This window comes from Amphiprion ocellaris, chromosome 6 (assembly GCF_022539595.1).
Source record: "Amphiprion ocellaris isolate individual 3 ecotype Okinawa chromosome 6, ASM2253959v1, whole genome shotgun sequence".
NCBI classification, from domain to species: Eukaryota; Metazoa; Chordata; class Actinopteri; family Pomacentridae; genus Amphiprion; species Amphiprion ocellaris.
The window spans coordinates 24,979,378-25,265,728 of NC_072771.1; the positions used below are offsets into that span (position 1 = coordinate 24,979,378).

The following is a 286,351-nucleotide window of genomic DNA, read 5'->3' on the forward strand; positions in this document are numbered from 1 at the left end:
CTTAGTAAGGATCCTTCAGACATCATGCACATATATTTGAATTAGTACGTTCAAACAATATGCAAAACTTTTGAGATTCTGTCGTTTCACTTTGAAGATGATTGACTTTACAGCTGAAAGGCTCCTGCTGAAATCCCTCGTCTCTTCTTTCTTCTCTGTTCATCTGCTTTGTTCTATTTATCTCTGACCGCAAGCATTTTTGCTTTCTTAGATGTTCTGTGTGCTGTGATCACCTGACTAACTGGTACTATGAGAATGATGGAAAGCTGTACTGTCGCAAACACTACTGGGAGAAGTTTGGAGAGCTTTGTCACGGCTGCTCTCTGCTCATGACTGGACCTGCAATGGTAAGTCTGCTGGACTGCACTCATTGTTTTACACCTGTACCCTTTTTCAAAGGACTTTCAAACAATGTCAGTCTGTTAATGTAAATAAAGAAAAAGGGCCAATTTCCATCTGACTCAAAATCCGATCAGCTTCATTTCTACTGATTTTACATATCAAAGGACAGATTAACCTGTGAAAATATTAGTATAATAATTTCAGTGACTTTTGGCTGAGAGATGAATTACAAACTGGGCAAATGGTGTGTGAAAGAGGCAGCAAAACTGTTGGAAAAGTACTATTAAGTTGCATTAAGGAAAGTTTAAGAACCAGATTTCTTTTAATGATTAAATATCGTGCTACCCTGGCTTGGCATGCCACTTGCTTTGGCACAATTTTCTCTTTAAACTTAGTGTTATGAGGTGTTTTTTTTCCCCCTGAGTTGTGTTAAAGATCTAAAAATACCAAATGTGTCCATGCAAGTTCCTTCTGTTTGAGTCTTTTCTGTTGTAGAATGAGCACAACAACTTCCCAGACTGTTTTCGTATTCTTTTAGACTTTTTCTCTGTTTGCCGCGTTGAGATTTCATTAGGCTTCAGTCTAATAAATCTCATCACAGGGATAAAGCTGTTTGACCGCTGTTGTTACATGTGATTTCCAGGCTTTCCATGCCTGTCTTTCCACGATCATGTATCAACAATTGCCAACACTTTCCCCCTCTATTTAAATAATACCAGAGTGCCCACAGAGCGTATCAGTGCTCTCTGTGTTCCCGTCTCTCCCCACCGCTGCAGATTAACAGTAACATGCATTAAGAGGCAGGGGGCTGTTTTTGTGGCAGTTATTACGTTTACAGATGAGTGATACTTTACATGGGCCGCTGCTGAGCTGAGCAGAATGAGCTCTTGACTCCACTTGTGAATTAGATTCCCCCCTCGAGGCCCCGCTCTGTTCCCTACACAAGTACATAAGTTCTCCACAGTTCACTTCCCAGAGTACACAGCGAATCTGGTGGGAAGATGCTGGAACATGATGAGGTTTTGGAGCCCATCATGTTGAGCCCTCTGTGGTGACTCTGTTAATATTACCCACAGTCCACAACTTATAGTATGATCCATCGGCTATAGTATGACGGCTTTTCAGAGATCAAATATCTGTTATTAAAGTCATACTTGAAAGGAGAAAAAAATATTCTTTCCTCTAGAAATGAAAAGTTAAAATGTTAAGCAGTAAAAAAAAAAAAAAAAATCAACCTTGCTCTAATTAGAGAAACTGACGTGTGTTATGTTAAATCCAAACGTCAGCCAGGTTTGAGTCAGTATCTACAGGTTGAAACATGAAATTCAGGTGGCAGCAGCTCTTACTGGTCACGAAGAGGGTCACTTGTCTAACATGGAGCCAGACTGAAGTTTTTCCTTTTGCCACCAAGCAACACACATAATGGACTCTTCTATGTGGTACTGGCATCCTGCTTCATCAGCCAGCGGAGCCAAGTGTTTTTGGCAGGGCTGAACTGGCACTGTGGCCTCTCAGCCAGAAAGAAAATCATTGTGGTCCATCAGCGGAGGAGGGTCACGCAGAGCTGCTGCTGCTTGTTAGGCATTCGGGTCCAGAACACTATTGTTTTTGTCCTGGTTTAATTATTTGTTTGTTTATGGGATCATTGCAGATGCTTTTTTTGTATTTTATGATCAGGTTATGTAATTTAACTGCTTTTGTTTTCGCTGTCATGCTTTTTTGTCCAAAATAAGTAATTGTCCTTCACTTTGATCTTGTTTTTCCTCAAGTCTTTAATGCTCTGTCTTGCTGTTTAAGCATGAACCAGGTTGTGGCTGCAGCAGGTGGTTGTGGTTCTGTCCTTGGCTTGAAGGCAGGGAGTTGCAGACAGACTTCCGAGATGTCACAATGATTTGGCTGACATCACTTTAATCTTGCTGTAGAAGCAGGGAATCCTTTTCCCAGCACTGACTCAGAGCTGAGCGCAAGTGTTGGATAAAGGACTGCACTAATTTCAATCCGCTTAAGTTGCAGATAACTAAAGTGTGACTCCGTGGCTGTGTCAAAAATCATACTAGACTCTTAAGTCCAAGCTGGATGTTGCATATTACAATCAGAAATGCAGCTAAACTGAACATGCTGAAAAAGGTCCATGTGAAGACAAAAACAAAAGCCTTTTTCACAATGCAGCAAACACTGAATACAAAAGAGCTGCTTTCAGCTAGAACAAAATGCAACTTGTGAATTGTGGTGAAATGGCATCAGGAACGACATAGAAAACAAAAATAACATTGTGTTTCCTCTGTAGGAAGTTTTTTTCAAAAGATGTTATGTATTGTTTGTATATGCACCACAAAAAGCTGTAACTCAATACCGGAGTTACATAAATATACCGGTAGGTGAAATCTGCATTTGTAGTGTTCAGGCAGTTGCACAGTTAAATTACCTGCTTGCTGAGGGGCACATACATTATCTCATATTGCATGCGAGTGAGAGGGAATGGGAGTGTGGCAATAATTGCAGAAAGGGAATTTGGTCAGTGATGTGTAAGCAGTGTCACCGTGGGAGAAAGCGCATGACAGACAGTTTCAACGGGCTGAAAGCGAGAACGGCAGCGAGACGAGTGGCTCAGACACCTCGCGAGGTGACATCATCGCAGATTCCAGACAGACTGAGAGTGAAGCAGGTGTTACGACTGTGTCAGAAAGGGAGGAGCTCAGGAAGCACGCAGCAAAACACACTCATCTCTGATCAGCGAAGCACAGAAGAAAAGAGCAGCAGCCTCGGAGTCATCATCTTACATCTTTCTGCTCTGTGCTGGATGGAAAATTAGCTGGTTTTGTTTTTGGTTCCAGGTGGCTGGAGAACACAAGTACCACCCTGAGTGTTTTGTTTGCCTCAGCTGCAAGGTGGTGATTGAGGACAGGGATACCTACGCTTTAGTGGAAAGGTCCAAACTCTACTGGTAAGTCACCTGCATGGATCTTTAAAGTTGTTTGGAGGAGCCAAATATGCAGTTGGCAGTTTTTGAGGCATTTTAAAAATGTGAGTTTTAATTTTAAATATGTTATAGTGTTTAAGTAAAGGTTGTAAACTCAGCAGTGAAATGAAGGATGCATATGAACACAGCATCTTCTTTTAGTTAAGTTCCTGCTGCTCCCTTCTTCACAGTTCCTTATATTTAACTGTGAGTGAAATGTGTATTTCCACTTAACATGAGCTTATTTTGGATTTAATAAATAGCAGGCAAGAATGCTTTCAAGTTAATGCCATACGGTTGGTTACTCATTATTAGTTAGTCATTATTCCATGACTCCTTTATGTTTTGTGTTCTTGGAACAGTAATTTAACAGAAAGCACATGTGCGTACATGTAATAAACTTTTCCTCTCCTGTTGTGTGCAGTGGAAAGTGCTACAAGCAGGTGGTCCTTACACCCATGTTGGAAAAACGCTCACACGACTCGGTTTTGGACTCGCTGCCCCACACGGTGACCCTCATCTCGATGCCCTCTGCAGCCAACGGCAAGAGAGGCCTCTCAGTGTCGGTGCTGAGGGACGTCAACGGCTCAGCGAGTGTTCAGGTCAAAGAGTAAGTGGTACTCGTTGCTGTCTGATTCCTGCCTCGCTGTTGTGTGGGAGCAGCATGAGTAATGCTTTACGTAAGACTGATTATAGGTTTGCTAAATAGCAGGTGTGTCTGTAAGTGTGCCACGGCAAGAAAACCTAGTTACTGGTAGTTTAAAGTGATGTAGCAGTTTCTCATGGTTCTTTCTCAGCCCTGGTTAACTGACTGACTAGCATACAGGTCTTATTGATCTACTGTCGTGAAATTATTCTCTTCATAGTGTCAGTATTTACATATTCATGTTGCTGCTGTGTTGTTCCAGGGTCAGAGGGATGCTTATTAGTCCGGAGGTGCGAAATGCCATCCATGTTGGCGACAGAATCCTGGAGATCAATGGCCTTCCTGTCGGGACATTGATGGAGGAGGAGGTGAGCTTACACCTCACACATTATCTGTCTTACTCAAACGTGATTTGAAATTATTCAAGTGAAGCTAACTAATTGTTCATTAACTCCATTCCTTGAGTACATTTTGCATAGCTGTGTTCTCTTAATACAAAAGCTGCACATGTACATTTTGGCATTCCTCACATACCTCCAGCATTGATACATACTTGTGTTGGGAGAGAAAAGTATGTGGAATGACTTAAAGCACTTGCAGGCTCATTCCCACAATCTCACACCGCTACATGCATTCCAGAGCAGCCATCATTCACTGCTTTGATTTTACTTTTGTTTTTGATTGACTGTTCCTGTCTACCCTGTGCTTGGTTTACCACGTTTCAGTATTACACCTTGTTTCAAAGGTGATGTCTAATTGCATTGCATTTCCTGCACAGTAAATCAAGTGAAGCTACATTTTATTTTCAGCAAAGGATCACAGGATTAGCGGTGTTTTTTGTACATCAAAGATGGTGTACTTTTAAAAGAAATTCTTGCTCCACTGCCACATATGAACAAATAGTTATTAGAATTAAACAATTTTCATAATTTACTAACCACAGCTGTTTAGTGTGGCAAATTCTGGGAAGAGTGTGATGCATTCCTGGGAAGAAATCATTTTAAAATCATGGAGAATCCTTTAACTCAAGATGTCTTTGTTTATTCAGGTGGACGATCTTATTCACCGTACCAGTCACACGCTGCAGCTGCTTATAGAGTACGACCCGGTGAGGCAGCGTTTAGACCGGCTCAGACTGGGATCACCCAGGAACCGGCTTGGAGTCCCAGCCACCTCCCGCATGCGTCTGTCCTCACCTTCTGATGCGGTGCTGGAGAGAACAGATGTGGTTGATGACGGCACATTGAAAAGGAGGTCTTTGAGGTACATTAGAGCAGCTCAAAAGCATGCAGCTTTACATATTATGAGTCTGTAATGGATTTTTAATCAGCCATATTCTGCCTATTTCAGGCGCAGTAACAGCATATGTAAGTCACCGGGACCAAACTCTCCTAAAGATCAGACTTTCATTTCACGAGACATCGGTCGCTCTGAATCCCTGAGATCCTCCAGCAGCTGCTCTCATCGCATTTTCCGACCATGTGACCTCATACACGGAGAAATCTTAGGAAAAGGCTTTTTTGGACAAGCCATCAAGGTCAGTGTTCCATCAGCTCCCATCAGTGTTTCACCATGTATTTAATCCTGTCATTCAGAGCTTTAGTTAATACATATGTTGCTTTTGTTGCACTAACAGGTGACTCATAAAGCCACAGGAGAGGTGATGGTGATGAAGGAGCTGATCCGATGCGATGAGGAGACTCAGAAAACTTTCCTAAAGGAGGTTGGTAATCCGCAGCAGGAGGCCTGCGCTTTCTCACATATGAAACAGAGTCCTTTGCCTCCGCATGAAGCTGTTTTATAATACAACTAAAAGGGCACCACTTGTCCCAACAGTTCCTTCTTTGTACATTGTTATTTTAAGGTTGTCGCCTCAGTCTTGTGGGAACACATTAGTCTGACTTTTATGAGATTTAAGGCTTTATCTCGTGGATTAAGTTTGACCTCAGTGGAAACTGATTAGATTATCATAATCAAGAGCTTCTTCCTTTCTTTCACTTGTCTAATCTTCAGGTCAAAGTAATGCGAAGCCTCGATCATCCCCACGTTCTGAAGTTTATCGGTGTGCTGTACAAAGACAAGAGGCTTAATTTGATAACGGAATTTATTGAGGGAGGCACCCTGAAGGATTTCATCAGAGACATGGTGAGTTAAACATGTTATTCTTCCTCTTCTCTTCCACAGCTGAGCACAAAAAACCTTCAGAGGCCACAGAAAGAGCTGCTTGCTGCTCAGAGTTGTGTAGGAGGGGGTGACCTGAAGTAAACTCTGCACTGATACAGGGCTCTTTGCTCTATAATAGGCTGGCTGACATGTCAGCTGGCCAAGATGTGGAATGAGAAAAGTTGTAGAAAATGTTTTTAAGTGATAGAGAGTTGGGCTCCCCTTCGTTGTCGCTGAGTGTTTTTGGAGAGCTTTAAAGCTCCACACGAGGCCCAGTGAGGAGACAGAGTGTCTAGTATTATTTAAAATATGTTGGGGAGAATTTATTTCATAAGGTTTGATTTTGTTTACTATAAATGTCTCCACGTTGGTGCAAATCTTTTTTTTATATTTACCTCTTTTGTGGCCTCTGAGAGTGCTTCTCTTCATTTCTTGTTCTTTGTCTCCCTTTACTTGGAATTAACAGGACCCGTTTCCATGGGAGCAAAGAGTAAGCTTTGCAAAGAGCATCGCTTCTGGCATGGTGAGTTGGCCTCTTGCAAAGACACTACTCTTGGTAAAATGCTTGGCTGCTGTTTTCTGCTGACTGAATGTGTTTAAATGTGCACATTTTAAGAGCACTGACACAGCATGTCCTGAGATGACTCTAATAAATGCCACGATTGCTGACGATAAAAGACCGATAAAAGATAAAATTAGCATAACTCTTATTCATAATTAAATGCATCACTCCTTTATTGAGCCTTTCGCCACTCATAGGTCCGCAGCCTGTTGTAGATGTCCATAACATGACGGCTTTGTAATAAAGAATCAAGCAAGGTTGTAAACCACTGCCGTAGAGCACCAGCATACATTTAAAGGCACAACGCAATACTTTTCATGTCTTGATGGGATCTGAATGTCAAAGATTTGTTGATAGTGGTGAAAGGTTTTACTATGTAAAAACAAATTTACTTCAGTGTATGACTTACCAAGCCTGACTTTTCTCTTTTTTTTAAGGCCTACCTTCACTCAATGAGCATCATTCACAGAGACCTCAATTCCCACAACTGCCTGGTTAAACTGGTAGGTGACATAACATCTTTCCAGCTATTACACATCATAAAAGTGAACAATGAGAGTAAGAGGTGGCAACGATTTGTCACCAAGTGAGTAAAAGCAGTTCAGGTCAGTTGTGTCTAAATAAACAAGACTTGTAAAGATTTGTATAAACTCAAGACAATATTAAGCTATATTAGCAGATCCCAATAAAACCTCCAAGAACACTTAAATATTTATGATTCCTCGAAGTTATACAGCGTTTGTTCCGTTTTATCATTCTGTCTTATGAAGTAAAACAATTTCTCATCTTTCAACAGGACAACACTGTAGTCGTTGCTGACTTTGGACTCTCCCGACTCGTAGTAGAGGAGAAAGTTAAACCTACACCTGAAAAACCTTCCGCTAAGAAGAGGGTGTTCAGACGTATTGACCGAAAGAAGCGGTACACTGTTGTGGGAAACCCTTACTGGATGGCTCCAGAGATGCTAAACGGTGAGCCGCTGACCAAAAGAGTTCTCACACTGACGTGCAGAGGATGATTCACTCTGTGGGTCAGTGAGTGCACTTACTTATCATTTACTTTGTGTTATTTTTTCAGGTAAACGCTACGATGAGAAGGTGGACATCTTCTCCTTTGGAATTGTACTTTGTGAGGTAAGAAGCTGATATTTCTCAGAAAATGGCAGTTAATAGTTTTCAATGGGGTCAGATCATAAACACACAAACCTAGCAAAGTATTTGTCAAGTTTTAGACCAGATTAGAGATCTACAATTCAATTCTGTGCCTTGTGTAATCCTGATGTTATACAAGTAAACACCGTTGAAGTTAATGAGCTCAAACATGTCTGTGCTTGATCTGTTTGCCTGAATTTGTCTTTGTTTATTAATGGTGTTTCCTCTTTCTTATGATTCAGATCATTGGAAAAGTCTATGCGGACCCTGAGTGCCTCCCTAGGACTCTGGACTTCGGCCTAAATGTTGGCAAGTTTGTGGAGAAGTTCCTCCCAGAAGACTGTCCACCAGCTTTCTTTCCCCTGGCTGTGGCCTGCTGCGACCTCATACCAGACAACCGGTGAGCCCCCAGACATATATTACGCACTAAAATGGCCAAAATAAGAAATGTGTATGTTTCACCTCGAGAGGCAGCATCCAGCCAGTTAATTGAAACCTAGTCTGTTGAACCAATGAGGAAAAAAACAAAGCAGCTTCTTTCAGATGCCATCTTGACCCGCCTGCACAGGAACACGCCTCAGCTGCCAGATTGCTTCCTCATGTTTTCTCTCAAGCTTGTCGGTCTGGTTTTAACGTCGAACCATTTTGTGTGCCCTCACTAATCTTTCCTCCTCCTTCTCCTCTTTCCTCAGTCCACCTTTCCAGAAGTTGGAGGACTGGTTTGGAGCTCTTTCCCTCAACCAGGAGCTGGGAATCCCTCTGCCAGCCGAACTGGATGAGCTGCACCAGAGTCTGAGTCGACTCCACTGGCCTAAAGACAGCTCTCCATCGCAGGGCAGCACTGATCAGTCATTCACCCCAACGGCAGCCTCCCCAGACTGCTCCAGCATGACAGACAATGGCACCTAGGGCTGAGTCTTTCTGGATCTGTAATTTACTCTGTGACGCCTCTGAACTGCTGCACTAATACTGTGGATGAGAAAAAGAGGAAAATCGTATTGAACCCGAGCCATATTAGAACTGGATAACCTGAGGTAGCTGGACCAGCCTCGCTGTGTGAGACCTTTAACTCTGTGAGCGCCAGTGAACTGCAACAAGAGTGGAACATTTCAAAACTACAAGTGTTAGTTACTAATTTTTCTTACTCTATTAAGCCCCGTGCTCACCACACTTAATGTTTACTGTGTATAAAGACACAAACCCAACTTTCTGTGACAGAGGAGGAGTATGTTTATAAGGTGGAAGACTTTGCGTCCTCATGTGACTACAGTTTTGTTTTTCTGGCTGTGAAGCTGTTGTTTGCTGTGTGTGGAATGCACAGATGAGTCCTTGCCCAAAACAGGAGCCACTTGACATCAGCAGCAAAGAAAACAAATATCCTTGGCAGTGTGGCTGATTGACATGACTAAGTAAACAAGAAGGCAGGGCGTGAAGAAAACAGGTGTGACTTAAGGCAGCAGTGGAAGCAGAAAAACACTCTGACCCCGAATAGTTTCATCACATTGAGATTAGGCACGAGATGGTGAAGGAGCTTTGTTTCTCTCATGCTCTACTGATCTCATTCTTGATGAGTATAGTTCTGTACTTTGTAGTTGAAAGATTTTAATAAATAAACTCCATTTAGTTATTTTTTCTTTTAGACACAAAAGCAGGACAAAAGCTCTTTAGAAATGTCTGACCTTTATTAATAATCGTCAGACACACGAGCTGATCGTTAAAACTTACTTTGTACAGGACTGGACTTTTTTTTCTTCAGCAATGTATATAAATATGTACATATTATACTTCTAATTGGATTTTGTTTTCTAATGGGAACTCTAGATTTGTAGACATTCTTGAACAATGGACGTTTTTGCCGTTTTACTCTCATCATGCAAGGTACTGACGACCAGTTGTAACCACTATTATTTATATCACTGTAGTGTTTCATAAATAAACCATTTGAAAGTTACTTTATTTTGTCATTTTTTCATTACAGACGGCAGTAGGACTGTTGCTAGGAACTAACTCTTCTTGTACAATTCAGGATCAAAGTTGAATATTGTGTTTGCCTCGTGTTTCCTACAAGTAATCATTTCCAAGTAAAAAAAAAAAAAAAAAAAAAGCACACACAATAAAATGGCCATAATTTACATGTGAAAAACTAACTGCTCCAATTAGTAGGTGCATAAAATGGAAAATTCTATAAATATTCCTTTTGTCGCTTCACAACTAAAGAATTTGAGCTTTTGTCTGTGACATAATGTGAAAACTTTATAGTTTTATTATGATTATTTGTCAGACTGAAGCAGATTTAAGAGTTCACTTTTTGAACCTGACATTTTGTAGATATATACACTACTGCTCAGAAGTTTGAGGTCACCCAGGCAATTTCATGTTTTCCATGAAAACTCACACTTTTATTCATGGACTAACATAATTGCACAAGGGTTTTCTAATCATCAGTTAGCCTTTCAACACCATCAGCTAACACAATGTAGCATTAGAACCAATGTTCCCTGTAATTTTTCCTGAGTGTGAGCAAACACACAAACTCCCTGAGCGTCCCTTGGACCACTGTGAGCAACATCAGACGTGTGCACTGTGGTCACACCAGCATCACATCCATTCAAGTTACATGGTTCATTAAAAGAATCAAATTACAGCATTTACATTTCTGTTAAAACACTTTGTCAACAGGAGCCAGTTGAAGGCTGCAGTGATTTTAGTGACACTACAATGTATAAGAGTGAAGTTATTGAATATTTGTCTCTCTTTACTGTTGCAGCGGTTTTGCAAATTGCAGACGGACCCTGTTCACTCCATAGACACCAATGTTATTCCTGTAGCTTGAAAGACAGCTACTTTTGATAAAACTGGGCTTGTAGCACATTGTCTGCCTTGCAACAATGGGAAAGAGGCACCGTTTATGTTTTGACAACCTATATCTAATGAGTTATTGATGCTGGAAGTCCGAATCTGTGAATATCTTTCCAACTTTACTGAACTTGGGGCCACTACCACCTAAGGAGTGATATATTTAATTTTGAAAAAAGCATTTAGCCATACTTAAAGCTTTAAGTGCTTTATTAACACGGAACTAAAAATTTTGTATTGTTTTATTATCACAGGTTCTGTCTGAAAAGAGGTGGCATCATTTTAAACAGTGAAATCAAACTAACAAAATGTAATGACCAACAAGTGAACAATACTGGATTCTGCAAAAACATAAACAACTTTTTTAAAAATCTAAATCTTAACACAGTTAATGTATTAACTTATTTTTGTGTGTATGCATGTATTTATTGATTTATTTAGTACTGTTAACATATCAGAGTTCAGAGTGAATTTTTCTTAAGATAGGCAAAGGCCACTTATTGATAACATATAGGCTCTTAAATGTTTATTAAAAACTAAAAAGCATTAAAAAAATATTTCAATTCAATTCAATTCAATTCAATTCAATTCAATTCAATTCAATTTTATTTATATAGCGCCAATTACAGTCAAATTGTCTCGAGACGCTTTACAGAACCCATATGCCTGACCCCCAGAGGAAGCCAAAAGGCGACAGTGGCAAGGAAAACACCCTTTTAACAGGGAAAAAAACCTCGAGCAGAACCCGGCTCTAATGTAGGGGGAACCATCTTCCTGCTGGCCGGGCGGGTTGACTTAGGCATTTATTGAGTCACTAAAATACTGTAGAGTACAGACCACATCAGCATGATTATAAGCATCCTCTGGTAAATGAACAACCAGATACTGATGTCTCTCACCATATGGACTTCAGGAGATGTCTGGGGGATGATAAACTGTGACCTACTGGTTGGATTCTCTCTGTTCTCATGTTTCTTACATGTTTGTCCCCTGACAGCCAGGTCGTAATGTTTTTTGAGCAACACACCATACTATGACGTTTTTACACTGACGGTTCTACTATGGAACCAGTTTGACATGTTCAGGTGTTCTTTGTGTGAAAACTCAGAGATTTCAGGTATCAGAAGGTGGTTTTCAACCTTCTTTGTTAATTTTCTGCTTCAACTTTAAATTAAATTTCCTTCACTAAGCCAGCCCTCTGGACTTCCAGTAAGCTGTGTTCCTATTGGCTGTCCAGGTGGCTGCTTGGTGTTATCAGGAACACCTGAGCAGCTCAGTGTCTTCCTGCTTTATTTAGCTGCAGACAAACATTTCCTCTGTTTCTCTTCACCACTGAACCGGGTTTGGCTCTGTTGCTTCAGTTTGTTCTTTAGGCGTTGGCTTGCAGCTTCCAGCAGTAAAATCGTCTTTAATGTGTTTCTTGGTGTGTTTTAGGGCTTTGTACTGGATAGTTGTCTTGGTAAATGTGGTTCTTTAGCCACAGTTAGCACATGGTGCTAATGTGTGCAGTGATTAGTTGATTTGGTGCAGCTGAGTTGTGTCTTTATCTTGGCTGTAGTGAGTCTTTAGAGGTTGTTGGTCAGACACATTCTGTATTCTTGTTTGTGAAGCAACGTTGGTTGTCCAGAAGGTAAGAGTTCCTGTCCTGATTCTCTGTTCTCAGAGGTTCTCTGGTAGGCTGCAGGAAACTTTAGAGCTTGGGTTGTGCTAGTTTGGTTTTTGTACAGTTTCATTCGGACGACTATCTTGAGGCCCCTCCATGTGGTTTAGTGAGGTTTTCTGCAGCGGTTCTACAAAGCAACCTGCAGCAGAAGAGACTTTGAGAGTTTTTAGGAAGTTCTGGAGAGCAGACTTTAGAGCAGCAGAAACATTTGTCAGCAGTTTGAGCAGGAGAAGGTGAGCTTCAGAGTAGAAATGAGGAGAAGGAAACCTTCTTGACCCGTGTGGTGAGGTCCTGTACCAAGAGTTTGAACAGGTTGTGAAGAATCTGTAGTTCTTTGGTCTGAAAGCACAAGAAGAGTCGACTCATTAAAGGAGAAAACAGGAGATATTGTTGGTTCTTCTGTCGCTCTGCAGTTTCCTTAGACTGAATATCAAGTTTATATTTTAAATGATTTCCCATGTGAGCCCAAGAAGACTTTAATAAACTCCCTCCATCCCCTGGACACAACATATTTTATTACCATGTTAAATTTTTTATTATTATTATTTTTTTTATGTTTTTGAGTTTTAATCATAGTTTTAGCATAGTTTTTTCTCTTTGCTTGTTTAGTTTTGTCATCTGTGTAAAAGGTGCTAAACAAATAAAGTTGAATTGATAAACTGAATAATTGACTAACTCATGATTGTGACAACAGAAGTATTTTCGTTGTGATTTAAGGGTTTATTTCATTTTTAAGGTTGGGGTTAAAATCTTGACAGAAAAAGACGATTAAAGAAATAAACTACATAACAAAAAGCAATTAAATCAAAGGAAAAAAAATTATACAATAAAACCTTTAAAAAGTTTTATTAAAAAGATTTAAGAAATTTAAGATGTAATTTTCTAATTAAACATTTAATTTTTTAATTAAATGTTTTGTCTTTTTAAAGGTTTAATAATCTAATTAATTCTTGTTTAATTGTATTTTTTGAATGTGTAATTATCTAAAATATTTTATCTGTAATTTTTAATATTTGTATTTGAAAAATTCTGTTTAATTTCATAGTTACATGTATTGTATCTTGTTTAATTATCTAATTCAATATTTTGTTTGTTTGAGTTAAACATTAAATACAATTAAATTATATATACATATACCACCTTTTAATGTTTAATTTTCTTTTTAAATGCTTCATTGTATTTTCTGTTTAATTTCTATTTGAAGTTTAATTGTCTTTAAGATGTAATTTTCTAATTAAACATTACATTTTTTCATGAAATGTTTTGTCTTTTTAAAGGTGTAATAATCCAATTAAATGTTTTGCGTTTTTTAAAACGTTTGACATTCTTCTTGTTGAATTGTATTCTTTAAGTGTTTAATTCTGGGAAATATTTTATCTGTACTTTTGAATATTTGTATTTTTAAAATTTTGTTTAATTTCATAACGACGTGTATTGTATCTTGTCGAATGATCTCATTCAATATTTTGTCTGTTTAATATAATTTAATGTAATTTAATGTTTAACTCTATTAAACAGACAAAAATATTGAATGAGATCATTCGACAAGATACAATACACGTCGTTATGAAATTAAACAAAATTTTAAAAATACAAATATTCAAAAGTACAGATAAAATATTTCCCAGAATTAAACACTTAAAGAATACAATTCAACAAGAAGAATGTCAAACGTTTTAAAAAACGCAAAACATTTAATTGGATTATTACACCTTTAAAAAGACAAAACATAGGTGCCCGTATAGCTCAACGGGTTAAGCGGGTGACCCATGTACAGAGGCTGGTCACTGACGCAGCGGTCTGGGTTAGATTCCAGCTCTCGGCCGTTTACTGCATGTCTTCCCCCTGACTCTTTTGCCCTGTTTCCTGTCTGTCTCTCACTACGCCTATCCAATAAAAAGACAAAAAAACTTAATTAAAAAATTAAATGTTTAATTAGAAAATTACATCTTTAAGGCAATAAAACTTCAAATAGGAATTACACAGAAAATACAATGAAGCATTTAAAAAGAAAATTAAACATTAAAAGGTGGTAAAACATTTAAAAAGAAAAACCTTAAAGATTTAATCGAAACATTAAATATTGGGAAAGAAAAAGAAACTCAAACAAGCCAATAAAACATTGGAAAAAACAATTAAACATTAAAAAGACAAAACATTTGGAAATCAAATCAGACATTAGAAAAGAATAAAAGGTGAGAAAAGAGCAAAACTAAACATTTAAGAAGAATCAAACTAAAGACGAAACATTTCAAAAATCACCAGTTAGACTTTAGAAGATCAAATTAAACAGAAGAGACAACAAAACAATCAAAAACAGCAAAAACAGATAAAGGTCTTAGGGCGTTTTCTAGTCTGAAATGAAAACATCAAGTTGTTTCTTCAAACATTTCATCTTTCTATGTTCTTGGTTTGATTGTGGATAGATTTCCTAAGAACTCATTTCAGAAAACTGCTTTCCAGATAAAGTCTTCTAGTCGTTGAAGGAATTTATCAAACTAATGTTACCTTCTGATCTCCACAAACTTTACTGTTCAGCGAAGAGAATCAAAGTTTGTTGAGTATTTCTAAAAAACCCACAGGTGAAGGTCTGAGAAGAACTCAGATGGATGGTCTAAATGTGAAATCAAGACTCATGGTCACAAGTTTTAAGGCTTCTGTTAACCACAAAGTTCAAACTAACAGAGAAGTACTGAGAAACTTTTAAGATTTCAGTCCTCAGACTGTCTGAAGGTTCAAACTAACAGAGAAGTACTCAAGAACTTTTAAGATTTCAGTCCTCAAACTGTCTGAAGGTTCAAACTAACAGAGAACTACTCAGGAACTTAGAAGATATCAGTCCTTGGACTGTGTGAAAGTTCAATCTAACAGAGAACTACTGTGGGACTTAGAAAATTTCAGCCCTCAGACTGTGTGAAAGCTCAGGTCCTGAGGACTCGGGAGGTGTGGAGGCTTGGAAAGTCTGGGAACTGAGGGTTCCACCCTCCAGCACAAAGGCTGAAGTCCAGCCTCCTGAGAAAAACGGTCGAGATGAGACTCGAGTAAAAAAAAAATTCGACAATGACAAAAAATAGATGATAAATGCGCAAAAAAAAGAAGAATTAGTATCTGAGCGAGTAGCTCAGGGGGATAAGAAGAGGACTACCAAGTGGAAGGTCGCAGGTTCAAGACCCGCCACTGGCCCTTTTCTTTGTTCTTCTTTGCCAGGATTTTGAGAAAAATTTAAGAAGGGTCGGGTCTTGAACCAGCGACCTGCAGCTCCACAGGTAAATCCTTAACTCACTGAGCTACAGATCAGATAAAAAGAAATAATTTCGTCGTCCCTTTGGCATCGTAGTTCCTCAAGTGACCACATGGGCAGAGCTGAGGCGGAGTCTGGGTGGGGTCAGGGCGGAGAGTGGGCAGGGAGTTGGGTGGCGGCCTCCCCCCTCTACTGCCCCACCTCCCTCCACCACCCACCACACCTTCCCCTGCCTCACGAGTTCTTCGAGTCGCCACGAGTTCTTCGAGTCTCTGCGGGTTTTCCCCAGTTTCTGGAGTTTCCACCAGGTCCGAGGCAGAACAACTTGTCATGAAGAGGTGTTGAAGTCAGCCAGGATGGACTGACTTTTTACAGCCACTGGAAGGAAGACCACTAGAAGAGCAGGTCTTTAACCACCATCCAGAAAATCCATGGAGTTGGTCAACTTTTATCAACCTCCATCCACATGTTCAACTTGATTTCTTTGAGATTTTTAGCACCACAAACCTTTAGTATCACACTTTATTATCAATTATTAGGACTTTAATGGAATCCATCAGCAGATTTACTTTTTGTTGACAAACTTTATTCTTGTCGTCGTGGGACTGCAGTATTTAAAACTCTTCCTTCTATTTGACCTCGTGTTTATTAGTTTTAGTGGATAAAGTTACTTTAGTTGTCCATTAGTCTCTTAAAAACCAAATAATAAATTGGATTAGTCAAGATGTTTACATTTCTTACTTTGTCATATTTTAAATATGACAAAAAAATATAATAATGAAGCATCTTGAGACAATTTGACCTGTATCTGGCGTTATATGAATAAAATTGAATTTTAAACTGTATGTATCTTGTAATGGAGTAATTCAGCCATATATGTTGGAAAACACATTTTCTTTGTCCATTAATCTGTTGTTTTCTCCACTAATTCATTTCTTGTTTTGGTTTATAAAATGTCAAACCCAAATATATTCAGTTTACTGTAATAAAAACCCAACAGATTTACATTCATGATGCAGGAATCAGGCAGTTTTTCATTTTTTGTCTTAGTTTAGTCAGAAAGACAGTTGATAATGTGTGAATTGTTGCAGCTTGTGAGCCGTAAAAGGTTTTAGTCTTTGGGGCCGAGTGTCAGAAAACATTTAGAAACCAACATCAACAAAACACTCAAAGATTTGAACATCATTAAATGGAAATCCAACTTTTGCATGACAATGTCTAATTAAAGGACATTTATTTCCAACATAAATGTGTGATATTCATCCTCTGGAGCTTTCTCTTCACATCGTCTTCCACCTGGACTGGTTTGGTCGGGAGCATGTGCAACAAATATTTGAAGAACTGCACTTTAACATCAATGAATGACACTGAAGTTTAATCTCTACATAAATGAGACTGAGTCTGGATGTGCTGCTCTGTCATTAACTCCTAAGTTTAGGGAAAGTTCAAACAAAAGAGGACAGTTCAGATCAGACTTGAGAATGAGCTGATTTTGAACAAACATCTCAGACTTTCTGAGCTTCAGCACCTCTAGCAAGATATTTTAACAACAAGCAACTCAAGAGATCCAGAAGTTGGAGAGTTAGCTTTAGCTGAGCCAAAGAACATGTGGGATGCTAACCTAGCAAACATTTCAGACTTTTCTCTGTCAATTCTGAGAAATAATTTCCTGTTTAATGACAGAGCTACACATCTTAACTCAGTCTCATTAAAACAGACTCTAATTCAGTGTCATCCATCCATATTAAAGTGCACTTACCCAAAATGTTTGTTGCATGAGCTCCAACAAAACCTGTCCAGGTAGAAGGCCACTTTGACAAACAGGAAGTGGAAGATTCCAAGCAGATTTATAGAAGGGGGAACCGGACTGTACTAAGTGTGGTGGAGTATAGAGGGGTGTTTTGTGGGTTTTTAAGGCTGATAATCATTATTAGGGACACATTTGGAGTAGACATTCATTTGCAGTAACTGAAAGTATTTAAAATCTTGGAGTTAAACTTAGACGAACACAAACTAACAGAAAACTTTGTTGATACATTATTGTTTTGTTTACAGATGTTACGTTAAAGGAGTTTTATTCGTGACGTATAGCCAATCAAATCACTCCAGAAGACAGAGCGACCACAGGTAGATAAAGGTTCAGAGCCAAAGTAGTACCATTTTGAATTGTATTTATTACAGTAAATCAGTAAAAAATAAAATACTGATAATCAGTAAATCAGTCAGCCCACAATTACTACAATTCTACAATGTATGTCTCTTTCCTTTGACTTGTTATTTGTACAATATACGATGGATATGATGGTGTTTTTTCATAGCAAAGACTATACTATGATGTTTTCTAACAGACATACGATGCTACTCTGTTTGTTCTGGCCCTGGGTCGCTGCACTCCTCCTCTGTTGTTTTCTGGATTGTACTCAGTTGCATGCCTTCATCCACCTGGCCTCCGTTGACTCGTCCCGCCTGCCGTCTCTGGAACTGAAGCTGGATTGGAACAGACCAAAGTACAGTCCAATCATGATGCCAGCCGCCTCTCAAAAGGCTCCTTCATCTGGCAGGTGGCAGCACTTCTTCTGAGGGGAAGCTGAGCTGGCCCGGCAGAACTTTGGAGATGTGTTCCAGTGGTTGGTGGATGTGTGGGGAGATAGAGAGGAACCTTTGAATTGTTCAGAAAGGAAAACAGGGAACCCATTGGTAGTTTAAGTTTAGGGTGCTACTGCGGTGTGTTTTTGGGTTTTAAGAGGTGAACAGGAAGAGTTTTTTTTCGTACTGATTATCTTTTACTTTGTTTCTGGTTGGAATGCCCATCAATGTCAACATGAAGTTCACTTTTAGTTCTGTTGATTTATTTTATTTTACTAACACCCATTTGTTTTTAACCCCCTCACATGTTGTGTTATTGTAAACTTACTCTTTCAAATAAATTCTCGTCTAACCCTCTGGAAACCAGCGTTTGGACTGTTTTTGTGTTGCTCCTCACCTACTGACAGCTGTAGACTAAAGGCTATACTGTGACGTTTCTAGAGCGACATGCTATACTATGATGTTTGTTGGGCAACACGCTATACTATAGGCTTTTTTAATTGACATATTACTGTGACTTTTTTTTTTTAGGTTTTTTTTGTTTTTTTAGCAACATATAAGAATTCGAACAGTTTTAAAAGTTACTATACTTTTACTTGTGCAATGAAATTATTATTCTATGGCATTTTTTAGACGACATATTATACTCTGATGTTTTCTTGAATTACATACTATTTTCACAATATACTGCACTATGACATTTTTTGAACCACATATCATACATGACAATTTTAGGCAACATCCTATCATTTTGCGCTTTTTGAACCACATAATAATCGATGTTTTGTTTTTTTTTTCTTGCCAACATGCTGTACTATGAACTACAGGCCATACTATGTTATTCTTGAGTAAAGCATACTATACTTTGACATTTTCTGAACTACATCCTATACTATGGCTTTATACACAGAGTGCTTTGGTTACATGTTGATTTATAATCTAGATTTTTTTCTGTTTTGTTTTTTGACGGGATTACCACAGACCTGACTGTGAACACCGTCGACACCCACCTCAGGGAGACGCTGCCTAAGCTCTCAAGGCTGCTTGGTCGTGGTCTTTCTGGCACGTACTCTTCCAAGATGAGCCGGGAAGTTTAACACTGATGGAATGACACCAGGTCTAAGCCGACAAACTTCCAATTTCTCCTCAACCCATAGTCTCTGGGAAACCTACATGGAGTAAGAAAAGTAGACAGAGAAGTAATTAAGTCTGTACACAACATATTAAAAAGAAAAATCATGCTAATAAATTAAGTACAAAGAACCGAATTCGCCAATATACTGGAGACCAGAGCTATTTAATCTGATAAGTATAACCTTGTTTAGTAACATTTCAATTATTTGAGAGCAGTCCTAAAGAATTGCCTGTAATCCCAATCATAAAATGGGTTTGGAGGAAGAACATAGATGGTAATCTGGATATACATGAGTTAGGCTTTATAACTACTATTGGTAGTATTGGTGGTAGTAATAGCAATGTGACTACTACTAGTAGTAGTAGTAGTAGTAGTTGTACACCCACTACTGCTGCTGATACTGGCACTGCTACTACAAATTGTAATACTATTACAAATGCTGATACTACTTCTACGACTCTAACAGCTGTTTATACTACTACTGCTGCTTGTACTTTTAGTATTACTACTACTGCTTGTACAACTATACTACAGCTACTATTAATCGTCTGGTATTTGGTTGTCAAGCTGCTAGCTCGCCTTAGTGTTTTGCTAGTGGCTAACTAGTTAGCTCTCATAGACTGGAAGCTCTCAACAAGATTTCATAATGAAAAAAGAGCCAAAAACTATTCTTACCTATGAAAAGTCATTCCAGGTTTCCTTGTCTCAATCGTACGACGCAGTGTGTAATTGTATGCAGCACAGTGAGCCGGCATACTTCTTGTTTCCGTTTTCACGCCGTCTACACCAACGGAATGCACTGAAACTTTGCCCCCACTAGCTTAGCCTCGCTGTAGCACGCAGCTCAAAGGGGCGTGTCCTATCTACTCATTCATATCTATGAGAACAACGATGGCTGCACATAAGGACGCCTGACGTTGATTAGCTGCGTAAATACCATTATATACATCCATCCGTCCATTATCTATACACCGCTTAATCCTCACTAGGGTTGTGGGGGGGGCTGGAGCCTATCCCAGCTGACTCGGGCGAAGGCAGGGGACACCCTAGACAGGTCGCCAGTCTGTCGCAGGGCTACATATATAGACAAACAAGCACTCACACATTCACACCTACGGGCAATTTAGAGTAATCAATTAACCTCAGCATATTTTTGGACTGTGGGAGGAAGCCGGAGTACCCGGAGAAAACCCACGCATGCACAGGGAGAACATGCAAACTCCATGCAGAAAGATCCCGGGAAAGCCGTGACGCGAACCAGGGACCTTCTCAAAGTGCTAACCACTACGCCACTGTGCAGCCCCTATTATATACAGTCTATGGTAAATACGTATGTGAATCGCATCATTGGCTGCAGCAGCCAGTCACCGGTCACTCACTGACTCACATTGAAAAATAGCACAGAATGAATTGTTACGTGTTTATTTTATTTACAATTTAGGTTGGATTTTTTTTGTTTGTGCGCAGCGCAGATTTTCTGTTCGCGGAGACCGTGTCAGCAGTGCGCAATTGCGCACGCGCGCGGCTTAGAGGGAACAGTGATTAGAACACAGGAGTGATGGTTGCTGGAAATGTTCCTCTGTACCTCTATGTAGATATTCCATTAAAAATCAGCCGTTTCCAAGTAGAATAGTCATTTACCACATTAACAATGTCTAGACTGTATTTCTGATTATTTTAATGTTATCTTCTGTGAAAAAAAGTGTTTTTCTTTCAAAAATAAGGACATTTCTAAGTGATCCCAAACTGTTGAATGGTAGTGTATTTTGTCATTTAACCTATTGAAGTGCAATTTACCATCTTAAAAAAACCACTAGTTTTTAATAGCTTGGCATAAAGGCTCAGTTTATTAAGTAACAGTGATTATTGTCAACTGAAGCCTATAGTTTCAACATTTCTGTCTCATATTCAGTTCAAAACTACCAAACCAAGCAGGGTACCTCCGTTTTAAATCCTGGCTATGGACTACTTACTGAGTGTAATTCCCCTTTTGTTAATCTATATATAAAAAAGAATGAAGACATTTGTGTATAACAAACTATCAAAAAGAAACATTGAGAAACCTAACTTGCTGAATTTCTTTTTAGCTTTCAGAAGTTTATATGTTTACAAGTCTAGTCTAGTATTATTCTAACCTGCTCTCTCAGGTGACTCCAGTAAATAAAATAATGTATTTAAAAACTGCCAATAGAGGGAGCTGCTACAGAACAGTCCTGCAGTGAGCAAGCCTTCAACAAGGCATTTCTAGCAGTCCAAGCTTTCATGCTGATTTATGTTCTAGTGAGAAAAACTCCTTTTCTCTCCATAATTATAAATATACAAACCACACCACATTTTGGTGTTTGATGTTTTATTTCAGTCTCCGCAATGAAAATCTGCATCCATACAAATACAAGTACTAAATTCAAATGCTGAACAGTAGTATTTCAACACATTGCTATAATGAAGAAAATAATTACATCCAGCACACAGACACTTCAAACAATGGAGCAGCAGTAACCAAAGATTACCAGTGAAATGGATCCAGCAGTAATCACAAAACAAGACTGTCTGGAGTGGTCGAATGCTAACAAACAAACTGCTAATACAGTGACAAGTAATGGTGCATCAAGTGCAACTAAAGTCTTGTGTGTACAATGGTTTCTATCGTCAGGCAGGTATTCATCTAAATGTCTTTTTCAATGAACAGTTCTACTTTTTAGGATGCAAAAAAGGGGCCCCTGAACGGCAAACATACAGCAGGTAACCATATTATACATGCATTCATGTTTTTTTTAGAATATTTTAGGTGAACAACAGCAAACTTTGGACTGTTTCTATTGTGCTCCATTCACATCTCTATTCTGAAGCATCAAATGCATCTCAAATGTCTGAATCTAAGGCTTCTTCAGCACTTCAACACACTGTCCTGCACTGCAAAGACAGACCTTTTTCTTTCTTATTCTGATCCCATCTGTTCTGTGTTGTGGCAGTGCTGTTTTGTCCTGAGGACTAACTACTGTCTCCCATGCGTCCTGAGAGCGCTCTGTTTTAGTTCCTGTCACTCCTTAACCTGTGGAAGAAAAGGGCACGTCTTCTTTCAGGTCTGCCAATGACCACTGTCGATGCTTTTAAACTGCATTGGCCCGTCACTTGAGGAAAAAGACAAAAAATCCACAAGAAAATACGCAAATACATTCAGAAGTATCATGCTAAGGCAGTTTTTCTGAGTTGGAGGCCTTCCCTTGTCTTTAGCGGGCCTGTTTTTACCTCATGCTCCCTCATCCTGTCTTCTCAGAGCAGGACGACTATTTTTGGACACACATCTGTGCCACCAGTAACTCTGAGACAAAGCAGTCTTTGTACAAACACGTGTCTCCTCCGTGTCTCCGTCGGCACAGCCAGTGGGTCAATACAAATGAAAACCCATCACCCAGTCATATCATATAACCGCACCTCGTGTGAAAAACAAACATTTCCCGATTCCAAACACTATCTCTTGATAAAGAATTGGCTTCATCACGAAGTTTTATAAACACTGACTATCCTTGACTTGATGTTTTAAAGAGGACAGCCAGTGACCTTATTTTCTTGGCTTTCAGATATGAATTTTAAAGACCTCGTAACATAGCTTAATTGACAACAATTTCACCTTGATGGCTTTTTAGTTGTTCAGACTGTGTCCATTGTGTGTCAGCTTATCTTGTTTGTGCCTCACTCATGTAAAAAATAAAAAAATTAAGGAAAAAGGGACACAAAGGACACTGCACTCAGTTCAAGTCTTTGGAGCCAACACTGCTCCCCTACTGCCTCAGAAACAGGTTATTCTGGGAGGTGGAAAAGGAGAAACAGGGAGATGGGAGAGGTTTTTTTTTTTTGGTCCACAAAAAAAATGCATCACAGTCCTGAGTCAGGATGACATGCTAACTCATGCTCCGGGGGTGCCGGCCTGCTGGCCCATCAGAGGGTCTCCGCCCTCCACGCCCTCCTGGACAGGGGTGGTCTCGTGCTCCGCTGTGATTACGATAGTGTTTTCATCTACCAACTCACAGGTGGGGTTGGAGAAAGCTGACAGGGGCAGCGTGATCCTCTGCATCTCACGCTCGTAGACCCGCTGCTCATGCTGCTTCTTCAAGTCCCGACCCCTGAGGATGAAACATTCACCTAGAGTCAGACCTCAAAAGTTCAGTCTGCAATAACAGTTTCTTTTATTCCTACTTGGAACAACTGCTGACCTATAATTACCTTTTAAAGGTGAGCAAACAAACAGTTGTCAAACAACAGTAGCTATCATTTGGACTTTTTCCACTTGTAATAAAATAATATTGATTATGCCTTTTTAAATGATCCCTCAGCTAAAGATCAAAGTTGTCATGTGAAAATCCAATCAGCGTCATCTAATTTTGCTATTATCATAAGCAAAATATCTACTGTTGTGATGCCTTGCAGCTGAAGCTATTTGCAGTCAAATGTTTGGGTGCCACCCAAGTTAAATATTCATGATAAGGGGCTTCAGATAACATACTGTATGGAGATAACGCTGCCTGTTAGAACAAGTGCCTAGCTCGCAGCAATGACAAGAGACAGATGGCGAATGGAGTGCACAACTGACAAGCTGGCGAGGAGTTTATCTACTCAGTGACGGGAAGCAGCATGAGACGGCCTTCTACTGATCCGGAGCCAAAACAGGCAAAAATACTCCCGATTGAAAACACCTCCGACCTGCCTGAGTCAGGGATGCCTATGGTGCAACTCTGCTCTGCCTCAAAAACACTGTAAATCAGCAGAGTCTTCACAGTGGGGTGTGGACGAATTCAGTTTCAGTATTATCTGGGATTTTTCACATCCTTTTGCTCTGTGCCAGATTGTTTCTTTCCCAGGAACAGAAACTTCCTGGAAGGGGTTGCCTGGCAAAGCTAACGGGTTTCTCTGTGTTTCCTGTGGTGTTGCAGAGAAAAAAAATTAACTGTCTGATGGCTCCAGCTACACTTCAACACAGAGATATGAGAGCGGCATTGATCTTCTAATGTAACTGACAAGAAAGAGAACAAGAAAGCTTCCCACTGCAACTAAAGGTTGCTCACAAAGAGATGGAAAAAGCCTAATTGCACTGAAAGAACAAAGCAGCGCATTCTAGAGGGGGATATCTAAATGGAGTCCAAACACTTGTACAACGATGCAGGGCCTCGGGGCTTTTCAGGGTGCAGGGGATCAGTGTCCTCGTCATTAAAATACCTTCTCCTACTGGCAGATTGAGAGCCTGTTCTCAAAGGGGGTATAAACTGAACCTCTGCATTGCACCCCTGTTGGCCTGGAGAGCACATGTGGTCACTGATGACCACTACTGAGGCTGATGTCACTGCACACTGAGGGCAAGTATAAACCCTCTGACATAACGTGCTTCTCCTCCTTATTAATAATCACCTCCTAATAATAGAAAACAAAGACAGGCTTCCCACTGATCACATATGAGAGCCTATCACAGACCTGGCAGGGTATTTTGTGTTGTGCCAAAGGGAATCAGAGTCCCCTCTTTCACAGCATTGCCGTCATCATTTTACATGTTACATAACTGTAGTGAATGGCCAGACTCCTCCATCCAGCCCACCCTCCACACTCCCTTTGCTTTTGAGAAGATAAAATAAGAGAGCTCAAAATAGACTGCAGGCGTTTCATTCTCTGCCATGCTCTGTTGTGGTTGTTGTGATACCGCTGTTGAAATGGCTGCGTTAGGTACAAACGGAACAACACAGAATATGAATGGGGAGCAGCTGGTGGTCTGAGCTTAGGAGACCTTAGATGTGTTATCATGTGAGTTAGTCATATCTGAAGTATCACTTGTTTGTCTTTGTGTCACGGTTAAAGTACACAACATATGAATGTCATTCATGAAACAGACTAAACACCTCTTTGAAGACAGAATACAAGAAATTTCATACCTCTTTCTTGCAATTCTTTTGATACTGAACCTAAACACTGATGATCTTGCTGTGATTTAGATACTGACCTCTTATAGAAGTAGCCCAAAGTGATGCCAACTCCCAGGACGATGATAATCGCCATCATGAGGATGCCGAGGACGTAGCCTGAAAACCAAAAGGAAAGCATAAAGGTTAATTGTAGGTTTGCGTTTAGCACCATCATTAGTATGTTTTCAGAGAAACACCCGGTACAACGTACCCAGAGTGCCGAGGTCCTTCTTCTTTTTAGGTGCCGTGCGAACTCGCTGGCTGATTCCCATCACCGGCTGCACAGCTGCAACTTCTCCCTGAGAAGCTCGTGACCTGGCCGACTGGAAGATCTCTGTGGAGGGAGTGGTTCCTGCTGGGTTGAAGGATTTGGCTTCCGCTGGCACCGCCGAGGTCTCCTCTAAAGACACAAAGAAACGAACAAGGGAAAAAATAAAACAACAATTTTAGCAGGGATTTTCCTTGTTGTGCCACTGCCAGTGTGAGCCATATCAGATCAAAATAAAATATGCAGGTAAGACAGAGGTAACAGTCATGTTTGCAGTGTACATTGTTGATTTGATTACAAACTGTCATTTTATTTTGCCTAGTCCACCTCATTCTCACAAACCTTTACCCTGTGGAAAACAGTCATTCCTCAACTTTCACCACCACTTCAAAGTTTTACCATACAGATTGGTCTTCTACAGATTGAGATCTCTCCCTTTGTTATCTCTGGTTGTACAGGACCTTTCTGGGTTTTGCTGCTGCATGATCTCTGACCTCTATTTGCTGACTAACCCAGAAAAGTTGGTTATGTCAGCTATACTTTTCCATAAACATCTGATCTATTGATTATCACATCAAAGAGTGTATTGATATCAGATTACATTCAGTGCACAATGACAGCATTTCACACAGTACTGGCTCTTTTTTTTAATCCCATTATTACATCCATGCTCATTAACACACACTAAAAATAAGAGGCTCTACAAAGCATCCCAACAAACAGTCCCCTCATTTGTTACTACATCATATTACACTACACTTTGAGTTCACTATGGAGCATCATCTGGAGCGTGTGGTTTCCTATTACTGCTGGTCCAATGACATTACCACTGATGCAGAACCCTCCCAGACAGCAAGACCGAAGCTCTGCCACTGAACTCATGAAACTATTGGAATGTAAATCATTTAGAAGATTAGCAAGCGTGTGCGTTTTTTTTTTTTTTTTATAAACACCAGATATAAACACACTCCTCCTGCTCAACTCCTTTTCAAGAGACAGAAAGGTTCGGCTGCAGATGAAAACATCTGCTCTTTAAGTTTTTTTCCATTTCCTCAAGTTGTTTATGAACTCTGCCCGAGTTAAAGGGCATGAAGTCATAAAGTGAAACAGCCAATTAGCTGCTGTCTCCAAGGAGAGCCTGTTTCTGTGTGCCAATGAGCTTGGTTTTTGGGCGTGGTCATCGCCTTTCCTCAGGCTGAACTTTCCAACATGTGTGTGCAGGGCTTTGTTATTGTGTCACTTTGTTGGCTCTGGAGATAAGAGGGAAACAAAGGATAAAGTACACAAGACTTCTGCCAGTAGCTTAACACTGACCAAATGACCTACAACAGATTAAAACTCTTACCTGGGAAAAGTCTATAGCCAGTATTCCATCTCCAACAATGACGTACACATGCTTTATTTGTGGTATTTGTACCACAAGGAAACTTTTTAAAGTTTTTTTTTTTATTGACCCATATAAGTTTACAACTTGGCTGCATCTTTTTTGTGTCAACTAATTAGAAAATTTGCATAGCTACAAAAAAAGAACCTCATTATTTTTCTCGAGCAGAGTCCACTTGTTTAAAATAATAGGAGTTTTACAAGCGGTAATTGGCAGCAGAATGAAGAGAACAAATCCCACGGAGCATTCACAGAGTTATTTCAGTTTTGTATTGCTATTCATCTGGAAAAAGCCTATTAAATATTGCCAGACCAGACATTTGCAGCTGCGTTCTGGCAGTTTTTTTGACAAATGCCCTATACATACTCAACAAATGTTAATAATTAATGCTTTGTACAACATTTACTGACCTTTGCATGGCTCAATTGTGCAGAATTGTCTCTGGATTGTTCCATCTGGGCCAGCAATGTAGCACCAAGGCCTGTCGGAGGAGTCTGGGTTTCGGCAGTAATTGTGATCTCCAACACCTAGAGAAGGAACGATGAAAACAGCACATGTCTCTTACTGATGCCTTGTGGAAATACAGGCATGTCTCTCTCTCTGTGTGTGTGTGTGTGTGTGTGTGTGTGTGTGTGTGTGTGTGTGTGTGTGTGTGTGTCCCAGTGTGGGCAAACCGCTGGATTCATTAATCATTAACATGACTTCATCACACTACAATGAACAGGCTGCCATGAGAACACACAAAAGAAAGTGCAGTTTCTGTAGAAAAGAAGCCACTTAAGGAGACAAATCAGATAAATTCCTCAGTTTGTTGCTCTACATGTTTGTAAAATTACTTACAATCCTTAATCTAATTACACTGTTTCGTCTCAATAAAGCTTGTCATCGTGTTGTGTTCATCAACATGTGTGATATTTTAAATTTCATTTTTGAGACTCCAAAGGGACATTCACTGATCCTTGCATTAAAAAAACTATTGGTTTACCTGTCTGTGAATCAGGATGGATGTTAACATCATAGTCTCTGGTTGTGTTGGTCCAGTTCAGGCAGGTCAGACCTGTGGAGGAGCTCTGTTCTTCTGCTCTGTAATCCACACCTCTGGATGTCATGCAGTCTGAGGAAAACAACAAAAACAACATGAGTCCTGCACATAAACAGATGGTAAACACACTAAACATCACCCCTTCGCGTGTAAACAGCGGCAAGCTCACAATTCTTTGCTTGTTTATTTTTCACAGCAAAAGAGGAATTGAATGAAAAAATGCACATATAATCCACAATCCATGTTTTTTGTTTGTTTGTTTGTTTGTTTTACCTCTTTGATCTCCATTTGATGCACTGCTCTCCACGATGGCCACGCTCAGGAAAACAACGTGCAGAGAGAAAAACATCCTGCAGAGCTGACGGGCTGAATTCACAGACAACATGATGCGCCTCGTTTCTCTCTAAAGCACAGAAACACAAATATATACAAAACGTGTATAATGGAGCAAGAGCCTGTGCTGAATGTGCATCAGACACACTGCTCCTCTCGCAGCAGTCCCAGCCCTTGTTTTTGTCAGAGGAGCTCAGCCTTCTTCGTAAACAGCCTTCAGTGGAGGTGGAGGTGGAGGAGGAGGAGGAAGAGGAGGAGGAGCTGAGCTTTGCAGTACGAGCTTCAAGGTCCTAAAGCCTCACTAGCTTCTCTCTCTCTCTCACACACACACACACATACACGCACACACACACACACACATACAGACACACACACACACAGGATATCAGCTGCAAAACAGTCCGGCAGCTTATCCTGGCATGTAGCCTTGAGAGAAGCATCACATCATCAACACCATCATGAAAAAGTCAAGGATGTTCATTCACATTTCTGTTTATGCTGATTTGATAAAAGGATGTTTATGCTTGCTTCTGTAAGCCATCCCAAAGTTTTCCCCTTTTCCACTCCAAGGCCAATTTCCATGCTTATTACATGTTCTGTGGTCGTCTATAAATAGCTGGTCTGCTTTCCATTTTCATTTAAAAACACACTGAGTCATTACTTTCCATTTATAATCCCCGTCCGACTGTGGAGTCTTATCTGGCTCTAAGTGCTTGGTACATCTGACCAATCCCAACCTTCCCGTTTCCCAGGCTTCCTCTGCTCCCCATGAGGCCTGTTTATCGCTGCCTGTGGTCAGGAGTTAGAGGACAGCTGCCAGCAGTGTTTGCTTCCGTCAGCCTGAGCACCAACACAGAGGGGCCCTGGACATTGTTGGTAATGAGGGCAGCCAACGCGTGACACAGTCAGTGTGCACTAAGCCACTTTTCAAATAAATGCTTACTCAGTTTTCAGGCAATCACTAGAGCAAACCCGCAACATCTGTGTGGTACACTCCATCACTCCCTGCTCATTTCATCTCATTCATACAGTCCCAGTATTTTTGGCCACAGGCAGAAAACAGACAAGTACTTTTAGCCAACTGATGTACTTTAGTATTTCCATGTCATGCTATTTTACTCTTTTTCTCCACTGTATTTTGGTGGCAAATATTTTATTTTGTACTCCACTTTAATTACGAGGTATTTTGCCCCTTAATTGCGAATGTAAAATATAAATTGAATAATAATGTATCAAGCAGTATATAAAGTAATTGAAATCAGCTCAAGCTGCAACATTAAAATAATGTATACACTAATATACCAATAATTATATTTCAATAGTATTATCAAAATCATTCAGGCCATTCTGCAAAACAAATACTTTAACTCTTTGCAATTTGTGTATTTTGATGCTAATATTTTTGTATTTTCACTTCAGTAGGATTCGGAATGCAGGATTTCTACTAAAGTATATGTACACAATATTATTAATATTATTAAGTATTTGTACATTTACTGAGAAAATAATCAAAATACTTCTTATACTGCGTTAAATATTTCAACTATCTCAAAATTTTCGCATACAAAATTATAAAAATGGCTCCAAAATGTATTTTGTATTTATTTTTTAGTAACACGCTTCCATAACGGATAATTTAAGTCAAGTTTTGAGAGTATTTGTCAAGAGTAGGAGAAACGGCTGCTGGATGATTGTCATACTAATAAATTCAAAATACTTAAATTCTTATTAGCTTACCAAAATACGCTGATACACCAAAAGCCAAAACCTGCATTTTTGTGTTATAAGAGACTCCACATTGTAAAGGGCTGCTCATCCATACAGTCCATTTCTTTAAGTATTTGATGCTTGCAGAAAAAGTGCTGCAGTAGTCTTTGTTTCCAATATGCTTTACTGCATATATCAAGCTCTGGAAAATAAGACTAAGTAGCACTGATCATATGAAAAACAGACATATTGGTAAAACAAGCTCATTCCAGATGTTTATTATATTCAGGACAAACCGATAATCTTAAAAATCAAAGTGCACAGTTACACTGACAAAACCCATACATCAAGAAGGTTGTTAAGATTGATACTGTTACTCCATTTGTAGAATGAAAAACACTTGAGCCTTGCCATTTTTTTTAACCTTAAAAGCAAGGATCCTCTGGCTACTTGTAACACAACAGTGGAAAAACACTCATAGTCCAAGTGGCGCACAAATGTCTGTATTTATGTACACACATACACCCACCCATCAAAGTGGCTGTACCTACTTGGCCTTGTTCCCTGTTGCCATAGTTAATCATTTAATTAGCAGGACGCAGGCTTACTGAGAGCCCAGAGACTCGCAGTAACGATCGGCCAGCTTTTATTAAGCCAGATGGTCATTCTCCATTATACACACTCTGCCTTCAGGAGGTTTACAACCCTGCTCAACTTAAAACTCACTTCTTAAGCTTTGTCTTCAAGGTTGAGGCAGAAGCCCTAATACTGCATGCTGTTCAAGCAAGAACAGAAACCAAAATGAGTACATCTTTCCATTAAATTTCAACCTTTATTTTCAAGCATGCCGACAGGCTCAAGCAACATGTGTTTCTTACCATTGTTTTGAAGTAAAGTTTATATGATTGCCTGCTATGCAGCTTTGGCTTGAAACACTTACAAATGTAAGAAGCTGAATCATATGATCATTTGGTGAGCAGCAGAAAGTTTTGATCAAAAGAAAGCACATGGTAGGTGTTAAGTGTGGCGCAATTCAATTTTTTAAAGAATTGATTGAATGATTCAAAGTTTGTCCAACTTTTTCATTTTGACTGATCATTTCTTTTTTTCTGAATCCTCTTCTCAAACAGAATCACTGACAGTTTCCTATGAGGCACATGTTAATCTCAGAACTCCACGCAGCAGGTGTGGATCTGGGTGTGCATCATAGGAAACACATTACATAAGGTTTAAGTATGAATCATTAATACAAGCTTATTGTCATTGTTGTTGCCTAATTTAGATGTTCTTCATGCATACACAATGAAAGTGCGGATAGGGCTACATTGTCGTCGCACGCTGATTAACTGACTGGTTAGACTCTTACACAGGTAAGCATCCGTATACATTTAATTAATACCTTAACATGGCCAGTCATAGCATGTATAAACACTTTCATGTCAGTGTTTGTCTGATACTGAGAGCCACCCATCTCAAACAAAAGCAGTGGGCTATCTGATGATGTAAGACTGCTCCAGTGTGTGGTCGGTTGCGGGGCAACCGCCAACTCTCTATCGCATCCAGTCAATCATTGTCTGCCCTCATGTGGTTGGAAAATGGACACTTATCCGAGCAGAAGGCCTCTAATGGAACAATAAACCACACACTGTATTCCCCAGCTGGGTGCCAAGCAGGCAATTTCTCCAGATGCTGTAGCATTACATCAATGCATCGGTCTGAGGTTTACTGATGAAGTATACAGCTTAGAACAGCACAAGACAAAAGCATTAAGCTCAGGGTGAATGTGATTAGAAAGACAGACCTTACTGCAGCTCTGCGTAAAAACAGCTTTAAATTCTAAAAACAAGTAAAGCTTCACTTAAAAAATATGACCTTTTTTAAGTCTTATTTGAAGCATTTTTGTAGAAACAAGCCTTGAAAGCTCATGAGGAGCAGGTCTTAATTTTGGTTACTTTTCTGTATGTGCACACAGCACCCACTGCAATTTCTTTTTTGTTTTTTTTTTAAATGGGTTTCCATAACTGTGAAATATTTCAATTAAAATTTTAAACTGAAACTTTCTGTCAAGAGTACGGGTGACTGCTATTGGGTTACTGCTATACATTTAAAATCAGATGCCAAAGCCTGCATTTTGCCTGCTTGTCATTAGAGGCTACACACTGTATAGGGCTGATCATGTTCTCTAAATGCTGTAGCATTACATCAGTGCACCAGTCTGAGTCTTGCTGCTGTTCCTGCTGAGACATGGCAAGTATATAGCTCTGAACAACAAGGGACAAAAGCACAGTGTTTGAGGTGAAAGTGAGACAGACCTCTTACTGTAGCTCTATTTGAAAAGCCTTATTCTAAAAATGAATAAAGTTTCAGAAAATGTCATGTTATAAACCCTATTTAAAAGCTTTCTTGCAAAAACAGGCCTCGAGAGCCTATGAAGAGCAGCTGTTTCAGTGCACCGTTTTGTGTATTTGCACACAGCACCCACTGCCCAGAGGGTCTCTTATTCATCACAGTAAATGTGATGATGGACACAAGTGACTGCAGCAACTGAGCTCTTACGTAACTCAGTCAGCCTCCCAACTGCTGATGCACTGCAGCATCAGCACTTCTGATATTCATTCAAGAATAAGGCTGCACATGTGTCTGTCATCAGCAGCCTTAAAATATCCACAGGTCATTTCATCCCGGGACACGCCGTCCAACAGGCTTTGCCCACTGAGCGTATAAAAAAGCGTCTGTGTTACATCACAGCAGCAGCTCTCCAGCCACAGCAGCTGTTACCGCCGAGGGAAAGTGGACACCGTTCTGAGCGAGCAGACTGCAAACCTCCTGTAAACTCGTGTGCACGGATGAAGGATCGCAGAGGTGCTGTATGCTATCAGATGTTTTCAGCAGCTGGAGGAGGAAGGCAGCTCTAGTGAACAGGCCACACAGGCTGCTGTGGAAACGGGGGTCCATGAGGAGAGCCAGCCAACTGGGCGTCAATGTCTCAGCTACAGAAAGAATAAAGACACAGATAATTTGCAATAAATCATCATATACAAATGAATTTAACAACCACATTCTTCTATCCAGGGCAAAATGCTAAGCTGGTACCTGGCAGGAGCTTCTTGCAGACAGTAAGATTGTCTAGCACCTGTGTAGCACTCTCTTCTGCCCATGAATTCAGGCTCGATGCCAGAGCAGAGGATTGAGAGTATTTTTCAGCCATCTGCAGCAGGTACTGCAGCACATGTGCAGACATCACAGAGGGCTCTGCAAACACATTGGCCTCGTCCTGCTCATACAGAGTGGAACACCTGAATGAAAGAGAAACACTGACAGTTAAGCAATGCTCATTTAACGTTTTTCCAAGTATATTGATCCAGTGAGGTAACATACCCTCCCACTGACGCCTCTCTCAGCACAGATCTGAGGTCACACTGAGGCAGGTGACACAGCAGCACCTCTAGGGTACCAGGAGTGTCCCAGCAGTCCTCCAGCAGCAGGTCCAGGAGGAGCAGCAGAGCCTGGTTGACCTGCATGAGGTAGATGCTCTTCTTCCTTTCTCCTCTTCTTGCATGGTGGAGCACTGAGGTAAAGCAGGCTGCTTTCATCCTCACCTGCTGGCTTTGGTCCTGCAGCAAGTAAAGGCCTGTGTTGATGAGCCTAAACCAGAGATATTCATATTTTTAACTTTATCACAGTGTATCTTTAGACTGAAAAACTGATTTGACTTCCATCATACCTGATCACAAAGGCAGGCTGAGTGCTGTTGTTCATTAGTGGAGCTCCAGCTACACACAGAGCTTCAGCACACGCCATCCTGAGCGCTTCAGGGGCGTCTGGGGCCCGCTGGTACTCCAAGATGTTACACCAGCGCTCCAACGCAGATATCTTTAGACTGATTGGCATAAGAGGAGAAGAAAGTCAGAGCTGCAGGGAGAAGTGCTCCAAAATGAGACTGTATAATGAAGTTAAAAAAGACAATCAAGCGTGTAAAAACCTGGAGTCTGTCCATTGGGAAAGCAGCAGACTAGCAGCATACAGGGCCTGGGATAGAAACTCTGGGCCGCCTCTCTGGGCCTCCAGGTCCCTTAGCAACAAATCCAGACACTCAGGCAGAACTGGCTCCTCCAGTGGGGCCGAGTGCAGCAGATGTTGGGGTAAAACAGAATCACCGTGGGCTGTCACTGCTATCAGGGCTGCGAGGTAGGTCCTGCGGTACTCCACACTGTCACTCAACAAGGCCTCCCTCAAGTTTGACTGGAGACAGAGAGAGTATTAGCTCAGTCCTTTGATTTACCTGTCAAACGATCAGCGCTTCTAGTAATTAAAAAGAGTCGTTCAAGTCCTTTTCTTCTATTTTAAATGATCCAGTTACCAATCTACAGTGTGCAGTGTCAATGTATTGTTACTAAAACTTTCTATTATCATTTACCTCACTTTGCATTACAAATATTATAGTAAAACTGAATCTGATGCATGCAAAAGGGTCATTTACTACAAGTAAGTTAAACTATAATAAGTGTGTGAACAAACTCTGCTAAATAAACACATAAACAGTAGTCTTTATAGAGCCACTGTCTGTAGATAAGTACTATCGCATCTGGAGATAATGGAACATGCTGCCAAAAAGAGTTTATTTAAATGACCTGCAAGACCTTTAACACAGAAAGTAATGAAAAGTACAGATATACTCAGCATGACTGTGCTTCAGACTCTTTGGTTACAGAATATAACAATTCATAGACACACCCTTTCACCCGCTGGAGGGGAATTAAGATCTCCAGACAGATTTCAGCCTCATGGGCTTTATATTTAGGCCTCTCCTTTCCTTCAAGATTTCCTCACATTATGCTGTAAGGAGGTCATTACAAATGAAGCTGCCAGACCGGTTTTTGTACAGGTTGTTTTGTTTATGCTGAAGTCTAGAGATCACCTGCAACACCCTCTGGATTACTTCTTTCAAGCCCGTCTGCTGCGATCCCCGTCCATCCAGCACCCACGTGACCAATGAGAGCCTCAGGTCGGGACTTGCTGCAGAGAAGCTGTCCCAGATTTTACAGGCACACTTTAGATCTGCACACAGGAAGTGGATTGCTTGTTGATGGAAGGATGACAGCCCAACCTGTGGAGATGACACAGATACAGCATTAGGGAAAAAAACACCTGGTAGCTGTTTAAAAGCCCCTAAAAACTTGAGCCACCTTTTCACTTTGGTACAAAAGCACTATTTTTACAGCAAATGTTCAACAGCTCTGTACAGAACTAGTGGTGCAATCCCTTGTGTTTTGCACTACACAACAACACATTTTGCATTCCTCTCATCTACAGAGAAAGGCTGAGCTGTATTATGTTACAGTAACATACATTATGTATTAGACCCACACTGATTGTGACTGCAGCGGTGAGTCAGAGCTTCCTCAGTGCATGTCTGTATCATTGCAGTCAGATAGATAACTAGTGGAGCTGGTTCATGAAGTGATTTTATCCAGCTACATACGCTGCGTGATCATGACCAGCTGCTTCTATTGCTGACTATGATAAACCGAGCTGGGATTAAGGCTATACAGTGAAAATCAACGTTTAACACTTTAACATGCCCATATGGTGTTTGTTTTTAATACTAGAAGACATCTCATGAGTAAAAAAAGCAGTCAACACCACAGCTGAGCATTTCTGTCTTGAACCTGCAGTGTTCTGATGACAATCTCAAGAACACAGTTTCAGGCTTCTAGGGGATTTCTTATGTATTAAACCAGTTCTGTCAACTTGCAGGGTGTTACCTTCTGTATCGTTATTCTTCTCCAGATTCAGTTTCTGGTTCTGACATGCATTGCTGAGTTACTCCAATAATAAAATCGAATGCAGAGTGGTTTTAAAATGTTTAACAAGAGTCATAGGTGAGCTAGTGTGCTCGAGCTGCAACCAGCATGTAGGGGTGAGTAAAGAGTGAGGTAGGGACGTCATAGATTCATGCATTCTTGGGGAAACAATAATGTAGAGTTACATCTAAGCCATTTTCAGGCAAGAAGGGACGCTTTCCATATGGTTTTTAGAGGTTGACTGAATGACCAGAGAGGGACTTTAAGACTGTGGCACACATGAACTGTTATGATTGTGTTATCTAAGTTTTGTATTGAAACTACTGCAGTCCTGAACTCCTGTGGCGTGCTGCTAAAACAATTGTTATATTTAAAGCCATACGGAGCCGAAATGAAACAATACAGTGACGGAAGCTAACCACATGCACCACTGATTCAACCACAAATGCAATAATAGTCGCATGCAGTTGTGCAGAGTGCAGAAGCAACGTTGTGTTTGTTTAAGAACCCATTATTCACATTAAAAATTGAGAAATTAGATTTTCAAGGCCCTAGCATTGCATGTTACTGGAATATCACTGGATTGATTCAAGACTGGAGACATTATTTACCTGTCAACACTTTCCCAGTGTTTCCTCTCTATACAATCAATAAAAGGCTAAAATATCCCACTAGAAAACCTAAATGTTTACGTCAGCAAGTCACACACCTGAAGACCCTGCTGAGGAGTTTGGAGGCTGTGCATGAGTGTATGACTGAGCTTTGACAGGAAGGTCTCACAGCACAGGCTTCTCAGAGAGTCTGCCACTCCGAGGTACACTGCTCTCACTAGGGGGCAGCGTTGAGCTTCAGTCACCAGCCACAGCGAGGCTTGCACCCCGATCAGCACCTCACTCAGGTCATCTGAAGGGGCCCTGCGAATAAAAGCCCAGCAGGATTTCAAAGCCCGACAGTATCTGAGAATGAATGAAGCAGCGGGTTTAAAAGCCTCGATGTGACATGAATGAATAAGCAGCTCTTTTAAGTCTCACCTGCCTGCACTGAGAGCTCTTTCCAGAATAGCTTTGATCTGCAGCAGCTGGCCATGGAGCTGGTTGTGACAGCAGCGCTCCTGTGCACTGGGCAGTTGAGCTGTGAGTTTGATGAGGATGTTCATGTAGTCTGAGGGGGGAGCCATGGCAACCAGAGCCTTGGAGGCCATCACTCTCACACTGTAAACAGGACTGGCAGACAGCTGGAGTAACGGAGGCAGGAAGTCTGACAAAGTTCTGGCAGAGGAAAAACCAGAGGACATTCATCTGGTCAAATAAAATTCACAACAGATATATATATTTGTACTAAATTTTGTCCTTTCCAACAATTTTGTATAGATACAGCATAAATGCTGAGCAATTAAAGGAACAGTCCAACATTTTGGTAAAGATGCTTATTTGCATTCTTGCAAAGAAACAGCATCATGAAGCTTCATAACTTAGCTCTAAATAAAGATGGGAAACAGAGGTGCACAGCAAAAACGGTCTTGAAATCCCTCAGCCAGCACCCATAAAACTCACTCTTTACCATATTCTAGATTGTTTAAACTGCACAAAGTAGAGTAAAAACGATTTTCTGGAAGCTATGCTGCAGACCACCTGTTGGTCAGGAGCAACTGCAAAGTGTCACATGACAATATAACATGAGAGATGACGTTACTTTCAGTCAGAGCTGGCTGACCGTTTCCTCCTGCTTATTGCATTTCACCAAACAAACTGGCAGCTGACTCCAGATGCACATTTACTGCAGAGGGGTGAGAGTGGTATTGATCTTCCTGTCTTACTTTTAGCAAGAAATCAAATGCACACAACTCCCAAAATGTCAAACTATTCCCTAAACCAGTTGTCTTCAGTCAGTCACACCAATAAGATCACAGAATCAGTTTGTTGTAATTCTAAAGTGAAAAGTACTCTGTTGAATCTTGGACACCAGGCTGGAGCTGAGACAGCAGAGTGAGGATGGGATAGAGTGAGGGCTGGAGGTGTAGCTTGGCCTCATTAGGTGGACCCTGGAGGACTTGTGCTGCCCCTCTCAGCTCATCCAGGAGGAAGGGCTGGAGCCCAGGGTAGTGGAAAAAGAAGGCAGGAGGGGACATGCCATGCTGGGTAGGACCAGCCTCCTCACTGCTGGACCTCTGGCCGAGCATTCGCGAGCATAAAGAACCTGGAAACAGATTTTGAATACTGTAGTAACTGAGATATTAAATAGTTTCAATTGGGTTTTAAGCAAAAACATTTTAAAAAGCCAGAAATTCACAGTTTCCAACTTCAAAAATACTAGTGAGTATTTACCATATTGGTTTGACTTCTATAAAAAAATAAACCGATGAACTACAATTGGCTTCTTTGGTGCATTTAGGAACCTTTTCTACTTTCTGGCATCGTATAGACCAAACAACTACACAAAAAACAAAGAGAAAACAATGGGCACATTAATGGACAGGGCCTAGCCTTAATGCAGTCCTTCATATTACAGACAAAAAGCAAAGCTATAAAAGTGCCTTTGTCTTACTGTAAAGTTGCAGAGCAGCATTCCTCATGGCCCAGCAGGGAGAACTGAGCAGAGTGAGAGACAAAATAGCTACAGCAGGCGCAAACTGAAGAACAGCTCCTCCTAAACCTGCACCACGAACCAGAGCCTGCAGAGTGTGAACCGCACACACCTGTAAAGGAAAAGACACCCATGTGGTCACATCTGTCTTTGTAGTTGCAATAACCAACATCCTCACTCTTGTTGTTACGTCTACATACCTGTGGCAGGTCCAGTGTTTGGTCCCAGTGCTCACTGAGGGGGGTTTTAGCTGTTTCCAGTAAGGTTTGCATACTGTGGGCTAACAGTGGTCTTGATTTACTGGCCTCCTCTGCTGACACAACACAGAGGATCAACATCGGCAACCCTGCAGCCCGCCGGGTCACAGATGTGGAACGAAGGCTCTGAACAACCTGCAATCCCTGTAAAAAGATAGTGGAGAACAATCTAATAGCAAACAGTCCAGAGTCTCCTTTTATCAGTAAAAAAATACATATCAGCATGCACCATTACTCACTTGTTTCAGCATTTGAGCTGGAATATCCTGAAGCTCTGGATCAGTGCTGCTCAACAGAGAGGCACAGAACTTTGTGAAGCCGATACAGCATCCTTCTACTGCCCCCTGGTGAGGAAAAGCATGCTTTTCAGAAAGAAACATAGGACTCCAGGAGATTCAGATTTCAAGCTAACCGATTTATAAAACGTACCCAGTGACGACATTTGAGAAGAATATTCTTGAATACTTTTGATGCTCTCATTAGATCCTGTTTCGATAGAAGACACTTGCTGGGTTCTTTGGTTTCTGCGAGAATTTTCTCCACCAGTGAACCTAAAAGAATGCCTATCTCCTGATAGGAAAATACAGCAAGCACACACAACTAATAAAAAATTAGGCTTTAGCTAATGCTGAGACATCAAGTCATGCATCTTAATGGTGCATCTTGTTCTACTGTACCTTTAGGGAGACCCAGCAGCAGGTGAGAACAAGGCTGTGCTCCTCAGACAGCAGGACACACTCGTCTCCATCTGCTTGACCACCTGAAGACGCCTGGGCTATCAGAGAGTTGATGGCATTTCCCATATCACAGAAAGATGGCGGGGCATCTAAGAAAGAAGAGAGCAATTTGCTGTGTGGTGTCAAAAATAGAATCTAAAATGAACTAGTATCCTGTCTACAGACTGCTCCATTACCCTTTTCGGTAGCACAAACGTCCTGGTCTCCGTAGAGAACACCGAGCAGCAGCAGAGAGATGCTCTCCAGCAGAATCAGAACCTCAGTGTTCAGACTGTGGTCAAGTAACTCATAGATGCTGTGGGGTGCCTCGAGCAAACATCTCTGAAGGGCACTTAGAACTCCTGCAGCATAATTCATGACAGGATTTACAGAACTGCAATGGCCTTGTAGGGTCAACATCATTTATGATAAATAAACCTCAAGTCTCACCATGTATCGGTTTGGTTCTGGCAGCGAGCATCGTGTCTGCCTTGGCTGTCAGATAGTGCTCCTGTAGCTCCTTCACCAGAACTCTGACCACACAGGAGGCCACTGGGTCACTTCCACTGCTGACAGCAATGTTACTGCTCAGCCTGGAGCCTCCAGAGTCTTGCCATCTACAGAAACAATAACTTTATGTCTTTCTCATCTGAAGCACGCGTGAACTGAGGTATGCAGGAAGCAGATCTTACTTCTGCAGGAGGAGTTTCATCATCAGCGCTCCCATCTGAGCCTCCTGCACCCGCGGACTGCACAGAAGCTGTTTGGTTCTTGTGTGCAGCACTCCTGCAATATCATCTGGAAAACTGGATGGGAAAAATCTCAGCAATAATCCAGCTGACAGCTCCCGAATCTGAAGAAGAAAAAACAAGTCCTTTAGCTTCAATTTCAATCAATTCGAATTATATCAAAGAAATGTGAGAAAGCTCTACCTCGTTTGTAGAATCTTCTAAGCAGCTGATAAGAACCAGTTGTTTGGTCCTACAGAAGAAATCCCACTGTCCTCTTTGTCTGGCACAGTTAATAAGAGACCCCATATTTGCTGCAAAAATATTTCATGAGCCGGATTAAAAGCCAAAGTAATCATGAAAATATAAGAGAAATGTTAACATTAGGCAGGAATTGCATATATGCATAGAATCAAATAGTCTCAACACATTGTGTCAACTTGTCTTGTTTGTTTTGAGTTTTTTTCCACACATTTTCCAATCTCTGGTTTTCCAAACTGACCGGGAGGTTGTCCTTTCTTCTTGTCAGGGTTCCAGGTGTCTGTGCAGGTCTCCAGCACTGCAGACAGCAGCAGCAACGCCGTCTTCTTCCTCTGGTAACTGTGTCCTGGTGCCAGATAACTGTAGGGAAGCTGGCTCAACCATTCCACAAACTCTATATGACAAACAAAAAGGTCGTTGAAAAGGGAAAAGGAATGTTTACAAAAAAAAAAGACATAGTTTTAAACTATAAATAATGCTATAAAGGCAGATAATAATAGACTGGATACCAAGAGAGCTTATCTGTTAATTGTGTTCTGATTCTTGAGACTGTTTCTCATTTATCAAATAATTTAATAATAATTCATAATTTCAGTTTGGGATTGCTGGTCGCATTGTTCTAGGAGTGTATGTTGCTGTAATGCTGAGAACTCTATATGGGTATCTATTTTTTATCTAATTATTGGTCATTTTGTATCTACAAATTTAAAACTTTCAACATTCTGCTATAACAGACACCAAAAGCCTTGTATTCATTAGGAATATAGAAATGTATATCTCCAAGTTAAACACTGGATATTGTTTCTAAACTTTAAGAGAAACCGCAAAATACAATATGACAAATGTTAGCTGTGACAATAAACCAGCAGCCATCAGTTTTCTCACCTATTCCCTGCTCCAACAGCTCGTTGTCCCTCTCTGATTCGCTGGCACCTCCTTTCTTTTTGCTCTTTTGTCCTTTGACATGTGCCAAGCAGCCATCTCTGATACGAACCATAAATCTCTTCATTCCAGCCTGAAAATGCTGACGAAAAGGGGAGGACTCACAGTTCAGGTTCTGAGGAATAAACGTCCTCATTATCGTCATCTCCTCTGATGTTGGAGTGTCTTTGGTCTTTGGACAGTAGCAAAGCAGATTGAGAGCAGCAAGACGGACTTTGTCGTCAGCAGAGCCCAGAGCTAACTGGAGGGTTTCAAAGGTGGAACTACCTTGCAGAGTCCAGGGAGAACCACCGGTCACGGCTCGATAAGAGCTCAGGATGCAGGCCCAGGCGTAGAGGTGTCCAGGGGCATATGGATCCAGAGAGGCCAGCAGATGGTCTACAGCAGAGGGGAAAACCTGAAAGGTGCAGGGAAGTAACTGTGTGGAGCTGTTGTTCTGTAGAAGAGTCATGTCAGACGTCAGAGCCTCGTGGAGAACGGGTTGCCAACGCCTCGCCCAGTGACCGGCCAGATCCAGCTCAGTGTGAGACTTCTGTGAGCCATCGCAGAGCTCTCGTCTCTGCTGCTGGATCAGACATCTGTAAAGCTCTGACCCACACGGTGACAGGTGATTGGTTGACAAGCACTTGAGGAGATGATTGGGCATTTCCACATATTGATCCAGAATCTAAGTGAAAGACACATGCATCAAGATCATCATGACCAATAATTATTATGTTACAGCATTACTAACATTGTAACAGTCATTAAATCCTCACCATGTCAGTACCCAGATATGGCAGCAGGGCACAAAGACGGTGATATTTGGCTTTGGCTTCCCAGGGTAGTTTCATGATTCGCTGAAGCAGGGTAAAATAAAAAGTCGTCTTGGTATCACAAAACTGCTCACAGTCCTTCTCATAGAGGTCCAGCAGCAGAACGAAGGCACTGCGTGCAAATTCTGACACTCCTTCCACCTGTCAATGTATGGTAAGACAGATGAGACACTCTGGCAGCACTGTGTAGTACATAAAGTTAACATGAGGTCCGTTATTGTATGTGACACTATTGGATGTAAAGATGCCTCAATTTTTGGATGAGGCTTTAGAGAATGACTGTAACTGGGGATGTTCTGAATTTACAGCCCAGTTAATAATATTTGGGACAGTTACAAATTTGTTGCTTCAGCACAATCAATTTAAAATAAAATAAGCAATAAAGCAAAACTAAGAAGTGTAAAGTTGTATTGGTTTACAAACAACTGTCTAGAAGATATAGTCCTTTTAATAGATGTTGCCCGGCATTTATGGGTTCAAAAATAATTGGCCAGATACATCAGAAGTCAAACAAAAACGCTGTATTTCATACTTTGAGTAACTTTCTTAGAAGTAGCCATTGACTGTCTGCAGTTTTCAACACAAACATCAGCAGATGCTTTATATCTCCCCCGGTGATGCTCTTCCAGCCATTTTCATCTCTTGCTGAAACATTTACTCCATCCTCCAATCCTTTTAGTAATAAACAAGATTTGGTCTCACCAGTCTACTATTAATTTGCCATTTTCTAGTTTTCATTAGTTTATTTGCTTTTTTAGAATAAACCAAAGTGATCATTTAGGCAAAACTATTTACATTTGATACCTCTGATAAATCTTTGCTGCTTTTTTGCCTCACTTCTTCACTTGTGCAATCACCTCTGACTGACTCAGTCTAAATGGGTGCTCTCAACTCCCAATCTGCAACCACTTTTGTGCAGGAACTGAAATGATACACAGGTGCCCAAGAAACATTTAGTAGCTCAGTGTCTGGGTACTTAGGAAACAAAGCAGTTGGGCACTGTGTGTCCAACAAGCTGTACCTCTCACACACAATGCTTTTAAATAAGATAGAAACTTTGTTAAAATCAAGCTGAGCACTGGCATTTTAATATGATGTCTACTATTGTAATTTAAGTTAAATGTGTCAAAAAACGTGAACGTAAAGGTAAAAAAATGTGCGCTTATCAAAACCCTTACGGTTGGGACTTTATTTCTTAATGACAGAAGGCAATTTGGTTAAAAATAAAAATGTATACAACTCATGAACACTTCCTTTGAGTGTAAATTTGGGAAGTTTCAACTTATTTTTACTCTTTTCCTCAAACAAAACTGCATTGTAATGACTTACTAATGGTAATGTTGTCAGATTCTGATCATGTCAACACAAAGATCCTTACATACCATTTATTATCATCCTGCATGATTTGGCTGCCAAAGTCAAAAAATGTCCTTTCACTTAAACATTTTAAAATATTTTGAAGTGTAGTAATAAAGTTATATTATAGTGACTCACTGGGCTTTCAGCATTGGTCCAGATGATGTGAATGAGCTGCTGCTGCAAGCTGCTGTTGTCAGGCAGAAGCTGAACACCGGTTATCTTCCAGAGATCAACCAAACATTCTTTCACTTTCTTCAGCCATAGTGTCAACGCTGCAACAACGTGGCATATTTCAACAGGTGATTTTGCAGTTTAAACACATGAACAAACAACTTGGATGACGCTCACCTTCGAAGGCAAAATAGTGACAATCCAGCTTCTCCTCACACAAAGAAGAGACCAGGGGAAACAAACCTCTCAACAGTAAACACTTTGGAAAAGAATGAAATGAATTTAGCACTAAAGCAAACACACCAAAAGTAGAACGTGTTTTTGACATGAACTTCAGCGGGATTTACTTCTGTGGCATCCTCATGTGAACTCAGCAGGATGTGAGTTCGACAGCAGGTCAGGAGGCCTCTGCTCACAGCCAGTCTGTCCACTGCGTCCCTCCCTGTAGGTTTACACTTCACCTGGAGAGCACCGACAATCAGCAGCCAGGGCTCTGGGACATAACAGGAAAAAAACGCTCTTCAGTAAAGAATCCACAGGCGTTCACACTCTGATGTAGAATTTGTAGGATATACAGAATATTCACGCTCTTTTGGAAACGGTGCCGGAAAGATTAAGTCTATTTACACGTTGCTCTCATGGGCAAATTCCAGCCTCATAGAGCAGTTTCTGCTTGACAATGTCTCATTAACCTGAACATTTATAGACCAAAATATGGATCTTTATGAAGACATTTGTGAAATTTTAGACTGACATATCAGGTACTTTTTGAGACCATTTATTTTTTTTAATTTGCTTGTTGACCCACTTTTGTTCATACATTGAAATTTGACACTATGTTTGAACAACAAGATCTCAGGAGCTTATAAAAGTTATTTCTCATCATATTACTGATTCAGAATAAATGTAATATTGAAGACGTAGATCAAATAGTCTCTAAATAAGGGTGAGTCAAAAGATGAAAAAAAAAACAAAGCAGTTATGGAAAAATCCCATCTTTGCGCTCACATTAACAATTTTTTTTTAAGTCAGCCAGTGATGTTTTCTGAACCACATACAGTTTCATGTCACAATGATACAAAACAAACCATATAAAATATTTTTAATATGAAATACTTTATTTTTGTTGAACTTTCAGAACTGATTGAACAGCTATCGCAAGTTGCATCACAAAAACAAAAATATTGCTGGATAGTCAGTCAGATGTCAAAATATACGCAATGAGAAAAAACTGAAAATTTTAGACTATTATTTTTAATAGTGTTGAGATGAGCAGTTTTAAAGAAAATGAACATAAGTACTTGATGTGTCAATCAAAAAATTTCACAGGTATCATGGATTTTAATTATCCACAGCTTATGACAAAGAACTTTCAAACAAATCAGAGAAGATCTGAGCTATAGCAACCCTCATGTAACTTCTGCCGTCATGTTGATGGTTACGTACCGGAGTGAGAGACCTGCAGCAGACTCCAGCCAGCAGCTCCTCCAGCTCTGCTCTCTGATGCTGTGTTGATCAGCATGGACACAGCGGTTCCTGCCAGGAGACGAGTGTCCCTGTTGCAGCACTGCAAGACAGCACACACCAGCTCATTAGATGAAACATACAACAACAGATATCTATCTTTTCATTGAATGACTGAACCAGTGAAATATGAAACCTGTCCAAGGATAATATCCATAAGAGCCTGCAGGATCTTCTGCACCGTGGGGCCCCTGTGGTCCTTTTCCCACACCAGAGGAGCCACTTCACTGGACAACAGCTGAAATATTTGTAAACACACCTGCAGAGATTCCACTTCAGGTCAGTAACAAAGACCGCACAATAAGTTAATGATGATAGCGATGGATGCACAGATTGATGAAGCACACAACTCTTTGTGTACCTTCACAATGACGTAACACATCGGTCCGTCTCTCAGGGATTCTTGCTGCAACACTACAGGGAATAACTCAGACACTTTATTCAGCATGGACATGTACGACTCTCGCCACACTTCCCGACCCATAGTGCTGTCCTCCAGGAACATGCAGGCTGGAAATGGTAAAAGAAAGAAGACACAAGTTGGTAAATACTTTCAAATTAAATTAGCGATCCATTAACATAGCTCATCCCCAGTTTGTCAGCACCAACCTCTCTGCAAGTCCTCAAAAGACAAAATCTGAAAAGTAGACAAAGCCAGGTCAGCTGCAATTAAATATAGTGAACAAAAATATAAACACAGTATCAATCTATCCATTATCTATATGCCGCTTAATTCTTATTAGGGTCATGGGGTTGGTGGAGTCTATCCCAACTTGACCTAGGGTGACAGTGCTATCACCGAGCCATTGTGCAGCCCTAAACACAGCATGTAATATTTTATTTAATTCTATTTATTCTTTGTAACATAGGGGAAGCAGTATCTGCTGTTCCAAAATGCAGCAACTCTGTAACAGAATAAACATCATGACACAATCAAATACACAGTTTTGGAAATGATAACAGGCAGATAGAGAGTAAAACCACAAGTCACACGTCTGCGACATACAGGATTAATAAGACTGTTGATGCTGCTTGGAGAACGTTGTTCCACTGTTCTTGATGGGCTTGGGTGAAATCGACAGACATTTTGATGATAGGATCAAGTCCAACAGATCCATCCAGAGCTGTCCGGAACAGTTTCTTAAATGAAAAATGGTGGAGTTGTGGACATTCAAGCGCTTGACTACAACTCTATCTGACAGGCAGCATCCAGCATCCAAACAGCTAATCGTCGTCTTTATCATTTGAATAAAGCTGCATGGACTTTTACAGTAACTGGTCAAAAGAGTGTGTGCCTGATCATTGTACTTTAAAGCCAAACCTGACTAATGTGTGAATAAAATCTACGCAATGAATTTGTCACCACTTGAGCAGCTCAAAACTTTTGGGAACAATTTACTAAATTAAGCCTCTTTCTAACCATAAAAACAGAAATTAGGTTTTAAAGCTTTTCCCTAAGTCAGTTTCTCTAAGGCTATTTTCATGCCGCATTTACATTTTCATGTTGTGTATATGACAAAAACAGGTGGAGTGACAGCTCTGTACCTGCTCACTGTGGACTATGGAGTGCAAACACTGAAGGGTTTCTCGAAACACCAGTTGATGGTCCACCTTTGCCACATGTTGCAACATCTGTAAGGCAAATGTGAAGTTGCAATGTGATTCCACTTCGTGTTAAGTACTGCACAGTGAACATACACACTGTGGAGGCCTGACCTGGTCCACTTTACGGCAGGCTGTGGAGATGCTGACCATCTGCAGCTGCAGGGATATGAGGAGCCTGACCAGAAGCAGCAGGTTGTTGTCTTCTAATGCACGAAGCTGATCCTCTGAGATCCGCCTCAGCAGCTGGACAGCCTCCTCCAAACAGCGCTCCTTGCTCCTCTTCACACTGCTCCTGCTCAGGATCATTCATCACAGATTACACATGCGACTGGCAGGGAGAGTTACACTGACTTCATGATGAGTTCAGCACCAACCTGGAGGCTTCAGACAGTTTATCAAAGAACAGCCTTAGAGTTTTGTTGACATTTTCAGCCGCTCGTTCCTCGGAGATCACAAACTCCTGCAGACTCGTCATCAGGGTTTCAAACGAGAACATTATTTCAGTATTTTCACAGCTCAGGTGCTTCTTGTTGTCAGACACATCAGCAGCACGCTGCCTCCCTGGTGGTCACGTGATGTAGTTCCTATTCTTCTTCTTCTCTCCTCAGATGAGCAGTGATCGTAGACGGACAGCGACATCTAGAGGCTGAAGGCTGCAGGTGGTGCTCAATTTTATTGGCGAATGACACCATAAAGACTTTATGTGCAATATTTTATCATCAAGTGTAGCATTTCACTATCATGTGAAATCTTTAATTATTATGTGAAATTTTTTTATCATATGTACTATTTTTGTTGCCATGTCCAATATCTCATTAACATGTGCAATATCTAATTGTCATCATATTTCATTATCATGTGCAATGTTTTATTATCATGTCTATGTCTGGGCTCCCTCCTCTGTCCCAGCTTCAGCCCCCACCTGACCTCCCTCCTATTCCTCTCTCCACCTTCCTGCTGCAGCTCAGCAGAGCTGCTCTGTCCAGCTGCTGTTCATCACCAATCACTCATTAACGGAACTCCGGGCAGCTGCGGTGCAGCACACCTGTTGATCATCTTCACTCCCTCGTCGTGGAGGGTCTCTACCTGCCGTGCGCCCCCCTCGGCTCTGGAAAACACCCCGCCTGTCGCCCCCCTGGAACGAGGCTCTCCTGCCCGCTCTCCGCCGCCTACCTACCCCCACCACGGAGGACGCCAACCGGGCCCCCGGTTCCTGCTACAGTCACCCCCCACCCTCCCCGTTTAGTTCAGTTACTCCAGACATCAGTTTTCCACCCCGTCCAGCACTCCCTTAACCTCTGTTTAAATAATAAAATCCACCTTTGTTCTTGCCTCAGTCCCTGGTCTGTGTGCTCGGGTTCACCCCACGCCGTGACAGTCTAGTATTTCAGTTTCATGTGCAACATTTTAATTCCATGTGCAATATGTCTTTATAATGTGTAATATTTCATCATCATGTGCAATATTCCACATTTAATTATGTACAGTATTTTCAATTTAATGCACAATGCTTTATTTTCACATGCAACATATCTCATGCATATCTCATTGTCATGTGCAATTTTTTTTATTGTCTGTAGTTTTTTAACTTCATGTGCAATATTTCATGTCAATATTCAACATTTTAATTTCACATTGCGATATTACTTTACTATTTTTTGTATCATTGCTAGTATTGCTTCTACCTTTACTATTCTATTCTTATTAAGTTGCTTATTTTTAACTTTTAGTAACACTTAAACATATGTATATATTTTTCTGTTATACATTCTCTGTCATGTTATTTCTTCTGTGCAATATCTGGCACAAGAATGTCCTTCAAGAGTAGTAAAGCAAAGTTTTATGTTATCTTTTAAAAAAAATGGCCTATAGCCGCCTACATTACATCTCAGAGTTAATCATAAGATTTCTTTCTCTTTATTACACCATCAGGATCTCTAAATAACAATATGTTTTTTTGTAGGTGTGTGAGACAGTGTAGTTTGTCATTGAAAATAAAATTTGGTTTCAAGAAAAGACTGAAGTGTAAACTAAGTTACAAGTCAAGGTCAGAGTTTATGACTTGACCATGTTCAGATCTTCAAAAAATCACCAAGAGAAGTCAGTCTTCAGAGGGCAGCAGGATTTATTTGTCAACAAAAAATCCAGGAGTAATTCTTAGCAGCGGTAACACCCCAAGAAGAACAAAAGAAACTGAGCTGTGCACCATCTTTTATGCTGTGAGCGCTGGTCATTTTTCCACTCCTGTACGGTGTATGATAGGAGTGACGGTTTGACAGCATAATACTTTTCTCAATCTATTGGTCAGATCATGATGTCAGGTTATCATATTTCACCTTAAATCTCACTTTACAGAAGACATGTGCATTAAGTTATCATTACGTCATCTTTTACAGAGAACATTTCTAGACATGTTCAGAGTTTTAAATCCACCTCTTACCCGTATTGTTTTGTGATAGATTTCATGCATGTTTTTCCAATATATGTCAAAAGTTAGAATACCTTAATTTCACACCATTATGTTTTGAGTACATATGTTTTACTTCTGGCCTTCAGTCTAATAGCATTTGCCATAATTATGTCATCTCTTATTTTCAGCACATCGTACCCAAAAAATAGTACACTACAAGACAACAGTGGAATATAAATATTTGTAACCAAGCATTGAAAAAAAACAGATCTGAAAAAAGCGTCACTGAAAAATCAAACATAGATGCTCAAAATTGTATCTTTTTCTTTTGATCTTTTAATTATTTTGATGAGATTTTTAAAAACAAATGCCTGATTTTTTTCTCTTCATGTCTGTGTTCTTACAGTCATTCTTCAACCACTCAATTCTTATTAATTTAGTTAGTTAGCCAGTGTGCTAATAAAAACAGATAATGAAAACAGTAAGCAGTGTAAGGTCTGGCCTCGCTAGATGTAAATACCACTCCTGTCCAGCTGGGGTCGCTGTTGTTCGTTTCTTTATGGCTGTTTGTCCAGAAGAAGACTCCTGTGGTTGTGATTCGTTTCGACCTTCGTTGCTAAGAAATCAGCAACAGTTTACAAATATGTCCACTTGATAATCTGAGCTGAACCCAATGGCGGAGATTGATAATTTATTGTCTGTTACTGTCCGGCTCGCATACGTTTTGCTCTTCATCTCCGTTGTTCACACGGAAAATACTGTCGGTAAGACCTTTTATTACACGAGTTTTACGTTGAAACAGTTAAATGTTCAAACCTAGCTAAGAAGCTCGCAGCTACAACACAACTGACTGCTAAAAAGGTTCTTCATTTTTAGCTAGTTTTGTGTTGCTAAGGTGAGATGCAGCAACCACACATGTTTGTTGTTGGTACAGTTTTCCAGCCGTCTTTTCTCACTACAACCGGACCAGCGGTCAGTGTATTTCTGTTGGGAAACAGCTCGGACATCTCTCTGAATGTGAGGACAGTGTCTCCATCCAGCATTACAGGTAAAAGGCAAACAGAGCTCCCAGTGCTATACAGAGGCTTTACTATCTACCAGAACATGACCTGGTGCTGACTCTTTTTGTGATTTTTATTGAAGTGGATGAGATTACCAGAGTTTTACCCTTCCTCCACTTTAGAGTCACACAAAAAAAGTGAGATATGACTATGGGATTGTGCAGTTTTTTTGTAAGAAGAAAGAAAGAGCTACGTACCTCCGTCTCAAAAACAATGAATTAATAAAATCTTTAAAAATCTTTAAAGAAAAAAATGCATTTCAAAATATATTGGAAATCATTTGATAATGAGGTGAAAACTTCCTAAATGTCTTTTTAAATATCCATATTTTATGCTTTAAAAAGAAGCAGCTGAGCAGAAATTGCACAAAAAATGTGATCATTTGAGAATGAATGACTCATAATTGACTTAGAGGTTTATCAAATTTGTTGCTTCCATTACTGTGTGAAACAAAAACCAAGGCCTGCCCTTTCCAAAAGGATTCACTTTGTGTGGATAAAAATATTTCAACTGAAAATGCAATGATATTAACCAATCTAATATTATTTCAGCCTGGAGAATGCATTTCAATAATATAAGAAGAATGTAGCACTGCAGATTTGGTGGTTGTTGATGGTTTCCCTTCTTTTACAGGCAGCGCTGGTTCTCCATCATGTGTCGCTGAGGCAACACAGTGGCTGCTCACAAGGGAGCTGCTGGGAAAGGTAAGAGGCCAGTCTTACAGGAAACAATGATTTCATCATATATGCAGATAATGTAAAAATAATACTAGTGTAAGATGTACATTTTTTTAAGGTAAGACATACCTCCCACATTTAATTAACTAGAGCTGATACTGTTGTGTAAAGATTTGTTTTCTTTGTGCCCCAGACTGCAGTTCGAGTTCAGCTGAGACTGAATCACAGTTTGCGTTTGTGTGGTGAGAACGATACAAACACTGACTGCTGTCCAAAGCCACTGTGTGTCCTGGAAACCCTTCAGGTGTCTGCTTGTAAGGACGGTACACCTCAGGCCTCACTGCTGATCCAAGCCAGGATACATGCCCTGTTGTCTCCAACTAACAGTGGATCTGGTAAGTGAATCATAATTCACCTACATGCTCAGAATGTAAGCACTTAGAGAGTGCCACATGTCTAATATATATGAGTCCCTTTTCCATTTCAGACAATAAAACAGTCATTCCAAACCAAGTGTACCAACCATTGGGCTCCTGTCCCTGTGATCTAACATTCAGAGCGTGTGATGTACGCTGCTGCTGTGACAAGGTTTTTATATGTCATGTTACTGAATTATTGTTAGAGCAAGAGAAGAGTGTATTTTACAAAATTGTGTTTCCTTCTGTATTAGTCAGCACTGACTTATTTCTTTGTCACTCATAACAGGACTGTTCCAGTGAAGATCTGAAGCTGTTTTTGGCTGATTGTCTGCCGGGGCCCTTTGGTGGATATGTTTCACCTGCTCCAGATTATCAGTGTTCTGTGCAGGCCTCTGAAAACTCCCCAGATTGGTTTCCATTTTTATGTGTCCACTCTCCTCCTGAAAACAACCCTTACCTTGGTCTCTTTTACCAAGGGCACACAATGTGAGAAAAGATTTAATATATTTTGAACATGTGATTTATTTTGTCGTTTTTGTGTCATGTTTTCATTGTGTCTTTTGGCCTTTAACCTCTCTAGTGCATCAAATCCTGGGCCGTCCTTCCAAAGACCTGTTTTGTCAGCTCCGGTGCCAGTTAATGGCTATATTCAAGGGAGTCCAATTTTAACACTAAGTGAAGAGTACTTTACTATCCCCCAGGTTAGTTGAGTCTGTTTTGTTAAATTTATTTAGTAGATTACGTTTTGCATTGTGTGAAGTGAGAAATCTGTGAAATCTAATTCCTAATGTACATTTTTGTTCCACAGAAAGTCCTCGGCCGGTGTGCAAACACTGCTCCTGTAGCTTTTTTGAAAAATTTCAAGGTTGAGTGTGTGTCCCTGCTACGCTCCTGTCCAACCGAATCTCCCTTACTGACACTACCGACAGATTTGAGCATTAAAGTGAAGAATGGACAAGGGGGTAGGCTTTACCTTCTAAACATATGTAAGCAATTTTTTATTATGTGCTTTTTGAAATCTGGCATCTTTTATTTTTTTTTGTCTTTGTGTATTTCAGGTGATGTCGTGGTGGATGTTGTCGATGAAGTGGCTACTGACTTGAGTCCATTTATTTCCAAAGAAGACACAGCTGCCTCTTCAGGTAAGGAGATTATAACATATCATTACTGAAAATACTTTAACTGACAAATAACTGTAACGCTGATATGTGTTGTTACTTATCTAAAGATGAGAGGCTGGTATGTGAAAATGTGAGCTTAGTCCTGGATTACAAATTCTACTGGGAAGGAAATGGCATCTCAGGGGTCACACTGACACGCACTGTTGGAACAATCGCCTTTAATGGAAGTGGTAAGTACCTAAAATGCTTATCTCAAGTCAAATTTAGTAGAACTGTTTATGTAGTTTTGTCTCATTTTTGCATTTCTGTCCTTTTAACAGTGGCACTAACTACAAGGTATTCTGCCGTGTTCCTAAATGGAGAATTCATGGGGGAACCCAACTCAGGGAACCCAGGTGAGAGCAGCACAAAATACTTTGCCCAGGGAAAAGATGTGGAAATGAACTGTGTTGTAGAAAATACTTTATTTACAAAACCTGTTACAGGAAATAACACACACACATACATTTTAAATGACAGGTTATCAGGTGGGAAGGCCTGTTATTGCTGGAATTGAGGACACTTCAGACAATAATACAGGCTTAATTCAGAGGACATCAATCAATCTTTGGAAACCAGGTAAAACCTATTAAATCATGTTGTTGACAACTGGCTTTCTACATGTAGCTTAACAGTGATATTAACGGTTCAATCCACATAAGCTGACTAAAAGACACCCTCCCTTTACTGTTATTTGATCTGGCAACCAGTGAGCGATGGACTCTGTTCCACTGCTGAGAAGAAACCAGTTCTATTGGGGGAGAATTCAACATCAGGATGTTTGCTGCCTGTCAGCCGCCAGAATCTGACTGAATGTAATCTCCTCAGGTCAGTGGCTTAGCTTATGTTTGATCTACTGAAGCGAGTACATCTCTGTGCATTATCATTTAAATGGAAAATGATTCTAAATTGTGTCTTCTTTTAGTAATTGCATTACTTCTAATATGAACAGTAGGATATTTGCTCATATGTGAAAATAAAAAACATTTTTAGATTGACTGTTTTAAACATATAGGCCTCAAAATAGGAAAACCACGCAACAAAATCCAGTACATCTTTCATTACAAAGATTTAAATCTTTCATTTTCTTTAGTACTCTGGATGTCATTCTGTTTTGATGACAGACTATATCTTCCTCAGCATGGAGGATACCAGTGCTGCACAAATTTCTGCAAAATGTTCTGCTGGTCTTTTCAGCTACTCTTTGCTGCCTTTCTCTTTAAAATACCCCAGAGGTCTTCTGGATTCAAGACATGTGACATACTTGGCTGGGTCATACTTTTAAGCCTTTTTTGCTTTAGAAGCACTCGGGTGATTTTGGAAAGTATGCCTCCTGATTATTACTGTAGCTGTTTGGATGGATTTTTTTGTTGGTCACAGATCTTCCTGGAGTCTTTTCCACCTCTGTAACTTCTAACAATCATATTTTTCAGCTCTCCTGGAAGTTTGTTTTCCATGTGGAGTCATGATGCAGATATGCAGAGAGACACAACCTATGCCTATGTTCATACAGTTAGGCTAATTGGAAATCTCATGTGTACCGAGTTATGTTTCAGTAATTTTTCAATGTGGTTTCCATGGTTTCCTGGAGTATTTGTTTTTGATTGTTTGAAAGAGGAAATACTCTACTTGTCAAGTCAGAAATAATGCAGTTATTTAGAGGTGACTGAATCTGAAATCATTTTTTTATGCTTTAAATGTGTGTATTTATGTTAAATATATTTTTGCCCTTTAGAGAGACAGTTACTGCTCTGCAGGATGCTCTGACTGCAGCCACATTTGTGGCAAGGATTGGGAACCCAGACCTTTCCGCTCTGACAGACTGGGTGAACATAAGCTGTAAGAAGATGGTGCAAAGACACAATTTTCTCTTTGTATAAAGCATGCTTTTGTTAACAATTTGAACTTCATTTTCATCGTACTTTTATTTCAACTTGAGAGGAAAATTTTAGTGTTTCGCCAAAAATATTTGCAGTTCTAACTAAGCAATATATACATCATATAAATTCCAGTTGTGAGACTGAACTCAAGCACAACTACAGAAGACAGTGGGAGTGCATGCTCTGGAATTCCATCTTATCAGCATATCCATGTTTGGAGCCTTGTCACCAGCATGGTAGACGGCATACCTCAAAGAGAAATCCGTGCTTTGGAAGTCCGGTGTGTATTAGATGTGTATTGCAATGCAGTGTGCACATTTATTCTCAGTTCATGAGGATCTGTCAATAATTGTCTATACACTTAACGTCCTATTTCTCTTTTGGTTATTTTTAGCTATGGTCTGACTACCTGGGCACTGGAATGTGGAGGAGGTGCTGTGTCTTCATGTGTGGACCCAGAGGAGACTCAGTTGTTCCCCATCACCTCCTCTGTCACCTTTACTAACATTCCAATCAACACAGGACCACCAAAAACCAGGTACTTTATCAGACGGTGACACTCCTCTTATAAGGAGAGTTGATAAGTCAGATGAATTATTACATGTTTGAGTTGCCTGAGTGATTCCAACATAGAGTGTGAAGTTTTGACTTCTTTCTTGCAGGTTTCAGATCAACTTTACAGAATATGACTGTAGCAGGAATGATGTGTGTTGGCCCGAGCTCGCATTTCCTGTCACCAAGTATTACACAGGTGGGAATTAATCTGGTCCTTGGAATGTTTTCTAGTTTTTGATTGTAAATGATTGGCATTCTCCATGACATAATGCACCATACAAAATTCACTCCCATACTCTTCAGCTGTGACACCGATTAAGTATGACAACAGATACTGCCAGTGCCTTTAATTACTTATTTTGCATTTACCCCTCACAGGTGAGCCATACTCTCAGTCATTGGCTAAGGGCATCATTTTGGTTTTCTTCTTTGTTACTGCCTCAATTCTTGGAACTCCATGGAGACAAATCAGACAAGTGTGGAACAGTGCTGTGCTTTAACACTTTGAAAACTGAGAAAATATTCTGAAAAACATAGAGGAAGATGCACACAGAGAATGGAAGAGTGAAATGATGATGTATTTAAATGTCACTGAAGTGTAATTGCACCTTTTTCCACCAGACGTAGTATGTAATAATACAGTTTTTACATGTGTATAATTTGATTGTGGGGATGTAAATGCTTGTTTTTGAGCACCATTTTTGCAATAAAAATATTTTTGATATTACTTTCACTGAATGTACATTTTTCCCCATGAATTTACTTTTTCTGTCCCATCTGTGAGCTTATTACTTTGTTTCTTATGGAATTGTTTCTGGGTCATAATTTCTTCAAGTTGTAGATGCTTCTACAAAGAGTCATCATTCAGTAGAACAATATTGTTTCGGTGCCATTCAGCAACAATAAATTATGACAATGAATATAGACCCTTCTGTGTTCAACCTGCAAAGGTGGAAATAATGAAGTACATAGACAAAGTACTATATGTCAGTATAATTGTTTCTCAAGGATTTTCATGTTTGGCTAGGGGAAATTTTCTCTCACTCACTCACTCACTCACTCACTCACTCACTCACTCGCTCTTCATCTTACAACTCCTCAAATTTATCCTGTTGACAGAAGGGCAATGACCCCTTGGCTGAGAGCCACTCGATTAAACTAATTTAAAGTAGTTGCAACTAACTCCGCCTCAGGCTGCTACACACATTTATTGTGCAAGACATAGAAATGTATAGAATTTACTTGAAATGGAGTGTCTTTACATTGTTTTTTCACCACTGCTGACTGTGGATGACAAAATATAATACAGAATACAGCAGGAATGAATATGCCTGTGCAATATTGCTTAAATGTCAGTTGATTCCAGATTGTATCACAATTTAATAACTGTATTCATCTGGAATGCTTTGATTAGAATGTGGGCTGTACAGTAGCTCGGTAGTTAGCACTGTTGCGTCGCACCTAGAGGATCCCTGGTTCATGTCCCGGCCTGGGCCTGGGATCTTTCTGCATGGAGTCTGCCTCAATGAGCAACGAAACATCGGTGGTGGACGGCTCCTCTCCCTGCGCTGCAGGACAGAAAGATTCAGAAAATCAATCTTACCATCAGCAATTAGACTATTTAATTCTAAAGTAAACAGATGACCCCAGACAATTGAATTTCCCTTCAGGGATTAATAAAGTTTTTGTATTGTATTGTAAATTGTCCATAGGTGTGAATGTGAGTGTGCTTGTTTGTCTCTTTGTGTAGTCCTGTGACAGACTGGTGGCCTGTCCAGGATGTCACCTGCCTTCACCTTAAATCAGCTGGGATAGACTCCAGCCCGCCACGACCCTAAAGAGGGTTAAGCGGTGTATAGATAATGGATGGATGGTATGACTGATTTGGATTTGAATGTGTAGAATGTATTGCTTTTAATGTTTAGAATGGTATGTTGTGAATGTCACGTTTTTTATTGTTTTCAATGTTTGCAAATCATTTTATTTAGATTTAGGATGTTATGGGTGTCAAGAAAGTATGATTTTGAAATTTTTTTAAATAAACAAATGTTTACGATATTGTGATTAAAAGTTTTTTAAATCTTGAGAATGTGGTGTTTCCAATTTTATTTTATCATTTTAGATATAAAAGGCATCCAGACATCATGTTAATTACAGTCTAAAAATGACATTAGACGCCATAGCCTAAATATAGGTAAAACGACTATAGGATTGCCTGCAATACATCTTAAATGTGAGGCCTGATTACACTATAAACTGTGAAATAAAATTATGCATATTTCAACATTATAACTGTTTGATTCTGATAAAAGCAGCTGTCTGCTCACATAAAACTGCACAAAACAGCTTAAACATGAAACAATCACTTTTTGGCAGATGATCACTTTTTGTCCCAACACCGGAAACGAGTACGCGTACAGGTGCACTTTTGCCTTCAGACAGCGTTGAGGGCTTTAAGCCACCATGTTTTCGAGGGAATGCGTAGTGCGCAGACTCCAGCAGACGGCGCCGATTGGTCAGGGGCAGATTCGCTGCTGTGGAAGTTGATCGTATTCAACAGTGTGAAGTGAAGTGACGTGGAGTGTTACGGACACGGCGGCTAAAAACTTCATGAACTATGAGAAGAGTTGCCACCACATCCTGAGATAAGTCACGTCTAGCGGTCGTAGCACCGATTGCTTCACTCTTTCACATTCAGCCTCGATGGAACAAGTTTTTCAACCACGAATCAACAACACGGCGCTTACCCGGCTAGCCAATTAGCTCGCTAACAGGAACAGCCGCTGCCGTGACGGTAGCTATGTAAAGTCAGCGTTGTGCAAGTCAGATATTGTTTTATCACTTGAGCCGAATCATGAGAAGGACTAAGGAGGACTCGAGGTCCCGTCGTTGACGTCTAATTTGCAGAAACTGCAGCGGTTAGCTTGCTAATGTTAGCCCGTCCGCGAAGCAGGGGAGTATCAGAGGCAACTGTCAAGATGTGCCCTCTGCTGCGGGGTGAGGAGATGTGTCTGGCCCAGCTGTTCCTGCAGTCCGGATCAGCCTACGACTGCATCAGTGAACTTGGAGAGCTGGGGCTTGTGGAGTTCAGAGACGTAAGTCCCAAGATCTCCCGAAACACAGATACGTCTCACTTTGAAAGTTAATGCTGAGTTTGCCAACCTCGAAAGTGCTGAACAAAGTGCAGGAATTCAGCTCCACCGGTTTGTTCAGAGTCCGTACCGTGAGAAGTTATGTAACAATGATTAATGATTTTATATCAAAGCAGACGTTTTTCTTTACACTAGCAGAGGGTAGTCATCCTACAGATGTAGAATACAGCTGTAAAGTGGCCCGTACGTGTACTCATTGGAGGGTTTATGATCCATGAACATAAATATGAGCCCAGCATGCAAATAGTCTGCTTATCTCACTTAGAAAAAAGTTCTAAATCACATTTTTTTTGCTAGTTGTGCACAAAAAGTTTTGAGCAGTTTAACTGGTGACAACTTCTCAGCCACTGAGTTGATCCACACTGTAGTCAGGTGTGGCTTTAAAGGACAATGGTCAGATAGTGTAGCTGGTACAGACACTCCTTTGTGTAGTGATGACAAAATGCAACCTTATTCAAATGACAAAATGCCGCAGATAATAAAGATGAAAACAGGCTGCTGGCATGCCAGTTCGGGCTGCAGCCAGTCACTTAACTATCCACATCTCCACTAATTATAGTTTAAGGAATTATTTCAGTCAGCTCTTGATGGATGCATCTGAATGTGATACTATCCACCAAAATGTCTGCCAACTTGGCCTTTCAGGAAAACATTTCAGAAGCAACATCGATAAACTCCTTAACCAGGCAGATGTGTGGCACTGATGAAAATGATGGACACACTCGTTATTACATTGTGCTATTTTCTGCTCTATGACTCCACTCTCTATGGGTCCCTTATCATTTCTAATATAGTGCATACTTGCTTGGTTCATGATGTCTATTCTGTTGTACAGATACTATGTTTTCATACACCAAATACTTAGTCCCCTCTGTTATAAAGAGTAGATAAAGTTTAATAAGATATTACATGCTGTGGTCATATCTTAGTTTTTTTTAAAGTTAAGATATTGGGGTTTTTCAAACTGTCTCCATGGTGAGTGAGTATGAGGATTGTTAATCATGAATTGCTGGGCTGAATATGTCTCTTGCTCCTGTTTCAGCTCAATCCCAACGTTAACGCATTCCAGCGGAAACACGTCAATGAGATTAAAAAATGTGAAGAGATGGAGAGGATCCTGGGTAAGCATGTATTGGTCTTTGTAATATACTTTACCTGTAAGGCTCCCTATATCTTTATTAATTCAATTCATAGTCAAGCTTTGGACAGGGAAAATTTTCTTTTCATCTCACAAGATCAATGCAAAGGTACTGGAATGTAGAAGAAAAGCAGGGACCACTTAACAGCAGATCTCCTCACTGAGCTGAATTGAGAGCCAATGACCCTGCAGTCATGAGAAATGTCAGCTGGTTGTAGATTTGACTAAATGAACTGTGGCTCTCGGTTAACTAAACCTTGTATTATTAGATTAAGACAGGAGCGGCAAGATTTGGCTTCAATTGCTGTGCTGTTCAAAGGCTGGACTTGGTATTTGGAAACTTTAATACATTTAAAAACTGTTTTTGTGTCTTTGAAAAGATTGTTCTTTGTTTTTAACAGGATACCTTCTGAGGGAGATCAAGAAAGCAGATATTTCACTGCCAGATAGAGATGTGAACCCGGTGGCTCCTTTACCCAAGCATGTCATTACAATCATGGTTAGTTACTCACTTATTATTATTCATTATTGTTACTATTGCTGTTGTATATTACTTAGATGCAAACAGGTGACAAATTAATGGAAACAGCCAAACTTTTCACTCCTACATTGACGGGACTGTGTGAATCTGTTATGCTGTGGTGGACGGTCTGCTGCATGGTTTGGTCCACTTTTCACTGCAAATCGATGCAAAGTAGTGGTCTCTTCCAGGATGACAGTGTCTCCACCCACTAGAGGTCACTTAATGGTGTGATAAAAATGATGTAAATCTTAAGCTATGGTCTTTGCAGTGACCAGATCTTAACCCACTTAAACAACTATAAGAGTATTTGTCCCAACTTGTTAGACAACGATTTCCACCACCTCAATCAGAACGCAAGAAGAGGGAATATCTTTAGGAAGAAATGTGTTCAAACCCTCCAGTAGCAGTCCAGAGACGTAGAGAATCAATATCAAGGCACAGGAAAGCTGTTTTTGCAGCACTCTTTATGTTGGTTTATAATGTTTACTATGTGGGTTGCTTCACAGGAGCAGCTACAGAGACTGGAGGTGGAGTTGGGTGAAGTCACCAGGAATAAAGAGAAGCTGCAGAAGAATCTGCTGGAGCTCACAGAGTACACACACATGCTGCGCATCACTCGCAGCTTTGTACAGAGAAGTGCTGAGGTTAGTGTGTAATGTAGCTGAACTCTCTACAGTCACATTTTTGTCTTGTTTGTACAGCAACCTTTCTCACGATGTGGCTGTTAGTCTGCTGTTGGTTTGATTTTGATTCTCCGCCTTTACCCTCCTGCATCTTGTGTTTACTTTTAGCGAGAGCACCTCGAAGCACAGTATGAGGAGTTTCCGTTCTTAGAAAAAGACACAATGATGGACTACAGCAGCATGCAGAGGCTGGGAGCCAAACTGGGGTGAGGGATTGAATTCTGTTAGCCGTAGCAGCATTATATTTAAGTTTGATTTAGTTTAGTAGGCACCAGGTCTCAATAATAAACTGGTTTTGCACAGTTGCTGCTACACATGTGAAGGGACTTGGAAATGGGGCAAGTTGCCCATTTATTTTCCTCAGAATTAGTTTTTTGTGTCCTTTCTTTATTCTATTACTCTTCTCACTTGCAGACACAAATATTCACTTACTCAGTCAAACAGGCAAGATATTCACAAGTTCCCAGAACTGAAATGCAGCTGTGGCTCTTTGCCATCAACTTGTTGCTGAAAGAGAACTTAGGCAGATTTTATACTTCTTAGAGACAATAAGATGCTAAGATTTGAGCATTCCTAGGAGCACAGTGGCCTCATTTTATTATGTGACTTTAAAAAACTCTTTCATTCCCACTGCCATATCAGTTTCAAATAAGGCCAAATAGACTGCCACTAATTGTTCACATATGCTTTTATTTATTTCTGGATTATTTGTGTTTTAATGTAATTTTTATGTGAATCATTTATGGATATAAGTTGTTTGTGAGACGTAATGTAAGACAGTCTTCAGTCATAATGTGATAGTTAAATTTTTTGAATCTTACATCTAAAACAGAAAAGATTTCTAACCATTATCACAGTTTCTAGCATTTGCACAATAGTTAGCACAATGTGGTATCAATAATAAAAGATTGTTTAGGCAATAGAAAAGCTACGGTTACTGTGATGTGAACCTGATTGCACACTGTTCATTAAAAACATTCACACATCCCTTCATGCTGTGAGTTTTAAGGAGTATTAAGATGTTAGTGTAAGAAAGAATTCATAGTTAAAATGGATTGGTGGAACATCTTTTTGAATTTAGAAATGGAATTATGAAAGCAACATAAACAATGCCGAAAATGATTTTGAATGACTTTTTTGAAGGCTATTTATGATTTTTCTATGATATCATTTTTGCAATATGAAAGATCTCTGGGCTGATTTGCTGTTTCTGAATCCTCTCATTGTTCTCTTGCAGTTTCATTTCTGGCCTCATTCAGAGGGTGAAGATCGAGGCCTTTGAGCGGATGCTTTGGAGAGTATGTAAAGGTTACACCATCCTCAGCTATGCTGAGGTCGAAGAGTATCTAGAAGATCCTGACACAGTAGGTTCCTTAAAGCTAACTTAGCCCATGATTTGCCTTTGAGTTTTATTACTCTGCCAAGGAACGTGGCAGAGTTATGTGGCCATCGGCGTACATGAATCTGTCTGTCTGTGTGCAACATTACTCAAAAATGGAATAACAGATTTGGATGAAATTTTCAGTGAAGGCCCGAAATGACACAAGGACCACCTCATTAGATTTTGGCAGTAATGCAGCTTATAGTCTGGATCCATGGATTTCTTAATGATTTCCCATTGCAAGATAGCGGCACGGCGTCTGTGTAACTATGACAACAAGTGAATGCTACCTCAGCTGCCTGCTGATGATCACATGATTGCGATCCTACTACAAATCCACCGCTGTGGACTTATTTGGACTTGTCTGTCAGAAGTGATACAAGAAACAGTTGATTACATTTTGGGGGTGTTTCCAAGTCCCATCAGTTCCCACTGCCCGCTACAAATTTAGGTCACGTGGTTCAGTATTTGTACATAATGCATAAATGCATAACATGCCTGTGCTCAGCGCATGGTCATTTTTTATTAAAGATTTCATCCGTTGGAGATGACACAAAGACTGAGCAGCCTTGGTGTAGTACTGCGCTCTCTGAGTGCTTTTCTTGTTACTCGTGTTATGTTTTGTTGCAATTCCTCTATCAATATTGTCAAGCAAGGCAAAGAAAACATTTGTATTAACTACATTTTTGAACTGTATCGTACTTCGTAGCTTCTATAGATGGAAGGTACTTAATTTTGTACAAGATAACAATCTTAATTTATTGAAAGACCCATTCCAATAAAAAAAAAAATGTTTTTTTACCTCATTGTCACCATGGTGTGGAGGACACACCACAAGGGAAATAAGCAGTTGACATCATGGCTGAGCATTTTATCCTTGAAACTGCAGTGTACCAATGACTGTCTCAAAACATGGAATCACACAACCAGGGTTTCATGTGTAGCAAACCTTAATATCGGCTCAAAATTAGGTTCCAGTTTGAACATGTGTAGTAATATTACAACTTGTCATTGTGCCACGTAGACTAGTTTTGCAGTGAGCATCAAAGACAAAATTTCATAGATCTGCACATTTAAACACAAAAAAAATGTTGTGGAGTTACATCATAGCCCTTTTATGGTATAAAGGATTATTTTCATGGAAAAACACTTCTGTATGAGATACACGGGTGAGTCTGAGGGGAAATGTTGGAGATTCGCTGTAAACCATCTCTAGTAACACACTTTGAACCTCTTCCAGGAAATGCTTGAAAAGACAGATTGGATCTTGACTTAAGTGATAAGGACTTTGTTGAGACTAATCTAGAAAGAATTTCCTGTTTGTTGAAAGTTGATGTTTGGCAATGAAAACCATTTTGAAGTGCCTATACAAAACATCTTACCATGTCTGTGCCATTTTCAAGGCCATTATGATCTTGCAGTGAACCAAAACTTACTTCTGGAAAAACTACCAAGTATATTTGTAAAATCAAAATTGTTCCAAGACAGTTTGTATTTTCATTTAAACATTTTAACCTTTTGCTTCTCAAATTTGCTTGTTTATTATAGGGTTCTCGAACTTAGATATTATTGAAAAAATGTGTTTGTGTGGTGTTAAGAAACAAAAAGAAAGAGTGGTGCAAGTGACATTCAGGAAAGTAAATTCCGGAAACTAACTAAAGGTGTATTTGTTAAATAACAGAACTAAAACGGAACTGGCACCTGTGAAACTAAAGTGTTTCGTTCCTGGATGTTCTTGTAAACAATGAGCACCGTGATCTTGTCTATTCTTGCTGAGTGACAGAACTAATCCGCTTATCCATTTCCTCTGCTTGACCAGAAGGCAGGTATGTGGAGCTGCGACGGATCACGAATGGAATGTCAGACACACTCTCACTGACTGAAAAGCAGGAAAATCAGTGTTCACATCTATTGCTGAATGCCACGAAAAGGGGATGGAGAAAACGCAGCTTTTTAGCTGCTGTTTATGACATTAAAGGAGTTTCAGACTTATTTATTTTGGCAATAATCAGCTTCGTCTTACAAACAGATGTATAAATCCGCGTTTTCAATTCATTTTTGTGAGCTATACAGGTTTTCAATAGAGAACTTCCCTTATTGTTGATGCCGTATCACTGATAGACAACACTTCTCCTTATTTTCTATCTGCAGGGTGAGCCTACGCAAAGTGTGGTGTTCCTGATCTCATACTGGGGAGACCAAATCGGCCAGAAAGTGAAGAAGATTTGTGACTGGTAAATATTACACACAGTACACATCTGTTTGTTTGTTTTTTTTCTTGCCCTGGCAATAGTGAGTTGTGAATAACACTCGTTTTCCCTCCACAGCTACCACTGTCACCTGTATCCGTATCCCAGTAGCAATGAGGAGAGGAATGACGTTGTGGAAGGACTAAGAACTCGCATCCAGGACCTGCACACAGTATGTGTTACGTTTTTCACCGTATCTGATTATGCGAGTGTTTAATTAGTGACAGGAAACCAGTTATACTGTGTGTCAGTTGTTCAAGTTTTACTCTTAAATGTGTTTTCTGTCATCACCCTGTTTAAAATACAAGCTAGGCCATTTAAAATTCGAGTTCTCCAGGTTTTTTTTTTTTTTTTTTTTAATAAAGACAAAGAAATACAACATTTTCAACGAGAAAGCTTGTAGAAATTGTGTTAAATGGAGCACATTACATTATATTGCATGAAATAGATTGAGGATTTCTGCTTTGGACTGGTCTTTTATGGTCAGCAAAAAGAAATAGCTGATTAATTTCTTAAAAGATTAACCTGGTTGTTTTTCTTGTGAACTTTTCAGTTGAGTTTCAGTCTGAGGCTCTGCACTGTGAATCATTTGGTAGCTTTAACCTGCTGTGACTGAGACAATTAAATTGCACACACCCCCGTAGCACATGATCAACATGAGGCCTCAGCTAAGCATACTTGAACAGTTTTTTTCTGGCCTCTTTTGTCTCCTGTCTGCATTTTGTCTGTCATATCAGCCCAGGCAAACACTCACAAAAGCCTCTTGTTTCAGTTGTAAATGTTTTTCCTTCTTGTAATGTTCCAAACATAATGAAAGATTTTTTTTTTTTAAATGTCAGGTTTTGGAAACTTGACTCTTTTTTTTTTTTTTTTTTTTTTTTAAAGTCTTGATTATTTCTAATGTGATGTGTCTCACTAAGAGTCCTGTTTATCTGTCCCTTTGACCAGGTGCTGCATCGGACAGAAGATTATCTGAAACAGGTTCTGATTAAAGCTTCAGAATCAGTCTACACCTGGGTCATCCAGGTCAAGAAAATGAAGGCCATCTACTATATCCTGAACCAATGCAGTTTTGATGTGACTAATAAGTGTCTAATCGCTGAGGTGTGGTGTCCCGTCAATGACATTCCCACACTGCGGAGGGCCCTCGAAGAAGGATCGGTGAGAGAACTGTTAACAGAGCTGCTCCGTTTGGCCTCACTGCTGATTTTTTGATTTGTTTAACCAGAGGAGTTGTTTCATGAACTGCGGTATTGTTACAATGAAAGCAAGTAATGTTAGGGGCCTTTCTTTTTATTATGCTTCCCTTTTGTCTCAGAAAAATGCATTTTGCATGGCTTTGGTACTGAAAGGCCACTGTTCATTCAGTCTGCAGGCCGAGGAGGACAGAGTGTGTATTTGAGATAAAGAAATGCAAACATCCACCTTTGGCAGTAATTGTATATAAATAGTATGTGACCAGTATAGTGACCAAACCACAAAAGTACATACCATCCAGTCTTTGTCATTTAAGTTATTTTGATTTTGCATGTGCTTCCTACATTTTTCTGTTATCAAATGTTTTAAGACGATGAAATGAGCTTATTGTAACATCTCACTCGGATATTTTAGAGAAAAAGTGGAGCAACGGTTCCTTCCTTTGTCAATCGGATCCCCACCACCGACACGCCCCCGACCCTGATCAGAACCAACAAATTTACCTCTGGCTTCCAGAACATCGTGGATGCTTATGGAGTGGGAACTTACAGAGAGGTGAACCCTGGTGAGTGGGATTCTTTGTCTTAAAGTGATTTTTATTTTTTGTAATGATGCATATAGACATCACTAGATGAAGTCCAACTGTAAATGTGCATGGACCACATTTAAATCAGAGCCAGTGTTTTATTTATCAATGCACAGATTGCAAAAGGTTTCAAATTCTTGTATCAGAAATCAAAGAGGTGACTGCAATGTGGGCATTAAAAATATCACAAAACACAGAAAAAGTAAGATCTTTTTAAACATCTGCACAATGGAATCATTATAGCATTCAAGACATGGCTTTTAGTCCGTGTGAAGGTAAAGCTAAATTACCTTTTCTGGTCTTTCTGTCATTGTATATATGATTTAACCTTTTTGGATTTGCTTATATTATTGCTAAATGTTAATATTTTGTTGTCTTTATAATTTAAATATGGCAGTACAATATATTTTTGGCAATGACTATTGTTTTTGTTCCATTTTTAGCTCCGTTCACAATCATAACTTTCCCGTTCTTGTTCGCTGTGATGTTTGGGGATCTGGGTCATGGAGCTATCATGGCTCTCTCAGCTGCCTGGATGGTTTTGTATGAAAACAACCGTAAACTTAAGAACACCAGGAATGAGGTGAGTGAAAACTCCTAAGCAAGTAATACCTCCTTGAAATCTTAGCTTTTACATAGCAAAAGTGCAGCCAAGTAATTGAGTGTGTACTTGCAGATCTGGAACACATTCTTTGAGGGACGGTACATCATTCTGATGATGGGCCTCTTCTCCATCTATACTGGCTTAATATACAATGATTGTTTCTCAAAATCCCTTAATATCTTTGGCTCTGGGTGGAGTGTGAAGGCCATGTTTGACGAGAAGGTGTGGGAGTGAGTATCCAATGACAAGAACGTCTTCACTGGAGGAGTAGAAACTACTAAGCTGTAATGAACAAACTGTTGTGTGTTTTAGAATATAAAAACAAGATGGGGTCTCTTGAATTTATTCTATAATCACGTACATTTAGCACAAACACTTACAGTTTTATCTGTGCTTAACAGCAACAGTGTCATCAGTGGAAATGGTGTTCTCACGCTTGATCCGAACATTACAGGAGTTTTCAAAGGACCATACCCTCTGGGAATTGATCCAGTAAGTGGAGCTTTCAAATGGTTAGTCATCATATTTGACATACTGTCGCCTATAATACCCCACAGAGGTAGGTTTTGTCCTTGTATCTCATCATTGTAGTGGTTTTACAGAGCCGTTGTCATACTCAAAATTGCACATACATACAGAAACTAACATATTATCCATACATATCAGTCCAAAAACAATACAACAAAATGCTAATAAGCCTTTTAGTTACCACAAGAGTTATCACATGTCACCGCTTTGACTGAACCACTCAGTAAGTTGCTTCCACACAGTAAATGTGCAAGTGCATTTTTTATACATACATATAAATAATTTACGATATATGAAGAAGCTATAGGTGGCTGTGATTTTAGATTTGTAGCTAAGATTTGACACTTTAATAGAGTAATGCACTCTATAGCCTGGGAAATTTTCCATCCCTTTGTTCAAAAAGGTTAAAAAAAAATCCATTTGTATAAAGTTACTGTGTTAGCATTAGTAAACATGAAACAGCCTCTAATGTGGAGCAGCCAGATCTGATGTAAACACAGCAAATTCAATCAGTGCATCACCATTAACATTAAAAACTGTGGGTTATTTGCTTTATTGCTTGTGATGCTACTCATACAAGGACACACTTTTGACACACAACACGAGTATTGTCCAATTCCAGGAGTTGAAGTTATTGAATCAGTTGTGTAAAAATAACATGAGCATTAAGCAATAAAGAAGACAAAGCTTGCTGTTCTTTGTGGAATTTAAGTAACAATGTTGGAGTTTACCAACCACAGCTAATAATATGTCGTCTTTGTGTTGTAAAGATTTGGAACTTGGCATCCAACCGCCTTACATTTCTGAACTCCTATAAGATGAAAATGTCCGTGATACTGGGTATCATACACATGAGCTTCGGGGTCGTCCTCAGCACTTTCAATCACCTGTAAGTACTAGTTTGTTGCTGGTTTTTTTTAAACCTCAAAATCTCTTAATTTTATATGTTACTGAATTTAGTTGTCTGCCTTCTTTTTGTCAACAAAAACAGGCACTTTAGGAAGGAGTACAACCTGTACTTGGTGTTTCTGCCCGAACTCCTGTTCCTGCTGTGTTTGTTTGGATACCTGGTGTTCATGATATTGTACAAGTGGCTGTTCTTCACCGTTAAGGACTCCAGACATGCACCGAGCATTCTCATCCACTTCATAAACATGTTCCTCATGCAGAGTGATGCAGTGCAGCCCCTCTACCCAGGACAGGTGAAAATCTAACCCAAAGCTCTGTTCCTAAAGCTGTTTACTTTTGTTTTGCTGAACAGATTCAATCTCATGTTTAAAATACACTACAGAAGTCAATGAGAGAGATCATAACAATCTAATGAAATTGTTTGGCTTCTTTCAGACTGGCCTGCAGGCATTTCTTTTGGTCATTGCTGTTCTGTCGGTGCCTGTTTTACTCCTGGGGAAACCTGTCTACCTTTACTGGCTTCAAAATGGAAGTCATCGCCTTGGAATGTACAGGGTGAGGCTCTGAGGCGCATTTCTGCCTGTAAACCTGGCCATAAATGTGGAGAAACATCTCTGAACATTTCTTCCAAGTGTATATGTTCAAATAGACCTAGCTTCTCTGTGTGTTGCCAGGGATATGAGCGTGTGCGACGAAACAGTGAAGAGGAGCTCTACCTGATGAGGGCTCATGACATGGAAGAGGGCAGCAGTCACAGTGATTTTTCCACTAGTGGAGAGCACAACACAGAAGAGGTCAGAGCAGCAAGCAATTGGATACTCACCCATTAATCTTAAACTTCTTTGCAAGAAACAGTTGTTATTTTTTACCATTTTTTTTTAACCTATGATGTTGATTTTTTTGTTTTTGTTGTTGTAAATAGTTTAACTTGGCAGATGAGTTCCTTCATCAAGCCATTCATACTATTGAATATTGCCTGGGTTGCATCTCCAACACTGCCTCCTACCTAAGGCTCTGGGCTCTGAGCCTGGCACATGCCCGTGAGTATGACATTTCTGATATAAGACATAGGCAGATGATCCTGTTGTGGCAAAATTCTTTATCAGTTGTTCAGGTTGAAGAAATAAGTCTATTGAGAATCACAAGTTGCCTTTGTGTTTTGTTTGAAGCTTCAAAGGTACAAAATCACACAGTGCAGCGCAGTCTATGGGAGAATATGAAGAGACTGAGACAGGCAGCTAATTATATACTCATTTTTCAGCAGGTCTTCCTGGTGTGCATCCATGCAGCCGCACATGAGGGAAAAACCCAACAGTTAAAGCAAAGGCTTCTTCGAAATGCTGATATGTATTGTTTCTTAGAAATGCTACATCTCGGTTTAACACCTTCAGACAGCAGTCAGTTTGAGACATATGGTTGAGACAGGTTCAATCAAAGGTAACATGTCTATCTTGCACAAACGGTACTTTCCTTTCGTGCTTTCTCTACCTTATGGGGTGTCTCGAGAGGTCATCAGACACAGACAGCTTAACAAGGTTATCAAACGCTACAAGTATCAAAGGTTATAAGTATCAAAAGGTTATGATCGCGTCTACCAAGTAGCACATATTGTAATGTTGCACATAATCTGTAATGCTGTCAGATAATTAGTAAGCATTAATGCTTGTAGATAATAAATTTTCCATTACAGTCCCTCCTCTAAGCCTGCAAAAGCACACACTTAATGCAAAGTGAGGTCATACAGTTCAAGTCAAAGCGCCACTTCACATTTTATTCCCTTTTTTACAATATAGCAATGTGCTTTTCCTCTTGTGTGTACCAGATGTTAAGTATTATTATAATGACCACGTGTGGCTGCTTTGTTTGTTGTTTGTTCAGTCATTAATATTCAGTGTGTAAGGTGTTGTGTAATGCACAGTGGTAAGGGCTTCATGGCACTTCAGCTCAAATGCAAGCTTGACTAATAGTGGTACGCTTAGTTTCCCAGCAGCAGATTACATATTGTTAGAATATATACAAATATTAATATGCAGCCTGCTTCTTTGTGAATGTGTAGTTCTTAACACTGTAGTTTTTTAATACATTTTGCATATATTTTATTGTTGGCCAGACTTTACTTGACACCTCCTGCAGGTTTTATACAGTTGTATTCAAAATTGTAATTAAATTATTTCATTTAGTTGTGGCTGCCCTATCAATTCCTGCTTTTATTCACGTTATTTGTAGAAAGCAGTTCTCTAGATCAAATTTAACCCTAAAACCTATGTGGAATCATTGAAACAGAAAGCTTAAGCTTGATTATGACAGGATACAACCAATAAAAACCCCCCTATTCCTCAAGGATTAGTCCAAAGCCACTCCTTCAAACAAGTAATGATAATAATAACAATAACTTTATTTATATCGAACCTTTGGAAAATAAAGTTAAGAACTGTTTTACAATTAGAAAAGGCCACATTAGCCAAATAATGAAAACAAATTCAAACAAATAAATAGATAATAATTGCCGTTACAAAGTAACCTCGGAAGTGTAAATATTGGGGTAAAGACCGTATAGTGATATTTATGGTGGGATTTTATCCAAGTAATTTACACATTAGTGATTAATAAGCTACAAAAAATAAATCAAATACTACTTTACCTGAGTATAATGCATATTAAGATGTATCCCTCTACAGCATAATTCATTATGGAGATTATCCTGACTAACTCAAGTTTTGACCCTTCAGAAATATACATGAAAACCCAACATATCCAAGGATTTTCTGGATCCCTTATGAGGACGTTTTGTTTGACATGAACTCGCACCATTTGAGTACAGCTGGAGGTTTTCCTGAACTTTAACATCCCCTCTGTCTCTCTGTGTTGTCATTCCCAGAGTGAACAGTGCACATGCTCTTTGTTCTGCTTTCACAGAGCTGTCAGAGGTGCTGTGGGCCATGGTGATGCGAATAGGACTACGAATGGACACCAGTCTCGGGGTTTTATTTTTGGTGCCTGTCTTTGGCCTGTTTGCAGTTCTCACTGTGTCCATCCTCCTGGTAATGGAGGGTCTGTCTGCATTCCTTCATGCCCTCCGGCTGCACTGGTAAGAGTATTTGCTGAAGTACTTGTGAGATTGTCACGGTCAATGTGCTTTGTGTTATCTCAGCCTTTTTTATATTCATAACAGCTGTTGGCTTCTTCCTCAGGGTGGAGTTTCAGAATAAATTCTACAGTGGGACCGGAGTCAAGTTTTGCCCCTTTTCCTTCTCTCTCCTGCCCTCCAGCTTTGAGCATGATGGTCTACTGTGAAGGGACTATCTAATAACACTGTTTGGTGGCGAGCAGAGCCAAAACAAGCCAGCAGGGTTCTGTGCTTAAAAAGACTTATTCCAGAGATGTCATGAGGTTATTTTGATATTTATTTTCCTCTTTTAAAATTCTGTCATGTAAAGAAAATTGTAAGGTAAGTTTCACAAACTGTTGCAATCATGCGGCAGTCCCAGTTTCAAAAACATGGACAGAGCAGAGTGTGCTGCTGAGAAATTAGTGTTTCTTATTGCAAATTCATGTAACAAAGAGTATTTTGTATCAGGAGCCGTATACTTATCAGCACAACATTTTGAGGTTGAAATGTGAGACTCAGATTGAAAATGTAACTCATATGCTTACAACCATCAATTTTTTTTATAAGATAACGGTTGTTGATGCCATTTGTATCCACCAAATGTAAAATAAACAAAAAAATAAATATAGTATATTTAGTATTAGATAACATAACAGTAATAAGAAATTAGAGGGACTTAAGATCTGGCTACACAGAAAACACAGAAAGATCAATTTATTCCCATTTTTTAGGGGATGAATAAAAAATAGAATAACATCCACCTTCTCCTTTAAATGGAAAAACTGCTATCTTTATTTATTACTTTCTGTTTCCCTATAGAAATGTTGTCATTCATTTTGGCATAATTGTGTATGTTAATGCTGGTATTTTAATTTCATTCTCAATCAAGCTTCAGTTTTGTTTGATCTGGTTTCCATATACTGAGTAGTGAGCCACCTTTCAGTTACATAGTTATTGCTCAGCTTTTTGTTGCACTGACTGCCTTACAGAAGTACAACTGCATAACAGCAAAGTGTATGATTGTTCAGGTTCTCTAATATCCCCAGTCTGTCCTACCAAAACACAGTGAAAGATGTTTGAAAGGGCTTAGGCAGCGATGAGATGTATATACTTTTGCAGAATTCTTTTTTAATTTATTTTAAAATGTTGGAGCCTAAGTACAGATGAATGTTAATGGAATGTGATTTTTACTTTTATGCATTCACAGTGTTGCCTTTGCCACTGCCACTTACTATACATTTTAACATTCCATGCATGGAAAAACTTCATTTGTGGACTCAGCTCTGCTGGCTGGGAGTCTCTTACTTTGAAAGGTCCTAAATCCATAATTAGTACAGTAGCTGACCTGTGTTACATCCTAATAGGAGAAAATTAGTTAGTGAAGTTTCTGATTTCAGGCACACAGTATTTCATCGTTTTGTTAGCCGATTAGTACTGTGTGGAAAATCTTTCTAAAGGGAATGAGACTTAATTGTCATCACTGTTGTGCTATTAAAGTGTCTGCATTTTGGTCTGTGGCAACATAATTTGCTCCAGGAAGACACTGATAATTTTAGCAGTGGTTCTTTGTGGTATCAAATCTTGATGATACAAGTGGCAGTTGCTGTTTTGTTCGGGTAAGTGGTATTTCATTAGAAATTATTGGTTAGTTCAAACAAACATGTTCAATGCTTGATTGAATTGGGGAATTGTAATTTCTTCTAATGCAAGAGTGATTGTTCATTTAATTTTAAAAATCATGTTCTTTCGTTCACAAACACTCCATGCGCTAATTGTTTTAAGGAAAATGTCTGTTCACCCTCAATGTCAGTAATAAATTGTACTTGTTTGAGTAGTTTCTCCCTTTCATTTCTTGCTGTACTTGCATTTGTCAAAGCTACATGGAAGTTACCAGTAACACTGTTGATCCATGTCATGTAGCAAAATTTTACATTTAATGTTTGAGCGGGTTTAGCAAGGAATGACCAAATTCATAAACCCTTTTAAAAGTTTAGTCTGTAATTGTGGACCTTTGATCTTTGTGCTTTATTTTAAATGGATCCTTATTTTGTTGTGATTTAATTTTCTGTGTAGACACTGACAATTTGATGATATAAAAAAAAACTGCAGTTGGTGCAGTATACTGGAGATTAATTGCAAGAAAATATACACATTCTGCTATTATTCCCACACCAGTAGTCGGAAGCAGTTACTCATCTATTTGTGCATTTCTGATACGTTAATAGGCTCATACTGAAATAGTGTTTAGTGTGGTGATGTAACACGAGAAATTTAAGGACATACAAACAAGCTAGCAGCTCTCTAAGTATACTGAAGACAGTATTTATGGCAGGTTACAAATGCTGAAACATAGAAGACAGTAATGTAATAACAAACCATGCACGATGAAGCAACTGATAGCCAAAATGTATATATACTTAAAAATTATGAAGCCACTGTATTATTTATTTATGCTATATAAGCAGAATTTTATCATGACATTGTGTAACATCAATTTTCAAAAGCTTTAGCTATTTATCTTTTGTTTTTATTTATTTTATTCATTAGTACTGGTGAATGATCTATTTAGTTGTTACTAACATGGAACCAAAACGATAAATGACATTAATTTCATTGTGGTCAGGCAGCAGCGGCCTCTCAGTCAACACCCGGGAATTAAATTACCCAGAATCCTTTGCCGAGTAGACACGTTAAGTGGTTGCCACGGCAACGGGAAGCGGTTAACTTACAACAAGTTTGTTTAACGGTTAGTGAATTTTAGATGGCGACGTGTTGGTCATGAGGACATTGAGGGTTTTAAACATTTCAAACAGTAACCAAATGAGTTGAAAAACATGGTTCACCACGATTTACGAGTGGAATGGATCCGACAGCGGGTGTCTGCCGGCTTCAATTTAACGAGCTGCCCTGAATGTTTCGACGATCTCCTCAGTCGGGACGATGGAGAAGCAGAGGGGGAAATCATCCGATATCTGAACGTCGTCTCTGAGGAAGACTCGTCTTCTTGTCTCCTGTTTTTCAAAACTATGAGAGAGAAAGAAATTGAGGTTGAAGTTCCAGTTGGTGAGTTTTGACTAAATTGTCTGTTTTACTCGTGTATTAGCGGAGAAATTTCAGCCTCTGTCTTTAAGTTAATGTAGAAACTCAGCAGACAAACAAACCTGCTTTCTCTTCTCGATACTTCAGAAAAGATCCTTTAGTGTGTTGAGTGTATTTTATTGATGATTAAACCTTATTTAGTTGTGATTACTAACATTTGAACATGTGTTGATTTTATTGCGCTCACTTTTCTCTTTTTACTTTACCATAATAGTACATTGTTGATTCATGGTGTATTTCACACTTTATTGTGCATTTTGTAGCTTAGTATGTTTTCCCTTTATATTTATATTACATTTTCTATTTTTCTACAGTTTTTTCTACATTTTTCTTGGAAATTTTCTTGGATTTTTCATAGAATTTTCCTGAAATTTTATGGGAATTTTCCAGGAATTTTGTATGATTTTTTTCCTGCAAATTTTCAGGAATTTTGTTGGACTTTTGTGGGAATTTTACTGGAATTTTATGAAACTTTTATAGGAATTTTCCTGTTTCCTGAAATTTCATTGGAATTTTCCAGGAAATTTTAATGGGAATTTTCCAGACATTTTGGGGAAATTTTCCAGGATTTTTTTTTAATTTTCCAGGAATTCTATGGGGAATTTCTTGAAATTCTATGGAAATTTTGTAGTAATTTTATGGGATTTTTCCTGGAATTTTGTGGGAATTTTTCAGAACTTCTATGGAATCTTTACTGAAATTTTATGGGAATTTTCCTGGAACCATATCTTAATATTATGTGTATTTTCCACAAAAATTTCAATGAAAAAAAGAAAATTTCCAGGAAAGTTTACATGAAAAAGAAAAAGTTTTCAGGAAAATGTTAGGGCTGGGACTTTAACGCCTTAATTTCGATTAATTAATCACAGCGTAAATAACGCGTTAAATGAAATAACGCAATTTATTGCATCCTCCTCAGTTCCCTCATTTCTGGCACACCGGTAACTCTGATGAACACTCCAGCCCAGTAGGTGGCGGTAATGAACCTGAAGTCTGTTTGTAGCCATGAAGAAGAAGCACAGGAAGCACTGAGTGAAGTCAGGCACTGGTGAACAGTGAAGGAAGACAAGACTGTGCAGAAAGTTTTCTTTTAAAAATCTTCCTGATGGCAGCTTGGATAAATCCTGGTTGTGAGCAAATTGTACAACAAAGAGTTTTCTGATCACTGCGTCACTTCAAGCCGACGGTATCACCTCAATGTAAAACATGTTGCTGTTAGCACCAGAGCTAACGTTAGCTACGAGTCATGCTAACGGCTAACGGTGTAGCCATCCCATAATAGACTACTTTTCTAGACAGTGCTTGAGTTTACAGAAAGTCTTAAAATGTTGAATAAAATCGTTATGATTGCACTTAGATTTGCAGTAATCTGTGAATGTAGCAGACAAATGAAAAATTCATATAAATAGAAATGAAGCAAACATTTTTGTGGTTTAAGTTTTTACTCCGTCAAGGCTCTGCCTCCTTGGAGGAGGAATAACCTAAACAACAAAAATATCTCTTTTAATAACTTAATTATAAAATTTTGTTTATAAAAAAATACATAAATAAAAATTAATATTCCTATTAAAAAAAAAACACCAAAATTACACCATTTGTCAGACCCAGAAAAGATGAAAACAGAATGAATCTCTGGATTTTCAACTTTCTGAAGCTCCTTGAACTACTTATGCTGATTTTATGTGCCATACAGTGGAAAAAACTAAATTCAGGCTTTAAGTCATCAAAATCACTTTTTCTATATGTCCCATTTTCCTTTTTTAAAACAAATTTTAAATTATAAACATGTATATGTCTATTCATTGATTCAGCTGTCAACCACAATTTTGTTTGAATTGAAAAACTTCGCTTATTGTGTCAAATATTGCTATTTGACAAAACTGCAATTATTGCGATTAATTAATTACAAAGCCTGTAATTAATTAGATTAATTTTTTTTAATCGCGTCCACCGTTAGAAAATTTATTTGGTCTTTTTTGGCTAATAAAGTTAAAACGTGTGGCTTAGATTGGATGTAAAGAGTCCCAAAGTTCTATTTGTTTAAATATGACTACTTTAAAATAAGATGCTATATTTAGGCAATTAGTGGCAGTTTACTCTTGCGTGAAATAACGTACAAATACCATCTATCAGAGGCCACAAAGAGAAACAACGTCTGAACTTAGACGTGAAGTAGATTTGTTCTTACCTGACAAGTCGACACATTTCTCTGGGCTCTCTTGTGAGGAGGGTTTTTACTGCTCTGTATTTTGTCTTCGCTGAACACAAGAAGAGAAAGAGAGCAAACTGTGACATGACTTTTTAAAAAACATTTTTTGCTTTCAAATCCCAGTGCCTTATCTCTGAGCGTGTTTTTGAATTCATGCTGTCCTCCTTGTGTGAATGTCACACTTTTTTATATAATCTCAAGTGGTAATCTTTATTTGCATGTTTTGGATATACTACCCATTGATTATAGCTTATCTTCTAAAAAGATCACAAATCAAATTGCAGTATCATTTTGAGAGATGTCTTGCAAATCATACAGGTCTTATGTGTACAGTAAGGCAGCATCTAACTACAGTGTTTCTAATCTCAGACAACAAAAATGAAGATTCTTCAGATCCTGACAAGAAATCCCGGACTCAAAGTGGAGCAGGGAACATTTCTGATTCAGAGGAGACAAATAAAGAAAGCCCCAGCCAGGTGAGATCCAACTAACTGGACCTTTCCTAATTGCTTTGAAGTTGTGGTTGTGCATTTATGAAAATTGACAGAGATAGTTGAACTGTTTAACCCATTTGTCGTTTGGTGTTTTTAGATGACTGAGGTGAAAGTGGTTTATTACACTGAGCTTCATGTAGCAGTAAACCATCACCCTGAGAGATTTTTGAATTCTCGCGTCTTCTGCTTTCTCAGGACCACCAAGGGTGAGATGACAGTTCAATAATTACAATTTGACATTTTCAAACCTCTATTGCACTTAAAAATTATTAACCAATCCCTTTTTGTATTTTAAACAGAACCCATTGCTGAACCACTAGATATGAATGAGGCCAATATCCTGATGCCTCGGCTATTTGACATCAGCATGCATAGTGGATATCCCCTTCAGTTGCAGCAGAACTCACTTGCACATGTAAGTAAAAGAAAAAAATTCACAAACCGGCAGCAACCTCTACCAGTAAGATTATAATTCAATGTAACAACAGTAGAAAAGCTGTAAACCTCAACATATCTGCTTTTCTGAATGAATAATACCTGACGTCCAATTTCTCTGTTCCTCTTGTCAGATGTATATACCCATGCTTACTGCACAGCAGATGACAAAAACTGGTGGAGGTTATGAAAAAGAGGAAGCTTGTCCTGAGAAGGAGGCCAGTGGAGAGGATGAAGAGGAGACTCCAGTGAAGCCAAGTGGGCAGGTCAAGATTCGCGATGAGCTGCTCAACAGGATGCACAAGTTTTTGGGAGTGATCAGCACAGCTCTCCAAAGCCATCAGATTGAGGGTTTGTTTTGTTTGATATACGCATGCTCATTATGTTTCATTTCAAGAATTCATCAGTATTTTAAAATTAACAAACCACAATGTATTTGATTGAGCTCTGCAGTGTAATCAGAAACCTTTGGGCTTTCACGATATATCCTTTGTATTTCCAAGCATGTCCTTCCATGAGAGGACTTTTATAAAGACTATAGTCTGTTGTGAAGAGTGCCCTCTTAGAGCAGTTCATAAAACAATAAAATGTCTCGGGGGAATTCATTAACAGGGGAAAAAGCAAGACTTGGTTAATTTTTATTACCAGTTTCATAAAAAATTCTAATGAGATACCTTGGAGCAGTTAATAGAACAATAAAATGTCTTGGGGGGAGGTTGTCAGTTGGTGAAAAAGCTAGCTTTGGTTAATTTTTCCCACCTATTTCATAGAAATGTGTAATAAGGCATGCAATGTAAAACCAGTCTCTTTGTTCCAGATGAGATTTCACTGCACATCCCTGATCTAGACCTGGACTCGGGGATGGATGTCCTGCTTTGTGATCCAGAGATGTTAGAGAAGTTGGAGCAGTGTGTAATGAATTGGCAGACTCAGATTACCATCGTCATTGAAGAGCAGCAAAACACAAAGCCACAGGTCGGTATTCTGAAGTTCAACCTAAGTAGGTTTGTAGGCTTCACAGCCAAAGAAGCTGTAGTTCAGCTGAAGGATTTGGGGTCCAGTTCAGGATTTCGTCTCAATATATTACCAAGAAATGAAACACCTGTCAGCTCAAAATGTAAATATTCAGTAGAGGAAAACATAAAATGTACACGATGCTGTCCAATGTGAAACTTTCACTCTCCATTTCCGCTCCAGGCGCCTGACCCTATGGCAGAAATAGTGCTCTGGCAGGAACGTGCATCTGTCCTGGGTGCTCTGAGTCAGCAGCTGAAACAGCCTGTGGTGGAGAAGATCCTGGAGGTGATGACCAAAGCAGATGCAAACATCATTCAGACCCTGAATGGAACTATTACTGAACTTACTAAATACTGTTTGGAGTCGGAGGACAATGTAAGCTTCCTCAAAACACTGGAAAGACACTTCATGGTGAGCTGCCCCTTTTTTTATAAACTCATAAGATTTATTACTGGCAACGGTTATCCTACAACTTTAATTTTTTATGGAAAGGTTTGATGGACATCCCTAAGAGGAATGTGTGACAGGCGCTGGTTACTATTTATTTACAAAGCCCTAACTGACAATTTGCCATCATGTAATAGATGATCCCACAATCCTTATTTGACACGTTCAAGAGATTGTCTGGAAGACTCTATGCAAACACTAAACCTTGGAGAACTGTTTGTAGTCTTTGTGCTGCACACACTTGGAGTACTTCACAACACACATTAAAACTTAACACACTTGTCTCTATAAGTCAGTTGCTAACCATGATTACAAGCTACTACACTTTTGAATGTGGCTGTTGTTTGCTAGTTTTTAACTGTGTTCTTCTGTCCTTCATTGAATTTGCACTTATATCATCATTAAAGATGAGGCGGTGTTGTCAATGATCTCTTAAATATCAGTTAAATAAATAACTGATTACGTTACTGATGAATTATCTGCTTTTAATTGAAACTATGATAACAGAATTCTTGTGGTATCCTCAAAGTTACCTTTGTCTGTTGTAGAATCTGGCTACCGGAGCAAATTTTGGTGTGATCCTGGAGACTATCCCTGATCTGATGGAGAGCTTGCAGATTGTGTGGATGATCTCTTGCCACTATAACACAAATGAACGTATGGTCCCCCTAATGGAACGTATTGCCTGGCAACTGTGTGAACGTGTGGCTCAAGTAATTGATGTCCACACCTTATTCAAGTAAGTGTGGATGTATTTCAATTTTACAGTTAAAATTGGAGTTTATTTTACAGTGTTGTTCAATAGTCAATCAGCTTTCTTTATTCAAAAATGTTGTTTAATTGTTTCAATACGACTTAACTGTGTGTTTTGCCTTAAACAGAGATAAGAGAGAAGTAGCCATATCCAAGGTGCATGAGGCTAAGCAGGTTCTGGATCAGTGGAAGTTTTCCTACTTTGAGAGGCGTGTTGAGATTGAAGAATTTGGTCGTGGTCCACGCTGGGAATTTGACCGTAAAAGACTGTTTGAGAGGAGTGACTACATGGCTTCTGTCTGCCAGGACCTGTACAACGTTTTGCATGTCAGTGTATATACCTCACATAAATACTGACCCCTCACTTAATAACTGAACAGGTCAATGCCTATAATAAAGATCAATTTCGTGAAAGCATTCTTCTGGATCTGTGTTGTGCAGATTTTGGAGGAGTTCCACAACATCTTTGGTCCAGAGCTAAAAGGGGTGACAGGTGACCCAAAACGCATTGATGAAGTGTTGTGCAGAGTGGATGATCTGATTTTACCTTTTGAGGAAGTCAGTTTTGATCCTTTCAACATCTTTAAGATGAGCAGCTGGAAAACGATCATGCAAGACTTTGACACTACAGTTCAGGTGACTGTATTACAGAAACTATTAAATGTGGCATAAGTTAATTCAGCAGTAATAACAAGGTAGTATTAGTGTACTCCCATAATTAAATGTAAGTTTACACCAACATAATTACATAATATTATGTGTGCGGGACCTCTTTTATCTAGCTGATTAATTTTTTGTGTCTGCTCAGGCTATTGAAGGAGAGGCCATCAACTTTATTGATCAGTCTTTTAAGACACTGCGATCTTCAGCTGCTGCCTTTGAAATGTTGCTGAAATTCAAACACATCCGTTCCAGAGAGGCCGTCAACAACCATTTGATGAAAAAGTTTCATGACATCATGGCTCAGTTTTGCAAAGAGGTACTGTACTTTAAAATCAAGAAAAGGTGCTGGTTCATACTTTTCTTTGCAGTTGAAGTTCAGTTATTGAGTGTCAAGCATGATTAGACTTAGCAAAACAATGAACTTGTGTCATCTTATTTGACTGAAATCTTTGCACTTTTCCACTATTTCTGACCAGTATTGACTATTAATGATTATTATTCTCATTTACAATTATTTTGCTGCTATTGATTTTACTCCTTAAAAAAGCTCTTTTGGGGACCACAGAAACTCCTCTGTGTCAGAAAAAATGCTGCTTTTAAAGCCTTAGCTGAGTAACAGTGTATCCATGCATGTGACTTATATTGTAATCAGGTGTGCAACCCTAATTGCAGCATTGCACTGCTGCTAACTACTTCTAACGGTTACAAGTGGCATTTATTCTATGTAGCTTTGCTACATCACCATACAATTTATTAATAAACCATATAAACCCTGAAAGTTACATTTTATGGCGTCTTGTCATAAAATGCTGTACAACTATGTTTTATGGTCATTTCATAACCGTTGTACCGTTGTATCAGTAGGGTTTTGAATACAGTGACATGATCCCCCACAAGCACAAACAAGTCTTTACTGTTGTTCTTGTAGGTGGACAGCATAAATGAAATCTTTGAGTTGAAAAAGGACAACCCACCACGAAATAAGCATGAGCCTCCTGTGGCTGGAGCGATCGGATGGGCTCGATTTCTTTTCCGTCGCCTCAAACAAACCATCCTTCCGTTCCTGAAAGTGCCAGAGTTGGTGGAGAGTGAACAGGGCAAAGCGGTGAGTTTTTACCCTGTTGCTCAGCTGTGCAGGTCAGTACAAATATTAAACTTTTTAGACACCAAAATGTTATTGAAAGCCCCCTGTGATTATGCTGTATTCTGCTCAGGCCAAGGACAAATATGTGGAAATGGCACGGCATATCAAGGACTATGAAGTGGAGAAGTATAAGTGCTGGCTGCATGAGACTGAATGCAACTTGCTATTGGCAATGAAGAAAACCCTGTTGGTCATGATTACTAGTGAAAACCAAGTCCAGGCAGAAAGGGTTTGTATCTCTCATAATTTACTTACTTACTGCAGTTGGAATATTGTGTAAATTTCAGATACAGTAGCTATTCATATTTTATTATGTTAAATTCCCTGCAGGATGTCCCACCAACTGAAGGTGGCCGATATATGGTGAACTTTGCTCCAGAGATCAAGGAAATCATTTCTGAGGCACGCTACCTTGCAGCACTGGGCTACTCTGTGCCTGATTTGCCTAGAAATGTTGCTCTACAAGAGGACAGATTAATCATGTGAGGACTCACCTGTATCTCTACACAGAGTCTATGCCAAAGCTTTAATCACCCGATTTATGTAATCTCTCATTTGTTTCAAATTTGGTTTTAGGTATGTCGATGACCTGAACAGGCTTGTCAACTGTTACCACTCTGTAATGGAAAGCCTGAGTGAGGCACATGTGATTATGCTAGCCCCACACATTAAAGCTGTCCGAAAAGAGATGCTTTTTGGCTGCACAAGAATCAACTGGAATTCCTTGGGTACTGTGACTACAGAGACTGAAATGTCTGTGTAGTCTGACATAGACACACTTGAAGTTTGAGAAATTGTTTTTGCCTGTAAAACTGATATCAGATAATATTTGTTTGGTTTTAGGGATCCCTGAATTTATCAAACAAGGCATTCAGGCTGTCTCTAAGTTTGAGTCTCTTGTCAGTCAAATTCACAACAATGAGAAGGAAATTGATTCCAAGTTGCAATCATTGATGATGGCAAACTTACTGAAATTCCCAGTGCCAGATAAATCAAACGACTTACCAGGTAGAATTGGAAGAAGGATATTATTTTTTGGCTATGAAAATTTCACAGGGGTTCAAAGGTGTTGTTGCTGACTTAACTGGTTATTTTTTAAGGTGTCAAGGAGTTTTGTGAACATATTGAGAGAGAGCGGGTCAAGACCATAAATCTGCTGAGTGGGAAGTATACCAGCATTGGATTCCTCATCACAAAGACAGAATGTCTGATCATGGAAACCAGCAGTGGCAAAGCCAAATGTATGGCGAGTTATTACACGTACTGGGAACGCAAGGTGCTAGACTCCCTGATACAGATGGTGCTGAGGTAAGTATATGATGTTGAAATTAACTACTGTATGTTTTGTAATGATCACTGCATTTTTGCAGTGTAGTACAATGTCTCTCAACGAGCGTCTTCCGTGTTTTCAGGAACATACAGGCCTTCAGCATGACGCTTATGGGAAATACTGCTCTTTTCCAAATTGATGCAATCCTGTCTGCCCCGAAGATTGTGCTGCAGCCACAAAGCAATGAGATCTACTGGCTGATCATGCAGTGTGTCAGAGACTGCATAGAGAGCACCAAGGTGGGATTGTCACAATTGTTTTCTATATCACTGCATTTTAAAAAACATATATGTAATCTAACGCTGATTGATTTGACTCGATTCTGAGTATATTTTTGTGTTTTAAGCAATTTGTGCGTTGGATGCATGGGACCTGCATTGAGTGCCCTCCACAACGTGTGGGGGGTGAAGATGAGTTTGTGACATTCAGCTTCTACAGTGACATATGGCAGCATCCTCAGATCAATGAGAGCACCATGACAGTGTCCCAGAACATCCAGCGGCTGCTGCTCTCTGTGGATCGGTACCTTGTCCACTGGAAACGCTATCGGCCTCTCTGGGAAAGGAACAAAGTCATTGTCAATGAAAAGTTTGCTGCAAAGAAACCATCCTGTGTTATGTATGACGATAAGCTCCAGTTCCTTGCTCGTATTAATCAGGAGGTGATGCTGGAGCCTCCATTTATGAATGAGCACATCATCCATCTAAACCTGGAGCCTCTGGCTCACGTCGTACAGGAGATTGCTGAATCCTGGATCAGTTCACTAGGTAGCTTACTCAACAAGCCTGCCAAAAAGGATCTCTTCAGCCTGAGGGATGAATTAATGGTACTGATTCATGCGACATAGTTTTTCTAGTATTTTTATATTATATATTCTTTGGTTTTCACATGTGATGTGTCTTTATGGATGTTTTATATAACAGCAACTCTCCAGGAACCTGAAAGAGAAACCAGATACTTTTGAGGACCTGAAATCTGTCCTTAGCACCATCTCAGACATCAGGGACATGTCTTTGGATGTGGAAATGAGATTCACTGACATTCGGGAAAGATACAGAACACTGGCCATGTACAAAGTGGAGGTACTGTGAGCGTAACACTAATTTGATGTCCATTCAAAACTGATATTGTTGCCCTTGTTGCCCTTGTTGAACTTGTTTTACGTGATTTAGGTTGAAGAGGATGAATTGGAGCTGATGGCCAATATTGACCAGATCTGGAGTGATCTGTTTCTAGAAGCCAGACAAGTGGATGAAAGTCTGACAGATGTCAAGAAATCATTTACTGTGGTAGACACCTGAAACAGCAAATGAAATGTGTGTTTGGTTTAGACATTTACAGTTGCTACACTTTCTGTTCTCCTGTCACCCCACTCAAAGATTACAAATGAGAAGATTGAAGAGTTTAAACAAGAGTTGTCTGTCTTTGCTGAAAGCTTCAATATGCATGGTCCTGGAGCTGTGGGAGATAATTTGGAGAAAGGTTTGTGTGCACTTGGATTGTGCCTGTAGTTGTTATATCCAGAGGAACAATGTATGCTAAATGTTGAAGCCTAGTGGGGGAAACAGTCTCTCTCTTGTGTTCTTTGCAGGATTTACCATTATGGCAAAGTATGAGGTTGATCTTGCCAAGATTGTGGCTGGACGGCAGGAGCTAACTAATGCTGAGAAGCTGTTAGACCTACCAGTGACTGTGTACCCAGAGGTTATCAACATGCAGAAGGACATGCAGGGCTTGAGACAGATTTATGATGTATATAAAGCTCAGCAGGTAGGATATGATGACTGTCAAGTGAAAAAAAATACAGATCAGAATACATTATGCAAACATCTGATCAATAAAGTTTTTCCAGTTTTTCATATGTTTGTCTTCACACCTCTCAGGATGCGAAGGCAGACTGGTCTCAGACCTTGTGGGTAGATTTAGACATCCAGGTGCTACAGGAGGGTATTGAGGGTTTCATCAAAAGTTTGAGGCATCTACCCAAAGATGTGTGTGCCTTACCTGTGGCCTTGTTCTTGGAAGGACGCATGAAAGAGTTCAGAGAGTCTCTGCCTCTTCTGTTGGACCTAAAGAATGAGGCCCTCAAAGGCAGGTCAGTCCAAAGATTGATACAAAAACTTAAGGGGAATTAATCTGACATCCCAACCAAATCAGTTCTTACCTGAGCAGGTTGCATTTTTTGTAATTGAAGTACTCAATTTTTTAATATGGTGACTTTATGCAATACAGATGATTAGGATGTGACATCAATAGATAATGAAATACTGTATTTATGGTAGTGGTGTGTAGGAATAGGTCAAGTCAAACACTGATTAAAAATAAGTTATTTTTATGTTTCAGGCATTGGAAGGAGCTGATGGAAAGGACTGGCACTAGCTTTGAGATCAACACGGACACCTTTACCCTGGAGAACATGTTTGCTATGGAATTACACAAATATGCAAATGTCATAGGTGACATTGTCACCTCTGCTGTGAAGGAGCTCAACATTGAGAAGGCAAGCTTCCCTGTTTTTGAATGATCTCAAATTAGAGTTATCATCAATTTCAGCAATTTATCAGTGAAATCACAGTGGCTTATAAAATATATTATCCATATATGTGCGTTTGTATGTCTGTGCTTCCAGGGAGTGGAGGGGGTGGTAAACACCTGGGAAAGCATGAAGTTCAATGTGCAGCCTTATTTTAAAGGCACGCAGAAGTGTGGCTTCATTCTGGGTGCTGTGGATGAGATACTGCTGAATATGGACAACGATGTCATGAATCTACAGAGCATGGCTGGCAGCCGTTTTGTTGGACCCTTCCTTAGCACCATACAACAATGGGAGAAAAATCTGTCCCTTATCAGTGAAACCATAGAGGTCAGTGAGTGCAAGCAAATCTCCCATTGCACTTGAGCCGATCGATAAAATCCTTACTGATGACATATTTTTTTTACACAGGTGTGGCTGCTGGTACAACGAAAATGGATGTACCTGGAGAGCATATTCATTGGTGGAGACATTCGCTTGCAATTACCCGAGGAAGCAAAGAAATTTGACAACATTGACAAAAAATTTAAAGATGTGAGTGTTGCCATAATATTGGCCAGATGAAAGCAAAGTACTCTGCTACTGGAAATGTCAAAATATAATCTTCTCTTGATTTTTCTCTTTTTTTTTTTAGATAATGACTGTCACAGTGGATGGTCCAAACATTAAGAAATGTTGCCTGGTTCCCAATCGCCTAACAGACCTGCAGTCTCTGAGTGATGGTCTAGAGAGATGCCAAAAGAGTCTTAATGACTACCTGGACTCTAAACGAAATGCATTTCCTCGCTTTTTCTTCATTTCCGATGATGAACTGCTCAGCATTCTCGGGAGTAGTGACCCTTCATGTGTCCAGGAGCACATGATCAAGGTATGTGGCCACTACTGACATTGGAATAGTGATAGAAAGGACATGAGCACTAATTTTTCACTGCAGGGGATAGAACACTCTTCTTGATATTTGCCCCTCTTTGTTTCATAAGATGTATGACAACATAGCGTCTTTGAGATTTGATGTGGAAAGTGGCGGAGCTACAGCTGTTGGAGCCATGGTGTCTGCTGAGGGTGAAGTGATGGAGCTGAGGAATCCCATCCCAGTGGAGGGCAGAGTGGAGGAGTGGATGATGGGAGTACTTCTGGAGATGAGGAGGACAAATAGACTCATCACCAAAGAAGCAATCTTCCACTACTGTGAAGACAGGAGTAGGTGTGTGCAAATACTGTATGTGTTGACTGTTTTTCCAGTGTCTTTGTGCAAATGGACACAGTAACTTTGGCATTCCTGTGTTTCTCAGAGTGGATTGGATGTTGCTGTATCAGGGAATGATGGTGCTGGCTGCAAACCAAGTGTGGTGGACCTGGGAGGTAGAGGATGTCTTTCAAAAAGTGAAGAAAGGACAGAAACATGCACTGAGAAACTACGCTGATAAAATGCACAAGCAGATTGATGAGCTGGTAACACGCATTACTCAACCTCTGAAGAAAAATGACAGACGAAAGATCAACACTGTGCTTATCATTGATGTTCATGCCAGAGACATTGTGGACAGTTTTGTACGAAACAGGTAAACTTAACCTTTGCACATCTTACTTGTATTGGAAAGTGTTTTTAATGGTGACTTCATTATAATAAAAGAATAAAATAAAAACTCCAATCTATTTCCAGCATAATGGATGCACAGGAATTTGAGTGGGAAAGCCAGCTAAGATTCTACTGGGTTCGTAAATATGACAACCTATTTGTGCGTCAGTGCAGTGCTTCATTCTCCTACGGCTATGAATACATGGGGCTGAATGGCCGATTGGTTATAACCCCACTGACAGACCGGATCTACCTCACCCTCACTCAGGTCTGAAACATGTTACAAATTAGTAATGCTTACGCAGACTCCTGCAAAATGTTCTGTCAGCTTGTTTTGACAATAGTTTATCTGTGTATGTGGGTGTGTATTTGTGATGCAGGCCCTCTCCATGTACTTGGGTGGAGCTCCTGCTGGGCCGGCTGGTACAGGAAAGACGGAGTCCACCAAAGATCTGGCTAAAGCTTTAGGTCTGCTCTGTGTGGTTACAAACTGTGGTGAGGGAATGGACTACATGGTAAGAAGCCTACAGTTGAAGAGTCAAATGCTACTGAAAAATATGATTCTATCCAGCCTTACTGTACCGTAATTTTTGTTTTTCACTGCTTGTTTGCCTAAATCCCTTTACTCTATGTATGCAGGCTGTGGGTAAGATCTTTTCTGGCCTCGCACAGTGTGGAGCCTGGGGCTGCTTTGATGAGTTCAATCGCATTGATGCCTCAGTATTGTCAGTCATCTCCTCCCAGATCCAGACAATCCGCAACGCTCTCATTCTGCACCTTAAAATATTTATGGTAAGTCTGTTGCAGTGATGCGCAATGCATTAAACACTGTTTAATCTTTAATATGCATTCAAATGTATTTTACAAAGGTTGAAGTTCTGATGTAAAAATGTGGAACTGAAGAGTGCAGTTGCTGTTCCAGAGTTAGATTTTGTTTTGTATATGTTAATCCCTGCATTGTTTTAATGTGCTTTAATTGTGTCCTATGTCAAACAACTTTTGTTTTTTCTGCCTAAACATCCTCTTTCTCAATATTCACATCAGTTTGAAGGTCAGGAGATCAGCCTTGATGACCGTATGGGGATTTTCATCACTATGAACCCCGGTTATGCAGGACGTACAGAGCTGCCGGAATCAGTCAAGGCCCTTTTCAGGCCTGTTGTGGTTATTGTGCCTGACCTGCAGCAGATCTGTGAGATCATGCTCTTCTCTGAAGGGTTCCTAATGGCAAAGGTGACAGATGCACACACAAATTACATTGTTCGTTGTTTAGCTGCTGCTTTGTATGTAATGAAGAATGTACATGCATTTCTGTGAATATTATGTCTTCATTTTTGTTTATTTTAGGTGCTGGCAAAGAAGATGACGGTACTTTACAAGCTGGCTCGAGAGCAGCTGTCCAAGCAATCTCACTATGACTTTGGCCTCCGAGCTCTGAAGTCTGTTTTAGTGATGGCAGGAGAGCTGAAGAGAGGCTCGCCAGATCTCAATGAGGTATAGAGCTAAGATCATTCTGAATATTTTTTGTTTTTACATAGTGAACAGAAAAACAAAGAATTATTTGTGATCCTTCAGATATAGACTGAAGGAGGATTGCCTTTGGGAAAATGTTGCAAGATATCACAGAGATCATAAGAAAGAAATGCTGTTGAAATTTGTTCTTGGAGTATTTTATTCTAGGTTTTACTTCTCATCACTTTATATGTATTATTGGCAGCTATCTGAACTAAGCACTGTCTCTAGTTAAATTAGCCTCACTCAACCCCATATTAAAAAATATATACTAATTTGTGCTTCTTTGCTGATGAAGGACAGGTTAAGTGTTTTTAGTCTTGAAATGTTTTTCAGTTTAATCCTTGTGAACATAAAAATCTCCTTCTTTTGCCACTTCTGTATTTCTGTCTTTCCTCTGCAGGATGTGGTGTTGATGCGTGCTCTCAGGGACATGAACCTGCCAAAGTTTGTGTTTGAGGATGTCCCTCTGTTTCTCGGGCTGATCTCTGATCTGTTTCCTGGCCTTGACTGCCCTCGTGTTCGCTATCCCAACTTTAATGATGCTGTAGAACAGATCCTGGAAGACAACAGATATGTCATGCTGCCTAACCAGGTTATTTATCTGTTTTAGATTTGATCCATTGTGTTACAGTCAGGATTTAGTTTAAGCATGTGAGTGTCTACACTAGTTGCTGATACCTTATTCTTTATCCCGTCTGTGGTTTCAGGTCGATAAAGTGGTGCAGATGTATGAGACGATGATGACCAGACACACGACTATGATTGTGGGACCGACAGGTGGAGGGAAATCCGTTGTGATCAGCACATTATGCCAAGCTCAGACCAAGTCAGTGTCAGTATACATCACATCTCTGATCTTTTGTATGAACAGTAGTAACCTTTGTTTTTCTCTCACTGTTAGACTGGGATTGCAAACCAAGCTTTATCCCCTGAACCCTAAAGCCATGAGCGTCATTGAACTTTACGGTATTCTGGACCCGGACACTCGAGACTGGACTGATGGGATCTTATCCAACATATTCCGTGACATCAACAAACCTACTAACAAAAAAGAGCGGAGGTAAAAAGTTAAAAGTTTAACGATGAATTTGATCTGTCGGTTGATTAGCATGAGTAATGTGTCAGTGAATCTTTCGTACAATTAAACACTGAGAGGAGAAGAAGACAGAATTTCTGTGAACACGACATAACGGCAGGATCTTTGACTCACAGGTACATCCTGTTTGATGGGGATGTGGACGCTCTGTGGGTTGAGAACATGAACTCAGTGATGGATGACAACAAGCTCCTCACTCTCGCCAATGGAGAACGGATCCGTTTACAGAGTCACTGCGCCCTGCTGTTTGAGGTTAGTCTGAATTTAAAATTGCTGTTAGCAGAATACCCCTCCCTGCACCTTTTGCAAAGCAACTTTTAGATAATTTTGTAGTAAAAGATGATTTTTACAGGTTGGAGATCTGCAGTATGCTTCCCCTGCTACTGTTTCCCGCTGTGGGATGGTATTTGTTGACCCAAAAAACCTACGATATACCCCATACTGGCAGAAATGGGTGAACAACAGACCTGTTAAGGTATAAGAAATAAATGTATTCACTATTTAACAAATATATGTTTTCATAATTTGATTTTAATATCTCAACAACATATTTTCTAGGAACAAGAAGTGCTCAACAAGCTGTTTGAGAAATATGTGCACAGCTCCATTGACATGATTGTGGATGGTATTGTTGGTGGCAAACAAGGTCAGAAACTGAAGACTGTTGTCCCTCAGACAGATCTCAATATGGTATGTTAATCTCATACATCTCAAATCTACTGCAGTACCTGCATTATTGTATGTAAACAGAGATACCTGAATGAAGATTGGTTTTCTCCCATATTCAGACTTCTTGAATTAATCATACATGTATTGATGGTGTGTTCAGGTGACTCAGTTGTGCTTGACACTGGATGCGCTGATTGAAAGTGAGAGCAACAGTGCTGAAGTCTTGGAATGTTACTTTCTGGAAGCTCTGTATTGCTCACTGGGGGCTACATTGCTGGAGAGCAGCAGGGTCAAGTTTGATGAGTTCATCAAAAACCTTTCCAACTTGACTACAGTGCATGATGAAACAACCCTGGCTGGACCTGGTGAGATCCCAGGTAAAGAGCAAAGTTTTGAAATTGATTATGCATGTTTATACCCATTTACGTTACGTCTGAATGTGGGTTAAATTTATTCTTGTTAGTAGAGATGATATAATACGAGATTTAAAAAAAAATCATCCCCTGTCATTGAAAGTTAATAGACTGGATATTTTATTGTTTTTATTCTTCACAAAAATATGTGCAAGTGTGTTTTATTGTGTTACTTACTGAGAACAAATGACTGCATCCACACAGGATATCTACCATCTCTGTATGATTTCCATTTTGATGGAGCACAGCAGAAGTGGGTTTCTTGGAGCTCCCTGGTGGCCAAATACATTCACAACCCTGAAATGAAGTTTGCTGATATCCTAGGTAACATATATGTGAGATGTGAAGTGAAGACAAATTTCACGTGAACGCATGCTTTAGAATTTGAACTTTTTGGGTGTGATTCCTTCACATTTCCTTTGTGTTTCTGCTCCAGTGCCAACTATTGACACAACGAGAGCTGGCTGGATCCTGGAACAGATGGTGAAGATAAAGAGGCCAGTGCTACTGGTTGGAGAATCTGGCACTTCTAAGACTGCCACTATTCATAACTTCCTGAAGAACGTGAATGCAGATACAGGGGTAAATTTAACATCTAACAATATAACATCTCTTTTCTTATGTTGTTTGGGGTTAAATATCTCCCTTTCTGTTTGTAGAGCACGCTGATCATCAACTTCTCATCCAGAACGACTTCAATGGATCTGCAGAGAAACTTGGAAGCCAATGTGGAGAAAAGGACCAAAGACAGCTACGGACCTCCTATAGGGAAGAGACTGCTGGTCTTTATGGATGACATGAATATGCCAAAGGTACCTGCCAAAGGATATTCTATTCTATTCTATTCTATTCTATTCTATTCTATTCTATTCTATTCTATTCTATTCTATTCTATTCTATTCTATTCTATTCTATTCTATTCTATTCTATTCTATACTATTCTATTCTGTTCTATTCTATTCTATTCTATTCTATTCTATTCTATTCCAAGCTCCAAAGTATTATATTTCCTTCACTGTCCTAAGTGATGGCTCTTGTGTGTTTGAAATTTTTGTAATACACTTGAACAGGTGGATAGTTACGGCACACAGCAGCCTATTGCACTTCTGAAGCTGCTACTGGACCGAGGAGGCATATATAACAGAGGAAAAGAGCTTAACTACAAAATCTTGAAGGACCTTGACTTTATTGCTGCTATGGGGAAGGCAGGAGGTGGGAGAAACGAAGTGGATCCTCGCTTTGTCTCGCTCTTCAGTGTCTTCGGCATCCCTTTCCCCACAGTGGAGTCCCTCCAGCTTATTTATGCTTCCATTATCAAAGGCCACACCTGGGTGAGTATCTCTTTCTTACAAGACAAATTAAAATCTCAGCAAGGGTTGCCTCATTATCGGATTTTAATTACATGATTACTATAGCCAAAAGAATTCCGGATAATACTGTAATATCTATAGAATTTTAAAAAAAAATGCTATCTGTCAAATTCATCTTTACTTTGTTTATTGTGTATTTTGTCTCTTTTTTTGGCAATCAGTTACAATTGAAATACAAGTCAGTCTGTAACTGCATTTCTACTGTATGTCAATCCTCTGCTGAAGTGTCAAGCAGTTTGTTACTGGTGCTGGATTATTTACAATGTATCATTTATGTATTATTAACATATCAATTATATCAATATTTCATTTTTGTAACACAGTCGTCAATACCAGTACATTGTGACACCTCTTTTCTCAACCACCTATATCACTTAGACTTTAACCTGATAACCTATTTTAGCAATTTGAAGATGCCATCCAGAAAGTTTGTGATAAAGTTACCTTCTGCACACTGGAACTCTATAACACCATCATCAAAGATCTGCCACCGACTCCCTCCAAGTTCCACTACATCTTCAACCTGAGGGACCTTTCCAGAGTCTACAATGGACTGACCCTCACTAAACCTGACAGGTCTGACTGGCTCATTCACTCTAGTGACAGAATAACACTGGTGCATGTTTCTAAATGTCTTCCCTGATTTCTCTAAAACAGGTTTTTGACTGTCACCCAATTTGTGCGGGTTTGGAGAAATGAGTGCCTGAGGATCTTTCACGACAGACTCATTGATGAAACTGATAAAACTTTGGTAATAATTGCTACTTCTAATAACAGATGTCTCCTACAAGTTTTCCATTGCATTGACAACATCAGAACGTGTGTAATTACAAATGTAGACTCAAAACCTACCATATTTTAAATTATTTCTTTTGCTGCAGTTCTCAGCTGTACCCAGTGTGCTTTTGCCTCCAGGTCCAAGGCCACATAAAGAACCTGATTGAGGAGCATTTCAAGTCAGAAATGGAGGCGGTCATGAGGGACCCAATTCTGTTTGGAGACTACAGAACAGCCCTCAGCGATACTGAACCAAGGGTCTATGACGACATACAAGACTATGATGCTTCCAAAGCCTTTTTTCAGGTATTGTCAAGTCCTTAACTGTGTGGGCTCTATGTTGTTTTTTTCAATGTAATAAATAAGCAATAGCTTTTTTGGACATTTGTTTCAACATTTTGCTGCCTGCTATAGTGTCTTTTGAGAGACCATCAGTGTTTGTCTCTCTGCAGGAAATTCTAGAGGAATACAATGAGAACAAGTCAAGGATGAACCTGGTGCTCTTTGATGATGCTCTGGAACATCTGACTCGGGTTCACCGCATCATCCGCATTGATCGTGGCCATGCTCTGCTTGTCGGTGTGGGGGGCTCTGGAAAGCAGTCCCTCACTAAGCTCGCTGCCTTCACTGCCGGCTGTGAGGTTGTGAAATACAGATACATTTCTACAGGCCTTTACTTCTAGAGAAAAAAAGTCATATACTATAAACTGAAATTGCAGTTAAAGAAGAGCACATGCACTTTACTAACATGTTCACCACTAGGTGACACTGTCTACCAATGTGGAAACAGTCTTGTAACTGAAAGGTTACTAAAGAAGAGGAATAGAAAAGGAAGACAGTTTCCAAGGTTAAACAGAATCGATGTGTTGTCACAAATAAATTAGAAGTTTTTGTAATCCAATCTGTTTGTCCCAGGTATTTGAGATAGCATTGAGCAGAGGATACAATGAGTCGAACTTCCGTGACGACCTGAAAACATTGTATTTGAAGCTTGGCATTGAAAATAAGAAGACAGTATTCCTCTTTACTGATGGTCATGTTGCCGAGGAAGGCTTCTTGGAACTCATTAACAACATGCTCACCTCAGGTTGGATATCGGTCTAGTCTCCTGACCCACACTTGATTCATCTTTCTTAAAAGCTACAGCTGTAATACTCAGATCATACTCTCACTTTTTAGGCATTGTTCCTGCACTGTTCCCTGATGATGAAAAGGAATCAGTTCTCAACCAACTTCGCGATGAAGCTCTTAAGATGGGAGCAGGTCCTTCTAAGGAGAGTGTATGGCAGTACTTTGTCAACAAGAGTGCCAACAATCTGCACATTGTTTTAGGCATGTCTCCAGTGGGAGATACCCTGAGGACACGCTGCAGGAACTTCCCTGGTGAAAAATGAGTCCAACTTTCAAGTTTCACTTGACTTGGTATAATTTCTGATTTAATTTCACTAGCTTTGTGTTCATTTTTTTTTAGGACTAATGAACAACACTGTGATAGATTGGTTCTTGCCATGGCCTCCACAGGCACTACTTGCAGTGGCTCAGTCTTTCCTTGGTTTGTAATTATATACATTTAAATTTATTTATTTATTTATTTATTTTATTTTTATTTTTTACATGACTTTGTCACAGAAAAGGGTCTTTCTTTATATAGTTGGATGAGACCAACAGCTTCCTTTGTCTTTGTACAGGTGAAAATCCAATGATTCCTACTGCCCACTCTGCAGCAGTTGTAGATCATGTATGCATGGTCCATAGCTCTGTGGGTGACTACAGCAAGCTATTCTTGCAAAAACTGAGACGTTGCAACTATGTTACACCAAAGAACTACTTGGACTTCATTAGCACCTATTCTAACCTCTTGAAGGAAAAGGACGAATATATCCTGGGTGAGAAGATGAGCAGTGTCATAAATTCAATGCCTCTGTTGAAAGAGTTTGCCTGGTGCCACATGACTATTGTTTATGATGATATATGACACTGTTTAACTTGTTCTCTTCTGTTGTAGCTCAGTGCAAGCGTCTAGAGGGAGGTTTAGACAAACTAAAGGAAGCCAGTGAGCAGCTGGCTGAACTGAATGTAAAGCTCGCTGATCAGAAAGTTGTCCTCGCTGAAAAGGCCATAGCTTGTGAAGCCCTGCTGGATGAGATTACCACAAACACCACCATAGGTCAGTGAGTATCTGCATGTCTTAAACACAGTGTCCTCTAGCCTATTCAAACTAAGCACAGCTAATACAAACCACTTAACAATGACTTTTCCTTTTAGCTGAGGAGAAAAAGACTATGGCAGAAGACAAAGCCGAAGAGATTGAAGAGCAGAACAAAGTCATCGCCGTTGAGAAGAAAGAAGCTGAAAGTTCTCTGGCTGAAGCTCTGCCAGCATTAGAAGCAGCACGCAATGCCCTGCAAGATCTGGAAAAATCTGATGTCACAGAGATCCGGTAAACTTCCCTCCTTCTGAAGAACATTGTTCTCATTCTGCTATTGAAAAAATTGCTAAAGAACAATTGACAAACTCACCTTTCTAAATGGTTAGTGAAACAATGTAACAATACAATACCCATACTGAACCTCTGCAAAGAAAACTGATTATAACCCAAAACATACTGTATAGCAGGTGATATTCTAGAAGGTTCAATCCCTAGACCCTAGAGGGATCAATCATACAAGACCACGGCTTAACACAATTAGATTAGATGCAATATATGTGGTAAACAGTCCTCTCCCTCTATCTGACTCTTCTTGTTGGTCCATTATGCAGCTCTTTTGCCAAACCACCCAAACAAGTACAGGTAGTTTGTGAGTGCATCCTGGTGCTGCGTGGCTACAAAGAAATCAGCTGGCAGTCAGCAAAGGGGATGATGTCAGAGGCTAACTTTCTGCGCTCACTGATGGAGATGGACTGTGATTCCATCAATAACAACCAGATCAGAACTGTAAAAGGTGAGTTGACCTCATGATCGATGGAAACCTACCGTTAAGACTGCAAATAATAATACCTAATGTACTGCATATGATTTTTTATTTGCCAAATAATCCACATTTGTTTTCTTTCTTTTCTGCACTTTCACCTGGCTAGGCTTTCTGAAGAACCTTCAGACAAGCTTTGAGGAGATGCAAGCAATCAGTAAGGCTGGATCAGGAATGCTCAAGTTTGTTGAGGCAATCATGGGTTACTGTGATGTTGCCAGGGAGATAAAACCCAAGAGAGAGAAGGTAATGTAAGTTTTATAAGTGATGTTACACAATGCTCTATTAGAAGAAACACAGATAAATGAGCCATGTTATTATATTATTTTTAGGTGGCACGCCTAGAGAAGAACTTCTTTCAGAGTAAGCAGGAACTGGAGAGCATTCAAAGTGAGCTTAGCGGCATCCAGAAAGAGTTGCAGGCTCTTGGAGAGAAGTACCAAGCTGCTACTGAAGAAAAACAGCTGCTACAGGAGGAGGCTGAGGTCATGGAGAGGAGACTGATAGCTGCTGACAAACTCATCTCTGGTCTGAGCTCTGAAAATGAACGGTGAGGTTCTATAATATGAAACACTTGCAATTATATGAGTAACCAACCGTACTAAAAGTAGTTTCTTATTTTCAATCTCCTTTTCTTACATTTTGTCTCCACCTATCTCTCTTTTCCACTGCTTTTTTAAAAACTGTGTCCCATCTCAGGTGGACAGATGACTTGGACGAGTTGACGCAGCGCCGCGTACGTCTCCTGGGTGACTGCCTGATTTGTGCTGCTTTTCTGAGCTATGAAGGGGCCTTCAGCTGGGACTTCAGGAATGAAATGGTGTATCAAGCATGGGTTCAGGATGTACAGGAGAGAGGCATACCCCTGAGTCAGCCTTTCAAAGTGGAAAACCTTCTTACTGATGAGGTAGAAATCAGCAGGTGAGGAGTTTCTGCTCACAGCATTTAGAAACTCAAAGTAGAAAAAAAAAGATATTTTGTAGTATACATTTGCCATTTTGAATAATGAGACCAACAGGAATCAGGCATTGTTTTGTTGTGTTTGTTGTATTTGGTTGGGCTGCATTCAATACTGACTACAGAGAACTATGAGGCTAACTGTATATATCAAATAAACCCTGTGTGACAGATGGGGCTCCGAAGGTTTGCCTCCAGATGAACTGTCGGTGCAAAATGGTATCCTCACCACCAGAGGGAGCAGATTTCCCATGTGTATTGATCCTCAACAGCAAGCACTCAACTGGATTAAGAAGAAGGAACAAAACAACAACCTCAAGGTACATAAAGTTTCATGCTTATCCAAGTTTCAGAATGGTTGCTTTAGGCAGCCTTCCACTGCTCCAGAATGACAAGGGACCATGACAGCGGCATTATCTGTTTTGCCCCAGGTCTCATCTTTCAATGATCCAGACTTCCTGATACACCTAGAAATGGCCATCAAGTATGGCTTCCCATTCCTTTTCCAAGATGTGGATGAGTACATCGACCCAGTGATTGACAATGTCCTGGAGAAGAATGTAAAAGGAGCTGAGGGCAGACAGGTGGTCATGCTGGGTGACAAGGAGGTGGATTACGATCCCAACTTTAAACTGTACCTCAACACCAAACTGGCTAACCCAAAATATTCTCCATCAGTGTTTGGAAAAGCCATGGTCATAAACTATACTGGTGAGTTTTTTGGCATCACAGCCATGGTTGTTATCTGTTTCATTTGCCACCGTGGTATGTCAGTGTGTGTGTGAATGGGTGAAGGAAAAACACATTTCAAAGTGCTGTGGGACATAAGGTTTAAAGAGTGCTTGGGCAATGGGTATTAAGTCATTTTTCTGTTTGTTTCTGTCCACTTATTGTATCTATGTTATGTGCAGTGACTCTTAAGGGTCTGGAGGACCAGCTGCTGAGTGTTATAATGGGCTTCGAGAAGAAGGAGCTAGAGGAGAAGCGCGAACACTTGATCCAAGAGACAAGCAGCAATAAGAAGCTGCTGAAAAAACTTGGAGACTCATTGCTCAGAGAACTGGCGACCTCTACAGGCAACATGCTGGATAACACAGAGCTCATTCACACATTGGAGGAAACAAAGTCAAAAGCCAGTGAGGTCAGTTTGGTTTAAACAAGCGTCAATGAACTCATGGCAGAAGGGTAATTTCAGCAACATCTCTAATCCTGTTATTTTCCTTGTTTGACATTGTGATCATCAGGTGTTTGAGAAACTACAGTTGGCTGAGAACACGTCAATGGACATTGATAAACTCAGAGATGGGTACCGACCCGCAGCCAAACGTGGTGCCATCCTGTTCTTTGCACTGACAGAAATGGCTTTGGTGAACAACATGTACCAGTACTCACTAGCCTCATACCTGGAAGTGTTTGACTATTCACTGCGAAAATCTCTGCAGGACTCTGTCCTTCACAAAAGACTGGAGAACATCATGAACACTCTCACGTACAGTGTTTATAACTATGGCTGCACAGGTAAAAAGAAAGAAAAGAATACTAATGAATAATGCAATGAATCGGAAAAAAACTTATTTGAAGGTGTTTATGATTACTCTGTAGATTATATAACCCTAACTGGCTGTACATCTCTAGGGCTGTTTGAGAGGCACAAGTTGCTCTTTTCCTTCAACATGACCATCAAGATTGAGCAGGCAGAAGAGAGAGTACCTCAGGAGGAGCTGGAGTTCTTTATCAAGGGTAAGAGATCCAGAGAAGTTGAACTTCTCCCAAATATTTAGGTACATTACAGTGATCACAGACATATGCACACAATGTTCAAAGCAGATTTTCATGTTTTTCCACTTCAAGGTAATCTATCCCTGGAAAAAAGCCAACGCAAAAAGCCTTGTGACTGGCTTCCAGATCAGGGCTGGGAGGACATAGTGAAACTTGCAGAGCTCTTTCCTGAACCGTTTGGCTCTCTGCCTGATGACATTGAGAAAAATTTCAGTGACTGGAAATCTGTAAGTACCCACAGTGTCAAAAATCACTACAGAGTCAGCTGAGACTGTAAGTGTCTTTGTTTTTCTCTTCAGTGGTACGACTTAGATGGACCAGAACAGGCTCCATTTCCCATGAAATATAAAGAGAACCTGTCAGCCTTCCAGAAGCTGCTGCTGCTGCGCTGCTTCCGTGTTGATAGAGTCTACAGAGCTGTGACGGACTATGTCACTGTCACCATGGGAGAGAAGTGAGACTGTTTCTTTTGCAATAATGCAGCTAAAGTTACAAAAATCTGTATGTATTGTGCAAATGTTTTAGGCACAAACTAGTAAAGAGAAGATGCCTTTAAAAGTAATGGCTTGAATAGTTTTTATTTGAATAATTATTTTATACACAATGCAATAAGCAGAAAAACTATATTAAATTACATCCATGTCCCGCCTTTAAAACACTGTCAATTTCTACAGTTTTGTGCCCAGTTTTTTAAAGCACTTGGCAGGAAAGTTGTTCCAGCTGTTCCACGGTTCTATTGTGGATTCAGCCTGTCTCAATGTTGTCTGTCTCTTCATGTACACTTCTGTCTCTTCAGGCTGACTCACTGATGCAGCACAGGCTGATTCTTTGTACTTCTTGTTACTTGAGATAGCTCTTAATGACTCTAGCGCTATGTTTTAGGTTATTGTCATGCTGAAAAATTAATTTAAATCAGATGCCTACTTCATGGTCTAAAGTGTAGCTAAAGAGCCTGAAACTTTTGCACAGACTTAAATGTACTATTACTGTATATAAAATGTGTGTACATAAAATACATTACTATGGTGAAGGTCAAGCTGACTAAACAGATTTATGTGACAAAGTTTACAGATATATAATTATTTCAACAGAAGTCAATGCATCCTTGGTTTTCCACACGTTTCCTTGTATTCCTACTCAGATATGTGCAGCCGCCTGTGATCAACTTCGATGCAATTTATGAGCAGAGCACACCTTTCTCCCCCATTGTCTTCATCCTGAGCCCCGGCTCTGACCCAGCCACTGACATCATGAAACTAGCAGACAGATCAAGCTTTGGAGGCAAGTTCAGGTTCCTCGCAATGGGCCAAGGCCAAGAGAAGGTACTGAACACTGCTTTTCCATGTCACAGTTAAAATATTTGAAACATTCATCACTAACTAATCATGCAAAATAGCAATAAAACCAATTTAAAAATTGAAAAAGTTGAGGGTTTTTTTTTGTCTTCTGTTCCTGTGGTAAAGGTGGCACTAGATTTGCTGAAGAAGGCAGTGACGCATGGTCAGTGGTTGATGCTACAGAACTGCCACTTGCTGGTGAAGTGGCTAAAGGAACTGGAGAAAGCCCTAGAGAGTATCACCAAGCCCAACCCCAACTTCCGCTTGTGGGTCACCACCAACCCCATCAAGGACTTCCCCATTGGCATACTGCAGAAGTCTCTAAAGGTTACACACATTTTCTTCTAATCTTCTATTTTGTTTTCTTTGGATTTCTTATTGATAGCACGGCTAACATTAAAGGTTTGCAATGAATGCAACAATTATCCTGTATGTGTGTGTTCTTTTTAATATGTGGGGTAGATGATATTTTTTCATTTCCACCACAACAAAATGACAGAATTGTTGCATACTTCCAATACATATCAAATATTTTTTTAAGTAACTAGAAAGTTATCTCTCCAAATCTCCTTTTAACGTATTGATAATCATTTGAGAAAATACTAGGAGCATCTTTCAAATATACCCATGTTTTTCTGTTCCATAAGAAAGGGAGCTCTTGTTAGGAGAAAGCAGTGGTACTATATTAAGAACAGAGAGGATTTTACATTTTTCTGTACGGTTACATGTGCTTTAATATTGTGTGCAGGTAGTGACAGAGCCACCCAACGGTCTCAAGCTGAACATGAGAGCCACCTACTCTAAAATCTCCCAGGAGTCCTTTACTGCGTGTCCACACCCTGAGTTCCGCAGCCTGGTCTACGTGCTGGCCTTCTTCCATGCTGTGGTACAAGAGAGACGCAAGTATGGAAAGATCGGCTGGAATGTCCCCTACGACTTCAGCGAGTCCGACTTCTTTGTAAGTGGTGCAGGAGTCTAACACTATGTTGGAAATAAGATACATTTTTTGACTTATATTCTCTATTTGAATAGTATAATATCAGCTTTATCACACTTTTCAGTAGTTTAAGCAATGCTGTGCTTTACAGGTGTGTATGGAGATTCTGAACACCTACCTAACAAAAGCTCATGACCAAGGAGACAGCAACATACCCTGGGGAAGTCTTAAATACCTTATTGGGGAGGTTAGAATGACCTGATTGTGTTTCATATTGTGTATTGTCATGTATATTGTATATGTAATATTCTGTTAGCTAATGCTGCAAGGTCAGTATGTCTGCATAATGTTTCATTAGGTGATGTATGGTGGTCGAGCTATAGATAGCTTCGACCGCAGGATCCTGACTGTCTACATGGATGAATACCTTGGAGACTTCCTCTTCTACACCTTCCGTCAGTTCCACTTCTTCAGCAACAAAGATGTCAATTATAAGATCCCTCCAGCTGGACCAAAGACAATATATGTTGGTCAGTTGCTGTTTTCACTACTTCATTTCTCTTACTTTAGAAGAGTACGTTTTCTGCCATCCCTCACAGCTTTACCTTGGTGTTTGTTACAGATGAGATTGAGGCCTTGCCTTTGGCAAACACACCAGAGGTAATGGGTCTTCATTCCAATGCAGAGATAGGGTACTACACACAAGCAGTTAAAGAGATGTGGACTCACCTCATAGACCTCCAGCCTCAGACAGGTATGGTTTTCTAGTTTTGATGTGTCTTAATATATTACAGTTGAAAATTGTATCATTGTTTTCCAGTTTTCTCATTAAATTCCGAGTAGAAGAGCATTTAGAAATAATATGTGCTATTTTTCAGAAGTAGAAGCTGTTTCATTCCTTTCAAGATGTTCGCTTCACACTCTTTGCAGCCACAAGTGCTCTCTCCTAATTGGTGTTCATACACTCTCTCTGTCGCAGGTGAATCTGGTGGAAGCATCAGTAGGGATGAATACATCAGCCAGGTGGCTCAGGACATTCAGAACAAACTGCCCAAGTTATTCGACATGGATGTGATCCGTAAAAAGTTTGGCACTGACATTTCTCCAACCTCGGTGGTTCTGCTTCAAGAACTAGAGCGCTTCAACATACTAGTGGTCCGTATGCAGCGCTCTCTGGCTGAGCTGCAGAGGGTGAGAAAGAAGAGCAGAGGACAATAAGATATTAGGAAAATGAGCATATGGGTGTTGTGTTTTGGTGCCTCACTCCAGTTTAGGTTTGTTCAGATTCTCTTGTGTTTTGTAGGCCTTGGCAGGTGAGGTGGGTATGAGCAGTGAGTTGGATGAGGTGGCTCGAGCCCTTTTTAATGGTCACATTCCTGCTATTTGGAAGAAGCTGGCACCAGATACACTTAAGTCTCTCGGAAACTGGATGACCCATTTCAAGAAGCGTTATGAACAATACATCTATTGGGTAAGAAAGAGCATATAGCTCTTCCTATATATATATTTATACACACACACACATATATATTAAAAAAATAATAATATTAATATATATATATATATATATATATATATATATATATATATATATATATATAAACATGTAGAATTCAAAGATATTTAAATAAATAATCACATCACAGATGTTAAAAAAGCAAGTTTATATAGCTGACTGAAAGGTGTAGGCTGAAGCCTTAGCTTATTCTACCTCATATTTTTATATTAGTATGTCTAGATCTCTTTAGCTTTATGCAATGAAATATGTATTATTCATAACCAAAAGTTTAAAACTAAAATTCATTTGCACTAGTGTTCTTAGCTCAATTTTAATTTGTTTAACGGCTTTTTTAAAGCCTTTTTTAAATCTGTTCAGTATATTGCACATCTTCATTTCCTTTTTGTAAACTGTTCACCAAATTTACCCACCTGACCTTTGTCTTCCTTTATTCTCACTTTTGTTTTTCTGAAAATGCTAACTTTTGTTAGCTTATACCTCTCGTTCCAATTCGAAACAACCTGGACAGTCTGGAAGCATTTTATATTTAGTTTCATGCATTATTTTTTGCAGTTTTAAAGTTTTAAAGTCCAAATCTGTAAATTTGAGATTTTGCGTATGACAGTCAGCTTTGTTAACAAGTCTTATTGCTCTTTTGTGTATATTTTCTCTTGTGAATGTGTGTATCTTTTGTTTACCAGGTGGATGAGGGGGAGCCAAAAGTCATGTGGTTATCAGGACTCCATGTCCCCGAGTCTTACTTGACTGCTCTGGTCCAGGCTGCTTGCAGGACAAATGGTTGGCCTCTGGATCTTTCCACACTGTACACAGAAGTGACCCAGTACCGCAGTGAGGATGAAGTCAGCGACAAACCCCGACAGGGTAATGTAGTGTCACTGATCACTTGCAGCATGATCAGTGATTAGTTCTAAAGACTGACAGTCTTATTCCCTGCAGGTTGCTTTGTGTCTGGCCTGTATCTGGAGGGAGCAGATTGGGACACAGAGAAGGGCTGCTTAGTGAGGAGCAAACCAAAAGTTCTGATTGTTGAACTGCCTATTCTCAAAGTCATCCCCATAGAGGCACGACGCCTCAGGTTACAGGTGTGGACAAGAGGAAATACAGACCTTCATACTATGCGATGGTTCTCTTTTTGAATCTTTCTCTTTAACTGGTGAATGTTTTTGTGTTTTTTGTACTTCAGAATACGCTGCGGACGCCAGTATACACCACGTCGTTGCGGAGGAATGCGATGGGTGTGGGGCTGGTATTTGAGGCTGACCTGTTCACCACCATGCACATCTCCCACTGGGTGCTGCAGGGAGTCTGTTTGTGCCTCAACACCGACTGAAGACAACCCTTAGCCTCACTGAGCTGGTCAGCTTTCACACAATCAGTTCAAAAATGTTACTTTTTATGTTATGTTATGTTTTTCTTTTTATGTTTTATGTTAATGAAATTGATGCCGAATGTCTGCATTTTTTGGGGAAAAAAATGACCTTATAGCAAATTACATTTAAAAAAAATGCTTTAATGTAATTTTGATGTCATATGTGTTTTTATAATAAATTCAGAGAAAGACATTTAAATTTTGACCTACGATCTTCTATACTTTCTTTATTCTCTCAGTAGATGGCAGCACACAGCAGTACTGAGCTTTGCATTCTGGTCAGTAGTTGCAGTGATTTTTCTTTGACATACAGTCTGAAGACTAAAAGACTGACTGAAAGTCTAAATCTGTTTATTCATGGATAAATGTTAGCGGAGAATTGTGCACATGCTTAACCATGCAGAACATTTCGGCTGAGGTAAAAGGACCATACTCTGCTGCACACGCTGGAAAATGTAACAGTAATCAAAGGCTACTAAAGTTTTCCACTTCATCCAAGTATCTTTTTAGCTTCTCCCTGCAGCAAAGGTAGTTGTGTGTGTTTTATTATAATATCTAACAAACAGATCTAGTGCAGCTCTGAGTAATCGAGGCTGCTGAGGTCAGCATGCCAAAGCAGGTGAGGCTTCCTCTAAAAATTAGACAGCCCCGGAGGATCTGGCAGCTGGTGCGGTAGTGAGGTCACAGCCACACAGAAATAAAAACTGCAAAAAGTTTTGAGCCGTGACACGTGCAACATACATCATGTAGCCTCAGCTGTGAGAGTGCAGCTGTAATCAGGGATTTGCTGCTTAGACTAAACTGTGGCCTACAGCGGAAATCATACTATTGCTACAACCAGCAACATAAAAAAGTTACATTTTCTTAAGTGTCTGCCCTTATATGAGATCACCATCTTGCCTCTCATTACCATACTGTGTAGCTTTAATGGGTCCCCTCTGAATAGCAGAGGGTAAAGGTTAGACAGGCCTTTTCTCAGCTTTTACTGGTACAGCTATCATAAAGAGAGAAGATAAGGACATGTTTATGACCAAACACAGGAGGGGAGGAATTGTGTTCCCCTGCTGAAAAGAGGGAAAGAATGGTGAGTTGTACTGTTTAATGAACCTGCAAAGATCTTCAGTAAATGGACACCTACACAGACAATAGGTAATACAGCTCTTTCAGTCGGCACAATAAAGGGGGAAGGAAATTATGGAAGCAGGAGAGTAAGTGCTCAAGATATGACAGATAAGAAAAAAAAAATCCTCTCAGTGGAACTGATCGCCGTCTCCCTCCTCAGAGGTCAAAATTATTTTCAGCTGCTCGTGTCTGCAGGGATTTACATTAACCCTAAACTGCTCCAGTTCCTGCTTGGCACCGCCGTCTGCGCTCAGCGGCCTCATAAAACTGCGAGAGTGCCCTGAAACAAAAAAGCAAAAAAATAACTCTGACACATCATTTTCCAGCTCACCCACCTCCCCCAATCCCAAAGTTTCCATGTGCTGTGATTATGAGCAGGTGGGCTCACTCAGCCCCATTAAAGTGCCTGCACTGTTTTCCTCCTTCTCCCTGTGGTATAGAGGGTGATTAGTGCCAATCTGAATGCCCTTCTGTAAGTGTGAAAGTGTTAATGCTATCTATCAGTAGCTGAGAACTTCAACTATGGTACTGTATACTTGCCAGTTGCGTGAGCTGAGTTTGCAGGGTGCAGCATGTTTTGAAGCTGGAGAGTCTGAGAGGTGTAGTCACCACAACCACAGACGTACATCATACATCAGGTCCCAGGTGTGGAGCTGCCAGGAGAGCTGTACAGACAGACAGACAGACAGACAGACAGACAGACAGACAGACAGACAGACAGATAGACAGATAGACAGATAGATATCTTTTTTAAGAAGTCACAGAGCACACTACTACCTTGGGCTGTTTTTTGTTCAGAATCTTTTGATATTTTATAGACCAGATAGAAGAAAAAGTTGCTCGTTGCAGCTCTACAGATATCAGATTCTGTTTAATTCTCAACCACACACCGAATTTTGGACTGCTGCTTTAAAGTTGTCACTTTGGGACAATTTTCACTACTTTCTGACATAGTATAAATAATCAATTATCAGCTACACACTTGTGAAACTAATCTAATAAATCTAAATGATTTTTAAAAAGCATAAAAACTATGATGTTCTCTCCACTCCAGAGTGCCCTTTTTCACAATTTTGTGATGTTTTATGGACCAGCTCATAAATCAAAGAGATAACTATATGTTACAGCCCTGCTATGCTCTCTATCAGATTCTGCTTTTTTCTTCTAAGACTAGAAACCGAATTTTGGACTGTTGGTTGGACAAAACAAGACATTTAAAGTTCTCACCATGGGGCATTTTTTCGTTATTGTCTGACATTTTATAAATTTAACAACTAATCAAGAAATTAAGAAAATAATAGACAGATTTATTGACGATAAAAATAATCATTAAGTGAGCCCAATATTAAAATCCCTACATAATATGCACTGTCAATTAGATAGATAGATAGATAGATAGATAGATAGATAGATAGATAGATAGATAGATAGATAGATACCCTTGATCCTTACATTGTAGGCTTTTAAATATAAAAAGTCATATATATGTAGAGGTACATATAATAGTAACAATACATTTGATTATTTTTACTTATTAACTATAGAAATTTTAAATATTGCAGGTTATATAATGGCAATAGTGCGTTATTTATAGGCTTTTAAATCTAACTTGTCACATCTAGTGTGGCCACAACTTTCTTCGGATTTGTTTAATACTCCCTTGTGATCTCTAAAATTAATTACTCATCTCCTCACAGCTCCAGCGACTTCAGAGGAACCTCGACACGCAGCAGCCCCATAATTCATTTAGAGCAAATACGCTGCGTAAAGTGGCGTCGCCCTGAGCGCGCATTGTCCTCTGTGAGGTTGGAACGGGGCAGGAACACAGAGGCAGCAGGCTGAGCTTTTAAAAGACCCGAGGAGACTATAAAACCGGTTTCATGCCCGCTGCCGTAAAGACTCGGCTGGATACGAGCACATACAGACAGACAGACAGACGGAGGTAGGCAGAGCTCACAGAGAAGAGAGGACAGCACTTAACATTTAATTTGTGGAAGTGTGTCAGTGGTAGAGACACACGCGAGGCGAGAGTTCACACGGGATTTTAAGGCTGTTTTGCTAAATAACCAGTCTGCTTTGGTAAATAGGATGCGCGTCTTCTCCAGCCGACCCGGTGCAGTTTGACACGTTCTGGATCCACAAGCCGGTTCTTGATTTCTAACCGGAGGAGGGAAAGTTCATTGAAACTGCTGCGGCCGTACATTGGATGCCACTGAAATGGGATCGCAGCAGCAGCCAGAGAGCGTGTCCGCGCCGTGCAGGAAAAGTTTGCTGAGGACTGTGCTGATCCTGTGGCTCAGCACGTTGGTGGACGGAACCTGGAAGACGGGACTTTACAAAACGTACTCAGCCGGGACGCAGCTGAGCAGAGACCAGACTGCAGCCTCTCACACCTCAGTCTATCAGAAAAGGTAAGAATGATCCGCCTACACCTGTATATACCGTGTCTTGTTATATACACAAAATCCAAACCTTAGGCTGTGAGATTGTGTCTTTTTGTGCGCTTTTGTCAGTTCATGACTGTGCAGAGCTACTCCCATCTCCATCCATTTACCAGGGCCCATTGTCTTCCTGACAGTTGGTTTCCTTTTTCCTGTGTTGGCAACATTTTTCCCCTGCTGAGTCCCATCCTCATTGTTGTCCCACCTTTTGCTTGTCTCTTTCTCCTGAAAACGCCTCCACTATCTGTGAGGTGTGTTGGGTTTTTTTTTCCTCTCCTCTCCATCATCTGCTCTTGAACGCACCACATAAACCTGCTTCCATCAGGATCTATGACTTGTGTGTGTGAAGTCACTGAATATAAAGAGGGATTAGATCTCCTCATATTTGATGGATCATCTGTGTAGCAGCAGTGTTGATGACAAGAGTGTTACTGAAGGAGAATCACTAGACTAAACACACAGTAAAGAGCTTCTAACCAGCTCCTCCTGGACGCAACCCATGTTTAGTTCGGAGACCAGCCATCGCTCAGTGATGAGAGGACGGTTCCCATCTTCCAAATATTTATGCTGTCAGGTTGTGTGTGTGTGTGTGTGTGTGTGTGTGTGTGTGGGCGGAAAGTGGCCGGAGGCTGAAGCCCCCTTTTCTTCAGGGTGTGTCCAGGTGGCTTCTCCAGCTTCGCTCCACCGACTCACCTCAGTGCTCAGCCCCTCCTGTCAATCACAGCCAGAGGTTTGTGGACATGTTTAGCAAACACGAGCAGCTGGGACTGCATCTGGGCTTGTTTTGGGGAAGAAGGGGATGAGTTTGCAGTCAGTTTTTAGCTGCTGTTTGTTAGTGGCTGCAGGATAAGTGGGGTAGAACGAGAGAAACGCTGCCGCCTTCAAAGAGGTCAGCGGGTTTGAGGCGACACAAGAGGAGCTGAAAGTGTCCGTCCACCTGCTGTCTGACCCAGTCTGTTAGAGCAGCGGTTTATGGTGTGTCAACACAGCCACACAGTGACAGTGGATTTCAGAGAGCATGCCAGTCTCTCCAGCAATGAGACTTTCAGTCACAAAAACAACTTGTCATTACAGTTCAGGCACTTGAAATATAATTTTAGCAAAACTACAAAAGAAATCTGCCACAGAAAAAAAAACCTTCACTAATAATGTCTCCCCATACCAACCCTGTCTTCACACAGCGATTACCAAAATCAAAGGGGATTAACAACTCTTGAGTAATTTCTCGACTGGTGCAGTCACTCTGCAGAGGAGCTGATAAAGTGTTCGTTCACCCTTGTCGTCCTTAATGACTGTATGAGCTCAGTACACTGTGGGGTTACTGAGGTAGGTGCTTCTTTATTTCTTGTCTCGCCCACTTCTTTATCCTCCCTCGGAGGACTTGTCATGGTCTGACAGGCAGTCTGAGCCCCGTGGCCACGCTCATTCCTCACTCGTCTTAACCATATCCATGTTTTTTTTAGGCATGGGAATGAAGACGACTCAGATTCCAGCAGCCTGAGCCCTGGGTGGCTTAAAGCAGGATGGCTTTAGATGTGACTGTTAAAATAACTTCAAATAACATATGTGAGGGTGGGAAAAGTTTGACGGATATAAGGAATCAGTTACTAAATGTACAGCTCCATTAATGATCACTGGTGAAGATAAATGAATCCAGATGATTCCAGGGACTGAGACTGTATACGAGGTGCGATCAAAATCAAAAACTGCACCTGATTTAAATTTGGCCACCATCCCCTGTTAAAGTAATCTTCCTGTGCACACTTCCCAGTGCTCCTAGCACGTGTTTAAAGGTGGCATGAGTGTATTTGTGATTTCACCATGGACCTAAAACTGATGCAGAGAGCTAACATCCAATTCTGTGTCAACTGACCCAAACTTCATGTCGAGGCTCATCAACGGTGGTGAGAGTTGGTTTTACACCTACAACCCAGACAACAAACAGCAGTCTTCAGTGGAAGAACCTGCAATTTCCAAAACTGGAGAAAGTCCATCAATTAAACAGCGTGGCCAAGAGTATGCTTGTCATTTTGTTTAACATCAGACTACCAATGTCCAGTTCTACTGTAATGTGACGGATCTGAGGTAGAACATTTGGCACAGATGACAGTATTGTGTGCCATGATACCAATGCATGCCCGCTCACAGTGAGTTAAGAATGCAAGTTTTTTAGCCACAACAACACAGTTATTGCTCCCCACCCAACCTATTCACCAGATTTGGCTCCCTGCACCTTCCTTCTCTTCCCCAATATTAGTTTCAGTTTAAAGGGTTGCTGTTTTGACACAGTGGAGGACATCCAACATGCCATGCAGATAGTGCTTCACACGCTTACAGATTGGAAATGTGGCAGGAGTGCCAGGAACAGTGTAGCGCTGCACAGGGGGATTATTTTGACGGAGATAGAAATCAGAGGTAAATCAAATACTGGCTGCAAAGTTTAGCAGATTAGTTCAATAACTGATTGTCTAGCAAACTGTTTTTTATCATATACTATATAATCGAATCACTTTGCATACTTTCTAAAATTCATCTAGTTCATCAAAATTATAAAAGTTATCCTGTTCCCTCTATTCCAGAGTGCCCTTTTCTGTTTGATATCATTTTAGTATCTTAGTTTTTTTGACTAGTAATTGGGAAACTATAACATCTAAAGAAAACACTTTGAGCTGATTTTGTTCAGAATTTTTCCGATATTTTACAGACCAAATCATACATCAACAAAATACTATTGTTAGCTGCAGCCCTCTGCTTGGGCTGCAGCTAAACTCTGCTTGATCTTCATTTACAAACTGAATTTCAGACAAGATGTTTAGAGTTATCACTTTGGTCTTTTGTCTTTTTATAAATGAAACATTTTATTGAGCAATGAAGATACTCATTGACAGATTAATTGACTATGAAAGTGTTCATTCTTTGGAGCCCAATAATAGAGCACCAAATCCAAACTGTACATTGTAAGTGAACAGTCGCAATATTGGTGTCTGATTCTTGGTCAGTGGACAGTGGAGCAGCTCAGCTCTACATGATGTCTAATGATGCAATACTGGATTTTTGGAGCTGACGCCAGTAGCAATTATTAGGGAGTGAACAGTTCTGATATTTGTATATCACTCTGCTGGACCGACTATGTGGTGAGTCCACTTCTAAATTACTCCCAAGCATCTTTTTCTGCATTATGTTGTGGAAGATAATCATCGCTACACATCAGCCAACATGTACACCAATACTGATATATCTGTAATATTATTGGCTGACCGATATATTGGTGGGGCTCTCAGGGTAATCAGGCGAAACTGAATCCTTCAGTTGAGTGGAATTCTTTTTTCACTTCCAGCCTCAAACACTTGAAGATGCACGTACCCATTACACACATACTGAAAGCTCCCAGGTGTCCAGGCCTGAAAGCTCACAGACAAAGACAAATGAGAGTTTTCCTTGCTTGTTCCAGGCTGCTGTAAAGAGTCACTTAGCCTCTCAGCGGAGCTTTGATGATCTCCACCGTCCTCAACACATGGAAAACACACGGCAGCTTTGAATCTGCAATACGATAGCTCCCCAGTCCCAGTATTTTCTACTAATTTATTTAATATTTCTTTAAATCTCAACTGAATATAACTCCTATCGGTTTTGCTCATAGGCTCCTCTGGTTCTCTGACTGTTTCCTAGAAGCTGCAGATTACGACTCCAGGAATGTAATCTCCTTCCCTCTTCATTAATTTCACCTTGACTTGTAATCTCTACGTCTCTTTGTCATGTGTTGTTGTGCCACATTTATCTTGCGCCTCTTCTCTGTCCCATGGGACTAACGTTGCTTTGTAATTGTCTTTTCTTTCCCTTGCCTTTTCCCATTGGAAGCTTCCTTATGTGACCTTTATGGTGAAAAGACCTTTCTCCTCTCATCTCCTCTCCTCTCCCCTCCTCTCCTCTCCTCCTCTCCTCTCCTCTCCTCTCCTCTCCTCTCCTCTCCTCTCCTCTCCTCTCCTCTCCTCTCCTCTCCTCTCCTCTCCTCTCCTCTCCTCTAATGTCTCCTCTCCTCTCCTCTCCTCTCCTCTCCTCTCCTCTCCTCTCCTCTCCTCTCCTCTCCTCTCCCCTCCTCTCCTCCTCCCCTCCTCTCCTCCTCTCCTCTCCTCTCCTCTCCTCTCCTCTCCTCTCCTCTCCTCTCCTCTCCTCTCCTCTCCTCTCCTCTCCTCTCCCCTCCCCTCCTCTCCCCTCCTCTCCTCTCCTCCTCCCCTCCCCTCCTCTCCTCTCCTCCTCTCCTCTCCTCTCCTCTCCTCTCCTCTCCTCTCCTCTCCTCTCCTCTCCTCTCCTCTCCTCTCCTCTCCTCTCCTCTCCTCTCCTCTCCTCTTCTCTCCTCTCCTCTCCTCTCCTTTCCTCTGGCCGTTTGCCACATCTGTCTTTTGTCCTTTGTTCTCCCCAAGCATTTTCCCACAGACAGAAATCTAGAGAAATTCCTCTAGATTTCTATCCTCACTGCATTTCAAACATATCTTTGAGCGTTCTGCCCTTCTCCTCCCACAGCGCATGAGTGGACGGGGTGGATGGAAAAGGGAGTTACTGAGATGTTTTTCACTCGAGTCTCATCAGCCCTCCTGTCAGTTCACACGGCTTAACTCCAAACGTCTTCCTCCCCACACAGTCTGCTGCTGAAAATGCATGGACTCAGTAGTCTGATCATCAAAGATGCAGACTGTATAGCATAGAAGGTGAAATGAGGGCACACTAGAAAACAGCATATAAGCTTTTCTGACAAGTTCATGCGCTTTCTCTCAGCATTTGCATACATTTGAGGCTTCAGCACTTTTTTTGTTTCCCTCTTGGCGTCTGTAGGGTTGAGGAACAGATGGGCCAAAGCTCTGATTTTTTTTTTTCCTTCCCTTAAAAATTGTGGATTTCTTCCTTAACAGTTGGCTGTGGCTGCATGTGACTGTGAGAGATGGTTGATGATTTATTTAGCTTGGGCCCAGGATTCAGAGTGTGCCATGTGTGCTTAGAGACCTGATACTCACCAAGGGCCTGCTTGGTGTTTTTGCCAGTGAAACAGCATGGTGCTGGTGGGTTTCACACTTCATAACACAAGGGTGCCTCCAGTAAGAGGAAGGTGTTGACTATGAAATATTTGAGAATGTCAGACTGAGTGCACCAAGCACCTGTGTCCTTTATGTATATATAGAGTGGGTCTTAGCCACAAAAGTTATAGCCTGTCAGTGGAGGAGGAGATAATGATATTATGTGTGTCCAGGTTGTTGAATTATCCTCAAATCTCCATCCTATCTGCACAATCTGTGGATCGGCCATTTGTTTAGGTAATGCAGGTACTGGTTGTCGAGCTATTTTAAAGATCGTAAACTCTGTTATGCCAACTGCTTTTGTTATTTCATTCACTAAAGCAGCAGCGGTCGGCATTTCCTCTTTGGTAATTGCATAAGTGCAATGTAAAGAGAGAAGGGGAGACCATAAAACCCACCCCCACTTCCCTCCCAGTACCCCCTGGTGACAATCTTAGCTGTTCCCAGGTGAAGCCTCCTCTCAGCCTGGGAAACTCAGATGTTTATCTGTTGGGTCTGGAGGATAAGTGGTGGGGAGGAGATGGGGTTAAGTCTCCCCCCTCCCCAGACTCCCAGCTCTACCTGACCACAGCTCTGTCAAAGTCTGAAATTTTCCACCAGTGATTAGAGCAATTTTTCTGGACCAGGGAAAGCAATCACAGAGTAATCATATAGATCCATGTTCATTTCTGTAGCCTCACAGCTGATGGATGTAGTGAGATGTGTGAAGGGTATTTAAATAACATGTGGCAGATTCATTCTTTCACTCACTTTACTTGAGAAGGTTAGGAGTGACTCTGTTTGTGTTGCTTGTGCATAGGTCCCTTTATTTTTTGATTCTTCCTTGAATATGTTTCTGGTTTTCATAAAATTTCAATTTTTTAATTTTATCTTGCAAAGTATCTTTTCATCTTGCATCATTCTGGAGGCTGTGATTGTTACACAAATGGAAAAAATCAAGAGCGCTCAGTGATTAAACAAAAATCCACAAGAGACGGTCTCATAAAAAAAAAATCTGTGCAGTAGTACACAAACATTAGTCTGAGGTGCCCCGGCTCAGGTCTGTGTGCGGCCACCACAACATGTGGAGATTGTTAATGGGAGCTGGTTCAGGGCTGCTTAGCATCCTCTGCCTTTGGCGGTTTCCTTTAAACTGTCTCTGATGCACACAAACATATGGCCTCCCATATTGACAAACAGACTTTGGTGGGAAACACCCTCCCACTCTTGCAAACGCATTGGCAGCAGAACACACAAAGCGTAGTTTTGTTCTATGAACCACACAGTTTCCTTTGTGGTTTCCAGAGTCTCCTTTCTATACATCTAGTGATTGTGTGAACACGGGTTATAGTGAGTGTGTCCGTGTTTCTCTTAGAGCAGTGTGAGGGTAATGGAGGTATTTGCACACTTCAGCGTTGATAAAATAATGGGAACATGTGGTAGCTCAGCAGCCTCAGCCTGCTTTCCATTTGAAGCCAGGAGTTCTGTGTTTTCTTGGTTTGATAAGCTGGATGAGATGAACATTTTTTATAGCTGCTGTGCTTTCAGGAACAGATATCTGCTCCTCTTCAAAGGCTATTTGAGCTCTCTTTTAGGATTAAATATAAACCTATTAACTCTCAGACTCCTCAAATGATTACCTTTTATGTCATTTGGTGACTTTTATGGAGTTATACTGAGATATTTTCAACATATTACCATTTTGCTTTTGGAGTCCTAAGAAATAATGGCTCTAATACCTACACAATCAGATCTTAACCTCTGACCTTTACACAAGCGTTTTTACCCTCACAGGTCAGTTTCCTGACAGGCCCAGTGGCTTCTGATAATGTCCTACGAAGCTCTCTATGGAAAAGGACTGAACTCATGACCCGGCATTAACCCGTGCTGAGAAACCCTCATCTTTGTATGGGAGCTGGTCTTCCTCTTTTTCCCTCCTGAGAGACTTCACCTCCTCTGAGAGCCGCATGCGAACGGATGTGTATTGATAGAGGAGAGACCTCAGAGTAAATACGCTGCCCACAATACACTCCTGCAAATCTCGCGGCTGATTAAAACCATGTAAACACCACAAGGAAGTTTCAAAACAAAAGGGTGGGGGAAGGGAGGCAGGAATCAGAACCGGCGGGAAGACCACAGCGTCCTGAATGTGACTGTGCGGCTAATTTGTTTTTGTGAGCGTGCCACAGTGTTTGAAGGTTGAAAATATAAACTGTGGTTGCTCGTTTACTTTGAAGATGTGATTTTTCCTGTGTGTCTAAAGACAACAAATCAGGCCAATGTTTCTGTTACTGTTGTATTCTGCGGTCTGCATTTCTGACTTTAATTCGGCCTTTTCCACCCTTCAGGAACTGGTGTCCTCATACAGTCACTAAGACGGTGACCTGCCAGGTGCAGAATGGGACGATCCTCCAGCGAGTCTACCAGACGTGTCGCTGGCCGCAGGGATGTACAGGAGGAAGGTGAGAAAGCGAAAGGATCATGTCATTACAGCTACTGATCTATCAAACTGTGTTGAGCCCTTTAAAGAGAAGCACTGGAAGTTTAGTTGTTGTTTAGATTTAATCTGTAGTGGAATTTAATAGCAGGAAAACAGTCAACGTTCTCACAACCAGTCAATTGTCTTGTTTTTGAGTCACAGAAGAGTTTTTCTAGCTTCAATATGCATCACATGAAGTCATGTAATCTTCACTTAACCTTATTTAGGCCATATCTGCATCTTACATCGAGCAAATTGGAAAAAACCATTGACTTCAGCCTCTGATTTGTAATTTTAAAGAGCCCATGTTATGCTTTTAGGATAGCTTGCCTGTTCTTTAATTATGTTGCAGCTTTTTGTGCATGTGAAGGGTCTGAAAACTTACAAAATCCATGCCAACGGGAGTTATCGTGTCCCTCAGAAAACGCGTCTGCATAAAACACCTTATTTCAAGTCCAAGTTTTTCTTTTCTTACCTAACTACATCACAGTGTAACACATTTGTGCAACTCCCTCAAATATAGGATGAGCAGCTTGCTTGGAATATCTGCTCAAATCAAATCAACTTACTCCATCAGAGTGCTCAAATCAAAGCAGACTGGACTTTTCAAAGAGAAAGTAGCTAAAACAGCATTTCAGATGGAAGGGGAGACGAGTTTGTGTAAAATAGTGGTTTTTTTAATGTTAAGGAAGGCAAATATATTCTGATAAACCCAACAATATAATGGAAAGCTGTAAACATGCATAGTGTAGGCTCTTTAAGATTTTCTGAATGTGGCTACAAGGCTAATAGTGGCGTTAATCATTGTTGAATACTACCATGTGTCATAATGAAGTCTGGTTTTCCTTTTCTTTCATTTAGGGGGGAATCTGTTATAAAATATGCCAGTTAATCCCCCTAAAATCAGAACAGATCATTATGTGTTGCAGCAGCTCCACATGTTATGTTCTGAATGAGAAACACCTGAAACATCTCATACAGCTTTACACGTGTTCCAGGGGTAGACAAAAGGCAATCTGGGAAATGAATGAAGTAAATGTGTAAAGTTGTGCAAATGCACCTAGAAATCAAATTAAACCAGTTAAAACTTACAAACACAATTTAAAAAAACTTACTGAATAACACATCAATGTATTATACTCTGTCTGAGAGGTAATTATCACATTCACAAGTGTTGCTACCCATGTGAATGTGGTGGGTTTAGACTTTGTATGTGTTTTGCAGCTACAGGACAGTGGTCAGACCTTCCTATAAAGTGGTGTATCGCACTGTAACCTCTCTGGAGTGGAAATGCTGCCCAGGATTCAGCGGTGCTGCCTGTGAGGAAGGTAAGTCAAGTTTTCAGGGACTTAGACGCATGCACACATAGGTTACACAACTGCTGGATATGACCGACGTTGTAATCTTGGACTGAGAAATGATTTAGAGAAATCACTGACAAGTTTGACATCTGTCAGTTTTCTCTTTCTTTTTTTTCCACTGCGTCACTTTTATTTTACCTGCCTCCAATTTCTTTATTTTTCTTCGTGTCTTCAGTGTGACTCACTTGTCACCATCTCTCTGTTTTGCAGTATTAAAGCCTGCATAGTGTGTGCGCCTTCCAATATACTTGTGCGAGTAATACTTTAAAAACAGGAGTGATTTCCATTAGGATTACATAAGTCTGCTTCTGTCTTCTAAATGAAGTTAGGAAATAAGATCCCTCGGCCTCTTCTGGGTGAGTCAGATACCTCCACTTTATTAATCACTTTTAATGTGTTCATTCCAAGAGTCACTGTACCACGCAAGGGTTTATTCTTTTCTGTGGTTTTCAGTTTTATGGTCCCGCTGGAACCAAGTCTTGATCCTCTTAATGTGCCATGCAAGCACTGCTGTTTTCATTTTTCGAGTACAGTAGCTGCCCACCACACATAGACACACACACACACACACACACACACACACACACACACACACACACGCACACACTCCCAGTGTATAATGACTTCCCCTGGCACTGGTCCTCAGGTCTCTGCAGTCTGGGGAGAAGGGTGGAGTGTGTGTTTATGCCGGGACCCAGGACTTGACTGGGTGTAACATAAATGGTTGGGCTGCGTAACACAAAGGACAATAAATGTTTACAGTGGCTAAAGTGGTCACTTTTTTGTGGTGCTGAAAAGAGAGGGTGTTTTTGTCTTTTACGCTCCCACTCCTAGGTGAGATCAGAACAGCTCTCAGCCCTCCCGGTGGCCTGTAGTCTGCTGCAGCGAGGCTTCAACTGGAGTAATTTCTCCCCTTCGTCTGCTTGCTTGCTTGCACTTGCACGCATCAAAACTGCCCGAATATCACAACCCTCCCCGACTCTCAAAGTCAAAAACACATTCACAGTCAGACAGCACAGACTTTACTGAACAAAAGCAGGAGAACACACAGTGAAACAGGGAGGAAATTATCCAATTAAGCTGTTGCCGGAGGAGATTCCCCTCCGGTTGTCATGGCAGTAGGGGGCTGTCGAGCCAGCGGGGATGCTGGGATTAGCCACTTATCTGAGCGTCGTTCCGGGTGGCTCAGATCACAGGCGGTGCTGAGTGGAAGTGACAGGTCCCATTCACAGGGCCTTTACTCCCCGGCACCATGGATGCTATCCAGGGCCACCAGCGCTTTGTTCTGCTCCTGCCGCGTGAGCAGAACCCCTTGCCAGCGCAGAACCCGATACCCTGCTGCCGTCTGCCTCATTCGCCGCTTTAAGGAGAAATAAAAGCTTGCCACACGGGCCAAGCTGGAGACCGGATTGCGCTTAAATCTGTTACCATAGTGTTGCCAAGTGAATTGAAGCTGCACTCGCAGTTCAGTGGGTGCAAGTTTCAAATCCAGTCTCTTAATACCTGTGTGCGACTCCATCTGCAAATCTCTCCACGTCTTTTTGTGGACTTCCACATGGCTGTGAGCACTTGTTTGACTTTGACTTAGGCTGAATTAAATAGACTGAGTAAACGCAGCACTTCTGTTATATAAAAGACCAAACAACTCTCATCGTACTGCACTTTTAGAAATCTGCTCTTTAGGCTAAACGCTACAAACATATTGCTTTTGATCTCCTAAATAGCAACCAGGATGTGTACGTCTTTACCTCTTCTGGAGTTTCCATGTTAGTTATATGCATTGGCTCTCATCATCGATCTTCCTCTGCTTGTCTGCTTTTCACAGACTGTGGAAAATGTGTATGATCCGCTCATTTGCTCATGCTGCCCTGCTCGTACCTCCACTATTCTCTCACCAGACCACCCCAAAAGCCTCTGGCCATGTCTGACTCCCAGGGCCGGCCTGCATTACCGCAGATCTCAACAATGTCCAAACCAGCAGGACCCTGGGGCTGCTTTAGGGTTCAAGAGAAGAAAAGAAGTCCATTGGGCTGAGAGCAGCGTCAGTGATATGGTTGGGTTTTAACTGGGGATGAGAGAGTTGTTTTCTCTTGTGTCTCTCCGTTCGCACTCCTCTGCTTGCCAGCCGATTGGTCAACATATGTAAATCAACAGGTCCAGCCCGTGATAAAGATAACATATCTCTGTTTGAGTTTTTGGATCATGTATTTCCAAATCCAAAGCAGCAGTTTTGCAGAGAGTGGAGATAAATGAGAGATCATTATGAGGAGAGATCACGCCATGTTGTCATCAAGTCATACACAAGCCTGTGAAGATTTCAGGCCTATCGCATTCAGAGTGAAGGGCTCCAAAAGCAAAACATTACATCACGCCCACGCTGATAAACAAACTTACTCCATCAGAGTCCAAGTGAAGTAAGATAACACTGCATCAGACAGGCACCTTTCACATTCGCTCTCTTTTCTTACTTCCTCACCCCAACCTCAGGACTTGGGTTGAATTCCAGACTAGTGGTGTAATTACTGGGTCCTAATTGTTTTCTATGAGGTTTGGGAGATATTGTCTTACTTCTGGACCTGGAACACAATGGTCTTTATCTCTGATTGAGCCTGAGAAAAAAGGCTAAGTATTTGCAGATGGGGACACTTTCATAGCCTGCCAGAAACAGGGATTTAATGTATGCTTGGTTGGCTTTGGCATTCCAAGTAAGTAAATGCTTGTTTTCAGATGGGATATCCCAACCTATGCTACATCAAACACAAATATCAAAATTACACCTCATTTAGAGGCAATTTTGTGATATGAGGATATCAAATGTATTTGTTAAAAGCAACATTATTACATTAGAGCTGGCTCTCAAAGACCCCATACAGGTTGTAGAGACATCCAGTGCAGTAGTGACGGGTTATTGCACACTCAGCAGTCACAGATATCTGTAATATTTGGAGGTATTTTGACTCTGGCTCCCCCCATCTGCTAATTTTGACAGAGTCTTTAAAGTGTGAAGATGACACTAAGAGACATAAGTTGATATTTTAGCCCTGATTTGATTTATTGGGGAAAGCACTTGAAAGGAAAATGGCTGCAGCTTATCACAGGAGGAGGCCGCCGTGCAGCAAAACATATGGGGGAATGTAGACTTGAATTAGCACGGCTGTCAAAGCTCTGCCGCGGGGGTCCCCATCAAGCCGTATCTCGCAGCCAAGCGGAGGCTGCGGTTTTTGGGTCGCAATTACGATACGGCTGGGAGGCAGAAGTATGCTGTCTGTAATAAGCCGCAGAAATGTAATCTGTGTTTTCACAGCTCAGCGCGGCTTATCACAGGCCTACACGCTAAACCCCGTGCTTTAAACATCAGTCGGCTGCAGCTTGCCATTAGCAAAGGAAGAGTGGGAGTGCGTGGACGCCAGTATATGTGTCTGTCTGACTGCCAGAGTCGGTGTGTGGGTGGGAGGGCGAGGCGTCGAGGATTTGTACAGTGAGGGATGCAGCTGTTCACTGTGATTAGCTGCTTTAATGGCAGCAGGCTTTAGTCAGAGTGGAGGGAGCTGAGAGCAGGTGACCTCCACTCCCACCCTCTGAGACCACACAGAGCAGCAGCTATCACACAGACGGTCACCTTTTCACTCAGCTCTCCTCTTCTTTTTATTTGCTCACATTCCTGGGCTGCCCTGCGTTTGCATTAGCAGGTGTTATTCACGTGCTGTTCTCTCTTGCTCCAGTTCATTCACAAAAAACAAATTTGATGTCAGATTTAACTGCATTCATGCACTCTGGAGAGAAGATCTAGGAAGACACATAAATCGCGTACATACAGCCAGGCAGGCTGCAGCCAGCGTGCAGGAAAGTCCACAGCAGCTGATATTCATAGTTATGCAAATGGACAGCGCACAAGTGCTGAGCCTAAATTGGAAGCAGCTGAAGTTAAGGCGAACAGGGATGAGGGCCCCAGATGAGATTAGACATGGGAGCGTCCAGCCCTTTCAGCCCACGCTGCTTGGCTCAGGGGATTTGTCATAATAGTCATTAATTAACAAACAACACGAGTGAAAACACCAACCAGCCAACCTAAAACTTACTAAACCAAACAGAAGGGTTATTTTTCTCTTCTTCTGTTTGCCTTTCTTTCCATACGGTCTTCTCTGTGTTCTGGTATTTATATCAAGGCTGTGAAAAATCCCCAAATTATACTTCATAGGGGGTTTAGGTATTTAAATTGGAATACAGACTAATAATTATGATCGACTTATTTTGAAATGTTCCATGCAAACCACATACGGAGCACATAGCGTGTAGCAAAACTCTTGCAAGCTGTGGAATAATAATTACAGAGCCATCAGACTTATAATTACTTCCTATGCTATATTTTATTTATCTGATATCCTGTCCATACCTGAAGAAACACATGTTTTCATGCTTTACGCTTTATCGCTGACCCACATCTGTTCTTCAATCTAAAATCAATCGTTCTGAACCTCAGTAAACACAGATGCACGGCACTGAATCTTTGTTAAAGATTCATACATACTTAGCCTTGAATCTGAGTTTAGTTTTATGTATCTGGCTCCTGGACTGGAAATGCCTCTTCTGCTTACTGATTTATTTATTATTTCCCAAGACTTCCCCCGGGAGAACATTGAAAACTGTTTTTCCTGCAGTCAGAAAGAAATAAAGTGGCTCGAGTCAGCAGTGCAAAGAAACTTTTAGGGATGAAAATAGATGCACACACTCCCGCAAATACACACAGACACACATGCAGGTCATGGCAGCTGGAGTATTCTTCTGTCCCCCATAAAGCAGAGGCATTTCCCTTCACCCAGTAGCTTAAGTGGACTAGTGTGCTGACTGAGTGACCCACAAACAGACAGGCACTTTACAGCCTGACAGATCACGCAATCAGGAGCACGGAGGAGAAACACACTCTCTGCTCGGTCTCGTTGAGATAAGGCCAAGTGAAGTGGAAACACAGTTTTTTATCTTGTAGAATGATAAAGAAAAACCTTTCAAATCCTGCACTTTTAAATCCTCTTCACTGGTGGAGGTGTGGGCTCGGCCTCCTGTCTCTCATCTCTGATCCACTCAGCGACTGATGTCATTAAAGCTGCATTAACCCCGTCTGCTCCCTGCCCTTCAACTTATCGCCATCTCTCAGCTCGCAGGTATAGAGTGGCATGATGGAGGCACTGTATAACACAGCGCTACTGTGCTGCAGGCCCTGAGAGGCTAATGAAACATATTTGACGTTTTGACGTCAGTGCGGAGACAATGGCAGCATTGATGAAGCAGGACCCATTGGTTCTAACAGTGATCAGTTCAGTGGTCTCTGCCTGCAGCCCACTGAAGGGGAATCTCTCTACCATCCACAGACCTATTGCAAAGCTCAATCTCTAAACTGGAATATCACAGTTCTACTTTTCCACTTAGGTTCCACTTGTTTTGTCTTCCCTTTCTTTTTTTAGTTAGCTTCATAAAGCTGTATGTTGCATTTTTCTTTACCAGTTTTTGCTTTTGCTTTCTCTGCTTTCTCCATCTGTTGTTTACATTGTTTTAAGCCTGACTCTTTTTGTTGATTGAGTCGTTCAATTGACTGGTTACTTGATACAGATGTTCAATAGAGGAACTGACACAGCCTACATGTTCCAGGAGCAAAACATCATTTTAAGGCAACTTTTAAAATACAGGCTTGAAGGAACATTATTTTCATCAGTCATTTCCTCAGAAGGCAGTGTTCAGTTTGTTGGTTGATTTGTATGTATTGAGGATGTTACATGGGTGATGGCATGTCTCTGTACCGTATACAGGCACTGTGTTATTTGTTATCTGTGTTATCTTAACAGCAGATTCCGTATGGAGTGTGTGAACTTTAATGTGACAGGGGAGCCAAGCTGTATTTGCACCCTGACTGCATGTGTCTGAGAAAAGTATCCTTTGGGACACTAAAGTCTAACTTATCATTTCATTTAAATAGCCAGACTGTTGTAAAACATGCTTTAGCTGTTCTTGTGAGACCAAACATTTAGCCCAACCAAAAAGATATTCCCTGAAGCTTCTTAAAAGAATAAGAAATGCAGCAAATCTTCACATTTGAGAAGCTGGAAACAGAAAACGTAGACAATGAATCAATAATCAGCTGTTGCTGATCATTTTGCCCTCAGTCGGCTAAATAATTGAACTCTACTTCTGCACATATTCACTCTTTGATTCTCTTGCTTCATCCAGTAATATGAATCCCTGTAAAATCCATTTATGTCTCCCTCCCTTTTTACTGCTGTCTCATCCTCACCACCCTGTGATACCCAGACTTCATAAACATTAAAAAGCAATGAAAAGAGTTGCTTTTAAGTGAGATATTCTCCTCCTCTCCTCTGTCAGTCTGTGGGTTTTGTACACTCCCAGTAGTCGTGATAATCTAGCTGCTCGTTTGTCGCCGTTATGAGTTCGTAAACATATACAATCCCACATAAGAGAGCCTCGTGTGTTGTGGCACAGTGGGTGGGGATTTTTATGAAGCCGACCTTCAAACCTTCTCCACTCCCATGTATACTAAACCACAAACAGACCACCACATCACAGAGATCTCGCCATGCTGTGTTGTGATGACATCATTTATGGCCTCTCACCCCCCAGCATCCCCCCTAAACCCTTCTGCCTCATTCTCAGTTTCCCAGTCACTAAACACACTCTTGGATAACATGTAGAACTTAATAGTCATCGCGCCTGTCTGGCTTTTGAGCTCTCGTCTTTGCATGTATTTCCATTTGCTCATGTGGTTGATACGGTGCTCAGCGGGGATGAGAGGAGTGGTGCTGATGGTTGTGATTAGTCCTGGACTGACGACGAGAGTAGAAAAGAGGTTTGGATGAACTGCACCAGCAGTCGGTCTAATTAGAGACATGCCTGGTTGGCTTTCAGAGCTCGAACCTGACACAGGAGTGGGCTTTCTCCTCAAGCAGCCAGTCTTCTTGACCGAAGAGAAATTACTTCACTTGATTGGCTAAGAAAGGTAAAGGATAATGCCTTGAGAGATCAAATGTCTGACGTATGAGGCTGAACCTATATACAGCTGGCAAAGTAGACTTTACAGTAAGCTGAATGGTTTTTATAGTCGCAGACAAGAGAGATGTGGGAAATCTTGATTGTACTTGTTTGGTTTATGTGTTTTCAACTTTGTGTTAGACAGACAAATAGTCATACAAGAATCCTGAGCAATCATAATTCATAGCATAACCCAGATGGCAGGGCACCCAGAGATCAGTGTGTACAGAAATCAATGCCAACTGTCTATGCTGTGGTTTATGCTACATCCACTGGTTAATCCTGACTACACTGAAAAGGGCTCCACTTGCAAGCCAGTGTTTAATGCAGGCTACAAGACACACTATTACGAGCATTTAAGCGTTTAAACCACACCAGCCAACAGCTGTGAAATATAGTCAAGTGGAATTTGTATATGCTTGTGAGTGATGACACAGACTGTCTAACAAAACCTGAGCAGAAATAAAGTTACTGTGATTTATTGCAGATCCAGTGTTAATTTTCTATCATAAATTCTAAAGTTATACAAAGAAACCAATTCTGTGCCATTTCACTACTATAGAACACCTGATGGTCAACATTATTGTGCATGTAGCACTTTTAAGTATTGATTATTTATCATTTAAAAATACGATTATCATATTATTAACATATGGGGGTTGATCAAAACCTTCCAGCACTGTGTGAGCAGTAGCTGTCATGACTCATGATGTCACTGCACGATCAACAGTAGGACCCTCGCATTCAACACACAACTGGTAGGTGTTCATCTGCGATTTCTCCATGGAGCTCAAACTGGAGCCAAGAAGAAAGCGAGATGAACCAACCTTCATGTGGAGGATCGTCAGTGGTGACAGGAGGTGGGTCTGCAGCTACAACCAAGAGACTAAACAGCAATTTTCACAGTGGAAGAACCCGATGATTCTCAAACCAGACAAGGTGCATCAGGTCAGGAAGGCACCAGGAATATGCTCGTTGTTTTCTTCAACATTCGTGTAGTTGTGCGCTGGGATTAATCGCCAAGGGTTGTAATTTCAAGGTAGAGTTCTCCTATAATGTTCTGAGGTGTATGAGTTCAGGTCATTTAGCACAAATGACCTGAACTGGGGCAAGACGGCATGTGGGTGCTCTACTGCACTGTACATCTGGTTACAACGGATGCTCTTTGCACATGCACATTCCCTGACCTTTTTAATCTGTCCTCATAAACATAGCAATGCTTACACCCTGAACTTTGGTATGTAATATGTGGCTAATGGTTTTCAGTGCCTCAGGTGAAAGTTCTTTTTTGATATCTTAATACTGTAAAGCAGCATGAATAGCATTTGCGTATCAAAAATGTGCTATGTAAAGTAAGCTTGCTCTGCCTCATATGATATGCTTACATCCATGTCCAGCAGCAATATATGCCCCCTTCAGTCAGGGTTGACCATGTGTGATGCTTCCGAGTTGTCCTGGCTGACTGCTCGGTTACAAAAGCATCTGTTGTGACTGAAGAGACCACTTCCATAAGGACAACATCTCGTACAAAGGTTGCATCTGTGTGTGGTCTGTTGGAATTGCTTTGCTCCTCTCTGCGTGTCTGCTGCTCTGTTCATTAGTTTCTTTTCCTCTCTCTTGAGGTGTTGGGTCAGCATACTTCTCCACCTCATGTAGTGAGCTGCATTGACACGAGCCTCTTCACATTTTGGGGCAACCACTGATTCTTCTCCCAGCGTCTGCAGAGGAAGTCTTGTGGGATGTAGCCATCCTTCATTACGTGAGCGTGTCTTAGCCAGCACAGTCTAAATTGTCCGAGCAGAGTGAACAAGCCGCATGAGACAGAGTTTCTGCACTGGGCTCTCTGTCTCACCAGGATATGCAGGAAACTTCTCAGGTTTAAGGTGTTAAATCTTCTCTCCTGTCTGCTCTATGTAGTCCACGAGTTGCTTTCATACAGCCATGTGCTGTTGATTCATGTTCTGCACATCTTGGTCTTCACTGTCAGCTCTGGGTTCAAAGTTTGCATATTTCATGGATTCAGAGTGCTTTTTACTCTGCTTTAATAGAGCGTGTAAGATATGCATCATTTAGGAAAGAGCCCATAACCCCTCTGCTGTTCTGCATCGTCTGGGGTCAGGATGTCTCAGGAGGTTCTTTAAATTTCCTCAGTTTGCCCATTTCTGGGTGCATTGCATATAAATTGCATTGATTTTTTTAAAAATATGAAATGAATTGAATCCAACCAAGTGTCCTTAACATATGCAAACACCTGTATGTACACATTTAGGCTTTGTTGCCCCTCAACGCTGTACAAACCACTTCAACATGGCACGGCACTTCCTTTTACTTGCACTTTCCTTTGCTTTGGGACACACCTTGTTGAGATCTCCTCAGGGGCACAGACTGATATGCATGTTGTTCAGGAAGTATGGTTTGCCTCAGTGGTCCAGGTCCAGTTTCTGTGGCTGGAGCTGGAGGTTGTGGCAGCGATGATGTGGCTGGTGAGGCAGTGTCGAGGGCTCAGAGCCGGAGAGGCCCAGCGGGGTGATCTCATTAACAACAGAACGTACCCCTGAACCTCTAAACCCAGGCCTGCATTCCGTCGGCTCCACTGCCCCCTGGGACTCATCCAGGGGGGGCTTTAACAGCCCCGGTGTTTTTGTTGGGCCCTCGCCATAACCAGAGCCGGGCTGTGCGTAATGGCTCCCCCTCCCCCCAGCCTCAATCAGGACCGTAAATACAGTCCAGAAAGGTTGTCTGTGTGTTCCTGCTTCCTCAGGTGTTTATGGTTCTCTCACTCATTCACACTGAGCTCACAGCCAGCGTCTGCCAGCAAACAAACACTTGCACATGCACACATGCAGACATGTTTAAGGCACCAAAAACACCTGCTCTACCAAACACAGACACATATATCAGCCTTGTATGTGCAGACAGACACGTGACTCACACTAAAAGTAAACTTTTACACTACAGATGACTCCGGTCATGCAAACATTAAAAAAAAAAAAAAAAAAAAAAAAAAAAAGCCATGCGCTGAACTTTCTGAGCCGCTGCAGTCGATGAAGATGATATAGAACGCAGACACACGATCACTGTCTCTCTCTGTTTCCGCACGCATACATTCTCTATATCAGTTGCATGTGTACAGTATGACAGATAGGCTGACAGGGCCGTAAATCACTGCTGCTGTGCCAGAGTTAGAACTCTGTCTGCTCTGTCTGCCGCCATCACTGACTGTGGGTTGAAGGACAGAGAATGAAGTTGTGGACTTGTTATTTCTTTTGGCTGCCACCCATGTTGTTTTCTTAAGAGGCTACATCTCACCTGAGGGGGACCGTATGTGGCATATGAGACCCCATCTGTCTGGACTTTTATGTGGAGACACTTTGGCTGACAGCCAAACAGGACAATCATCAAATTATAGAAAATCACTAAGTGCTCATCAGTTGTAACACTGTCTGTGCTAATGTGGGTTTAGGTACTGACATATGATTGAAGTTACATTCACTTTCACTTGTTCATGACACTGTGGCAACACTAGACGGTGGTATATTATCGGGTCATATTGTGCTTTTATTATCGTAGCAAGGAGAAAGTTTGTGTTCACTGTGTGTTGCAGAAGAGAAAAAGACAACTGAACCTTTCATCAGTTGGCTTTATGTTGCCTACAATCAACAATCTTGATTCATAATTTCAACAAATTTCAAACAAAAAAATCACTTGTGAGGACTATCCTTGTTTCATTGTAGTAGTAAATCAGTTACTTTTGATTGCTGATTTCACAAAACAAGGACCTGTAAATTTGTACAAGGTAATTCTAGAAGCTTTGGAAAAAGCAACTGACTTCTCTTTTACATTCTTGAAGATGTTTCACTTCTCTTCCCGGATGCTTCTTCAGTTGTAACTCAGAAAGAAGAACATCAAAGAGAAGCTGCTTTTTTCTGAAGCTCCTAGGATCACAATGACCAACAAAAAAGAAGAATCTACTCAGACACATTGTACCAAGCATTTTCACCATTTTCTGCCAATTATTGATTAAATTATTATTTGATTAACTTTCAGATTGGTCAGTGATCATAACTGTTAGTTGCAGTTCTTTGGCAAAAATTGCCCTGTGCATGGCCTGCATTAACCAACCAACCCACCAACCAACCAACCCACCAATCAACCAACCAACCAACCAACCAACCAACCAACCAACCAACCAACCAACCAACCAACCAACTCACCAACCAATACATACATCTTGGGTGATCCAATCACAAGTGGTCACACAATTCACACCAGACATTAGACTGTATCTCCAGTGACCACTGGTCATTAGGTCCCACTTGCCTGCTTTAAATGCAAGGAAACATCTATCATTTCTGTTTGCACAGTCCTGCAAAGTCCAAATGCTATATGGGTCTAGTTTAGCAATCATGCAACCACTCAGAACCGCATTGCTCAGGACCAGAACTGACCCATGACCTGCCATTATCCTCAAGTCCAGACCAGCTTTGATCCGTTTACAAGTGTCAAATCATAACGAAATGCACAAGCTGCACAATCACTTACTTTAAAGTGCTTTATTTTTACTTCAGCCTACTGTAACACAAAGGGCTAATAATAGCTGTATGTCCTTGATTTAGTGCAGGACTCTGTCAAATGCATTTTTATTTTTCACCAATGGGAGGCACATCGTTGAGTTGGCAGGACACACTGGCGAACAAACTGTTGAAAGAATGTGGCACAAAATTACGTTTCTATATAATCAGATGGCTTTCTTGATTATGTTTTGAGGGTAATATGAATTTATTTTCAAATAAATTATGTTGCCACCTGTGATGCTGTACAAAAAGGCTTCCAGTTTGAAAGAGACACATACGTAAGGAGGATGGGGGCATAAGTGACTGGACTCTAACCTAGAAGACTGGGTTTCACTTTCCAAGGGGGACCATTTGTCTTAGTCTGAAGTTTTATGTTCACTTACTTTCTGGTTAGGTTTAGGCACCAAAACTATGCGGTTAGGTTTTCTAAAAAAAAAATAAATAAATAAAAAATCTGTCTTTAATTGACACTTTCACAACAAAAATTACATGTTAGAAGCTTGATTTACGTTTAGGCACCAAAATTACTTGGTTGGGATTAGTAAAAGTATCATGGTTTGGGTTAAAATGTAACCCCTTAACAACATGTTTGAAGCCTCTTCTTCGTTTTTTAGGTTACTAAGGTGACCGAGTACCCGTCTAATATACGACTGGTTGGTTTGAAAGGAGCAACAGTGAAGCAATAAAATACATTGCGAAGATATGTTGTGTAGAAATGTGTTTTTGATTGGGAACAATCAAATATAAGTTAAGAAAACTTAACACTTTTCCCTCAAAATGTAACTGAGAGTACACTTCAGTTGTAGAGAAAGGTAATGTTATGGAGACTGGGTTGAGAAACCGGATCTCAGTGTGTCCTCTTGGGTGCATTTACACCTGTACTCAGAGCTGTCCGGTTGTGACTGGATCACCCACATGTTAATGTCGGGTGTGAACGGGGCCTGAGCCACAGCGTTGCTACAAAGACTGTGTAAATAGGCTGTCTTGCTACTCCGTAACCCCTTATTTAATTTGGATAGAAGTTTAAGTCTCATTGGGACAACTAAGACTGAAATATGCCCAAGACTATAACGTAGTTTGGATAAAAACATCCAGCAAATGACATATGCTTCTCATTTTGCCTATTATTGAACTAATGAAAATAAGGAGGAACAGTACAGGTTTAGTTTCACATTGGACATTCTTCAGATGCTCACAGAGGTTACTCAGTTGTACTTTTTCTCATTTGTGTTTGTTACTTGCATACTTAATTCAGTATCTATGTGAAACTGTGTGTGATACTGATATGTCAGAAACCACAGTTGTACAGTTGAGAGGATCTGGTACTTAACCGCTGCCTGCACACAAATTGGCCTTTCTGAGCCTCTTCAGAATGGTTACCCTCTTTGGACATCCCCCATCATTACATCCTATTTACAAAAGACCAAAGGGATTATTCTCAGTTAATGCGTTTTATATGAACCCTTCACTCTGCCTGTGTAAACCTAGCTACTCAAGTAAACAGAGCCCTATTGAAGCAGAGTTACTAAATCTGCAGCCAGATGGGTCCCCAACCCCGAGACAAAGTGGAGAATTACAGTTTGTCCTGAAAGTCTGAGTCCCTCCTCCTCCTCCTCTCTTCCCTCTGGCCTCACTTGAAGAGGGGATAATCTATTCCCTCGCTCCTAGATGGAGAAAGAGATGAGTGTGTAAAATGAGAATGGCTGTGCTAGTGAAAGGGTGGCATAGCTCCAGTGGGACACGTTTCCCTGAGTGCTGCCAGGTAGAAAAAGGCAACAAGAATGAGAACGGAAAAGAGGATGTGTTTTCCTTCCTCTCTTGTTGACACTTGCACAGAAATGGGATGGTACTGTTGTTTTAAGCCAGATGAAGGGGGGAAAATATTATAAGGGACATGGAGAGAAGAGGAAGTGGAGGGTTTTTCTTAACTGGAAAGGCCTGTTCATGTTACTGTTAAAAGGACAAAGAACAGACTGGAGTAATAACCATGATGAGCATCATTCATACTCTCTCTGTAGGAGCCATAACCACAATGTTCCTTTGAGGTCATTTATCTTTTCGTAATGTAACTGAACTAAAAAAAATAGTACAATTAGATTTGCGGCTCCCTTGTCTTTGTACGCTCTGACAGTCCACGCACCGCTACCCTCCGAGTGTGGGTGGGTAGCTGTAGGGACGCCAAAAGGGTTAAAGGGCACAGAATTGAGGGGTGCAGGGTTTGTGCTTTCTTGCAGAATAATGGCACGTATTGTTCCTTAAGTGGTAGCACTGTACCAGGACTATGATAGAAAATTTCTCTCATTTAGTGTCTGTCTTAAATTTCTGAATCACTTCAGAGCTTTATGTCGTGAGCTGATAATGCTACAGGAGCACAATGTGTCTCTTTTAGCAGCGGCGTATCAGTAAATCAGAAAAGTGATTAAAGCCAAAGAGAGTGCTACACAAGTGCTTCAACATTTAGGAAGATGAGATATCGAGGGAGAATTGAGTGCACTTTGTATTAGCTTCTCTTCTCTTTAGGTCTAACTGAGCTTTGTTCCTCTGTTTTCTCTTCATCTGCACTGTTAGACTGAAATCTGTGGCCAGCATTGAGAGCTGCCAGACATACATGCAGCTGATGCTTTCACTGTGGATGTGTAATTGTGACGGAGGCCTCACACACTCCCTGGTCCGCTTAGGGACAGGAGAGGGCACGCTGGGAGATGAATTACAAACACTGCTCGGGATCATTCATCCATCAGAGCGGCTCTTTTTGCCAAGCTGGAATTCCTTTCCTTTGGCTGCACCTGACAGTGCAGAAACCAAAACCTGAGCTACCGCCAGTTCACTTATTTGTTCCAAAAGTGCAGCTGACTTTGCTGGAGCTTTTCGGGAGGTTTTCTCAGTGAAGACTGAGGCTGCTTCTGTCAGCAGCGATCAGCCGTCCTCCTCTGTGGAAGTGCCTGAAGGATCAATCTGTGCAGCGTGGAAGGCTATCATTAGCAGCTTGACTAATGTTGCTTGAATAAAAGTTGGGTTAGCATTGCTGATGAAAAGTGTTGATGTTGAAAGGGAATGACCTAATGTGGCAGGGTTGACTGTGCAGAGGATGTGGAAAAAGGGACATATTTATTGGACAAGAAATACGCAGCTATTGTTCAGGTTCATGTCAGAGGCGTAATACTTTTTTCTTCCATATGCTAACCCACATGAATTGTATCCACAGTGAAAAATCTAAACATCACTGAACCTGTTGGGGAAAGTGTGAAGTCCAGACTTTAAAATTTCAGGTCATCTCTTTTGGCGAATGTTTTATTATTCTACGTGCATTTTAGGACCAGTATGACGAAGCCAATGGACTGCTGTGCAATTGCTATTAAATTTTCTGCATTTATGCTGGACACAGTGGACATTTTGAGCCGTGAAATTCAGCACCTACTTTGGATAAACACAGCTGCTGTTTTCACAGCGTCGTATCACAGATCTGCACTGAAAAACATCAATGAAATCAAGAGGATGAAGAGGATGACAAGCAGATTAGGCCTGCAATAGTGTGTTAATATAGCACTATGTTTGGACATTAGGTCACAGATGTATGGTTGTTGTTCTACCATCAGATGTGGATAAAATCTGGTTTGTAGTGTTCACATTTGTGCAAAATTGCATATGAAAGTTGTAAATCCTTGTTTGCAATTTAGCTGAACTGACTGTAGGACTGTTTAACTAGAAAAATGACAATGCTGTTTGTTCAGATGCCTAAAATATTTACATGCATGTTTACTGGTGTGTTCTCTAGTGGCTGTTTGAATTATGACTATTTTCTGTCAGGAACAAAGGCAGAAATTGCATCATGCTGTTTTTGTAAAAGTGAAACTAAGGGGGCGGGGTGGATGGATGGGCCAACAAAGCATGTGACAGTTGCTTCGACCGAGAGTTAAGTATAACCACAATCTTTCTTTCATTTTAATGACTTTTCCAGCTGTCATTTGTTACTCTTTTGGAGCCACAAAGATGGAGACAGATCAGAAAACATTGAAGTTGTGTGTGCTGGAAGGTAATGACAACAACATATTTTCGGGTTTAGTTAGAAGAAATTGTTCAATCAATTAAATTTGATTCATAACAAAACGTCTTTTATGCAGGTCAGTGCAGTTCAATAAAGCAGACAATAAAAGTGTATAATGGAGTCAAATAAAATAGACTAAATAGATTATGAAGACAAAACATTAAAATACAGTAGAACAAAATGTATCAACGTAAAATAGCATTAAGTAATCTCTAAGAAGCGTGCTCAATCTAGATTTTGGGTGTATGCTTGAAGATTTCAAACCTTTCACCTCAGGCTGTTCAAAAGCTTGGAGCATAATGGCAGGAAACTGTCTCATTATAGGTTTTAGTTCTGCACTGTGGACCAACATACTGAGGGATCGCACAGGTTCATACACAGATATCCATTCTTATATTTGCATTTCACTGCACATACTGTATGAGCATTTGACACATTACCACTCTGGAATATTGAATATTTTCAGACTCATCGAGTCTGATCAATTCAAAATTGTGCATCCGTTTCTCTGTGTCACTCAGAGAGAGGAATAGTCGCATTTTGGTAATATTTTTGAGGTGATGAAAGTCAGATGTGGAGCCAAACCTCACATCAGCCTTAAAAAACAGATCAAGACCACACCAAGGTCTCCTGCTTGCTGGCTTGGGGTGAGTCCAAGGAAATTTATTTTGTGACCAGTTTCTGTGTCTGAGCTTCAGAACTTATGATTAAAATTTCAGCTTTGGACCCATTAAAGGTCTGCCTAAAAATAACATGTACTGTAAATATCTCATCAGCTACTATTTTACCCTGACTATGCAAATTGGCCTCTGGGTGTAAAAGTCTTGTGGCTGCATAAAGCTCTGAGAGACACAAAGGTTCAGACGTCATGACTTAGCCACTGCACAGAAATATCATTCAACTTTGCTGCTATGAAACCAGGCCTGAGGCCCACCGGCTACACTTCATGTGTGAATTATGATAACTCCTTGCACTCTCTGAGTTTTCACCCTCGTAACTGCACAGAAATAGGGAGGAGGACTTAAGTGCTAAAACAAATGACTTTCATTTTCCACGTGTGGAGTCTTATCATCTCCCTGCTGAGTGAAGTCATGTGAAGCTTCCATAAAACCTTGAACTGAAATACTTTTAAAACAGTGGTCTGGTGTGTAGTTTTATGTAGATGGATGTATAATGAGTTTTGCAAGGTTGCTTTGCTCTAAATTGTCACTTGCGTGTTTTTACAGGATTCATAAGTAGTTTAGCACACTGCAGATTAAACAGGAACAGCCCACTGAGTCAGCACAATCAGCCCGAGTGTGCATGAGGGAACTCAACCTTTCAATATGGACTTTTATGAATCAATTAAACACGATGAATAGCAGAGTATAGAGGGTGAGAACGAGGATTAAGAGCTCATAAGAGGTGTCGTTGATGGGTTTGGTTCACCGCTGCATCTTGAACCCCTAAAAAAAAAAAACAGCCGACGAGAGGAGATGAAGAAAAGGGAGCGCTTGTTTTCCTCACATACACTCACTCCATATCTTCAAGTCCCACAGTTTGACATATGTCAACATTTTTTGGCGCCGTGCGAGACAGTGGGACACATCAATCCATTTTTTACTGCAGCATCAGATGCCCGCAGGGATCAGGTCATTCAGCCAAGACCTACGGGTTTGCTTCAGAGCACAACTCACACTGCCAGATGGCAGCAATGAAGAGGGGAGGACAGCGAGGATACACACATCATGTATGGACTTTACACACACACACACACACATGTTCTCTGTGGAGAGACAGACAGACAGACAGCCACCGCAAACATACGCACATGGGAGACATATTTAGTCGAGACAGGCCAGATGTTTTATCTCAGAGTGTATGTGTCAGAACGCTCTGCTCCCTCTGAAGGAGGAGTGTTAATCTCTGGAGCTGAAGCTCGGCACGTCGCCACGGCTGCTGTGACCTGATAAATGACTCCACGCTGACCATGGGAGGTCGACCATACGTGATTTACACCTGAAAAGCCACAAAGCACCATTGATACCATACGTCTGTCATAACACAGCGTGACTTCTCCCTTATAACCTGATAAGGAAACTTTATCTTCACTTAAGCAACTGTCTAAATACGACCATTCGCCTCTAAATTGCCTTTATGCTGCAGCGGTGACAACGTAATAACTGAAATAACAAAACTGTGCTCATGTGATGATTAATTCTCTACTGATGATGGCTGTATGTGACTAAAATGCCAAACGGTATAATTAAACATGAATCATAATGAAATTAATCATTTTAGTCGGTTGGTGATGCTGTCAGCACCTAAACATCCACATCTGAACTGGAATCTGTGATTTTGTGACCTGCTTATGCTCCTCCAAATCCCAAAGCAGCAGAGCCACATCACAGATCTGCTGTTTGTATCCTGCACCTGTTTCCCTTCTCTTGCTGCTCGTGATTAAATACCTCCAATATCTATTCTGTAACGTGTGTCCATACATTTTTCTTATAGTCCCAACACTATTAGTTAATTAAGTGATGAAATGATAGCTCTAAATGAAAGAATAATATAATTTATCAAGTGAAAATATCAAGCAGCTTTGTTTTATCTGCTTTTCTTTGTTTTATAAAATGAACATCCTTGAGTCTTGGACTTGGTGTTCAACAGACTGAGTGTAATGGACATTTTTTTCTGGCATGTCATAGACTAAGGGGATTAGTAACTAGGGAAATCTGAGACTCTACAGAAAGATTGTTAATATTTAGCATATTTAGATTGTTAGTGTGTGTCAGATTAAGGTTGTTTTTTGTGTGAGTTTGTGGGGACCTTTGTACCCCTACATAGATATTCCATTAAAAATCTGCCGTTTCCAGCCTGAATAGTCATTTACCACATTAACAATGTCTCTAGACTGTATTTCTGATTCATTTAATGTTATCTTCATTGAAAAAAAATGCTTTTCTTTCAAAAATAAGGACATTTCTAAGTGACCCCAAACTTTTGAACAGTAGTGTATATAATGGACATCTAGTGGACCTTGAAAAGATATTTGCTGTATTGGATGAAAAGTATATTAGATTAGAATCACGTTATTTACCTTTAGTTAGAAAAGACAAGTTAACTATCATCAGCTGCAGCCATAGTTTTACATTTTGAATAAAACTGGTCAAATAACCAGTAAGTCTAATTTATTAGGTGGTGCTTATTAGTTTAATACAGCGCTCAAACCTTTAAATGATTAGCTGAGAAATCCAAGTCAACCATTCTGATTATGGATTTATTCATAATTTCAATCAGCCAATTTAAGTTCTGGACTGTTGATTTGACAAAAAAAGTAATGTAAAAATGACTCTGGATATTCTTTATTCTATTTATTTTATAAAACAAACACTCAGTTAATTCTCTGAACCCCAAAACCCACCAGCAGGTTGGAAAATCATGTTGTCTTTAAAAACTAATTACCAGAAGCAGAAACTCTAAAGACAGAGAGAATCTGACTCATCAGATTATCAGATTTTTAAAATGTCATCAATTCTAAGCTTGAAATTGTGATATTTCCTCAAAATCACTTTATTTTCCAAAATAAACAGTTTGGACAAACCGGTTTCTCAAAAAAATAAATTAGCATCTGTGTTTGACGTCTCAACTGGCGTACCATGAGTGATTCAACTGCAACCGACAGTCACGTGACAAAATTCACAGACTTTTCAGGTGAACTGGGATGAACTGCAGGCTGTGTTTGCACAGAACAGTTGGGAGACAAGTGTGGAAACAAACTGAAAATATAAGTAGCTTAACACCTGTAGTATGTAGTCACATTTTGTCTAGTTGGTAACACGTGTGGACACTTAGAAAAATGTTGTAAAAGTTGATTCCAGGTTTTGTCAGTTTACATATAATAAGTAATCAAAGAAATTCAACTTTAATTTCTTCCTTTTTCATGGTTTATTGCATTACAACTGTGTCATACTACACAAGCAGCATTATTGAGTTGCTTCTACTCAGCCTTCGTTATGCTTTTTCCATAGAGATGCAGGACTTTATACTGCAGTGAAAAATGAGGCCAGTAATTAAAAATGTGACAGGAGCAGAAAGCACCCAGAGACTGTTTGGGGTTCAGAGAGTTAATCAGTAATGAAAAATCCTGGTTTTTGGCAGCGCTCGTTTTTTTTTTTCAAGGCCCTAGTACTTTATTCATTGATGTTACTTTTAAGCTACTGAGCAGTTTGTGCTGAAGTTTTTCCTTTTCTTCGATCAGCACTTTCTCTCAGGGTGACTGTGAGGGAGTGCAGGAAGGCTGTTGATGAAAAACTTAGTGAATGCCAGCAGGGAGGAGTATGAGGGGGAGCTTGTGTTCCTTTGTAATGCGGCACTGAGATAAGAGCCACAACCACCAGGTCAGTCCCCGCTGGAGCCCCGTAGGTCGGCCGACCCCTGTTGACCTGAAACTCTGATCGCTCGTTCTGTTTTATGAGCTGGCAGGAGCGACGTGACTGATGGCTCGGCATTGTTCGCCTCTCGTTTGGCCTGTTGTTTCTTACGCGGCTGTAAATTCAGTGGTGGTTCTACTGCATTTTGATCTCCTCTGATCCTGTAATCAGCCTCAACTCCTCTGCATGGGAGCCTCTCCTCTGAATGTGCTTTCATCCTTGCATGTCCTCACACAGTCAGCTCTGTCTGTGGGCATGTTGTGTTGAAGTGCTGTTCAGAGATAAGACCCTCATTCTGATGTGATGGCAGAAGAGCAGAGGATGAAGGGAGTGAAAGCACTGTGAATAGAAGCATCTCATCTTCCTCCCCTCATTTCCTTTGTTCATCTTATCTTCACTCCTTTTTTTTTTTTTTTTTTCCCTGCAGTTTTCTCATTTCTCTGTCTCAGTGATTTGCAGCAGAGGCGCTTAACTGCATTGTGCTTGCAAACTGTGGGAGAGTTTCTGTGTCGCCACCACTGTTTTTATCCTGAGAGCGACACCGAATGGATTGGCACGTTAACTTCGAGGCACTCCATCACCTAGCAGCATCTCTGCTTTGGCACAGCGAGGCACAGAGAAAGAGTTGGACGTAAAATAACACTACTGTATTACTGGGAGTTTTTCTGGACTGAATCATACAGCGCACACAAAACTCAAAACCCTCCATCTGCTCTCCAATTCGGAACATAGCTCATTCTGCAGTTAATAAATCTGTCTTTGAAACATAAAATAACTTATTGTAAAACTGTTAATTTAGTGTTTGGCTTCATTTGTTTTCCCTCAAAACCTAATTTTTACGTTAAAGATTACTGCTGTACTTACTTCATGGTAGAATTTCAAATACTATTCTTTTAAATATGAATGGCATGAAAGCATGTTGATGTTGGATTGAAAAAACTAATCAGTAGAAACAGACTGCGTACTGATTGTTTATGGATAGTGCATGACTATTCAAACTGTTTTGTTCATACTAAAGTTTTAAACCAATGAAATAGCAGCATTAATTGTATTTAAAAGATATTGTTAAAATTGCTATTTATATTTTTTGCATTTCAGATTGTGAGATGAAAAAATTCATGCACACAAAACTACAGCAACTCGTTATTTAAAATTTTAACTTTCAATTAGTTTCATATTTTCATAATATTACATACTTAAGATGGACTTTTAAGGAAAATACCTCCCCTACAACAGTTTGGATACTTCCTACTGAATGTACATGTACTTAAACATCCACATGGGAATGCTTCATTGCCAAAAATATACATTGATCACAACATCGAAACCACTGACAAGTAAATGAAATGTACTGATTATCTCATTAGATTGGCATCTGTAAAGAGGTGGGATATGTTAGCTCGCAAGTGAAAAGGAAGTTTTTGAAGTTATGTTGTAGGCAGGAAAAATGCACTGCTAAAGGATCTGAGCAACTCTGACAAGAGCCAAATTATGATGGTTTGATGACTGGGTCAGAGCACCTCCAAAACGACAGGTATTCAGGTTGTGTCGTGGCCAAAAGCTGTCCAAGGATCAAAAGTTGTTCCTGAAGCAGCAACAAGATCTTAGGAGCCCAAGTCTCGCTGATGCTGGGCCTGTGTGGTCTGATCCCACAGAAGAACTACTGAAGGACAAATCTCTGAAAACCTGAATGCTGGTAATGACAGAAAGGTGTCCAAACACACACAGTGCATTACAGTTTGCTGCATTTCTGGGGCTGCATGGTTCCCATACTGAAGCCTGTCCACCACTGAAGGTGAATACAATCCACATGCAAGCATCAGAACTAACTTCAACGCTGCTAACGTCTTGGTGTGTGACAACACTCCACGACACCTTCGGAGGTCTCATGGAGTCCTTGCCTCTATGGGTCACAAGCTTTGCAGTGTGAGGCAGGTGGCTGGTTAGTGTATGTACACATACAGTATATTTGTACATTTATTTCATGTTTTAAATTTTTTTCAGAATTATCTGATTTTAACACTCTTCATAATTTATATTGAAGGCTACAAGCTGTAATGTGCAAAAGAAAAGTTGCTCAATAAACTGTAAGTGCTGCTGGAGTTGAAACCACATTACGCTATTTTCCTTCATGCAACTCGGAAACACAAGACATTCTACTGGAAATTGCTCAACTTTTCTTTTCATTTCTTTTTTCCTTTCTCCGGATCAGTGTTTTCAGGACCCCTCTGGAGACTTTGTTGTAGAAAAACACCAGCTATCTCCTCTGACTGGATTTCTGTCCTCTGTGCTGTTCAGTTCTGGACGACCCTCTTTAGCTTATCATCCCTTTGTAGAGCACACAGAGCATGCATACTTATCACCAATGGTGCAAAACACAAACAAACCATAGCCCCTGTGTGCATAAGGGCCCCTTTTAATTCCAGCTGTCAGAGGAAGCAGACATTAGACAGAACCGCATGCAGGAGTAACGCTGCCCAGGCCTGAGGTGTCGTCACTAGATTTTGGTACTCAGCTGTGGGGCCTGGTCTCACTTCAGACAGAGCAGAGATAGAACATGCAGATTCAAAAAGACACCTGTGCAGGGACTACATGAGGTGCACAAAAGGCCTCCATTATCCTCCATCTGCGCTGATAGAACAAAGAGCAGGATTACAACATCAAACTCGCTGCAGCTTAAGTAGCGTGCACACACAATCAGGGCAGACCATGCCTGTTATGATTATGCTTATCTGCAGGGCGCTGAAATCCTCTGAAGGTCATTTTGTTTATTTCCGAGGGAGTGTCTGAAACATGTCGTACGTAAGTGTTTGTCATCAGGATGGAGATGCTGCAGATAGCTTTGGCTATTCATGATTAGTTTTTGAAATTCCTACATGCAGTAATTAGTCTCATCCTTGCACGCAGTGTGTGTTTCTGAATACTGCACATGACGCACTGATTTCCCACTGACGGTTCAGTATATTTGAGGATATGTTCTGTTTATTGTCAGTGTGCCTGGAGCGTCTCGCCGTGTTAGCCCTTTTAATTCCTGCTGTTGTATCTCTGACAGAAGACCAGAGCTCAGAGCTCTTTACCATCTCTGTGTATTTGTCTTGCTCTGGGCTATTTTGATCAATTCAAATGTTCAACACATTGTGCTGCCACAATAAGGACATCCTCCACTTCCTCTGTTTTGTCTTTAATGGATTAAAGGAAATCTGCGGTATTTTCTGCCAGGGTAAAGGTCAGGCGCTGTGTAGATCTTTGGAGGTGTTCTGAGGTCACTGCAGATCAGCCCATCATGTGTGTTTTGTCTCTCTTCTGTTTTGCTGCATGTAAGTTTAGTCGGTGTGAAGCCTTCAGTGCTATGCAAGCAGTCAGGAGAATCAGGTCCAGATTGCGGAACAGTCTGTCACATACATGTTTCATTTATGTCTTCCTCACAAAAGGCTCCTTATGCTGTGCAAACTGTAGGAACGATTGGGGGGGGGGCCGTGATTAAAATCTCTCATTTGTGATAGTGTTTGTGTAACCTCTCTGAGCCGAGGCGCGACATACCTGCATTATTGCTGGCGTTAAAGTCTTACCTCCTGCAGGCCAGCCATCCATCAGCGTAGCGCCGGTTAGCGTGGTGCTTGCTTAACGCAGGTTTGACCCCCACCAGGTGTGTCCGACCTGTGTCGCTGTCTCGCATCTCGGCCGGGGTGTCGTGTTCCCCGATGCCTCGCCGCAAATCTACCTGAGTACAGGCTCGCTGCTCCACAGCTATCACCCCGAACCCAAAAGGCTCAATCAGCTTTGATCCCACCCTGCGGCCCCTGGAAGTAAGTGGGGTCTAATCCCCAGAAAGCCTTAGAAAGACACAGAGGAATGCCTGGCACACAGCTCACCATTCACCCAGGGATTAGACCGAGAGCAGCTCAGTTTCACACAGTCATTTACTCCACTCACTCTGCAGGAGTGTATCTACTGTATACGTGCGGGTTTGTCCTGTGTGCGTGCATATGTGCATGTACGCAAATTCTGGACGCACGCATGCAGAAAGAGGCTTGGATAAAATAATCTCAACCTCAATCAGACTTTGCTGACATTGCTAGAAAGTCAAGTCAGATTAGGTTGAACGCTCATTAGCAGCATTTGTCACTATAATAAGCTCTTTGATTCTTTGGGCCTGTCTGAGGTTTCAAAGCAGCAAGAGCTCCAATGAGGCCAAATTGTCTGTGCCAAGGCTGAAAAGTAAAAAAAAAAAATACGCTCACCCCATCATGACATGAAGTCACAGAAAGGCTGTAAATATAAATGCATACTTTATCAGCCAACTATGACTCTAACAATGACATGACAGAAATTTAGCCATGCTTGAGTTGTGTTTGAAGCTGATCTCCATTTCTGCAGTGATTAAATAAATGTCTTTTCATTTGTCATTTTTGGACTCTGAGACAGTTTTATAAACATCTATAATCCAGAAATCAACAGCAGCAGATCAACCATCTGGTTTGATCACACCACCACTTCTCTGAACAGATTTTTTTTTTTTTTTTTTGATGCTCCGCAGGAGAAAGCTAAAAGCTAAAATCTCGATCCTGCTTTCTTTCATTATAGTTTAATTTTCTGCTGCAGCAGGATGATATGTGTCTTTGAGAAATACAGAGTGCCCTGTTTGTCAGCACACTGAGAGGCGGGATGCGGCGGCATCAGGTGGATGACTGTGTTATTCAAAGTATTGCTGCAGTCTTGCAGTCGGTCTGTGTGTGTTTTAACAGGTGCACAGATGCACAGAAGTGAACAGTGATGTAAAGAGTAATGCTCAGATTTGGCATTAAGTCGATGGTGAAGACAGTGAGGCAGCAGACTCATCAATCTTTTGCTGAACAGGAGTGTGGAGTGATGATGTTGATCCTGGCACTCTGCCTGCACTAAGAGCCTATACACATGTGACTGTATGGAGCAGAGCATCAGTAGGTAGATTTCATATGATTTAATGGAGAGGATGTGCATCTGATGTCAGTTTAGTTTATGTGTTTTTCCTCTTTCTTACCTGGGAGTATCCCTAGTAGACCCTTAATATTTAAATTTTGAATTAATCATAATTTATCATTGACATAAAAAAGTGCCACATGCACATTTAATGAGGTTACATTACAAAACAAAAGACACTAAAGAGGACAGAAATGAATCATATCTTTGTGTGTATTGACAGTAGAAAAATAAGAGAAATGATGATCTACAGGAGTTTAATATTTGAAGATAATACAGAATCCCTTAAAGTCTTATCACCTGGTGCCTGAATTCTCTTTTCTTTCCATATAAATAAAGACATTCCCATCGTTCACCATAAACTGATGCAGAAAAGGTACATAAAGGTTCACCAGAAAGCAGGAAATTAGGTGTTTAATGCTCAAAATTTGCCTGACCCAGCGTTTAACGTGTCCCTCCCAATGTTCAAACAAAACCCACGCCCATGTGTCCATGCTGTGGTTTTCTGAGATTTTACTGTCATTCTTCACTAAGGGGAGTTTTCATTTGAGGAGACAATATGAGCCAATCTAAATCAGGGGCTTTGAGACTGAGACCCTGCTGTTGACTCAGGTCTGTGTGCAGCAGTAGACTGTATGTGACTCAGCCAGGTCCACACACTGTAAATCATTTTAAGTTCTTTCAGCTTAGAAAGTGAAGGTCCCCTGCTGCCTTGAAAAACATGGGATAGCTGCAGTTAGCTCAAAGTCATCGTATAATTTGTGAAAGTGTAAAAGTAGCTGAGTTAATTTAATTGAACCTGAGAAAATAAGTTCAATAAGCTTAAGATATTAAGTTGAATCAACAAGTCAAGTAGACACAAACTTTTTGGCTTTTGAAGCCATTTTTAAGTCAATACAAAGACAATATGTGGAGCTGTTTCTGGTTAAAGTGGGATGAATTACAAGTCTGCAAGTGTAAGGACTAAGTTCACTGCTAGCGTTTGTCATGGTTAGGATTATTTATTTATGAAAAGAAACAATGATAGCTTAACATGTTTTTAGGACATATTGCAAGTTTCCACCGCTTCTTTTTTCTCAAACAACAAGAGTCTGTCTGGAGTTTTCACTGTCTAACAATGCATCCTGCTAAATCTACTTATAAGCAGCCTTTTTTTCCTTATAAACTTAATTTAATGAGTTGAGTGAACTCTCAGCTGTTCATTCAAAAACATGTGATTCTAATTTCTAAAGTGGTGTTGAAATAATCATTTTATATTCAAGTTCAATTAAATGGAATCTATCGAAACTCATTTACATTAAATGAACCACTGAAGATGAGCTGATCTGACTAAACTCCTTCATGAGATTTTGCAACAGACAACACACCTGGCTCTGCTTTTATCAGCCACACTTCTATGTCTTCTGTCTGCTCATGCATAACTGTATCTGCTGTTGGAGAACCTTTCATGGTTCTGAATAAGCAAAGTGCAGACCGATTACAGAGATCGTGTAGTGATACTCTGCAAGAACCTTATATGTTAAAGAAAACCTTAAAGCAAAGGTCTTTGTGGCTGTTTGCCACATTTGAAGGCCGGGTAAAGCAATGCTGAGACATAATAATCATTCAAATGTTTATGGCAGCACCCACTTTGTTTAATTTATGTTCTAAACCAAACCCACTCCATCTATCCTTGAGGATTTTCCTCTGTAACGTGCCTTTTTTCAGAGATTTTAATGTTTACTTCCATGTGGTGTAGGGAGAAAATGACCCATATACTCCTATATGAGCATCTTTGTGTGTATAAATGAAATGCAAACAAAAAAAGTTGCTCTATAGCATAACCTGTGATCACAAACACCACAGTTCTCCTTTAAAATGCAGCAGTAGTAGTAGTTAGCGATAGCATTAATGGCAGACACTTAATTCAGTTTCTGAAATCATTTAAAAATCCCATCATAAGCCATTATTTCACAGAATTTCTTCCGTTAAAAATAACACTAAAGGAGTTCTTCCTGAAACTGCAACACTCTGAGGAGTTTTTACACAACAGTTTATGTTTCTACAGATGGTTTATATCGGCAGTCAAGCATATTTACGATGAGAAGATGATGAGAAGATGTTCTCATAGATTCCTCTGCCTCTGCGCCATTTAAAGTAAGTGGTGAAACGGTGGTTTTTAGCTATTTCAGTATGTTACATCTAACATTTTTCACCCTGACGAACCTCTGAGCTGGGTCAAATACTTCTACGGTAATACGATCCAGGCTTATGAAGGCAAAATGGAGATTAGGGTGTTATATGAGAGGTCCCGAAGGAAACCGACAAATCAAATGATTTGTTATGGTGGAGGAAGTTGACAATGCTCTCTGAAAGAAGCTGAATCATGAGGAAAATTGAAACAATAGTGAAGAAAGTTTTGGCCCATTTCTGACCACACATGTCTGCTGCTCTCAGTTCATTTATAGCCCCGCATAGTGAGGCAGGTTTATGGTTTGCTATTGAAGCACAATATCGTCCTAGAGGGAGTTGGAAGGCCTACAGTCTGGCAGTTGTGTCTTGGCTCTGGACGGACGAGTGCAGTCGCTATCACACAGTCATTGTGCTCAGCTCGAACATTTGTATTTGGTTGTCATGGATCCTGCTGCGCGGTCGTCAGAGGGGACTCAATTGTTTTTATTGTTTACGCGGGTGGTTAAGGAAAAATATAGGTTACTGAAACCTTTTTCTCAACAAGTCTTGCTCTCGTGTGTACTCACACAGAAATCATACCACAGGAGGGATATTACACTTGGCTGGTGCAGCAACAGGTCTCTGAGCCGTAATAAGTGAGCGTTCTGACCAACCTTGGACAAATAAACTGCGGGCCGGACTTGACGTGTCGTTCAAACACTGAGGGCAAAGCATTTACTCACCCGACACTGAGTGTGTACAGCAGAAGACATGGGGCAGGATGTTTGGCTGAAGCTTTGTGGATTGGCCTGCGCTTTGCTTGGCTGCAGCTGTGGGCAGAGAGCTGGAGCGCATGTCAACTTCTGTATGGTAATAAACGGGGTCAGAGTAAAGGGTCTGCTGGCCAGAAATTCAGCAGCATGTTTTTGCAGAGAGCAGCAGTGTGTAAACTCCACTTCTCCACTGCAGTTGGTCAATTCAACAGCTTTGTTCTGTTTAGTCTTTGCAGCCTATTGTTTGGATCTTTGTGATCCTCTACAAGTTTCTTTGTGTAACATCTCATATCCCATTTTATTCCTATTTGGGTCCTATTCAGTGCTGGACACTGATGCAGCCAGTTAGTGACTTTTTCAGTAATAAGTCAGGGATTGCACTTTGATATTCAGCAAATATATTATACTAACTAATCCCTGTAATGCTGCAGTACCTAAATATTTTAGTTATGTCGACTTGTTTCCTGTCTTAACAGGAGCTGGATGAATGATGGGTTTAGTGGAGCAATTTGGAGAAGCCAACATAAGGACCAGCATGTAAGAGAAGTGAACAGCTGTGGACGGTCAACAACAAACATATTACAGCCATCTGAGGCCCAACTAATAGATATCAATATCAGTTTGTTTTCTGAATATTTTCACCACTTTAACTTGTCAGACAGTCTTTTTTTTATCCCCAGACTTCATTGACAAAAACAGTAATTTTATCTTTACAGAGCAGAGGAGTTTCTGGTTTGTTATTGCGTGACTTTGGTGTTTTAACATGTTAGTTTGGATCTGAACTGACCCATTAAAATGTAAAATTCACACAACGACACAAACTACAGTAATTGATCAAGGCAACATTACCTCACAGAATTGCTCACAATCTGTGAGGTAATACTTCTGTTTCTGTCAATGGAGTCTGGTGGCTTTGAAAAGTGATATAACTCCTTCAGGTCTGGGTTGTCTGACAGCAAGGTAAAATGGTGAAAATATTCAAAATCCAGCATACACTTAAAGCTTATAATGATTTCTATCAGCTGGGCCTTATGTGGCTAAAATCTATTTTGCTGCTGACCCATCTATAGCCGTTCCCTGCTTAGCTTGAATAATGATCCTCCTGTTTGCATCTCCACCGAACAACCATCCATCCAGCTCCTGCTAAGAAAGCACAGAAGTCGACTGTAACTAAAATGTTTAAGTAATGCAATATAAAGGGTTCAAACCAAATACGATATTGCAGTCTGATGACAAGGTGAAGTGGTAAATAATAACTAAATATATCTAAATTATCTGTATTTATATGGCACCTTTTGACCTTAGCTTGGTTCTTCAGATTCTTTTGCAATGTGTTCCACATTCACATGCTAATACAGGGTGCTTCTCTGTCATCTGGGGCAACTTGGATTTCGATGTCTTGCCCAGTGGAGCTTCCGTGTGTGGAGGGGCCAGAGATCGATTAGCTGTTGAGGCACAACCACCATGTAAATATCTAGTGTACACTTATAAATGATACAGATTATTTACTAGCCTGAAAACATGTCCCTGCACCCTGTCCACAAGAGTTTTTTTTGCTTATCCTCTGTGCTGGTTCCCCTGACTGCCTCAAACTCCAACTACTATCTACTGTGTTTACTGGACTGGCTATAGACCTCACATAACCCCACCTCAAAGGAAGCAAACTATCCCTTTAGCAGCTGAGATGTCAGGACGCAGCCGCATTGCCAGAAAAAAAGAAGAAAAGAAAAGACACAAAAGCACGCAAAAGGGAGTGGTACAATTGTTTTTCCCAGACTCTCCTTTGTAAACATCAACCAACTTTACAGGCTGGCTTAGTTCAACTGTATTCACCTCCAACTGAATTAGTTCAGTCTGCGTGCACACAAGTGTTGGCCTGTTAACCTGTCGACACCCTTTTAGTCAGACTGCTCATGTTACCGCTGGACGTCATTGTAGAGAAACCTACAAAATAAGATCCAAATTTTCATACAGTCGAGTTATCCTTTAAAGCACATTGATGGCATTTGTCTGTTTCAGTCACAGAAGGTTATAAAGTGCAAACTGTTCTCCAGCTTAGTGCAGCATTCATGATATTTAAAGCTGTGTAGTCAGCAGCAATAACTTTAAGTTAATATGTCATGTGTGGGGAGGTCTAATCCTGGTCTTGGGTGTTTTTAGAGCTATTGTTTGTTGGCCTCTTGTGGCAGCGTGTCGGCTTAGAGGAGTTTAATTACTGCTGTGTGACAGCAGTGTTTTATGTGGAGAGGTCACAGACAAGACGGTCCCCTCCCCGCCACACTAAAGCAGCAGCAGCAGCAGCAGCAGCAGAGTGTGTGGTTTCATCCTGGTCTGCAGCTATGCAGGCCTGTTTTCCACCGTTTCCCCGGTGACCACAGAGGAGACGGAGGCTGAGACTGGACGGGGGAGAAAGGTTGCGCATCACTGAATAAGATGCCAGCCGGTTCATTGAAAGGGAGAGTGTCGCCAAGGCAAAGTTTACAAAGCAGCTTTTATTTGGGTCAACCAGGATCACGAGGGAGGAGCCGGGTTTCGTTGGGTTTTCTGTGTTATTGTGTCTCTCTTAATAAAAATGAAGGGTGTGAGCTGGATTGTCAGCCTCTGCCGCATGCTTTTATTAGACATCTGCTGCTTTCAAGTTGAGGAAATGCTTCAAGACTGCTGGGTGGATTTGTAGCGCTGCCTGTCCCGACCGCACACTATCTGAAATCAGCACGCTGCAGTTTGACAGATGTACCCACCACTAATTTTAGCCACTTTACACAGACCGCAGCATTGTTTGCTTTCATGGCACACAGAAAATTGTTTCCATTTTGACATGTGCTGATGGGTTTTTTTATTTCTAACAGTCAGACTGCAAAAAGTTGCAGTTACTCATTTTTAAATTCACTTAAATTTTGGAGTTTTTTAAAAATTTTCTCAAATGGCTCAGACTTTGAACACAAACCGCTTCTCCTGCTTTTGTGGACTTTCAGGCATTATCTTGTGCTGAGACTGCTATCGATAAAAGGACAGAACACACCACACAACTGCTCCCCAAAGCAAGAGCTTAACAAACAACGGAGGCAGGTCTGCTCTGCTCAGTAATTAGAGGCAAAGGCGGTGAGTGAAATAAAGCTCAATTTTCCTGTAATTAACATCCACGAGTGCCTCGCAGGTATTCTCCACAGTCTGGTCTGAGCCTCTGTGGGGCAGATAGCTGTCGGTCCCTCAGGATGAAGCCTTCTGGAAAATACAATAAGCAAGAAGCCTGACGAGAGGGAGGGATGGGAGGTTACGCTGCATCCTGTGCGGAGAGCTTTACTTCACAGCTGTCGGGAACCAGTGCGACCAGTCCCCTCTCCCAGAATGCTAATGGGAGCACATGTCTGTAGGCCAGACAAACCCCTCTGTCAGCAGTCAGACCATTGAGCCTGGCATTGGTCTGTAATTACACACCACCGCCTGCCGGGGAGGGGGGCAATAGGGGCGTCCAGACCGAGATGCAGACGCTGTCACTGGCATCAGCATCACTACAGGCTGGAAAAACAGAGAGAGTGAGGCAGATAGGGGGGGAGTGAGCGAGTGAGAGGGAAGGTGAGGTGAAGGCAGCCCAGTGTGGGACAGAGAGGTGGGAGGCGAGGCGGGAGACCCTCCTCCTTCCTGTGAAAGATTAGAGGCTGTGTGTGTGAGCACATCTGGATGGGCTGGAAGAGCTGAAAGGACTGATGTGAGAATTGGCAGAAGCAAAGTAGAACTGAAGAGCATTAGTGAAGAAAAACTGCTGGTGACAGTCAACTGGCCTCTGCAGCGTTTGTCTGTGTTTGTGCAGGATGCCTGACAATTATAGAAATATCTGCACACACATGCTTCAAAAAAGTAACACAATTAACAGCTAGTGACCCAAAATACAGCAGTGGCTTGTCTAGTTAAAAAACATGCTTCATTCCATATTTTACTGTAAAGAAGAGGTTTTAACCTTTTAAAATGTGAAAATTTACATAAAAACACTTTCTAAAATAAAGTTTGTGTAACTTGTTATACATATTACAGCATAACAGTTAGTGTATTTAACTCCTTGATGTCTGAATTTATCTACAGTTCAATTTAAAAAAAAAAAAAAACAACTTTTGTGTGTTTTTGGTTTCCAGCTGATGCTAAAATAAGTGGAGATAGTTAATTTGTCTATTACACATAGAACAGATATATAATAATAATAAGAGATATATAATCATTAGGTCCCGCTCCGACCGGTCCTACGAGAAACCAGTGCTTGCAAAAGGTTCCAAGGTACGTATTGAATATGCACAAGCCAGCATTGGTGGAATGGATACACTATCTCGGCTGAAGTCTGAATGAGAATAGTATGTTACGAATTTGTGACAATAGGCATCAAAGGGTTAACATTAGATATATGGATTTTTAGCAAAAATTGCGGTTAAAGCTGTCTTGAATATTAAAGCATATGTCCGTTATTAAAACAAAAGTACATCAATATGACCAGTAACAATTTGTATTTTTTACATCTAATAAATGCAGAAATTGCCATGTTACTTGTTATAAATATTGCAGCATGTTTTCATTAACAGCATAACAATATGTACATTTAACTGGGAAAAAATGTATTCTTTTAGAGAATAAAATGCAAAACTTACAGTATTTCTATACATATTGCGGCATTTTTCCAATAAAAACTGTGCAGGAGTCGCAAAATGTATTTTTTCAAGAGAAAAAAGATCTATAAAACACACTTTTCTCCTGATTAACCTATTTACAGTGATTCAGTGCTACATAATCAAACTGCATCAAAGTGTTTTAGAGTTTACAGATTTTTACCGTCATGGTTTGACAATTTTTCGCCGTAAAATGTGCAAACATTTTTTACAGTGTGCTCTTATGACAGAAGCAAGTCAGTACATTTTATTGCACAGCTTTATAAAATAGCGATATGATAAGGCTTTATTAGTCCCACAGTGGGGGAATTTGCAAATAAAATAATATCAGATAAGGTTGTCATTGTCCTTCATACATATCAAGCTGTTTACACCATAAACTATGTAACCTTGCACATTCTCAGACGATTAGGTTGCACATTCCTGCACTATTAATACCTTTTATTACTTTTATAAAACCTAAGATTTATTACATTTGGAATTATTCTTTTTCTTGTAACACTTGCTTCTCATTTGTCTTGTAAAACTCTGCCTTTTCCTATGTTCTTGTTCCTCTTTAAAAGTTTTCTGCTCTCAGTGCGCTCTGTTCTGCACAAAAACACCACATCAAACTCGTTCCATGTGAAAACCTACTTGGCAATAAATCTGATTCAGATTTTATTTGAACAAGTGATACTGTTTAAACAAGCTGAAAAAACTAACTGTAAAGGGCAAAAGCATGATACATATAGTATATAATATAATATTCATGCTCAATCAGGAGTTAGAATTCCTTGTAAGTACATTTAGTCTGTAAAAACCTACAGGAAGGAAACATACAAGTTTAAAAACTGCTTAAAACAGTACAAGTACATACATCATCTCTTTAGGTGATGTAAGCAAACTAAATGTAATTAGTTATTTTGACTGTCTGCAGTAGGTTCAGCTCTGTGGAGGGTGGGATTCGTGTATTTGTTTGCTGCCCCACACTGCTGTGGCTGAAGTGTCTGTGCTGATTGATGAGGTGAGATGTGTGTGCTGGAGGTGAGAACCTCTCTGACCCTGCACACTCTCACCTCAGGGTCCTGGAGACTGTAGCGTGGTTTCATTTGCAGCAGGTCTTTGCAACACCTCACCGAGACTTGTAAAAAAAACAGCAGATGTAGACTGGCTGCCTCAGTGCACTTGTTTTCAACTCAAACGGTGTGAAAGTGAGGATTCGGCCTCGGTAAGCTCACCTTCTCCTCTGGGATCAATTATCTGACCAGTTGTTATTGCAGCGCCGTACTTCCTTCTCACCTGTAATTACAGTAGAACCTGTCCGATGTGTGGGCTGCTCCGCTCTGCAGAGGTGGACAGGCGGAGTGGAAATTCCAAAGTATGGAAATGATGAAGTGTGTCCCGCCCTTTAAGCCAATCACCTAATAAAAGAAACCTGCGACCCTGGGAAAGCACAGTAAACGCCAGAGTTCAGATGCAGGTTTGCACTGGTCAGACGGAGAGCTGTCGGCTGTCTGGGAGGTAGAAGCTGCTGGTGGGTCTGATTTAATCCACTTTAATACCAGCTGAAAGTGATTTGAGCCAGCTATTAAAGAAATGCAGAAAAGAGGGGTGCTCAGTTCATCTTATTTCTGTCAATACCCATTAAAATTCCTCAGTATTGATCCCATACCAGTGCTGTCATTTCCCTGATTTAAATTCTGTAAACCTATAAACTCAATGGAATCCTGTTGAAGTACGGTGGTTTCTGTGATACTATGGCAGCCCACCGTGACTAAATGAATGTAACTAAAGGGAAAATACTGAATTCAATAAAGACACAGACAAAGAAACTGTATCTAGTTTGGATCTATCACATTATGCCTGATGCCTCATCTGTTTGATCTGGTTGAGTGTTGGCGTCCATCCTGCAGGAGAGGACTCATTTTAAGATCGGTTTTGTGTCTGTAATGCACTTTACTCAATGGAAAAACTGCTGGTAAAAGTTGAAAAATAAAAATGATTTGTGTTGACCTCTTCTACGGCTGAACTGACAGCATGACTCTTGCTTGGGTTCTGGTTCCTGCCACATAGCAACTGAAGCAAATAAACGACCTGATTTTCACACAATAAAGTCCTATTTGTTGTCTTAATAAGCTGAATACACGAAAGCTCCTGCATGAACCAGTTAGATGTATTGTGCATCACCTGCACCAGACTACTAAGGAGGAACAGTGACAGTATCTACTTTAAATTCATTTAGGTATGGTAGAGCCAGGTAATAGAAAACTTAACGCAAATGCATTTGTTGTGTTAATTTATTTTTCCTTGTGCAGAAGTATTTTTTAGAGAATAAAATTCTTATTGGAGGAGAAAAAAGAGAGATAAGAGCAGAATGGCACAACAACAGGATCACATAACCTCAATTTGTCTCTTGGATTCATAAATAGACAAAAGAAACTGCTCGGTCAGCAAACATATGTTCTGAGTAGCCGCCTAGTTAAGCTTGGCTTCCTTCTAGGAGTACAGTATGTGGACTGTGTGTGTGTTTATGCGAAGGCAGCAGCAGCAGCAGTAGTTTTCAGTCCGTCCACTACAGAGACAGAGACAAACGCTTCGCCTGGCTGCTTGTCAGCACCTGGTCACTAATGATGCTGCAGCGCTGAGCTCAGCTAATTGACCAGACAGAGATGGATCAGGACCTTCTGCTCTGCTGTGTCTGCTTGCTGCTGTTCGCGTGTGTGTTTGTGTGGTGATGTTTTCGTTCTCAGCCGCTGCCAGACAACGTACTGTATCTCCCCTCAAACTTTCAGATAACGCAGCTTCTGTAAACAGTGCCGACAAGCCTTTCTAGCCTATTCGAGCGTGTCTTCATATATTCATTCAGCCTCAGCTGCAGACAGAACAACAAAGGTTCAGCTTGTACATTCATAAAGCTTGTTAAGTCTGTCTGCCTGTCTGCAGAATCTTTCTGCAGAAGCGGAGAACAAATAAACCTCAGTAGGTGATGAGCTTTGAGGATCTGGCCGTCAGAGTGTGAGCTGTGTGTTTAAGGGCTCCGGCTGGCAGGACTAACTGGGCTCTTAGCATTGGGTTTATTTTCACAGGGAGAGTATCACTGAACGAATGACCTTGGCACATTAATAATACAGCCTGTGTGTGTGTTTGTCACACGGGCAGTTTCCCACTCACACAGACAAAAACTCGACATGTGCACACACACCTTAGATCGGATTGAACGGTGCAGCTGGAGTTCTGGTCGCAGTGTGTTTGGCTCTAACTCTGGTGATACCCGCAGAGCTTCAAGTGGGTTTTTTAAGGCCAAGCATAATAACTTTGCAATAAAGCTGCCATAGCAGAAACTATATTGATACAACAGTAAAAGTAGGTTGTTAATGCTTTTGGTGGAATCCAGTTCTGAAAAAGTTGCATCGTCTGGAGAGCAGTAAGTTCAGATTGAGGGCTTCCCCCTTTGGCTCTGTTCACACTTGGCATAAGAAAACAGTCTGTTACCAACTCTCCTCCTGTCTGCATCACACTTTCTGAACTATTTTGCAGATTTTATCCAATATGCAAAAAGTAAATGTGTATTCTATCAGCAAAGTCAAACGTGACTGCTCTGTGCACATTCATCTCTACATGTGAACTGCAGTTTGTCTCTGCTGGATCTGGACTGGACATGAGATGCAAATAACGGTTTACTCACTTTCAGCGTTGTTCCTTTATTGCATCTTGTGGCGGAAACCAGAGAAAACACAGCAGAGAAAGCTGAGGCTGAGGCTCACACAGCTACATGTGTGGTTTGGCAGACCTATTGCCCAGATTTCAGCAAACAGTTTCATTGGTCTGTCTAACCTTAACCCCGCCGACGTGCTTGGAAACGCTCAGTGTGTGTAGTGTCTCCCTTCGACTTTTGGAGGGCCTCAGAGCTCCATAATAAACTTCAAACTAGATCAAATCAGCCTCAAAATCCAATTTGCTTTTCAGAGGCGTCTCATCAGAACCCTCACATCTTTTCCTGCTGCTACAGAATAACTTTACCACCATGCACTGGAACACAAACAGTCCCTGAAGTCATCCTTCATATCTGCCTAAATATAGGCTCATTATGAAATAGGGAAAGATAAACTTCGTACTGTGACCTCTGCTTCTATCTTTCTTTTTTCCTTTGGGATTATTGCATGAGCAGGAGCAAAGATGATCTAGACAGTGTTTGTAAACAGAATATTAAACTGTGTGTGAGTGTGAGAGCAAAAAGCGAGACGAGAGGCGGCTGATGTCAGCACAACCTCTGGCCCGCTGAACTCTCGATGGGAGTATTTCTCTAATGAAGAGCTCTGACTCAGTCACTGATTAGAGCCCAGCTCAACATTGGGGTAAAAAGGTCAAATGCATTCACACATTTCTCTGACCCCCCTACTGGGGCAATTAGCCTACTGAGATCAAAGAGCGCATACAATGAACCGTGTCCATCAGGGGGCATTCATTAACCGTGATGATGTTATTGTTGGCCAACAGAGCGGCGGATCACACTTGAGGCGTCCCAGTCTGCATGGACACACCTCACTGCAGGTGATAGAGTCACAGGGGATGCAGAAGAAAAGATTTTAAACTTGTTCTTGCGAGACAGAAAGAAGGAAAGTGTGTAAGAGGTGCGTGTGGGAGGCAATGGTTCTTGTGCCAAAGCCAGCTTCATGCTTCAAACAACAGCTCGAGTGTGAGTGAGGGGATCTTGGCGCTTGAATGTTCTTTGCTCTGGAGGGAGAAGAGGTGCTGGGAGGGGAGCAGCGAGGTTTCCTATCCAGAGCCCCCCTTTCTAATTGAATGCAGCCATCTACACGAGCCGAGCTCCTCAGAAACGGTCTGCATGTCCGTGTGCACACATCCTCACCTCTCTCTGTGTCCCCCATGTGGACTGAAGAGCAGATTCAGGTGTGTGATCCCCTCATCTCCATCCAAAGTTTATATTGAAACGTGGAGGAGTTTTCTACAATTTAGAGCTCCTGCCATAACATTTCAGTCTCAGGTCTTACATGGTTTAAATCCATCTACACTTGTAATCCTCTGAGAGATACCCAGAACCCAAAACAGTGAAATCATGAGCACAGAGGTTGAGGAGGGGGAATTATTGGAGCGGTCTCAGTTTACCCTAAACCATGTGTTCTATGTACTTTTCATCTTCCTCCGTTGCCCTCTCTCTCTGCTCTCTTTGGGTAATCACTCAACCCATTATGCATTTGCGTCTTAAGTTCCAAAACGTTTATTTTTCTTCGTGACAATAAGCTCTCCATTTTCCTTTTCTGGGTCTGCAGTGGATAGGCACAGATTATGACATCCGATGTTACAGTAAGTGAAGCTGTTTCAGAAGAATACTGTTCTCCTGCCTCGGCTCAGCGCTGCAGGTGCTATTTCGTGGCTTCTTTTAATGTAGCACTTGGCATTGACTGCGGCCGCTGGCCACTGAATGGAAAGACGTGCTTCCCGGTGGCTAATGAGGTGCTGAACCCAGCCTCTTGTTTGTGTCAGGAGCACCTGGACCAACCAGAGCCAGACCAGGCCAGACAATGGAGTCAGTCTAGCATTTCCACAAAGGTCTGCCCATTCAAAACATCCACAACTCTGGGACACAAACTCCCACACTTCATAAAATGAAGGCAAGACAAAATGCGAGCCGAGACTGCCCATTCTCTTTGCACAAGGAAACTATTGTTTGTCTTTACACGCCCTCTCTCCCCGGCCTTGTGATTTTATACTCCATAAAGAAACAAGGCAAAAGGAAAGGATTGGAGTTAAGTTGGCAAAGATGTAGCATGCAAATTGTTTGTTTCTTGGAACTGTAACACAGACAAAAGCTGCAACTGTCGCTGGTCATTTCTGATTCTGTCGTATCTGCACACTGGAAACGTTCTTCCTGCTCCCTCTGGATAATAGTAAGAAGCTCACCTGCAGGACAGACATAGCACAGGGGAGATTTCTGGTTTCTTTCACAGGGAAATATGATTGATGAACGTGAACATTGATAGAACTCAATCAGTTCTGTCACTTCAATATGAGTCAGCCTGTTAATGAGTGTAAAGAGCAACAAGCATTTTTCTTGTCTGCTTTTCTTTAAACCAGATGATCCTTGGTGTTTTTGTTTAAAGGAGAATTTCCTGAGTCAATTCATCCTTTAGCTCTAACATCCTCAGTTTATTGCGAAACACATTTGAACCCATTTCCATTCAACTTTGTGAGCAGAGAAGCATTGCAACATCAAACAACTGAATACATCCTTGTGGGAATTTAGAATTGTGACCGACCATTCTCTCTCCATAATGCAAGTGGAAGGAAGTAGAAATTTCTCAATGCAAATATTACATTTTCAAGATCATGAAGTCAAAGAACTGACTTTTACCCTGCTTTATTTTCTGTTACAGATGCAGGGAACCAGCTTGTAGCTCAAGAAGCAGTGAGGAAACCATCCACACTACGCCGGCCGCCTGCTCGTACAGGAGAGTCCATCTCCAGTAAGAATTGTTAACATGTCATTACTTCCAGAAGACAACGCAATGGGTGTGTGACATATTTAAATGTCTGATTGCTGACATAAAGAAAGACATTTTTTTGTTTTTTAGATTGTCTCAACTGCAGTCGAATCACAGCTTTGAGTGACAGGCTGAACTCACTAGAGGCAAAGGTGAAGACTCACTTAGTCCCAGTATTTAAAAACCTAATAAATATGGCAGGTTTATAATTAACAAGAATATTGTTTAACTGCCTGCATTTGTTTTATGTCTTTTTATACCAGGTCCAGGTACTCACAGCACCGGCCTCCACATCACATCGCCACCTTCAGAGCAAAGGAGGAACTGTTCCAGAGGCCTCCTTACTGATGGGGGCCGTTCCTGCTCAGGGGGCTCCTGGTGAGCAGGGACCTGCAGGTCGGTAGATCACGCTGTCATATATAAATACATTTTAAGTTTAAAGAAAAAAACATGTTTCCATTAAGCGGAGTTCAGGGTTTTGTGTTTGGATGATCGCGTCAGAAATCACCTCTTGCTGCTTTTTCTGCTCACTACCTGCTCACCTCTGCTCATATCCTATTTCTTTCACTGCACTAACACACACACACACACACATACACATACACACACACACACTCATTTCCTTTAACAAAATCGAGAGCCCAGTTGTCTGTGCTGCTCACTTTCAGCGCTCTGTGGCTGTGTGGAAGTCCTCTCCTTTCCTGGAGTCGAGCCCAGCGCTGGCTGTAGCTGAAAACACAGTTTACTGACCCTGCTACACTGTCAGAAGAAGAAGGGGAAAAAGTGCATCAGTTATATTAAAACACCCCATTTGAGCCGCAGTGTGAAGGAATTTTATGTGTTTATATGATCTGAAATTATTAGTCTGATGGCGTAAGTTTTCATTTATATAAAATGACACAATCCCAGTGAAAAAGGAGTGTTGTGCAGTTTACTGCTGTGTCCAGAATCACGCCCAAATGCACTCATTCTCTGCAAACACATGGATATTTTTGCATCTATAAAACACACTAGATAGAGGGATTGTTTTTGTTCCATTATGAATTTTTTAAGGGCGCTATGTAGTATATACAGTTCACACTTTAAACACCAAAACGGCAGAGGGTAGATACAGAGCTAAACATTGTGCACTATATACAGAATGACTTTTATGCTACTACTTGGTGGCACCATCGGCTGAAATGTTCATGTCTACCTGTGCAGTTCCACTTCAGATTCATTCATTCTACCCAGAGGATAAACCTTTTCTATTTTGGTCACTCTGTGAACTTTCCTCTAGTTCCACCCTCAGGCCAAAGTGCATCTTTGCATCCAAGCTAAAGCATGTCCTAAGAAAATGAGCAAATAATTATGAAATTTGCAGAGCATATTCATGATTCAATCTTAATTTTACTCTCTCGACTGTCTTTTCTCCAGCACCATTGCATATTAAAACTCAAAGAATAGTGTTAAGTCTGTTGTGTGTTCTGGTCTGCAGTGTAGACTCTTCCTACAAGAGGCTTCTCTACTCTAGTGGGGCTTTAGTCTAATAAGTGCTTAACCGATTCTGATTCAAGTGACTACTTATGAGGTAATTTAGCAGACATTACACAGTTCCCTGCAGTTGGTGGAGTTCCACTTTAACTGCGAGAGCACGTCTTAATGTCACTGTAGCCAGAGTCCTACCAGGGAACCTACAACCAAAGCCTAAGTAACAGCAGCTTAGGGTGGAAATCTTTCAACCAGACAACAGTTTCAGAAATCCATTCACACGCTCAAAATTAATTGCTCCTATAAAAGCTAAAATAAAACAACTATTTAGTACTTTGGCCCTCATTGTTGCTCTATTACTGGGGCAGAACTGCACCTTGTGCCTCAGTGGATTTTACACAACCTCTTCTCCAGGTGGCATGAGCTCAGAATAGTTTTTTTTCTCGGTGCAAAACCTCTCAATTAAGCCACCTTTCTGTTTTCATTTCAGGCCCCCAAGGTGAAAAGGGGAGAGATGGGCTTCCTGGCAGAGATGGTAAATTGTAACCATAGTTGCCTCTCAGTTGATGTGAAACCGGTGAAGATGTAAACCAGTTAAGGCTCTATGATTACTCGTGTCTGTTTCCTCCCAGGGAAGCCGGGCTCTCGAGGGCTGCCAGGTCCCAGTGGGCCCCGGGGGGAGGCTGGGGTGAGGGGCCCATCTGGAAGCCCTGGATCGAAAGGATCCACAGGACCAGCAGGTAAGAGAGGACCGAAGTTGGAAATATGCTTGACTCACTGTTAGCAGACAGCTGTGAAATAGGAGGAACAAATGAACTTTATCTTAGCAGACTTTGACACAGTTTGTGAATAAGCATGCTGTAAAGTTGTATGTATTCTGGAGCAGTTGTTTACTTCTTTGTCCGCTTAACATATTGTCTATAGAATAGGGCATTTGAATTCCACACTGTTGAGCAAAGACTTGTGCAGACAGCAGAGCAGAAATCAAAAAGATCTCCTGCAAAAAGGCTGACCTGTGATGTTCTGCTCCACAGTGTTTGTCTTTCTCTTTACCCTCTCGGTCGGCCCACAGACCCTCCGGTGGTAAATGGTGAAGCATTCCAGCGGCCGATGAGGCTTGCTGGTAACTTACTGGAATTTGGGCATTTTGTTGGTTGGCCGTTAAAATCATACGTTTCTAAAAGTGCTGTTTTAGTGGGCAGCAGAAGTATTTGTTTGCAGACTGCATATAGACTCCCCAACATGTGCTGCTTGTTCATGGTCACCAGCCAGACCAGACACTGAATCATGAAGCTGTTCAGAGCTCGGTGGTTATGTACAAAATAATAAATGACCTGTTGGGAAAATCCTCAGGCAGCTGTGACTTGAATGATGAATAAAGTAAATGGTGGGATAAGTGTGTCACAACATCTGCTCCAGCTACAGGCTGTTACTCCTCCAGATCATGAAGGGAGCGCCTCTCCTCTCAGGCTAACACATGACCCCTGCTCTGTGCCTGCTGCTGGGCAAAGATGAGATTTAGAGCGAAACTTACACTACAAACCCACTTTCTGAGAAGCGCCATGTGACTTCAATCTGAAATGAACATGAGCTATACATACACAAATCCCAGGCCCTTATGATTTCCATATGCCTGTGGTGTTATTGTTTTTTCTATCTCCATTACTTCATAAGTACCCAAAAGCAGTGCTGTGTTTTTCTTATTGTGCAGATTCTTTTTTTTTCCATTTAAAGTGAAAGATAAACACAGGACTGGAATGTGTCCAGCGTCATGCAAAATGTAGACAAATAGGTTTTGGAGCCAGGGTTATGGGAAAGATGGGAGAAAAGTGAGTGATGTATGTTATGATGTGTCCTGATAAGCTATATTGCAAACGTTGAGTCATATTTTGTCACAGCATCCCCTCAGCTGCTCCAGGGAACCATTATTCTACAGGAAAAACCTAAACTGTTTTCCCTCATATGTCACATAGACTGGCCATTTGAACCACTGCGCTGCAGATTGTAGCTTACAGTCCACATGGAACAGCCAAAACACCCCCGGTTACGCTGCAGTGTTTACCAAGAGAAAATGGCCCACGGAGGTATCAAATCGGAGCTGCGTAAACTTTTCCTTTGCAAAGACATAATTAGTGGACTGTCATCATCCGTTTCATCAGTACGTATAGAGAAAGGTGGTGAGTTTGTGTCTGTCAGAGGTCCAGAGGTGGCGTTCAGCTGGCAGCATTACCTCGGGAGAATCCAAACAATGAGGTCAGATGTTGCGCTGGAGCTTTTTTCCACCTTCCAAATAATGACTGGGGGAGGAGGAGGGACACTCTCACTAATCGGCCCATATGGAGCAGCTACAGGCTGTTTCTGACACACACACACATGTAGAAAAGCTAGCGGTGTGTATGCAAGGAGCGTTTAATTCACTATGAGCCTGTGCCAGTAACACTTTGCAGAGTTTAATGGTGTTTATTTGAGTTTTCCCGTGTCCCTGAGTTAGTTCCCAGCACCGGACCATTAAAGAGCCTCCTCCTGTTAATTACAGAGAAACAAAGTCAGCCAGTTCATACAGGTCTCCTTCTCTGTCCAAATACTCCACATGTGCACACACACACACAGACATATAAAAGCACTCGCTCCTGCCAGACACTATTATGTTGTGTCACTCAACACTTTATCTAATCTTTTTCCTCTCTGGTCTCTGTCAGAGTTTATCCTCCTTTCATCACATCAGCCACAGTCATTTATCAGTCTGCCGTGAGCTGTGTCTCTCCAGGAGAAACTTTTAAGATCATATTTTGCTGTGACATACCTCTACAGTACAGTGTGTCTGTCACCACAGTGATTTTTCTGTCATCCCTCTTCTCAGGCCCCCGTGGTCCACCAGGACTCCCAGGAGAGAGGGGTCTACCGGGCCCGCCTGGCCCACCGGGGCCTCCAGCGCCAGCCAGTGCCCACATCCCAGAACCAGATCACAGTAAGACCCTGGACAGCTAACAGACTTCATACAGTCAGCGTGACACAAATTCCACGATAAATGGGTAAAAGTGCTCTGTACGGGGTGAGCTGATAGCTGAGTGGTTAGGACACGTACCACATGGACGTCCACAGTGACTCACCGTTAGAACTGCAGAGCCGGGCCCTTACTACATGTCATTCCCCTGCTCTCTTTCATCACATTTCCTGTCTCTCTTCCCGTCTATCCAATAAAAAACGCAAAAACACCAGTAAAATTTAAAATAAATAACAATAAATGTGTTTAAAAAGAGTCATTGACAAATTAGCATTGCTTTGCTTTCACGCTGTCGGACTCTCACTGGACTGTTTAACCCTCTGAGCCCCAAACACTTTTTGGGTGTTTGTTGATCCTGTCACATTTTTACCCATCTCACTGTGGGCTCATTTTCACTGCAATATAAAGTCCTGCACGTTAATGGAAACAGCACAACCATGGCTCGAAGGAGAGAGAACCTGAAATATGTCAAAGCAAAAGCTGAATTTCCTTCATTATTTATTTTACAAAAACACCTAGAAAGTGCCCACAGGTGTTATCAACACTGCATAAAATTGAAAGTTCTATTTACTATTTTTGCTTCTATCATTTTGCTACTACATTTTTAATTTGTTTCCATACTTGTCTCCTATCTGCTCTCTGCAAACACAGCCTGCAGTTCAGTGGGAGATTATTGACAGGAGTTGAGTCACTAATACCTCCATAGTTGTGCTGAGGAGTGCATAATTTTCTTTTTTTACACAATCTGGTTCAAGCAACTGCTTTGTTTTTCACAACTTTTTAAATCAAACATGCAGAATAAAATGATTTTGATGAAATATCACAATTTTAAGCTTATATTTTGTTGCTATTTCAAATGGAACCACACATCACGGCTGATACATTCACTGACGTCACAAAGTTGAAAATCCAACGTTTCTTTCGGTTGTTCCAGTTTCTGGCTTTGATACATGGTGTCATTTTGGCCATTAAAAAATATTTTTTTTAAAATTTATATATATATATATATATATATATATATATATATATATATATATATATATATATATATGTGTGTGTGTGTGTGTGTGTCAGCAGATTTTGGGGTACAGATGGCTAAAAGATGAAGTCAGAAATCTGTGCCGTTGATCCATTTTTAAACCCATAATCATAAGACCCAACCAACTGATGTCACCTGAGGCAACTTTTCAGACTTCATGCAGCTCCCATGTGTAAAACAAAAGACTTTATAAAGTCAGTTCACTTCCCCTTTCCTTCCTGCATATTTTATTTTTATGTGATTTTTTCCCTTCTTCTGCGGATTTATAAAAATTGGACGTCTGCTACGGTTTTCCTTATGAATTCTCGCACCTTATTTTTATGGACCTGGAACTCTCCCAAAGGTCAAAAACCCAAATGGAGAGTACATCCATGTCAGACAACCACTTCACTACTTCCTCCCCACATGAAGTGGCGTCTTTCCGAGCCAAACCAGACAATGTGAGCCCAAAATCAGACTGTGCGTGTACACAAATACATTCAGAGCCTTTGTTCTCTGACAGGGTCACGTAGGTTTTACAGACTTCCACTTCAAACTAGTGTTCATGTCTTTAAAAGCTTTACAAAGAAACAAAGAGAATAAGAAACAGTCCGTATGACGTTAAGCCTGTAGCTGCTACTTGCTCCTTGCTGTCGAGCAGCCAAGTAGAACAGAATCAAAGAGTGTTAAATGGAGGCAGAGACAGTGAGATTGACACAGACAGGCTTGACTGCTGGGATGAGAACCTGTCCACCACTGATGTCACTCAACAGCTTCCAGATGTAGGCCGCTCAGACAGATGTGGGGGGGGTGAGAGACACAGATGGGAGCCCACCGCGGCTCTTTCAAGGTCAACTCTTGGGCAGGTTTTATACGTAGATTCGGCGGTAAAACAAAGTATGCAGCAAACAGATTTGCAAGCTCCGGGTTCCTGTGTGGAGAAAGCTGCGGGGACGTTGAGGTTGGCATGATGACTTCTGAGACTGTGGGCCGTTTTCTTTCACATCAAAGTAACAGTAGGGAACATGAGCAGTGGGGGCGGTTCTGTGCTGAGCTTCCCTTGGAAAACACTGTCTTATTTGGCTTTTACATCTGCATCAGGATGTTGGAATTCCCTTCTGCGGAACACGAGAGGGTTCCTAAAGCAGCAGCAAGAACATTATAGCAAAGAGGAGGCCTGTTCAAAAGTACAGTGTTTGTCAACGTTCCTGCATGTTTTCATGTCACGTTAAGTCACAGATCCCAGTATGTTCAGAGCAGGAAATGAAAGTAGCGTCTGGAGTCAGACACAGGGAGGGCGGCCCTGGTTTGGATGTCACCTCAGGTCCCAATCTGTTAGTGGTGTGCAACGATCTGACAGCTGGAGGATGTTTCTGGCTGTCAACCCTCCTCATCCTCCTCATTTTTGTATCTCCTAAAGTTTAGCGCTATGATTGGATCTGTGTTTCCTGTCAGTTTAAAGTGACCCAATGACCGCACACTTCCTCTATCACTCACACATACACCACCCTCTTCCTCTTGTCCTTTTTCTGTGGATGCATGTAGTTGTTTCTGTCCAGTCAGATCCGTTTCATTGTAGATTTTATACCAAATTATGTAACTTTTAATGAATATCAAACTCTGATCCGCTGCTGACGCTGATACACTTTTGTGTAGTTTATTAGTCTGCTGAACTCATTAAATGAACTGTTTGTTGGAAAACACTGCCCTCTACAGGTAGCACTGATTTGTCCGACTTCACTTGGCTGAGTTGAACTTCTGAGGCGGCATCAACACAGCAGGGTTGCTTAATATTCACCAGAGTAGTTACTAGGCGCATCTGGCACAGTCACATGAAAACAAAAGACAAACATTGCACGCTAAAATGCCTCTTGACTGCTGGGATGAGAACCTGTCCACCACTGCAGCTAACAGAGGAGTTCATGTTTCTGTGAGAACAATGCATTTTCCCACATTCACATCTCAGGGAGCACTTTCTCTCAGGATACATACCAAATGTGGTTCATTCATCAAACTCGGAACATTCAAACGACAAGCAGGGACCTGATCCAAGACATCAGCATCAATAAATGTAACCAAAATACCATTTGATTAGTGGAACTTGCTGTATGGAAGCAGCATCATATAAACTATTTCATAACCACAGCACAAGTCTTCAATTAGACAGTTAATAACATTAAAATATTCATTTTGTGGGGCTGCACTTTGGATTTGTGACAGTCTTGGCAATTATTCAAACCGATAACTAAAACATACCTACTGAAATCAACTATGTTCATGCATAACACATAAATACACACTTCAGTCATTAGAAGCTTGTCTGGAGAGTGAAACCACAAAATCAGGTCTGACCAAAAACAAGGTCTGACAGACTGGTAGTTAGTAGCTTGTTTTGACTTTGTAAATAGCCAGGAGACTAGCTTCTGCATCCCATTAAGCATGCACATTTTGTTTCAACTCCAGATCGTGGAAAAGACCCCTTCTTCACCAACACTTTCCATGACTCCCGAGGATTGCCTGTTCCAGGACCTCAGGGTCCTCCTGGGCCTATCGGTGAGTGTTTACTGGCCTCTTCATGCTGCACACAGGATGTTTGTATGGTGGTTGGGTCACATCTATCCATACACTCAAACATTCTAATATTGAAAATTACTTTACATGAATACAATACAGTAACGGTAGACTGTAAATAGCACCTACAAATATTATACAGTTTATTCAGCTTTCTCAGTGTTTGCTGTCTAACATAAGTCTCTTTTGAGCTGTAGATTCGCTTTTTATCATTTTATAAGAAAAAACTGAAAGCTTATTCTTAACTAGGTGAAACACAAACATCCCTTAAAGCTACACTTAGAAGTCATAAACACCTGCAGGTTCCCTGGACATGTGAAGTTGAGCTCATTGCTCTTCACCAGGCTAAACTGATGTGCTGTTATAAATGTTCATGCAGGTCCTCCAGGTCCTAAAGGCCCACTTGGACCACCCGGCCCCGCAGGACAGAACGTAAGCTCACTCACAGCTTAGTGGTGCACTGCAGGAGTTCAGCACTGTCTGTGAAAATGTGTCTTTGTCATTTTGAATTTACTTTCTGACCCACTACAGGGGAAACCTGGAGCTCCTGGAACACAGGGACCTGTGGGGCCAAAGGGAGAACGTGGGGAGAGAGTGAGTACATTTGGTCTAGTTTAGATTAATTTATTTATTTAGTTGACAGCAATGGAGTTAGAGAGAAGGCACATTTCATCTAAAGAAAATATAACAGATTAAATATTTTAAAACATTGAAATATCACAACATAATAAAATGCAATTAGGGAATATGACAAAGAAGAAAACACTTGGCATTACTTGTACTCAGACTAATAAACATGCACATGTTTATTAGTCTTATTAGTATTTTCAGCAGGATTCTTGACAAGATAGCAACACATGACCCTGTTCTAAGGTGCACAGATTTGACTACTAAGAATTTGGGAATGACACTTCCTTTGCAGCTTGATGTATTATTCCAGTTTTGTGATCTTTTTTCAAAAAAATATTTACACAGGGCTTCTTATTTTAGATTTCTAGTTCTTGTTTGCATTGTGATTTGTAATATTGTTAGCTTGCCCCCACATTGTCCATCATATGTAATATTTAAGAGAATTATTGCACTCAGGAACATCTTACCTGCATCATAATCTGGACAGTGCGTGAGCATTCAGTTGCTTCTCCTCATTTACCAACTTTCTGAGATGTACTTTTGGTTTTTCAGGGTCCTTTAGGTTACCCAGGAGAGAGAGGCTTCAGAGGCGAGCCGGTAAGCCACCTCTACCTCTGCTGCGTTGAGGTTTATTTCCTGAGAAAAAGAATGTATGCGAGGGGAACGTCAACATATGTCACAGCTGGTTATGTTACTGTAAACTACATTCACCAGCAGCACTACAAAGCACTCTGACCAGTGACAACACAATCACAGAGAAGGAGATCTGTCTGTTGATGCAAACTGCAGCACAGCTTTTATAAATGTTTTGAGGTCAGATTCATTTTTTCTGTCGTTAACGTTTCTTCACAGGGAGCACCAGGTCCCAAGGGAGAGCCAGGAGAGAAGGGCTTACCGGTAAGAAAGTAGTTGGTGGTTGTTCACAAGTCACATGGCTCTGGACAGGAAGATTTTCAGATTTTGAAAAAAGTTTTAAGATTCCTTTGCTGAGCATTGAATGTCTTCTGTCTGTCTAACCCTTACTTTTCTTTTACCTCCTTCTCATTTTACAAGAGCAATCTAAATGTAAGATATTTTTATTCATGTCATCACGTGTTCACTTTGCAATGCAATGAATCTTTTCAGTGACCTAAATTAAGTCTAACCATGACCAACGTCTCCGGTTATGGTTACGATCTCTTTACAGTCACCGTGTTTATGGTTGTGATTGGCCACAAAGTGGTGTTTAGCTGCATCTCTTTTTCTCTCCAGCCCATACTTTCCAACCTGTTGGTAGTCAAAGTGTCTGTTTAACATTGTTGTTTCTGGTTGATCATATATGATTGTAGCTTTTGATCTGTCTGATTTTGTGTGTTAATGTGTTTTTGTTGGTCCTTGGGGTATGCTCTGGACTGCTGTCCTCTTGACCCTAAAGCTGCCTGACTCCCTCTGCAAGCTACTGTCCCCATGGCTACCTTTCACAGTCACCTTTTCAGCATCTGACTTTGGCATATACATATAAATATACAGAACAGCATCATGCACCAGGAAAGATGTAAAATAGAGAAAAAATCCTTGCAAAATTCTAATTATTTCATTTGAATCTAACAGTGCATCTGATCATTTAGTTTGATTTTACCGATTTTTTCTAAATGTGTCAATGAACCACTAAAGAATGTGTGAAATGTATATGCCAAATCACTCCATATGTGTCAGTGGTGGGTCCTGTTGGGTTTAGAGGTGTTGTGCTCTGATGTGAGTGGAGTGGATACAGCTATCCTCTTTTCTCCCACAATGCAACTTTGCATGACTTTGTCTTCACCTTCATCACATAAACTTTCTCTTCTGGATGTGTAAATCAACCATGAAAAATGACACAGTGTTGCTGAAAAAAGGCAAAGTAGGTCCAAATTCTCAAAGTTTTATTTGGAGATCAACTCTCTGACTTGCTGATTTTTATTATGTCTAATAGTTACAATGTTCACTATCTTAGTTTAGTGATAGTAGTTTAACATGCTTACATTAACGGTGATCTCACCATTATCATAAGCATTGAACCCTGTGAGCTCCAAGCAGTTTCCACAGACTAGTCAAAGTATGCTCTGTGGAAACACAGCCTGCAGTTCAGCCAAAAAGTTCCTGAATTTTTGTCACTGTTTTGTCACTTGATTCACTAAAAACTACATGATTGTGCAAAGGAGCACACAAGTTTTTGTTTTTTACAAAGTTTGTTCAGTTCAAACTGATAATTTTTGGCAAACTTTTAGTGGGACAGAAAAAAGTGATTTAGATTCATCATCTTGGATTTAGGAAACCCTGAATGACTGTACCAGGTTTCATGACAATTCATCCAATAGTTGTCAGCATATTTTATTAAAAACCACAAGCCTGTTGGTACAGAGGTTCACCAATGGATTGTTCTTGCGGGTCTCATAAACCAGATTTCTCAACAATCTATCCCAAAGTTGAGATATTTCAACCAACCAACAATCTGATATTACGATCCCTAGAGCCATGCTGCTAGTGTGACATTGCCTTTTTTCTTCAAACATACAGTTTGTCTTATTAATCAGAGCATGTCGTAGTGGGAATCACTCACCTAGGCAGTAAAAGCTTCAGCTGTTCCTCTGCATGCCTTCTTTTGTGATGGCGACACTCTCAGCTGTCTGTCTGCTTTACCTCCTTCTTCTTCAACTACTTTTGTTATTTTTCAAGGTATGACTCATGAAGCCATTGCTTTATCTTATAACTAAAGACAAACTAGATGTCAGTGTAAACCTTCACTGGTTTCATTCTGTCAGATGATGGGTAACTTTTGTAAGCACGGTGTTAAGAATGAACACTGTGGAGCTGAAAGTAATTGCCTGGCTGACCTGCTACCCAACAGAAAGAATGCAGATGGCATGATTAAATCTTTGTCCTGGGAGAGCGCAGTTCAACCAGTATGATGCTGGTCTGTAATGTGCATGCTGATGTTGCCCAGTCCAGCATGGCAGAGACTGACTTCATGTAGCAGCATGTTCAGAGAATGAGGGAGACAATAGAGAAAAGCAGGTTAACGTCTGACAGCGCTGGGCAGATATGTGGACTGTTTTAACCTTCTAACTGCTCAACTGTATTGAGAAAAATGACTTGCATCTTGGCGAGCAGTTCTTTGGCTTGTGCTCCTTACCTTGACGGCTGTATCTATCTTCACAGGGGGACGGAATACATCAGATCAGAGAGGCGCTGAAGATCTTAGCCGAGAGGGTTTTAATCCTTGAGACTATGATCGGTATTCATGGTGAGTAGGAGGCCTGAGGCAGGGTCAGCTTTAGGCAGGGGTCAGAGGTGGGCGCCTAAACTCCCACTGAGCCTCACTGCTGAGACAGGGAGTGGGAACAGTCGTGAGCAGCCCCAGGACTTGGGCTGGCGTTTCCACACCCTCACACAGTCCCCCTGTCACTGCTCTCTGATAGGACATTAGCTTGCAGATGTTCCACGACTTGCAGGCAGACCTTGAGCTTCTGGCTCGCAGGGTGACACTGCTGGAGGCTATCATCTGGCCAGGTAATGCTGAGACATCTTCACCCACAGCTCTGCCAACCCTCTCTTACCTCCTTGACAACATGTAAAAAGTGCTGATCAAGTGTTAAAAGCGTAAAATAACCACTTGTTACTGAACCGCAAAATGTTGTTCTCATCACTGAAAAGTAGATGTTTTAGAAATGTATTCTTGTGTATAATCTGTTTTAGTTTTGAGGATTATTTGATGGCAGCACAGACATTAAAATCAATTTACCTACTCAATTTCTTACTATGAAAGATGGGGTGCTGCATACACGTTGTTTTTCTGCAAGGGTTTTAACACTTCTGTTTTTTTATCAGATGAGATAATTTTGTATTTGTGCATTTTTCTGTGCTCTTCTCACTGGTCTAAAGTGAGTTGGGCTCAGGAGGAAAAAGATAATGTCACATACTTTCAAGCACCAAAATCAGATGAGAGTTTAATTGTTTGAATGCTGAAGTTGCCAATCCTGTCAATTATATCTGATTCCATCCACACATCTTCATGAAGCAGATTAGCTGAATTTCAAGTGTGTACCTCTGTTTTTATTACCTTGACTTTGCTTGTTGTTATTTTAGTCATGAATCCTATTATGAAAATCCAAGATGTGAAACCAAGTTTTCAGGGACTTTGTGCCAAACACTCACTGATTTTAGCTTCCGAAATATGATAATTTAATGCTTTGTGTTTTTTTTAAAATTGAACATCTTTGGGTATTAGACTGTTGGTTAAAAGAAAACCAGAAAATCTGAGGATACACTTTTTTTCTTTTCAACATTTGACTGTTGAAACAACCAATCTCCAGCTGTGAGCAAAGGTTTACATACATTCATAAAAGCTGGGTATATCACGGCAATCTTGAGTTTCCAATTACTTTTTCAACTCTTAATTTCCTATGATGGAATCATTGAAACACATGCATCTTTGCCACAAAAAACAATGGTGCATTTTGGTTGTTTCATGGATTTATTATAGGTCTTCTGGAAATATGACAAAATCTGCTTGGTCAAAAATATACATACAGCAATTTTATTATTTGTTTAAATGTCCTTTGGCCATTTTCACCTCAATGTTCTTGGTAGCTGTGCACAAGCTTCTGGTTGTACCTTTGACTGTTCTTCTCAACAGAATTGGCAAAGTTCATCTAAATTTGTTGGGCTTCTGACAGAGTTATTCCTTCATAACAGCCCACAGGTTTTTAATGGAGTTTAAGTCACAACTTAACCATTTCTTGAGCATTTTTATGTGTTTGGGTCATTGTCTAGTTGGAACACCCAACTGCATCCAAGCGTCAGCTGTCTGGCTAATGATTTTAGGTTTTCCAGAAGACTCTGGAAGTAATCCTTCTCCTTCACTATTCTATGTATAAAGCACCAGTTCAGCAAAACAGCTCCAGAGCCTCATCTTGCCACCACCATGCTTGATGATAGGTATAATGTTCTTGGTGTTAAGGGCCTCACCTTCCTCCTCCAAGCATATTTATGGTCATGGTTTAATTTTTATTTTAATTCACCACAGAACTTTCCCTTAGAAGGCCTTTTCTTTGCCCATGGGATCAGCATCAAACTTCAGTTGGCTTTAAATGTGCCACTTCTTGAGGAAGAGCTTCCTTCTTGCATGGCCTCTCCGCTCATGGTGATGTAAAACACATGTGACTGTGTCTCTCAGCAGCAGGTGATAGCTTGTGCTTTCTCCCAGATGGTGGCAGTGGCACAACTGTACCACACACTTTATACTTAGAATTGTTTGCACAGATGATTTGGCGATCTGTAGCTGCTTTTAAATGGGTCCAAGTAACTTTCCAGATTTGTTCAAGTCAATGATTTGCTTTTTCTGATGAGTGTATCCAATGGGCCTTATTTAAATTGCCTCAGAGAATCACCAGTTGTAATCAATCTTAGTCACTCATGAGAAGTTAAGAGGCCATGCTACAAAAAAAATTGATCACCAGTTTTCTACATCACCAAAACTGATCATGCAAGGCCATTTTTGTACATTTGTCCAGAAGACCTATAATAAATCTATGAAAGAACCAAGATACATGATTGTTTTTTGTGACAAAGATGCATTTGTTTCAGTGATTACATCATAGAAAAAAATTATGAGTTACAGGAGTCATTGGAAACTCAAGACTGCGACGATGTACGTGGTCTTTTCAAATGTATGGTATGTAAACTTTTGTTCACTGCTGTATAGGAGAGCAACTGACCAGTTTATTCACAAAAATATCTGTTGCAGCCCTGCTAGTCAGATGCACCTCCTTTAAAGCAGCATAGTTAATTAATGTTTTTAATAGAACAACTGCCCGTTCAAAATAAGACACTCACTTACAATACCTTCAGGTTAAGAGTTGGATTAGAACTACAGAGCGCACATTATGTCCACACACTCTGATGGACAGGGAGGACCCGTTCCAACTGCTGTCTTTCTTCAACAGAGCCTGATCTAGGGTCTGGGGATGGACCATTTGGCACAGTCTCCCCTAGTTTCTACAGAGATAAGCGAGCAGGTGCACTTCCACATCGACTTGCTTCTCCTCTGTCGTCCGACACCAAGGTTCGAGGGAAGTAGCCCCCCCCCCACCCCCGCTCACCCTGAGGATCACAGGCTGGGTTGACCTCCCCTCCTAGGTCTCATCGGCTCTCAACAGATTTAGATCGTGTCTGATACCCTCTCTGGGCTTGACCGTCAGATTTAGGATGGGTGACACCTCAGGGAAACTCCACTGATACTCCACAATGCCCTGCTCCGTCAGGAACCTGAGAACTAGTTTGACCCCCACCCACACACACCCATCGCCATAAGCAAACACTTACCTTTACACAGCACTCCCAACAGCTCCTTCTGTATCACATTTCTTTGGCTACAGAACTAAAGCTTCAGATTACGGTGTTTGAAGAAAAAAAAAAGTAAATCTGAATCTTCTGTGGTGCTCAAGCTACAAACAGTTCTGGACAATAAGGGTCATTTAGTGTAATCAAGTGAAAGAGAAATCAGATGTGAGAAAAGAGACTGGATTTGAGTTTGTATTGCTTACATAATATAACTGCAATCGGAAGAGAGTTCACTATTTAAATATATTGTGCATGTACAGTTTGCAGGATACAATTACACAAACAAACCTCCTCTTCTCGTATTAATTTTGTTATCCTTCTATCATATCATTTAACTCAATGTTATGTAGTGCACTAAAAAGATGAAGTCATCTCCACTCTGAGATACTGTATGTGTTGCTAACAGTGATTTGTAGTTTTCTGGTGTTAGTGTGAGTGAGTTTTCCCCTGAAACTAATAAAGAGAATAGCATTTTGACATTTAATGTGTGCAAAAAAAATGCACAAACATTTGTATTTGTATTTGGCTGCACATCAGCGGGAACAGTCATAAACAGTGTTGGAAACAAAATACATTGAAATAATAACTGGCTGTCCATGTCAGGATCTTTAACACACACACACACACAGAGGAAATAACGAAACTGTTTATAGAACTTGAACATGTTTTTACCACTATGGTGTTGGTAAACTGCTTAAAATATCCTTATGAAAAGACTTTTTGTGTCATCTTATATCAAACGTATTGTGAAACTATTTAAATGATGAACTGTAGTTTATTTTGTATGCTGTCATGTAACCATTTCATATTTTGGACCTTTTTCTCCTTGCAAATGTGTTGCTGTGTTAAGATAATCCTGTCTAGATGATCGGTGTAATAAAATAATGTTCATTGTTTTTTTTTTTTTAAACATGTCACTTGTTTTCATTTGTGGTACAACAGTATTCATTAAACACTTTTAGAACATAAATTAATGACATCCACTCTATCCGATGTACATTTATATGTGCAGATACATAAAGTGAGTCAAGTTTGCATCTACCCTCAATTAGACTTTCTTCTCATCTTTACACGTAGATCGTTTAAATAGTTCTACAAATAGCCCACAGGGAAAACACTGAAGCTCAGCAAAACCCAAGCGTAATAGGTACGTTCAGTTTACTGCATAAGTGCAAACATCTTTGCAGAATCAGTCCAGGAGGTCATGTGAGGTCGTCTAGCTGCTTTGTGGTGGCAGAGAGCTCTTTCCCTTCGATACCACCACAGCTTGTTCTCCAACGCTGTCTTCAATAAGCAGGGAGATGGCGCCATCTAGTTGTTTTGAGGCTGCTAAAGCCACTACAGCTTTCTCTGTGGGGAAACCCATCTTCTCCAGCTGCTGCAGGCTGAGAGGAAACACTGGTCTTTTAGTTAACTGTAGGGCTGCTTGAAAATACAAACTATATATAAGTAATATGAGGAGTATTTCTTTAAAAACATATCTACCCAGTCAACTACTTAACTAGTGATTCATTTATTACTGACCGCAGGGAAGACACTGATGATTTGGGCACCTCCACTTTTGCATCAGGACCATCAGGGGCATCCTGTAGTGAGGCCAGTATCCCTGCCCTGAGCATCTGCTCCTCCAGCACCTCAGCCTCAGACTGAGCAGCAGACTCCTCCATCACCCAGGTAGGCAAAGGTTCAATCCATGGGTGGTGGTGGTGGTGGTGGTGGTTCAATGCAGAGGGATCACTCAGTGGGGGAGCAGAGGGAGAAACTGATCTAGATATGTGACAACAGATGAAGCAGAAATGATTAAATCTGCCACAGCTGTGCATGCAGGCAAGATACATTCAATGAATGAATGAGTTAAATCACACCTTTGTGAGGTAGCATAGACGGGCAATCTGAACCTGGCTGAAATGCGAACATACGCCCAATCAGGAATGAAATCCAAGAGCCTGGATTCCTCCTGCTCCTGTATCATCCCAATAAAGGACTGACGATCTACAAGGTCCATTAAGTATAATAACACAAGACGTGAGAAGGAGGCACTGAGGTATTTATGTAGAAATAAACATTGTTAGAGATTTAGTGGGAAAGGGAGTGACAATCAAATATAGTTTGTACATGCTCATTAAGGCCACAGCAGCAGAAGAATAATAAGAGAAAACACTTTGTTTACTAGTTTACTTTGCTTCTACAAGCCACAGTATAAGCTATTTCAACAAGTATCAATCAATGATGCTGTTCAGCAGTTAAGGCATGTTTGTGTCACTAACTCACTTTCAAATTTGTGAAACCATCATTCTATTGGTGAAAATGCAAACAAGGATGATTTTACTGCTTCTTTTTCACATCTGGATCACATTAGACCAGCTCAAGATCTAAAACTACAATCATTAGAGGGGTCAAACCTGGACCAAAGTATCTCAGAGAGGCTAAAGATTCAAATTTGTGAAACCTTTATGGTGTTTGTGAAACTGCAAAAAGGGGAGATTTCACTGCCTTTCATATATCTTGATCTGATCAAATGTGGTTTTGATGCAGAAAAGCTAGAGAATTCCCCCCCTTCTTTTCCCCCACATTTTGACAAATACAGTAGAGATTTTACAAACCAGAAACTATGTTTTAAAGACTCTTTAGCCACTCTGAGAAAATCTAATCCACATTAGTCTAGGTATAGACCTGGTCTCAGCAATCTCCTTTTATTGCATTTTCACAAATAGAAAAGTTTCAGAAATGTGAAAGTGGGATTCAGACGCTATCAAGCATTTCCCTAAAATGTCTAACATGGCTTCACTACACTAAAATGTGGATAAAAGCTGAGAATCAGTAACTTAGCGATGCAAATTAAGTCACCCTTCAGCATTGCCATTAAATGATAGTATACACAGGGAAGGATACAGTTGTGTCCGATGCATATTGCACAGAAGTGAAGCAGGGCAGGTGTCCCGGGCAGCAGCAGCAGGCCGATCAGCAGGAGAAGCCAGGGCAGAAACCAGACTGGCAAACACCTCAGCAGCCGTCTTTGTGTCACCTGTCGACACTGAGCAGTAAACAGAGCGAGCTGGACAGCAGAGAAACCGTAGATCCGACTCGCCTCGCCCCCACCAGCAAAGAGGACCACAGCGTAGAGGAAAGGCAGAATGGCCACTGTCAGGATGGAGAGGACGAGCCAGGCGACTGTCCCCCAGCGACGCTCCTGACATGGTCCAAACAACAGCAGGAGAGCAACGCTGACCAGCAGGGAGGTCAGCTCATCATGACTGAGAGCATAAAGACACACATCTGAGGAGGAGAAATAATGTATTACATGCCTTGATTTCACCAACTCTGACATTGAAGATCTGCTTGGAAACAACATGATGAGTAACCTGTGAATGTTGGGAAGTCTCCTCCTGGACCTACGCTCAGACTTGCCTGGATGCTCCCAGCATACATCAGCAGTGTAAGTGTTATTGATAAACATGTTCCCAGGCAGAATCCAGAGCGATCTGACCCAAACCAGAACCACACTGACAATATACGTCCCAGCATTTTTTAGGATCAGCTGTAGGTTCTACACTCACTGGTATTTTAGTGGCATAATTCTGGGATATTAACATCAAGTGGTGCACATAACAAAAACAATGTCTTGAGAAACGAAACAGACAGACAACTGTAGTTACTTCTAACAATATGAGAGTGGGAGATGGAGTCCATCATCACAACTATATATCACAACATTGTAATCCACAACAGAAGGTTACTGGATGCAGAATCCTCCTGTTAAACTCTCTCTGCCGACGACATGAGCTGTAATAAACTCGAACGACGAGCCAAAGATCTTAGTTGTTGTTCTAAAATGGCCATATCCGTTAAATGTAAGTTGAAATTTTAGTAATAAGTGTAAAAAGAACAATTCCAGCGTAGAAATGTAAGAAAGCTAAGCAGATGCTAACTTCCGCGTGTTCTTCTTCGTCGTCTTCTAATTAGGCGCGTAAAGGAGCTTTAGCGCCTCCTGCTGTACACACTGACAGGACGACCAATCGGTCAATTAATCATTAAATCATTCAATCAACTAAACGGTAAACTGGTCCCTGCTTCTTTAATCCAACGTTTTTGGGTTTTTTGCTGAGAGAAACTTGAATATCTTCTATCTACCAAAAGAATAATTTGGAAGATGTAACTCTGTGCTTAGGGTACTTGCTGCTATTTGCATTTTTAAAAAATATCCTCCATTGTGAGTAAGTATTCAGATAAAATGTGAAAGTATTCATACCACACTGTCAAAATATCATCACAATTGAAAGTCCTGCGTTTACAATCTGGCACAGTAGACCAAGTGAATGTGAAAGAGCAGAGAGGTGTAAAATTGAGATAAGATCAACTTTATTGGTCTTTTTATTGCAGCAGCTAGATCCAAATTAAACATAGCAAGAAACAAGGCAAGAAATGCTGAAGTAGAATACATATTAAAAAATTATGAAAATAAAACAAAATCTGTGAACACCTTTCACATGTATGGCATAATGGATAAAAGTACCCAAATTACAGGACACGTGCTGTGTTGCATTGCAAAAGTATAAAAAGTAATGGTCCTTCATTATCTTGTTGCACTTGAGGATCTATAAAGACAACATTATGGATGAATTCATTAATTCATTAATAAATGGAAAAATTGAACAATGACCCGCCCCTACAGTGGGGGGATCTGGTGGTTCTGTTATTAGTAGAGGGTATTTTTCTGTCACGTTCTGTGCCTATTTGTCCACTTAGATGAAAGAGTTACTGCAAATCAATGCAAAGTCGTTCGGAGTGATCACCTTCATCCTTTGGTGAAAACGTCCTGATGCAATGACAATGGCCCCATCCACAGGATACGAGGAGTCACTGGATGATGATGTGAATCATATGCTATGATCTTCACATTCACCACATCTCAATCTAGTTGAACACCTAAGAAAGATTTTGCACTGACATGTTAGACAGAACAGTCCATCGCTGTCAACGAAAGACCAAAGGTAATATGTTTCAGAAGAATGTTTTTTCATCCATGCAGTAGGGTTCCAAATATTGAAGAATCATTGTCAAAGTGCATTGAAGCTGTTTTGGAACTATTAGTGTCGCTGTTTTGACATACTTTTAACAATTTCATACAGTTCATTTTTTTGTAGTTTAGTCCTACATTAAAAATCTTATTTAAGTCAAAGTAAACAGCTATCAGCAGCCAAATGTAGTTAAAGTATTAAAGTAAAAGTGGTGGTTTAGTCGTTCTGACTGATACATCATCATATATGACTATGATTATACACATAATTAAATTATGAATTTAGTGGAATAGTTAATACAATATTTCCATTTAAAATGTACTGAAGTAGAAGTATAAAATAGCATGAAATAGAACCATTCAAGTAAAGTACAAGTATTTCAAAGCTGTTTTTAAGTACAGTCCTTGAGTGAATGTACTGAGTTACTTTCACCACTCAATGTTTACATACAAACAATTGTCTGTTGTCGTCCCTAGGTGGCAGCTTTGTTTCAGCGTTGGCACTTCAGAGTAATATTGTTTTGATGGGATATTTCTTCCTGACAATATATTTCAGCCTTTTCCCACAGTTTAAAGTTGACTGTTAGTTTTTGTAAGAGAAAGGGGGAATTCTGGTGAACTTTTCAGGAACTGCACACTTTTGAAATCTCAGTTTTGCATAAAATAATATGACATTTTTGTTGCCAGTTCACCAGTTTTTTGTGGGCAGGTTCACTTCTATGAATGAATTTACAGTACAGAAGATTTACAATAGTGAGCATATAGTTTCCCATAATCATTTGCTATTTAGAATAAGAGCCTTTATAGAAATTGGTAGCTATTTTTTTCCCAAAATTACATTATTTACTACCACCAAAAAAAATTGAAAAACAGAAAGGTTTGTGAGGTTTTAAACTTTGCAACAGTCCCTGAATGAATCATATGCAATGTGCAATTCTATCAGGAAAATTTACCAAATCTAAGCTTAAAAGATCATGTTTCAGTAAAATAATTTTTTCCATCATTTTATTATAAAAAAAGTACAAAAATAAACAATTTCTAACAAATCCTGTTAAAAAAAATAGAAAATTCTGTGCTCCTTGCTACAGTTGAGGAGCTATTAATGCCTTAGGTATGACCAAAAGTCATACTAGAAACATTTATTAATTATTTGGCTGAACTGAGAAAGAATCACGTTCAGTAGCACATACAAAAATAAGAATAATTATGTTGGTTTTTTGTGATATTTTTTCTTGAGGGTAGGGGGTTGGAGGGAGGGGATATAATTTAACTAGATGCATTTAGAATTTCCGACGGAAGGCCCTTGTAATTATTCTCTTGATGCGTCTCCACCAGCTGATATTCTCCTTTCTGGTCTCAGCTGGACAGTCCTCAAATGACACAGCAGTTAGAGAGGGAGTTGATTCAACAATGTCATCCTCTACTTGCATTATTTCAATGACCACTTGCTCAGGTTGGCTGCTGGTCTCGATTTTTTCTCCCCATGACATGTCAGTCGGAGAGGAAGCCAGGCGTTGAGCACTGAGGCCAACGCATGCCTCCAATGATGCAGCAGACGAGAATGAGGATGGGGCTGGATTATGGGCTTTTAAGTCCATGGGTACTACTTCCCATGACATAGCAGACGAGGACTGAACTGGACTTTGGGCATTGGAGCCTACAAGTTCCCTCCATGATCCTACGAAGTCTGCGCGTTTTTCCCATGATGCAGCAGACAAAGACTGAGAAGGACTTTGGTCATTGAAATCTACGCGTTCCACCCATGACACAGGAGAGAGGTGTGGAGCTGGATGTTGGGCATGGGAATCTGTGCGTTCTTCCCACGATGCAGCAGACATGGAGGGAGATGTGTTTCCTTCATGGTTTTCCGTGTGTGCCAGTATTTCGCCAGCATTTGCAGAGGAGCTCTCAGGGATGCTGGGATCAAAGAATGGATGCTGGAGAACCTCTCGAGCCGTAATCCTCTTGCTTGCATCCATGTTCAGCATGCTTTTGATGAGGCTGACAAGCATCTTCCGATCCTTCTCAAGTTCCACATCTTGTTCCATGTATTGCTCAATTTCATCAAGAGACTTCAGTTTGATATCCCTCGTATCTGATGCATAGAAACCATACTGATAATACATATCTTCCGGAGATTTAAATCTCCAGCGTGGTGTTCTGTTGTTCTGTTTAAAGAAATAGTTTTCAGTGTACAGCCCCTGGTCTAGGACTTCGTCAGGTGGCTGGCCTTGAGTTTCTACCATGAATCTCAAGACATCATACACTGTTTTGCCAGGGTAAAGGTGGCATCCTAAGATCAGCTCTGCCATGATGAGACCCAAACTCCACATATCGAAAGATTCTTTAAACGGTACTCCAAGTAGCATTTCTGGTGCACTGTACCAGACTGTCCCAAAGCATGCACCCTGTTTCACCTCTGACACTGGACACGCCAGGCCAAAGTCAATAAGTTTAACTTGAATTGGATGTTGATGCCGATTGACAACCATAACGTTTACTGGTTTCAGATCTGCATGTACAATCTCAGTCGAGTGGAGGTGTGCCAAGGCTGTTGCTAACTGGTGCAAAATGGGCTTCAGCTCACCCATGGTAAGACCCCTGGTGTGTTGCTCCTGCAGGTAGTGGTACAGGCTTTGATCAAGCAGCTCAAACGTCATGCAAATATTTTCCTTGTGAAAGAAAAAGCCATCCCAGCGGACTATATTACAGGTGTCTGGATTGAGACACCGTAGTCGCTTGAGGATGGCAATTTCTTCAACTGCTTGTTGCAGAATGCCTGCCTCGCTCTTATTGATTTTGATGGCCACCGTCTTGTTGGTGTCTGTGTTGCGGCATTTGGCAACAACTCCAAAGCCACCTTCTCCAATTATATCTTCCACTATGTGACAGTTACCAAGTGTACTTCCTTTGGTAATTCCGAGATTCTTTGCCATGTTGACGGATGCGTTTACAAAGGATGGATTGTTCTGGTGAAAAGTTTCTTCTTTTCTGAAGATTGTCTGCTTCTCAGCGGGTTGATGAGTGCCTTTCAGGAAACTGTTGACTTTGTCTTCGTTAGCTGACTCTGACTACCTGAAAAATCATCCCGTATTTATATACTTTTTGGGACCATTGTGTGGTCATCAGTGAAGTCTCAAAAGGATTTGCATCTTGACTGGTTGTTACGTCACGTTCGGCAACGGCCTCTGATGTTGGAGTCATTCTCGCCCACAGGCAGCGCAAGTGTTCTTGTAGATAGAATGTAAAATAATAATAAAATAGTAATTTGTTTCATGACTTAGATGAGCAGCCACTGGTTACTGTTTCGGTCTGTGCGCCGGTTGAAGGTCAAGGAGAAGCAGCGCTGGAACTCTTAGAGTGAATCGTTGATGAGTTTGTGATGGCGAAATAGCAGAGCAGCATCTGGACACCTGTTACTTTCCACCTGAGTCTTATGAGGCTGCTTTCTGCGCTAATTCGTGATACTGTGTGTTGGTGAGTTAACTCCTAGCAATGAGACAGCTAGCCATTATGCTAAACGGTGGTATTGTTAACCGAGTTGACTTGTGCTAAGGACGCTAGCGAGCTAACAAGGCTAGCCGAACGGCTAATCAGCCACCGTGTTAGCTGTCTGACTGTTCAGAGTTGAGAAAAAATACCATACGAGACATACATGTACCTTTTACTGGAGTATTGGTCAGACTGTTGTATAGTCTGTGTAACATGACTGTACGTGAGCTAATATTGATGCCTTAAATGAGCTGCTGCTTTTTGCAATAGCTCCATGAAACTAATGGATTTGCTTTTCATTTGTCATGGAGGAAACAGTTTTTAATGAATTTTAAATGAAATAGTGGTAAAAGTGTATTACAATCGAACATTCAGCTCATTTCATTTAAGCTTTATTCTGAGGTCAGTAATGTGCATAGGCTCACGTTACGATTAAATGTAATTTAAATGTGACTCGGGCTTTTTTTGGCATGGAATCCAGATTAGCAGAGATATAAGGAAAAAACACAGGAATTATGTGTAGGCCTTCCAACGACTAAGGAAAGATTTGAGAACTTTTTGTTTAATGGATGGTGAGCCACAGCCCATATGGAATTGAACCTCTTAATCTGCACTTCAAGTGTGGTAGGGTCTAAATGTACGGTCACGCACAGTTCTGTAGACAGGATTTATACATGCCTGCTTACAGATCAACCAGCTGGTTTGGACCCGAGAACAGTGACATTAAAAGATGTATTTATGTTATTTAGTTTAATGTAAATGTTGTGGTATATCTGTCATTGTTGCTGTCCACCTTCTTTACTTGTGCAGTTCTTAAAAATATTCTACTGATTCTGATGTTGTTACTATTACACACACTGGCTATACTTGGGCTCTTTGTCAATATGAGCATATGCAATTATGTGGCTCAGATGTAATTATTTATCTCTGAGCTAATGGTGATTAAAATGTCTTTACAGACTCTGTTAAAGTTGTTAAAAATAATTTTGTCATATCACAGTAATGAAAACTTCAAAACGTGTATATCAAACAGCTCAGGTCTAACTTCAGACAAGCTCTGGAACATTTTGATATTTTTGTCAATACTCCTTTTAAACACTAAATTGCACCGTTTCTGTGTCTGTCCTGCTAACCTTTGTAATGTTTGTGTTTTTCGGCTCAGCACAAGCAGCCTGCAGTGGAGCTCTGATACCTGTCTCTGTCTGCCGTCCTCTTCTCAATCCCGTTTACCCTGACCCCAACCAGTCAAAGTGGATGGTCGCCTTCCCTGTGCTGAAACTTTGGATTTGTTAGGTTTCACTGATGATAATCGATCAATCAATACCAAAAAGAGAGGGCTTCAAATAAAAAGTTTCAGTTTCTTATAAAGTTTTATGTTACAGCCCCTTTCTTTGATCTTAGAAGCTAGGGAAACCACATTTCATGGCTATAAAGTAATTTTAGCTGAAAAGAACAAAACAATGGAGCATAATAAAACCACTGGATACTGAAGTATGTGTGTGTCTCCACCCCAAAAATTAACGGAAAATGAATTAATTATACTACAGTTCATTTCGCGAAGTGGGATAAATGCACAAGGTAGTGTATTCACTGAATTTATAAATGCTGCATTCCATAGTTATTAGACTGTACAAATGAACTCCAGTGTTTGTGGTAAAGGTTGACTGTACCCCTTACAGACACTATCAGTACTGACCATCCACCGAGTCATGAGTCGCTCAATGGTGCCTGTTGCAGACACACATAAGAGTTTAGTCTAAAGATAGAGATATTGTGTATTGTTCACGTACAGCAAGTATCTTGAGAACACAATTGTCTTTAGTAGGCATACATGGGTAAAATTTCTACATTACAAAAAATGTGAAGTATATTTTATTTTATACAGATCTTTTGTGTAACTACAAATCACATTTAAAAGAGAATTGTAGGAGGTACATGACTTCAACATGAACATGAATATTCTGCTAAATTTGTTAGCTGTTTCTGCTTTCACAATTAAGCAGTATACTAGGAGGGCTAGCAGATAGGGTCGAGGTGTGTTTGTCTGCTGCTGTGGCAGACAGTGGTATTCCAAATTACAAACTTTGTGCAGTTCTTTACATATGTGATTACAATGTAGACTTAAACGATGTACTACTGCATGTTATTATTCTTGTATGTACGCTGCAGGCTCTACAAAGCAAATTCTCACTTGTCTAACACCATGAAAGCTCTTTTCTCTATCACAGCCCTTTACAAGGCTGCAATGTGGAACAGAGGAAGATGACTGGCTGCGCAGTGTATAAAGTATAAAAGAACACTTTATATTTCAAGAAGCCCAGTTTTTCCTTACTCACAAGCAAAGCTGCAATATGCTTTTAATTAAAATTTGTTGATATTAGGTAGGTCTTACATAAGTGTTTACTGACTGAAGTGAAGTCTATATATAGTCCACTCAAAAAAATCCAGAGGTAATCAAATGAAAATGTTGAAACTAGAGGTATCCAGCAGTCACAAGAAAATTATGATTTTCAGTATTCAAATTTATAACTGTTGACGACACTATCTGAAAATACTCTCTTGTGCTCTTGGCCTGCCAGAAGCTTGCTAGAATTATGCCAAGCTAGTATCAATTAAACCTACCTATCAGATGGAGTAACCAGGTTCACAGTTTAAGATTTAATTTCTCAAAATTATGTTACTAAACTTTTTGTTGGTTTCTAGGATAGAGGATAAAAAAATGATTGAAAGTCAGTTGCTGCATGTGGCTCACTCAAAAAAGACATAAATAATAATAATAGTACTGCAAATAAATGGTCATTCTTGTCAGATTTTTACAGTATTAACGTATATTATGGAAAAAGTGTTCCCTACTGTTAGAATTTGGCCGCATTTTTATGGTAATTTATTACAGTGCAGTTTATTCTCCTTTTGAAGTGATGACGGTCTCCCCCTCCTTTTTGATGCTTTTGTATTTTATGTTTTCACAAGTGTAGAACAGTAGGTTGGTTGCCCACTTTTGAAGTAAAATCAGACCAAATTTAATAATCCCTGGTTATTTTTGTTGCATAATGTTAATTACCAGTCCTCTGTTCAAGGGCAGGCTGCTGGCCCAAATCTCGCGAGATTTGGCTGCTCCGTGAGTTTAAGAGCGGTTCTTCGGCAGTCAGCTCTGTCCAGTCGTATCGCACGGGCACTAAAATGGCGTCAGCTTCGGGTGAGTGAGGAATTAAGCTAGTTTATATCTGTTTTGTAAGATATTCTGTAAATTCATCCGCAGTTAGGTAGTTTATTTTATTGTACACGAAAGTATGTCGGCTTCCCAGCTTGTATTTAGTCCTATACCGTCTCACCGTGAACCCGGCTAGCGCTACGTCTAAGGCCTGGTCTTGTTAGCGCCCCGAGTCATTGCGGTATTTTCTAGCGGATGGGTCTTTGTGTTCGTGCACGTTTAGGGTTACGCTAGATTATCATCCAAAAAATGTCATTTTAAATGTGTGTGTTAAGACGTCCTGTGTACGTTTGTTGCTTTGGCAGCGACACGTTTGTGTAATGAATGGCTTCTGTTGGTGGACGTTAGCTTGTTGTAGAATGGCGACCTGACGACTGCTCTGTGCAACGTGCTGCTCGCGCGCTAAACGCGTATTGTTCGGATGTTGAGCCGTTAACCAACAAACTTTACTTTTCTTCAACAGATTACAGCTCCTACAATCAAACTGGTGCTCAGCAGGGGTAAGACTCTTCATTTAACCTACCACAGAAACTTGAATGGAAATTTTAGGTGTTGGAGTTTTGTAAGCATCGAACGAGTGACCTCAATTAAGCGAGCAAAGGAAGTATAACGGAAAGGATGACGACAATGACAATTTAACGGTGTTCATTTAAAATAAACACCCAGCAACCTAAATATTTCATATGCAAATGTAAATATAGAAATATCTTGTCTAAATTATTATTGTATACCTATTACAGGTAAACACCAGTATTTAGGAATGCACAATACTGTCAAGTCGAACCAGGACCCTACTCTTCTAATGCAAAAACTTCCTTTCTATATTTTCACAGGTATGCCTCCTATGCAGCCCAGCCTTCACAAAATTATGGACAGTCAGCACAGGTGAGATTTAACATAATAGAGTTGTTTGATTGTTGGGGATTGCTTTTTGCTCTACCTATCATTGTGTTATTTGCAAATTTTAACTCCTTGGCTGAAATAGTTAAGTGAATCAGTGTTACGGCGAATGAGAAAACAGACGTTTATCTAAGTCCAATGTTGAAAATGGTACAACCGCAACTGGTGGCTAACTACAGAAAATCTGGTGTCTGAGTTCAGTAGTATGAATGTTTTTTTTTTTTATTTTATATTGAATTCAAAAGTGTTTGAGCATGAAGTATTTCATTTGATGAATTACTGATAGTTGTGTATTCTGCCTGATAACTAACGTGTGTTTTCTCCTTTCAGCAAAGCTATGGCCAGCAGAATTATGGATCATATGCCCAGCCTGCTGCTGCTGACAGCAGTTACACCCAGACAACACCTGCTGCTGGAGGTTACCCTCAGCAGCAGCAACAGTATGGCTCCTCATATGGCCAGCAAGCATCAGGTCAGTTATTAAAATAGGAGTATTCTTCATCATTTTGAAGCCAGTCTGCTTAGGACTGCGTTGCACAATTTGTAGAATTTCCTTGATGGTAGTTTGTAGGTACTGATGGGTAAACTTGCAAATCTGACTGGTTTACACATAAAGTAACACAAAATGACTGACTTTTCTAGAGCGCTTTTGATTCAAGGATGGACTCTTAAGTCGGTATTAACATAGTGCTCTCACATTATAGCTTTCTAAAACGCTCCTTGCCGTTAATGTGTCTCTACAGCTGGCTATCCTGCTGCCCAATCTACTACACATAGCTACTCGCAGTCAGCCCAGGGGTATGGAGCCAGTGGTTATGACAGCACTCCTGCTGCTGCTGCTCCAGCTGCTTCCCAGTCTTATGGCTCTCAGCCAGGATATACTGCACAGTCTGCCTACCCTGGTTATGGCCAGCAGGCTGCCCCCACTGCACCTCAAAGGTATATACCTCTCGATTATGACTAAAATAACAACCGAGTTCCACAAGAACATGCGGATTGTTTATGTTGTGCTCTGTCATTGTTTTGTCTCTGTCAGTTACAATGCTAACAGCCAGCCGGCTAGTTACAACCAGAATAACTACTCCCAGCCAGCAGCATATGGTCAACAACAGCCTGGTTACCAGGGCCAACAGTCCAGCTACAGCCAGCCACAGGGCTACCAGCAGCAGACCCAGCAGCAGCAACAGGCTCCTCCTGCTTACCCTCCTCAGGCCGCTGGTTCCTACGGGCAGCCACCGGCCAACCAGTACAGCCAGCAAGGTGGACCACCCAGTTACAACCAATCCAGCCATTACAGTAAGCTTTACTTTTGTTCCTTTTTTTTTAAAAACTCTTGTTTTCTCATTTTAATGCCACTTTACATATACTTTAAGTACTGTATGTGTTGATGTGTTTGTGCTCCTCTTTTGTAGATAATTACAGACAGGATGGCCAGGGTGGAGGTTCTGGTTACCCTGGCAGTGAATCCTCAAGGTACCCAGGGGTTGGGGAGACCAGGGGCCCAGGCAGGGATGGCTTTGACCGAGGTGGAATGATGCATCGTGGACGCGGAGGCATGGGGCGTGGTATGGGGTAAGTGTCTTTCCTTAGTACCCAAGTCTCACATTGATTTTGACTCTACAGGTGCTGTTGCCACTTGGGGCAGGGCGGAGACAAGTAAATTATGCAACTTTATCTTCCCTTACTATGGGAAGGAGTTAGTTGTAATCAATGCTGATTAATCAGACTAATTATAGAGATCTTATTTAATGTCTGACACCAATGATGGCATGTCATGACAGCAACACTGTTATCAGTTGTATCCATTCTTATTCAGCTTCTCTCAGCCCTGCCTCTTTTGGCCAAAGGTAAGCAAAAAGGTTTGTTCTTTTTATTCCAAGTTTACTTTGGACAGAGTCCTGTGCATAAATATTGAGGGTGAACAGCTTTTATGATAGGTCATCATTTGGTTATGGGTCAGTGTCAAAGGTTTTAGTATAATTGGGAAGTTTGTTGGGGACTGTGATAGCATCTTATTACAGGAATATTTACATTTATTAATATTTAAAGGGAATTCTTTAAGGAACGTTCAAACCATTACAATCTGACCATCTCAGTAAGAAGTTGCATAAAGCCTACAGATTATTTTTCATATATTTTGATACTGGAGTCCTTAACTAAAACTTAGTCTATCCTGCAAGACCATATAACACAACATTGGTATTTTTAGAAGTTTATAAAAAGTCACCAACCTCGTGCAGTGCATTCAGTTCCTTTCAAATACACATTGTTCATTCAAGTGCAATATTTGGGTCAATATATTATACAATATATACAAAGGTTTTTCTTCATTTTACAAATTCATTGGTGTTTCAGGGTATGGTTGGTTTTTGCAGGGCTGTCACTGACAATAAGGTCTTGTCCTCATTTTGAGGAATTAATAGCAAAAGGAAAAATGGCACCATTAAACATGGCAAGTCTGATATGCTAATGGTACTGCAAAGCCTCAGTAATACGTTGAATCATCTACAGAGACAGAGTAATTGAGGAAATATTCTTTTCTTAACATCAATCATTTCTCTGTTTATAGAGCCAACATTGATCCTAAAAGATGAGAATATGTTTTATGTTCTGTTATACTGGAAAAAGTTTTTAGATCTCTTTTTAATGGGTTTTTGTCTTTCAGTATTTGGCCAAGTTAAAATGAATCAACAAAAAATGTATGATCAGAATACATTAGGAGCAAATTCAATAAAAAATCTGACGGATTTTTTTGAAAACAGATGCACTGTTTTAAATAACCAAATGTATTGGCAGCATTTTGTGGTGTCACTCCTTTGCAGTGTTGGAGGAAAAGAAAAGGGGTCACATGATTTTTGGCATCTGTGACATGAGAAAACACAACTTGATAATATGTAAGGAGTGTTCTAGATATTGCCTTAATGTAGATACCCTTAGTCTGTGGATTTTGGTGTAGTGTGGTTCAGTGTAATATCAGAACGGTTACAAAAATGCCTTTCAAGTGCTCTATACTTTCTGGTATTGAAGGTCTGAAAATGTGTATTCCTCATGAGAATGAATTTCAAACTTAATTAAGCTGGTCCTGGACGTATTTAAACTTGATGGAGGTATAGGCCCCATTTACAGTCTAGCCAAGTAAAGACTGTTACTTTCTTTGAAATGGCAATCAAATTTTCAGTTTGTTTCCTATTGCTGAATATTGTCTTTTTAAATTGGTTTCACCAAACTCCAAATCAGATTCAATATTATTCAACTACCTTGAAAGAAATTGAAGGGGTTACAAGTGTAAGGGTATTAAAGTGATCGAAAGTTGTACTGCACACTTGGTTTGATTTAGGTTAGTTATTTTAGATGTAAAACTAAGACATGAGAAGAGAAACAACATTGCTGAATCGGCATATTTGGGTTATCAGCTATACAGAGGCAGTCCTCAATGGTGACAGGTTTTCATTTGTAGTATTTGGTTTTGGGAAGCTTTATTTCTCCAAATCTTTGATTGAGAAATAGCACATGGCATAATCATCAAGTGTTCTTTTTAAGTTTTCCAGCAATTACCTTTTCTGATTTACCAGTCTCAGTATTATTAGAACAGAGTTCTGCATGACTTGGTCTCCTTGGTTTTTGGTGCAGCGAGTACATGCACACAAAGAAACATATTGATATGTCAATGAAATTCATACAGTATGGGACTCTAATCAAGCACCGCTGCAGTGGTAAATAAGTCATTAATAGGAAAACAATCACAAGTATATTTTTTATATTCAGTCATAGCACAGAGGTTAAAGTTACAGTTAAATTTTAATTTTAGAGTAGATTTAGCTTTGCACAGGTATATTTGTGTGGTGTGGGGGGAGGTGGGGGGGGCACATTATGTCATTTTGAAATGTTTTAAATTGTTTTTGTGGTTTGGAATACAAATGTTTGATCACTTTCTTTTGAGCACTTTTTAACATGCTTTGTCACATTTATACCGTACAGGTAACAGTGAGAGCCATTTAAAACCATCTATTCTCTAAAAAGTATCTGTACTCAGTACAGAGCCGCCAGCTTAAGCAACAGGAGGGAGCTTAAACAAAGATTCGTGGTCTGCCTTTTTTCAAGAACTGAGGATGGTGGTTTTTATAAGCATGATGGGTATATTAAGAGACCAAGTGTTTGTTTTTAATTTAAAGTAACCTTGGTAGACACTGTAAATGTTCTTTTTGGTGTTAATGTCTTAAAAAATGTATATATTTGTATTTCTTTTATTTGTTTTATTACTTGGTAAATGTGATCACCCAAGTCTTGTGAAATTTCAGATGCATTGTATCTATTTTTATACCAGTACATACCTGTTTTAGCTGTAACTTTCCCTAGAAGTAATGTTGTCAAGGTTGTGGTTTGTTTCTGGGTGCAACTATTTATGCCATCAATGCATCTGAAATCTGTTTACTTGTGTACAAACATTTGGGCTGTTGTTGCATTTTTAAAGGGCAGTGAAAATATGTTAGTTATTAATATTTTTTCACAAATGTATGTCCACTACTGAAAACTGTCACTGAAGTTGTACTGAGCTAGTTAAGAAATGGCACATAGTTAATACACTAATCCCCTCGAGTAAAATGTGTATTTACAGTTTTGGGGAATTTTTTATTATTTTTTTAAACTGCTGTCCGGCTAGTTAGAATGTTTTGATTACTCCCTCAATCAAGCCACTTTGGTCGAGCCATGGAAGTGGCTGTTAAAGGGAAATCGCCTTCATATCTCCATTTATTCCCCCATAGCAGCGCTGGAGACAGAGGTGGCTTCAATAAGCCTGGTGGTAAGTTAACGAGTATTACACTGGTTAGTCCTTTCAAAACCTTAAACTTTTTGAGCAAATATGCTTCGAGTATTGATGTGTCTTACATTGTGGTATGCAAAATTTATTTACATGAACACATCTGAAAATATTGGGGATTTTTTTCAATGCCTGAGACCATTTTCTCTGGGGTACTTGGAATAATTCAGTCACTGCTTATGGTTTGACAATGAGTTTTTGACAGGTTAATGACAAATTTCCACTCAAATGCGTTTTACTGTTTTAACAAATCTGAGTTGAATTCCTGTTTTTTCTTTTTTTTTTGAGGATTTCGTACTGGTCTTAGAGGCTTTTCAAATGACACACAATTATTTGCCAAAGGGTCTGAGGTGTTCCATTTTCAATTCAATATATCACTTGTGGGAATTGTGGTGTACCATAAGGTGCCATTTTCAACTTCCCAATATGACTGATGCATCTATAAAGGAGTGTCTGGATTATCTTTTGTAGTACTCCTCAGGTGTTGTGTACTGAACTTCAGTTCCACACACTGACTTTTCTCAATCTGTTTCTTTTCCCCTCGACTGATGGACTACAGGTCCTATGAACAGTGACAACGAGCGTGAAATGGGTGAGTGTTAACTTGTGAAACCCCTTACTGCTATTTGATATTGGTAGGTTGTATATACAAAACCTCACTAGAAATTATACTATGAAAAATCCCTGTCTCCTGGATGTTTAATGTTTTTTTTTTTTGTTGTTTTTTTTTTTTTTTTTTTTTTTAAATGGATTTCTTGTAGGACGCCCAGAAGAGCAGGATGATTCTGAGAACAGCACGATTTACATCACCGGACTGACTGAGAAGGCAAACCTGGAGGAAATGGCTGAGTTTTTCAAACATGTTGGCCCAATTAGGGTAAGAATAGCTCCCCCACTCTAAATGTTGGTGTTAGCATAGCTAATGTGGAAACTAAACAGCCTCTACTTTGTGTGTTAAGATGAACCGCAGACTTGGCCAGCCTGCCATTAACATATACACAGACAAGGACACAGGAAAGCCAAAGGGAGATGCCACTCTTTCTTATGAGGAGCCTATCTGTGCCAAAGCAGCTGTGGAGCATTTTGATGGTATGGTTTCTGATTGCATATCACACCTAAAAGGAATCTCAGATACTGTTCTCAAAACACCTGTTAAAAAGTATCTGACAAATATAACTTGATTAACATGTTTTTAATATTTATATTTTTAATTGTAGGTAAAGAGTTCCAAGGCCGAAGGCTTAAGGTGTCCATGGCACGCCGAAAGCCAATGATGGGTGGAATGAGAGGTGGCATGCCCATGCGGGATGGCATGATGGGCCGTGGAGGTAAATATCAGCAGAATATGTTAATGTTGGACTATCTGAGAGCATCTTCCCACTTGTCTTTTCACTGGAAGTTGCTTATGATATTTGGAACCCTTCAACCTTTTTCCTCAGGTTTTTGTGAAATATCTAAGCGTAGCTTCAGTAAAAGTAGAGTACGGCATATACAATGATGCGGCTAATGTATAGATTTTTAAGGGCGAGCTTCATGCCACCAATATGTTGAGCCTAGTCACATCAGACCAATGAAACTGAATTAAATCAAATGCACTCACACTAAATTCTTCAGATCAGTCATTTTGTGCTTCATGCACACACCCTCATCATGGAAAACACACGAAGAAATGCATATGATGCAGTTTTTAAGTTAAAGGCAATCGATCTGCCTGCCGAAGAAGGAAACGGAACTGCTGCACGTCAGCTTGGCATCAATGAATCGATGGTGAGACGTTGGAGTCAGCAGCGTGAACTGACTCAATGCGTTTTACTGCCGTTTTATGCCGTGTTACAGGCACTGTTCGGAATAAAACATTTATTTAATTAAAAGTTAAAGAAATCTTTCTATGTAAATATCTCATGTTACATCGTGGACACCTGCAGCTTATAGACAAGTGCAGCTTATATATGTACAAAATTTTTTTCCTTTTAAATTTAGTGGGTGCAGCTTATATTCAGGTGCACTCAATACTCCAGAATTACGGTAATATGTTAAGACTGCTCAGTCTTGCTTCAGATGACAGACTCACAGTTGAAATAGGTCTGCTCTTCTGAACTGCATCATATCTGTTGTTAGATTACTTTAAAATAGGAAAGTTATCCTTTTCCAGTCATAAATTTGAAAAGATCTGTAATTTCCTTGTCTCATCAGGTATGATGGGCCGTGGAGGAGACCGTGGTGGGTTTGTCCCACGTGGTGGTCCACGTGGTATGGGCAGGGGTGGACCCACAGGAGGCAACATGCAGCAGAGAGCAGGAGACTGGGAGTGTCCTAACCCGTATGTGTTACATCATGGCACAATGTCATCTTGGATGCTTTTTTTGTATCTCAGAAGTTTGTAGCTTATGTTATGGTCATGTGTTTCTAGGGGTTGTGGCAACCAGAACTTTGCCTGGAGGATGGAGTGTAACCAGTGCAAAGCTCCCAAACCAGAAGGGCTAGGTGGCGGGCCTCCTTTCCCCATGGGAGGTGACCGAGGCAGAGGTGGAATGGGAATGCGTGGAGGCCGAGGTATGGACCGCGGTGGGCCAGCAGGAGCTGGAGGTCCAGGAGGCCCTGGAGGTTTCCGTGGAGGCTGGGGAGGCGACCGTGGGGGATTCAGAGGACGTGGTGGAATGGATCGGGGAGGTTTCCGTGGGGCCGGACGTGGAGGACCACCGATGGACCGGATGGGTGGCAGAGGTGGAAGAGGAATGGGACCACCAGGTGGCAAGATGGATATGAGGTAGGATTTAGACTATCAACAGTCAATCTTACAATTAACTTATTCCAAGACTTCTTGTCAACTAAATAAACGTCTGAAACATCACAAAAGTCAGTAAATGCAAATCCATGACACAACTGTCATAAGTATTACAGTAGTCAGATTATACTGATCAGTCGTGTGTTCTCTTGTCTTTAGGGACCATCGCCAGGAGCGCAGAGACCGACCTTACTGAAGGAAAACTTCTTGATTGTTCCTCTTGTGGAATTCAATTTTTAAAAAGAAAATTTTTAATTTATGATTCCATTCTTCGATGGTCATAGATCTGCTTTCGTACATCCTGTGCAGTTACATTCAACTCGCGTTTCCATTTTTGTATTTTAGTTTTTTTAGTTACTCACTTGTATGCTGCATCTTGTGTTGTGCATGTTTTTTTTCTGTTGTTGCTGTTTTTTTTAAATGCGCAGATTAGTTTGACATTGTATTGTAAAATGCAATATTTTTCATGCGTTAACATAATTGCCTCCCCTTCCCATAACTTACCATTGTATGAAGACAAACTTGGGAAATAAAATTTTACTGATTTCATGTTTATGAAATGTTTGCTTTACTCAACTTTTATTACAAAGTATCCTGAGAAAGCTGGAGCAGATTCATAAATGCAACCTCTAAAATTTCTGCCAACACTTAAAATGAACTGAGAATTTGCAGTGTTAGTGATGTTACTTGAAGACGATAAATTGTCCTGCAGATTGTGTAGAGGGGTTTCGTGAGTCACACATGGCAGTTTTTAGTAACTGGAGATGATGAAAGCAGCTATTGCCTTCACATTCACATGACTTGGTCAGCAGGATGTTGGCTTCACCGCAGATAGTGATTTAGCTCTCCTGAAGACACATTGTCTCATCTGTGAGGAACATTAAATGTCATCTCTCCCTGCAGGCAAAACTGAGGACACATTGGGCATTGTGTTGTCTTGGATTAAAGCCCTTGAATCAAAAATTTCTAGCCAAAAGGATCTTAACTGGCCTTTGAGTAACTTCAAAAATTATCTTTCCTTTTTACATAAGTTGAAAAAGAACATCGGGGGGACATTTGAGTAAATTGGTTCTGTCCTAGAATAGTTCTCTGCTGTTCACTTTCTCTTTTACTGTGTAATTCTTGTCTATAGATGGAGCACATCTGCAGCTCTAAACTACCTCTGCTGTTACATTGCTGGCCAGTAGGTGGTGCAGTGTGTTGTAAAACTTGAATTACTGCAGCTCTGATTCAGATTATTCATTCTGACGTCAAATGTGTTTTACACAATTGGGGCTGGCGTGACGAAATTGCAGTATAATACAGGACCTGAAAATCGGTGACTTAATTTTTGATTTAGTCAATTCGTTTAAATGTAGTCTTAAGATGTGAGAATTAATTTTCTGCCTTTTTAGTGTTGCCAAGCTGCAAAGACAAAACACCGCTGATCTGTAAAGTGGTGAAAAGCACCTTTGTGTTTAGATATCACAAATACATTTAGTCTCCATATTAAGCTGAACAGTATGGCCCTATAAGGATATCAAGCTGAATTAAGCAGCGTTATTAGTCAGAGATGTCCGTCACTGGCATTTTTAAAACATCTGTCAAACATATGGCTATCAAGACTGTCTTACTATTTAATTTTTTATACACCTACTTATGTTACCACTTGATTGTCTAGCCTGTAGGATTCTGATGTCATCATTTAACGTGGGATTTATTTAAACTTTTTTAAACCTGTGTAAAAAAAACTACAAAAAACAACAAAAACACAGCCATATTTAAACTCTCCTGAAGCAGGACACAAAATCTATTCAACTGCAGTTGAATGTTTTTGTTCCTGACCTCCTTGTAGAGGGAAGAACCAGACCGATCTCCTTAATTACAAATGTCTGAAAGGTCGTTTGCTCACTCACAGGTTTGTACATTAGAGGAGCTCTGACCTCTGTCCTGTTATTGAGACAAAGTATTCAAGGCTCATGTCTCTGTGTTTTTTGTTTTTTTTTTTAAAAACTTGAGCCTCTCTAAATTGTCCCTGGGGCAACCCGGCCACAGCTGACATCTTGAAGTGCTTCTCATTCGCTGTGGCCAGTTGCTCATGTGGATTAATAGAGTGTTGAATTCTCTCTCTGTCTCTCTCTCTTTACTGACAGAAAAGCTGATTCATCCCAGCCCAGAAAATGATCTCACCAACCCCCACCTTCTCTCTTCTCTCTTCTCTCTCCTCCACACCCTCTCTTCATCCATCCATCCCTCCCTTTCTTTCTTTCTCTCTCTTTCTTAAACAGACACATCCCTCTTTTTAAATGAAAACAAGCCCTCCTTCTTGGCAGCGGGCTTTGCCTAAATTCAAACAATCACACTTGAGGAGAGAACACGAGCTGCTCCAATAGAGGACGGCCCACGATTGTTAAAGGGGAAAGGAGATGGTGGGAACAAATGAAAGGCCCAAATAGAAATATTTGAAGCTTATAGAGGAAGCGGTTTTCTGAATAAAGGTCTGTATAATTGATGCACACAATACTAAATTCATAGCAGCTTCTAATTCAAATGTTGGTGGTGAGGCTTCTTTTTTATTAACAGCTGCTGCTGCCTTTTAAATCTAAGCACGATTCACTGATGTTTTAAACTTCTAACACCTTTAAAATGGGAAAATCGGGTCTATTGTACCAAAGTTCAAACCATTAATGCTGAACAAGAAAGTCATTAATCCTCAACAGTATCAAAACCAAAGTGAAGATTTTGGTCCTGTAAGCAATGGTCTTGTTTAGGAGTTTACAATGTAAAATATTAACCAGTAATTTAGTGGAATTAACTTATATTGTCTTGTTGAACTTATTTCATCCTGAATTTTATTTGATTTTCACATAATATACTGACATTACCTGCCTAATTTGAAGTCTTTTGACTTAAAATGATGAATTGAATTAACCTTGAGCTGGAAGTTGGTTAATTCATTAAATCAAGATTAAAAAAGGAAACACACCTAAAGTGCCGTCAAACCACCTGCCATGCATTAAAACCCTCCCAAAACTTGTCTTATGCAGCTTTCAAAACATAATTACAGTGAAAACTTGCAATGTGACATTTAAGATGTGTTACATTTTGAATATTTCTTTGTATAATAATGAAAACTGTGCATACCATGAGGAAGCTTGGCACTGAATTCAGTCTCTGTTCCTGTACGTTTGTTTTAAATCAACGTAATTGGAAGCAGAGTCACATGTCTGAGGTGTAAAATGGTTTCAGTGCGTGGAGCTGATAGTTCTTCATGTCATAAAGAACTGACTCCTTAAATTAGGGAAACATAAAAGGTTCGCAAGTCTGTCACATCATCTGAGACTCTACACAGCTGAATGAATTTAATATGTTAAGTTGACTGAACCTGATCAGTTAACTCAGCTAATTTACATTTAAAAACTCTTAAAATAATGATAAATTGTTTACTGAAACAGAAGAACTTGTGTTTGTGAGTTGTATAAACTTAATACGATATATAGTATAGGTTTTGTTGGGAAAATGGGGAATAATTTTGAGCACCAAACACTTCATTTTCTGTATTCTGGTGACTTTTTATGCTACGATTGTTGACTTTTGTCCATCAATTGATAGCAGTAATGTCTTTAATCAGGAAAACACACAATTCATGCAACAGGTTAAAATATAATAGAACATTTATTAAGCTAGTTATGTTTTCCACACTAGATTCAATGTTTGTATGAAAACAATTTCTGTTTTTCAGAGTTAATAAAATTAGAAGAAAAAAGACCTGATGGTGTTATAACAGCTAGAGTTAAGAAAAATCTTCTTCTTCTTCTGGTTTTGTTATGAGGACAAACATTCCAAACAATGAGTTGGACATGTACCCTTTAACCTCCATGAAATATGTACCTATGGTCTTTAGGCTATCATACCTGTGTTTTTAGATAAACCAGAGAAAGAATGATAAAACATTTCCCTGAGTTAATGCAACACTAAATTTAACTCGCTATCACAGAGCCTCCTGAATGAGCTCCACTGTGCTGCTCTCACTACCAGCAGCCCTGTTATCCTCTACTGTTGGTGACACACACTTTCTATCATACACTCAGCAGATCATGTGCTCCTGAACTGGCTGCTTTGTACTATACTCCTGTTTACAGCCTGTGTGCTTAGACTTGATTACTGACTATCTCACTATCACCCGGTTTAATCCCCAATCTCCTCCTGTCTCAGGGTTTACAGCTCCTGTCCTCACTCCTGTTAGATCTTTGATTTGTGCCGTGTTCCTCCTACAAAACAACAATCACACAGCTGTTGCAAAACTTGTTTCAGACAAGCCTGTCAGAGCTTCACAGAGTTTCCTGCTCATCTTATCCTTTAATAGTTGCTCAGATTATACAGTTGGGAGGGAAGTTGTTGCGCCAACGAGAGATGCAATCTCTTGATACTAAAATTCAAGCTTTAAAGACCTTTGTGTCTTTAGGCTGTTTGGTAAAGAGGCTGCACAAATAACTCATTATGGAAAGAGCTTATGTGTTAACTCAAATGAAAAATCCTAAAAACATGTCTGTCATTTTCTTACAGGATGTACAAAGCAGCATGAACTGCGGTCAGTGTGTAATAGTAGCACTGTGAACACAGAAATGCAACAAACTGACTGACATTTGTATCGACTGTTTGACTTACATTAACAATTTTGAGGTATATATTAGTTTACTAAAGCAAGCAAGCTTATTAATATATAATGTATAATGTTGTCATAAACAGAGCTTTATTTAAAAATAAATATAGACATAATGCACACATTATACGTGATTATATATGAAAATTAAAACATGTACAGGATAAACTACGTGTTAAATTAATTAAATTCAGACAAGTTGAATGAAGTGCACACACCGATTTTATACTCTATTTAAAAATCTAAACAAAAGATGGCAATGAAAATGTGAAGTATAACTAATGCAGACATGTTTAATAAAAATCCTTGTTCAGGCCACATTTTTGGAATAAATCTGAATAATTAAAATCTGATTAATGCCAATCTGTCATTTTTAACTTACCTTTAAATATGTCTACAGCTGGGGCACTGTTTACATTTTACATATGCTTTGCTCTTTCGCACCATTAAACCACATTTTTAAGAGGCTAATACTGTATTTTTCACTTATCTTGCAGGAGTTTCATTCATTCAAACTTTATTTATACTGGGAACCCACTGAGATATAAAGGATTAGAATATAAACAAAAAATATATGGCCACACTAATAAGAAAAAACGCCAAATTTAGTTCAAACAATAAACCATTCTGAACAATTACAGATACAAATCGAGACAATAAGATATTTGCGCGTGATCTGATGTTTACTGGGGTATTTGTGGCCCTGAGGTCTTGCTTCCAGCACCGATCATTAAAATGTGGCCCTGTTGCACCCCCAGAGCAGACTTGGTGAACATGGGGTTAAGTTTTCCTCCTCTGCCGAGCGTTTATCCCTCATAATGGGATGTGCCACCGAGTCGCTCTGCCGCTCTAAGCCACAGCAGGTCAACATATTCAGCGCAAGAGGCGGCGCAACAACATGGGCTGAGCCTATCTGCAGGGAGAAACGAGCTGAAGTCGGTGCCGCTCAGTGGTCGTCATTTCACCGATGAGGAGCTGAGACACCGGACATGGTGACACGTGGATCCCCGTGGGCGAGAGGACCCACCGGCCACTACCACCACCCCCAGCAGCAGCAGCAGCAGCACCAGCATTGGACGGATTAACCGGTCGTCGCATGGGTGTGTGCGCGTCTTTCCACTGCCGGACCCGGCGATGCGCTTATTAAAGGAAACTGGGTTCGCAGACATCCGGAAAACGCATCCATGCGCCACGGCCGCTCCGCATCCAGATATGCTGCTGACAACACAAAGCCTGGCTTCAAGGAGCTGCCACAAGAACCCGCACATGCACGTCGGCATGGGTGCGTCAACACGGTTGTTTCGCGACGTTTTGCGGACGAGACGAGTTTTGCAATGAGAGAATCGGGATTTATCAAGTGAGACTTTTATTGATACACAATCCGACAATATGGCTGATCAGAGCAACATCCAGTCCGCCGCCTCCAAGAGTATCAGGCCCTTTAAATCCAGCGAAGAGTACCTGTACGCCATGAAGGAGGACCTGGCCGAGTGGCTCAACACCCTGTACGACCTGGACATCACTGCGGACACCTTCATGGACGGCCTGGAGACCGGCTGTGCGCTCTGTCGGCACGCCAACAACGTGAACCGCGCAGCGCACGACTTCCAGCTGGAGAACCCGGAGGCTGCACAGTCCATGAAGCTGCCGTCCAAAGATGTTGTCTTCCAGTCGCGCAACGTCGTCCCCGGCTCGTTCCTGGCGCGGGATAACGTGTCCAACTTCATCAGCTGGTGCAGGCAGGAGCTCTGGATCAAGGACGTCCTCATGTTCGAGACCAACGACCTGGTGGAGAGGTGCAACGAGAAGAATTTCATCCTGTGCCTCCTCGAAGTGGCGAGACGCGGGTCCAAGTTCGGCATGTTGGCCCCCATGTTGATCCAGCTGGAGGAGGAGATCGAGGAGGAGATCCGGGACCAGGAGAGCCTGAGGATCGATGCCGGGGAGCCGGTGGAGCAGAGCCCGCCCAGCAGGTGCTTCAGTCGGAAGGAGAGCCAGAGCCAGAGCCAGAGCTTGGAGGATGAAGAGGAGCCTGATCCAGAGCCCTTCGTCTGGCAGCAGAAGAGAGTTTTATGTGACATGAGGAATTTGGATGAGTTGGTGAGTTGTGGAGATAAATAAAATACACACAAGCTGCTGTGTATTAGTGCCCTGATCTGCCTCTATAGGAATCCAGAATGTGTCATAAGTGCATTATGATTCATTAGATTAGTGTAATGATCTCACTGCTCATAGGAGTGGATTTGCTGGGAGGCTTCCCACAGCTTCCCACAGGATTTCTCCTTCTCCTGGCCTTGGTTAAATGTAAATATCATGCAGTGTGTTTTGTCTGGTGCTAAAAACTATGAAGCAGCCGATAGATGACTAGTTTTTCCCACACTCAAGCACAGCAGTGTCAAAAGTGAAGCACGGTTTCTGAAAGTATCACATCAGTGCTATAAAGAATTCAGGCGCCTTATAGATTGCCTGTGGCCTGGGCGTGTGCATACATATGTGCATAACTTAGTTTAACCCGTGCTGTTACATTCCTGCTCACCTGTAGGTCACCTGTAGGGTCACACATTCTTACCTTCACCCACAGCAGAGCTCTGAAAAGTCACAGGTCAACTCAGAGACGTGTCTTCTGCATTCTTGTAGAAATGTAGGAGTCATTTGATGGTTATCTTCTTTCATTTATTCTGTCCATCAAGAATAATCAGTGCAACATCCCGAAGATTCCACATTCGGTACCAATTGTATGAACCCCTAAACATGTCCCATTTCTCATATTGGTTCTAATACATTCCTTCCATCAACTCTTGTCATTTGTCAAGTTGAATTGGTTGACCTTTGCCCCAGCCTGCTGACATGTAAGATCTTGTTAGAGCAGAGCTTATGAGCAGGCAGCTGGCCCAGCGGAACACATGCTTGTTGGGTTTTGCACGATGGTGGAAGTTAATATTTTCATGCTGATGAGACGAACAATGTCCTTCTTTGACACCAAAGATGTGAGGGAGGAGGGCCGACAGTCACACTCCTGCCTGTCGGGCAGCGGAGCAGAGCCGTTCTGGTGTGACCTCCACAGACAGAAATAGAGAGCATGTGGAGGAGGATGTGCTCTGTTCAGTCTGCACACTCTCTCTCATATGACTGAGAGCTGAGGATAATACAAGCCAACTGAATTTTGGGACTAAACTGGCATAGAAAAGCTACAGGTGCATATTTCTGTCTTTCCTTATCTGTCGCATCCCTGTGCGCTGTGTCATCTGTCAGACAGCGACATATTTGAGGAGGTTTTGACCGATTTGGGAAGTGGCATCTTGTGTCTGGTGAATGTCCATCCTTGTATAAAATGGATTGCATGCTGCAGAACAGCCAGCTTCATGACCATGAGGCAATTCAACCAAGAAACCACAATGGCACTTAGACATGAGGCCGCAATATTAAAACAGTACGCTATTGTCTAGGGTGCTTTACAGAATTTGCTAAGATGCACCAACACATCCTGTCTAATGACTTCAGCTCTTTGTGGTCCATTTCTCATGTTGAGGTTTAATCTTTGCTTCCACTGAATGCCTCCTAATTTCCTGAACCACAGCACAGTATATTTACCAGGAAATAATCAAAATGAAACCTACATTTTCCTTTAAATACAGTAATAAATATCTGCTACTCAGTTGTAGCTGCAAGATTTTATTCCTCTCCATCCTCCCTAACATTTGTCCCACTGAATACGTTTGTATTTTTGTCCAATGCAGATGCCTAACATGAGATCAACAGTAGATTCATGATGGTTTAATTTTGCATCCGCTTTTTAAAAAAATACATAATTTATCAACCTCTCCATTACCCGCGTTCTTATTTATATCCAGTAACATTATTGATGAAATGTCATCAATTAATTACCGGCCCATTCACTCCAGAGATGTGCACAGCAGCCTCACATGCCTGTGCAAACTTAAATGCTACATACCTTCAGCTTCCGTTTAGTCGTCGTATTTTCCGTCCAGAAATCTCAATGTGGAACAACAGATGATACCATCTACGTAGAATTACTTAGAATTTAGCTCAACTGAAACTGGAATTTTGGGGTTAATGCCGATACAGATTTTTAAGATATTGCTATTTTGGGCAATATTCTTTATAAATATTTGGCATTTTTGATTTATATTTGGAAAATTATGTAAAGACACCATTTTGACTCAGTACCACCGTCTGCTTAGCACTGCTACATGTACTGCAGGCAGTGCTGAAAGTACAGTAAACAAAGGAGTTGGAGCTTTTCTATTGGACAAACTTTTTCATGACACTGTTTCTAAATCACTTCAAGCATCTTTTCCTTCATCATGTTCTGTAAAAAAAATCATCTAGATTTTGGACAACATATAGCTATGTGGGTATATCTACGATAGGCAGATAAATCAGTTGAGCTCTAAAGGAATTTCATCAGTGCATGTGCCATCAAGACGTCCTAAACAAATTGAATTTCAGGCCAAAATGTGAGCTGTACAGTACATATATAGCTATTTAATGCTACTATTTATAAAAAAATATGAACAGGCACCTCTTAATGAGATTGTAAAGTATCTCAGAATCACAATAACAGCAATTTGAAACGCTTCCTTATCATTTTTTAAAGTTCTTTCTTGAGTAACGCATAACATCTTACTGAGATTTTTATCTATGGCAGCTGTATGTTCGTCTAAAGGTTGTTTGGTGGTTGGTCAATCAAGTTAATCTTCTTGTTGAGACAATACAAGTGTGGAGATAATAGGATTACATGTCATTATTCTAAGGACCGTTGTACCGACAGACAGCAATGGCTCAAAATACAACTGCCTCTTTGGACATCAAACTCTTTGATATTCACTGTGCGTCATGAAATATTACTAATTATGATTTATCCCTGAACACTCGGCTTGTGCAACAGCAAAGTGACTCATTGACTCTTACTGCAGACAGTTGGTGTGTCACATCAACTACCTGCTGGATACAATACAAGCTGTAAGCTCCTGGCTTTCCTGGTTACACCCTCACATGAATACAACATCCATCTTCTGATCTGCAACTATGTATATTCTTACTCATCTCACAGTGGGATGGATTTCCACCATAAAGTTGAGGAAGTGGCAGGAGACTCATTTCCTTCATCATAGTTTGACTCAGTGTTTTCCCAAGCGCATGAGATGTGCAAACAGAAGCCTGATCACATCGCTCTTTATGGCCACATAAAGTGTATCCTTTGCATTAGGGGATTTTCTTACATATCACCACTAGAGAGGGATTATGACCATGATCGAATCTGTATCTTTTTATCGCCATATGCAGCTCTGAGCCTGAGGCAATATGGTTGTCTACCTACACAAATGACCTTTTATGTGTGGTTTCTAGGTCATAAGTCGCTGTGCTTAATTCGAAGAAAACATGCTGTCGCTATGGAAAAGTGATCTATATTTAATAATTAAAATAACACTTAGTGACCCCGTAATGTGCACACTAATTGTTCACACATTTACTGCATGCGTAGGCCTCTATTCAGTACAGTGTCCAAGCTTGTAAACAACAGACCGGAGGAGCTTCGCAGTCATTGTTGACTTCCTTCATTTGCCGTCTTCCCTTCTTTCTGCTCACTCATATGAACTGGTTCACGTCTCTTCTCACCCAAGGCTTCAACATTCAGCCCTTGTTCAGTTCATATATGTGAGCCCTCACTCCCATCCCCCACCTCCGTGTCCATTGGAGATGATAAAGCAAAGAGTGGAGCCGTATGTCTTGTTGGTGGCGTGGAACAGAGGAAATGAATAGACTGCCACTGTTAGCGAGGAGACAATCAAAGGCCGACATCTCAATCTATAGATGGAAACACCAGCCGAGGGAAGGGGAGATGAGGGGGGTGTAGAGACAAAATGTGTGCATTCTGCCTATATGGACGCTCTGCTCCTTTAGCCTTATGGTCCAATTCATGCATTCAGGAAGCAGAAAGGGAAGCAGACAACACAGTGTGCCTTGAGTGACGTTACTGTACACTCTGATAAACCTTACTGTGGTGGATGTTACTCTGAGAGGCAGCGCTACAGTAGAGAGAGTGAAACGGAAAAGTAGGTCATCATGCTTTGCAATGGGTCACACTCATACGCTTTGCTGAGAGAGCATGGCAGCCTTCAGTGTTTCTCCCTCTTGTGTCACATGCCCTGGCGTTTTTCTGAGTTTTGGACTTTAAAGGTTATTTTGCTCAGTAACCGTTTCTCGCTTGTCCTCACTGTGATCCATGCGGCAGTGAGGAAACAGCTGACTCCTCACTTTGCATGCCGCCCTCTTTACTTCTTTATTGCAGCGTTTGATGCTATCAGCTGATCGTTTGCATAATTATCATTTTAATTGGGTTTCTATCTGAGTGGCCTTCTGTCTGACTGTGAGAATAATTGTTCACTGGTTATTTCCTGCACTTGCCTGCAGCCTCCTCAAGCTGGTCCCAGGTGGAGGCCGAGCATCAATCCCTCTAACCTTGAGTGTGACAAGGAGAGGCCTGAGTTGTTGTTCAGTCACATGAGAACAAACCGGCAAATGAGTTAGACGATGACCGGATATTTAACTTCCTGCACCAAGTGATTACATTGCTGTTTGACTGAAGCAGATGAATAATGGATTTATTCAGCATATAGCTCTTCATGTCCATCAGATTCCCATATTGCTGCAGCCTCTGATGGGCTGTTTGTCATGAGGCCAGGAGACAGGCATCGATTTACTGAGAATGATTTCCCTCATGCAGGTGATGCTGTCTAACCTGGAGAACGTATGATTACATTTTCACTCTGGGCAAACACAACTAAGAGTATAAAATAAGATAAAAGCATTATATCCTGCAGATAACAGTTAAAGGAATAGTTGGACATTTTCAAAACACTTATTTCTTTATACTTAGTAGGAAAACTCGTATTTTGAACCATCTACTAGCGCCTTTAAAGCTTACTTAAAGCTGTGATAGGCAGTATAGTTGTGGCACCATTGGGCAAACATTTCATACTAACCTTTCAGCATTTTGTAATTCAAGTGGTCTGAGAGGAAACTAGACTTCTGCAACTCTTCTTGACTCCAGCTTTAGAAAATCTAGGCCTTGATGGAAGACTTAAGCTTTTCACACAGATTAGGTGAGATCGTATAAATAGAAATAAATTCCAGCGTGAGAGGAGGACAACGTGGATAAATAGACATTTAAGACATTTAGTCAGGAGAATAGGGTTTTATTTAATGAAAAGCTTTTGGTTTGAACCTTTTTTCAAGTTTGAAGTATATCTTTATGTCCACTGTCATCTGGTGGAACAAACTTATGACAGAAAGCGGAGAACTGCATGAAGAACACTGTATTTCCAAAATCTGTTTTGTTTTTACTTTGGTTTTGGCCTTTTTTCTGATTTCTGCCCTATGCAGCTTTAGCACGCTGTATTGTGCTTGTTAAAAACAGAAAAGCCACATAAAGGCTCAGAATCCCTGTGAAAACTGCACGTTGTTGCCTTTACACTTTGGTTTTTGTACCAGTGAACAAACTAAATACAGCATGTTTATTAGTAGACTTTGGAAGTGCTGGTAGGCAGATTTGGTTGTTTTTATTTGAGCCAGTCTTGCTGCTAATCCTTTTCAGCTTTAATGCCATATCTAAGCTAAATAGCTGCTGACTGTATTGTTGCAGTATTTTTAACCCACTCATCTAACTCTGTATCATAAGGAGAGTAATTATATTTCCCAAGACACTAAAATATGGTTTCATGTTTTTGTAGTTTGTGTTTATTGCCAAAATACACTCAGCAAATTACTCCAACCCTTATACAAGGCATGTTAATTTGGGTCTGAGGGAAACTTTCTACTTGAAGGGAGCTTATCAGCTACCACGCCCCAATATTTAGGCTGCAACTAATTATTATCTTCATTGTTTATTAATCTTTAGATTATTTTCTTGATTTAGTAATGAACTGTTTGGTCTAAAAATGTCCAAAAAAATGATGACAAATGTTGATCAGTGGATTTCAAACTCAAAAATGACATTCTGTAATGTCTTGTTTTGGCCACAACCTAAAGAGATTTAGTTTACTGTCACAGAAAAGTAAAGAAAATATAAAATATTCAATTATAACAAGCTAGAACCAAATCATTTAGACTTTTTCTACCTAAAATTACTCAGAGTGATTCATTATCAAAGTAGTTGGTGATTAATTAGATAGCTGGCAACTAACTGTCATCTAGTTTATCAATCAGTTGTCCATCAAGATTATGGAAAGATGAATAATATATAATTGAAAATTGTTTAATAAGTAGACAAGCAAATCTGTAAAGATGTATATAAAATAGGTAAATCAGTAAAATGTAGATCAGAAACAAGTAAATAGCTGAAGAGTAGGGAGGATTCTGTGCAGCTGAGTAGGAAAAAAGCTTAAAGCTAGTAAGTTTATATTATTTCCAACTACCAAATGATTACAACAGTAGCAGGTATGGATGTAATGCCAGTATAGCTGGTTGGATAGAATGTGTTTTAAAGGTTTTAGAGAGGTATTGATAAACTTGATAGATTTTCCATTTTTAGCCTCCCCTCACAACATAACAACATAACGGAAACTACAGTCAGCATAACACAATATGCTTCAACAGCACAGCAGCCTCCGAAATTATTCTAAATTTGTATCTTCTGTTTTTCCTCCTTGGGTCTTCAAAGGACACACCTGTCCCTCAGGTGTTGATCCCACTCTTGTTTTTCCATCTCCTCTCTGCTGGTTAGGCCTGTTAGACCAGAGCACTAACTGTCTCTAAATGCTTGTACTTCCATGCTGCCTTCAGTTCATTCCCTCGGGCTGCACATTCAACATAATTAGAAAACATAATTATCCTTCATTTAGTTGCTCGTCACCTCCCTACACCCCCGTGTTGTTTTTGAAGAGAGAATTTGTGCAGCGGCCGTCCTGTGTTTATGAAATGTGGCACAGTTGTTCACAGAGGAGTCGTTTATAGAGGCTGTCAGGGCAGAGGTTTAATAGGAGCATAGAGTCTGATATGTGGCTGTTTTCAGTGTGTCTTCATGAGCTCCAGGAATGCTTCTTTATGGGAGGTGGAGCAATAACCCCCTCAAGTTCCAAACAGGCGCCCCCTGTGGCCCAGTTTCCTTGTCTCTGTGATTATCTGATGGTGAGGCTGGTTTATCTCGAGAAGTTTCCAGTCTTCAGGGCGTACAGATAAAAAAAAAAGCGGACAGAAGAGTCTTGTTCTGTCATTTTTTCTATACAATTTACCTCAGATACAGTGTTTGTTCTGTGCCATATCATCTTTTATAGACTCTCTCTGTCTTACAATTGCATCATTCAAGTCAAACCCTGGAAACAGCTTGTATAAATTCCTGTGAACTGAGTTGTGAGTTTTAATGTTCAGTTTTTATTGTTGGAGTTAAGCAATAAGTGTCCTGAAGCCAGTCACAGCAGGCAGCACACCTTTGTTTTGATCAAGAACAAGCTGTGTGGTTGGGCAGACAAATATTCAAATGGATATTTGAATTTCATTCAAAAACCTGAGCCACAATACCAGGAAACGAAAACTAGAACCAATGAATTCAAATCAAACAACAGTAGATGCACTTAGTAGAACAATACTGGCAAACCTCCTGCATTCCTTTGTTCTGATACCACGTTGTTCAGCTATGATCTGCAGTCTTAGTGTAGCATGCTAGTATGCATTTCAGATCAGTCGAGAATATAGTAAATAAAGCCTAAACATCATTATCTCTTCCCCTCCCATTTCCTCTGCTCATCCCCAGGGTTTGCTCTCAGCCATGAATGGTCCTTCAGATGCTTGCAGGTCAGGAAGGAAAAGAATGAGGAGATTGTTGACTCATGCTGAGCAGATATGACGTGATCTGAGCAGTGGGATCTTTAAAAGAATATCTTCTGTATAAGTTCTTTATATTAAACTCCATGTTGACAAATGCAGCTGCTCAGCTTAATTCCAGTAAAGTTTCTCATAAATGAAACAGTTTCTCTTCCTGCAAAAACATCTCCACATTCCTATCTTGAGATAGGGAAGATTCCCAGTATAGGGGCGTGCTGTGGATTGTTCAGCCGCTCGTCGTTTTTCTCTCTTTTCCTTCTCAAACATCTGCAGCTCTTGCTGAAATTGTCTCTTGTGTGACCAGCGTGCATCTATAATTCATCCCTCAGTTTTTTGCAGCATTCCAGCTCCACTTCCGCATGTTTCCTGCGTGACCTTGTGTCTCTCCTCCCCTTCGATCTCCCTCTGCAGTGTGTTGTGTTTTCAGTACAGCAGTCATTGTTGACACAGTGAAGACATGGGAAGTGCACACATTTCATGTCAAGGGTTCCACAGGGCAAATACTTCAGATGTTAGAGCTGCTATTGATTAGGTGATTATTGAAACACCTCATGGTTCTTAATCTGTATCCTGCTCAGTGTTTCATATGAGGCTGCACACCTTTCCTCCAGAGGAAAACTTATGACCTCAGCTGAACAGCCCTGGCTTTACTATAGCAAGAATGAAAAAAAGAAGGGAAACTGTACAGTCAAAAAGGGAAGGGTAAGGCTATGTGTGTGTCTGTTGCCATAGCAATCTTTCCATTAACTCACTGGCTGGGGTTTTTCCAAACAGGGCTCGTCCACCTACTGACTGAATGAAAGACAGAACGACAGGGCAGGGAAAAGGAGAAGGAGCTAGCAGAAAACAAACAAAAAAGGACAAATATAGGTCTGGTCAGTGAGTGCACAAGACAAGTACAAAGGCTGATACACAACAAAGCAAATGAAAGAGAAAAGGAAGCAAAGAAGGCTCAAGAGAAGCAGGTGAGAGGGAGAACAGAGGGGCAGGTGAGATGCTGAGGCTTAGCTCTGATTCCAACCTCTTTAATTAGCATGGGATAGAAGAAGGGTGCTATTTCAAGAAAATAACAAGGTGCCACCGTAATCTTCTGAATACACCATAATGGAGGTGCTGTAGGCCAAGAACACACACAAGTAAGCTGCATCCCAGGAGCTCAGCATACAGCATGAAAGGTGCAGTAAACAGCTGAAGGGTGAAAGCTCGCAGCCTGGCATTTACCTCCAGCATGTCATTTGATCACTTTAATATCAATAAAATGCACCCGTGCCCTTTATGAAGGCATGTTGTAAAGCAGTTATCTCTGCTCCCCTCCTGTGCTTTCCTCAGTCCACTTTACTGCCTTTACTTTCTCCTGCTCGACAAGTGTGCACACGCCTTTGTCTGAGAGAGAGACGCCAAGAACAACATCAAAGTTGTCCAATCCGGCGAGAGCACACGGGGCCTACGCAACACAGGCCCATCTCACTCCACCCTGCAGTTGTGCCTGCCTCTAGTTGCCTAATAAGCACCCCCAAACACAGCAAGGGCAACCAGCTCTCTCAGTTTAAAACCCAGCTGGCAGCACAGGCCTGCTGACATCATCACCTCCAGTCTGATTCCTGAGCTTTCTCCCGTTCAGTTTATGATGTCACAAGCACAAATGCTGTCTTGTAAAATCTCTGAGAGCTCCAGAGCCGAGAGTAGTCATTAGAACGTCCAGATATGTGCTTTGGTGACTTTTTGCGGTGAGCTAAATGACCAAAATGTTCTGAGGAGATGAGGTGAGGCGGGGCTTTTTAATGTGGTAAGACAGCAGGCGGCCGAGCTTCATCACCCAGTAGGTGCTTGGAGAGAAAACTTGGCAGGAAGATGACGCACAAACGCGCTCCGACACCCCCGTATGTAAAGGCAGCCAAGACTGCTCATTTCTCACCACATTAAAACAGAGTCATTGTGTTGCTGACGCACAGGTCCAGCAGGGCTTTGTTCCGATGTGTGACTAAACATGACCTGACATAATGTGGGGGCACTGCTCAGGAAAACAGGAAGGGATCACTGTCAGGTTCCTCTCTGAAGTGTGCATCATGTTCACGTGCTGCAATGATTTATTTATTTTCTCTTCTCCACAGGTCCGTGAGATTCTGGGTCGCTGTTCCTGTCCGGCCCAGTTTCCTATGATCAAGGTGTCCGAAGGGAAATACAAAGTGGGAGACTCCAGCGCTCTGATCTTCATTCGGGTAGGTCTTCACCACCATGATCCCAAATATCTGTCCATGTATTGTTCGCTTTTATTGCTGCTCATAAATGCTCGATGCAGGAAGCACATCTCTCCAGTCCTATCAAATCACACCGACTGCCCGTTCATTACAGAACTCAGTTTGGATTGCTTTTAAATCTCTACGTGTTCTGGTTTCACTTTACATCCCAGAACTTTTAGCCCCGACAATCTGAAATAACCTTCCCTATACTGTCACAAACCCTAAATTTGTTTCTCAGCTTTTAGCACTCACCCAAAGACAGACATTTGCATTATATTTTATAGTCTTTTTTAATGTTTTTCTTTTGCTCTGCTTTTGTAAGGCATCTTGTAACTCCATTTTTTTGAGAAGTGCTATAGAAACAAAGCTTATTACTTTTATTATTATTTTAAAGGTGCAGTTATACAGACATAGCTGCATTATTTTGTCACTTAAAAAATCTACAATTTTGATACCAGTGCAGCTCTGACTGTCAAACACAGCACCTCGAAATATAAGAATGGCATGACTTCATTTTGTTAGTTTTTTTTTAAATCCTCACATTAAATAGATTCATGTCTTTTAAATGCGATTCTAAATTCAGATTAAATTTGTACAATTTTATTAACACACACTTGCCTTCTGATGAATTCAAAATTTTCCATCACTGTTCATCCACACAGTCTCAGTGTCAAATTTCACTTTTCTGACTTCAAGTAACAGATAGAAAACAAAAATAAAGCCCAAAGTTTCAATGAAGCTGAATCATTTTGAATGCTTTAGGTCAGTTTTTACACATGTTCAAATCATATATCCGCTTGGCACAAAGCACAGAAGCTGTGCAGTAATTTCATGGAACCATACGGTGCTGGCATATGGCACGTTGGCATATGTTGTTTCAAGAAGACCAAGGTTAGGCAGCAACAGATAAACCCCTGAGCTGCTGGGTGGAATCAAACCTCAGTGAAATGTACAGTACAGTAAGTAACAGTGTTGTGATTTCTCCGTCTATAGCCAGTGTTTACAAACTGCCTCCATCTGGCCCACACCCAGGACTCTACTCTTCCCATCTCGACACAAATAGAGCTTTAGGTCATTTCCTGAGTTTTCCTTATCTTGGCTGCAGCCTGTTTTTGCCGGACTGCGTGTCTCATTTTCAGTTTGAGAGCTGCAACTGTAGCCTCTGGCCTCAGAGGACGGTGTAGGAAGGGTTCCTGATACCAGAGATCGATTTCGTCTCACTTACCTAAAATGTACCACAACCAGATTAATGGACCCTTTGGATGATTTTCCGAGTTGCCTGCATTCACATTTTACTGTCAGTCAGTCTGACTGCCAGTAATGTTGCCGTTTTTTTTTCACATTTAGTGGCACCACTCGGTAGACACTTTGTGATGAAATGTTTTCCACACCCTTCCCTGTCAAGAAAAAGCTTTGTCCACATAATAGGTGCAGTAAAGTCACCGATCCTGTCATGTGTACTAAATTTACAGCAACTGTAAGAGCCTGTGTGAAAATTATTGCTCTGCGGACAGTGGTTGAATCTTAAATTTCTAAAATAGCAGAACCCTCCCCAGTTATTAGTATTTTCTCTGCACTCTCTCCTTGACCTAGAAAAAAATGCACTGACAGTTTAAAATATAGCACCGAGTTGGTACAACACAGTCCTCTCAGTCTCTGCACAAAATGAAAGAAAGCATAAAGAATTTATCAATGTGTGATCTAATTCACTACCATCATGCACCAATGTGTGTATGAATTAAAGGTGGATTAACTTTTTTTTTAATTATTGCAAATATGACAAATTGATGAAGCAATTTCCTATCTTTTAATAAAGAGTTATGCAATAAAACGCTGAACCAGAATTATGATATAGGCCAGCTGTATATGAGAGAATCAACATTTTTTCTTAAGAGGAGGCGATGACTGTTAGCAGAGACAACATGTAATCCCTATATTAGATCAATTAGACCACCACAAAGATTCACTTGCATTCTAGGTTTCAGAAAACTGCTTTATCACACTGAAATGGAGACAGGTTGTTGTCCTCTGCACGCTTTCTTTACCCACTGAGGACAGTACAACCATTATTTATGAGTATTTGTTTGTAGAATAACAAAAAAAAAGCTTCACTGCTCTCCAGAAAAAAAAATCTCTCCCCCTCTTTAGGAAAAACGACGCCATATAATACTCCCTCTTTGCTGCCGTCCACTCCACCCTGTGTATTTTCCATAGTCCCGAAGATGGAGAGTGATCTGTCTGATCTGTGTAACATGTGCAGCAGCCATTTCAATGTAACAGACACATTTAAATATGGCAGTGGATTTTGTGTGTGTGTGTGTGTGTGTGAATGTGTGTGCATGAGCGTGTCTGGGAGCCTTTCACTTGTCAGATTGGCTCTCTTCATGCTGTTTCCGCCCTCTCCTGATTCCTCACTGGGGATTGTACATATGCCCAAGCAGCTACAAGTGCACCCAACACGCTTCCCTTATTCTTCTGATGGGAGGAAACCAGCAGCCGCCTTGAAAGCCAAAAAAAAAAAACCTATTCAGCTGCCAAAGCTGTTACAAGGATCTCAGGCTAAGTCATGGGGATGAAGTCGTGAAAGCAAACGGGCAGACGGACCTCATGAACACGAGGGGTGGGGAGTTAATAAGGCATCTTTGTCTGAGAGGGAGGCTGCTCCCCAGTGGGAGGAGATGCCTTCAGTCATGGGGCACAACAGCTGAAATGAAGCATGAGCTTAATTTTTTTAACTCAGCAGCAAGATTTAGGAAGAAATCAGTTCAACACACCCCCGCAATGATGACACGAAGTCTCCCTGTTCACGGTTGCCATAGAAACAGGGATTGGGTCTCTGTACTGGTGAAGATGCCCCTGCAGTTGTTGGGAAATCTGGCAGCTGAGCCACAGTTCTAAAGTGGAACATGGTCCCTAAACATCTATTCAGACTCAGCGGAGTCATGGGCAGAGCTGTGGCATCATGTTTAAAATATGAAATGCATGTTGTTTATGGAAACAAGTGATGCAGAATACAGGGAAAGACATTTCATCAGTGTTTATACTGAAATTTTGATCACTCAGTTTAAAATTTTGCCTCAAGTTCAGGTTGTTTTAGCTTTATAATGTAATATACATCTGTTTTGTCTGTTTCTGAAGATATGTAACCTGTATGCTGCTTTCTGCTGACTCTGAAACAGCTTGCTTTATAATTTGGCAGCTCATATCACAAAATAGGGATTATCCTTACCACATGGTATTATACTGTTATTAGATAACTACAGTGAATTAAATGAGCTAACATTCTAGAAATTATTACTACGTGATAAGCATTTTAAGGTCTTTAATAATTCTCTTTATAGTCATGAAATTATCACACTGCGATTAAATATTTATTTGGATTCCCTGTAGCTGGTACCACACCTGACAGCTATTACACTAGCACAGATAAAAACTATAAAAACTGCCTGAAATACAAGTATAAAGATGTCTTTATGTGTAACTGGCACCACCTGGATCGCAGTATGAACAGAAACATGAAATAAAGGATCACAGAGAGAGTCAAAGGAGAAATTTTAGTCTGCTCTTCTGCTGTTTGAACTTTGTGTCTTTTTTCAAATCTCTCTTTGCCAGACCTTGTGATCTTTTTATTGCTGAAGTTCATATTGCAGTGATCCCAAAAATCTGATATGTTCTGAACCTTGTGTAACCCTGCTCCCTACTGCTGGCTCATGATGGTGATACAGCATCACACAAACCGTAAACCTGTTACTGACATAAGGCCAAAGCAGTGGAGAGTAAGCAGTTTATACTCGCAGGTCTGACAGAGATAAGCAGATCAGCTGTTTTGATGGATTTGATGTAGTAGTGGAGCAGAGACTTGTCGTGGATTGGCAGGGATTGTATTGGAGAGAAGGTGGGGTCAGACTTTGGAGCACATACCCCGTCCGTGGCCTCTCTCTGACCACGATCAGGGACCTGGAGATGCGATACTCCGACACGTGTCATTTGGTGGAAATAAATACTGTTCCAGCCCGCACAGCTTTACCATTATGGCTTCGCTTTGCGTGCCCTCAAAGACACGGGTACAACCTTTGAAACATGTGGCTGGCAGACCGTTGTTACACAAACCAAGGCAGGAGGAGGCATCCACAGGGCTGTCGCATCAAGCCCAGCGTGCTGCCTCAGTGAAGGCAATTTCTGCCTGGAGGGCGTGAGGCTCTTTGGTCTGATCTTGTGGATGTGTATGCCTCAAAGAACAGAGGAGAGTAGGAAATGACATATCCACCCACCCCCCCTCTGCTATGGCTATTCCGGCCTCCCTCTTCGCTCTGCTCCTCTCCCCGATAACAGGATTCTCAGCTGAGGAGCTGAGCGGACAGCAGGGGTGAGCTGTTACCATGCTAATTCACCCCCCATTCCCCTCTGAAAACATGGGGAAGCCAGTTGAGAGGCATGGGAGAAGGAGAGGGGCGCTTAAAAAAAGAGTGTCTTTCACAGCACTTTGGCTCTTTATTATGCTACCGTACTCAGTGAGTTGGCATAGCAATGAACGGCCCTCATAATGGCAGCAGCTGGGGGTGATGTGGGAGAAAGAGGAGTTGTTGGGGGGAGGGAGGGAGAGGCAGGGGCACATGCAGGGGTGCATCTAGATGTTACGTAACACTGAGGGCCAGCCAGCCTTCAGCAAGCTGCCCTGTTTGTCACATTTGCATTTCTATAGACTTGTGTGTGTGATGGTGCAGTATATCAAAAAGGTTTAAGCCATTTTTTTTTGTGTATGAGTTTGCATGCTGTTTTTTCTTCATCTATTGAAGCCTTGTTTTCTCTTTTCTCCCCTCAGGTCCTTCGGACTCATGTGATGGTGCGTGTTGGAGGGGGCTGGGACACATTAGAGCACTATTTGGACAAGCATGACCCATGTCGCTGTGCTGCTTTCGGTGAGGTCACTTCCTATTCAGCCCCTCACAAAACAACTTTGTTGTCATGGCTCAGCGTTGCATAATTCATAATACATGTAAGATTATGAACAACACGATTCACGTCAGATGTACTGTGTTCTGTGACTAGGAGCATACACCGTGAAGGTCAGGTTGGATAATAGTATTCATCGTTCAGTCCTCGTAGATTTATAGTTAGACAGTTCTAAATTTTGTTATTGCATATATCACATTTTTTGCTGTGTGACTAATTTGACATTGTTACATCACCCAGTCTGTGTCATGCTGAACTCTGACTAGTGTTTACACCCTGCCAAGAAATGTAGATGTGGAAAATGATGTAAGATTGTAATGGAAAATGTCACACACATGATTCTATAGTTCCCCTCCCGCTGCCTGATACTGCAGCACATCTGTATAGCAACTCATGTCAACGCAACATTTTGTTGTTCAAAAACTGGACACCTGTCCGAACCATTCAGTGTTTACACTCACTTTGATTAGCAGCACAGAGCCCAAAGCGATGCTGGATGAGACTGTGCATCCGCTGCTGCTGTAGAGGGGACGACTGTCTGGACAGCTGACATTAGCTGAAATCATAATTGGTGTTATATTTGGAACCACAAAGGGCCACACTAAAGATCAGGCAGTATTAGGTGGTGAGAGGAACAGGGCATTTGTGCTCTATAAATGTTCAACTAAAATGACAGGATCATTCAGGGATCAAGTAAGAATCTCTTGGAAGCAGAGGCAGTATTTTATCTACTGCTTTTATCTACCGTAAGCCCTTGATGCCATTGATGTTGGTAGCTCTGGTTTATTTCTTGACCACTAAATGTCTTTTATCCTTGCTGATTGTACGTGGAGTCTGTCAGAGTTAGAGGTTTCTCTTGACCACCTGTTGTCAATCTGCCTGCGCAGCCCACCGTTACCACCAGGCTAAAGCCAGTGGAGGTCAGGGGGCCCAGAGCAAGTCCTCCAGCGCCCACTCCTCCCGCTCCACCAGCCCAGGACCACATTGGAGAAACGATGGCATCGCACCTTACAAACCCCCTGACAGACGCTCCCTGGAGCCCCTCGCTGCTCCCTGTGCCTCCTCCTCCTCGTCCTCCTCCACACGGTCGGGCCGATCTCAGAGCTCCGCCGTCCACGCTGAGCCCGACTCGGCTGCAGTACGAACTCTCCTCCCACGGCCGCCACGAGACCGCTCAGAGCCCCGCCACTTTAATCCTCTCAGGTGAGTCTGCGTGTCTACGCAAGTGTGCGGATAAGTGTGTGATACCGTGGTAAGAAATTAATCTCTAAGAAGCATCCTGGCAGGGCGGTTTTTGCTGCTTGCTCTTTTATGCCAGCAGACAGGCAGCCAGACTGCACACACACACACATATACACACACACACACACACACACACACACACACACACACACACACACCAAGAGTGGGCCATACACACAACAAATACACAAACCGGGAAGCCACAGATTAGACCAGAGCAGATTTATCTAATCTCAGGTGACATTGCCCTGGTAAATCTGTCTCACACAGCTGCCCTACAGCACCTCCTAGTGGCTACAAATTTGACTTCTACATGTTTGCTCTCTCTCTTTTCTCTTCCACTTTCATTCAGCTAATTAGACTATTGACTGTCTATCATGGCTAGGATTCTGAGAGAGCTGTTGCTTCAGCCTTTCTTCTTTTGCCATGGTAAACAGATGGTCTGAATCACTCTGAAGCCAGCGACAAATAATGCCACATCAGTCTTGTGTGATACGCTTCTGAAATGAGACAAAGGAGTCACGATTGTAACTGTAAGATCTTTACACATGACTCTTTCTGTGGAGATATAAAGACAAGAAAATCTCCTTAAGCCTTTTTATTAAGCTGGAAAAAATTTCAGTTGGTCACATACTTCCCAATATATCAGAGTGCGAAGGCGCTATTGTTTAACACAATTAGGATTTGAATGGTGGTTTACTTTGGCTACAAGCCAGTATGTGGCTCATTTCTGTTTTGAGCAATCACTCAGTCCAGACGTCAAGGCAGCAGCTCATTCAAGTTAACCCTGTGTGGGTGCGCCAGACTAGATGAAGACTAATCTGCAAACTATCCCTGGACAACTGTTCACTGCTAACTGGGGAAGTAGGTCAACAGGTGGACTCCATGTTGGGGAATTTCTATGCCTGAATATGTACAAATCTAATTTCTGAGGATAACTACAAGTCCGGTGTGATAAAATACCAATTATAAAGGCACAGAATGTGATCTAAATGAAAACAAAACTATAGCTCCATCAACAAAATTCAGAACAAAGGACTGCAGCAGTTTGTCATGAATAAATTGATTTATTGGTTCATTTTAAAAGCTTATTACACTATTTATACTGATGTTTTAAATGTTTGAATAAAAGTTTAGCTACAGTTATTGTAACCTATTTTTTTGTAAATGATATGGATAAAACAGGCTGATGCTCCGTGTCATAATTAATTGGGAAATAGACCAATGCTGTTTTATTGTATAGATTTCAAATGCAGTTTTGTGTCATGCAATGTATGGATGCTGCCTATCATATCCATCTATCCAGGTTTGTTCTTCCTGTAAGGTCAACTGTGAGCTGATTACCCAGTTAAACCTGCTGGTCCCACTGGTGCGTGACAGTGGAGTGGTGTCTGGTTGGGAAAGGCAGTGTTGTGTGTTGGACTAGAAAATCTATGAGACCTCTAATCCTGCCCCCACTTGTTCTCATCTGCCCAGTAATCCCCCTGACTGTCACTGTCCACTGTTCCAAGAAACACATGAGCCTTGGCTCAGAAACACTGTCTCTGTGCAACAGTTAGAAATACTCACAAATCCTTACGATTGCACATTATGTTAAATCACATCATGAAAGATGGACAATATTTGTCCTACATTTGCTGGTGTCTTGAGAGCTGTGTCAGATGTACCACCTGTGTAGTGATATTACTGCAAATCAGGAAAAGTTCCAGACTGTTTCTTTGAAGTATGTGACGTTATTATAAATGTATTTGTCTCTTTCTCCATCCTACATTATAGGTATAAGGAGACAATGTTGCCAGTGACAAGACGTCTGTCTGGAGACAGCGACTCCTCTACAGCCTCCTCTAAGGGCGGAGGAAGTGGAGGAGGAGGAGGGGGACGTCATTCTCTTGGTGGTCCTTCGCGGCGTTCTGGTGAAGAGGTAGTCCTGCTTGTCAACCGCAAGGAAGGGAAGCATATGATTGAGAGGCCTGGAGCTGGAAATCAAACCCCATCCCTGCGTCCCTCGCTGCCTCGTGCTCGCAGCCAGTCACGGGAACGCTCTACGCTCGCTCCAGTACTCAAACCGAACCCACCGCAGGGATCCTCTGATGGAGCTCGGACGTCTCGCACTGAGAGGGGCCGCTCGCTGGGCAACGAGGGCCCGAGGAGGTTCCACGCTCCTCGTTCCCATAGCCAGAGTAAGGTACCCAGTCGTACTCGGTCCATTGACGTCAGTCCAGGTCCCAGTCTGTCCCACAGAGACACTCAGCCCCCAGCGTCAGACAGACGAGAGGATCTTCGGCCCAAACAAGCGCTCCCATCCTCTCCCAGAGTGGCTGGTGGGTTCTCCAAGAGGCAGTCATCCTCATGCTCAAACTCACCAATCAAAGGAGTTCAGAGCAACAGCAACCCCAGCAAGAAGACTATAACCACCCCTAGACCCCCTGCCCCTCGCTCACCCTCCATAGGTAAAGGCAGACTGCTGCCACCTGTCACCTCAGGAGGGAGACGGTCACCACACTCATCTCCTCGCAACTCTCATCATCATGCGTCCCGCCCACCTCGAATCTCACAGGGCACCCGCTCTGCTGGGCGAGGCCACCACAGAATCTGGTCTGGTGTGGAGCGACAGCAGCCTGAGGAGGAAGGCCTGGGCTTTGGCTTCCAAATGCTGCCAACGTTAGACCCTCAGAGGGAGCAGGACCTGTATCGCAGCTTTGAGGCCGAGTTTCTGGCCAATACGCAGCAGGTGAAAGGAGTATTTACAAAAGCTCCAGGAGGAGCAGCGCTGCAGGGAGCTGGGACATGTCCAGTGCCAGCTATCACTGATCCTAATGTTACTGACTCTGCTTATTCCTCCTCCAACTCCTCCACATCCTCCTTGAATGTGGGTGCAAAGATAGGAAATCTCCCTGACCTCAGAGAATCCAAGAGAACTAACCGTCCCTTCTCAATGGACGACCCCTTGAATTTACTTTACGGGCACAATTTTGGTGGCTCACACAGCCAAGGAGAGCCAGAGCACTGGGGCGATCGTAGCGGGGGTCTCAAGAAGCTCCCGGCCATTTCTAGTTCAGTAGAGGAAAGTGAAATTCCATCTTCCCTTCCGGGTCTTGGAGACACAGAGTTGATGAATCAGATCCCCTCACAGCCTGCGTTCCACTGTAGGAACATGAATGGAGAGCATGGAGGTTGCCCTCCTACAGGGGGCCTCGCAGGTCAACAGGGTCAGCTCGGCTGGGGCACACGGCCTGAAGGAAACGTACCTCTGGAAAATCACCAGCCGAACTTACCTTATGACCTGGAAAATGGTGACGGGAGCGATGACCTCCCACCTCCAGAGGCTTGTCCATCACCTGTGCCCCTCCCCCCCTCTGAGGACTGCTCCTTCCAGGATTCCTCAAGTGAAAACTCTTCCATGTGCTTCAGCTTGAGCGAATCCCGCTCCGAGTCCCCTCCACCTACTTCACCCTTAACTAATGGGGACGCTGATGGGGAAGTGCTGCAAACAAAGAAACTGCAGAAAAAATCAAACAGTGTAGACTCGATCTCTAAGCACAAACTGGGAGCCAGGTTCAGACCCCGCACTGACAACAGACCAGAAAACAGCCGATCACGTATCCCCACCCCGGTCAGCTACAGAGACCTGCAGGCTAATGACACTCTCTCCCCCTGTCACACCCCACCACTGTCCCCCCAGAGCTCCCACCATCCTGGTCGTCCAGCCACATGCAAGAGCCTCCACCAGGCCTTCGCAGACATGATCAATCCTCAGCCCCGTTCTCCTGCCATGGGCAACAAAGACTGCCCCTTTGCTGGACAGTCAGGCAGCCTGGACACTGAAGCTTGGATGTAGCACAAAACTGTTGGATATGACACAGAGGGTGGTTGCCATGAACTTGAACTACTGTGTAAAAAAAAGACTCAAGACTGGGCTATAGACTGTTTCCACTGCATGTCACACACTCCTTCGTTTTCATTTAGTTTCTCCCCTGAATACCTGCAGGGGATTCACGTTGCTTTTTTTGCACTTAAGCCAAAATTATTTATTACCAAAGGAATGGTTTTTAATATTACTGTAAGTTTTAATGTCTGCATGGGGATGCTTTTGCCAAGACACTTGTGAACTTCTCACGGTTGATACTCAAAGATAGAGAGAGAGCATATGTGCTGCCATGTGCCCCACTAAGGGGCATGGGAAAGTGCCAGGGATTTAAAACTGCAACTCTATACACAGCGTAAACACTAAACCGTTAGTCACACGGAGTGGCTCCCTCTTGTGGTTTGCCTCTCTGCTTGCCTTGGTAGTCAAAATGCTGGTATGATGACTGCAATTTCTTTCAGTGTCTCTACATTAGTGGTCTTCATATACGATTCTGTAAACTCATATTCATAGTATACTAATCGGTCACATAGACAAAGGTACCCCCATCATTCTTCTATCTTTATCAACTACCAATTTCTGTACAGTTGCCTGGTGTTAATGTCTGCTTTTCACAGTCAATCAGTGTAGTCAAGATAGATAATATTTGTTTTTCGAATGCTTAATGTGTTAAGATTTTGTTTTAATGCAGTACAACATTTTAACTTTGAAGTGGATTAAGTGTAAAAATATGAGAAGCGGTGAAAGTTCTTTTACTTTGTGTCATTGCCACTGAAACAGAGATGTTGAGAGCTCTTCCTCTGACCAAACTGTACTCTAGAATACAATGCGATATATATGTGCAGGAGTCACATGCTTAGGAGTCTGAATGTGTAAATACATGTGCTCTCTGAGGGATGTGGGCACTTTGTACATAAAAAGGCATGGAATATACAGTTTAATGTACATATTCACTGTATTAAGTTCTGTGCTGCCTTAGCTATGCAATATTGGTGTTGAAAATGCCTTGACTATTCCCTTTGCCTTAAAATTTTATTCACAGGTTATTTTCTGAATGTTTTTGCTCAACATCACTGAGATCTCTTTGGTAACACTACATTGCCGTCATTTACTGTTTATAATAATGGATATTGAAGAGTTTGGGTGTGTGAATGCGGAGAAAAAAGTGAGGAACTTTGCCAATTTGAGTCATAAATTATACTTGACGTAGATGTACAATTCATGACAAGGATGTGAAATGAATTCCCTCTTGTTTTGGAACACAAGAAGCCAGATAACCCACTTAGCAGATGGATTTCAAAGACACAAGCTATGGGGACATCTAGTGGCTCAAGAAAGACATGTTTTATTCACAGTAAAAATAGATTATCTTGACACTGTTCCCTTTTCTTGATATGTTTATGAGACATATCCTGGTGCTGATTAGAGCCGTTAGAGCTGTTAACAATGGTATGATGTGGTGAAGTTCGGTGGATGAAGAATGACTCGAGTGTCTGCATGTGTGCAAAGGTGCATGAATAATAGATACTGTAACTGGATATCGAGGTTCCTTTGTGAAGCTCTTCCACAGATGTCATCAATATGAGAGGCCGGTCTGCAGCTACAGAGCTTACAGATCTCTTTTTTGATGTGGACTTTGTATATTGTGTTTGAAAGTTGAAAAAGTTGGAAGTTTGCTGTCAGTGTTCTGCAGAAACCCCATAAACTCCAGAACATTTTTCTACAAAATCAGTGACCATTTGTTTTTAAGATTTGAGATAATTTTGATAAATATTTCCAACAGAGATGTGGGGAGGCAATAACAGGTATAAAAGGAAGAAAACATTTTTTGATAAAATTGTTTTTGCAGAACACTAACAATGATTAGGTTAAAAAAAGGAGTGTGTATATGTTTGTGTACATACTGTGTGAGAATATGTACAGAATTGGGGTAAGGAAGGATGTGATGTTGGTCTAATTTATTTATTTATGAAATCGATGCTCAGTGGGCTCAAATGATATCTGTGTCCAAAGTACTTTAAATAAATAAGTGTTTAGGGGAATCCAAATGAGGCGAGGCATTCTAAGATGTCTGAGTTTGCTCAGCAGTGTACTGTAAAGAGAATTAATCCATTTGAGATGTGTCCGGTTAATAAAAACTGGAATGATCCTGCAGACGCGCTGAACATATTTCGTCGTTTCCCATCATTCAAAAACACAGTAATTTGATTTATTGCTGACTCCTCACTGCTACAAATAATTTATGATCTATCAGTATTGTTAGAGCTACATTGGTTGAATATGTAGCTGGTTATCAGTTTCACTTGTATTAACAGATTATTATATGTATCCTAATTATTTTCATTTTGGTTTATTTGAAGACATTTGCATCTTGAAATCGCTCAGTCATGTGAACTGTGACTTCTTGCAAACACAGACATATATTTGGTTCTCAGTCATAAAATGAGTGATTGTCCGCTAGTTTGCTCTTTGTCCGGCACAACTTTACAAATTTCACTCCTCCGTGTTCTCAGTCGGCAAAATCTGAATGTTTGTGATCAGACAGTTTCTTGTTTGCTAATGTCATTTTCACAAAAAACTTCAGTTCAGTGTATAGATTGCTTGACATTGTGGAATTTGTGTATATGAAATAGCAATACTGCAACATTTCACTCTTTTTTGAAGTTGAAAAGACTGTCAAGTTGTTCTTGTAATAAATATTTTCTTCTGAAATTTAACTCTGATCAATTTTTCATGTGGTCACAGCAGTGTGCAGAGCAGAAGATTTTTGGATTTGGCAGCTGTCCTGCAGTTCCAGTCAAAGACATGCCAGAATGTGAATGTGGATGATGACAATATTACTCTTTGTGCACTATGTGATTTACTACATAGAATTTTGTATTTGAAACCGAATTTCATGGGCATAAAATGTAAGACACTGTGTATAATCATCCAAACTGTAAAGTAAATGATTATCTCTTTGTGCTGATTTGTGCAGTCTGACATTCAAATTGTTACCAAACTCAAGCAAAACTGAACCTCCTTTCAAATGTGTGGAAAAGCTTACATTGAGCCTACATTTAGAATACATATTTTGGTTAAATAACCCAGCTAAAACTAGTATAGTCTTATAAGGTAGTAGTATGAAAAATCCCCACATCTGTACATTTTGTAACATTCAAGTTTTGAAACTGTTTCAAGGGGTGGCTATTAAAATTTATGCTTCTTCTAGGGCTTTAGTTTACAGTGTTGTTTGGATTTTGTGTTACCCTCACAGATGCTTGTGGTGTTTAGTGTACACCCAACCAAATGAATGGATAAAACATACAAACTTGTGGTTTGTACACAGAGAAATGATTAACAGTTTAATAATACCTCTTAATGTAACAGTTAGTTTGCAAGATTTAGATTGCATTAGCTACCAGACAAATTGAACACATTATCAACCATAATGACTTCCTACTTTTTCATAATGTTTCAAATTATAGTTACATTTTTGTAAGCTGCAGTTTATGTTGCCAACTTTCATCAGTGGATGTTGTGGCCTGCAGCATCCAAACAGAACTAATCTCAGTGCTAAAGACAGTATTTGTCTTTGACAGAGTTGTTGTCATTAGCCCCCCTCAGTGAATGAAGGCTGACGCTGGCTGGCTGTTGTTATTTTGTGGAGAGACGGAAGTAAATCAAGTGGGAGGGGACCGAACAGGCCATCACAGCTCCTACTACGCCTGTCACGGTAAGATGTTTGCAGATTTTCTCTTTGAATTCTCAGGGTGGCGAGTTTAAATTTAACTCCAGAAGGTACGCTAATTCGTTGGGTAAGGTCTGAATTAGGCTGATAGATTAAGAGCTTAACTATCCCGGCAAAGGCTTCCTTAAGCCCCTACTTAGAAGGTCATGTCTCAGCTTTGCTAGCTGGAGAAGTGACCAGGCGCTAGCTGACACTGACAGGCACACTGCAGCAGGCTGCTAGCCTTTAGCATCAGTTTCATTCATCCACCCTAACTACTGTAAACATGCAGGAATGGGCCAATCAATTATGCGTGAGTAACAGATCGATCAGCGTCGATAACTGCATAACTATCTGCACTAATTTTGCCAACTTTACGTCAGCGTTAACTACATTTTTCACTGTGCTTCTTCTGTCCACAGTCGAGCCTGCTATGCTAACGTCATTGTAGCTTGATGCTAACCAGCTAGCGAGCCCTTCCTCTACTTTGTGGCTAAAGTTAGCCAGATAAGTTAAAGTCAGTTCGTGTTAAATACTTAAATTGCTTGCTTGCGTACTATTTAAAAGTACTCTACAAGTTCCGTGTCAGTTTAATAGAGTAGTAGCGTAATTTATCGTACAATCGCATCGTAGTTAGCGCTATCGTCTCGTTAGCTACGTCGTCAGCATTAACGCGTCGTATTTAGTAAACTTGTGGCTAGTTAGCAACCTGTCAGATGTTGACAGCTACATGAAACTAAGTTAATAAACAAATGAAAGTTGTAACTAGTTTGTCGAAGCGGTTTATTGTGGCTAATAGCAAGTTAGCATCAATAAATGACAGGCCTCAACCATGAATTTAGACTTGGTGTGAAATAACTTAACGTCTGCCGGAGCATCACTGATGGCAAGTTTCATTACAAACAAACGTTGTTTAAAACAGTTAATCGCTGCTTTATTATTATTGGCAGACTAATAAGCCACGTTTTGACTAATAACATTATCTATTAAAGTAATATATACATATATATATATATATATATATATATATATATATATATATATATATATATATATATATTGGACAAAGACCTGTAAGCAGCACCATCTGATTGAATTGAATGTCTGTCGGATTATTCAGAGCTTTATGGATTAATAATTCATTTGGAATGAGGAGGCATCTATTTCATTCAGTGTTGGCAAATTCCAAACACTACACTAATATTTGTGTATATACAGAACATTGTAACCAGTACATATTCAGGGCAATACTAAGGTACATTTATTGAAATGATAATTCAAATATAAAGACAGTAATTTCTGTAACTTGTAATGAATGAGCCATAAGGATCTCAAAAGTACCTTCAGTCCATAAGTCAAAACAGTGTAAAGAGTCAATGTTTCACTGTTTGATCAATATAAAGCTGAGCAGTCTTCCCTCTACCTTGAACACTATTGCTCAACTTTATAGAATAAAACAGGTAGTTTTGTTATTTAAATTGTTTTAAGATGTTTTGCACAGAGGCACTCGGTCAGTTGGATGTCAGGCAACAGGAACAGGAAGTGCACAAAAACATTCAAAGTTGAATTAAGGAGAGCTTGTTGGCCTCGTACATGCTGACCAAGGAGGTTCATCTTGAAAGAGGACATATTAGTGCAAAATCTATTGTTTTCTTTTCCAAAAGGTCTCTGCCATTCGTTCAGGAGAAGACAGGAATTCCTTTTATTTTTGTGCGCTTGCACTTCTAGTATTTCCTGTTGCTCTTGTGATGCTCCAAGTTTCCACACAGGAAAAGATTTCACAGACATCCCTCTCACCCTCTCGATCTTTTGCAGGAGAATCGACAGTTTGGATCCAAGATGACGGACTCCAAGTATTTCACCACTACCAAGAAAGGTCTGATATCTTACTATTCATTAATATATGAGGTAGAAGATTTAACATTAACCTTATGAGAGGTTACAGTTATCAGCTTATATATTTGACGCTGGTGAGTGCGGCTCCTGTCATACCTGCTCCACATGCCATTTGCATGTACCATGTACAACTGTGTGTAACAAATTGATTTGATTTGATTTGAATAGATATTCGGTCTTGGAGCATTGGTCGTAGCCGTGCATCGTTGCGCTTCTTGGATTTTGTAGCCTAGTCAGCTGGGTGTTGCTGAGTTATTATCTCCATCAATTTAAAAGGTTGCTAACCTTATAAATAACTCCCAGCTGTTTTTTGCTTCTAGAAAAAATAAAGTTCAGTATTCCCAATAGCCTGTGAAGACAAAGATGGTTATTTAGTGAAAGATCTGAGAGGTCCTCAAGAAACTAATGCCAAGAACAGCAGCTCTGGTCACTGTAACTCAGATCAGACTTATTTAGAATTAGCTCTGGAGATGTACAGTAGCTGTTGCCTTCTATTGTATTTGAATAGTTCCTCTCACACATCCCAGAACTGTTGTGTGAAAGCCCCGGAGCTCTGTATGTTCCCACACACAGGGCTTAGAAAGTGCAAACAGATAATTTTGAATGGCAGTGCACAGACTCCTTATGTTTGTTTAGGGTAACTTGAGGCATAATGGCATGTTTCTTTCAGAATCTACTTATGTGTATCTGCCTTATGCTGCTGTTTACAGTCTGTTGCTAACATCTTGGAGGAGATTGTGAATGATTAATGATTTACCTTGGTTGGGAAACTCTTAAGTGGGTAGATTCAAATTTAAGTCCAAAATTGACAGTGTGCTTGCAGTGTATGTAATTTAGTTGGTGTAGATTTGCACCTAAGTGGTACTGCACTGAAATGTAAACTAAATAAAATTGAGTCCCTTTCAATTTTGTATAAAACAAGACAAATGGGTAAACAAACACACAAGAAACTTCACTTTCAACTTCCACTTTAAAACCTGCATTCTAATAAAGTTCAGCAATTCCTGAGTAATTGTTAATTTCAGAGTATTACAGTACCAAAGTATGCCATCATATTGCTAAAATGATATTTTGCGCATTGAGTTGTGTTTTGCTGTCATGACTACATCTGACAGAGCTCAAACACAAAATAAACAAGAACGTCAGTATGGGTTTTTGTTTAAGATAATTATTGGGAAGAATTGTGAAAGAAGTAACAACCATGCCGGCATGTTTAGATGAAAACTAAAGGTGTAGGGCACTTGCTCTAGTCCCGACTTTCATAATGCTGCTGCAGAAAAAAAAACCTCATACAGTGCAATGCGGCACTTTTTCCTAAAATCTAAACCCCCACTACCCAGACAACCAGTCCCACCTTCCTACTCATTCTGTATTTATGAGGGTTTCTGACAGAATAGTGTACATCGTCTCTGTCAGTATATCCACTGTCCGGTTTGCACATTGTATTGTGGATACTACTGCACAGCACTGCTTTCCTCTTTCCTATATGCAAAATGGATTACAAGATGAGTGATTCCCTGTTTTCTCTTATGTGTCCAGGGGAGATCTTTGAGCTCAAGGCGGAGCTAAACAGTGATAAGAAAGAGAAGAAGAAGGAGGCTGTAAAGAAGGTCATCGCATCTATGACAGTGGGAAAGGATGTCAGGTGAGCCAATGGAAATAATATCAGAAACATCCACAGTAGAATTATGAACTTCGTCTTCCGTTTTCAGACAGAAGTCACATAACAGTTTGTCTCTCGTTCAGCGCACTGTTTCCAGATGTTGTGAACTGCATGCAGACAGACAATCTGGAGCTGAAAAAGCTGGTCTATCTCTACCTGATGAACTACGCCAAGAGTCAGCCCGACATGGCTATCATGGCTGTTAACACCTTTGTGAAGGTAACGCTTAGTCTGTCATAAATGTCAAGAAGCACTGTGTAATTGTCAGTTTGTATTCTATCATTCAAGTGAAGCAATATGTACAGTTAGAGCTATAAAAGTGGATGTGCAGTCCTTGAGTCCCTTCATGGCTTACATGCCAAAAAAGATTTTACAAAAAAATATTAATGAAAGAATCTGAAAAATGCAAATATAAAGAATAAATTGAACCATTAGGAACTACTCTTGTTAACAGAAAATTTTCAACAGTGCCCATTCTATAAACAGAAATCATAAGCATTTGTGTAGCACTGTATAATTAGGACAATATCTATTGTCTTCTCTAATTTAAACCTACTCACGCGTACTACTTTAAGCAACAGTCATCACAGCTGTGAAAAGGCTCTTGACAATATTTTATCCCTTGTTTCTTTGACTTCAGTGAGATAATTACCAAACCAAAAGGTGTCAGTTTAGGATTAATACAGCCATCCGTTGAGTTTTAAAATGCATGTCACCTTCTTCCCGTTTTCATACCTCAACAGCAATGACCTCTTCATGTATGTAATTTTAGTCTTTACAGAATGCTGATTCAAGCAAATAATGAATGAAATCAAAATGTCTCTCAGATGTATGATGTAGAAGGGAATCAAATTTGACAGAACCTGTAACATCTGTTAATGATCTATCTAGGACTGTGAAGACCCCAACCCTCTCATTCGGGCCCTTGCCGTTCGCACCATGGGCTGCATTCGTGTGGACAAGATCACTGAGTACCTCTGTGAGCCACTGAGAAAATGTCTGAAGGACGAAGACCCTTACGTGAGGAAAACAGCTGCTGTGTGTGTAGCAAAGCTCCATGACATCAACGCCCAGCTGGTGGAGGACCAAGGCTTCCTGGACACCCTTAAAGATCTCATCTCTGACTCCAATCCTATGGTACGACTCCTTCAGCTTGCAGCCTTGTAGCCAGTTGTTGAACCAGCCAGATGTCTTTCACAGATGCTTAACATGATGCCACTATTGTGTTGGTACAATGACCTCTCTTTTGTATTTTAAGATAGCTGCTGACCTCATTGTTTTTGCTATTCTCATTTATCTCTACTCTTGTCTTCATCTTTAGGTTGTAGCAAACGCCGTGGCAGCCCTGTCTGAGATAGCAGAATCTCATCCTAACAGTAACCTACTGGACCTGAACCCTCAGACTATAAACAAGTTGCTGACAGCTCTAAATGAGTGTACAGAGTGGGGACAGATATTCATTCTTGACTGTCTGGCCAATTACACACCTCGTGATGACCGTGAGTCCCAAAGGTAGGAGAGAGCACCCCTGCATTTTTGTCCTCCTGCAAGTCAGTTGGCACATATTCCCCATAGGCTCTGTTTAATTTTCTGCTTTTTCTTTCCCAATTTCATCAACATCTGCCAGCATCTGTGAGCGTGTGACCCCGCGGCTCTCCCATGCCAACTCGGCAGTGGTGTTGTCAGCAGTTAAAGTTTTAATGAAGTTCATGGAAATGCTGCCCAAAGACCTGGACTACTATGGCACCCTGCTGAAGAAGCTGGCCCCTCCACTGGTCACTCTCCTCTCTGCTGAGCCCGAGTTGCAATATGTGGCACTTAGAAACATCAACCTCATCGTCCAGAGACGGTAAGTCTGGGGAGAGGGTCTTATTTCTGCTTTTGAAAAAGCAGGCCTGAGTACATGTTGCTTTTAAATGTGCTGTATTTCACTGTAGTCTTTTTGCTTTGTGTAAAAGACATGTTCAATGTGCCTTTTAGCCCAGAGATCCTGAAACACGAAATGAAGGTTTTCTTTGTAAAGTACAACGACCCAATCTATGTCAAACTGGAGAAGCTGGACATCATGATTCGCCTGGCATCTCAAGCCAACATTGCCCAGGTAACGCACTCACATCTATAATACAATATTATCTTTGGATCCTTTTAAGAAAGCAAAAATATCATTAAGCAGATCATCTGAGTGACACAGATGTCTGTCCTGCTGTAGGTGCTGGCTGAGTTGAAGGAATATGCCACTGAGGTGGACGTGGACTTTGTGCGTAAAGCGGTCAGAGCCATTGGCCGCTGTGCCATCAAAGTAGAGGTGGGTGAAGATGATGTAATACTGTCATCACATGCTCTGTTGTTCAAATATTTGTGTCAGCTTTCCAGTTCAGTAGTAAAGCTTTGGTTTGTATGAATGCTGTTGGCTGGTACGTGAACTCAGATCACAACACTGTAAATGATTAAAGGACATCAGTATGACACAGTTTCAAACACAAGGTGGCTCTGTCATCATAACTGCCTAGTGCTCATTCCTACAACAAATTATGCTACAGCTTTTTATGGTTTTCATGTTAGGCATGTAAGAGTGTACAATGCAGGATATTTTCCTTCATAATTTCTATATAACCTACTTATAAGAAACATATAACTGTTAGTGTTTGATGCCTGGACCTAAGAGACTAAAGATTTTACTTAAAAATGGAATTAATCCTCAGTAAAAATGGCACAGTTAGTTTCATGTTGTGGCCAGTGTAAATTATATGCACAGACTGTTATCTGCATTTATGTATAACACTTTTTATCTGCAGAGCTATCGTGATTGTTTTCCTCTCTCCTTTTTTTAGCAATCGGCAGAGCGCTGTGTCAGCACCCTCCTAGACCTCATCCAGACCAAGGTCAATTATGTGGTACAGGAAGCCATTGTGGTCATCAAGGACATCTTCCGCAAGTACCCCAACAAGTAGGTGTCCTCAACCATCAGCGATGTCATTTGCATTTTGTTAAGTCTTCACTTATCTAGATTCAGTGTTTGAAGGCGGCAGAATGTTGAATATATTCTTTACTTTATGAACTCTGTACTTATAGATAGATAGATAGATAGATAGATAGATAGATAGATAGATAGATAGATAGATAGATAGATAGATAGATAGATAGATAGATAGATAGATAGATAGATAGATAGATAGATAGATGGGAGTCATTGAACAACATTACTGCAGTGGACAGGAATGACTGTCTGCATCAGTGGACTTCAGTAGTTCCTTAGACGTACAGTTTTGCTTAAGCAGACACCCTCTAGTTATTTTCTCTTGGTCTTTAATTGGGCAACGTGTGAAATCCACTGCTCAAAAAGACATACAAAAAAATTTCCCTAGTAAAGTTTTTGGAGACAGCACTTAACACTCTGTTTTGATGGCTACCTGGTCAAAGGTCAGGGTGATCTGGCTGTAGTGTGACTCCTGCTGTGGATCCAACAGAGAAGATTCATGTGTCAGACAGAAACTTCTCCCACACAGCAGTCGACCATCATCCTGGAGTCGTGAGCCTCCAAGGGAGCAGCTTTGCAAAGCTTCCAACTCGGCATGTCTCATGCCTTGAGCTATATGATGCACTGCCCAGACAAACTACTACCTTTTAAAAATTTAATTATACATCTCTGCCTTGGCATATCTTGTAATAAAAGCATTATGTAAATCGATAAGTTATTACCAAACATTTTATGTAGATCAGAAATTCATCAACCACTCAAGCAAACATCATGGCCTCCCATTTTGCATGCAAAAGACCAAACCGGAGCTAAAAGGGGCGTGAATAATGGATTACATTTGTCAGGCTGCCAGAAAACACAACTCCAGAGTAATGCTGATGTTGTTCTGTGTCTACACTGTTAAAGTAGGCAGTTGTTTGCTGCCTTGTTTTATAAGCCAGATGTAGTGATTGTTTTTTTGTCACCTTTTATTGATGTTTTTTCTGTAACATTTTGCCAAACATAGATGACTGCAGTTTTAAGTAAATTACAGTAATTTGCAATACGTAACTGTTTAATTTCTTTATCTCTCCTAACACAATAGTAACATCTGAGTGCATATAATGTCATTTTGGGTCACTGTTTTCAGATATGAGAGTGTGATTGCCACTTTGTGTGAAAACCTGGACTCTCTGGACGAGCCAGAGGCTCGTGCTGCCATGATCTGGATTGTGGGAGAGTATGCGGAGCGCATTGACAATGCTGATGAGCTGCTGGAGAGCTTTTTGGAGGGTTTCCACGACGAAAGTACTCAGGTGTGTTTAGCAGTGTTTGGGGAGGTTGTTATTTCAAAATGTCAATATTTAATAGTAGTTGCACCAATAATTTGCAGTCAGTGCTGGCTGAGAGAAGCACACTGTGTTGTAGGCAGTAATTTGCGCTGCTGGTTAGCTGCTGCAAAGCACTGAAATGTTAGGTGACGTATACGTATGAGAACTAACCTTATTAAATGGATATAATGATTTTAAAGTGAGAATAATTATACAATTAAATGAGTGCAATGTTCTTTGTTGTTTTTATTTATTTTTTTTTTTTTACACGGTGACTATGTTTAACGGGAGGACACTGCAGTAACTAGGTCACTTTTTATATCTGGCTCAGGGACACATTTTGTAGAAAAGCCAGCCTGCACTCTGAAGAGCTTTGTACTGCTGCTTACTGTGAGATTCCTGCAAGCTCTGCATGGTTGGATGGCTCACCCCAAGTAATTGAACAGTTCCCATATTATTGCCCTGGAAATGCTTTTATTGTTATATTAAATGATTTTGAGAGTAGTGTGTTGTGGACTCTGTATAATATATTCACTTCTGTCTTGTTGTATGGTAACTGCAGCTCAGACTATTAATTGAAATATTTTATATAAGCAATGTGTGGCATTGATGGGAAACCAAAGCCCTGGAACTTAAAAGGAGCTCAAATCTTGTTTATTTCTTATATGTTTATTAGGGTTCTGAGCAGTGCTTTGTTAAAACATCATCATTGAGATACACCTTTCCACTGTAAAACAGTTTCTGACTAAATTATACATGCACTAGCTGCATTTTAAAAGTCTACCTGCATGTTCACTGTGTCCTCCAGGTGCAGCTGCAGCTACTGACAGCTATCGTCAAGTTGTTCCTGAAAAAGCCTACAGAGACACAGGAGCTGGTGCAGCAGGTGCTAAGCCTTGCCACACAGGTGAGAAAAAAATACAGGCTGTTCAGCTCATGCATTTAATTTGTCCTGCCATTGTCTCTACCTCCAGGTATTTGACTATTCTCTCTGTGCTTATCAAGTTACCAATGCCTTTCTCTTTTTAGTTTGTGTAAATTGTTCTCCTTAAATGATTCTTTCCATATATATATATATATATATATATATATATATATATATATATATATATATATATATATATATATATATATATATATATATATATATATATGTCTTTTTCCAAGGAATTTTGTACTATTTAATAATTCTGGGGACACTGTATTATTGTAATAGCATCATGGATCTGAGCCTTGACCTTCCTTTAGTACTGACTGCAATGGTATGAAGTTACTAAAGTGTTACGTTAATTTAGTTTAAATGTGTTTTAAGAGAGGATAATTTTTTTTAAAACCACAGTTATGTGAAAAGCTAGCTTCATAGTATTTACTAAAATTATATCAATATGTATATATTTAATAGATATCTAAATAAAGATCACAGACACAAAAACTAGCAGCAATATGTCTGCTCATTGCAGATGTGATACTACATTAGTTGGTATAGACATATTTACACCAAATATTTAGTAACTTTGAGGCTCTGTCGTTCCCGAACAAGGCAGGCAGAAACCAGAAATGGAGAGAAAATGTGCCTCGTAACTTAAAAGAACCTTATAACAAGATATATTATTTATTCTCTAAACTTCCTTTGAAGCTGATATGATTTTGTTGAAACCCTGGGAACACTGTACTTTTTCTGCGCTAATAAAAATGTACAGTGTCAGGTTGCCTCATATATGATCCAAATTCTAGCAGTACCCTGGGGCTGACTCAGTTTTTGATATCTTTGAATCACTGCTCAGTCTCTCACATCGGGGCCAAGACTGAAGGAGTCTAGCATTAAGTATTTATAAAACATACTCCATAAATAATAATCCTCATGCTTCCAACTCTTTCCGCAGGACTCTGATAACCCAGACCTCAGGGACAGAGGCTACATCTATTGGCGTCTGCTCTCCACAGACCCTGTGGCTGCCAAGGAGGTGGTTCTGGCTGAGAAGCCCCTGATCTCAGAGGAGACAGATTTGATTGAGCCCACACTGCTGGAGGAGCTTATCTGCCACATTGGTACTCTGGCCTCTGTCTACCACAAGCCTCCCAGTGCCTTTGTCGAGGGCAGCCGCGGTGTTCAGCACAAGAGACTCCCTGGCAGTGCTGGATCGTGAGTCATGGGTTTTAATTTATTTATTTTCTTGAACACTACATCCAGAGGGGTTTGTTTACTTAAGTCGACCTGGCTTCTTGACTCCCCTATTATGTTTTCCTTCAAATCTGCTGAGTAACACCTCCCAGCAGTGTCAGGCTATGCAGCTGTTCTTTGTTCCTTCTTCTCTTCCAGATATTACTCACCACATCCACATCCAGCTCACATTGTTCTCATGGACTAGATGGAGTTATATCAGCAGTTTAATAACAAATCAGACTTAGAATGATTTCAAATTGTATAGTTATTTAAAACAGTAATTTAAAAAAATAGATAAAATACGTAATTTAAATGAATGTTAATTTTTCTTATCTTCTTTTATGTTTCTACTAGTGGGGAGAGTGTTGAGAGCCCAGACACTGGTTCTGCTGCTGGAGTGTCTGATGCACCCCCCGCTGTCATCCCATCCCAGGGAGACCTTCTGGGGGATCTTCTCAATCTGGACCTGGCACCTCCTGCCACCACCACTGGACCACCGCCACCAACCTCCTCTGGCATGCAGATGGGTGCTATGGACCTCCTTGGAGGAGGATTGGACAGCCTGGTAAGTCTTCTACAAACCATCATTTGAATGAGACTATCAATTCTAAAAGACTGCTGATTTCATTTATAAGCTTAATAATAATGGGACCCGTTATTGGTAATGTAACTTTGTATTCTGCATTTTTCTACCTTTTGGTGCCTTTTCTTTTTTCATTTTGACCTTTGAATGCTTTCCTTTCTTTGTTCAATGCTGCACCTGCAGATGGGGGATGAGTCTGAACCGGTAACTACATGGAGAGAGAGGGCAACATTTGTAAACCATATCAGGCCATTGTAGAATAATTAGTCACTGCTTTTTTGTTGTTTTCGTGCATCAGTCTGACATTTTCATCCATCTTTTATCGTCTTCTATAGTCCTGATATGTACCTTTTAGAATGCTGTTAAATCCAAAAGTCCATCTCTTATCTGTGGGCTCTGCGATGTGTTTCATCTTTCAATCAGCCGCCCATCCCCCTGCGGACGGACACTCCTCAGTCACCTCAGCTCCCACATCAGTCCCCATCGCCCCCAGATTACAGCCCCACTGAGGTTGGTCCATCGGACCATGCTGGACCAGTGAAGGCCAGCACCAGCCTAGAACCCCCTCTCTTGTCCCCTGTTGTACCACTGTGTCCTCTGAACAGTCCTCCCCAGCAGTGATCTGTGCCTGTTTGTACTTTGTACTACACTGTTTTTATGTTGTTGGTGAGATTTTAGTAAACCACACCTATGTTTTTTTTTGTCAAAGTTTTGCTTTCCACAGTAGTGTAGCTTTGTCACTATGTGGAATCACGGCAACGGTTTTGTTCACTGTATTCTCAACCTTTTCCCCACCACAACACACACATTTATTGAGTAGCACTTGAACAAAACCTATTGGATTTCAGTAGACACTTAACTGGACTTGTGTGAACAGTAAAAGGTCATGCAGATAAAAAAAGGAACTCTCCTGTACTGGTATCTCCTTCTTCTTGTTGCTTATTAATAGTGTCTACCCCCTAGCTGTCATTGTTCACAGAAAAACATTTTTTTAGACCCTCACGCCAATTGATCCATCCTCCTCTCACCTCCAAAAATATTATTTAATCTTGCAGTTAACGATAACACGATTTTTTTGTGTGTTTCCTATGCTCAGCTTGGTGGAGACCTAGGAGGGAGTCCCGCTGTAAGTCATTTTGTTTGAGTTTTTGTTAGGCTTTGATCACTCGGTATGACATTGAATGTTTTAGGGTGACATGTTGCTTTGTGATCCTCAGATGGGGGCTGGTTTTGGTGCTCCTCCTGCAGCAATGCCGGCCTCTTTCAATGCCCCTGTTAGCGGCGGTCTGGATGACTTGTTTGATCTGGGAGGTGGAGTTGGAATGCCTTCAGGAGCCTACAGCCCCCCAAAATCAGTGAGTCTTAATAAGCTGAGATGAGACATTGAAAGAATTATGTAACACCAGTGGTGGGATCCACTGTAAAATAATTCATCTCGTCTCTGTTCAGATTTGGCTTCCGGCAATGAAGGCTAAGGGTCTTGAGATATCAGGCACTTTTGCCCGCCGTGCTGGGGTTGTCCAAATGGAGATGACCCTCACTAATAAGGCTATGAGTGTCATGACTGATTTTGCCATCCAGTTTAACAGAAACAGGTAAGACCACCAACTAAGCAATGCATGGTCAAAACTCTACAGCCGGACGTATTTTATGATTCTTTTTCTTTTTTCTGCTGTGTCCCTTTTCAGCTTTGGACTTGCTCCAGCTGGACCACTCCAGGTTCTAACTCCTGTTAGCCCGAACCAGAGTATTGAAGTGGCCCTTCCTCTCAACACTGTGGGACCTGTCATGAAGATGGAGCCTCTCAATAACCTGCAGGTATGAACTCCACAATATTCATTTCCTCTAGTTTTGTATTTATTTTGAACGCCATCGGTTTTATTTTTCGTCTCCTAAATCTAGACTGAACTGAGCATTACAGAGTGATGTTAATTGTCAACAAGACTGTCAAATGTCAATTATAAACTAGAAGCAGAGTGTAATGTATGCCCACTTTTTTCAGTTTTTCAACTACGGCTTTATCAGGACACTGAAGCCTAAAGGTTTCTGTTCTAATGTGTCCCCCTCTCAGAGATTCATTGCAATTTAAACACAGCTAGCAGGCATTGTTGCGTGTTAAGTTTCTGATAATTAAATGGAAACATTACTTGACTCAATCTGTCAAATTCCACAATAAAATTGGCAATTTTTTTTCCTTCACAGTCATTTAGCTTTAAATATCTGTAATTGTCTGTCTTGGGACAATGTCCTGAAAATATGACCGTATGTCTTAACCGATCAGTAATGCATCCTCACTGTTATTCAGCTATACTGTTGAATTCCCACGCTGAGAATAAAACAGGATTAAAACATTAAACAGACTTCAGAGGGGTTGTGATAGGTTGTAAATATAAAAGAGAGGCAGACACTGGCTTGTTTTTGATCAGGGTGGTGCTTTTAACTAGGCAGAATGGTGGATGGGTTCTGTGTGCAGCTGGAGAGTGAAGATAAGAGTGTCAGTAGGGTGATGGAGGTGGGGATGGTCATTAGTGGTCTCACAGCACATGGCTCCTTTGTTTCTCCTGGCCTCTACAGTCCTGCTAACCTTTCTACTTAGCTGCCTCAAGGCCTGACTTTGATGGGCACTACTGTCGGTTGTGACATGTTCCCAGATATATTTTTTCAAAAGGTATTGAGGCCTTTTTTTCCCTTTCTTTTCGGTCGTGATGGAAGATAACGTCCCGAATAATATTTTAGGACATTATCTGCCATCACTACTGATGTAAGGGAGCTATTTTTTTTCTCCACTTGTGTTCTGCCACAGTCACTTTCATCACAGATTAGCACATATAGCACATTTAAATGCATTAGTAACTTTGGGTTTCATGATTGTTTTGCTGTGTTCACAGTGCAACAGCAGTTAGATTTAAAATAATGACAATTGTTTGCTTGTCACAGAATTGAACTTGTACAGTATGTTCCGTCAGTTGTAAAGAAATTTGAAAAACGCAGTCTGGTAATTTAATGCTTTGGTTCTACTGCAGAGAATTGAGGTATGTAAAGTAAATATTTGATTTGCTGAATCTGTAATTCGGTTACTGTTGTAAGTAGACAAATCATTTTGTGTCATCATCAGTTTGGTTGTGAGGCTGACAAATTCAAATAGTTTGTTCTGGCAGAGCAACAGTTCAATTCCAAAGATGTCATGGTTTGCTACATTAGCACAATAGAAATCAGACAAATATTCAAAAAATGATAAGCTGTAACAAAAGACTTTATTTGCATTTTTGTTTCAAATTTATTTCTGAAAGCCTTTTTTGTTATTTTTTATTGTTTGACTGATTGATTAATCAGCTATTGTTCCCGCTCTAGTTTAAAGCTAATTGTGGAAGTCAAATAGCAGTGTAAGACAATAATGCCTAACAAAATGGAGACATGGCCTGCTGTTCCAGCTAGAAAGAACACTAGGGAGTACAGAAATATCCTTTTGTGCAGAGGAGGGACTTCGCAGAGTTGGAGACTAGTGGTCTGGTGGATGAACTTATCAAAGCACACTGGACTTGTAATAACGTGTTTAAAAATTGTATCAGACATTTGTATTTTATTCAGCTGGATTTGGTGTCAGAACTCCTCATCTTGGTCAGCTAACCCTTATAATAAAGCTGCAGTTATCAAACACTGAGAAAGAAGCTCTGTATATTTTGTGCTGTCCTGAATTGCACCCAGGAATAAGATGCCCTCATGAATTATTCACGAGTCATCTTCTGCCATCCTCTGGCTGAACTCACTGTCCTCCTCCAAGCACTTCATTGTTGGCCAGTCTGATCAGTGTCATTGTGTGCTGCATGCTGCTTCAGGTGCTCCCTTTTATACCTCAGTTGCTCGTGTGTGTCAGTGTGCTCGTAGTTTAGCCTCCAGGGTCTTTAAACTGCCTAACGAACTTAAGCAAACACATTCACTCCTTTTTATGTATTTTTTAGACCTTGTGTCAGGTACTATTCTTAGTTTTTTTCACTTTCCAGTCTTGTTTGTGTGTTGTCCTTTTGTTTTTCATATTTTTAACCACTGTCTGCTGTTCTTTTCTTCTTGCCTTCTCATCTTTATTTATATCTTCCTGTGAAACGCCTTCAAAAGGCTATTTGTAGATGGATAGTTTATTTTGGCATTTATCTTCAGGCTTAGGTGAGATGCAGTATGAATAAAGAAGCAAAATGTAGAACAGATACTTCAGATTCTGCACTATTTTTACAACAGCAATCAAATTAAATCAATTTTAAGTTCAGTTTTAGAAATGACCATATTGACTTCTTGTGTAAAATGTCAGATTTCCTAGAGTTTTGTATTCCTCCATTCAAGTACACATTTAGATGATTTGATCTGTTCATCAAAGTCTTGTTCAAGTAAATTAACTTGCAGCTATTGTTCTCATGGTAAATAAATATGGCTGCCCCCGAGTTTTTAGCAGAACCTTGGTTGCTAAGCAGCATTTTGATAGTGGGAAACGTGGCATCAGAGCTAAGTGAAAATGTCAGAAGTCAAATTGTTATTCTGAGCAAATAGAGGGTTTCACAGTGTCAAATCATGACTGAAAGTTTCTCAGGGGGCAGTGCACAGCACTCTAAAGCACTTTGTGGAAACTGGCTCAGATGTATCCAAAGCACGGTCAGGCAGACCAGAAGTGACCACACCATCAGAAGATCAATATATCAAGCTCTGCTCACTGATAGACAGAGAAACAACTTCATCACAGAAACGGAATTTGCTAACGGAAGAATTCAAGACTCCAATCAGCAAAACTATTGTCAAAAGAAGACTGTCTCTAAACTATTTCTCAGGAAGAGGAGCAAAGGCCAAACGTGGGCTCAGACATTGCACATTTCACATTGGATGGTGGTGAAAAAATAAATGAAAGTGTATTTAGGAATCCAAATTTAAAGTTTATAGCAGTTACAGAATGGTGTATGTAAGGAGATGAGCAGGAGAAAGAATAATACTGCAGTGTATCAAACCCACAAGGAAACGTGGTGGTAGGAATTTTGAAGTCTGGGGGTGTTTTGCCTATTCTGGAGTTGGACACCTACACCAAATCAACTCTACATCGATCAAGCAGAAGCAGCATTTTATTCATGAGAGACTTGCTGCTTTTTCTGATTTACATCTTTGTAGAGAAGGATTTATGCTGCCACAAGATAATGAGCCTAAACACACCTTAAAGCTTTGAAAAACCACCTGAAGGCATGTTGATTTTCATGCACTTCCATTCATAATCGCCTCACCTCAAACCACTCAACATTTCTGGGGACGTGTAGAGACTGAGAAAGCCAAACAGTCTTGACATAATGGCAAGCTTTTTGGATCATTGTCAGATCATGTTGGAATAACGTGGATTTGTTTTTGGGGTTTTTCTTGCATAAATTTGTAGAGCTCATGCTGCTGAACTACTGCTGCCACTTATATAAAAGTGCGTGCGTGTGTGTGCGTGTATGTATATATAAAGGGTAGACATTCAGAAATTCATGTGCATTTTCCAAAGATTCATTTTGTCACTTCAGTTATGAAACTAATATGATCAGTTTTAGCAAATGCTAAATAGAAGTAGAGGTCTCTGAGTGTTGGAGTGACTCTAATATTGCCCATCTGTGTGTGTGTTTGTGAGAGGTTAACATTCCCAAATGACTTGGGCTCCTTTTTTTCCCCAAAACCGTGCTCATAAACCTGCATTGCCCATTTGTGAAGGACACTCGAAAAGTAATTGCTCATCTATTGCTTCTTGTTTCTCCTCCTCTGCCCCCCTCCCTGGCTGTAATCACTCTCGCAGGTGGCTGTTAAGAACAACATTGACGTCTTCTACTTCAGCTGCCAGTACCCCATCAGCATGCTGTTTGTGGAGGACGGGAAGATGGGTGAGTGTTTCTTGTGAAATCTCTTCACCCAGAAGGCTCAACGCCTCGCTGACGTCACACACATACATCAATCTTTCAGCGAGGGATCATTATTGTGACTGTTGTGAGCTGTGAAGCAGTGTGTGACGTAGATCTACGTGATTGTCCACCTGTTTGAACTCATTCACATCTCAAGGTTCCACATTTACTCCTAGATTGTACACTAGTGCCTTTACGGCCCTTTTCCTTTTTGTTTATGTGTTCCTGTTTGATTTATTCTTTAAAAATGTGTTGGCATTTGTCCCTGTGGAGCCTTCTGATGCGGCTAGCAGCAGGACTGCTGCCAGAGGCTGCGAGCTAATGCTCTGGAGCCTAAGCCACAGCAGGAAACCATGTGTCTACAGTAGAATCAAACTACTCACACACTACTTGGACATTTTATTCACTGCAGTGTGTACATTTCTGCTTACCACAAATGCTACTGTGCTTTCAGACTTATGTATTTCAGTGTGTGCTCTGGGCTCAGACTTATTCAGTGATTACATCTTTTCTTCCACAGAACGACAAGTTTTCCTGGCCACATGGAAAGACATTCCTAATGACAATGAGTCCCAATTTCAGATCAAAGACTGCCATCTCAGCTCAGGTAAGACAGATGAATGGAGAACAGAGAGTGCACGAGATGAAAAACACATCAAATTTCCCCGTGGGGACAATAAAGTATATCTATCCATATCGCTGCGCTGCCATATCCTGCAGCTTCTTTTTTATTTGACAGCAGCCAGACAGAGCAGTGGAGAGCTCAAAATCAGATTTGCGCTAATGAACCAAATTGTATTTGATGAAAACTCATCTGCTGCAGTCCCTATTTACGTGTGATAATTTAGCTTTACACAAGTGTGAGAGCAGCTGAACAGGAGTAGAATTCCTAATGACAGCTTAATGGAGATTTCCCCCTGCAGATTAAATTTCTTCTTCATGAACAAAGAGAGAGGATTTCACATCCTGCTGGGGCACAACAGCACGACCGAGGCTGAGGAGAAAAGTTAATTCCGAATTAGTGACTGTATCTTTGTTGCACAGGCAGCCTGCAGTGAAATTTTAGAGCATGATGAGGGTAAAAGAAATGCTTCATGGTCTGGTAGATGTAATGAGTGTTTCAGCAGACAACCAGGGACCATGACAGGAGTCAGTGAGTGACTCCACATTCAGTAATAAACCAGCTAAAGCCTAGCAATGTAGTTCTAGTGAAACAGGAAAAATGTTACAGGTTGTTTTGACATTTGATTGCGTTCCCTCAACAGATGCAGCCTCCAGCAAACTGCAGGGTAGCAACATCTTCACCATAGCTAAGCGTACAGTGGACGGTCAGGATATGCTGTATCAGTCCACGAAACTCACCAATGGCATCTGGGTGCTGGCTGAGCTGAGGGTGCAGGCAGGAAACCCAAATTACACAGTGAGTACTTAACATGTTAACAATGATCTGATTTAGTAGTTCATTGCCACCTTCCAGCATTTTAAGGTAGAGGGATTTGAAATGACAGCTCATAATATGTTGTATGTGGGTGATTGTATATGTAATAAATTAACATTCCTATTGTTGACAGCATTATTTTACCTGTCACTGAATGAGCAGCATTTTTTTCTATTGAAAATGTGAAACTTATTATTATTTTTTTTTTTTTAGCCTGTCCTGGTATGACTTGCACACATTAATCAGAGCTTTGGGAAATGTTTTCCTGGAATTGCAATAACAGTTTAAAAAATGATACATCCTGCAAAGAGTGAGAAGTTAATCCATCGGATGGTTTCCATTTCATCAGGATTTTTGCATTTGTGTATTAGGGTTTTATCAAATGCTAGGCTTCAAATAGTTTTTTTTCTTTTTGATGTGTGTGTGTTATGTGTTGATTTTTTTTACAACAAAATGGATTAAAACAAGTGGATCTTTCATATGTAAACAAGGAGACAGTATTATAAGATGTAATGCAGGATATTAATAAAAGTAAAACAAATTAAAATCAATTGCAATCACTGAACCAAACTATCCACCCAGGACTTTCACATCTTTGATCCTTAACGATCTCACTAGATGTTTTTCCATAACATGTTTGTATGCACATTTTCACATTGCAAAAGTTTATAGCTGTGACATTTGAGAAAACTTTTCAATTTTACAAAAAGAAAAGTTTTCACACTCACTGGAGGAGGTTTTTGACCTTTTACAAAAGAATTAATGCACATACTTCGAGATGGGACCACTGTTTCTCTTTTCTAAATAATTTCTGATGTAGTCAACATTGGACTCCTATAGTCATAATCTATGGACATCATGAAACACTTTAGAATAATTGCAACTTGCACAGTTTAAAGCAATTCCTGAAGGTTTCTCTGTGGTTGTCTCTGATAAGATTACTTTGTTTCTTCTTCAAGGGCTTTTGTTGGTTGGCAAACAACTGGTTCTGTTTCTAGCTTCTTCTGCCGTATTTATGTGTAATGTGTCCTATATCACCACTATCTGACTACACCATGCAGCCTAGTTAAGGGAGACAAGCCTACAATCATGTTAACACTTTGCCCAAAAGTTTGCTTGTCAATTATATAGAATCATGGCTTTTCCATGAACGGTGTAGAAAAAGTTCCAACTTCTTTCCTGCATTTCCAGCACAAATGACTGCCCTGCTTCTTAAATGGATTCAGCATGATAAATACTTTCATCCCTTCACGTCACAGATAAGAAACAAATGACGTATCTGATGTGAACAAGCAGAGACGTGATGGAGATTGATGTTCAGTAATGAGCGCTGATTGCGCTGAAGGGGGCCGGCTGACTGTGCAGTGATTGGAGTGTGGCACTAGTATTGGTGACTCATCTGTGTGCACGTCATGTATGTGTCAGTGTGCACATGTAGTTGTTTGCACAGTCCGTTGTGGTGTTGCGTGTCTCTGCTTTGTCAGCGTGCCACGTCTCAGCTCTTGATGGATTGTGTTTGGCTTAGAAATTCTGCATGACTAGTCCAGAACGTTGACCTTGGCGTGACTCTCCTCCCTGCTCATCGCTCAGTCTGCTTTCAGATCATGATTTATTTATAAGGTGGCATTTACTGTCTTTTTGATTTCTTCCGTCTAGACCACTCAGTGTGTCCGTCAGCCAGCTCATGTTGATTAAATCTTCAAAATTTGAGTTGGTTCACACCTTCCACAGTTCAGTCACTTTAGTTATCGTGTAGCCTGATGTGATATAGGAGGAAATACGGCTTAAGTACAGAGTCCTCTCAGTGAATTGGAAGCTGATTTTTACTTTTTTCGAGAAAGATTGTTGATCATTATTGGGGAATTGTATTTAGATAATTAGAATGTGCCAGATTTGCTGTCCCTTTTGTTTCCACTACCCCCCTTACCCCATGACATGCTGAAATATTGTTGTGTGGTTTGGTCTGAGCCACCTTGTTTGGTTCTCATTTAGAGATCCAGAGCTGTGTGCGAACACCCAGAACACATAGCTAATAGGCTGTAAGGATGTACTTTATGTACTAGAATATAATCACATACTTTACCTTTAAGGATGATTCAGAGCATTTCTGCTGAAGGAAATGCGCATTTTTCAATTTCTCTCTTGTGATTTGTTGCATTTTAATATCCCAGTGCCTCCATTTGTGGTGTAACATCATTAATTCAGCAGGTTGTTTTCATGCACCTTCAGCTGTTTCTGTTTTGGTTCTCCTTCTGTCTTTTTGAGTTAATTTTTAAGTCCAAATTGCTGATCAGTTTGGCTGGAAAGGCTTCCCTACTTATTACACATGGATCACAAACTGTTTGGTGAAGAGTGGAGTACACTTTCAAGTTAACCATGCTGTGTGTCCTGTGTGTAGTCGGATGATCGTCTCTCTGAGTTGCTGCCTGCTGCACAATCCCTGCGCTCTCTTGGCACAGAACATTAAAGCCAAGCTGCCAAAGCCTTTTGTCGGCAGCTATTTTTAGAGCTGATGAAGTAAAACCCTGCCACTGCGTGTTTTCTGGGCTTTATGCTGAAGACAAGACATCAAAACATTTGTAATTCATTGCTGTGTGGAGATGTACAGTAACGTGCTTGATTTTTGCTGCTGCTGTTTTAAGGCTTGAATGTAGCTTGGCCTGTTTTTCTGATATTTTCAAACTTTCATTGGCTTCAGCTCTCCCATGATGCCACACTACTTATATTAGAGTATTATAGCTATGTCCCAGTTCCACAGTCCATCCTGCCACTAGCTGGGTTTGACTCTGTAGTTCATTAACAATGAAAAAGCAATTAAACTAAGTATATTTGAAGATGTTCGTGTGCACATTAAGCTGGCTTCATTTTGAGTGTACAGTTAATAGGACAGCGTTATCACACAAAGCAACGTGTGATGGAAATTAAGCAACCCATAGTTGAAATATTATACTATAGTAGACAGAAATAAGATAATTTATGGACAATATTAAGAAAGCTAACAATTATATTTTGCATTCTCTTTAAAGCTGCATTATTGGCCACTTGAAGACAATGAAAACCAGTTGTGAATGCATCATTGACATCACCTTTTTTGTTGATTTGGAGTCATGTTTAAGGGCCAGTTGGCTATTTTACATTCAACATTCACACTTTTCAGCCATTTGCATCTTGTTTTGCTGCAAACAGCTGCCAGCAACAACTCTGAGAGCAGTGAGAGTGAGCCAAGGCTGTGAAGTGGAAGGCAGGACAGCTGTAAAAATGAGCCGAAACTCTTCTTAAATTGTCTATAGCTTCATCACCAAGCCCTTGATCGAGCCCTTTTACATTGTCACAGTTTTCACATTATAATTTCTTGCTATTATAAAAATATCCATTATGTCTGCTGTGAGTTTGCAAATTTTAAGTCGTCTGCAGCTTCCACATTTCGTCTGGCTGAGTTCCATCTGAGCTCATGTATACTTGATAATATTTATAGTAGAGAATTGGGGCGCTACTCATCTTCTTGACATGAAGCATGGCGTTCTCATCTGCCATCTCCTGTCCCCATGGCAACAATGTGACCAGCGACGTTGGCTGATTTTCCTTTACTCACCACTCGAGCTGGTAATTGTGAAGGTTTTTGGTATAAGTGAGTTTCATCACAGAAACTGACACCACTGTGTTTCCTTGAACGTAAAATATGTCATTCCCCTAAACAAGCACAGAGTGACAGTTCTTTCATGATTCTCTAAGATATTTTGCATTACATCTTTCCCCTTAATGGCTTTGTGGGTAGTATTACAAATCATTATTAAGGACTGCTCTCACTTTTTATTGGATTAATTTGTTACATTATGATGAAATACCTTTTATTTGTTACAGTTTGAATTGACTAAATTACCCCAACATAAACATGTCTGTTTATTTACTCAATAGAAAAGTTTCCTGTCGGATTTCCCAGAACATTTTCTATATTACAGTATTCTGTATATTGATATAAAGTTACATTTACCCTAATTATGTATAGCCCAACCACAGCTAGCATGCAGAATCAAAATGCAATTTTGCAAATGATAAAAGCATGTAATATTTCAACCATCAAGCTTAAATCTCACGTGAGCAACTTTCCCCAGTAAGCAAGAATAAATGTAACTATATCAAACATTATTGTTAAGATCCAAAAAGTGTTTATGCCCCTTTTTACATTTTACAGAGTTTATTTTCTTTTAGATTCACTGTCAAATAGATTGAAATTGCTGAGGGTCTGGAAATCAATTACGCTGCCTCTCAAAAGTATCTGGAAACGTAAGTCAGGCTTGAAAATGTATGACTATCATTGTATTAGATAACAACAAAAAGTCAAAGCAAATTGTGTTTATTGTTAAAGAAAGAGCAGAAGCACACTTGTCAAGTAAAATATCCCACAAAATATGTTTGTTGGGGTTTCTGCGACAGAACAGCTGTTACAATATTTCAGTATTTAGTTTCCCATCCTTGCAGAACTGCTTGACAACATCTGGACATTAAATCACTCAGTCTCTGTAACAGCTGTGGTGGAAGTTGCTTCCTTGTTTAAAGCTTTTACTTCATCCGCACTAGAGCCTCAACAGCCGACACTTTTTCTCCACGACCTCCTATAGATCCTCAGTGTGATTTAGGTCAGGGCTCTGGGAGGTCCATTCTAAGACTTTTCCTCCTGAGCAAAATAATCTTTCAGCAAGCGGCTGGTAGTTTACTTTAATATCCTGCTAGAAGATCTACTTCTGTCACTTGAATCATTCTGTTTAATCAGTTGCTATAATTTTGCATCCATAATTGTTCTGTACACTTCAGAGTTCATGATTCCATTAATAAATGTAAGCTCACATACAGCACTGTAAGAAAAACAGACTTTGACGTTCCCATGTGTCCCCATAGGACGCCATATGTTTTGTGTAATCTGGTTGGGATTCCTCCTCTGGTTTTCTCAGATTTATTTAGCTTGAATTTGGACTCTGAGGAAAGGTACTCAGCAAAACTCTTATAAAGCTGTTGTCTCTGTGCATCTTGTTTTGCAAATTGGCCCTTGTTCTTTGATCTTACAAACCCTCTTTTTGTTCCTCACCTGGTGGTTTTCATACGAACGATCCATAAACTGAGTTGAAACTTGTAGTCCTCGTTGATTTCTGAAGCGACCATGCTGCTGTGTATCGCCTGTTTTTCATGATTTCATTCACAATTACGCAGATGTCCAATCTGTAGCTGGGTTGCCGTCTGTTCTCAGCCCCTGTCATCCATTTTTGAACTTTTTGACAACATTCCCAGCTGTGGAGGATGGAGGACCTCAGATCAGTGGCTGTAGCTACCCTAAAGTTTGCATAGACTCTCCAAGTAGAGTCACTACAAACATAGTTTATTATGTTAATGTGAATTAATGATGTTCTGATGATTAAATGCCTCATGTTGCCATTTAAAGGAGTGTGTTAGTGCTTTCTCAAGTTAAAACCAGATTCTTTTCTTGTAGTAGAACGTGTTGTTTTTAGGAAGTTTTGCTAAATTTGCTTTTATATTATGTAATGGCAGTTTATCTAACGTGGCTGCTGGATCACTTTATCAGTCTATGATCAATTGTCAACTCTCTTTCTTTGCTTTACCTTATTGCTGCAAACAGCTCCATGTTCCCATCTAAAAAGACTCCTGCAGTGTTCTCAGGCTGGTTACCTGCTAAAAAATATTCAGAGCACATTTCCATAAATGCCTTGATACTTCAGTTTTATTGTCTTGGACTGGTGAAACAAAGCAGAGTGGTATAGGAATTGCTAAACCAAGCTCCTTATGTTTTTGGTTGTCCGTACATCCATCCCATTCTTATCATTCTCAGTAATGTCTTCAGCGAATTTCTTCAAGTTTTGGATAAAAGTTCACTTGGACTCAAGGATAAACTGATAAGAATTTGGAGGTCACAGGTCACTGTGATCTCGTGAAACATGTTTTTTCCATGACTCAAGAATTTACACGCTAATTACAACAGAATTTCACACAAATATCTAAAGGATAAAATGATGAAATGATTACTTTTTACATCCCCAAAGTCAGCTTCATTGTAGTCTGCTTCACCAGATGTAGGCTGCAAGTATAAACCCACCTTGGGCTGCTCATTTCAAACAGCTTCCTCCCCTCTATGCTTTGTGTGTAACCATTTTCAAAATTCCCCTCACTACAGGAAACAACAGCAGTCACAAAGCAACAACCCACACACTGAAAATGGCAAGTTGAGGATGAGGATTAACTTGTCCTCAGATCTCTACATGGAGGTTAAATCACAACAGCCACCTTAATCTGTCTCTTGACAGCACAGCTTTGCTTTCCAGGAATAAGCATGAATGAAAATGTCCTGGAAAAACACTCTGTAGCTCATTGTAAACCTTTATTTGATCAACAATGCCAGAACTACATAATCATAGCATCATACTCATATTCATCGCAATGTTCCACACATTCCTGGCTGTTATTTGGTGCCATAACTCAGGAACAGGAGGCGAGATTGTGACCATATTTCACATTTGGTCAGATAACTGAATTGGTGACACTAGACTGGAATGATTGTGCAGATCTTCTGTGCTGCTGGGTTGAAGATGTGTGTGAAGTATCCACGTTTTAGAATTTACAACTTCTTTGCAGCCCAGTCTACTGCCATGTCTATAGCTTTGAATTCTATCCGAATCTGCTTTTTCTTGGCCAAACGTGAATTCATGCAAGTAAGTTGACTCGACACACTATAAATTTATCACTGCAGATACACGAGTCTAGCCAGACATGAGTGTAAATATGCAACTCGACTGCTTGGTGGAAGCATAGAACCATTAGGGGGTATTTCTAGACCGTTATTTCCCTGCCTGTGGACCCCGATGTAATATTACTATTTTAGCAGCAAGACCTGAGTTGACACAAATGCTGCAGTTAAAGGCTCTTTTAATAGCAGCCTCTGCACAGCGGCTGGAGCTCCTGCATTTCTTCACATCTTACCCCATGCTGATCGGAGCGCGCCTGCCTGAATGTTGCCAGCAGCAGCATGCATTAGTAAAGAGCCCCGAGTGTACCAGTGCAGTACTGAAGGAGCCGTGCAGTATTAAACTGCAGCTCTCTGGTAACTGCTGCTCCACACTCCTTCACCTTTATTTGATATTATTCACTGCCTGGTGTGAAATTCCCATCAGTCACTCGTCAGATTTCTGGTGAATAAACTGATCGCTGTGGTTATGATAATGGTGACAGTTTCTAAGTGGAGAAAACATGAGCTTTTAGTGTCAATACAAGAAGAAATGGGCTTAAAGGAAAATGACTGAAAACTGTGCTTTGTCATTCAGGATGATGGAAGGTTTGTGAGTATAAGATGACGGCAAAAATCAGTTTCAGGGAAAAAAGGGTCAGCCTGTCCTGGCTGTTTAATGAAGGACTCAGAGAGAACAGAGAGGAAATGAAAGATGCATTAGTCAAACCGAGATGCAGGTTTTTTACAATGCAGGACTTCACCTGGATCTTTTAGTGGTGCTTCGATTTGTGGCTCAAAAACAGACTCGCTGAGGGTCTGCACTAACTGCTGCCAGAGTGTGACCATCAGACTGTTCCAGCTGCACTCCAGTGGAACAAATGTGATTCTCAGGAATGACAGTGATTAAAGCTGAGAGAACAGCACAGTAATGATTTGTGAGCATGAGCATGTGTGTCACTGTCAGGGCAAAAAAAAAAAAAAAAAAAATGCAGGTTCTCTTTGTTTTCCCACTTTGCAAAGACATTTGAGGTGATTAAGAGTTCTGCTTGTCTCCAGAGAAAGCACAGCTGGTTTTCACTGTGCAGCAATTAATTAGCGAAACACCTTTAAATACTCAGAATCTCTGGCTTTTGAATTGACTAAATGTCTTCTGCAACATCACGACTGTGTCTGTCCTGATGCAACTATTCCAGAGCTTCGGCTGCCTTGTGTTTCCTGTGAATGGTCCTTTTCTGGATCTGAGGGAGTAACAACTGCAGTATGACTGTGGTATGACGGAGAAACAAAAACACTTAGTGAGGCTCCATCAGATCCTAAACCTACTCCCAGCTGAACGTGGCTTCAAAGACTAGAGAGGTGGTGTCTGTTTCCTCTTGTGTGTTTATGTATCTATATTTCTGTCTGTGTGTTTGTGCTGCACAGTGGCGTAGTGGTTAGCCTTGCAGCTAGAAGATCCCCGGTTCACGTCCCCGCCTTCCCGGGATCTTTCTGCATGGAGTTTGCATGTTCTCCCTGTGCAGCGTGGGTTTTCTCCAGATACTCCGGCTTCCTCCCACAGTCCAAAGATATGCTGAGGTTAACTGATTATTCTAAATTGCCCGGAGGTGTGAGTGTGATTGTTTGTCTCTATATGTAGCCCTGTGACAGACTGGACACCTGTCTAGGGTGTCCCCTGCCTTCACCCAAAGTCAGCTGGGATGGACTCCAGCCCCACGCAACCCTAATGAGGATTAAGCCATGTATAGATAATGGATGGATGGATGTTTGTGCTTGATAAGACTGAATTAAGCAACTTTTAATCCAAAACCTTTTATTTCTTCCCACCAGAAAAACTCGTTTAAATGGACCTGAGCCCCAGGGCGGCTGTGGCTCAGGTGGTAGAGCGGGTCGTCCAATGATCGAAGGGTCGGCGGTTTGGTTCCCGCTCTGTTCTAGTCATGTGCTGTTGTGTCCTTGGGCAAGACACTTTACCCACCTTGTCTCCAGTGCGGCTACTCACATTGGTGTATGAATGCATGTGTGGCTACAAATGTAGTTTACCACCATCAGAGTGAGAATGTGTGAGTGAATGAATAATGGATCCATTGTATGCGCTTTGAGTATTTAGAAAAGTGCTATATAAATCTAATTCATTATTATTATTCTGATTTGTTTTTTTCTTTGTTTTTTTTATGTTTTTTTTTTTACTGTGGCCTCATTTTACACCCATCAGTGCACAAAACTCAAGACTTTGCAGACTGAACTGTTCAATTATTACGTTTTTTGAGAGCTTTTCTTTATTTAAACTTGTTTCATTCATGCTAAATTACACGGCAGTAAAAACTCGGAGAGAAAAATAAGCAGAGGATGAGTTTTTGTATTTGATAATTCGAATTGTATGTCCCTCAATGGGCTTTTATGAGTCAGCTATTTATTGATATAACTGTCAGAACTTTGCATTTTAGCCGATTATGGTATAAATCGAGTCACTCTTCTCTCCCTCAGGTCTCTCTGAAGTGCAGAGCTCCAGAGGTTGCCCAGTGTGTGTTCCAGAGCTACGAGGCGGTGCTGAAGAACTGAACAGACACCGGTACATCCAGCCAGCCGCTGCCCTCCAGACTCCTCTCGCTCTTTCTCTCCTGGCCCACGAATCATATCATGCAGTGCAGGAGCCACTTCCGGCTTCATTTGACCTGGAGACTGCAGTCTGAATGTCATCCAGCCTATTCATTAGGATGGCTGATGGTCTGTTGTTACGATTTTGTTTGTTTGTTTGTTTTTTATTATTTTAATTTCTCCCAGACTGAGATTTCTAGTTGGCTCTCTTGGCTAGGCTTTTCCTGTCCCCTCTTTGTATGCTTGTTGACCCCACATGTTTCAGTTTCAGGACCTTATCTCCAGCTAGATTATCTGAGCAGGTCCTCTCTGTCTGAGCCATCCTGTGACAGCCTTTACTCTCATGGGGACAGGCGGCTCTACGACTTCTACCCTCCCTGATTGTTTCTCTGCATGAGGCTCTTTAATCATTTTCCAGCCCCATTTCTCTGTAAATTGGAGCCTATTTTTAGCATCTGCAATCAGCAGGTGAATCATCACTTTCAGCGTATTTATTTGGGGGGTAATTTCAATTAGGATACAGTGAGGAAAAAAAGGCTTTAACTCTCCTTACGCTCCGCCTGTGTGAAGGGGATGACAGCTGTGTGGGCCTTAAAAAAAACTACACTATTGTTGTCTTTGTCATTTTATAGAGTTTTCTTTGGTATCTGTGGTTAGCAGTGGGATCAGATCCTCTACTGTCCCTGAAGGCAGAATGTCTGATGTGTGCATGGAAACTGTGTTGGTGTGTGTTTCTTTAGTTTTTACATCAGTATCGTGACATTTTCTGGACTAGCAGCGGTTGTCCACTGACTGCTCTCTTACTAAGTCATTCCACGGTATAATTTGTGTTCGTAGTCTCGTTAGTGTACATGTGGTGAAGTGGGTGAGAGCCTCAGGTGGTGAGGATTTTTATATTTGCTGCTTCCCTGTGCATCAGCGACAGCCACTCGGGGCTTTCTGCCACTTTGCTCTCTCAGCATCCTCCTCTCAGCTCTCTCCAGCTCCATGACCACCTGAGATGAAGGCTCAGGTGAAATACACTCACCGTCATGGGTTGTAACACCTCTGAGTAAGAAGTGTGGATGTTGGTAGCTTGGTGTTTTGGCCAAAATGAGGCTACAGCAGCATCCGGTCTCCCCGTTTTACCTGCAGATTCTGCAGATTAATTGGATCCCTTTTCTGAGTCATTACACTGAAGCCCTTTTTATCGGCTCGACAGGACGGATGCACTAACACCTTTAGCAGATTACAACAGACGAGGCTGTGTATTCCGCGTGTGTGTCTTTGTGTGTCGTGACAGCTGATTCATACGAAATGCTGTACAAAAAAAGAAAAATCAAGTGTTTAATCAGATGTTTTTGATCAACATAATTTTGTTTGTTGTGTGTACATCATTTGAAAAAGAACTATTAAAAGACTTGATAAATTCATATATTGAGTTTTTTTGAAAGTGAAATTTCCTGCGTATGCCCCAGAAATACAGGGTCACAGGATGTAAAACATTATCTTGGTTTTATTTGCTCGGTAAAGTCCACGTTCCCAGAAGTCCTGCGAGCCTGTGCTCACTGTTGTCACATGCTTTGCTTTGTAATCATCGATGACCTTTGAGGTGTTCAGGGCTCTTCTCTCGTGGGCAGCTTCAGTATTACAGCTTTTACAGCAGAGTCGGCAGGCTGTTCGACCGTGATCCTCGAGTGAAGTCTGAGGTTTATTCGCTTCACAGCAGCTGCTCTGAAGCTGTGACGGGTTTTTTTTTTTCTTACCTGCTTTGGAAAGCTTAAGCAGGATTTCCACTGCCTGACCTAATGTGGAACACAAACAGCTCTTATCTCAGATCTCTTCCTCCATGACTGATAAAGGTCAGCTGTGTGCGAAGATGCAAAATCACAGACCAGAGAAAAGTCAGTTCTCTGAAGCTGTGACAAGTGTCAGACTTTCTTTGACTAATGAATGAGCTATAATATCGATCCTCTGTGATGAATACATCCCGATAGGGGGCGCCACTTCACTGCCTATTGGTCAGGGCTCAGTCTGTAGAAGGGGACAGTCATCCATCCATCCATCCATTATCTATACACCGCTTAATCCTCACTAGGGTCATGGGGGGGGCTGGAGTCTATCCCAGCTGACTCAGGCGAAGGCAGGGGACACCCTGGACAGGTCGCCAGTCTGTCGCAGGGCTACATACAAAGACAAACAAGCACTCACACATTCACACCTACGGGCAATTTAGAATAATCAATCAACCTCAGCATATTTTTGGACTGTGGGAGGAAGCCAGAGTACCCGGAGAAAACCCACGCATGCACAGGGAGAACATGCAAACTCCATGCAGAAAGATCCCGGGAAAGCCGGGACGCGAACCAGGGATCTTCTTGCTGCAAGGCGAAAGTGCTAACCACTACGCCACTGTGCAGCCCCGGGGGACAGTCATTGACTTTCAAAGTTAAAACTGCAGTGCTGGCTAAAAAAAACCCCACTCAGGTTTAGCTTGGATTTTTATTCCAACTCACTTATTAACACTTTCATCCTAGCACATTTAGCTTTTATGAGCAGCATTAAACAAGCGCTTTACGACCAACTACAGTGGAAAAATTCTACAAAATATGCACAATGCATCTAGAGCACATTATGATCACATTATGAACGTCTGCAGCCACAATATGCTCCATGTGATGCTCAGCCTTTGGAACTAATGCAAGACGGAACATCAGGTGCATTACACAAGTATATCTGGGGAGAAAGTCCATCAACCAAGGTCTCACCTCACCTTCAGCTCAACATAAGGAGCAATTTTTTTTGCTTTGACATCCATCAGGTGACTGGTCACGTGTTTCTAATGCAACTGCTTGTCCGTCCTCCATCTGTGACCGTTTTTATATTCATTCTAATGCTTTGTAGTAATACTGGACACAAGGAAACAGCTTTTGGGTGCCTACACATAAAGCAGTCCAAATTTACTTAAATGTAAAATTGCCACTGTGGAAGAGGAACAAAAAAGCAAAAACAGGGCATTATATGAAGAAGCTTCATTTCTTAGCTTTGAACAGGTGACTCTCATGAAAACGTGTGTGCAAGAGGAAACACAACTTTTTATTGCCACCCTACAGCTAAAGATGGTGACTGAGGATTTAAATCTCCTGATCCTTGGGTTTGACACTTATTTTTTGATAATTCAGATAATCAGAGAGAATTAAAGTGGTTAAAATATGTAGCTTATATATGCAAAAACAGCTCTTTAAAACAATTATAACTGCACACTCAGGATTGTTGCAAAAAGGTTTCAATCGTGTCTTACATTGTATCATTATTACATTTGATCTGATGGCTCAAAGTCCGTCTGTGTTTATTAGTGAATTACCAGCAGGTCTGGGTTCATTCTTGTGGTGGATTGTTCGGACTCAAAGATCACTCAGAGAGGAGACATGATTGAGATCTCTCATTTTATTGGCAAAAGATCTGAGTCGGTTTCCTCTGCAGAGATAAACAGAATTTCTGAACTGTAACTACTTTTAATAGTTGTACTAAGGAGTAAAATGAGCACAATCCATATAAATTACACACCATAAAGGGGTTTACAAATAAACATGAGTGAGATATGATAAAATCAAAACAAATGATTCTCTCCCCTACATTCTCAAAAACAGACTATAAAATAAAGCTCTTAATCATTTCTAACTCATCTAAAACCCTTTAAAACTGTGCTTTATTGAGACTTTCACAAGCTCCTCTCCAGTTATTCTGCGGCTGCCATAAACCGTGCGATGTTTATCCCTCAGACTGGTCCATTGTGCGCAGCTGTCAGCCAGCTGTGATTGATGGTACCCATCGGCCCTGCCCTGCCCGAGGACCCCGTCCAGCAATAAGTCACCTCACAGATACGATGCTCAGTCTTGCGCCTCAGCTCCTCCACGACCCTCACGCTGAGATGATATACAGTGTGTGGCCTCTTCCTTTTGCCATCTATTTTGCGGCGTATGGGAGCTCCAAGCTTTCACACGCCTTGCGCACGACATGATCCTATTGGATGAGCAGGGCAGGGGATACTGCAAGTGATGGGAGAGAGAGGAGGAGGAGAGGGAGGAGAGGGAGAGCTCCTCTTTCCATCGGCAGACACACAGCGCTCGTTAATAGACTCCAGATGCCTTCACAGAAAACGCACGTCAGTCGGCTGTGTGGATTGCCTCTTCTCTCCTGAATCATCACACCCCCCCAGTCGCTCTTTCTGACATCGAACACGAGCAGATTATGGGCTCGCATCCCCTTCCACAACACGTGGAAAGCTTATTTACGAGCCTCGCGTCCGTGCGCCCGTCGTCCCTGTGATGGAGGAGCGCGGCGGTGGTGCATCGCTGGAGACGAGTGAGAGGCGCAGAGGAGATAATCAATGAAGACACCCGGAGCTGCTGTGCGTTTGGACAAGGTCAGAGTCTAGCCTGGATGAGATTGCTGCCCATGTGGAGACTGCAAGGGCGGACTTTGATGCTTCCTCTCCGGGGACGCGGTTGCCTGGGGATGTCCCCCGAAAACCAGGAGTTTCTCTGTTCGCTCGCAGAGGCGGCAAAAAAATCCCCCCAACCGAGCGTGATCGCGCCCGGGCTTTATTTCTGACAACCCGCACGCTGCGTAAAGTTTCTCCGTTGGCGCTCGACGGGCGGCTCGTTTGTTCGCCCACATCGCACGTAGTTGAACTGAGGTGATTCGGAGGCTGCTGGTTAAAGGGGGGCAGCGGTGGACTTGAATTCCATCAGAGCAGCAGCAGCACAACAACACAAACCGGCGGCGATCCAGCTGCGCTCCTGGACGGTCACATCTGTCGTCGTCGTCGCTGTCCATGGTGCTGAAGTCGTGCTCCAGGAATGGTGGAGACGCTGAGTATCGCAGTGATCGGTGCTCCCGGAGTGGGCAAAACTTCTATAATCCGCCAGTTCATCTATAACGATTTCTCGGAGGTGTACACGCCGACCAGGACCAGATATGTGTACAGACCCTCCGTCATTCTGAACGGGAACATTTATGAGCTGAAGGTTTTGGACGTCCCGCCAATCTCCTCTTTTCCATCCAGCTCCAGTCAGGTATCATGTGTCTGTGTCAACTTTACCAGAGGAGGGTTTATACTAGCTTTGATTGCATGAATCTCATTTATTCATTTTCACAAGCAGCTGCCATTTCTCAAAGGCAACATTTTATTTATTCTTCTATCACTATCAGATGTCCCTAGTCTACTAGTTGCTATGGAGACCCGTCTGACTTAAAGCCTTTAGAGCTTCACTTTGGCGATGCAAACTCTCTCCTTTTCTCAACCCCCTCATGAGGAGAGAATGCCAACTTGCATATTGTTTAGAATCATAAGATGTCTTCAAACTAGGAGCAGTGATCAGTGATAGACATATTCAGATGAGCTGATTACATTATCTCTGCTGCTGCTTCTGCTGAATCTGGCTTCTATGCAGAAAATGCTGGCAGGATTGTGCTGCAGGCAGCACCTGGTTAAAGTCCCTATTTAAAAATAGAACAGACTGCCCTTTCATTCTTGACCACAGGTCAGATGCCACACCTCATTAGTTGGAGAGACATCACCTGGTTGCAGTATCAATGCAAAATGCACTGTAGCTCCAAATGCCGAAGGTTGGTAATCACTTTGCAGAAAGCTGTGGCTTCTTCCTTGTCAAAAATCTGGGATTTCAGGGGGATTTCTTGTAGCTTTTCATCTCCTGAAGTTTTTTCTCTTTTAAGAATGGGCTCACACTTTTCTAGTCTTTCCTGCAACCCACTGAAAGCTTTATCAGATGCTGTAATTTTTCCTCCTGTACATACTCATAGCCCCATAGACATCCATTCCTAATGCAGTTCCAGTGTGAGTGATGGATAACAGCACTCAGTCTGTGGAGAAATACATTTTAAAGTTCTGCCAAAGCCAATATGAAGCTTCCACAGCCAGAATTAGTCTTACTGAGCTTTTTTTTCTCTTAAAGTAATCTTTTAAGTCCTAAATCCCGTCTTTGTGTTTCTATTCCTCCACTGTGAAAACATAAAGAAGTAGTTTTAGGGGGGAATTTAAAAAATCTGCAACTTTGGGGGAAACCCAATTGATTTGTCGAACTGTATTAGCTTTAAATAACCTGTAAATGACATTTTTGCACATAATGAAGAGTGAGGATTTTGTCCCCCGTCTCCTTAAACTGCATTATGAAGGGATCTCCTTGTGGTAGGAAGAGGAGGATCTACAATACTACAGATTCCAGTAATTGAGAGTATTTTAATGTGTATATGAACATGTGAGAACTGCTTGTAGACACACTGGAATATATGAATCCATCCTTTAAGAGAAAATCCTGTCCTATCTGTTTTCCAGCTCAAAATGTGCAAAAAGTACAGTTTTAGTGCACATATGATCCACAGTATGCTCTGTTATAGGCCTCTGCTGACTTGAGGTGTATCTGACTGCAGTCCTCATTGTGGAGACTGCAACACCTCAGAGATCTCCAAGGTCACCACACCAAGCTGTCTGCCGCTGCTGTCGAACATCTCCCTCCTTCTCTCCCCTTCGCTGTCACAGATAGTCCTCCCAAGAACAGCTGTAGTTATCTGTACTGGCGAGATGCTGCTGAGAAAATGAGATCGGGCCAAGAAGGAGACAACAAAAGAGCAGCTAGAAGGAGAGGCCTCCCAAAGTGTTGGTTCGCTGTGCGCTCCAGAAAGCCTGGCGTTAACACAGAAAACATCTGACAGGCAGGCTGAGGGACCAGAGCGATCTTCCTGTCAGAATTACACACAGGCTCCTCTGCTAGATTAAACATTTTATTAGTAGATGTTAAGAGGTCTGCAGAGTGCTTCATTGTTTCCTGCCCATAGAGACCTTCAGTAAAGACATCGAGTTTCTTCTTTTTTTTTCTGCTAAATGGTGCTTAACCTCCATTAGGGAACCGGCTGGCAGATGTGAGCAGAAAGCAGGAATAAGGCAAGATGCATCTCATGAGTGAGTGTGTCCCAGAGGTTGAGCTGCATGAGAAAGCAGCTTTAATATGGCATTGTGTAGCACACTGGGCGAACATTTCATGCCATCTGAGAGCGGTGGCGCAGGGAGAGACCACATATACAGATGAAGAAAACAATTACCTGAGTGCAGCCACAACATTTCTATCGAACAGATTTATGGTCACTCATTTGCAGAGGAGCGACGCTGCAGGGCTTTTTATTCCCTGCTCTGGTCATGTCCTCTTTGCTCTGAAGCCCACTCTGCTGCTTAGTCTGTCCACGGTGGCGAGACACTGATGGGGCTGTTTTTGAGTCATAGACCTCCTCTGTATTTACCGGAGAAATGCAACCTGGGTCAGGGGCAGTGGACATAATGAGCCGCGAGTACTGCCGATAAAAAGAACCCAGATAGAGATTTTCTTGCTGTATGCAGCAAACTGAATTAAAGTGCAGTTCCCCGTTCGAAACACTGCTGGGAATAAAAGCCCAACAAAGGAGAGAGTAGTAAAAATCGTTGCAGTCAATTAGAAAAGTTTGCACGGAGTCTAATGGACACCGGGTGTTCAGGGGGAACCAGAAGAGGCTTTATAATGCCCTGTAAAATTTGTGATGAATAAGCTGCAGAATGGAGTGAGTCAGGACGCCTCCATGCTGATGCAGCTTGGCAATTTCTCATCAGTTCAGATTATATTTAAAAGAAGAGCAGTAATGTTCTGGAAGGCTACTTGTGACCCCATTTCAACCACACAGACAGCCATTTTTATCCTTCCCTGTGCTGGAAGACAAGGCAAGATTTCTATTATTTCATTGCGATGGTGTAATGATTTGTTTGCTTTGCGATATGCCTGTCTGTTGCTGATAGTATTGCATTTAGAGAGCATCTGTCACAGTGTGTCAATACGATGTGATGACAGATGGATTTAAGCTTGACAGGATTCAGCATGATTTTCCTTGTTCTTTTTTTTTCTTTTCTTTTTTGTCTTTCTTGCCATAATGCATCTCCATGACTTCCTCCCACACAAAATGCTCCCTCTCCCTTCTCTGCTCTCTCTGGACATTTTCCTCAGTTATCTCTGTCAATACTTTCTGTGATAACAGCATGGAAATGATTGCTTTTCATGTCATGCGTTGTGACACTTTGGCTGTCGCAGACGTACTAGAAAATGTGTTTGTGTCCGTGCAGATCACATTTACAAACCATTTTATCTGATATGATTTGAAAATTTTGGTGGTGACTGGTAAAATGAATTGAAATACCAATTAGACAATTAACTTATTAACATTTAAATGATTATTACTATTTACTCAGTGAAAACTGTCATTATTCAAATCTTATGATTAAATATGATTAAAAGAATTATTCTCTATTTTATGAAATAGGATTTTTTTTCCCGTCTTAACTGAGAGCTACACATAGGTGACAAATTAAAGGAAAACCCTGAACGCTTGCTCCACTTTAGTGATGGGATCCTGTCTTTCTGTTTGCTGTGGGGAGCATTTTGCTGCCTGAGTCTGGTCCACTTGTCCTCTTACAGGGAAGGATCACTGCAAATCAATACAAAGTAGTTCTGAGCGGTCACCTTCATCCCATCATGAATCATTTCTGAAGCTGTTCTGGCAACACAAGGGGGCCCAACACCTCACTCAGACACTTTATATAATTCTTTCCTTTAAATTGTCACCTGACCATAGATAGATTGGCTATAAGTAGGTGACTGTGTTTGTTCAAACGTAACAAAATCTGACTTGTACCACCTTTAAATGTAAACAAATAACAAAAAACAAGCAACTAAATTGCCACTGTGCTTAGTCTGACTCTGATGTCGACTCTGGGAATAATTCTGCCATTTCCATCACATGTTTTATGCAGCTCCTTTTCCATTATTTGTGTGTTACCATTTCCAAATGGGAAACACTGACAACAATCAATGAGCAGCAACCTGCAGACTGAAAATGGAATGTTTTAACCCTTTGATGCACAGTGTGGGTCAGGAGATACCCATTTTCTATTGGATTTGGGTCACTTTTGCCCCATGTCGTGCATCAAAGGGCTAAAGAAGATCTGGATCATGCATTGAGGCAGCTATGCTCGGTTCCTTCGGTGAATTAGCCACTTTAATGACAGTGTTCATCTTCCTGCATGCAAATGTTTATTATTTTAAGGGAACACCATTGCTGCATCTTGGGCTTAACACCACACGAGATGACTGTGACTGCTTTAAAGACAAGCCAGAGCATTTTTTTCTATAAGTAGCAAAATATTAATGAGGTTCTCTGCAGGGCCAACAGCATTGCATGTATCCTTTTTACACTTTGTATTTAGTATGGATTTAAAAAGAAAAAATGAGGTGTATCATTGTTAATAATGAATGTGTTAAGAGGGGATAAGTTGATTTAAAAATTTTCTGACAAAGCTGTTATTCCCAGCTCCCAGTCTTTACACCGAGCTAAACTAAGTGGCTTTGCGCTGTAGCTTCAGATTTGACAGGCAGCAGATAAGACATCAATCTTCTCATCTAACTGCCCTCCAGAAGGCGAACAAGCGTACGCTCCAAATTGTCAAAGTATTCTCTTAAAGCTGGTTCGAAATGTGTAAAGTCCTTGTTAGCGCCAGTTCAAAAATCAACAATTCGTGGCTCCATTTCCCAAGAGTAGCCACACTTGATCCCTTGAACATTTTATAATTCTGTGCAAGTGCAAGAAACCAGCAACAGACCATCCACTCCATATCATCTCAAGCAAATTGAATTAGACAAAAGAGCAATAAATAATGGTTTTTCAGGCTACAGGTCATCGTTGAGTAGTGGGACTTCCATCCCCAGTGGACGATAAAGATTTTAATTGCAGATCAGCCCGCCTGGCCCTGTATATGACATATCTCTAATTGCTCAGCATCCTTCCCCCACCAGGTTACACCGGCCTCCCTCCTCTGCTTCAGTATTGATCTGTCACAACCACTCATTACTGTTAAGCCGCTTCCCCCTAATATCAGGAGACACGACAGCTTTGTCATAGACCGCTGAAAACTGACCATGAACTGCGGTTGTCAGGGAAACATGTTCTGTTTTGCTCTTGAGGAGCGAAGGATAAGATGCTCTTTTTGTGCACTGTGTTAAGAAGACTGACTGGAGGATACAGAGAGTGGCACCACACTTCACATTCACGCTCCCACAAGCACACTCTCACATCCTGCAAGCACACACAAATAAACATGCCCACACATGCATTTTGCATTTATTTGCTTCATCGGCGGTGCGTCGGTGCTCCGTCGTTGTCTTTATTCCTCTGGTTTTGCCTGTGTTTTGTTGTTTGGTTTGGAGAAGTAGTGTTGCTGCTCCTAGCCCCTCCTCCACATTTAAAAACAGGACTTGGATGACAAAGAGATACGAGATGAGAACACAAGCTGCTATTTTTAGCCCAAGAGATGCGAGGCTGCAACTGAAGCCACTGTGTGAATCTCACGTCGTCAGCTGCCTCAATCATCAGAAAGAGGGTGAGCTGTGATGATATGCTTTGATATGACGGTGGATACGTCCTGTTTGTCTGACAAAGTGGACACAACTTGGATTTAAATTGTTTTGGTGAGGAAAAATTACAAAATAAATTTTAAAAAATCCCAAATCAGATAGTCTATAACCTGTTGCTGAAAACTTGCTGAAAAGAACACAGAAAAAGACAAACATGTACCAGTTTTCACAACACAGTCTCCTCCTTACTCTTTTGATATCAGTGATCTACTTGCCCCATGTTTGTCTCCACGCCTGATTGGCCTCATTATCTTCCTGCTGATATGTGTGGCTGATACTTCCTGTCAACACACAAATACCCCATTTCAAATGGAAGCCAATTATTCCTCACCTCTCAGCGTGTTGGCATTATCACTAAAACGCATTATTCCCTTAGCCTCACCTCTTCACAAATTATCAGTTGATCGCCATCATACAGATTGCCTGAACAATATGTTAATTTGAAATGCATATTTTCCCCCAGCCTTCACAGCAGTGTAATTGCATTTTTCACATTTCTATTTCAAGTTGCACAAGCTGTTGCAGGAGGCAGAAAAAATAATGTAAACACCGCACGGAAAATGACTTTCACACTGTAGCAAATCAATTCCTGCTGCACATGAGGGTCATATTAGCCTGCATGCTAATTAGGAGCATGGAAATCAAAGGAGGTCTGACAATCAGCACTTTGATATCTGAGTTTTCAAAGCAACAGGATACTACAAACAGAGAGCTCCAAAGAGGCCAAATCATCTGTGCCTGAGGTTCAGGTGCATCAGTCAGAAAACATCAAACGTACCAATCAAAAGAGCTTTAAAATCATGACAGCATATGATGAAACGAAATGCTTCAGCAGAGACTGAGGTCAGGTATGGAATGACATTTGTGTCCGAATTCTTTAAAATATGTCGCTGCAAAATCATTAAATCTTTTTCAAAAAGTGCTTAGAATTTTGACACAAATGCAATTTCAGACACAAAGTGAAATAAATATATTAGACAGTTGATAAACACCTGGAAATTGGCTGTATTAATGATAAACTGAAGGAGTAGTTTGACATTATGGGAATATGCTCGTACTTGGCAAGTGTTTGATGAGTTCAAATTCCCAAACATGTTTGCTGGTTGCCTGGCAACCTCATGGTAGTCACCAGATGTTGATAGCAGCTGTGAGGTACCATTGGCCGCACATTTCACACGGCTTCCTCTTCCCTTCTGCTATCTACGTTTTTACCATTTTAATGACAGCGCTCGCCTCCCTGTGTACAAATGTTCCACCAAAATAATTCCCCCGACACAGATCTGAATATATATACATATATAGTGAATGCTGAAGGTGCTGGAAGGCAGATTTTGCTACCTTTAGAGAAGAGCCAGGCTACCTGTTTCCCCTGCTTTCAGTGTTCAGCCTAAGTCTCAGCTTCATATAGTGTACAGGTATGAAAATCTAATTACATCCAGTTTGTTTATACAGCACGTTTTAAAACAACCTGACTTGACCAATGTGCTGTACATGCTATCAGACAGGCAGGAGCACAGATATGCATAAAAAGAAAATCACTTGTATGCCTATAAAATACTAGAAAACAAGGTGAAACAGGACAACAACTTCTAAGACCAACAGCTAAACTGCAATTAATATTACAAGATAAAATATTGAGACTATTAAGAGCAATGAAAAGCAAGAGGAAGGCTTTACTTCTCATTTAATTCTCAGTAACAAAAGTGAGAAATCACATTTCTCAGAATGTTAAACTACTAGTTTAAGATCCTCTGTGATAAAAACAAGATAACATCCAAATTTTATATATCTCTAAAGTGCTGCCATATACAGTAGTTTGTGCATTGCAGAGTAAAATAAGTTTTGCAGTGTTGTTTCTTGCACCTTTCAGTTTCCACTGATAAAGATAAAAAAGACAAGTTTTTTTTCTTGTTAACACATCCATATGATGCTTCTTGTATGCAGGAAGACATATCAAAAGCAAAATAAGCAGTTAAAACACTATGGTGAAGCATTTCTATCATGAAACTGCAGTATATCTATGAGAGTTTCAAAAACATGGATTCAGACTTCTGGCGTTTCATACATAGCAGATCTCAGGAAGCAATCCTATCAACTTGCAGGGTGAGACGGGAGACAGGGTGGTTTCATTTCCATCATATATAATTGAAATACAACTTGGCATTGTGTAGCACCAAGCAGCTATACAGTAGGTAGGTGAGCTGGTGTGCTTGAGTTACAGCAAGCAGTGGAGGGACGGCTGTAGAAAGAGGCTTCATAGATCTGCACGTTGTAGAGGAAGCAGCAATGTTACATCTAAATAATTTTAGTGCAGGAAGGGATTGTTTTCCTGGACAAGCTTCTGAACGTGTAATTTTGATACACAGAGATGAGTTTTGAGGGATTTCATCAGTGGCCGGAGCAGGACTTTAAACTGAATTAAACTGCGTTAAATTGAAGTGAGCTGAGCGTGACAGTCTCAGAGACTCCGGACCAGTCATTAGTGGTTTGTGGGAGCACCAGAGGTTAGAGGCGGCGGTGGGCCGGTGTGAACTTGGAGAAACACAGCATGAATAGAAGAATGGGACACCGCATTCCTATTGAACCAAATGTCCCCCAGTAAGGCGCAAATGTACCCACTTGTGCTATGTTCTTTAATTACACTTTGAAACTCATTAGCATCAAACAAATGTTGGTGTTTGCCATGCAGCATGTGTTCTGCATCACAAAGATCAACCGGGCCGCAACAAAAGTTCAACAGCAGCATGTGTGTCTTTTATTCTCCTGACAGAAGGCCGAGTGTTTGCTTATCTCCAGCCCCTGTCACTGTCCTTCAACATGTGTTGCCGGGAGACTGTGCAGTGCTTTCTGCTGGGTGGTGAACCTGCTTTATGGTTTTGTTCCAGTCGCTCGCTGCACGTTTTCACAGCAAAGGCAAACAAACTGTGACACCGAGCCAAAGTGCTTTAGAATAATTACAGTAACACATGACACATTCGGTGCCTTGATGCACAGTGAATGGATAACATCAGCACTCTAACATGCTCACAATGGCAATTCAAGCACAGACGATGACGTTTAGAAGGCAATATTTCCAGTGTTTGCAGTCTTCTTTTAGCATGTGAACACATTAACATGAACCAGTTGTCACGAAATACAAAGCACAGCTGAGGCTGATGAGTGTCATTAGTTTCAAAGGTAATTTGTCAAGAGCCAGATTAAGATTCTGAGTCGATGATGAAGCTACAAGTCATTTTAATTTGGCCTGAGGGGAACCTAAATGTCTGCTCCCAATTTCACAATAATCTATTCACAAGTTGATGAGACTCATAACTACAACCTCATAATGACACTAGACAAAATGTCAAACTCTGAACAAAGCCATTAGGATGCATTGTTTAAGAGCCTTGAAAGTCTGTATAAAGTTTTGTTCCAACACATAAAGCAAATATGTTAGAAATTCAATAAACCAACTGACAGACCTTGCCATCTATAGTGCTGAATAAGACATCTCTAGGCTGCTCTTCTTTGTTTGTATATTAATATTTTTCTCTCTGTCCTTTAGGAGTGGCTGGATTTACGTTGCAGAGGCGTCCGCAATGCCAACGCTTACATCCTGGTGTACGACATCTGCTGCGTGGAGAGCTTTGAATATGTCAAAATGATCAGACAGCAGATAGTAGAGCACAGGTACGGACAACAGAAATTTACTGAATGCACAGCCACTGATGCACAGCTTGTTCCTCACTGGTGATTTCTAATGAGAATGCCCTGTCACCTGTCTGGAGACAGCATGCAATTTCACAGCCTGCCACAAAGCCCTACAATTACATGATTGTGACAGTGATATTTAGCCTGCATGTGGTGGTATCTTCTAATTCAGCCCACTCCTCCCCGCTTCTTGACAGTTTAGTAATGACTTTTGGTTCTGACATTGATGCATGAGAGCCGCCTGAGATGTCACTAGTGATTTAAAGATTACTTTTGGGATATTTCTGCTTTTATTAGACAGAGAACACCATTAAAAGGCAGGAGGCTTGAGTACCAGAGGGAGTTAACATGCCATACATATCGATATACGAGCTAAAAGGACTGAACTAAAAGACTAATGAAAAAGCATCACCTGCTCTATCCTCACGACTGGCATGCCCGCATATATTTACATATAGAAAGGTACAATGAGTGACTGCATTTGTTTGCTGTGTTGTACATGACCAAGCTGCACATTTCATCCACACTTTCTTGCAGCTCCTAATGTGACAGCACCAATGTTTACGGCCCAAGACAGAAACCAATCACCAGAGGCTGCTGTGGGAGGAAGGGTGAATGCAGGGGGAATAGAACATGGCAGAAATGTGCAATCACAGGACAAAGATCTGGCATCATGCTATAGAGTAGAAAAGGAAAAGATACTGCACAACCTATGAACTGAAATCATGAATAATGGAGGTTTGGTTTCAGAGGGTTTTTTCCCACTGTAGGTGTTCGGTTGAAACGCTACAGATATCTTCTCGCAACCAGGACAACCTTATTTTTCTGCTCTATTTTTCAGCCTTCTAGCGTGACACCCACCCTCAGTTCAGTGAGTCTTGTGACAGTGTTGTGTCCCTCCATCACTTCTGCATGCTGACCCCTCCAGTTCTCACAAACACAACCATGCACACACTCATACAGTACAATTCACTGTGCAACAACAGTTGAGCCTGAGCAAAAATACCAGGAAGTATTTTTTAGATGAGCGCAAACTGTGAAAAGAAGAAGAGAAAGAGGATTGCTGTGATGTGGTCTTCAACTCCACTTCTTAGGAAACTTTGCCTCGTAGCTTGGAAATTGTACTGTACCTCTCCCCCTCTAAACGTCTCTCCCTGTGTCGAGTTATCTGTCCATCTGTCAAAGCAGCCGCGCAAATATGCATATGTATGCAAGCACTTGTTACAGGATGATGCACAATGCAACAAAAAGAGACCTTCATTCACTGTAAGAGGAGCAGATAAATTGTTAACGCTGCACCTTTAGCAATTTATACCTCTGCCTTGCCTCAGCTGACACAGCTCAGCAAGTCAGGAGATGTCTTGGGCTTTCACACATCACTGCTTCCTCCCGTTTCATAATATATCTGACTTAATAGACCTTGGTGAATTCTTGACTTACTATCATTTAAAAAAAAATAATACATATCCTAATATTATTTTTATAATAATTGAGCGGATTTTCTCCTGTCTAGGCAGTAAAAATTTATTTAATTGTTAGAAATTCTATTTATATAATCCAATTCAGTGTTTTCTCCACATTGCAGTAGTGGCCTTGTTTTTGTGTCAGATTGGATTTCTAAACCACCACCAATCTGATGTTATTGGAAATGGCTGGACATGACGAGGCCATCCGGCATGTTTTCCATCAGCGCTGTAGGACTAAGCTGTATAAATACAGGTCATGAATCACAAATTTATTCCTACAGCACCTCAGGCTTACCATACATTTTCACACTTGATGTTGCTGTAAACCAGTCACTGCAGAGTGTGGTGGGAGGACCCTTGAGCCTGTGAGTTCTAATCCTCCAGTCCGCCCCCACACACCTCAGAAGGAGGGAAAACCTCCACACAGGCAGCCACTGTGACATACACCACCACGCCAACTGTGCTTTTTGAAATTAACCTTTTACACTCACATGCCCCTGCAGGGAAGGCAGCAGCAGCGAGGTGCCAATCCTGGTGGTGGGCAACAAGAGGGACCTGCAGCGGCAGCGCTTCATGCCTCGCAGGGCGGTGTCTGTCCTGGTGAAGAAGACCTGGAAGTGCGGTTATGTGGAGTGCTCTGCCAAGTTTAACTGGCATGTTGTCCTGCTCTTCAAGGAGCTGCTGGGCATCGCTGTGGCACGAGGCATGCGCCAGAACCACACCTCCATCCGGCTTCAGGGGGCGCTACAGAGGAATCGCTGCACCATCATGTGACCCTGAGAACTCCCTCCACCCCTCTCAACCCTAAGGAGAGGTGGAGTGGCAGTGGAGGAAAAGGACTTTTTATCTAAATGGCTGGAAAAATACCCCGTGGCCTCCTGCTTTACTGAGCTGATTTTTTCATAATGAGGTTTATTAGACTCTTGCGCTGTATAAGACACTAAAACTTCACACATGGTCATCCAACCACTTCCTAGTCAAATTCTGCCAGCTATGTAGAGACAAGGAAGGAGGTAGAAGAGAAAGCAGGTATATATAAAAACAATACAATTATCATAGCACAGTTATTTTTGTCACATCAACTAGACAGTTAAACATTTAAGGCTGTGCTTCCGAAAATAACACAGCAGCATGTCTGAAACTGGGCCTGACAGGATGGAAGCTGTTTTCATGAGACTCAAAACGGAGAGACAGCAATATCATCGAGTCTTCCTTTTGAATTTGTCACATTCAGTAACGTCAACAGCAGAAGCTCATACTTGACATGTTTGGGTTTACTTAAGGGTATGAAAGGAAATGGTCATGGAATAGTAAAGAGCATTAAAGATAGTAGTAAAGATTATCTCAAAATGTACATAGATAGATATGATTAGGTGGTGTCTTATTTTAGATTCAGAGAAGTAGCCTGCATTTTTTTCCTTCCCCTGTTGCTGTTACAAATTTGGCCTACGGTAGAAGCTGTTTGCTCAGAGGAAGGGTGTTTTAAGGTTGTCTTGCAGCAGAAAATACTGCAGTCCCTTATCATGATGTACTGTAGGACTTTAATCTGCTCCCTCCCCTCACTCAGTGTCTGTTTCTGATGAATACATTAAATCCAGGGAACTGGGGACCTGCAGGAGGCTGCAGAGCCTGAAACGAGAACCTGTACACACATTGTGGTTGTTTGTGTGTCTGTGTGTAAGTGTGTGTATGTGTGTGACAGAGGGATAGTAAGTGAAGGAGACGGAGAGATACAGGTTTGATTGCTGACATTCAGGCAAGCAAAGGACAGACACAGCAAGATAAAAGATGGATGTTGAAGCTTTGGATTAGAAAGGAGCAATAAATCCCACCGGGATGTCCTGACTGACTATATGTACCACAATGTTATATTAAAAATGCCTCACATGCAAAAGATGTAATCCTCTCACGCTCAAGATATCCTGCACAAGTAAGACAGCAGAGCTTCACAGACACAAACGGATCATTAATATAGCTTTCATACAAATATCTGATTACTATTCAATTGGTAATGTTGTGAGATTAACAGTTGCTTTTTCATTTGATTAGGCTGAGATAGGTACTTTGTGAATATGGCTGCACTGAAAGTAAGCAGACCTATTGTATATAAGAGTGATTCATAGAGTAATTGAATTGCATGCTTTTGTTGGTAGAGCCAACGGGTCAGGGTTTAATTGCACTGATGTGGAAATGTGATATTGTGTTTAATTTTTGTAATACATGGTTTTCTGACACTGTAATGAGCAGCTGAGTGGAGTGAATGTGGTCGTTTTTCACTGGCATGTGAGAGCACAAGCTCATGATTCTCTCCAAGATGTAGTGTTGAACCCTTCAATCAGGACAGATGGCTGTGTTAGTTTCCCTGTTTTGTTTGTTTTCTAGTTTTCAAAAAAAAAAGAGAAATATGTAGCAGAGATACACTAGAAAGCAAATGTGTGTAGCATGAGTTGTCATCGTTTGTTTGTGGGCGCATTTTCAAATAAAAAGGGCTACAGTTTTTTATCAGAAACATTACTTATGTATTTATTTTTATGGTGTTGGTACTGTGAGTAATTTTGCTTATTTTGACACATGATGAATTATTAAATGCATTTGAGAACAGCAACCTCTGTGGTCACTTTTCAGTCATGTGTAGCAGCTTCAGAACCTTTTTGACAACATTGCCATCTTGTGGTAATGTTATCAGGAGCCAGATCAGAGGCAGACAACTGAACACAAACACCTTCCAGTTGTTGCATTTCTGCTTTACACGTGTGCTACAAAAATGAGATGATCATCTAATGATCTCCCCTGTGCTTACACAGACTTTAATTTGAGGTGGCACTGTGATAATGACTATAATGTATAAATTAATTAAATAGTTGAGTAAATATCTCTGCACTGGCCAGTATGCTGTTTTGCAAGTGTAAATTGATGTCTGTCTGCTGGTGGATCTATGCATTTGCATGTACACTGTCACTTGCAAATTCCAAAATTTGTGTCAGTGAGTTTGTGTTCATTTTGATTAATAACATTTTGGGGGGAATGTGAAGCATGCAAGCATGATATGTACTAAAGTTAGTTAGTAAAAAAGAAAGTTACATTTTGACACAAGATGCCCTCGAAGGAACAGAACCTAAAGATTTGGTGATAAAGTAGGAAACCACAAGCGGCTCTGGGGTTGGTGGCAAACTTTCACATGTTGGTCATGTAGTTTGTAGTCATTTTGATTTATCTCATTTCTGTTTGGGACTATGCACCATGTAGCATGTTATAAACTAAAATAATGAAATTTTAAAGCAAACAAACAATAAAAATGACAAGATGCCACTGACAAAACAGAGCCTCAAGATTTTGTGATTTTGAAAAAACAAAAACAAAAACAAAACTGCATGCAGTGGCTCTGGGGCCAGTTTTAAACTTTTGCACACTGGTATTGACTATTGGTACTGTGATTCATTTGACCCCTAATGCATCCTCAGATTTCTTTACAGTGCCTCCAAATTCCCAACTAAGTGTCAGACAGTATGTGATCATTTTGATCTACAACAATTGTGAGAATATGCAAAACACATGCATACAATTACCTAAAATAAGGAATTTTTATAAATATATTTTAATCAAAATGTGACACAAGATGACCCAGCAAAACAGAGCTTTAAGATGTGGTAATCAAGCAGGAACCTATCAGAGAGGAAGTAATGGCTCTGGGGCCAGTTGCAGATTATCAGGCACGGATCATATAGTTCATTTGACCCCTGATGTGACCCAAGACTTCCTTACATTTGCCTCCAATTTTTGTGCAAAATGCAACATGCATGCATGACGTATACTAAAATAATGAAGTTAAAAATCTACATTTTGACAAAACAGAGCCTTAAGATTTGGTAATGTTGCAGGAAACTTCAGGTAGTGGCTCTGGAGACTATTGCAAACTTTCAGACACTGGTTATGTAGTGCATTTGACACCTAATGTGACCCCAGATTTCCTTACAGTGCCTCCAAACTACCTGTCAATCAGTTGTTGGTAATTTTAATTTACAACATTTTTCTCAGAAAATATGCAACATGCATGCATAAAATTAACTAAAAATAATGTTGTTTAAAAAAAAAAAAAAAAAAAAATCACAATTTGACACAAGATGACCCAGCAAAATAGAGCTTTAATATGTGCTGATCAAGCAGGAACCTGTCAGAGAGGAAGTAGTGGCTCTGGGGCCAGTTGCAGACTTTCAGGCACTGGCCATGTAGTTCATTTGACCCCTAATGCGACTCCAAACTTCCTGCCTCTGAACAGATAAATAAACTTCTTAAGAAGTGAAAGGATGGCAGACATTTAATGCCACCTGTTATCAATGAGCGTGTCTGTCTGCAACTTGAAAGTTAATAAATGCACACTTTTCATTAATAACATTAATGATTATCTCAGCTGGGTTCATGACTGTGAAGCAACATAAAGAACAGCAGCCATGGATAACAAAAACATGCTGTCCTTGCCGTCATATTTCCAAATGTGTGCTGTGAAGAGGGTCTGAGTAGCAGTGGGTCTGAACCAGCATCAGAACCGCATGTCAAATGTTTAGGAATGTTTAAATAACAGCATCACGTGGTGCACGTCTGGATCATAGACCGGAGCTGATAGAGCGGTCATACAGCCGCTCCACACCGCAGGACAGAGCAGCTCAGCGGCCGCTCCCTGCTCAGACCGCCGCCTCAAACTGTTTGCCACAGTCTCCGTGAAAACCTCTGTCAGTTTACCGACAGGTTTACCACATCAGAAGGACACCATGTGAGTAGTTTCCATTCTACCCAGCGCAGCTCTGTTCTCTGGATCCTCTGCAGTCTGCATCAGCAAAGTGTCTTGGCAACATTTCTCGTCCTTCCTCCCGTGTCCATTCCAGCGTCATGTGAACGGGGTTCACGGTGGTTCCTCTCGCCCCCTCACACCGGACCCTCCTCCGTCAAGCACTCATTCGCCGGTGCCGACGTCCCGCCCTCGCCCCGGCAGTCCCGGTGGGGTAGTGTCCCTGTCTCCGCTGGCCCCGGTTTATCCTGCACCCTTCGGCGTGCGGCGGAGCGGAGGATGAGCGAGCAAGGGAAGGGCTCGGCATCCGCCTCTGCCGCGGCCCCGGCTCCAGGGTCGGATACTTACAAAGGATGGCTTTTTAAATGGACCAACTATCTGAAAGGCTACCAGCGGAGATGGTTCGTCCTCAGCAACGGCCTGCTGTCGTATTACAGGTAAATATCGCAGACGTGCGGGGTGTCGTTCCCGGAATAAACGCCGCTCGGACGCACAGAGTGTCCGCGCATCTTTACAGCTGGCTGCTCAGCTGGCTAGCAGCAGGCTAAAGCTAGCTGTCAAATGGACAGAGTCAGCTGTTTACTGCGAGCTGACGGCGACAAAACGTTTCACTTTAACTCACTGTGTCACAAAAAGACAGGAACACGCAGAGAGACACGTATAGCAGTATGTCTTTTAACTTAACTCAATAAAGTGTAAGAAATTAAATTACAAACAGGCACCGACGTCAGCTAGCAAACTAAGCTAGTCCGTTAGCCTCCTGTCAGGAGCTGTCAGGAGGCTGAAGATCCAGCTGTCTGCTCCTCTGTCACTAACACGACATCATGTACTGATATTTTAACATATTCTAAATAACTCCTAATTACTGCTCTTTGTGTCAATGTCACTGTTTCAAATGTTTACCGCTTTTATTACTTTTCCAAGTGAGTCCATTCATCGCATTTGCTCACGTTAGTGAGCCAAGCTGCTCGGGAGGATCACTGTAAGGAGATACGTAGCAAGAGATGCTCGCTATCATTGGCTTTCTGTCTTCACTCCGATCACACAGTTGCTCGATGTGAGCCGGAGTTAGCTCTACGACAGCACAACACCTGTGGCTCAGGTGCTTCTTGCAGAGGAGTCATGTTTCCTACAGGTGTGGGTGTTCAGGCACAACGTGGAAACAGTGAATGGACCATAAAGCATGTCAGAAAGCTGTTTATTGCTCAGCACAGAGGAGTCCTGCATGTTGTACCCTAACAGGTCATAAGGACAACTTGAATTCATAATCAACTTGAATGTCTGAGAGAAATCCAAACTGTTACCATTCATTTATTGTCAGTTTAGTGTTAATGCCAACTTGCTTGCAGGTAAATTTTTCTTGACTTTGGGAACAATATGTGAGGCAAAATAAGTTCAAGGTCTGACAATTTCAGAATTTTCATCTGAACTGGCTTCATTTGCTAACCAAGATGGCAAGATCTGGTTTGATGTTTTGAAAAAGCTGATAAATGGACCTTGAGCTGATAATATTTTGCCTCACAAAAGTTTCATTCTTTCTTTGCTTGGCTCGTGCATGTTTAACCAGTTTGTTTGCTACCACTTGACTGCTTTTGTAAACACTGAAATTCTCTGCTTTATCACCTTCTAGGTCACTCTGGCCTTGGTGAAGTTTAAACAAGTTAAATTTCATTTTGAAGACTATTACGTTAACAGCCAAAGTGTTCATATTGTCCAGAATGTCAAGTGAATGAACACACCTAAGATTTGCACCACATAAGTGGAGAGACAGAGTATTTGCTGCTACAGTTGTGCAGGCTGTCTGACCCAGTTTTCCTAATTAAATGGTGCACAGCAGAATGAAGGTGTGCCATGTGGAGTTAACCTTCCTCTGCTGGAAGTCAAGACTGTGTCTGTGTAGATTAAATTTCTTAACAAATCAGTAATAGTTTTTTTTTTAAAAAGAAAAACCTTCTAGCTTCTTGCTTAATGTGTTAATTCAAACTGTAGTTGCTTGCAGTGATGAAATAATGTGACAACCAGCTGATCACTTAAGGATAATTGTCTTTTCAAATGTCATCATTCTTGTCAATATAGAGGTTTGAGTCGTCCGACTGCACGGCAAAAGTTTTAATGCTTTTTTATGCTATCATCATGCTTCCTTGCAGCTCCAACAGTCATAAACGCAAAACAATTTTCCAGATTGAAATGACAACATTCTTATCTGATCATGTTTGCAGAAATCATATCAAAACCCATGTCAACCCATTTCATGCCATGCTACAGTCTTGGCACCATCTCTCAAGCAGCCTGATTGTATTTTCTTGTCAACAGTGTGTTATTTGACAGAAGGGTACGGTGGCCAGAGCACTACTCCTGCCCGGGCTTGTGGTGAAAGGAAAGACGCCTGTTGCCTCTACCCTATTAATAGTCCATTATGTTGTGAGGTGGCTGCTGTCCCCGGAGTAAAGGTAGCCTGTCGACATCTGAGCACGGAGGCAGCACGAGTTGTCCCCTCCGTTGATGTCTTCCTGGCAGACCACATTGTGTGTGTCTCACTTCAGGCTTTGTGTTCCTTTGTGCTGCGGCGTCTGTGGTCGACGGGCTGCGCTTCCATTGTGAGCGGAGTAAAAAGGGAAGCAGTCAGACAAATGTGACAACACGTTAATTGATGTGTCTTCATTGTATGTTGAACGATAATTGTGTTGCGTCTCAGATGTACATTTTCTGCAGCGCATTTTTGTTCTATCTTTGTCCTGCAATTTTATGAGGTGAATAGAAAAACTGTAATTATAAACACAATTGCAGCCCATTATTTTATTAGTACTTAGGATTGCAGTTGCTGCATTTGTACTAATATTGAAGGTTACTTGAATGTTCAAGTTGAAGCATAGACAGGAACATACAGCTCTCGTTTTTTTTTTTTAAAAGGTTTGATATGATTTAGTATAAAGACATTTTATAACACATCAAAGGCTGTCATGAGAAGGTGTATTTTAACACCCGAACGACTCAAGATGAAGTCCAGCAGGCATTAATCAGTTAGCGATTTGCAGTGTTCAATATTTGTTTTCCCTTTTTAAAAGGCCGCTTTATATTTCTTGGCAAATCAATCGTGACTGACTCTCCAGTTAGAGGACTGGTCAATAACCTGAGAGATCGCTTTCATTCCTGAGGCCTGCTGTTGTTTAAGCAAAGGCTTAGTTCTTTAACCTGGAGCTGAGAATCCAGTGGTGGACCTTAATCAATGCTTTGAACGGACTGACACACTCAGCACTTGTGCCTATTAAATTGTAATGAGTTTTATAGAGATTCAGCATTGCATTTGTTATTGATTACTTTTGGCTCTGATTCTGCAAGTCTGGCTGTCTTTTATTCCACATCAGCGCTGTGTCTTGTCCTATTTCGCTTAAATTGGGCAAAGAGCCATATTGTGCTATATGGACATATGATGAGGTCTCCGTTCTCCCTCTCTCACTGAATTTCCTTACTTTTTAATTTCTTAATTGACTTTTCCTCCCAGTTTTAATACTCTCAGCGCTACTTACGCACCTCTTAAAGTAAATCCAGCTTTGTGTGTTGGGGAAGATTACAAGGCATTAAAGCTTTGAGTGCTATTGGAGCTGCTATATCAGCGAATCCAGCCTTGTCTTTCATAGTAGACTCAGCCTTCCACGTTTCCTTCTCAGCTGCACGACAGTAACTAGATAGTATCAATTTAAGTGCTCACTGGGGGTTCGGCACCGCATGTGTCCCTGTGGAGGGTCAGGTTATGGTGGTGCTGCTTGCACATTCAGCTGCTGGGTGCAGGGAGGCGGGGAGGGCGAACGGTGAGCTAGCCAACCTTGGGCCCAGCTGGAGGGTAGAGCCTGGCCTGAATTCTGTTTACTAGTCTGGCACATCAACAGAGTGAATGGAGCAAGAGATGTGGCTGCTGCGATCTAATCTTGCTAATGGGCTCCTCTTTGGTCTTGTGTGCGTGTTAAAGTGTCCCAGTGCCTGTCTAGGTGGTCGTTGTGTTTTAATGTGGAAGGTGACAGTAGCTGAGTGATGTTAAAGAGAGCAGGGAGTCTGTCCACATTCTCAACATCTCATTGTTTCAGTCTTTCACCAGGTCATGTCATGCTGTCCATGCTACAGTATCATTGCTTTGGTTTTCTTGTCTTATGTTTCTTTTCTGTCTTCAGCACTGCACGTTCATCAGGGTTTCTCTGGCACACTCCCTCCATGTCTTGTGATATTACAGCCCACAGCCACAGCAAACCTATCTACATTCTCATGCCCTGGGTACTGAGTCCTTTTCCCTCTGCTTGTTTGTGTATGTCTCTTCATGCGTATGGCCATCTGATGTGTGTTGTTCACTGGTTGTTGTTCTGTCATTACATGCTCCAGATCGGTGGATTTGTGTTTTATGAGGATGTGTGCACAGGGGACTGACAGGTAAAGCACTGCAATTCTCTCCTGGCTCAGCGCAACATGCAGGACCCCCCTGTAATGCCCTCAGCTGCCCCCACTCACCTTTGCCTCCTCCTCTTCTAGTGCCTTAATGCCCCTGTAGTGCTTATCTCTCTTTCCCAGCTTTTGTAGTTTTCTTGACTGTATAATTTCATGGCCTTTGCATGGCCTCGCCTCCCCATAGGGCAGAAACGATCAGCGTGGATCTCGTCTTACTCATCAGCAGCACATTCAGTTTGGTGACCCATTTACATCCAGGACTCTACAGCTGAGCTCGCCTGGGCTGAAAAACTGGGCTGTTGAGGATCTCTGCCCGCCCTCCGCTCTGCTTCGCATGGCCCCAGTGCGGTGTTGTCTGCGCAACTGATGTGCACCGAGTGCCAGCAGAGGAGCGGTACACTGAAGCACTTGTTCTGGATTGGCATTATAACAAGACTTGACTTCAGCCTGTAGAAGCAGTGTGATGGAAGTCGCTGCCTGGCAGAGCTTACAAATACACTTCAACCCCTGACTTAATAAGGTGGCAACCACCTTGTTAGTGTCAGCTGAGACTGGAGCTGGTGGAGAGCTTAGTGCTGCTGAGAGCCAGCTGCTTGTGGCAGTGAGAGCCCACTGAGGATTGGTGAATGGATGTTAGCATCCACAAATAAATTCACATGACTGCATGCTTCCAAAGGGCTGTTTCCAAAGGTATGGATGGGCAAACATGTGACATGGAGGGCTGAGGATATGTTTGTTTCATTTAAAACAACCTCTGCACATCGGCAGAGTGAGTGGAGCATATGATTTAGCTGATTAGTTGCTGCTCTCTGGTTGCAGCTGTTAATCAGCGAAATCAGCAGTCTGTGGCTAGACCGACGACTCGCTCTCTAAGGGACATGATGGTTCATCCCTGCCCTGCAGCTTAGCTTGCCTGACCGTGACAAAATGTCAGACAGCCTGCTTTTCACCAAAGAATTCAAACTGCAACGTTTCTCTTCAGTTTCTTCTCCTGCAGTTAATCAAATTAGTTGTAGTAACATGAGACTTATTTAGAAACTTGTCATGGTGTAGACTGACTAAACAGTAAATTCTTCTGTATTTGTTTTAGAAGATGTACATTTTCATTTCTGTTATGCAGCCCCTAATTTACTGAAATAGAATTGAAACGGATGCACAGTATATGCAGCATATACTGTTGTCAGACTTACACGGTGTGTATATGCATAGACACACCACTCTGTTCCCTTTGCTCTTTGTTCTAATCTCTTGCCCTGCTGCTTTGGCTCTGTCTCCGTACTATCACTCTCTCTTTTTTTACCACCTCTCACACTCTGTTCTGTCTTTGTTCACGCTGTTATTCATTGTTTGGTTGTGTTCACTACAGCGGCTTGGAGCCAGACAATGGCCTTGTTATCTAGACTACCGTGGCCACTGAATGTGCAACAGTTGGCCTTAGTGGAGGCTACCCAGACACCCACAGTTCAACACACTCACAGCCGGACAGGCAGGTTGTGTTAAGTGAATTAGAAGTTCAAACTATCCCATTTGTTTTACCTTAGCCAATGCAGTTTTAGGTTTCATGAATGGATGTGCTCAGTGACGTGATCAGGTAGTTCCACTGTTGCTTGGCTATCAGACTTGATTACTCTGGCAGTCCTCAGTCCATCTTTACCTCCCTGCTTGTGCTGAGTGGTCATAAGATGTCTGGTGCACTATTCAACCTGCAACCTTGCTGAATGATATGAATGATCTGCTGCAGTATGTTTTTGAATGGGCTGTTGGTGATGACATTGAACTCATGTCCAAGATCAATGTGGTAAACTTTCTCTGCATGGTATTTTGTTGCAGGACGCAGGCAGAGATGGCCCATACATGTCGTGGGACAATAAACTTGGCCACAGCACACATTGACACTGAAGATGCCTGCAATATTGTCTTGAGCAGCGGTGGCCGCACCTACCATCTGAAGGCTAGCACAGAAGTGGAGCGGCAGAGATGGGTCACGGCACTTGAGCTGGCCAAAGCTAAAGCCATTCGCATGATGAACGATCAGTCTGGTAAGATCTACTGTAGCAAGCAGCTACTTATATGAACATTTAAGCTCCACAACAAGCTTTTTCCTGTGACAGTGCAAAATGCAGGTGCATTAAACTGCCATAAGTTACTAGTGAAAGATGTTAATGATCAGAGTACATCCAAGATAGGATAGGCTGGGTTAATACAGTTTGGACAAACATGTCTTAGGTAAAAGGTGTTTACGACTAATTCAACACATTCAGTTCTTATGCTAGCTTATATATTTTTATGCAGATTTGATTTTTCATCCAGCCACTGGTTCCCAGTGTCCTCTGCCATTTGATATTCAGCACAGCTGTTATTTCAGCTCACGCCCTCCTTTTTTAAATGTAATTCAGATTCCATTGTGAGCCAGGAGAGGGCAGCGCTGCCTGCCCAGTCAAGTTGGAAAAGAAACTGGAGTATGCTAATGGGACTGTGAGAACTGAGAATTCAGCCTCCTCCTGACAACAGAACACTCTCCTTTCCAAAGGGACTTATTCTTGTATGGTTGTATAAGATGCTGCTGGTCAAAGGCTGTGGGAAAAGCCTGGGAGAACTGTTTTTCTTCACGTTTCACCCTGGCATCTTCCCAGAGCCTCCCTAGCCTCGGCTTTTGCAGACAGGGTCTACAGAGACTGAGACAGGCTATAAATTTCTCTGGCCTCCATTTGAAAGGCTGATCACTAAATATAGACAGGGGGAGAATGCGAGTGCTTTTTAGCTCACCACTTCCAGTAAGCTGCAGAGGAATGCTGTTATATTTGTATTTTAAAAAGGTTATGCTATTGAACAGCCTGCAGTATTTCATGTGTGTGCCCAATTGTGTGTTTGTGTGTGTGTGTGTGTGTGTGTGTGCACATTTTTGGATGGCCAGTTCAGCTATGCTGATGTCCAGCTAAAGCTTTTGTGTTCTATAATGTCTCTTCACAGACCCTTACCTTCTTTGTGTATTTAACCAGTGTTTTGCACAAGATGTTTCCCGATGTGTTACAAGCGAAGTAGTTTGTCAGTCAGAGTATGGGTGGTTTAGACAGACATTTATGTCACTTTCATCATTACTAGAGCAAGTATATACTGGGAGCTCCTTTTGAGACAATTTCACTTCAGGTAGACCAAATGTAATGTAACAGCTGCTTCAAAGTGATATTAAAATCAAGCATTTGTCAAAAGATAGTTGCCTTTTGAAACAAAGTAAAGCATATTATTCATTCAAGTTATTATAAAAAGTTCCATATGAAAGCCAACAGTGTACCATTTGTGTGTTTGCTTCTTGCTCAGATATGTTTGCTGCAGGGAACTTGTTTAAATGTGTGATCTGCATGTTTGTGTGAAAGTTTGGTTTCCCCTTTTGAACTTTGATGCACGAGGTGTTTTTACACACACGTCTGTCACTGTCTCAGCAGTTTTCTTCATCCATTTCTTCATTATTCTCAGTGAACCACTGACGACATTTAAATTTGTTAGTCTAGCAAATTAAAAAAGTACAAATATACACTGACACACACAAAAATCAAAACACAAGAGGCTGTATATTTTAATCCTCAGTTTGTGTCCAGGTCCAAAAATGCTGGCTATAATACCAGTTGTTTTAAGACAGACTCTCTGTTGGGAATTTTATGTCTCAGGTGTAAACTGAGACAACCCAAAAGATGTCATCAGAATTTTTGTTTCAAGCTATGGAAAATTTCCTCAAAGCGATACAAGACATTATACAACTGTTTTCACAGGTTGTGTAATAGTCCTGAGTAACCTGAAGTTGATAAAAAAATTGGTAGAGCCAAGTGCCCATTTAAATGCATTAAGTCACACAAAGGCACCTGTTTGTGTTTCCCGTGTGTGTGCTGACCGTCGTCATTCCAGTTTCACTGTTGCTTTCATTACATGTGCTACAGATTTAACACTGTCAATCAGAACCTCTTTGTTAATTCTTTGTTTAAAATCACTGAACTTGAAAGCGCTTGTATTTTCTGCATTAGTGCTATAATTGCCTGCTATGCATTAAATTGCACTTTATCAAGCAGTAAATTGTGTATACTTTGCTTCAGGTGTGAATTAGTGACTGCTTTAAAGCTTAGACAAAGAATACACGTGTGTCTTTGTGTTTCTGCTACATTTCCTTTCTCAGCTAATCTATCTGTGGGAGGAGGATTTAAGAGAATGTGAGAAAAGAGACCCTGTGTGAATGTGTCCACTGAAATTTAAGTGTCTGCTAATACATTGACTCCTGAGAGTAATGCTTTAATACCACAATGAAGTACCGTCTGTTATATGTCAGTGATGCTTATCAAAATTAAATTTGTAGGTAATTTTGCAATTAGTGTTTTTAAGAACATGTAGTTCTTTGTTCATTTTGTTAGACAAACATGGATGAGTGACAGGATGCCTACATCCATTAACCTGCCCTCCATTCTCTGTCAGTGGAACAAAGAGCTGTTATTGATTCCCTCAGGAGAGCAGAGTGTAAATCCTGGGCACATGGTATGTGTCAATAGAGAGTGAAGGTATAAGTTGATATGCTTGATGCGGCTTGTTGTTTGATTGCCTTCTCTCTGTGATTCTATAGTCTGTTTTTGTCTGTCAGCCATGAGATTCGTCCTGACCAGAACCCTGAATTAATTACTCGAGTGATTACAGCCTTGTTTTAGATTGCTTTAATTTAAGCTTTGATTGGATGTCTCCCAGTTTGTTCAGGCTATTTCCATTAATCTGAGGCGTATACTTTCAGCAGGTGGCAGTGTTTCCTCTCAGTTCAGCGTGACCACTCTCATGGTTTGTCTGCCTTGTTTTTGCCACTCCTCGTGGAAGTGGGATCAGCAGCACTTAAAATCACTTGTTCCAGCGGTGGCTTGAATTTGCAAGCTTGCCATACACTCCTATTTGAATTTAGCACAAGTAAAAATTTCCTTAGATGGCAAATTTTAGTGAAAACTGCAATGGTTTTATGGAGATTGTTGGAAAAAAAATTGAAATTCATAGAAACCAGTCATCCAGTCAGGGGTTATTACTGGTCTAGCTGAGCTCACCCAGATACAGCTGAGGTAGGCTGGAGAGCAACAGCATCTGACCATTATGTGCCCGACATGCAAGCTGATGTGTATCTTGAGTCCTCAAACACGAGACAGTGTATTGATCTGCATCAGCGTTTGATCAGTGAGTCACTCTGACAGTCTGTGGGGGATGTTTGCTCAGACTGACTCTGGGTACAATGTTTGAGCAAATCCTCTCGACTGGGTTATTTCTCTCTTGTATCATCTCTTTTATTCCAGCTGTTGTCCTCCCTTCACAATAAAAGGTAGTGCTCTGTCCATGGTGCTGAAACCTAAAGAATCTCAAAGAAGATGCACGGAGAACAGATTAGATCACTCCTTTTTAAACACGCTCTATTTGCCATTTCTCCACAGCTCCTTCACACTCGCTGCTGCCTCTTGGTCCCAACTGCCTTTTTTTTTTTTTTTAACCCCCATACATTCACACCAGCGCTCGCTCTTCCTCCCTCATCCACTCACACTCTCGCTCACTGTCTGGTTTTCCCACCCCCTCCGTCGTTCTCTCTTTCTCCCATTCTCTCTCAGTAAGCCGTTTACTCTGCTTTTCATCCAGCAGGGTTTTACTTCTGAATAGAGTGACCTTCCTCTTTCTCCAACTCTCCCCTTTTCACCCATTTTCCTTTGCTTAATACATTGATATTGTCCTGCAAAGTCTGGGGGAAAATACAAACAAGATAAGGCACAGTCTCCCTGCTGTAAGTACACTGCTTTTCTTCCATTTGTGTTGTGTTCAGCAATGTGTGTGATTATGTATCTACATGTGTTAGTCTAGTGAAGATTATTAGGTGTCACCGTGTATTTGCATGGCTTCACACATCATATTGTTTTATTATGAATGATTTCCATTTGATAAATCAAAAGAGCATCTTTAATTTCAGTGCTTCAGTGTTAATTTTAGTGGATGTCTGCACAGAAACTGTTCGAGCAAAGTAAAAAGAACTATTTAAATAGAGAATTATTAAGAAAATAAGGGTGTGACATGTAAACATCTCTGTTCATCACACTAAATTGGAACCTCTGAGTCTGAATTAATGTACTACTGTATATTATTTAGTGTGCTTGGGTCTCCCTGAGCAGAGCAAAGCGTTCAGATTAGAGGACAGAGTATATAATGTGTGTTAGTTTTATTACACCAGCCTATGTGACATTAAAGTAAAAAAACACATGTAAAGTAACTCTGGATTCCTTTCCACCAAATGGTCACAACAATGAATTCACGACTCACAAATGAGTCGGTGTGATGATGATACAATGATTTCTCAATAAAGTGGTTTTGTTAGTCTTATTCTATAGAATAAAGTCTCTGTCTTGTTATGGAAAATATTCACAACTACATTATTACTCAAAGTAGAGCCAAAAACTGCCCCGTGCTTTGTTTGGTATTTTATCAAATGCAAATAAGAAATGTCTTAAATTACTTTTATTTTATGATATTATGTAATATATTTTTAATTAACCTGCAGCTGCTTCATTTGCAGTGGGATCTATCCTGCATGACATTTTGAGCTCATGAAAGGATGTTTTGAAATGACAGATGGTACGCTCATCATCTTCATCAATTAGTTCTACTGCGTCTGTGTATTGAATTGCCTGTGCTTGTTTGTCTTGGATGTAACAGCGTGTACCGGCTGAGGTCGATTTGCGAGATCAGCTCAGGCACAAGTGAGCGGGAGACAAAGGGATCAGAGTCACATTCAGTCTTGTAACCCAACAAACCCAACGGAAGCCAAGATCATAAACGCTGTCACTGTCCAAATTGTCATCCAGCCAAAATTGATAGTTTGGCTGCTCTTCTGTCTCCGTTTTTGTTTTTTCTCATGTTTTTCAGCCATAATTAACTTCTGTCTGCCTTATCTGTCTCTTTCATCTTTTGGGAGTATACCAGGAAGGTATCTCTGTGAAATCAAACCTTTGCTTTTCCATATTGGATTTGCATAATGGGCAGTGATTTACTTCATCCATGAACTGCACACCCCTCCCACCACTGCTGGTCATGCTGACACATTGATTTTGGAGTTACATGTCACCTGTTTCATCTCCCGCTGGTTGGACTTTCTCTTTGACTCTCATCTGTGTCAGTGCTGTTTTTGTTTTTCTTGCAGTAAACAGTTAAAAGAAATCAAGCCCATTTTCATGTTTCTAGTCGACTTGTTTTCAAACCTACTTCTACCTTCTCAGCTCCTATCCCTCCCTTTCTTTATTCCTGCCTTCCTTTGTTATTAGAGTTTCAAAGTCAGGTAAACATTTCCTTTTTAGCACACATGTTCAGTGGACTCTAAATCCTCCTACCAGAAGGTGACTACTGTCTCGACAGAACAGGGTTGGCACTTTCCTCCTGTGTTAAAATTCTAAGATATTAAAAACTGCTTTCTTGGCCAAACATGCTGCCTTGGGTCTTCTGCTGAGGTTAAATCACAAACAAGAACATGCTGCTTTCTGCATGTTTTAAGAGACTCTTCCTGCTATTCTGCTGCTTAAGTGATCTGAGAAAGAAACATTTTACAGTCATCCTTTACGGCCACAGGGTTTTAGAGTTTCATATTCAGTCTTAGAATATTTTAAGCTGCCCAACTGTTGTAACAGAAGTTTTTAAGTGTTCATTTTTGCATGTGATTTTGATGTAGTTTTAGTCTTGCTATGTTAGATTTAGTCATGGTTTAGTCATCTGAGTTCAATGTTTTTCTCAATTTTTGCGTTTGATTGAGTTTTTGTGAGTAAGGTTTCAGTCACTGATGTTTATTTTTGATATTAAGTTCTCTAAGGATAAAGCTGTTGCCATCTTTGATTTGTGTTAAGGTGATTCTCAGCGTCTATTCAGAGGTGAACCGAAGAGGCTGTGCTTCCCTATTTCTACAAGACTGTAATGTTTCACAGTTACTATTATTGGATGCAATGTAGTAGTTTCTTTAAATGTGACTAGTAGGAATTAGTTGTTAAAGCAAATCACTTACAAAATTTAGAGAAGAGTTCATCAAGCTGAATATATCTGAACATCTTTATACAAAGACCACTTGTTTGCAAACAGCCTATTTTCATAAATACGCTCTTTTAAAGATTGTATGCAGATCAGTGTCTTAACATGCTGGGGAGTCTAGGCTTGCATTTTGTTGTTTTCATTGCTGTATTAAACCATATTTAAGTCCATTGGGACATTCTTATAGCATATCTTTAATGGGATAATGGAATTAGCCGATCTATAAAATATGTTAGACATGACCTACAGTAGACAGTGGAAGAGCTTTTTTAAAAGACTGTATTGTTGCAGAATCCTCACTGTATTACTAGTATTATGGTGCTGTCCTTGGTTGTTACAGGATTTGTCTGCTCTGTGTGGCTCTAGTGTGAACACACTGACCTGCTATATGCTGCATGAAACCTGAATTCATTATTAAGCTCTCATTGTGTCCCAGTCGTTGCACACATTTTCTCTTTGCCGCGCACTCTCTAGCTTTTCTGCTTTATCAGCAGCAAGTTGAGAAACCGAGAATGCTGATTTAGGCAGGTCATTGAAATATAAATTAACCATTGTTCGGGGTGGTCAGCTGGGACAATAGTGGTTCAGTACTCAGTTTTCCATTTTCCTCGGTTTTTTTTTTCCTCTTACTGGATTTCGTTGCCATGACACCTCTGTTTCACTGGTCAGGTGAAGCTGTTTGTGCCAACTGCTGCTCTTTCCTCCACAGTTGTCCAAGTGTGACTTTCCTTACAGTTCTACAGTCTAACACTGCAAATTTGGTGTTGTTTTGTTGCTGTTGAAAGGGCACCATGGTTGGACGCCCAGTTGTTTTGTTTGTCTTGCACAGAGCAGTGAGAGGACACACAAATTGTATATTTTTAAATGGTTTAGTCCGTGCAACCAAGCTCCATTGAATCTGACATTAGAAGCTATGCTATTAGTGCACACCGTGAGAAGTAATTCATTTTTTTTGTTTGTTTGTACTTATATTAGTGAGTGTGAGGTGTATGGTGCACAGATTTCCTTTGAATTACCTCTCCGGACATTGATTAAACCTCTAAGAACTCATCGAAAATTACATACTTAGAAGTTGGGTCTTAAAATGGTGTAGGTGTAACTCTACAGCTTTAACATGTGCAGACAGTTGATATTCCCTGCTCTCTCCAGTCCCAAATCTGCTCTACACCACACTGCATAATGGCAAGTTGTAATATTGCAGTAATTCAGCCATATATGTTCAAGCCAGAACCCATTTCTGAAGAATAGCAATAATACAGAAAGTCCCATTCTGCAAGCTGACAGGATTGGTTCCTAAGGTTTGTTGTGTATGAAACCCCAGAATTCTGAGTCTGTTTTTGAGACCGTCATCAAGTCACTATAACTTGAAGGCTGAGATGCTCAGCCATGGTGTTGGCTGCTTATTTTATACATATTGTTTACGAACATAGAATAATCACCACACGGACATGTTACAAAGTTAAAAAAAAATGTTAAAAAATTCACCAGAGGGTGTCTTTAATGAGCAGTTATTCAAAGTATCAGAAAAAAACAGGGAATAAAGGGTATAACATTTGAAACACTGGCACCTTTTTAATTTTACAGTTTCTGGAAAAAATGCTAAACCTATCCATATGAAGAAAAACATTGTTCTTTGTAGGTGCAAACTGACACTTAGTAAATCTCACTATTGATGACTTCTTTGACTTGGTGATGACAAATGTAGAAGTGATGGAAAAGTAGGTTTTTAGGTACGAATAATTCTGCTCGTTCACTTCACACAATAATACTTGGCACATGGTTCAATATTATAATATTTTAAGCAAAGTCCTTTCTCTTCTTACATATTACTGTTTATGAAGCATCTATTTTTCATCTTAGGTATGTTGCTGAACATTTCTGTTTTATTGAACGCTTCTATAGTTAAGGCAGCATGGTTGTGAACCTGTAAGATAACAGCTGAAAGGAGATATAGTTTAAATCAGGTGATCTGATTGTGGTAATGGCACATATGCATTACAACAGCATGGACTCCCATTACAGGAACGTCTGTAATGAGATGTGCATTACAACAACTGTCAGGCCTGTGTTGTTGTAACGCACATCAAAGGCTTTTATTAGAACACGGACCTCCATGAACTTAGCCACAAAATCTGACGACACGTGTACTAACACCAGGACTTCACCACAGGCACAAAGCACAGCAGCTCGGTGTTTTGAAAAACTAGCAACCTCTGATGAATTTGTGATAGTTTTGTGAAATTCTGCAGGGAAATAAAGGTGCTCGTTTAAGATCTGACTGTTAGAGGGAGATCATTTCACACAATGCGATAATGAATCACGCTAGTGCAGAAATAATCCTTCCATGGCAGGTTTGGACTGTTGAAATGATCTGTCCTTTGCTGACCTTAAGCCCGTTAAACTGTACATTCAAGACTTGCCACTGAACTGAGACTTCTCTTTTAATGAGCAGTGACAGAAAAAAAACAAAAAACACGGCTGTCTGCAGCTCTGCTCAGCAGCCATGGAAACATTTGGTTGAGCTTTATGCTAATAAGGATGTTTTATTATTAACATCCTAAATGTAAATTCACTTTTTAAAATCCAAGGCTATCCGTCCTTCAACAAGATCTTCAGTAGGGACGTGAAAAATATATTTTATTTTTGCTTTTTATGAATCATATACAAGGAAATTTAGGCATTTGCAAGAGATAATCATAGAGCCTCTTACACAAGATTTCTGTTCTGTGGAGAAGATTATCACTTTAACTTCTGAAGTGTCTATATTTACATGTGAATATGGCGTGTTTATTTTTGACTACTATTTCTTCTACCTGCTTCAAGATATTTTTCAAAGTATCCCTTTCCAACATTTTCAATGCGCAGCACACAGAGCTAGTTACTGCGCCAACCCTAGCAGCTGCCACGCAAAGATGCTACCTGAAGTTTATTTGTCAGACATGACTAAGTGCACGTAGGGCCGGATGATTCATCACCCCGGCGTATTGAGAGTCAGCTGTAATTTCACTCTGCTGCATGTGGCATTCACATGAAGTGTCTGTTTGCGATTACTAAATCATTAAGTTGATGCATGGTCCTCTTACTCTAAGTCGGTGCAGGCTGACAGAGGAAGCAATTACTCTTAACTCTCACATTTGTGGTTAATTAAGGATCTTCTGCCTCCTTTGGATAAGCGGGTTGTCATTGCCACAGGATTGTCGTGCATTAGGAGACCACAGTTTGGCTTCACTGCAGTTTTTTGTTGTTGTTGTTTCTGCTTCATACAAGCATGTGGTCTCTCATCTCCTCAGTGACAGTGAGGCAGTACAGCACTTTGATTTGGATCAATAACATTTAAATTGCTGCTGCTGCTGCTGCTGCTGCTGGAGTTAACACAGACTAATGGTTTAAACGCTCTCAAATTCAGAATGAGACTTCTAAAATGTCATCTTAAAAGTATTTTTTCCCCACAATGAAACGGTTCTCGCTCTTGAACTGGTTTTAATGAGCTCAGGCTTTGGAGGGTTCCTGTTTCTTCATGTGGTAATTGGCACAATGAGACTGTAACTCGTGCTCTTTAAACATCATCTTTCTCTTTAGTTTGTCTTTCAGATGGTTTGACCTTGATACATTTCTCATCCAGTTAAAAATAAGTGGGGAAACTTGGAGTTGAATTTCTCCTTAACTGAGATTTCAAGACTATCATGTGATATTTGGAGAGGCGTCAATTTCACTCCAGAGTACAGAACGTTTCTTAAACAAACGAAGAAAAAGGCTAAGGTTAGTTTGGAAATTTAGTTGCAGTATTTGTGTGAAAGTTCTGTCTTGTGTAAGTACATTGATCCACCACAACATTAAAATCACTGACTTGTGAAGTGAAAAAAAAATGATCATCTCATAAAAATGCAATATTTATCTTGGAAACACTGGGTCCTGGTGTTAATGTGGATGTTACTTTGATATGAACCGCCCACCTAAATGTTCTTTTAGACAGGACACATCCCTCCAATGCAACGGTACTCCCTGACAACATTGACCTCCCCCATTAGGACAATGTGCCCCACCACACCGCAAAAGCTTCTCAGGAATGGCTCAAGCCCAAGGCATTAATCTGACCTCCAAAGCTCCTAGATCCCAATCTGATCGAGAATCTGTGGGATGCACTGGAACAAATCTGATCCATAGAGACTCCATCCAGTAAACAACAGTACCCAAAGGACACACGTTCAAGGTCTTGATACCATGAAACACCTCTAGAGGACCGGTTTCCAGATGTTGTGGCTGATTGATGTAAATTCTGTACATATGCCATGTATAATTATGTGTCAATAAGTGTATTTAGTAGTTAAAAATGTGAAATCAAAGACAATAGCTTAACATATTAAGTGATAGAAGACAAAATTTTATTCCTATTAACGAGCCAGTTAATGTCACAAGTAACTAATTGCAGTTTAATCCATAATTAACAGTGATATTAAATTAAACATTTATATTGCACTTTTCTTACATAAAATTCACTTCAAATCACTTTTCATTAAGAGTAGTGATTGAAAATAAAAGACTGTTTAAACAACAAAAGCACTGTGAACAGATGTGTTATATCACACAAATCCAGCTGTTTTCACCAGTGAGATCTGACTCTTATCATGGTTAAACATAACTGTAGCGACGACGGAAAATGAAGGTCAAGTATGAAATTAATTGTTGTTTCATGCTTCATTGCCCTCAAGAACATCCCCGGGACATTTAGACGGCGTTATTTATTTACAGCCCAGCAATTTTTCTACGTCAGCAGTTCTCTCACCTCACTTCCAGCTTGTAGCAGCCCTCCCCTGTTAGCTGCTGTTATCAGATATTTCTACAGAATCACTGCAACAGAGATATTACAGTAGACAGGCTCCATATGATACAGCAGCAGTGTTTTTAATCAAGGGTATAACTTAGGACTGTACAGTACAGCAGCTGATTTGCGTAGCTGTTTGTATTTCACTCATGCTGTTACCCCATGGAAGAAGGAATTGTTGTTGCATCATGAAACATTTACAGCCTTTGCTTTTCAAAGCAACGCAACTGCACAGAGAACCTGTAAATAAAGAAATGGAGAAAGTTTGGGCATACACTCATCATGATGAGTATTTAGAAAACAGTTTACATGCATTTTAAAAATGGCAAGTGGAAAATCTACTGTTATTGGTAAACCATTTCATGATTTATAATGGGGCTGCACAATATACTGTTTCAGCATCAGCATTGCGATATGCATATGCACAAAAGTCACTCTGCAAAAAGTGCAGTGGGAACTAAATCAAATGAACTCAAACATATTGTATTACAACTTTTTTGCTGCTTGATACAAAAAGAAAATTCCCATTTTTCTCATTTTCCCTGAGTAATATACAAGAGTTTGTTTGATGGAACATAATTTACTCTTATTTAAGGATTCTTGTGTACACTGAGTGTTTTTAAACTATTCAGAACTCACATCATTGGTTGGCATGCAGGCTCCAC

At 40.9% G+C, this 286,351-nt stretch overlaps 13 protein-coding genes across 25 annotated transcripts in view; 10 read left to right on the plus strand and 3 right to left on the minus strand.

Moving 5' to 3' along the window:
- The window catches only part of limk2 (LIM domain kinase 2), a 17,574-nt gene extending 7,800 nt beyond the window's left edge, over positions 1-9,774 (plus strand). The window contains exons 3-16 of the mRNA XM_023281188.3: positions 212-347; positions 3,177-3,286; positions 3,726-3,911; positions 4,210-4,315; positions 4,996-5,210; positions 5,298-5,484; positions 5,584-5,670; positions 5,961-6,092; positions 6,577-6,633; positions 7,110-7,175; positions 7,469-7,643; positions 7,750-7,805; positions 8,066-8,223; positions 8,516-9,774. Of these exons, the coding sequence (XP_023136956.2) occupies positions 212-347; positions 3,177-3,286; positions 3,726-3,911; positions 4,210-4,315; positions 4,996-5,210; positions 5,298-5,484; positions 5,584-5,670; positions 5,961-6,092; positions 6,577-6,633; positions 7,110-7,175; positions 7,469-7,643; positions 7,750-7,805; positions 8,066-8,223; positions 8,516-8,732 (1,888 nt within the window). The 3' untranslated portion in view covers positions 8,733-9,774. The remainder of the gene's footprint in view (positions 1-211; positions 348-3,176; positions 3,287-3,725; positions 3,912-4,209; positions 4,316-4,995; positions 5,211-5,297; positions 5,485-5,583; positions 5,671-5,960; positions 6,093-6,576; positions 6,634-7,109; positions 7,176-7,468; positions 7,644-7,749; positions 7,806-8,065; positions 8,224-8,515) is intronic.
- An 11,863-nt stretch (positions 9,775-21,637) lies between these two features.
- pik3ip1 (phosphoinositide-3-kinase interacting protein 1) lies at positions 21,638-28,489 on the minus strand. The gene is made up of 6 exons (XM_023281190.3): positions 28,220-28,489; positions 27,890-28,018; positions 27,315-27,431; positions 25,464-25,652; positions 25,291-25,369; positions 21,638-23,428 (listed from the first exon to the last, which is right to left on the minus strand). Exons 1-6 carry the CDS (start codon positions 28,329-28,331, stop codon positions 23,212-23,214), a joined length of 843 nt encoding a protein of 280 aa, XP_023136958.1. The 5' UTR covers positions 28,332-28,489; the 3' UTR covers positions 21,638-23,211.
- Positions 28,490-30,248: 1,759 nt separating this feature from the next.
- si:ch211-225b11.4 (thyroid adenoma-associated protein homolog) lies at positions 30,249-47,323 on the minus strand. 4 transcript variants are annotated; one of them, XM_023281195.3, is made up of 31 exons: positions 47,126-47,323; positions 46,863-47,043; positions 46,692-46,778; positions 45,756-45,783; positions 45,508-45,656; positions 45,283-45,405; positions 45,069-45,189; positions 43,970-44,115; positions 43,800-43,881; positions 43,587-43,723; positions 42,036-42,233; positions 41,221-41,944; positions 40,577-40,729; positions 40,279-40,388; positions 40,039-40,199; positions 39,797-39,963; positions 39,544-39,708; positions 39,308-39,456; positions 39,060-39,200; positions 38,870-38,974; positions 38,574-38,774; positions 38,335-38,485; positions 37,734-37,986; positions 36,822-37,058; positions 36,500-36,704; positions 34,905-35,093; positions 33,969-34,228; positions 33,711-33,866; positions 33,365-33,631; positions 33,080-33,282; positions 30,249-32,976 (listed from the first exon to the last, which is right to left on the minus strand). In XM_023281195.3, the coding sequence occupies exons 1-31, from the start codon at positions 47,245-47,247 to the stop codon at positions 32,729-32,731; spliced, it is 5,619 nt and encodes a 1,872-aa protein (XP_023136963.2). In that variant the 5' UTR covers positions 47,248-47,323; the 3' UTR covers positions 30,249-32,728. The 4 variants fall into 4 exon arrangements, with proteins under 4 accessions (XP_023136963.2, XP_054867722.1, XP_054867723.1 ...); XM_055011747.1 differs by having other exon boundaries at positions 39,060-39,230; XM_055011748.1 differs by lacking the exons at positions 46,863-47,043; positions 47,126-47,323 and adding an exon at positions 46,153-46,286 and having other exon boundaries at positions 39,060-39,230; positions 46,692-46,770.
- Positions 47,324-49,765: 2,442 nt separating this feature from the next.
- Positions 49,766-55,640, plus strand: tctn2 (tectonic family member 2). The gene is made up of 18 exons (XM_023281205.3): positions 49,766-49,925; positions 50,096-50,209; positions 50,856-50,926; positions 51,093-51,294; positions 51,387-51,487; positions 51,605-51,804; positions 51,899-52,019; positions 52,127-52,280; positions 52,377-52,460; positions 52,547-52,669; positions 52,760-52,834; positions 52,959-53,057; positions 53,189-53,306; positions 54,214-54,317; positions 54,491-54,638; positions 54,753-54,896; positions 55,021-55,109; positions 55,292-55,640. Exons 1-18 carry the CDS (start codon positions 49,835-49,837, stop codon positions 55,411-55,413), a joined length of 2,160 nt encoding a protein of 719 aa, XP_023136973.2. The 5' UTR covers positions 49,766-49,834; the 3' UTR covers positions 55,414-55,640.
- Positions 55,641-57,452: 1,812 nt separating this feature from the next.
- atp6v0a2b (ATPase H+ transporting V0 subunit a2b) lies at positions 57,453-72,803 on the plus strand. The gene is made up of 20 exons (XM_023281187.3): positions 57,453-58,008; positions 59,108-59,186; positions 59,605-59,702; positions 60,233-60,370; positions 60,518-60,615; positions 61,647-61,773; positions 63,942-64,024; positions 64,118-64,211; positions 64,988-65,200; positions 65,651-65,801; positions 66,266-66,405; positions 66,499-66,656; positions 66,828-66,918; positions 67,725-67,843; positions 67,946-68,156; positions 68,299-68,418; positions 68,538-68,657; positions 68,786-68,903; positions 70,780-70,951; positions 71,055-72,803. The coding sequence occupies exons 1-20, from the start codon at positions 57,844-57,846 to the stop codon at positions 71,155-71,157; spliced, it is 2,598 nt and encodes an 865-aa protein (XP_023136955.1). The 5' UTR covers positions 57,453-57,843; the 3' UTR covers positions 71,158-72,803.
- Positions 72,804-73,797: 994 nt separating this feature from the next.
- Positions 73,798-103,594, plus strand: dnah10 (dynein axonemal heavy chain 10). Its single transcript, XM_023281183.3, has 78 exons — positions 73,798-74,035; positions 76,650-76,756; positions 76,872-76,980; positions 77,074-77,189; positions 77,344-77,560; positions 78,027-78,184; positions 78,407-78,637; positions 79,222-79,412; positions 79,555-79,753; positions 79,868-80,062; positions 80,235-80,405; positions 81,018-81,194; positions 81,304-81,462; positions 81,564-81,715; positions 81,810-81,961; positions 82,077-82,241; positions 82,334-82,541; positions 82,646-82,802; positions 82,910-83,389; positions 83,487-83,645; positions 83,736-83,852; positions 83,943-84,045; positions 84,155-84,333; positions 84,447-84,658; positions 84,907-85,063; positions 85,193-85,426; positions 85,508-85,630; positions 85,731-85,964; positions 86,077-86,300; positions 86,389-86,658; positions 86,760-86,943; positions 87,056-87,190; positions 87,315-87,467; positions 87,720-87,908; positions 88,023-88,169; positions 88,591-88,782; positions 88,898-89,016; positions 89,092-89,250; positions 89,403-89,538; positions 89,639-89,761; positions 89,845-89,976; positions 90,116-90,332; positions 90,573-90,692; positions 90,805-90,950; positions 91,028-91,180; positions 91,439-91,699; positions 92,142-92,314; positions 92,396-92,489; positions 92,654-92,821; positions 92,968-93,156; positions 93,431-93,602; positions 93,695-93,898; positions 93,987-94,067; positions 94,204-94,401; positions 94,521-94,682; positions 94,781-94,955; positions 95,276-95,457; positions 95,594-95,730; positions 95,817-96,034; positions 96,184-96,405; positions 96,614-96,761; positions 96,873-97,152; positions 97,353-97,582; positions 97,686-97,959; positions 98,077-98,181; positions 98,293-98,447; positions 98,520-98,674; positions 99,362-99,542; positions 99,684-99,884; positions 100,306-100,515; positions 100,646-100,741; positions 100,853-101,024; positions 101,117-101,248; positions 101,474-101,685; positions 101,798-101,965; positions 102,694-102,874; positions 102,950-103,095; positions 103,197-103,594. The coding sequence occupies exons 1-78, from the start codon at positions 73,807-73,809 to the stop codon at positions 103,341-103,343; spliced, it is 13,719 nt and encodes a 4,572-aa protein (XP_023136951.2). The 5' UTR covers positions 73,798-73,806; the 3' UTR covers positions 103,344-103,594.
- A 2,652-nt stretch (positions 103,595-106,246) lies between these two features.
- emid1 (EMI domain containing 1) lies at positions 106,247-170,879 on the plus strand. Of its 3 annotated transcripts, XM_023281177.3 has the most exons (17): positions 106,247-106,915; positions 114,342-114,455; positions 115,697-115,800; positions 154,809-154,898; positions 155,007-155,068; positions 155,180-155,312; positions 156,877-156,921; positions 157,019-157,126; positions 159,247-159,354; positions 162,872-162,961; positions 163,359-163,411; positions 163,511-163,573; positions 164,162-164,206; positions 164,462-164,506; positions 164,663-164,674; positions 166,787-166,871; positions 169,573-170,879. In XM_023281177.3, exons 1-17 carry the CDS (start codon positions 106,722-106,724, stop codon positions 169,704-169,706), a joined length of 1,485 nt encoding a protein of 494 aa, XP_023136945.1. In that variant the 5' UTR covers positions 106,247-106,721; the 3' UTR covers positions 169,707-170,879. The 3 variants fall into 3 exon arrangements, with proteins under 3 accessions (XP_023136945.1, XP_023136947.1, XP_035809174.1); XM_023281179.3 differs by lacking the exon at positions 164,663-164,674 and having other exon boundaries at positions 106,248-106,915; XM_035953281.2 differs by lacking the exons at positions 164,663-164,674; positions 166,787-166,871 and adding an exon at positions 167,047-167,137 and having other exon boundaries at positions 106,249-106,915.
- Positions 170,148-173,911, minus strand: rhbdd3 (rhomboid domain containing 3). Its single transcript, XM_023281182.3, has 5 exons — positions 173,332-173,911; positions 172,862-173,245; positions 171,835-171,961; positions 171,494-171,736; positions 170,148-171,354 (listed from the first exon to the last, which is right to left on the minus strand). The coding sequence occupies exons 1-5, from the start codon at positions 173,492-173,494 to the stop codon at positions 171,186-171,188; spliced, it is 1,086 nt and encodes a 361-aa protein (XP_023136950.1). The 5' UTR covers positions 173,495-173,911; the 3' UTR covers positions 170,148-171,185.
- Positions 173,912-181,602: 7,691 nt separating this feature from the next.
- On the plus strand, positions 181,603-190,742 carry ewsr1b (EWS RNA-binding protein 1b). 2 transcript variants are annotated; one of them, XM_023281175.3, is made up of 15 exons: positions 181,603-181,674; positions 182,153-182,189; positions 182,523-182,574; positions 182,920-183,061; positions 183,333-183,528; positions 183,626-183,885; positions 184,002-184,161; positions 187,353-187,390; positions 187,968-188,000; positions 188,170-188,285; positions 188,368-188,497; positions 188,626-188,736; positions 189,602-189,728; positions 189,819-190,175; positions 190,353-190,742. In XM_023281175.3, exons 1-15 carry the CDS (start codon positions 181,659-181,661, stop codon positions 190,387-190,389), a joined length of 1,812 nt encoding a protein of 603 aa, XP_023136943.1. In that variant the 5' UTR covers positions 181,603-181,658; the 3' UTR covers positions 190,390-190,742. The 2 variants fall into 2 exon arrangements, with proteins under 2 accessions (XP_023136943.1, XP_023136944.1); XM_023281176.3 differs by having other exon boundaries at positions 181,604-181,674; positions 187,356-187,390.
- Positions 190,743-195,689: 4,947 nt separating this feature from the next.
- On the plus strand, positions 195,690-219,695 carry gas2l1 (growth arrest-specific 2 like 1). Its single transcript, XM_023281204.3, has 5 exons — positions 195,690-196,935; positions 206,790-206,897; positions 211,741-211,837; positions 212,759-213,074; positions 214,890-219,695. The coding sequence occupies exons 1-5, from the start codon at positions 196,225-196,227 to the stop codon at positions 216,949-216,951; spliced, it is 3,294 nt and encodes a 1,097-aa protein (XP_023136972.2). The 5' UTR covers positions 195,690-196,224; the 3' UTR covers positions 216,952-219,695.
- A 908-nt stretch (positions 219,696-220,603) lies between these two features.
- On the plus strand, positions 220,604-249,355 carry ap1b1 (adaptor related protein complex 1 subunit beta 1). Of its 4 annotated transcripts, none has more exons than XM_035953284.2 (24): positions 220,604-220,693; positions 222,503-222,563; positions 224,123-224,228; positions 224,330-224,465; positions 225,138-225,383; positions 225,568-225,758; positions 225,874-226,095; positions 226,227-226,347; positions 226,456-226,551; positions 227,078-227,193; positions 228,353-228,518; positions 229,342-229,440; positions 230,417-230,676; positions 231,052-231,262; positions 231,464-231,484; positions 231,704-231,790; positions 232,377-232,406; positions 232,498-232,635; positions 232,730-232,875; positions 232,969-233,098; positions 237,078-237,162; positions 237,701-237,787; positions 238,446-238,600; positions 247,833-249,355. In XM_035953284.2, the coding sequence occupies exons 2-24, from the start codon at positions 222,527-222,529 to the stop codon at positions 247,905-247,907; spliced, it is 2,961 nt and encodes a 986-aa protein (XP_035809177.1). In that variant the 5' UTR covers positions 220,604-220,693; positions 222,503-222,526; the 3' UTR covers positions 247,908-249,355. The 4 variants fall into 4 exon arrangements, with proteins under 4 accessions (XP_035809177.1, XP_035809175.1, XP_023136964.1 ...); XM_035953282.2 differs by lacking the exon at positions 220,604-220,693 and adding an exon at positions 220,905-221,000; XM_023281196.3 differs by lacking the exons at positions 220,604-220,693; positions 231,704-231,790 and adding an exon at positions 220,906-221,000.
- A 2,589-nt stretch (positions 249,356-251,944) lies between these two features.
- rasl10a (RAS-like, family 10, member A) lies at positions 251,945-266,191 on the plus strand. Its single transcript, XM_023281206.3, has 3 exons — positions 251,945-253,000; positions 261,975-262,099; positions 264,090-266,191. The coding sequence occupies exons 1-3, from the start codon at positions 252,785-252,787 to the stop codon at positions 264,358-264,360; spliced, it is 612 nt and encodes a 203-aa protein (XP_023136974.2). The 5' UTR covers positions 251,945-252,784; the 3' UTR covers positions 264,361-266,191.
- A 2,024-nt stretch (positions 266,192-268,215) lies between these two features.
- Positions 268,216-286,351, plus strand: part of osbp2b (oxysterol binding protein 2b) — a 52,085-nt gene continuing 33,949 nt past the window's right edge. Inside the window, exons 1-3 of one of the 4 annotated variants that reach the window (XM_055011481.1) lie at positions 268,216-268,354; positions 268,467-268,806; positions 274,634-274,842. In XM_055011481.1, coding sequence (XP_054867456.1) covers positions 268,649-268,806; positions 274,634-274,842 — 367 coding nt within the window. In that variant the 5' untranslated portion in view covers positions 268,216-268,354; positions 268,467-268,648. Of the gene's footprint in view, positions 268,807-272,750; positions 272,789-274,633; positions 274,843-286,351 lie in introns of those variants that run through there. The other 3 variants (XM_055011480.1, XM_023281184.3, XM_035953270.2) reach the window with 3 other exon arrangements.

What these genes read in the sequence shown, in the direction of transcription:
- ewsr1b (XM_023281175.3), top strand. An exon ending in TGGCTTCAATAAGCCTGGTG is followed by an intron (nt 187,391 to 187,967) that starts GTAAGTTAACGA and finishes GATGGACTACAG; the next exon opens with GTCCTATGAACAGTGACAAC. An exon ending in GGTGGCAAGATGGATATGAG is followed by an intron (nt 190,176 to 190,352) that starts GTAGGATTTAGA and finishes TCTTGTCTTTAG; the next exon opens with GGACCATCGCCAGGAGCGCA.
- emid1 (XM_023281177.3), top strand. Translation starts at nt 106,722, where the DNA reads ATGGGATCGCAGCAGCAGCCAGAGAGCGTGTCCGCGCCGTGCAGGAAA. An exon ending in TGGTGAGCAGGGACCTGCAG is followed by an intron (nt 155,313 to 156,876) that starts GTCGGTAGATCA and finishes TTTTCATTTCAG; the next exon opens with GCCCCCAAGGTGAAAAGGGG. An exon ending in AGGATCCACAGGACCAGCAG is followed by an intron (nt 157,127 to 159,246) that starts GTAAGAGAGGAC and finishes CCCTCTTCTCAG; the next exon opens with GCCCCCGTGGTCCACCAGGA.
- tctn2 (XM_023281205.3), top strand. Translation starts at nt 49,835, where the DNA reads ATGGCGGAGATTGATAATTTATTGTCTGTTACTGTCCGGCTCGCATAC. An exon ending in AATCGCCTTTAATGGAAGTG is followed by an intron (nt 52,670 to 52,759) that starts GTAAGTACCTAA and finishes TCCTTTTAACAG; the next exon opens with TGGCACTAACTACAAGGTAT. An exon ending in ACAGGACCACCAAAAACCAG is followed by an intron (nt 54,897 to 55,020) that starts GTACTTTATCAG and finishes TCTTTCTTGCAG; the next exon opens with GTTTCAGATCAACTTTACAG.
- gas2l1 (XM_023281204.3), top strand. Translation starts at nt 196,225, where the DNA reads ATGGCTGATCAGAGCAACATCCAGTCCGCCGCCTCCAAGAGTATCAGG. An exon ending in GCGCTCTGATCTTCATTCGG is followed by an intron (nt 206,898 to 211,740) that starts GTAGGTCTTCAC and finishes TTCTCCCCTCAG; the next exon opens with GTCCTTCGGACTCATGTGAT. An exon ending in ATGTCGCTGTGCTGCTTTCG is followed by an intron (nt 211,838 to 212,758) that starts GTGAGGTCACTT and finishes CTGCCTGCGCAG; the next exon opens with CCCACCGTTACCACCAGGCT.
- rasl10a (XM_023281206.3), top strand. Translation starts at nt 252,785, where the DNA reads ATGGTGGAGACGCTGAGTATCGCAGTGATCGGTGCTCCCGGAGTGGGC. An exon ending in TTCCATCCAGCTCCAGTCAG is followed by an intron (nt 253,001 to 261,974) that starts GTATCATGTGTC and finishes TCTGTCCTTTAG; the next exon opens with GAGTGGCTGGATTTACGTTG. An exon ending in CAGCAGATAGTAGAGCACAG is followed by an intron (nt 262,100 to 264,089) that starts GTACGGACAACA and finishes ATGCCCCTGCAG; the next exon opens with GGAAGGCAGCAGCAGCGAGG.
- si:ch211-225b11.4 (XM_055011747.1), bottom strand. Translation starts at nt 47,247, where the DNA reads ATGTTCTCGTTTGAAACCCTGATGACGAGTCTGCAGGAGTTTGTGATC. An exon ending in CAGAACCAAACCGATACATG is followed by an intron (nt 39,709 to 39,796) that starts GTGAGACTTGAG and finishes ATTATGCTGCAG; the next exon opens with GAGTTCTAAGTGCCCTTCAG. An exon ending in AAACACTGGACCTGCCACAG is followed by an intron (nt 38,486 to 38,573) that starts GTATGTAGACGT and finishes TTTCCTTTACAG; the next exon opens with GTGTGTGCGGTTCACACTCT.
- pik3ip1 (XM_023281190.3), bottom strand. Translation starts at nt 28,331, where the DNA reads ATGTTGTCTGTGAATTCAGCCCGTCAGCTCTGCAGGATGTTTTTCTCT. An exon ending in CCATCCTGATTCACAGACAG is followed by an intron (nt 27,432 to 27,889) that starts GTAAACCAATAG and finishes TTCCTTCTCTAG; the next exon opens with GTGTTGGAGATCACAATTAC. An exon ending in CACAATTGAGCCATGCAAAG is followed by an intron (nt 25,653 to 27,314) that starts GTCAGTAAATGT and finishes TTGTGTCTTTAG; the next exon opens with AGGAGACCTCGGCGGTGCCA.
- dnah10 (XM_023281183.3), top strand. Translation starts at nt 73,807, where the DNA reads ATGGTTCACCACGATTTACGAGTGGAATGGATCCGACAGCGGGTGTCT. An exon ending in TTATGCCAAGCTCAGACCAA is followed by an intron (nt 89,017 to 89,091) that starts GTCAGTGTCAGT and finishes TCTCACTGTTAG; the next exon opens with ACTGGGATTGCAAACCAAGC. An exon ending in ACCAAAGACAATATATGTTG is followed by an intron (nt 101,025 to 101,116) that starts GTCAGTTGCTGT and finishes TGTTTGTTACAG; the next exon opens with ATGAGATTGAGGCCTTGCCT.
- ap1b1 (XM_035953282.2), top strand. Translation starts at nt 220,974, where the DNA reads ATGCAGGAATGGGCCAATCAATTATGC. An exon ending in TTTCACCACTACCAAGAAAG is followed by an intron (nt 222,564 to 224,122) that starts GTCTGATATCTT and finishes TTATGTGTCCAG; the next exon opens with GGGAGATCTTTGAGCTCAAG. An exon ending in CTCAAGCCAACATTGCCCAG is followed by an intron (nt 226,348 to 226,455) that starts GTAACGCACTCA and finishes GTCCTGCTGTAG; the next exon opens with GTGCTGGCTGAGTTGAAGGA.
- atp6v0a2b (XM_023281187.3), top strand. Translation starts at nt 57,844, where the DNA reads ATGTTAGCCCGTCCGCGAAGCAGGGGAGTATCAGAGGCAACTGTCAAG. An exon ending in ATCTAGAAGATCCTGACACA is followed by an intron (nt 61,774 to 63,941) that starts GTAGGTTCCTTA and finishes TTCTATCTGCAG; the next exon opens with GGTGAGCCTACGCAAAGTGT. An exon ending in AGCCCCTCTACCCAGGACAG is followed by an intron (nt 68,157 to 68,298) that starts GTGAAAATCTAA and finishes GGCTTCTTTCAG; the next exon opens with ACTGGCCTGCAGGCATTTCT.
- rhbdd3 (XM_023281182.3), bottom strand. Translation starts at nt 173,494, where the DNA reads ATGCTGGGACGTATATTGTCAGTGTGGTTCTGGTTTGGGTCAGATCGC. An exon ending in AGACTTCCCAACATTCACAG is followed by an intron (nt 173,246 to 173,331) that starts GTTACTCATCAT and finishes TCTCCTCCTCAG; the next exon opens with ATGTGTGTCTTTATGCTCTC. An exon ending in GTCTATGCTACCTCACAAAG is followed by an intron (nt 171,737 to 171,834) that starts GTGTGATTTAAC and finishes TCACATATCTAG; the next exon opens with ATCAGTTTCTCCCTCTGCTC.